At 36.1% G+C, this 282,526-nt stretch overlaps 11 protein-coding genes and 2 non-coding genes across 14 annotated transcripts; 6 read left to right on the forward strand and 7 right to left on the reverse strand.

Annotated features, from left to right (window-relative positions):
* Positions 1-6,896: 6,896 nt before the first annotated feature.
* LOC146148625 (voltage-dependent calcium channel subunit alpha-2/delta-3-like) lies at positions 6,897-108,230 on the reverse strand. The gene is made up of 27 exons (XM_083388080.1): positions 108,109-108,230; positions 107,383-107,464; positions 103,638-103,760; positions 103,397-103,514; positions 102,792-102,914; positions 102,275-102,473; positions 100,528-100,678; positions 82,593-82,667; positions 82,022-82,111; positions 67,313-67,432; positions 58,424-58,552; positions 57,760-57,852; positions 54,391-54,521; positions 50,083-50,205; positions 49,648-49,765; positions 45,126-45,296; positions 38,365-38,572; positions 36,639-36,738; positions 36,462-36,569; positions 34,654-34,817; positions 33,889-33,974; positions 19,977-20,051; positions 15,861-15,958; positions 14,380-14,481; positions 11,485-11,640; positions 11,212-11,269; positions 6,897-7,037 (listed from the first exon to the last, which is right to left on the reverse strand). Exons 1-27 carry the CDS (start codon positions 108,189-108,191, stop codon positions 6,897-6,899), a joined length of 3,225 nt encoding a protein of 1,074 aa, XP_083244206.1. The 5' UTR covers positions 108,192-108,230.
* On the reverse strand, positions 17,738-19,581 carry LOC146148626 (uncharacterized). Its single transcript, XM_083386763.1, has 2 exons — positions 19,020-19,581; positions 17,738-18,855 (listed from the first exon to the last, which is right to left on the reverse strand). Exons 1-2 carry the CDS (start codon positions 19,579-19,581, stop codon positions 17,738-17,740), a joined length of 1,680 nt encoding a protein of 559 aa, XP_083242889.1.
* On the forward strand, positions 84,851-88,321 carry LOC146148627 (uncharacterized). The gene is made up of 3 exons (XM_083386767.1): positions 84,851-85,418; positions 87,668-87,810; positions 88,301-88,321. The coding sequence occupies exons 1-3, from the start codon at positions 84,851-84,853 to the stop codon at positions 88,319-88,321; spliced, it is 732 nt and encodes a 243-aa protein (XP_083242893.1).
* Positions 91,893-100,447, forward strand: LOC146148628 (uncharacterized). The gene is made up of 3 exons (XM_083386769.1): positions 91,893-92,030; positions 99,692-100,151; positions 100,431-100,447. Exons 1-3 carry the CDS (start codon positions 91,893-91,895, stop codon positions 100,445-100,447), a joined length of 615 nt encoding a protein of 204 aa, XP_083242895.1.
* Positions 108,231-136,959: 28,729 nt separating the features above from the next.
* LOC146148629 (uncharacterized) lies at positions 136,960-138,531 on the reverse strand. Its single transcript, XM_083388081.1, has 2 exons — positions 137,983-138,531; positions 136,960-137,211 (listed from the first exon to the last, which is right to left on the reverse strand). Exons 1-2 carry the CDS (start codon positions 138,529-138,531, stop codon positions 136,960-136,962), a joined length of 801 nt encoding a protein of 266 aa, XP_083244207.1.
* A 5,907-nt stretch (positions 138,532-144,438) lies between these two features.
* On the forward strand, positions 144,439-168,299 carry LOC146148630 (putative malate dehydrogenase 1B). Its single transcript, XM_083386580.1, has 12 exons — positions 144,439-144,490; positions 151,383-151,459; positions 153,303-153,473; positions 153,530-153,672; positions 153,737-153,858; positions 155,516-155,739; positions 156,250-156,354; positions 156,422-156,630; positions 156,695-156,870; positions 160,314-160,447; positions 164,867-164,911; positions 167,447-168,299. Exons 1-12 carry the CDS (start codon positions 144,469-144,471, stop codon positions 167,579-167,581), a joined length of 1,563 nt encoding a protein of 520 aa, XP_083242706.1. The 5' UTR covers positions 144,439-144,468; the 3' UTR covers positions 167,582-168,299.
* A 3,019-nt stretch (positions 168,300-171,318) lies between these two features.
* On the forward strand, positions 171,319-206,635 carry LOC146148631 (ankyrin repeat domain-containing protein 42-like). 2 transcript variants are annotated; one of them, XM_083388659.1, is made up of 11 exons: positions 171,319-171,429; positions 173,298-173,470; positions 176,544-176,651; positions 179,444-179,563; positions 180,227-180,350; positions 188,727-188,939; positions 192,683-192,865; positions 194,567-194,794; positions 195,616-195,742; positions 200,070-200,217; positions 206,193-206,635. In XM_083388659.1, exons 1-11 carry the CDS (start codon positions 171,423-171,425, stop codon positions 206,289-206,291), a joined length of 1,530 nt encoding a protein of 509 aa, XP_083244785.1. In that variant the 5' UTR covers positions 171,319-171,422; the 3' UTR covers positions 206,292-206,635. The 2 variants fall into 2 exon arrangements, with proteins under 2 accessions (XP_083244785.1, XP_083244786.1); XM_083388660.1 differs by lacking the exon at positions 206,193-206,635 and adding an exon at positions 204,479-204,836.
* Positions 173,749-173,823, reverse strand: Trnaq-uug (transfer RNA glutamine (anticodon UUG)). Its single transcript has one exon. It is a non-coding gene; the product is annotated as a tRNA-Gln (tRNA).
* A 10,436-nt stretch (positions 206,636-217,071) lies between the features above and the next one.
* Positions 217,072-217,605, reverse strand: LOC146148633 (uncharacterized). Its single transcript, XM_083388082.1, has one exon. The coding sequence runs from the start codon at positions 217,603-217,605 to the stop codon at positions 217,072-217,074; it is 534 nt and encodes a 177-aa protein (XP_083244208.1).
* Positions 217,606-227,866: 10,261 nt separating this feature from the next.
* On the reverse strand, positions 227,867-228,616 carry LOC146148634 (uncharacterized). The gene has a single exon (XM_083388083.1). It carries the CDS (start codon positions 228,614-228,616, stop codon positions 227,867-227,869), a length of 750 nt encoding a protein of 249 aa, XP_083244209.1.
* Positions 228,617-237,198: 8,582 nt separating this feature from the next.
* On the forward strand, positions 237,199-239,982 carry LOC146148635 (uncharacterized). Its single transcript, XM_083387663.1, has 3 exons — positions 237,199-237,337; positions 238,135-238,284; positions 238,853-239,982. The coding sequence occupies exons 1-3, from the start codon at positions 237,274-237,276 to the stop codon at positions 238,993-238,995; spliced, it is 357 nt and encodes a 118-aa protein (XP_083243789.1). The 5' UTR covers positions 237,199-237,273; the 3' UTR covers positions 238,996-239,982.
* An 8,018-nt stretch (positions 239,983-248,000) lies between these two features.
* On the forward strand, positions 248,001-273,071 carry LOC146148636 (transmembrane protein 26-like). The gene is made up of 8 exons (XM_083388310.1): positions 248,001-248,101; positions 248,404-248,569; positions 251,685-251,808; positions 251,887-252,033; positions 252,118-252,255; positions 264,578-264,772; positions 268,206-268,401; positions 272,426-273,071. Exons 1-8 carry the CDS (start codon positions 248,083-248,085, stop codon positions 272,839-272,841), a joined length of 1,401 nt encoding a protein of 466 aa, XP_083244436.1. The 5' UTR covers positions 248,001-248,082; the 3' UTR covers positions 272,842-273,071.
* Trnaa-ggc (transfer RNA alanine (anticodon GGC)) lies at positions 259,825-259,899 on the reverse strand. Its single transcript has one exon. It is a non-coding gene; the product is annotated as a tRNA-Ala (tRNA).
* Positions 273,072-282,526: the final 9,455 nt, after the last annotated feature.

Below are 282,526 nucleotides of genomic sequence, written 5' to 3' on the forward strand. Positions count from 1 at the left end.
CGCTCAAATAAAGATTTGACGCTTAACCGAAAATCGAGTTTTTTCGCTAAAATGCGATTTAGGCCAAAACGGTAACTTTGTCATTTCTTAACGAATTTTGATGCCGTTTCGCCAATAGACTAACGTGCAACATCTGAGCACTTCTACCGTAGGAAATCGTCGATTTTGCTCAAATAAAGATTTGACGCTTTACCGAAAATCGAGTTTTTTCGCTAAAATGCGATTAAGGCCAAAACGGTAACTTTGTCATTTCTTAACGAATTTTGATGCCGTTTCGGCTATAGACTCACGTGCAACATCTGAGCTCTTCTACCGTAGGAAATCGTCGATTTCGCTCAAATAAAGATTTGACGCTTAACCGAAAATCGAGTTTTTCGCTAAAATGCGATTTTGGCCAAAACGGTAACTTTGTCATTTCTTAACGAATTTTGATGCCGTTTCGGCTATAGACTCACGTGCAACATCTGTGCACTTCTACGGTAGGAAATCGTCGATTTCGTTCAAATAAAGTTTTGACGTTCAACAGAAAATCGAGTATTTTCGCTAAAATGCGATTTGGGCCACAACGGTAACTTTGTCATTTCTTAACGAATTTTGATGCCGTTTCGGCTATAGACTAACGTGCAACATCTCAGCACTTCTACCGTAGGAAATCGTCGATTTTGCTTAAATAAAGATTTGACGCTTAACCGAAAATCGAGTTTTTTCGCTAAAATGCGATTTTGGCCAAAACGGTAACTTTGTCATTTCTTAACGAATTTTGATGCCGTTTCGGTTGAAGACTCACGTGCAACATCTGAGCACTTCTACGCCAGGAAATCGTCGATTTCGCTCAAATAAAGATTTGACGCTTAACCGAAAATCAAGTTTTTTCGCTAAAATGCGATTTTTGCCAAAACGGTAACCTTGTCATTTCTTAACGAATTTTGATGCCGTTTTGGCTATAGACTCACGTGCAACATCTCAGCACTTCTACCGTAGGAAATCGTCGATTATGCTCAAATAAAGATTTGACGCTTAACCGAAAATCGAGTTTTTTCGCTAAAATGCGATTTTCGCCAAAACGGTAACTTTGTCATTTCTTAACGAATTTTGATGCCGTTTCGGCTATAGACTCACGTGCAACATCTGAGCACTTCTACCGTAGGAAATCGTCGATTTCGCTCAAATAAAGATTTGACGCTTAACCGAAAATCGAGTTTTTTCGCTAAAATGCGATTTAGGCCAAAACGGTAACTTTGTCATTTCTTAACGAATTTTGATGCCGTTTCGGCTATAGACTCACGTGCAACATCGGAGCTCTTCTACAGTAGGAAATCGTCGATTTCGCTCAAATAAAGATTTTACGCTTAACCGAAAATCGAGTTTTTCGCTAAAATGCGATTTAGGCCAAAACGGTAACTTTGTCATTTCTTAACGAATTTTGATGCCGATCCGGCTATAGACTCACGTGCAACATCTGAGCACTTCTACCGTAGGAAATCGTCGATTTCGCTCAAATAAAGATTTGACGCTTAACCGAAAATCGAGTTTTTTCGCTAAAATACGATTTTGGCCAAAACGGTAACTTTGTCATTTCTTAACGAATTTTGATGCCGTTTCGGTTGAAGACTCACGTGCAACATCTGAACACTTCTACCGTTAGGAAATCGTCGATTTCGCTCAAATAAAGATTTGACGCTTAACCGAAAATCGAGTTTTTTCGCTAAAATACGATTTTGGCCAAAACGGTAACTTTGTTATTTCTTAACGAATTTTGATGCCGTTTTGGCTATAGACTCACGTGCAACATCTGAGCACTTCTACCGTAGGAAACCGTCGATTTCGCTCAAATAAAGATTTGACGCTTAACCGAAAATCGAGTTTTTTCGCTAAAATTCGATTTAGGCCAAAACGGTAACTTTGTCATTTCTTAACGAATTTTTATGCCGTTTCGGCTATAGACTCACGTGCAACATCTGAGCACTTCTACCGTAGGAAACCGTCGATTTCGCTCAAATAAAGATTTGACGCTTAACCGAAAATCGAGTTTTTTCGCTAAAATACGATTTTGGCCAAAACGGTAACTTTGTCATTTCTTAACGAATTTTGATGCCGTTTCGGTTGAAGACTCACGTGCAACATCTGAACACTTCTACCGTTAGGAAATCGTCGATTTCGCTCAAATAAAGATTTGACGCTTAACCGAAAATCGAGTTTTTTCGCTAAAATACGATTTTGGCCAAAACGGTAACTTTGTCATTTCTTAACGAATTTTGATGCCGTTTTGGCTATAGACTCACGTGCAACATCTGAGCACTTCTACCATCGGAAATCGTCGATTTTGCTCAAATAAAGATTTGACGCTTAACCGAAAATCGAGTTTTTTCGCTAAAATGCGATTTTCGCCAAAACGGTAACTTTGTCATTTCTTAACGAATTTTTATGCCGTTTCGGCTATAGACTCACGTGCAACATCTGAGCACTTCTACCGTAGGAAACCGTCGATTTCGCTCAAATAAAGATTTGACGCTTAACCGAAAATCGAGTTTTTTCGCTAAAATTCGATTTAGGCCAAAACGGTAACTTTGTCATTTCTTAACGAATTTTGATGCTGTTTCGGCTATAGACTCACGTGCAACATCGCAGCTCTTCTACCGTAGGAAATCGTCGATTTCGCTCAAATAAAGATTTGACGCTTAACCGAAAATCGAGTTTTTCGCTAAAATGCGATTTAGGCCAAAACGGTAACTTTGTCATTTCTTAACGAATTTTGATGCCGTTTCGGCTATAGACTCACGTGCAACATCTGAGCACTTATACCGTAGGAAATCGTCGATTTCGCTCAAATAAAGATTTGACGCTTAACCGAAAATCGAGTTTTTTCGCAAAAATGCGATTTGGGCCAAAACGGTAACTTTGTCATTTCTTAACGAATTTTGATGCCGTTTCGGTTGAAGACTCGCGTGCAACATCTGAGCACTTCTACCGTAGGAAATCGTCGATTTCGCTCAAATAAAGATTTGACGCTTAACCGAAAATCGAGTTTTTTCGCTAAAATGCGATTTTGGCCAAAACGGTAACTTTGTCATTTCTTAACGAATTTTGATGCCGTTTTGGCTATAGACTAACGTGCAACATCTGAGCACTTCTACCGTAGGAAATCGTCGATTTTGCTCAAATAAAGATTTGACGCTTAACCGAAAATCGAGTTTTTTCGCTAAAATGCGATTTAGGCCAAAACGGTAACTTTGTCATTTCTTAACGAATTTTGATGCCGTTTCGGCTATAGACTCACGTGCAACATCTGAGCACTTCTACCGTAGGAAATCGTCGATTTCGCTCAAATAAAGATTTGACGCTTAACCGAAAATCGATTTTTTTCGCTAAAATGCGATTTTGGCCAAAACGGTAACTGTGTCATTTCTTAACGAATTTTAATGCCGTTTCGGCTAAAGACTCACGTGCAACATCTGAGCACTTCTACTGTAGGAAATCGTCGATTTCGCTCAAATAAAGATTTGACGCTTAACCGAAAATCGATTTTTTTCGCTAAAATGCGATTTTGGCCAAAACGGTAACTGTGTCATTTCTTAACGAATTTTGATGCCGTTTCGGCTATAGACTCACGTGCAACATCTGAGCACTTCAACCGTAGGAAATCGTCGATTTCGCTCAAATAAAGATTTGACGCTTAACCGAAAATCGAGTTTTTTCGCTAAAATGCGATTTTCGCCAAAACGGTAACTTTGTCATTTCTTAACGAATTTTGATGCCGTTTCGGCTATAGACTCACGTGCAACATCTGAGCACTTCTACCGTAGGAAATTGTCGATTTCGCTCAAATAAAGATTTGACGCTTAACCGAAAATCGAGTTTTTTCGCTAAAATGCGATTTTGGCCAAAACGGTAACTTTGTCATTTCTTAACGAATATTGATGCAGTTTCGGCTATAGACTCACGTGCAACATCTGAGCACTTCTTCCGTAGGAAATCGTCAATTTCGCTCAAATAAATATTTGACGCTTAACCGAAAATCGAGTTTTTTCGCTAAAATGCGATTTTGGCCAACGGCTCATTTTTCGGCTTTTGATAGAAACAACGTTAAGGTGGCATTTTCCCCTCTCAACTGAAATAGCTGGAAACAACCATGTGATATGGGTATCATTGCAGCATTAAAGAAAGAGTACAGGTACCTGTGTCTTAAGCATGTTCGTAGCTTTTAAGAGCTAGACGATACTATAAAGGAACGCAAGCAAGAACAAACAAAAAGTTAGCCAGAGGGGCCGCGGGTGTTGACTATGGCAAACCTGCTCATCTGCTGGATGCAGCAAACTAAGTTAACCGTACATGGGATTCGATATCGGAATTCGCTCAAAAAAGCTGAATTATTATTACCTTTGGAGTGTGGCGTTGTTGAAGATGTCGACTTGATGACTGACCTTTTTTGCACAGTTTACATATTTTGAATATTGCAATTGACCAAAAAGAACTAGAAAAGTTTGACCACGTCGATGACGAAAATAGCGAACAGTATACACAGGTAATCATGGAAGATGTTAATGAGGTGCTTGTTGCAATGTGAACGGTAAAATATGACGCTTTCGAAGAATCAAGAAATTAAACTGGCGAAAATGATGACTGCACAATGCACATCAATGGAGACCGAGGTAATTTTTGATGGCTTTGAACACCTTTACAAAAAGACGCTCGAAATTGAGGACCAGCTGTTGTGCAAAGATGTGATAGCAGGAGATAGTTACGACAATTTAAGAACGACATTTGAAAGCTTTCAAAAAACTCTATGTCGTGTGGCACTGGCAGCAAAGCACAAAAATGTGCAAAATATGCAACAGTTGACGATGCATGATATGTTTAAACATCATTAAACATTATATAATACATTAATCTGTTTTCAAAGCGTTTTACGTGCTTTTAGTTTCGTGTGACATTATGTTAGCAGAGTGCATACTGGCGAAGAAATAAAAAAAAATCATGAAACATGTGAAAAGAGGATTTTTTGCGTACTTAACTGGGATGCGGACTTAAACGGGTGCGGACTTAAGCGGAAGATTACTGTACAGTGTGCCTTCGTACCAAAACATATTTAATTGAAGATCCAGGCACAAACGTTTCGGTGAGATTTGTGCTATTTGTTGTTTGGGATTGTAAAATGTATATATAATGTGCCTATTCGCTGATTTTAGAAAACCGCTCACTCGCCTGCATACTTGCACGTCCGTTCAATTGAAGCATTTAAATCGTGTCACCATTAATAAACTTTGGTTGGATAGCTTTGTGAAGTTTTTGGGGGAGAGAAAGTAGACGCTACATTGGTGTTAATTCTGCCTTTGTGCTATCCTATGGTTTACATTGAAAATTCACCCATATAGTTCTTGTTGTATAGGCCCCTTTGTATTATATTTGCTACTTTACGATCGATTTTGGTTTAGTTCGGTCAGAACAATGTGGTCAGTTAAAAAGCAATCTAAGTTGTGCCTATGGGCTAGCCACCAGGACATGAATTTAACAACTTAAAAAATGTTACAGCCCAAATTTTTTTTTGCCAAAATAGATAAAAGTTATTCCGGCCGAAATATTTATCCTACGCCTTTGCTATGTGACAACATGTTAGCGACTTGAAGAAAGTGGTTTTGATTAATGAGTCTCAACTAAATGTTCTTTTACCCCGATCAATAACCAACTTTTACAATGGGTATCGCTGTAGTCTGATTACAAATCAACACAGTTTTTGTTGGCTGGTATGGACAAACCAGCTAGAAGCCGGCAAGCAACACAACTTTTCTGTATTTAACTGGCGACCAACTGGTATATCGAAACGCCAACACGTAAATATATTTACACTTCGCATGACGGAAACAGGTTATGTGTCATAGCACGAAAAACCTTTTTAGGGCAGCGGGAATGTGTGTCATCATCATAGCGATAAAAGACAGGTTTTATGTGAAAACAAACGAGGTAAAAATATGCAATACGATAATTTCCAAATTATCCACTAATTGTTACTTATGACGCTACAGACTATACCATAGGCACTGTTTCTTTAAGTGGTGAATGGTTCACCCCAGGGTTAATAAAATTTTTGCAGGGCTGAACCAACCAAAAGGGGTGAATAAGGGTGAACGAAAGTTCAGGAGCATCCTATAGTCACTAGTAAACAACTTTCTGAAGTAAATCGACTACTCAACTGTTGTTTTTTTCATGTTGCCTAACTGATGTATAATCGACAAACACCAAATTGTTTTGTTATGATTCCTTGTTATATATCTGATGGGGGCCAAAGGCACATCACAATTATTATTAAAGGGCGGCACACCGAAAAAAGGGTTAATAACCACTAATCAAAAATAGTTTTTGTACTATCTGTGAAAATGTCAAATTACGGCGAAGATCTATCTTTATCTATTAAGTCATTACCGGTGGAAGTTATAATTAACTCAATATAGGTTTATTTTACTGCACGCTAATTAAGTAGAACATTTCCATTGTTAATTGAGTCTTGTTTATTCACAATAGATATAACACCTCACATACGATGAAGTAAAATGTGGTTAGCGCCTAGTTAAAACATGGGCAACAAATATGATTAGGACATGGTTTTCTTTCCTGGATACGCCTCTAGTAGTAGTGATGACTGATAACATGGGGCTGTATTATTGTAGTTTTAATAGTATACCCGTAGATGCACACCGAACAATAAAATCAAAAAGATTATCGGTATAATTCGTTGTACTTTTCTTTGAAGTTAACGATGGTAGGATGTGTACGTCGGGAATTACTCACAGTGGCAAACTGTAAGTAAAGAAGCAAAAAAACAAATTGGTGTTGTGTAATCAGTGAGCTTTGCTTAAAAAACAAAAAGCAAAAAGAGTTTTATATAACAAAGTAACGCCAAATTATAGAAAATGGGTTGTCAGACTTAAAACACAGGTAGAACAAAGAGACTGCACAGTTGCTTGATATACTCTCATCCAAACCGGTAGCAGTGTAGATGCAGAGTTGGAATTAATCGCACACGGAAGGCTCAGCTGTGTTTCCTGTTCAAACAAAAGAGTATAGGCTAAAACTAAAAACTGAATAGAGAGCTTGTTTCAGGTTGTGTTACAGGCACACTGAATGCCAAATACTAATTAAAAAATTGGCACACTGAATGCCAACTACTAATTAAAAATTTGAAATCTCCCAAGTTCTAAATAACGATGAACTCCATACGATATTGTATGTACAGCATGCATCAGGCACCGATTTTTGATCACATCTCACTGAGCATGAGTTCGAACATTACCACAAGTTAGATTTGTAGCGACACGGCATCACATTGTTAAACCACAGAGATTTTGTATTATCGCCGTTCAATGTTTCGTCATGGAAAATTACTGTTATAAAACCATTGCAGGAAAAGTGTGCAGCGAAAGCTTTTTGACACCAATTTTATGCGTCAGACCTGTATCTGATGTCATGCGCATCCGTTTTATAAAAATAACATGTTTTCAAAGCGCCGTCGTGCAAGCAAAATTTATGTTTTCGCAGTTACGTGAGATACATATTGTTGTTATTTGTGCGAGCCAAAAATGATGTTGCAATCGTATTTTGACGTAGAAACTGTAGTTTTCGCGTCAGAAATAAGTGTAGAAGAAGGTTTGAGTTAACGCCCTTTGTCACGTGATTTTTTGTTAAATATTGTAAGAATTGACGACGTAAATCCTTCCTCTTTTCACAGAAATTTTCTAACTGATTTTCGTCTATAAATAGTGTGCACAATCAATAAAGAATGCCAAATACGCAGACAACAAATTCGGGTGATTGTTTTCTGAGCTAAGGCTTTATACGAAGCAGAAAATGAACAATTCTATATAAATGCAGTATCTACCTTGTAGTTGTGAGGTTGATACACCGAGGCACAAAGACAATTAATGAGGCTCATAATCAGCCCACTTCTACAAAATGATGCCCTCCGAGTGAAGGAACGAAGCTCAAAGAAAAGATGTGACTTACAAACGACCGCCTAAAAACTGCCATGTTTGGAACCTGCAAGAAGCCAGCTTTTGGAAGAATTGATCTCGTCGAAAGATACGTTAAAAGTCGCTCCATAGCGTCAGCAAAGCATTTGCTTGAATACGAAACACTAAATACAAACAATCGTTGTCTCATGAACCAATCTGCGCAAGTACGGGCAGAAACTTTCTAAATCCCAGGATTGCAAAGTACCGTAAGGACACTATCTAAAAAATAGCTTGTTCATCTGTAATCTTACGCCGAAGGCGTGCCTGGCTTACAAGGCTTAGTTGCCAACTGGACTTCTTTTGGAAAAGGCCGAAAATTGCGAATCCGACCAACTCCATTAGCGGTGTTTCAGTAAACCAGTGCTTTTCGACGCCAGTACTAGGTCCGACCCCTCGAAACGTGAAGCAGAATTCTACGTTTCAAGATAAAATGTTCTTATCTTTTCAAAAGAATACATGGCACAGCATCAACCGATGTAAACTGTGCCCAATGTATTTCACGTTACAAATTGCTTGCTTGTCACGGGCCCCATCGCTAGCATGATGTTCTTGCTACGTTGACCCTAATAACCTATTATGGTGGTTAATTCTACCATTTCCATGATAAGAAAATTCCTCTTATAAAAAAATTCCTCTTATCCGCCTAGGCCTATATGCTGCCACAATTACAAAATGGTTGGAGAACTTACCTCCAATAACGCTTTTCCCTACTTACAAAATGGTTGGAGAACTTACCTCTTACAAACGCTTTCCCTACTTCAGTAACCAACAAATCGTAGAGTTGCCGCGCTAAATCCAGTTATGATAAACCCCGACGAGCTAGTCGGAAATCAAATTATGAAACCAATTTCAATAAAATACACATTGCTCGAGCACTAATTACAAATGATTCACTTGTGAAAATTATTATAACCTAAATCGTTGCATGTATCGCCCATTAATCGTATATAACGCAGATTGAATTAATGTGTAATCGCTATAAAATAATGTGTTATTGTGTGTTATTGAACGTGGGTGTGCAGAGCGTTTTTAGACGCCCTGAATTTTTGGCAGGGCGTTAAAACGCTCTGGAATTTGACCCTACACAGTACACATACAATTGATGTGCAAATTTTACTAATGATAAATCCATAATAACATAGCGCCATATACGCCGGCAGTAGATTTAGGTTCGCTAACTAAAAGTATACTGATTGAAGGTTGAAGCGCTGGAATCACAAAATACAAACTCGTATCATTTCAGTGTATCTCGTTGAGCACGTAGTTGTTTAAAGATTAGGCAACTTTAGGGCCCTTGTAATAAAAACGTGGAATTTAAGACTAATACCGGTTTAGGTAAAAAAAACTTGCGCTTGCCGAGTCTTCAAGCATTTCACGGGGGAAAAGGCGAACATTGATCCCGAGTGGCGCATTCGAGTTGTCTTAGCAAGTTTTATGTCGTCACAATCGGGTATTGTGAATAATATTTTGACGTTCGTATATCAGAAAAGATCATTGTTTAGCGACAGACGTTTCTTTATTATAAACAGAGTAGATTGTCACTATTTCATCGTCGTTTCATTGCAGGACCTAGCGCACATTAGCTTGTAGCGACACATGGCTTTACATTATTATTTAGCACAGATAATTTCTTATATCGCTGTCTCACTGTAAAATGTTTCATCATGGAAAAATACTGTAAAAAAACACAAATTGGCGATCTAGCAAGATTTTGCAAAGTTAGCTTTCTAAACAAAAAAATGTCTTGTCTGTTACTCAAGGCATCAATTTGAGTGCTCGTTTGTTCGAAACAGAGACAATGAACAATTCTATTTAAAGAAGTCTCTACCTTGTAGGAGTAAGGTCGATACATCGAGACAGGGCATTAATGAGTACTCATAATCAACCAACCTCTACAAGCTTTACTAAACAACGATTTGTTAGGACGAAATTACAAGAGACGCAACGCTTTGTTTCGGTGCTGCAAATTGTTAAAAGGAAATTTAGTTTGCCAATAAAAGTTACGATTTGTTGGTGTTTAGTAAGCATTTTGTATCGGGTAAAAAAGCGCCCTGGAATTTCGTAAGTTCGGCGCCTATGGTCTATACAAGGGTTTGGCAACCCCTGGCACGCGTGCCAAAAGTGGCACGCGAGATGATATTTCAGGGCACGCCAAATGATTCGGCAGTGTTCGTGTCACAAATTAGTGTCTAGCAACTGTTTTATTAACATTATTTTTTGTGGGCGTTAAACTTGTTGTTTACGACTAACCAGGGCTGTGGAGTCGGTTAAAAGTAACCCGACTCGGGACTCGGGTAGTTTTACGTTGTCTTACTCGAGTCCCGAGTCCGACTCCATCAAAACAAACAGACTCCTCGAGTCCCGAGTCCGACTCCGCAGCCCTGCGAATAACCGTTCGTATTACTTCACAATGCCCTAAATGTGGCGTGATGTTTACTGCGCTGAAGCAGGACATTCTACATGGGTAAGCACGTGTGTTTTTGTGTGGGTAAGCACGTGTGTTTTTGTGTGAGTAAGCACATGTGTTTTTGTGTGACTGAGTTAGAAACCAATCTAAAAGCGAAACTGGTCGAGTAAGACTACCCGATTCCGATGTGTGCTCATGCGCAGTACCAAATCTCGAAACTGATAGGGTGCAAACTGCAAATTGTTAAGGTGGAATAGAATATGGTGACATATTTTTCCATGGGCCCTTTGAGTGGTTTGCTGAATATCCATCTTAATTTAGTTACGTAAATGGGTGAAATACAGGCTGAAGGGTCTAAGCCGGACGCGAACTCGATTAAATTGTGCATTTGGCTGGACTCAGACTCGGGTTATTTTTAACCGACTTTTAACCGACTATCAAACTAAATCTTTTTTGTGTCTTCAGTAAACTGATATTAAAACAGGAGCCTAAACTTAAAATAAAGCAGAGGAGAAAAGCATTGTTTGTCCCCTAAACTGATCAATTACTATAAAAGGGCAAATCTTTATGGAATCCAAAACCATTAGCAGCAGGTTTCAGCTTGTCGATCACTGTTCCGCTGACATGTATATTAACAATCAAATTCCAAGTTCAAAAATCCGAGTAAGGCAAGGATCAGACATTTTTTAAAGGAATACGTATCAATTATAATATGGACCATGTGTATAAATTTTGTCTTAGGCAGACCAACAGATTTTAAGAGCATAAAACTTTAATTTGTAAAAATATATGTGATCTTACCCTGATATGCTGTTGAACACATCTGACAGTTCTCACTATTTTAGTATTTTCCTGAATCCTGTTACATTTTTCATCTTGTAAATGTAAATATGTTTTAGAATTAAGAAATTGATATCTTATAAATTTAGTTGTCACACAGATAAAATTTATCAACAAACTAAAAATTCCAATTTTTAGAATACACTACAAACATCTTCTGGAAATAGCTTAAAGCAAAAAGTAAAGCTGACATATTCTTTTTGAAAAGCAATAAGAATGATAATTTTGTTTAACATATTTTCATCAAGGATATAATTATTTATGATGCCCTTGTCAGGAGTAACTGGCACACTTTCGTTGTGGCATTTACAATTTAAATTCATATAGGGATCACTTTGAACAACAACAAGTATAAGATTGCTGCTCATCACGTTGAATACTCCAAACTCTCTGTTAATGATAAAACAAAAAATCAACAAAATTATTTAAAATAGATAAATGAGTAGCCTACTGAAACCACATTTTTCCAATTTGTAAAAATGAAATAAATAGTGTGTGTTATTCAAATCAATAATAATAAGATCTAAGCCACTGGTTCTAACCTTTTTGTTTTCGCGCACCCTTTTTTAGTTTTTCAAAAAAAACCTATCACTCCAACATTTTTTGTGTATTACACATAAACCATATTACAATCATATACATTTTGTAAAAATGTTCACATTTATTGACAGATTGTTTTAAAATTAAGCAAGAATGTCCGGATGGGTAAGTTTCTAAAGAAACTTGTATTGTCTCACTTTTAACTGAATTAGTAGAGTGAGAAAAAAATTTTGTTACAGAAAAATTCAATTTTGTATAAATGGCGTTATATAGACTTTTAAAGTGTCGTAAAACGGGTCCTTAACTGTATATAACCCTTCCTTTTTTGTAGACAAAACTATTAAACTGAAACTTTTAATTGAATTGAACTACAATGGTGACGTCATAAACACAACTGGTTCACTGATAAAGGAAATTAACACAATTGTTAAACTAGTGGTGGTTCTTGCTTTTTTGGTTATTTTGACAGTAGACATATTGGTATCGGGCGATGTAGCAAAACCAAAAGTGACCTGCGATGTAACGAAACGTTTTTATGTGGCCGCTGGCCAATGTAATGATATTTTTTTGTTTTATTACTACAATTTTAAACTCAGTATACTTTTTGGTGCCTTACATGATCACACATAATTTAATGATTGCAAAATTCAACAATGTGCATAGTTTAGTCAAGCGAATCATATTAGTTACAGTGACTAAAAGCGTATTGAGTTGTGATTTATTATTAACCAATCCAGGGTACGTAAACTTTTAACATGGAGTGGGCTGACATAGAGTGTACTAATAAAGCGGATTAATGTGCATCAGATGATGGTACCCAAACTATATTTTTTGCCAACTACTTTTATTTAAATACATTGATTAAAGTTCTTTATGTTTTTGTCGGTTTTAAGAAAACAGTATATTCATCCCAAAAGCGCTTTGTATATACTAGGCATGTTGTACTGTGCGACTCATCAACTCTACACAGTACAATTTCTGTTAAATACTTTACATGCTGTTAATTTGAGCAATGTGGAAATATCTTTCATGTGCTTAATGTGTCAAGCATATCGTTAAAAATTATAACTTTTGCAAAAACGCCATTTTTGTTAGACAGGATTTCAGCTCAAAGTTTCAAATGATGGGAGAGTAGACTTCGCAAGATGAGACAGAAAAATCCATTAATTTAAATTAATCTACATATACCAGGATTAAAATACGTTTAATTTAACTGCTACAAATAACTTTACAACTAGTCAGTTTTTGCAGAATTTTAAAACAATTTTACATAATCTTAGAACGAAATATGTGGATAATGAAAAAGGAAGTTTTAAATTAGAAGGTAAAAAAGTGTGAGGTTACGTTAATAAATAATATATAAAGAATGACTTATTTGGGACTTAAATTGTGTGCCAATTCTCTACCTTGGCAACATTGTATTCAGTATTCTTGCCTGTGTCAAATAGCTCTTAACAAACATGACTAAGGCCAAATGTTGACAACTAGTTAGATTAAAACAATTTCACAAATCTTAGAAGAAATTAGATGTGGTAAATGAAAATGTAACTTTTAAATTAGCAGGTAAAGTGCGAGGTTACGTTGAGATATGTAAAGACTGACTTTCTTTACACTTAAATTGTGTGCTAACTTTATACCATTGGTTCTATTGTATCCAGTATTCTTGATTGTGACAAATAGCTCTAAACACACAAGATGCAGGGCAAATGTTGTCTGATTGTCTCTAACTTCTTTTGTACAGTGTTTTGAAATTTGAAAACTATTCTTTTGATTCATACTGGTGTGCTTTTCGTTTAGTAATTTTTTTACCGCATTCGCGTGTGGTATTTCATACATTTTCACACATGTGCTTTTAAACAACATGTAATAAAACTTATTTTATGAAAAAGTTGTGAAAACGCATGGAAAGCTAATGTCATGTATCAAAATTAATTTCAAACTAAGTTATAATGTTTTGCTGGATAAAAACTTGTGAAACCTTTAAGAAGAACTGTTAGGTCCTTGTAAAAAATGTAGCAATTCATACCATTTTTGACTCCATCAATTGCCTCCTGAATTATTTTGTTTTTTGTTTCTTTTAATATTACTCGAAATCTTTTATTATAATCCAAGGTTTTCCAATCAACTTTGATACTTTTACTATATAAACATTTCAGGCAAACTTTTTTCTATTTAATATGTTATTGTCATTTAAAGAGTACATTAATTGCATGTTTAACGGTATCTAGTTGGTTGGACTTGCCTTTGGTGTTACTGGGGATATAAACTGCTCACAAAGAAGACTTAAAAGCTTCATCCGCTGAGTGAGTATATGGTACAGATTTGCCAGAAATTTGTTTTTTGGTGTTATTTATGACCCACGCTCCACTATTTGTGAGGTGGTCTGTAAAATGGTCAGTGTTGAATAACATGTTTGTTACAGGAGATTACATTTGTTTAGTTACACTTACCAGTAAACTAATAGATTTACTGTTTACAAACTGCTGTATACTCAAATTAATTAGGAAGAATTTAGCCTGGTTGGTGAACCCCCAGTGTTATTTAATACAAAACTTGTAAAAAATCAAACAAATATCTGATGTTACCAACCTTTCACATGCTACATGCATGGCGTTTTTACAGAAAATACGCCCTGAATGAGGAAACTTGGTACGGTTTGCAACATATATGTCATACTTCCTGTGACAGGACCTAAATAACATGTCACATATTTGTTAAGCTGATTTTAAAATGACAAAAAATGGTATAAAAATATCATACCGATATTTAAACTCTTGGTTTGAATTGTTTCTTGTTGCATCGACATGGCTTGCAGTAAAAAGCGAAAATACGGTCAGAAAGTTTTGAATCCTTAAGCTAACGATATTTCTGAAAGCAAGAGTTTATATATATATTTAAATAAAATTACACAAAGGCATAGAAAGCATAATTGCCAAGAAAACAAGTAAAAAAATATATGAATGGCAGCAGAAGATTTAATTGATTTATTACTGAAAAGGTGCGATAAACTTTAAAACCAATTTTCGGAGATATATCATTTTTAACAGCAGCTAAAGTCTAGTCTGATAATTTGTGGCATTTTGAAAATTTTCTGACTTTTTGGTTTAAATTAGCAAATCTTTAAGGTAAAAGGATACCTTGTCAGGGGTCACCAAACTTGTTTTACATAGGGCATAATTTTAAAGACTTGCAGTTGAGCACAGGAAAATTGAGATCTAAAATTGCAGGCCGGATGTAAAATTTTGTATTCACTCCACGAAAATTAATTTAAAAAAAAGATAACATAAAATAAATGTTTATCAAAGTTTTTCATTTTTGAAACTGTCGCTTAGTTTAATTTCAAAGTTAGGTCAATTTTGCATCCGTCAATCATTTCCAGTAATACAGAAACCTTATAGTAGGATCATTTTAAATTATGCCGCGGTGGGCCGGATCTAGCCCATAGTTTGATGAGCCCATGTCTAATGTTTGTTAATTTTCAATCAAAATATATTATATTTACCTTAAAAACTGTGTTGCCCACCATACTCCATATACAAGCAACGATTTAATTTGCTGTAAAACAATTAAAATTTACAGTAACACTATTATTCAGTCACAGATCAAGCATTATATATATATATATGCTTTCTTTTTTTTCCCTAAATTCTGTGAAAATAAGGATAGAGCTGGGTTGAGGTGCAACATATAGCTGTACTTCTGTTCAACTCTATCTAAGCATGTTTAAAATAAACAATTTGAAAAATCTTGGTAAATTCAACTTATGAAGTATTTTTGAAAATAATACATTTTCAGCCATGACGCATTATGCTTACGTTATCAAAACTTTAAATGCTATAATAATTGTAAAAACAAGGAAAGTAAAAAAGGCATATCCTTTTAAAAACCTAAAACGGCTATAAAACCTTAGGTTGGAAGGGTGAAATATTTTCAGAGTTAATATGACTGTATATAAGCAGCATAATACGTAATTGTAAAATAAAGATTTGTTCAATAAGTGTTCTAGACAAACCGGTAAATGAATTCTCGTTGAAGAACTTTTTTCGCCGTATTGACGAGATGGTGCACACATAGCATCATAATCCACCAATTCAATTTTTTTGTAAGATCCATATGAAACTAATTCCAGCATAACATGGCTGTTTAAACGTCCAAAAAAGCGACCCAACTAATAATAAAAGCATAACAAGAAGCTATAATAACACCACATTACAAACAATTGCAATAATCATATTTTTCGACTACAAAGTAAAATATCAAATCCTTAAACATTAACTAAGACCTATGTTATCCCGATCCCATGCCACACAGATAGTACATAAAGAGCTTGGGCTTAGGGCAAACATACAGTGCGCTTATCATGTTAATTTTTTAAGGTAGAGTAAGAGATGTGTTACTTACAATGCAATTCACACATTACAAAAACATTGTTTGTTATTTCAATAGGGTCGTTATTCAAACTACAACGACAGGAAACATTAAAGAAAAAAGCAGCAAAAAAAATTATTTTAAGGCCAAGTTGGCAATCTGTCACAAACAAAGCTGAAAACGTTATGGATTTATGTAGTTAAAAATTTAAATATAAATTGGGTCTCTAAAAATATAATTTTAGCTCATAGATCTGCCAATAATAATATTAAGGCGACAACCAGTTTATTCAGCGATCAAAACGAAAAGGGCAAACGAGCGGTGACAGCGCGCATAAAAAACGAGAGAAGAGAAAATAAGAAAAAGGTTCACTTCGTGTACACGTATGTGGGAAATTACAGGGCCGCTACATGTCCCCTCCCAGAAGTGAACCTATCAAAAACGATCAGGGGGGTGAATCACACGACCAGCGCGCGTTTGTACGAATGTTTGCTCCAATTCGTTGGGCAAAGCTGGTGTCGAGATGTTGCGCGACGGAGGTCTTCCTCGGCTGGGTGCTTGAGGTACCTCGATCGGTTGTGTCTCGTCGATGTATGCTGGCTTCAAGCGATCAATGGAAATCGTTTGGTTTCGCCCACCTATATCCACTGTGAACGTCTTGTCACTGCGCCGAATTACTCGAAATGGCCCGTTGTACGGCGGCGTAAGGGGCGGGCGATGCTTGTCAACTCGTACGAAAACGTAATTACTCGTGCCAAGTGATCTAGGAACGTCCGTCTTTGCTCTACCGTGACGCGACATCGGGGTTGGCGCCAGGTGTCGAAAGGAATCTCGCAAAGCTGGTAAACGCTGCTGTGGGCTGTCAGGCCTGGATGAGAAAAAATCACCTGGAACAGACAAGGTGGAACCATGAACTAGTTCCGCTGAAGATGTTAGTAAATCTTCCTTAGGACTAGACTAGTGCGAATTCCTAGCATTACCCACGGTAACTCGTCCATCCAGTTAGGACCTTGTAAACGAGCCATCAGCGACGTTTTGAGATGCCGGTGAAAACGCTCCACGAGGCCATTCGCTTGTGGATGGAAACTTGTTGTCCGATGCACCTTAATGCCCAGTAAATCATTAAACGATGTCCACATGGCTGAGGTGAATTGAGCGCCTCTGTCGGACGAAATATCCTGCGGAACTCCAAAACGCGAAATCCAATTAGAAACAAAAGCGCGCGCACACGTGATTGTCGTTGCTTCAGGCATTGGTATTGCCTCTGGCCAACGTGTAAAACGGTCAACCATTGTAAGAAGATACATATTACCTTGTGAGGGCGGAAGTGGTCCGACGATGTCAATGTTGACGTGGGTGAAACGACCGCTACACGTCGGATAGTTTAACAAGGGTGCGCGAACATGTCTCTGGATCTTCGAACGTTGACAATGAACACATTCTTTAGCCCATGAACCAACTTGCTTCAGAAGCCCGTGCCATACGAACTTCGTAGACATTAGCTTCCTCGTTGTTCGTATGGATGGGTGGGAAAGACCATGTATCATGTCAAACACTTTACGCTGCCACGATTTTGGTACTATCGGGCGTGGCGAGCCTTGAGACGGCCGTGCGCCATCTTCGTTATTTTCGTTATTTTGTGCCCCAGAAAATCAATTTCGGAAACGCCGAATTGACATTTGCCCACGTTGATGACCAAACCATGGCTGGTAAGCTGTATGAAAAGTTTCCTTAAATGCATTAGGTGCTCTTCAACCGAGTTGCTGGCCACCAGGATATCGTCCAAGTAGACGAACACGAAATCCAAAGGTTGACAGACAGTGTCCATCAGTCGCTGGAAAGCTTGGGCGGCGTTTTTAAGACCAAAGGGCATCCGGATAAACTCGAACAATCCAAAAGGCGTTACGACGGCCGTCTTTGGAATGTCGACAGGTGCCACAGGTACTTGATGATACCCATGCACAAGGTCGATTTTGGAGAAAACGTTGCTTCCCGCTAAACGAGCAGAAAAGTCCTGGATGTGGGGTATTGCGTATCTGTCGGGCTGTGTCGCAGCGTTCAATCGTCGATAATCCCCACAAGGTCTCCAATCTCTGGACGTTTTTGGGACCATGTGCAATGGAGATGCCCATGGGCTAGATGATCTTCGGATAATACCAAGTTTCAACATTTGGTTGAACTCCTTCTTAGCAATCATCAGTTTCTCAGGGGGCAGTCTCCGAACCTTGGAGTGCACCGGTGGGCCGCTTGTGGGAATGTAATGCTCTACACCGTGTGTAGGAAATGATTCTGAAAAATGGGGAGTGGTAATCCTCGGAAATTTGCCGAGTAGACGCGTATACTTTGACGCACTGCTCGCGAGGGCATTTAACTGTGGTGCTGATTGCCCAATCTTGCCAATAGAATTACTAGAGAACGTATGGGCGTTGATTAGGCGTCGGCGTTTGATGTCAACCAAAAGCGCGTATGCCCGCAGGAAATCAGCGCCCAACAGAGGTTTCGAGACATCGGCAAGAATGAGCACCCATTGAAACTTGCCCAAAGGTAAATCCAAGGCAATCTGGCGCGTTCCACATGTACGTATTTTGCTTCCGTTTGCAGCAATCAGGGTTTTGCCAGGAGGGTTCAATCGGCGTTCGCGTCCAGTGGAAGGAAAAACGCTGACCTCGGCGCCAGTATCGACCAGAAAACTGTAACCTGAAGTACGGTCAAACACGTGGAAAAGGCTACCTGTTGTACCGACCGTCGCAGCAGCTAGCGCCGATCGGCTTCCTCGTTTCCCGCTTCCCAAGAACAGGGAGGTCGACAACACTTAGCTTTATTTCCAAATCGTTCGTGATAAAAACACAAGCCACTATCACTTGACTTTTTGAACTTGTTTTGCGGCAGCTTTGATTTAACGCTGGCAGAAAAAGCATTCTGGGCATCATGGCGTCCAGCGTGCAATAAAACATCGGCTGTCCGAGCCATAGCACGGTAATCGGTAAAAGTCTGTGCAGCAAGCCCTGTGCGTACATACGTTGGCATGAGTTGTAGAAAAATTTCTTCGAATAAGAAACCTGCTTCTTCCTCGCCCAACAAAATCAGCATTTCATCCATTAGTGCTGATGGCATTTTGTCGCCTAAAGGGGGCATCTGAAGGAGACGCTGCGCTCTCTGCGACTTTGTTTGAGTGAACATTTGGAGTAAACGCTCCTTCAGACTTGTGTATTTGTTGTCGTCCGGCGGATTGTCAAAAATGTCTATTAATCGGTCAGCAGTATCTTGGTCCAAAGCGGAGACCACGTGGTAGTACTTTGTGATGTCCGTTGTAACCTTTCGTAAGGCGAAATGCGCCTCGGTTTGCTGGAACCATACTTTCGGCTGAGCAGTCCAGAATGTCGGCAACTTGAGAGCGACTGCGTGTTGCGATTCTATGCTCATGCTTCCGTTAGCAAACGAACTTGCGGGGTCACCAATAAGGCGACAACCAGTTTATTCAGCGATCAAAACGAAAAGGGCAAACGAGCGGTGACAGGGCGCATAAAAACCAAGAGAAGAGAAAATAAGAAAAAGGTTCACTTCGTGTACACGTATGTGGGAAATTACAGGGCCGCTACAATATAGTGATAACATGGTGAGTGGTGACACATTGTTTAAAGAGGACAACTCAAGGATGTACACAGAACAACAGAAACAATAAAACTATTGCTATAATTGCTGTTTACTTTTTTCTAGAAAGTTGAATATTTTAGACTTATTTATTCTCAAGGTTGGCCACCCTGTATTAAAGTAACAAAAAATCTGTAAACTAAAATATAGTATTCACTTTTACTCACGTTTTGATGGTTTCTTGAAAGCAAAACAAATCCATTTTCGTCCAAAATGAAGCAATCAAATCCAGAGTTATCCTTCTAAAAAGTATAATGCATTTTTAATTCTAAACTCAATTACACGAATGTTCGTTGATTTAATAAACAAAACTTTCAAAAATAAAACACATTATCTAAATTGCAAAAATGATTTTTAATAGGAGATATTTGTTCATAAATACACAATTGCGGACTGTTATATTTCACTTTGATTCAGTTACATTTTATCAGTGTCGTAATCAGGGAAAGGTGAGGACCGTGTGCGCTCGCGCCGCCAAAGTACCAAACATATCATTGAGTAATGTGCTGCTACATGTAGCTGATTTACTGAACAGCCTTGTAGTGTGCTTTCAAGATTCCGCCAAGGGAAAATTGCCTTAGTTGACATAGAATTGATGTTTCACCATGTAAGGAGCGGTCTTATGATCAACTACTCATGGTTTATTTGGTGGCTAGAGAGTTATTTGGCTTAGATCTCACTGACTGTAGAATGTTGGTTCATCTGTTTGGCGCAGTGTTGTGGTCGTGTTGCGCTAGTTTCTGACTTCAACAAACCGCAGACGATAAAAGCACCGATTTTGCTGCCGGAACTGTTGCAACAGTCTATGAAAACTTGTATGTGGCCGACTGCTCCAAGTATTTTGCAAGTCCTAATGAGGCAAGTAGAAAGAATACTTGCAGTAAGCTCGAATTTCTGGACTGATGTCTTTCAGTTTAACATTAAATCAAAGCAGAAACCTACCATGAGAAATAAAATCTTGTCCGTGCTAATTTTTTAGTATGCGCTTATCAATGCTGCGCTCTTTCTGGCATTGTGACAAAGCCTGAATTTCCTTAAGAGAACTTTTATTTTTACACATACTTCATCCATGAAAGTTTGGCGGTCTTGTGTTCAGGTACAGTCACAAATAGTGTAAACTTTGACTTTTGGTTTCGTGTGAAACACAGCAACCAGGCTATGGTCTTTTTCAACCTTGTCGAAGACGAATAACGGTGTAGCTGCGTATCTAAACAGTTGGAATCCTGATATGAAGTGGACTTTCACGTATGTTAGTGGCTTCTTGAGAAACTCTTGTATATTATGAGACAACAGTGGACTTGATGGCCACTGTGTTTGGTCCTGGTACAGAAATGGCGGACCTTTAAACCAGCGACTACTCCTCAGATGTTGGTCAAAGGTGTTTTGTGCTTAGGATGTCGCCTCAATTAAGCTATGAAACCATAAGATCTAAAGAGTCCTGTGAAAGTGCCACACAGACACCACATAGTGGACTCGTTTATTGAGGATCACCACAAAACAATTCGCTATACTCTGGCATGGGCCTAACATGGAACTTGCTGTGTCCAAGATTTTTTAAGTCATTCGAAAAAGAGTTGGTATATGAAGGGTGCTGGGAACATTAATGTATGAAAATGGTTTGCCCAGCGGAGAACCTAAAATGACTGATTTACCATTTCCGTAAAGGGCATCTACTGTTTTGGTCCACACATGATTAAACAAGGGTGTGGCAAATCAAGCCTGTTGTTTAATGATATGTGTAGTGCACATTTATGGGGCTACGTTAGGAAAAAAATAATTTGCTAATAAGGAAAAAACCGATTTACTTAAATAGGACAGCATTTAAATTAGACAAGGAAAAACTTTATATTACGATTTAACTTAAAACAGACAAAATTACTTTCCGATGTAGGCTAAATCGGACAATATCTACATCAGACAGCAATGTTGTCTGATTGAGGTCAAATCAAAACCCAATATTGTTCAGCTAAATTAAATCAAATATTTTACAAAGGTTAAGTGCTCATTTTCCATAAGCACAACATAAACATTAGACAGTATCTTTGCAATATGGAAAAAATCGCATGTGTCTGTACCGCTGTGCCTACGGCTGGCTTTTAGTAATAAACTTATTGGTGGATAACAGTTAACAAGTGGAGTGCAATGATCGTTGACCAATTTATAGATCAGGGCAACATTCGCTCAGTTGTTTACACTTAGCTTCCATGAGTTAGAAGCTAAACAAAATCAAAATAAGATAATAAAGCTGGATTTATTATGTCTTGTAATTGTTGAGATTTAACACTGTGTTAAAATGTTTAAAGGTGAGGATTTTTTGTTCTTGACGGTAATTTCCCATATTGTAGGCCCTATATATTTGTAGTTTTTCTGTCCGATATTCAAAATATTATCTAAATCTGAACATAGTAATTATAGGCGTCTCCTAGTCCAGGGGTCCGCAAAATTGGGGTCGCGGGACCATTCAGTATGGGTCGCGAAAGCCTTATTAATAGAGGCCTATATTTTGTGCTTGTTAATAGAGGCCTATTTTCCATTAGTACACTGAATCTTATACAAGAGAGCTGTCTTACTTTGACCGCGACTAAATTGTCACGCGAAATATATACACTAAGCCCCGTAAAAAGTCGTGAGTGTTCGTTCGATTCAGGTGATGGGAAAGAGCGCTTGCAATCCAACACTATTTTGGCCATTACCACACCAAACTGATCTGCTTATCGCAATCTGGGTTTACTTACTGGTATATATTTTAAAAAATCTCTTTCATTTTTTTATCCCGTTTCTGTAACCAAAGCGTCGTATCACGTTGTTCTCTTAAAATTGAAATATGCAAATTTAAATCCAATAAATAATTTTTTGCTTAACGCGATATGTAATGAGGATTATTGTCTCAATACATATTAAAATTTTCCTAACATAAACTGCTTAACCAGGTTATGTTAACGAACTTTAACGATATAAACAAGCTATTATAAGACGCTTTACGCGAATATTTATGTTTGCTGAAATATATTTTTGGTGTGGTCAAGCGTCGTACTTTTTCTCCTATGAAAAGTTTTGACACAGTAGCGTTTATAGCCTACAAAGCAATAGAGCCAGTGGTGTGATTCAGCCGGTTCGCACCGGTTCTATAGACCGTCTCACGAAATTTGATGAGATCAGCGAACCGGTTGGCATTACTGGTTACTGTCCAATAGATTTTTGCCTTTTATCTAATACACCGATTTCGCACGTAACAGTCATACATTGTGTTAATTTTTATACTTGTAATAGTTTTCCTTTTTAGATTGTTTGTCTGAAAATTGATTTTTTTGCGTCATAAGTGAAAGTCATAAGACGACTGCTGATTTTTAGTGTGACTATAAGCAGTGATGGGATTCAGCCGGTTCGCAACATTTTTAACATGTTGTACAACCTAATCTTAATGGTGAAAACCAGATAGTTCAATAATTTAGTTTTATTTTACTTGATTTTTTTTATATATTGGTTGTTTCTATCATTCCCTTGTATGACTCAGTGTTGATGTATGCTTGCTTCTCAGTTTATTTGCCAAAAATTATGACTTTTTGTAACAGAACCGGCTAAAAAATATGCCTTTTGTGATAGAACCGGCTGACAAAAAATTTGAATCCCACCACTGAATAGAGCCTAACTATTAGTTTCGTTTAAACTTAATTTGTTAAGCATTCGGTTAAGCATATGCTTTATGCTTTTTAGCTGTTTGCATTTAATTAATTGCGGCCGTCAGCAAAGCTTCCTGTCGATGGCCGATTTGTCTCAGCTTACAAACCGCGCGAATCACTCGTTTTTTTACTCGTTTCGCTTCTCTTGTTCCTCCCGCTTCCTTTCTCTTTATTGTAAATCATTAAGCATTTCTCGTTCCAGATTTCCTTCGACTAGCTTATTACCGTTAAACTCAGCGCCAATCTCCCACTCTTACCATTTTCTGAGTCTTAAGTTAGACGTGTTACGTTATAACTGTCATATCGGAGATTTTGTTAGAGCGAAGTTCTGTCAATCAAAGTGAGTACTGTACATTATAATGCTATTATATTGCATGAAATAAATCTGATTTTACCCCCTTGTTATACGAGTCTAATTTAATTCTAAATGAGCTTAACACCTCATTTTTGGTGACCCCGACGTGATATGAACACGCAAATAAACCCTTCTGAATTATATTTTATGCATACTGTCAGGTTGCATAGAAAGTATGAATTAATTTGGTTTGCTAGCGCAGTTTCTCGTTTGTAAGTATTTTTAAGCTACGCCGATCAGGTATGATTTGTTGAAACGTTTGTTACCAAGATTATGCCAGTGTTATTGTTTGTTAATTTGATGTTTGATTAGATGTAATGCAGAGAAAAATCGTTTGACGCTTTAAATTGTTACCTACGCAAGACTGTTTTAGTTATTGTTGCGAAATTATAGCCTTTTTGGTAAAGTTTTTAAAGTGAAAGTATTACGATCCAGGTTGAACACTTCTCGTGATATCTAGTCTCAAAACCAATAAAGCGATAGATGCTTTCTCAACCAGTACTTACAGAAGTCGTTACTTCTAAAGTGTCAAAGCCACTGCGGCTATTGTCTCTGGTCACGTGTTAGGGTGATTGATGTTTCATATCTCACCCAAAATAACTCGACCACTTCCCTGCATCACTTAACTGTTATGTTTCCTTAAAGAAGGAAAACAGAGCAGAAGGCCAAACCTTGTTGCCAATTCCCCACATAACGCGGGATTTATCTCATTTGTGACTGCAAGCGAGCATGCTCTGGGTATTATAAACCCATGCTTGTTAAGGCCTTTGATGCCTCATTTACCTTTCAGACAGGGTGCGATAACAGTCATGTTGTCCACATGAAGTTACTAGCATGCAGAGAGTAACTTTCTAGAATAACCTTTTGCGCCAAGGTTATTATGTCTGCTATTTTGGGAACCCTTTTAATGTGGATTAGGCGATGTAATGTGTTTTCGCGTTTCTGAGATTAGCACCTTACCCCGTTTTAATTAGTATTCTAGAGCAAAAGACTCTAAGCAACTAACTTCAGTTTTGTGATTTTAAATTCGAACTGCGTTTTAAAACGATCATTTTCTGCATTATAGTCTATTCAAAATTGTTTTGCATTGTTTGTTTATTGTGCCTTTTAAGTACCATTTCAGACGTTACATAGTGTCGTTACAATCCGCTACCCCTGGAATTGTTCGTTGGCCACCAAGACAGGGAATAACCCTCTTCGCGCTATTGGACACCACGATCCCAACACGTGCTGTTTCCATATTATATATTTTTTCTTTTTTGCACTTGCTATTAAAATAATCCTATGTATAACAAAAGCTTTCAAGTTTTTTATTCAATTAAACACTATGTTTTCGTGATTTCACCTTGTTTTATGAGATTACCAAATACAAACAACAGCATATTTTTAACACAATAGAGAATTTTGCAGATGCAATACTATTTTCATGCAAAATATACATATGCCCGAATATCATGTGATAAAAATTGCTCTTCTGTTATAAAAAAATTCATATTTTTGTATTAGTTGATTAGTAATAAACAGAGCGATTGTGATTGCAGGTATGTGGAGATACTTTACTTAGGAACTGCAGTCAAATTGCTCGTTTTTAAACATTGTAGTACAGAGAAAGAAGCTGTGCACTTATTAAACAGGTATGTAAATGTAATGTATGGTGTAAAATGCTGTTATTTTATATAGTCCTTCAGCTTTTTTGATCCAGAAATGTAATGCACTTTGAGACCTTATATTTTGTGCTACCTAAAAGAAAAAAAGAGTTTTAGTGTCGATTTTTTAGTATTGCATAATAAAATTGGTCGAGAATGAAGTAGGGCGAAGTTTGTGGAAAGAGTTGGTAGAAGAGTCGAGGAAAAGTTGGAGAAAGAGTTAGAGGAGTAGAGTTAAAGAATGGTAATAGGAAAACAGTCAAAAGAATTAGAACCTACCATTTCAGAAAAAAATTAAAAAAATGCCGTACTTGGCTTCATCAAAAAGTATCACTATCGATATAAATGAAAGACATGAACTTTTATTTATTTTTTCTGAAAGCTGCAGTAGGAATGTCACAAGGACTAGAGGTAAACTTTCTTTTAAGCATAATTGCTTCATATAAAATATCGAACCTTATTGCAAAAACGACAAATCCGCATACTATTGGTGAAGACCTAATGTTACTAGACGCAAAATAAATAATTAAATGGGCCGAAAATTTATTTTCGGGACATATCTTGTTATGTGGGCCGAAAATTTATTTTCGTGAAATATCTTGTTTTTGCCGCTATTCTTTTTTGGTTTTTATGGTTTCCTTGGTATGTTTCAGACCGATTTTTGTCCAGAGCATTATAGAAAAAGTGAACATCGTAGAACTTTCAAATTTTCAGACATGGCGTAGAGTGGTATGAAGGTGCTATGTAGAGGTTTATGAGGCTGCACCCCTAGGCACCTCCAATTGGGGGACAAAAAAAAAGTGTTACGTCATCGTTTTAGTTCATATCAGCTATCTACTCCTATCTAGCGGCAGAAAAACTTCAATACAGAATGCTTTCATATCACTTTGCTTTATTCAGCTCGTGTCGCGACGAGGCGGCTGCTGGAATCCCTGCTGTGCCTTATTGTCCTGCGCGTGCAACGTTTTTGTTCGAAGTGGCTTGCCTAGTAAAACTAGGCGCATGCGACTGGCCTGTCATAAAGAGGCCTCTCCAAGTAAAAAAACCTATTGCTCTTACAACACAAAATATTTCACCACCGCAAATAAATGCGAATCCTTGGGGCAGTGTACTCTTTTAGCACCTGTTGTAATTGTTGCAACATTCAAACATATCAACACCAGGCCTAAACAAATATAATTATACAATTATACAAGGGCCGCAACAACAAAAAGCTTAAATATAACGCATTCTTAGCGACGACGTTACAAAGCTACGTCATAACATGGCGTCATAAATAAATAAATATTGCGTTTATTGGATTTAAACTGGCAAAACTTTCATTATAAAAGGTGGCTTATTAGGCACATAAACGTGTTTTCATATTGCTCAAAACTACAGATTTAAACTCTGTTTCAACAGTGATTGCTCAAACCAAGGCATGGTAAAAATTTACACAGTAAAAGTTGGAAAAAGTATAGCAAACCATAGACGTTAAATCATTTAGAGAGAATGATAATATTTGATTTTCAAACACGCTGGTCAAAATCTAATAAAATGGCCATACGCATTATCTACGTAAATTCTATTTATCAAATAGGCCTATATGTTTCGATCATTCCCCAAATTCTACGCCATATTTTAACCCCTTTCGCATCAAAGGCATATTTTAAGTGGGGAAGTTTTCGGCCCATATCTGTTTTTGCTTGCAGAAAAAAGTTAATGAAAATGAAAAACAAAATATATAATATAAAGTACACAATACAAAATATTAAAAATAAATTAAAATAAAGTAAAAATTGAAAATAAACACTAAGCCCTGAAAATATACCCCCTGACAAAATATACAACAACCGCACCCCAGTCTAGTTTTTTTTTGGTTTCATATGGTTTACTATGGTTTGCTATGGTTTGCTATGGCATGTTTCAGACCGATTTTTGTCCGAAGCTTTATAGAAAAAGCATACATCGTAGAACCTTCAAATTTTCAGACATGGCGTAGAGTGGTATGTAGGTGCTTTGTAGAAGTTTATGAGGCTGCACCCCCAGGGACCTTTGCTTGGGGGGCAAAAACCTGAAATATTGCGTTTTAGCTCTCTGTAGCTAACGACTGTCATCTAGCAGCAGAAAAACTTTCATACAGAATTCGTTCATATTCGCTTGCTTTGTCCAGCTTGTGAAGTGACAAAGCGCCTGACCGCCTTCTGCGCTTTGTTGTCCCGCGCGTGAGACTTTCATTGTGCGAAGTGTCTCGTCCAACACTGGGCGCTTATGACTTGCATTTTAAAAAGAGGCTTCTCTTTAGTAAAATTACTTAATCCTCTTAAGAAACAACATATTTTACCGCCGCAAATTTAAATGCGAGATCTGGTGGCAACTCCAATCCAACATATCAACACCAGGCCTACACAACTTAAAATTGTGTGTTGATATGTTGGATTGGAGTAACATACGAAACAGGTGCAAATAGCAAATATTCTCCAAATACGATTTTTTCAAATATTCTCCTAATTGTATTTCATTGTACTGTCGCGGTAATACACCAAGAGGTAAGGCCGCCGTACAATTAACGCAGGAAAGCATTGCGAGTAGGGATGTTCACAGCAGAATATCGGTTTTCGGGCGACCAATTACTTCGCGGTAAGCTTCGCCTAATAATCAAATGTCAATAGGGTGTATTTACCGCAGCAAATTTAAATGCGAAATCTTGAGACAGTGTACGCCTCTCTGTTAGCACCTGTTGTGAAAGTTGCTCCAACCAACATACCAACATCAGACCTAAACAACTAGCAGAACTTTCGATTTAATAGTTTGCGTATTAGGCACATAATCGTGTTTTCCATATTGTTTAAAACTACAGATTTAAAGCCTGTTTTAACAGTGAATGCTCGGACCAAGCCATGGTAAAAATTACCGAGTAAAAGTTTGCAAAAGTATAGCAAACCATAGGCGTAAAAATTATGTTTTCGATATTTGAACCCCTTTCGCATCAAAGCCAGAAGTTAAGTGGGGTAGTTTTCGGCCCATATCTGTTTTTGCTTGCAGAAACAAGTTAAGGAAAAAAATATATAATATAAAATATACAATATAAAATATCAAAACATAAAAAAAAAAATTTTTTAAATTTAAAATTAAAAAAAAAAAAACAAGCCCTGAAAATATACCCCTGACAAAATATACAACAACCGCACCCCCGTCTAGTTAAATCTGTATTGCAACAGAGTGCTTTCTCAGTTTTGTGTGCTGTGCCCCCTAAGCAATGTTACAGTTCAGCGGCGCATCGACAAGATGAGCTCTGATGTGTTGAACAACTTTCTGATATCCTTTCTGTTTGCAAACATTCACTGCAAACAGACGAATCAACCTTAAGTGCTAACAAATCACTTCTGTTGGGATATGTGCGTTTTGTTCATAATATACAGGTTTAAGAAGAAATGCTTTTTGCAATCAGTCTCCCTGCTGATACTGCATATATATATTCGAGTCTTCAAAGTTGGTATTTTTAAATGGAGAGTTTCCACTTTTCGACACACTGCCTCGCCCCTTCGTTAAATTCGGCGAGATCAGTGGTGAAGCATAGCTCATAAATCAAAGGGCATTTTAAGCGGTAAGCGACTGTGTCCTCTGCTGTGCCGCACACACAATGTGCTTTCCGCTGACTGTAGGAAACCCCACTTTTCCAGCGTACATTTTGTGCGTGCTACGCCAGTTCGCAGTCGGTTCAAACAACGCAATATCTTCCATCCTGCGTTAGAGCCGGGCGGTAGCCCCTCTGCGGGCTTCATAGGCAACTCCGGATGAGGCGGCGATTGCTCCAACTTTTTTTTTCAAGGTTGTAGTCTCCACAAAGTCACTTCTTGTTCTAGGGCAGTGGTTCTCAAATTATGGGTCGCGACCCAAAAAAAAATGGGTCTCGATATTATGATTCAATCCTGCGCAAACTATTTTTTTTTTCTTTAATTTTTCAAGTGTTTTTCAATCATGACTGAATTATTGCATCATAAACATTTCATATAGCTTCGACTCGGTAACCCCTGCAAGTGTTTTTCAATCATGACTGAATTATTGCATCATAAACATTTCATGTGGCTTCGACTCGGTAACCTGTATTATTGCATCATAAGTGGTTTTATGAACATTTGGATGGCAGCCAGCTACAGTATAGCGATAGTCAGCAACTACAGTAGCTACTAAAACTGACGCCGCAAGGAAAATTTAATACTTTTTTACTTTATTTAGAAGATTATTCTGCGAGCTTGTATCACACATACATACCTAAGAGTTCTGTTTAACTAGCGTATTTATAGTGCTGCCTTAGTCACTGATAAACTTGGAATTACAAGTGGGAATATTGTGTAATATTATTCCCTACTTAAGGACTTGAGCAGAAACTCTCCGTTTCAGTTCGAGCTATGGGTTCGTTTTTTTTTATGTGAGCTATGGGTTTGTTCTTTTTAACTAGGTCATTACTTGCAGCTAGTAGTTGTTAAAAGTTAGCGTTTAGGTAAGTATTTGACATGGAAAAAAATTAGATTTGGGATTCACTTCATCATTGATCATGGCGCTCCAAAGCCACAATGTGTGCTGTGTTATGCAGTATTGTCGAACGAATCTCTAAAGATAAACAAACTGAAGAGACGTGCACAGAAAAAACAAAACAATTTTTTGATGTTTAAAGGCTTGGGTCCTGAGATGTTAATAAAACTCAGATTTGGGTCGCGTTTAAAAAAGTTTGAGAAAGTTTGAGAGTTTGCAAAAAACGCTTTCTTGACTTGAGTCGCCACGATACAGGTTGATGTTCATAAAGCACATGACGTGGATCGCACATCTGTTTAGAACGTTCCGCCTTGCTGGTTACATCCCTGCGGATTTCCGGAGGTGCAATGCCTGCCAGCAGGTGGAGGGAACTGGTGTTAGTTGGCCTCAAGCATCCTGTAATTATACGACCGTTGTCGTTCAAGACAGGATTTATAGACTTGACATGTGCCGATCTTCCCCAGACTGGACAGGCATACTCAGCGGTTGGGTCGGAGAGACCCAATGCAGATGTTCGCAGCAGGGTGAAGCGGCCCACTGCGAGGATGTTAACTTCCGCAAGATTTTATTGCGGGTCGATACTTTGCCTTTGGTCTTCCTAACATGTTCCTTTATGTCAGGGTACGATCTAATTTTTTCACCAAGGTAGGTAGGGTACTGACAGCTTGCTCCAGATATTGCCCACTCCAAGCTATGTTAAGTTTTCTGGTGGCGTACTTGTTCTTTAGGTAAAACGCACAAACTTAGGTTTTTGCAGGGTTCGCTCTCAGATGGTTTGCAGTGCAGCAGCATGCCAGCTGCTTGAGGGCGGTCGTGATGGCTTCTCGATGTTTTCGAAGCACTTATCTTGGTATGTAATGCACAAGTCGTCGGCAAATAAAAATCGCTTTGTGTGCGAGTCCATCGGTTGGTCGTTGAATTCAATTCATATTAGTGTAAATATTAGACAGAAGAGGTGAAAGTACACTGCCCTGAGAAAGACCATTCCGTTAAAGTCAAACACGGATTCTCTTTCGGTTGAATTCAACGAAGAAGCGTCGGTTGCTGAGCAGGACGCTCATGAACTTGGTTAGTGCGGGGTCATCCGTCATGGCCAAGATGGCGATTGAGTATAAAACGTTCCAACAGCTTAAAGGTATGGCTCAGAAGGGAGATGGGACGGTAACTTTTTTCCAGCAAAGCCTGGTTTTAAAAGTACAATGACCCTTGAATTTCTCCACACTTTAGGTATTCGCATTGTAGCAAGGCAGTTATTAAAGAGCTGGAGCAACCAATCCAAGATGTTTGGGCCAATATGCTTCAGCTCCTGAGTGAATGCATTGTCAAGACCAATCGCTTTCCCATTCTTTAAGCTGTTAATGCTATGCCTGTTGGCAAGCTCGTCATCGGAAAAAGGCTTCGTAAAGCACAAATTCTGTTGGTCTTTCTGGCGAATCTTGGACTTCAGCTGCTTTGGAGCATGTGGTGCTTAACCATTTAGCAACAGTTGCTGTGCTATTTAATTAGCTGTGATGTTGCAGTGCTGTTTTGTCGGCTTGGTTTTATCATTACTCAGCTTTTTAATAAGGCACCAGGCTTTCCGACCATTTCTGACCATATCACGGTCCTCCACAAGTGCTTGCCAGGTATTTTGCCGTTGTTGCGATATGACAGTGATCAATTCCTCCCCAACTGCTATAGTTTCGACAGCAAAGGGGTTGCTTTTGTACAGAAGGATGTACTTGGAGTACAGATCATTATCGTGCGATGTAATGCCTGGTATGTAGTTAGTGCAGCAGCCTCTAGGAATGTTTCCGCGGGATGCCTGACATAATATTTCTGTGAAACGTGTGTAGTTATGGGGGAGGGGAGCAATGCTTTGTATTTGCTGTTCGATCTCATTGATGAATCCCTCCAAATTGACCTTCTTGGAATTAAAACGACGAAGGGAATTGTAGTTGAACGGATGGCGGCCTTTACTTCAATTCCGATCGGGCGATGTTGCGTCTTAGGAATGGGATCAAGGACCATCTTCGTGCAGAACGAGGGGAGTTTGTGGCTAACAAAGGCTAGATCAGGGTTATAGCCCTCCTTCCACCGCCCGCTATTAAATGATTTTGGCAGCTTTGCATCGTGAACAAGACTCAGCTGGCTTGTTTCAGCCCATGACTCCACTGCATCACCATCAGGGTTTGATTCGTTATAGCTCCAGGTTACACTGTGGCTATTGAAATCTCTGATAACTACTTGCGGCTTGGAGGCAGGTAAAGTTGGCATCAGGAAAGAACTTCCCGGCGGTTTGTAGACTGATGTAATCGCCACTCCACTAAGCTCGATCGTCAGAGCCTCGGTGTTATTGTCATCGGGGAGAGATGTGGATTCGATGACAGTTCCAGCTTTGACAAATATAACGCTTCAGTACTTCTCATGTGGGCGTTCAACTGCCAGTGTCATACCACATATTTTTGGTCGGTTGTTACTGGAACCGCGGTGTGTTTCTTGTAAACACAGGATGTCACAATTGGTGTTCTTGCAGATATTGGCGAGGAGATGTTCCTTCCAACTTGACAACCCTTTAACGTTCGCAGATATTACTGTTAGCGCCGGTCTTAACAAGCGATTTTCACTCGTTGCTAAACTCAAGCCCAGTGCAGCTGAAAAAACAATACGCTTTGGAGCGACTTTCACGCTTTACTAAACTCAAGCCCAGTGCAGCTATATATAAACGTTGCGTTTTTGAGCGATTTTTAATTTCACGCCCAGCTCAGATCAGTGCAGCTGTAGTGTAAATGGGCCTTCACGGTGATTGAATACCTGTATTTTTCTTAGCGTAAAAATATAAGTGCTCTTCTGTCATGGACGTCTATGACGTCATAATTGGATGCCAAGGCCTGTAAGGCTGACAACATACGATTGGTAAATAGCATAACTAATATTTATTTGGTTTGAAACCTGATAGGTGTTATTTACATACAAGAGATATCTTTCAGAGATTACCAGCCCCAAGTCCCGGAATTGTTTCTCATTCTAGTGCAGGGGTATCCAAACCACGGCTCTTCAACCAGTTGCGGCTCTTACGTTAAATTTTTTTTTTAGTTTTTAGGTTGTGTCAATTCCTGTATGCTAAAAATATTAACTACTTAAATGCAAATTAAAATAAATCGTTTTAGGTTTCCAGAAATATTTAGCATACACGCCGCGAATCCACCCTGATCAGAATCTTATCTCAATTTGAAGGGCCAAGTGAACAGATTTTAAAAACTTTAACAGTGTAATGTCAGTGATTTGATATTAGGAGTTATTCACTGGCTCAGCTGTTTTCCCGCTTTTGAATGAAGTAATGACAAGTTACTGTTTCAAGTAATTCAATCTTAGACAATTCAATTGCCGAAAAAGCCTCTCGGAAACAAAGATGTCAATCACAAATGTTCCCGTGGACCGCATCGCAGTCCAACAACAGATCCACGGACTCTTTATTTGCCGCAGTCTTATTTCGATGGGATAGAGATGAGAGCAAAAATATATTTTATTTTGGCCCGCGATGAAATCGCCCGGTCACTAATTGGTAATCGCAGAATAGCTTTTCCGCAAAATATTGTGATTTATTGAGAAAACAATGGGGTTCGCGTAAACTTCTATGACGTGCGAAGGTCGAAGTGAATAATGTTCCGATGCGTTATATATGGTTTCGATCAGCGAATGGTTGCGAGCAGATTAACTTACTTAAGATAACTGTCTCACAAAACAGACTCAAAAGAATTAACACGGGTTAGGTTCAAATTTTAAAACAAGGCTAGATAAATCTAAAAATTACAGGTGTAAAAACTACATTTCAACTTCCTACATCTTGATTTGGCTTTACAAAAATTAGGATATAGTTCAGCATAAATATAACAAACATAACCTGGCTGCAATCGACGTTGCTAATCATTGTTGATTCCTCCCAAAACAATCTCTCAAACGTACTGTAGTTTAGGAAAAGGCCAGAAACTGTAATTGAAGCAAACCGATTTTCTTAATATAATGATCGTAAAAGTTATATATAACTCAAACTTATATTTTAAGCTGATAACTTTTCATCAAATATTTAACTTTGGAAATCACCATACGCTCAAATTTAGCATAAATTACTTAATGGACAAACTAGTGGTACAAAAAGTTTTTACAAGGTGGTCTGTGGAGATTCGTACGATATATAGGTGTAATTTACTTTATTTGCATTCGTTATATTTTTATTCTATTCTTTTATATATATATATATATTTTTTTTTTCACGCTTTGCTAAACTTTTATATATATATATATATATATATATATATAAAAGAATAGAATCAAAAAGTTTTTTTTTTTTGTGAAAATCACTTTACCCAATGACAGAGTGAACAAAAACTGAAATGGTGGATAATTCCTTCTGGCGTGACGTACATTTTTGATAGAATTGTTTAATACAAAGTTTTGCAACACGGTACGTTTTCGTAACGTAGGGATACTTTTCGCAACGTAATAAATCAGTAGCATATAAATGTTTCGTCTTGAAAATTTTGCGAAAATGAAGGGGATATTTTGGTGAAATTTAAGGCGTCTTTCGAAGATGAATCAAAAATAAACCTTCAGTAGCTAGTGAGTTTTTCAATATTAATCAAGGAAATATCAGGTATAAAAATCTTACCGCCCAATATTGCGTTGTGTTGAACTATTGGAGTCGTAGCTACAATTATATTTCGACCGAAACGATTGTTTGGTAAATCGTCAAATGGCAAGGTATAAACCCATGAACCAACTTGGAAAGAAACAGTTCGGCGATACAAGTCAGGAAACTGCGTTCTGGAAAACCTGCAGAAAAGTTCGTTTTTGCTATTTGTTTGGTAACTAATTCAGTTCAAGTCAGCATTGAAATAATGTATCCATTTTGTTTGTAAATAACATTTTCCCATTGGTTGTCAACGTTTCAACGGCGGACCCTTTTGCTTCCTTGAAATAACTTGGAACCACATATTTACAAAAAACCCATCAGAACAGGTGCTGTACCTCATCCTACGAAACATATTAAATATCCCTAAATGAGATATTTGCAAGCAATATCTCTGGAGTCTGGAAGGTTGAAGCTTTCTGTATCAATAGATTTAAGGCCACTAGATACTCCAAGAGAATTTCGTACGCCACATTTTACATTTAAAAGGTGGACAGTCCCCTCGGGTTATCCGACCCTTTGTTAAAACGAATTTGAATTGGATTATTAGCGTAGATTTACTACAAACTGAATTTAATAAATACATGTAAAAGTGTGTGTTGAAAAGCTGTTTAACTTCGTTCAGGTCATCCACTTGGTCAAATATGAATCTGGGTTTCGATTGTCATTTTGGTGCGTTGCTCAGCATGATAAATTAGTTAGGTTTAAAAAGAATGCATATTGAGATATCCGATCGTCGATTAGTTGCTCTGCATGTTGTTTATGCGTTTATTTGAGCTAGATAACTGTTTTGTGGTGACAGTGCGAGTGTTCAACCACGTATAATATGTTTAAAGTATTCAGCGACACTCCTCCTTCCCCGTTTATTCTAGAACTTAATTGATGACAGGGGCGAAACCATAAGGGACGATATACCCCCTAACTATATAATTTGTCTTTTTTACCAATGTAAAGAATACAACGTAGACATGCCGCCCTAACTTCTCAAAACAAAAATCAAAGGCCTGAAAACATCTTTAACGAGAGGAAGGAGGTAGGGGCGAATGGGCGCCGCCGTTCTTGCATATGCGAAAAACTATTTTTTTTTAATTCCAACATTTTGCGCGCTTCGCACCAGTGTTTGATATTTTAAATATGAACACAACCTCGAGAGCACAAAGTCATATTTTGTATTTCATTATACACTACAGCTTCTTCAAAATACAATTAGTGCTAAGTTTATGTAGTATTCTAGTTAACGCCCTTTTGTAGGACTGTAAAACGTTATTGCAATATATGCCGTTGTATTGTATGTAAAACCGTTTAAACTTGGCAAAATCGCTTTGCAGTCATCTCCCTAAATGTGTTTAGACACGATTTTAATTGCACATTTGCACAGGAGTTCGACCTGGAAAATGAAGTTATTCAAGGTTAAATATAATTTTCTCATTCATGATTTTAAATTTTTTTAAATAACTTTCAAGTGTTGCTTAGTATGTGCCTAAGATTGCCCTTCGTACAGCAAACAGACGGAAATGTGTTGTGATTAATTTTCCTCGTGTTTTCGCACTGAAACTATTAGGCCTATAACCGTATTAAAAAATACCTGCAACGCAAATCGTCGTTGTTATAATACCTTCAAAAATGAACAGTACATGCACTTAAATTTTTTTAATATTCCAACTGAATAACTTTAGTTTGAATATGAATTTCAAAGAAGTTCTATGAATAAGTCTGACAAGCTAAACGTTGCTAACTCAAACTAGAAGAATGAGCAACATATAGCCTAGAAAGGCAAACAAACTAACCTAAACAGATTGTTTCGACTTGTTTTGTATGCTTCAGTTACGTCTTCGTGCCAATAACGTCGAATTACGCCGCTTTTAGAAACCATAAAGGTTAATTCAATTCCAGCTCTAAATGAAAACAAAATATTGACTAACTAAATTAACTAAACAGAAACTAAAATAAATTAAGGTAAGAACCTTGATGAGTTTTGGAACTGTCTGAATTCGGACCAAATCGGATGTAATGCTGCTGTGAGAAAAACATCAAACAAGACTCCATCTATAATTTCATCATTGCCTAATAAACAAGTTTTATAATATTAGTTATATGTGTAGGGTACACCGGAAGCAAAGCAGACTAACGGAAATTTTTTGATCAATGATCAAGACATGCTAGAAAAACAATTAGTCTCTGGTTCCGGCCATACCGGGACCGTCGCTCTACCAACTGAGCTACACAGGCTTAGAGGGAAGAGAGTTGAAACACAACCATGGCACCGATGCTTGCTACATTATGTTATACCAATCTCCACTGTTCACAGCTGTTTGTCGTGCCTGACATTATACCAAGTGCGACAACCATGTCGAGAATTCAATACAATTTCTCTTTATAGTGCCACCTGATTCCTCTATACATGAGAGGTGCCCAACGTGGGCGGTACCGCTCCCTTGTAGGCGCTGGCGAGTTACAAGGGGGCGTTTTGGTCTTTGTCTCATTTGGGGGGCGCTGAACGCACATAATGGGGCGTTAGGTAAAAGCACTTTCTGCAAAATATCATTAACTGTTTACATAAAAATAGTAACAAACAGCACTGTAATATGTAACATTGAGGCTTGAATAGCAATTTACTGCTGTGAACGTAGTAGTTTTCTACCATTATTAGCCTAACTCCTGACATAATAGGTGGCTGTTTTATGTAAGACTGTTGGTTGTTGTGGCGTTTCACCATTTTAAATCAGACATAATGTTTGTTTATTTAAAGTCTTGGTGCAGAAAGTTGACTTTTTCCTTGTAATAACATAACCTTGAGAAATAATGTTTGTATATTATAGGAGGTAATCTGACGCTGGTCTAGAATCCTACCACAGCGAACATTAGTTGGGTTAGGGTGCGGTTTGGCGTTTGGGGAGGTTAAGCAATATTGTTAAACAATAATACATAACCCACCATCAACCAAACACTAACGTACCCCAAATGTTATGCGTTGCTTTAATAATTGTTTCAACACTTGAAGGATTCTAGACCAGTGCTCCGCAGCCGGTGTGCCGCGAGACCATGCCAGGTGTGCCTTGAAGTACCCGGGGATGTACTTTTTAGTGATCAGTCAAATTAATGCGAAAAATGTATATGTCATCAAGGAAGGTAGTTTGATCTTATGCAATAATGCAGTAACTTTATGAACTCTCCATGATATTTTAAGCTTTTCCAAAACGTATGTTTTAGTATCTATCGCCGGAAATCAAATATCAAAATGTTTTTTTTACTGACTAAACTACCAGTAACCACCAGGAGTACAAACATCTAACCAATGTTTTCAAACCTTACATGAAAGTAAAAAGGAATAAAACATCATTGTAAATATATTATTGACATTATGTGATCGTAAATTTGCTCTTGGCAGCTGGGTCCAAAAATAAATTAAACGAAAACGTAAAAAGCACCAAGGCCTTCTGCATCAGCTATTGCAAAGGGGCACAATTTTCAGGACATAAAAAACATTTCCCGTCGTTGCACACCACATAAAATAATTTCAAAAAAACAAATCATAAAACAAAGTCAACGTTAAAAGTATATTATGCTCAAAGTGGCGTGTCTCCCCTAATAATCGGACGCAAGGCACGTGAATTAGTTTTTTGTTTGTAAGTCAATGTACAGTAGGTATAACAAAGCTATGTTTTGGTTACAGACGTATTATTGGCTTACACTTGATTGTTCCATTGTCCCGTCCTAAGAGATACAGCTTTATCATGTCCAACTGATTAGTATTAAGCAGCATATCCATCTCGTCTTGGTTTCGGGATGTGCAATATCGCCATTGGTTTGGAACACTTACTTTACTCAATGTTAGGGAACAGATTGCAGCATTGCGACTGAGTCTTGTCGCGTCATTCGCCATTAATTGCTTTTGAATCTGCAACAAAAATTATAGCTAACTTCACGAACATATTCAAACTGTTGCTATCAGGCAAAATATTAATCAAAATATCTCCTCTAGAAAATCGTCAAATCTTTTCACAATTTTTTGAATGGTTATTCACTCGGGTTTTTGTGATATACCAGTGTTTCTCAACCGAAGTGATGTTTATAATCTTGAAGGGTGCAGAGATATATTTCAAATTCTTTTGGATTGCAGTTATTGCTCGGTATAACTTGTGGTACAATTTTTGGTGTACGATTATAGAATACAACAATTCAAGTAGCTTTTTCTACCTTGTACACAGATCGCTGTATGCAGCTATAAGAAGAAAAAATTACAAGGGTTCCGCAAATAATTTATGTTTTCTGTAGGGTGCCACAAGACTAAAAGGTCGGAAACCACCGTGTAATACACTAAACTTTTATGGTCACGAATATTTTTTAAACTGAAAAGGGTGTCGCGAGAACAAAAATGGTTGTGAACCACTGCCCCAGGGTTTACTGGCCTGTAGCCAGCCATGAAAAAAATAGGGATGACGTCACCAAAGACCAGACGCCGTAAAACAATATTCCAAAAAATACTTGTTGTTCTTAAGCGAAATCGTGCACAAATTGTCCTAAACCAAATCCAATAGCGCGAAGCACGAAAAAAACGTTTGGTATAGATTTTGACTTTTAAGGGTACATGGCGCATTGGGCAATATATAGGCATACCATACGTCCTGATTTTGGCGAAACAGCCCGATTTTGGGGGCTTTGATCTGCCGTCCCGCTGAGAAACCAAAATATCCCGCTTTTTAGATAACAATTATGTAGGTGCTTTGTAGAAGTTTATGAGGCTGCACCCCCAGGGGCCTTTGCTTGGGGGGCAAAAACCTGAAATATTGCGTTTTAGTTCTTTGTAGCTAACGACTGCCATCTAGCAGCAGAAAAACTTTTATACAGAATTCGTTCATATTCGCTTGCTTTGTCCAGCTTGTAAAGTGACGAAGCGACTCACCGCCTGCTGCGCTTTATTGTCCCGCGCGTGAGACTTTCATTGTGCCAAGTGGCACGTCCCAAACTGGGCTCGTGCGACTTGCATTTTAAAAAGAGGCTTCTCTTTAGTAAAGTGTGTGTTTAGTGTGGGGCCCGAGTTTAGTTTGTTGAACTCCTGACTTCAGTTTTAAGTTGACTTGACAGTTGCGTGCGTATAACTCGAATAATTTGGTCTTAAGAAACAACTTATTTTACCGCCGCAAATTTAAATGCGAAATCTGGTGGCAACTCCAACATATCAACACCAGGCCTACACAACTTAAAATTGTGTGTTGATATGTTGGATTGGAGTGACATACTATACAGGTGCAAATAGCAAATATTCACCAAATACGATTTTTTCAAATATTCTTCAAATCGTATTTCATCGTATTGTCGCGGTAATACAAAAAGAGGTAAGGCCGTGAATAAACTTTCACATACTGTATACAATTAACGCAGGGAAGCATTTCGAGTAGGGATGTTCAAGGCAGAATATCGGCGACTCATTTATAATGCTTGCTTTCAATGCGGCGTTAGCATTTTTTTCGGGGACCAATAACTTTGCGATAAGCTTCGCCTAATAATCAAGTGTCAATAGGGTGTATTTACCGCCGCAAATTTAAATGCGAAATCTTGAGGCAGTCTACGCCTCTCTGTTAGCACCTGTTGTGCATCTTGCTCCAACCAGCATACCAACATCAGGCCTAAACATCTAGCAAAACTTTCGATTGAATAGTTTGCGTATTGAGCACATAATAGTGTTTTTCATATTGTTTGAAACTACAGATTTAAAGCCTGTTTTAACAGTGATTGCTCGGACCAAGCCATGGTAAAAAATTACCGATTAAAAGTTTGCAAAAGTATAGCAAACCATAGGCGTTAAACCATTTTTAGTCTTTAAGAGAATGATAATATTTGATTTTCAAACACGTAAGCTGGTCAAAATGTAATAAAATGGCCTTACGCATTATCTACGTAAATTCTATTTATCAAATATATGTTTCGATCATTCCCCAAAATCTACGCCATATTTGAACCCCTTTCGCATCAAAGAAGTTAAGTGGGGAAGTTTTCGGCCCATATCTGTTTTTGCTTGCAGAAACAAGTTAAGGAAAATGAAAAACAAAATATATAATATAAAGTACACAATACAAAATATTAAAAAAAAATTAAAAAAAAAAAAAATTAAATTAAACCCTGAAAATATACCCCCTGGCAAAATATACAACAACCGCACCCCCGTCTAGTTTTTTTTTTGTTTCATATGGTTTGCTATGGTTTGCTATGGCATGTTTTAGACCGATTTTTGTCCAGAGCATTATAGAAAAAGGGTGCATCGTCGAACTTTCAAATTTTCAGACATGACGTAGAGTGGTATGAAGGTGCTATGTAGAGGTTTATGAGGCTGCACCCCTAGGCGCCTCTAATTGGGGGACAAAAAACAAAAGTGTGACGTTGTCGTTTTAGTTCATAACAGCTATCTACTCCCATCTAGCGGCGGAAAAACTTCAATGCAGAATGCTTTCATATCACTTGCTTTATTCAGCTCGCGTCGCGACGAGGCGGCTGCTGGCATCAAGGCGGCTGCTGGCATGCGCCTTATTGTCCTGCGCGTGCAACGTTTTTGTTCGAAGTAGCTTGCCTAGTAAAACTAGGCGCATGCGACTTGCCTTTTATAAAGAGGCCTCTTTAAGTAAAAAAACTTATTGCTCTTACAACACAACATATTTTACCACCGCAAATTTAAATGCAAATCCTTGAGGCAGTGGACACATCTCTGTTAGGACCTGTTGTAATTGTTGCACCATTCAAACATATCAACACCAGGCCTAAACAAATATAATTATACAAGGGCCGCAACAACAAAAAGCTTAAGTTTAACGCATTTTTAGCGATGACGTTACAAAGCTACGTCATAACAACGGCGTCATAAATAAATAAATATTAAGAACACTGCGTTTATTGGATTTAAATTGGCAAAACTATCAATATAAAAGGTGGCTAATTAGGCACATAAACGTGTTTTGCATATTGCTCTAAACTCCAGATTTAAACTCTGTTTCAACAGTGATTGCTCGGACCAAGGCATGGTAAAATTTACTGAGTAAAAGTTGGCAAAAGTATAGCAAACCATAGACGTTAAATCATTTAAAGAGAATGATAATATTTGCTTTTTAAACATGCTAGCTGGCCAAAATGTAATAACATGACCGTACGCATTATCTACGTAAATTATATTTATCAAATATATATTTAGATCATTCCCCGAATACTAAGCCTTAAAGCCACAAGATAAGTGGAGAAATTTTCGGCCCATATCTGTTTTTGCTTGCAGAAACAGGTTAAGAAAGCAAAATATAAAATATGTAATATAAAATATACAATACAAAATATCAAATATCAAAAAATAAAAAAATAAAAAAAAATTGAAAAAAAAATTGAAAAAAAAATAAAAAGTTAAATCAATAAAAACTTAAATTAATTAGAACTATTAAAAAAAAAATATGTTTCTAAATTAAAAAACACCTAAGCCCTGAAAATGTACCCCATGACAGAATATACCAAACCGCACCCCCGTCTGGTTATGGTGTGTTTTCGTATTCTAGCAGGAAGAGTCTAAATTGTATTCCGGTCGATTACAGCGAATTAAGAAGTCAAATATTTCGCGCAAGAAAGTTCTCCTTTATTTATTTTTTTCAGTGTATATTCAATCAAGTTAAAAATACAAAACTATCTGGATGAATAATGTGCCGAAAAAAAAAAGAATACAGGCGAAACTCAATAGCACATACTTTTCACATGGATAGGGCTTGCTGCCTATGTTTTATCCTACACTATTTTGCAGTGCTTCGTCATCTCCTATGTTTTTGTTTATCTATTGGTATACGTACCTTTCGTCGTAGTAATCTACTTTATCGTTAATTTGTTCTCAATTTCAGACGTTTGGTTAAGGACAATTGTAATCTGTGGTGAAACAAAACTCTTCCTCTAGTTTTTCTCGGAAACAGTGGACCAGCATGGTCCTTTTTTCTACTTAAACGTGCAAAGGATATACAAAAATAGGAATATACTGCAACACCGTCATGGCAAAGTAATGTAAATTGCATAGCACCAAACAGAGAGATGGCCTGGGACTGCGAAGTGCATGTGTCTCAAATAAGCGGCCCGTGATAACATTTTGTTCGGCCCGCGACCCACTTTGAAGCTGAAAATATTTCTTTATTTATATAAGTTTAAGTTCCTTTGGCCAATAACAATTATCCAGCAATGAAAGTAAAGGTTTCTTAAGTGCATTCTTATGTTTATTGACTTGTTAATTTATGTAATCATGTAGTGTAAGGTGGCCCAACCCACAGACCACATGTGGTCAGCGCCATCATTATTTGTGGCGCACGAAATATTGTTTAATTTTGGGATGGCCAAACGTTTTCTCTTTTGCTTCAAAGGTGCAATATAACCGTCCGATCCCCATACAAAAAATATTAGAATTATACAAATAAAGAAGGACGGATTTAGGGGTGAGGCATAAGGCCATGACCCCTTCAAATATTTCTATTTTGTTAACTTATCCATTTAAACTTTTCGCACTTCGTGCAAACCTTTTCAGCCAAAAAGCGCCACACATATGATGGTATGTTGTTTTGCTAACTTCGTGTAAATCTTGTTTGACATTTTGGTAGCTCATGTTTCAGTGTTCGCTTCAATTTATCAAATGCATTGCATCGTGTAGTTCCTTATGAGTTCAATGTTTTATCTAGATCAGGGGTCGGCAACCTTTTTTACACTGCGGACCGGTTAAAAACTGAAATTTTGTCGCGGACCGGCCTTAAAAACAATAAATATCCAGTAAAGGAAATTTACAACAATTTTTTTCAATGACCTAATTAAAATGCATGCGGTTTTCGAAAAATTTCCATTGTTTATAAGCATTGTTTGCATGATTTGATTCTATTGCACTTTGGGGTGGGCACGCTTGAACATCAAAAACAAATTATATATGATCCGTTTTCGATATATTGTGTGTACGAGGAGTTAAATTTTACAATAAAAATGCATTTTTGGATGTTGTAAACGTGCTATGTAGGCTAACTCATATGGTCACCTCACAAGTGCTTGATACTTGGGATTTTTTTTATAATACCAAATCAACCATAAAGTATATTTCAACGAAAGTTAATGTGTTTTGAATATAAAAATACATTTAATAGATTTTTAGTTTTTTTTGTTTTTTTTACGGCCTTTTATGTACGGTTTGAGTTTTGTTTTGAGTTTTGTTTAAAATTTTTTTCTGGCAACCCTGCTACGGACCGGTAACGAACTCCTAGCGAACCGGCACCGGTCCGCTGACCGGCGGTTGCCGACCACTGATCTAGATTATATAAACGTATTTTTTATTTCTACGCGGGAATTCCTTTACGCCCTCCACACAAATTTTTGCTGAATGTGTTTAAACTCGATTTAAGTTACTTATTTTATGATGTTATATTTCTCGTCATATTTTAAAGTTGTTAAGCCAACTCAAACGTGCGCGTTGTAAGAAGAGATACAAGAATCTGTTGAGCTTAAGGGGCGTTAGTATAAAAAAGGTTGGAAAACACTGTCATAGCGCGTGGTAAATACAGTCGTTGTCAGACCAAAATGCTTTAGCGATGGGCTTACAACGCAAGTAGGAATCCAAGGCACGCGTTGGTGTTTTGCTAGCTACCATAAGGAGCAGTGAATGTTTTGTTTTAACGTAGTTAATTAAGCATATGTAACAATAACGAGAGGAACAGTGTTGCTATGATTCCATTTCCCGTGGGTAATTATCGAAAAAATTATTTACCACCTGATTTGCGCGAATTTGAAGACGCCCAATATATCGGCGTACAAAATAAATAAATAATCACGTCAATGTATGAACTCGCTTATGCTACAACGTACAAGGTTGATGGGTTTCAGTCGCTGTTTTTTTTTATGAAAATTTTAAACGCTGAAATTGTTCTTAAAGTATAGCCTAATGCAGGTAGTAAGTATTGGGAGCCACACTTTGTTTACACCAACTGCAATAAAAACTATTTTAAAATATTTTTTTTAACTTTTTTAGGATAAGGAGTGGCTTAGCAATTATGTTTAGTCCGAATGAAATACAAATACTTCCTTTCGCAGATTTATTGCAGCTGCACTTCCGTACTTAAGAGCGCGCGTGTTGTATCAATCAAAAAAGTGTGATTATATTTATTTCGTAACAAAAGAATAATTTAGAAGACTGAAAATTATGCTTGATTCAGTAACAACGTATATTATTGCAAAAATGGAACAACCAAATCTGACTTAATAAAGGAAAATGCTGCAATAAAAGACTATACGTGTAGATTTCTCAGTAAATACCATCAAGTTTAGACTGTTTGTACGTAAATAGTTTACAATTAAATCTAACAATGCGGCGCCCGTGTTAGTCCCGGTCCTGGCTTTAACTTAAACTAAAGCCCTTAACTTAAATGGATAACTATGCAATCTAGAATGTAGATTTTTTTCATTCTTTTTACCAATGTACAATGCTCTTCGTCGTAAGTAGCATCATATCTTCGAGTACGAAGTTCTGAAGAGTATTTGATGTTGGCGTGACCGTATGAGTTCGGCAAAACCATACCCAAAAAGAACGGAGTCGTTGCAATAGGCGAGAAATAGTATGATCCGTTCGAAATAAAAATCCGCTTCTGTAGAACGATATACAAGCAGCTTTTAAAATATATTTAGACGAATATATATTAGAATAACAAATATCAAACATTATTTTAAAGCACAGCGGTTTACACACGCCGGTGGGATTTATTTTATTGGCCCAGGAAATATTGCCATAATGAAGAAAAACATATAGTTAACATCTTGTAAAATAAAGGAGATACCCCCTAATAATAAAGCATGACGCAAAATGTGATATCCGATCGTCCATCCCTACAGTTATACGGCCCGCGACCATGAGGCCTTACATGTATATGTATACGGTGAACCGACGTTTTATAAGAAAAGTGTGGTGACCCTTGTTTTAAAGCAGATATAGATTATTTTGTCTAATATTATGCTAGAGTTATTGTTCACATAAACGTATTTTAGGAAAAATCTTTATTCGACCATTTTAACTGTTTCCACGAATAATATTGTACGTCGAGCAGGGAGCACCAAGCAATTGTCCCCTAAACGTTTTATCAATTAAATTATTATGGAACAAAACAATTAAACAGCGTGATCGGTAATTTCCTAGTAAAGTTCATTTTGCGGTAAAAAAACGTTTGTTAATTCTGACCAGATAAATGTCACGGGTTTACGTTACTTAAGTGGTAAGACACGCTTAGTCAAGTGTCGTGTGCTATAATGGATTATTTAGTCGTACCACTTAACACAACTTTACACTCTGGTAGCATGTTAAATAGTCACGATCGTTTTTTAGTTATGGACTGTAACATGCGACCTCAAACTTTTATACAACGTCAGTCGAGATTATATCCTTTAAAGTGCTGCTCCTATTGTGGGAAATCATTTAGGTAAACTCTACCAGACACATTTAGCGAAAAACATTCGAGGGACAATCATCGCCATATCTGTGTTACATTGGAGGCTACATGTTCTGCAATCACCGCGAAATGCAAAAATTGCGTAATAAATTTCTATATAAACGTTGAGGTTTGTGTAACAGTAAGTGTGTGTGCTCGCTTCTGGTGCGCTTTAGCGGGCTGCTTCCCTTGGGACTTGGTGGAGTAATCGTCGCAGAACAATAGGGGCGGCGGCGTCAAACTATACACTTGCCTCCAACGGACGCGCGAGCGACTTCCCACAAAACTCTTGACGTAAAAGGGTAAAACGTTTATAAACTTTTATACTGCAATTACCTGCATGACCGTAAAAATTAAGTCAAGGACATTGCCTTGGTAAAAATTTCATGTAACAAACTTAAGACTTTTATGTTTAATGTCTTCTTGCAGTATGTTAAACAACGCAAAAGATAGCGTTTTCCTTAACATTTCGTTCATTAGACAGCGTACAATAAACCTAACCAAGAAAAATTGCTGTTATTTAGTCCAAGCCAAATGCCTTTTTACAGTCTGTATAACTACGCAAAATTTAGGCAGAGTTTGCAAAATATCGCCTTTATTGCAGCAGTTTGGACACTAAGCTATAAATATGTCTGTGTAAAACGCAATTCAAAATGATAATAACAGCACATAAGTATCTAGACGACAACACTGAAATTAACTTCATTTTATGGAAAAACTTTCTCTTTTTTATTTATCTTTTATTTTGATAATGTTCATAATATGTATCCTCAACTCTGGACACGAACAGCAATAATCGGCCATTCCTATCATATTAATGACATTGGTGTAGTTCAGGGATTAAATGTTTACCAAAAAAATAAATGTTTACCTAATCTGTGTTGTAAATCACTTCAGTTTAAACCAGGAATTCCCAAACATAGGATCAATTCGCGAGTAGGCATACTTTAACTTGGCTTTAACAAACACGAAAAAAAGCAACTAAAATATTTGTGATTATTCCTTGAAAACGTAAAAAACATAATAAACTAAAATGGCAAAAAAGTAGAAAACTAAAATGCACATACAGCAGTTTGTAAAAGAACGCCTTCCGGAAAAATAATTGCTGCTGGAACGGAGTAAAAATGTTTGTGGTACGCCCCCATTTCACCGGGCCATTCCGCTTTCTCCTTAACGTATTTAATCTAAAATTCTAGTTCCATAGTTGTAAACTACCTCGTAATTTACCCTCGTGTTTCCCACGATAATTTATTTTAGACTTTTTAGACGCCCCGTTTTGACGTAAATTTATGACATCCTTCAATTTTCACAAAAATAATTTATCGTTACGGTAAGAAAATTAGTTTATTTTCACCCCCATCGCAGACCGTCAGCGTTTGGGTCAATATGATCGCAAAAATGTGCACACTTTATGTGATTTATGTCCATGTTAAAAAAATCCTAAGAAATATTATTTCAGAATATGCGCATGCCTATTACTATCAAGTGGTATAGAAATTTGCCAAAGCGAATTTATGTTGTAGTTTTGCCTTGTTGTGTCCGCTTTATTATATACAATATATACATTGTCTTTACGCTCACCGCGGCAGACCTCCTTGGTTTAACCACAGTCATCTTCGGTATATTCCTGCTATCTCTGCCACTTTTTGTCATGGAATAAACTGAACACCTTGACACTACACACAACGAACGGCAATTACTCGTACTACATTGGTATCTTTTTTTCTATAATTATATCTTGGTGGAAACGTTCTCTTTTGCTCTTCACTTGCAGTTTTTACTCGAGTTACAACCAAGTTTTCGCAATGCGCAAAGTAAGCACTTATCATTTTTTATTCAGACGATGTGGTAAACCCAAAAAGTTGCCCACTTCAAAAAAAAAAAAGTTGCCCACTAAATTCCTTACCTTTCATTAGCTGTCTTATTTCAGCCCGTCGAATATTTTTGCTTTTACCCTTTCATTACTCAAAACAGTAATTTTGGGCAATCATACAGAAAACATGCGCAATCCGTAGGCTACCCACGCTTTTCGCATACTGCATTATTAGCCGCAGCCTAATGTGAAAAGGTGGTTGGTTAAATTTTTTCCTCCAGGAGTTCATTTTTTTCTCATTGACCCTTGCTATTGTTTCCAACGCTTTGATTTATCTTTACAGTACTGTCCCATAGAAATAAGAAGCATGGGTATATTCCCCCTTGAATGGGTGCATGGTAGCTATATATATAGGTAAGTCTAAAATTAGGTGCATGGAGATCGTTCAGTTTAAGCTAAACGCGAGCTATTAGAGAAAAAACATTAGGAGTTTTTTGAATCAGCAACAAGTAAATACCTCAGCACATCAGTTATGTCTATTAATTCTTGCAAAATAGATGTGTTCTAAATTGAACCTCTAAGCTATATACTACGGTAATTGTTACATCCCAAAATTAAGCAAAATGGATCATCTTTATGTAACAGCATATAGAAAAATAAATTGCAGACCAGTGATATTTATAAGGATTTACCATAACAAAACAACGGTTTTGGAGCAATGTAAAGTTTTTGCCTTTTCTGTGTGTCAACAGCCAAGTACTGCGTGGAGTCGAACACTATTAAATACAATTACTTCCAAACGCTATAGTTAATGCTCTGCAATAATATAGCCAATATAGCATGCCCAATTGGACATTGTAAGGCAACACCTCCCCTTTACAGCAAGATAAACGCGCTGAAAGTTTTGTGTGGTGCAGTCAACCAGCAATGTTCATCTTTACATATGCCAAATCGTTTTTATTTGCCCCAATGTTTCTTTGAAGTCATTGTTTCGCGACACAGTCGCGACCCAAAATTTGGTCGCCGTTTGATTTAGTTCAGTCGCCGACTACAATAGGTTTCTATAGTTAGATTTATTAGGATTAGTTCTGGGCAAGATTTTTACGAGAATTCGTTCGCAAAAGATTTGCTGTTATTCCATCGATTAGTACTTGAGTCGCCGAAAAAAAATTAAGTTAATTCTAAGGCAAACGTTTTGAGAAATCCAACTAACTTGTAAATTATGTAAGAGTTACCAGACATACAAAAAAGAGTTGTTTGGACACTTCTGTTTTTGTTACCTCCTAAATATACTAAAATATAATAAAAAAACACACACACCAATGGAACCATTTAAAAACTACGATGAGTGGATAAGCCAAAAATGGTTAATAAAAATCACTTAGTCAAGGATGTTGAAAGCCGAAAATGTTATTCAACTCAACTTTTTCGCGTTTCCAGCAATTAACCCGACTTCAGTTGTATGAACAGAGTTTTCGTTGGAAAACCGCACGCTTCAAAAGATAACCTGAATTATGCCGTCACATGACAAAACTTGTGACGCCATATGTGGAAAAATATGCACCGCCCCTGCACCGCACTAAGGCAAAAGTCACAAGCTGAAGCGCACTCGTTCCAACTGGAAAATCATCTATGCAGCGTTTGATGTAGGCCAGGCTACATAATTCACTTAATAAGTGCCATAACCGTTAAATTCATTCTTACCCAATCAGACAGGGGTGTGATGATTTTCCCTTTAAAGCTGCTTTCTTCCTTTAAACGTGCCATTCTAGTGCGTAGTTCTTTAAAATTTAACGCGGTGTCTAGTGATCCAATGTCTAAACTACAAAACAGAGCAGTTTTTATTTCAAGTTAGTTTAGGCAAAATTTAAACAAAAATAGATGAAACAACAAAATGTTTCGCATGTTATTTAAACGTTCTATTGACTGAAAAAGTAACATAACCTAAATGTAAGCAAAAGAAAAAAATAAACAAACCAAATAGTTTTACGCAAATATATTGCAATAAAGGTCCAAAACTGTAGGCGGCTTTAATTAATTTAAGTTTTCTATAGATATAGTGTGTTAAACATCTCTAAGTTGCTTTGCAAAAACTTGCATGCTAATAAAAGTATCAAGTTTCGTTCTACATATTCTCACCTCATGAAGTTTGGATTAATTTTTGCCCAGTCGTAAATATCTTGGTAATTAGTTTTCATCCTCGGGTGAAACATAGTATAACCATTATCGGTAACGATAAAAATGTATCCGTTAACACCAACGCTGTAAAATTAAAAAAACGAAAATTTCGATTAGCACAAATATACCACAAAATTTGCTGATTAAACTTTAATGTCTGTTCAACTTATGTATATTTTCAGTGATATGAAGTTTATATTCACTGGTAGGATTCAACCGATCCTCAGCGGCTTGCGCGAACCGTTCAATAAAAGTGAAAAACTTTCAAAACAGGTTGCTGGCCAATATCCAGATCAGATCTCATTATCCTATTTTTAGTTGCGTTTTGAAGAATACAGAGACAGACTTCCCTTTTTTGTGTGGAACTTTTTTTTTTTGGGGGGGGGGAATTAGTCAAAATCCTATTTTTTATTCTTTTTAGTTTATAATACACGAAAAGGAGTTAATATTACCCCAAGAAGTATGTGGAGACCTAACCAAATAAATATATATTTATTTCGTATGCTACACTTTCCGAACCATATAGCTCCTATCTAATCGATAAAACGTGCAGGTCAAACAATGTTACGCCCCGTCTAGTCACCCGATGGGCCGGTGGAGAATTAGCCGACAGGGAAAAGAAGTTGTCGATCTCAGGAATCAGAAGGCTCACTCTCAGAATAAGTGTCCCAAACTGTTTTATCAAAAACGGTATTATTTTTGTCAGAGGAAGAACAGCCGCCTTAAGGCTATCCATAATGACATTATTGGCCTGGCGCGAATAAAGCAAGGTGAAACATTTATCATACTTTTGTCGTGAACGAATGTAGTTGTAAAGGGCCTTTTTTGTTCCGACTTGCACGAAAACATGAGTACATGTTCCAAGCTTCAGATTAACCTATGCACAAATAGGAATAGGAATGAACCGTTCAAGGAAGCGTACTTGAGGCACGAACCCAACCAATTTCTGAGCAAACAGTGAAGCGGACTCTGGTGAGCTAGCACCATCAAAAATTTCACAGGGAAGACACAAGGTGACACCAAAATCAAGATCAGCTGAGGAAAAGCAAAGGTCAGATTTAACTGCTGAACGGATCTCTAATAAAACTACAAATAAATTACTGTAGCAATGTCCGGATTATCGTGAACCCCCATTTGGGGCAGGATGTTGTGCTGTGGTGGTAAAATTATGTTTGGCTCCTAAAATGTTATAAAGATCAGCCCAGACCTGTCAAAAATTATTTCTCCAAAATAAAGTGGTACTATCACAAGAAATCAAAACAGTGAAGACATCACCTACTAAGACGCCGTCACCCAATTCAGAGACTCCGTGACAAATTTTTGAAAACTACTAGATCCATTAGCTAAACAATTTAAAAAGTTAACCTTGTTGTGGGTCAGTTAGCTCTGGAGTAAAGTTCACATTATCAGTGAGAGAAAGAGCATTGATCTTGGCTCGTGATAAAGCGTCTAATACATGACAATGACGACCATTTATAAATCTAAACTATTTGCAAACTGCGCTTTAAAGGTGAAATAACGCGTCTGGTGTGGAGAGAGTATTATATTCACCATAAAAAGTGCTAAACAAAGTTGTATGACCTGTAACAAGATTAATTTCCCGCCCTTCTAAAATGAGAAAAAATGATACACAGCAGAACAAAGGCTCTTAGAATTTTTCTGGCGTTATTTCATTATATGTAACCTTACAAATATAATTGAACTTAGCTTAGGGTAGACAATATCATGCAAGCTTATTTCTTAGACGGAAAAATCAGGCATTTTAAAGAATATTTTAGCTACAGAACTAAAATCTTCTATCTTGACAAAAACAAACCTATATTTTGTGGAACTACTCCGCGACAATGACAAAAGTTTATAAGTTTCAAATGTTACAGACAAATGCAATAAATCTCATCATAATCATTATGAGGTAAACAATAGTCAATACGTGAATTTGAATAAAGGATTTCTAAAATATTATTGTACTGTTGTTAATATGAAATTTAGTAGAATGTCTCTTCACTGATTGCTTTTTTGCTTACTTCAGGTTTGCCAAGTTTCAATTCAATTCGCAGGTTTTGACGAACTATAATTTTATTTCATTTTGTATTACTGGTCAAGTGGTGACATACAAAAAATAAACGTACAAAACTTTTCACTCGTCAAAACTTTTTCACTCGTTTTAACAATATTTAAAAGACATAAAGCTGGTCGGAATATGACCAAAACCCGATAACATAAGACGCAAAACCCGACAAAATAAAACCTAAAGCCATCGAAACAAAACCTAAAGCCTTAAAACAGTTAGGAATAAGCATTTTTACTTGAAAAAGCCTGTTTAAATTGAGAAAAGCTACCCTGTTAATGAACACTCTGGTTAGTAGCTGCAATAGAAATTATATAGGAGCTCTTTCGTAGTCTGATATGGCGGTGACAGAGGTAAAGCTTGGGGCAAGTTCTATAATCCTTTCAAAACCAGACCTTAATGTCCATTCGAAACCATTATATAAGACAAAACATCGCTGGTATGGCATGGGTAGTGGCATTAGCAAACAAAGTGAAGATTTCACAAAACTATATCGGAACAATAAAAAACGTTCCATCAAAATGAACAACAAGACTGGACAGTTTGACTGCCCTTGTCAAACTTTTCGTGCAAATCATAACAGCAACCGCCCTGCCATGAATACAAACTCGCACAACGTTGTGCCTCTGAAATCGGGAACCAATTAAAAGCTTTAGAGATCACTTAATACTTTTAAGGTCTTATCAGCGAAACTTAACCACAAATATACTTTAATGCGACGTCAAATTGTTAGCTGAGTTTTACAAAAAACACATCCTTAATAAAATTAGAGGAATGTGCCCCAAAAACATTGACTTAACCGCTTGACTAAAGGACTCGTTTGCTTTGCTCGTAAGTGGCAATAGCAACTGTTGAAAGGCGATGCATCAATTACTTCACACCCAATTTACAAATCTCGTTTCTTCTGTTGCCGGTGAGTACGAGTGAAACAAAAGTTACACTAGTACAGTGGTTCTCAAACTTTGGTCCACGGTCCTTTTCGGGTCCGCGAGACAATTTTTTTGGACCCCGAAGTACCTAACAAAAAATCAACACGACGCTCCTAAAGGAGAAAATTTTTTGTGCGATAAACTTTTCAGGCAACTTACTTTTTAAAACCAAGCTTAACCAACGCAATAAAAATAACTATGCCGGACAGAAGAAAGAAATCCAGACTCATGCTTGCATGCTTCGAGATGATTTGTGCATTGTGACGTCATAGTCTTGAATTATGCTCATGAGAGTGGGCAGTACGGTCACGGTTTTTTAAACTGTTCGTGGTTGCTTCACTCAAATAAAGTGATTATTTAGAGGGTTCACTGTTTCCGTTGAAATGTATATATTAAAAGCAGAGGCAGCGTGTGACGCAGTTTGGAACTTAACCACTTCCATAATAGTCGGCTTACAATACTAAATACAGTATTAACAACGTGTTATTCTGTGTGTTTTTTTGAATATTTTTAATGGGCCGTGAGCAATTTAAAAAATTGACAGGGGACCGTTGCGTAATTTTTTAAAAAAAGTTTGAGAACCACTGCACTATAGAATGTCTATCCAGGCCTGTAATGAATATGCTCACCTAGTTAAAAGTCTAACTTTGCTGTTCTTAAAGCAAAAAAGGTATAATATCGTAAGCCTCTGATATATAGTATACAATTTATTCAATTACGTAACGCTATAAAATATGTGCATAATATCATAAATGAGGTTTACATATGCGAACATTCTAATGGTTAACAAGAATATCTCCATAACCACCTCTACTGACGAATCATCCAATTACTTTACTCCTTCATATACTCTCACTTGGCCACGCCACGCCTTAACAAATTTCGTGGGGCATTTTGGCAACTGACTACGAAAACTTGTAATAAATGATCCGGTTTTCCAAAAAAAGTCAGATTTTGGATGTTGGTGCACCAATCAAGTGGTTTTTTTTCAGTCTTGATTTACTACTGTTAATATGCAGTTTAAATATCTACGTTAGACAGCCCAGGTGAAATATTATACATTTAATTCATGTAGTTTTTAAGTCGTTGTTAAACCCGATATATATAATAACACAATTTTTATTTTACTGCAATTATGGTATTTTAAAACAGGTGTATATTTACTTTAACAGAGAATTGCAGTATAAATTTATATTTCGAAGAGCTGACAAAATACAGATAGCCTACTTACGAAATATGAAATTCTAAAAGCAATAATTACACGAAACTTACGTATTGACAGGCATTGCATCCAGCATGTCATTTATTGGCACATCAATAGCCATAACGCCAATCAAAGATGGTGAAAGTTGGTTGGAGTTTTTGTATACTGGACTTGCTATCGTGCTGATAAGACCAAGGCTCTGAACGCAGAAACAAAGGATCTTAAACAAAGGGTCGAACGATCGATAAACTTTAACCAAAGTTTAATTGTTTTTATTTTTAAATCAGGTAACAATTTGCCATAATTCGAAAAGCATTCTAAAAGTCAATTAGCCTAAAATATTGTGGTAATGCAGCGATAGAACGTACGACGCCCTAAAGACATATGGGCTGAGACATCCTAGAAACATTAAGCGCGAAAAAATTGAGAATTTACTAGTTAAAACAGGGATACCGTTTGGGTGCATGGCCTTCGTCGCGTTAACTAATATTTTGGCAGGTGATATTTCACCCATTTTATAAAGGTATTAGTCATTTTTATGAGATCAAAAAAATAACATACTCGGCATCTTGTAGGTGCATATTTGCATTTCTTACAATTATTCAAAACTAAGCTTTATAACTAAACTTTATGACATGACCCAATGCAGTCCTTGTCGTCACCATAAAACGTTGACCATGGCCACTGGCCAGGGTTGGCAAAAAGCCAGTGCAACTGAACTGGACAAATGGCCCAACTTAGCACTCAACCAACATAATGTAACAGACAATATGAAATAAGCTGGATCGCTAGTACGGGGCCATGGACATTTGCCAATTCCTGTAAGTTCTTTGCCTTTCTGTTGTTATTCAATAAACACAGATACGTTTAATACAGGGGTCGGGAACCTTTTTAGCTGAGGGAGCCATAACAGCAAAATACTCTTCGTTGTATTTCCATAAGAGCCATATAATGCTTTTTCAACATCTATAGTTATAGGTTGGAAAAAATAGCAATTTAAACAGGGGTTTATTTTGTTCGCATTTAAAAGACGGCACATACTAAGCACGAAAAAATCAATTAGCTAAGTTTGCACAACTTTCATTACGCATCCAAAAGCAGGTCCTTTTGGATATAAGGAGATTCCATCAAACGGGATAACAGTCCCGAAAATAGAAATAGGATTCGCGCGAAGCGCCGAAAAATTTACTACTTGTGTAATAAAAAAGAAAAACAAAGTTAGGAAAGCGGCCGTGGATGCGTACAGTTTTATTTGAGATCATGCTGAGAAATGATGGCTTAGATCAGGGACGTGCAACCTGCGGCCCGCGGGCCAAATGCGCAGTGTTGTAAACAAGTCATTTTAAAATGACTTAAGTCCCAGTCAAGTTATTTGTAAAATAACTTAAGTCCAAGTTAAGTCTTTTTGAATAAATAACAAGTCAAGTCCCAGTGCAAGTCATCAGTTTCGCAAGTCAAGTCCCAGTCAAGTCATAATTAGAGCAAGTCAACTTCAAGTCATCCCCCATAAAAATAAAACGTATACTATTAGAATTTTTAAACTCGCATGAATATGAACAATAACTGAACTAAAAAATAAGGAAAACGGAACATATAGCAAGTAATTTGATTTTTGTGCAAAAATTTGGACAAATAGCTCAATTTTATAAATAAAATACTTAAAGAAATGCTTTATTTCAACCCAAGTCATTTGTTCAAACTAAAGTCAAGTCAAGTCATTTGTCCGAAAAGACGTCAAGTCAAGTCATTTAAAAACAGTGACTTAAGTGCACTTGAGTCAAGTCATTGACTTAAGTCATTACAACACTGCAAATGCGTCCCGCGGAACCAAAATATGTGGCCCGCGGTGTGCTTTGGTTTTTGGCCCGCACCACTAAGCATTCAGGTAACTGTTAAAATATTGAAACTTCGTGACTGTTGCTTAGTCTAGGTCGCCTTATATAGCATGTAAATTTACTTTTGTGAAAAACAACTTTGTGTGAAAGTGAATTGCACTGAGCGCTGCAATTTTTTTGTTCTTGAAATGCTTTCGAATAACTACTTATGGCCATGTAAAGAAAGCTTATTAAAAATGTCCGTTTGATCTTTTTCGCTCATTTGAAATATAATTGTTTTATATTCAATTTCAATGTTCATGTGAGTTGTAAAAAAAAAGAAACAAACAGCGCAGCTAAAAAGTATTTTTTTACCGCGAACATCTCGATCTAAATAAGTTTGCACAGCTGAGAAAATTAGTCGCTTTTAAGGGGGCATTGTTCGGTTCAACGTACGTGTGTGAGCAATTTTCTTTGTGGTAGTCACTAACACAGTGGTAGGCCAACTGTGGACCACGATTTATTTTTGAATAGCTTGGTGTTATCATGTACCGTAGTTGGTGGCCGCATGATAGCCGTACATTCATTGGACTTTATTTTAACAATTGGTGTGGCATATATTGTTTTAAATTGGCTCAGCTTGGAAAGACCCACGTGCCAAATGTGGTCTTGTGAGCCTGTAAAACTATATTTTTTGCCAACTTTAACTCTATGTATACGCAAATTTTTCGCGCTTCGCACGTATATGTAGACTATTTCACCTTAAAACCAAATATCCTCCTGAATCCGCCACTGTTTTCGTAGTAGTTTTACGTAGTGGGCCTTCAAGTAGCTCTGAAAAGACTACTTTGGGCCGCAACAAAACGTTTGTCGACCACTGCACTAAAAGGTAGACGACGAGATATGCAAGTGGCCCGTGGTCTAATCCGAATACACATATTTGGCCCGGCAGTATGAAAGGTTGCACGCCCCTGGCTTAGATTTATCTGCAAGCAAGATTCTTTTATCAAAAGAGCCATATGGCGTCACAAAAAGAGCCATATATGGCTCGTGAGCCGTAGGTTCCCGACCCAGGTTTAATACATGTGACTAAGCTGTTGGAACACACAAATTTAAAAATGGAATCGGACTTACTCGTAGTTTTCCTGAGAGATTTTTAGCAGTTCCTGGCACCTATTTCGTTATTATCAACAACAGAAATTTGTTTCATCCGGTTTACCATTTAGGCCGTTTTTTATAATAACCTGCTTAAGATAGCCATATTTGTGCCGTGGCACCAGGTATTTCTTGCGGTCAAGTTGGCTGAAATCGGTAAATGTGGATTTAGGGAAAGTGTCATAAGCGTTGAGGCATAATGGCTAATTTATCTATGTAGTTACGTCATCAGAAGATTTTAGTTGAAAAGTATTGAAAAAGCACAGGCGTAGGCCTCGGATCTAGGATTTTGTTTATGAGTGTAATGATAATTTTATAGACAACGTTACAAACTTCCTAACACATATTACCAAAGCCATGTATAACATGCGAATATTTGCACCTACGTATGGGTAAAATAGATAACGAAAAAGTTTAGGGGGGCCTTTCCCATACCCCGCGTATGATATTGACGAAAAGTACTATCACCTGTTCTCCACTTGCATCATAGTAAGCTTTTGTCCAAATTGTATGATGATCACCAGTTAGTGCCAACGGTCTGTTGATCACGTTTACATGATGCTTTTAAACAATATAAAACAGAAAAATTAAATGTTATTATTGTATAATACCAACGTTGGCAACAAGTAAATTTAAAACTACTTTTAAAAGTCCCAGTCACGTCATTTGCAGCGATTTATGTCCTAATCCAATCGTTTACCAAATAGATTAAGTCCACTTAAGTCATTTTGAATAAATAACAAGTGAAGTCCCAATTCCAAGTTATTGGCAAACAAAGTAAAAAATTTTCAACAAATTCAATTAACAGCACTAACATAAAAACAATCTTCAACTTGAGTTAACATTTAATACATTTAATTTTTGGATTAAATAACATATTCTTACCAAAATGTATTCAAATAAAGCACTTAAATTTACGCCAAGTCTTTGTTAATTCAAGTCAATGATTAAATCATTACAACGTTGTATTTTACAGATGAATCAAGGTTTGAAAATAAATACTGTATTGTTCTACAGTATTTATTAAATTTTTGGTTTCACATTATGTCAAAATGTGTTAAACTGTTCAATTCTGTTAGTATTTACTATTATTGCATTATCTGATTTCTTACAGCAATCACTGAATTCTTACCAAAACTTGTTCTGTGACGCTATTCGGACTTTCTACTTGAGTAAAAAATCCTTTGTTGTTGCATGCCATTTCCTTCACAGGTTGAAGGTAGTTTTTTTCCTGACCAACTAGGTATGCAAATATGCGAATCTTTAAAATATACAACAAAATCGGTTTGGATTTTTTACTCAACCTATGGAGGGATATTCTTTCAAACACAGATAGGTAACAAAAAATATGAATTTCTTGTTACAAAATTATTTTTATTATTTAAAAAAAAGAAAAGCTTTACATAAAGTATATGACAAGATAAGTATGTCTTAAACTGGGCCGACCTAAATGGTAAACCGCGGTCTGCATCCAGATATTCAAAGTATTTACTTTAACAAATGTTTAATTAAAACATGAACAACTACTTTCGCGACAATTAGGTGCCATTTTCTGGAAACTAAAATAGTCAGATTTTCTTACGACCACCTCAACGACACATTCGCACAACGATAAAATAGTTAACCTTAACCTCTGAAACTAGTTGAGTAGCCCGGTCCCACTTTCCCCAAACTATTTTTCTGTTTTAACTAAGTAGATGCAAAAATATGTCAAGTTTCGCGCGAATCTTATTATATGGGCCGAAAATTCATTTTCGGGACATATCTTGGTTTTGGTCAAATTTTATGGGCCGTAAATTTATTTTCGGGACAAATTTTGTTTTTCCCCGTATTGATATGAACCGAAAATTTATTTTTCGGGACATATCTTGTTTTTGCTCTTATTCTTTTTTGGTCCGGAGCTTTATAGAAAAAGTATAACCGTAGAACTTTCAAATTTTCAGACACGACGTATAGTGGTATGTAGGTTCGTATAAAAGGTTTATGAATTTGCACCCCTAGTGCCTTTGATTGGGGGACAAAAAATCTTTGCTATGGTTTGCTATGGCATGTTTTGGGCCGATTTTCGTCCGGAGCTTTATAGAAAAAGTATACATCGTACAACTTTCAAATTTTCAGACAAATAGTAGTATGTAGGTGCGTATTGGAGGTTTATTAGTCTTCAACCCTAGGGGCCATAGCTTGGGGGACAAAAAACCCTAAACTAGAGGGGGTTTTGGTTGTTGTATGTTTTATCAAGGGGTTATATTTTCAAAGTTTAGTTTTTGTTTATTTGATTTTTTTATTTTTTTTTGGGGGGAGGTGTTAGTGGACCGTTATGAATAGTGTTGTTCATCAGGGTTGCTTTCAAATATTATTAGGTTTGTGGTTTAGTATAAACGTTTTCTATAGTTTTCTCTAACATGTTTCTGCAAGCAAAAACAGATATGGGCCGAAAATTCCAGCCTCAACTTGTGTCTTACACTGTAAACAAAATTGGGTACTTGAAAGGTAAAATTTAGGTATTATATTGAGAAACCCAAATAGATTGGGGTTTCCTACCCAAATTATTTGGGTAGTTTCCAAAACAAATTTGGGTTCCGGGCAAACCCAAACTTGAATTCCCAAAATGTTTGGGAAAAACCTGTTTTAAATATCAAATAATTTGGGTTTTACATGAATTTAGACACAACCGAGAAAGCTTGGGTTATAGGCCTACGAAAAGCCAAAACTATACACTTTTTAAGAAAACTACTATTTTGACGACATCTTTTGAAAACTTAAGTAAAAAACTTCACTGCTAAACCTCGGTACACCGAGCAAAGTGTCGTGGCATTTCCCAGTTAACGCAAGAAGTGTTATTTAAATATAATACTCTTCTTAAAGAATTTCAAGGACATAACCAAGAAAGCTTTGGGTTTATAGGAAACCCCCAAACTGCATTGCACACAAACAAACATCCATACTGCACAGCCGCATCCATGCTGTAATGTAATTGATTTATTTTCCGGGAGATTCTAATATAAACAAACATACAAACTTTATAGGCGCGACCATTCGCGGTAAAACATAGAATTATATGGATATCAGTTTGAATTCGAATCTAAGGATCGTTATTCAATCAGAATCAATATTTGTGAAAAGTATGCTGGGTACAGAGTGCTATATTAAGGTTTGAACCGGGAACCCATATCACTTAAATAAATAATAATGTTACAACGATATATTTAATTTCTATGTTGATGACGTAACAATGTAACGGTTCTACCTGTAGTTTCGCAAAATGTTGCTTGCGAAAAGCACATGGCGTGGGTTTGTGGGTTTATAACTGAAAGTTGTAAACTGTAAATTGGCTACTCCTTTAGGCCTACCAACTATCTGTGTTGGTCAATCGTATTAGGTTTAGAAATCAGTAGGTTTTTCTTATTACGGTTATCGTTTGTTTATAATTACTGTTGGCAGAAAAGTGAAACTGCATGGGTATAATTGGGTATATCCAAGTTAATCCTTGATCCGTTGTTGCGCATATTTCTTGTGAATATATTTCCTCGCCGCTAATGCAAAATGCTTTTCGATTAGCAATATTATAGCTTTATTCTAAACCAGGGGCGTGCAACCTTTCATACTGCCGGGCCAAATATGTGTATTCGGATTAGACCACGGGCCACTTGCGTATCTCGTCGTCTACCTGTTAGTGCAGTGGTCGGTAAACTTTTGTTGCGGCCCAAAGTAGTCTTTTCAGAAGGCCCACTACTTAAAACCACTGCGAAAACAGTGGCGGATTCAGGGGGATATTTGGTTTTAAGGTGAAATATTCTACGGCGCTTAATGACCAAAACACTGCCATGCTGGGTCTTTCCAATCTGAGCCAATTTAAAACATTATATGCCACACCAAAAAAAGCTATTCAAAAATAACTCGAGGTTCACAGTTGGCCTACCACTGTGTTAGTGACTACCACAAAAAACTGATCTCACACGTACGTTGAACCGAACAATGCCACCTTAAAAGCGACAAATTTTCTCAGCTGTGGAAACTTAGTTAGATCAAGATGTTCTCGGTGAAAAACTACTTAGATCCGCAGAGACAAATTTGTTTCTTTTTTTTACAACATGGACATTGAAATTGAATATAAAGCAATTACATTTCAAATGAGCAAAAAAGATTAAACAGACATTTTTAATATGCTTTCTTTACACGGCCACAAGTAGCTATTCTAAAGCATTTCAAGAACAAAAAAATTACAGCGCTCAGTTCACTTTCACACAAAGTTGTGCACTTTTCGCAACAGCATCCAAAACGCATTTTGTAGTTTTATTTTGTTAGCAGGTCACATTCTATTCTAATTCTAAAAACTAAAATATTACATAGGCTATATAAGGCAACCTAGACTAAGGAACAGTCAGGAAGTTTCAATATTTTAACAGTTACCTGAATGTTTAGTGGTACGGGCCAAAAACCAAAGCACACCGCGAGCCACATAATTTGGTTCCGCGGGCCGCAGGTTGCACGGCCCTGTTCTAAACAGTACATAGGCCATATTGTTAATTAGTGTTAGCAGGATAAAGAGTTATTATTTTATTTGTTTTGTGATATTAACTGTACTATGTTTAAAATTTTCAGGAAGTTTTTTTTAGGTTACACAGAGTTATGACTTCCTTTAATGCAGATTGCTTCGAATTAAAGCAAAATGTATATCACACCCTTAACATGCAAAGATGTTGAGCCTTCAGCAATCGAAACTACATGCAAAGCAATAAAGGTTTGTTTTAAATATAAATAGTAAACATCATGTTGGCATTACTGCAAGAGGGAAAGGCTTGCCTTTCGCTTAAAGTTGCTAAGGCTAAAATTAGTGTGTCACTAAGCCCGTTTATATGCACGTTTAAGCCGGATTCTAATCTGTTTCGTTAATTCATTCTCTGTCGTTTTGGTGCTGAAATGAATTAAGTTCTTTCGTTTCTTAATCGGTCAAAAGGAGTGGTTTTCAATCCGTTCGCCGCTTTATCTGTTCGTTTCGCGGACGGACGAAATCGTTTAACGTCACGCCACTTTTGGCGCATTATGACGTACCACGAGCGGCTAGTCGTAAACAAAACAACAAGTTTAGCGCATAAGGAAAGAATATTACATACACTCGTTAGATACTAACTTGTGACAGAGAGGCTGGTCTAGAATCCACAAAGTCGAACATTATTTGGGTTAGGATGCGGGTTTGGGTAGGTTTAAATTTGGGTAGGTTTAAAAGTAAGCATTGACCTTTACCAAAAAACGAACATATACCAAAATAAACAGTGCTTTAAAACGGATCATTTCAAATACCATTGATGATGCTATAGTTGATTAAAATGCTTTGTGACCAAACATCACAATGATCATGGAGGAAGGAGGAAAGCAAATATGATTTTTTTAAGTTTCAAATTGTGTCATTTGTGACTCAAAAATGCACTGGTCAGCGAGATGTCCACATAGAATGCAAAAGCCTTATTGACTTATTTGCTGGAAAGGCCTGATGAAGGCCTTTTCATATCAAATCACCAACCCCTAAACTCCTAAAGCATGACTTGAAAAAATGGTACACCTACTATAATCCCTAATCACTTACTCTTTGTTTCTTCAAATTATGCTAAAATTGAAATACTTTTCGAGATAAAACAAATGAAGCACTTTTTGCAAGAAGGCCTAATAGTTAGATCTCTAACTTTACGAGTTAATTTAAAAAGTTTGAATTACAACCAAATAAACAATATATTTTTTTATCATAAGGGTTCATATCGTAAAAGCATCATCTTAAAAAAACAATTTTTTAGGCTAAATATGGACTATATTATTGTGAAGCAGAACACACAAAATTGGAGTGGAATAAATATGGATTAAAAAAAAATTGTTGTAGTAGTATTTGGTGTGCTTGCTATGCACACTACTATGTCGCTTCAATTTACTATATCATGCGATAACAAATTCACATATATTTTTGCCACAGTATGTGCGTTTCACAAACAGAAGAAAAAGCAAATATTGCACTTAAAAACAGTAGGCCTAATACACAATTTAAAATAGTAGAAAACTTAACTATATTGTTGTTGTTTTTTTTAACTTGAGTTGTAGGGTTTCTTGCTTGACGTTACACTTACTGGGCAAGGTGTATTCTGTGCCAGTTGTGATTTTAGGGTTGACACTTGAACAAATGGTTGCAATGTAATAATTTAAAAAACTTTGGTTAATGAATATGAAAATAAAGGGGATGGACCAGCGGGATGTAAAAACTTGACGTTGCTGTAATCTGTTTCACTGTTGGAATTTACTATAATTGCCAGTCACCATTTGTTATCATAGTTTACTGTTATATATCCTTCTACATTATTCCAGAAATGTTTTCTGAACAAGGTAAGAAAGACACTCGTTTTTCGCAGGTTTTACCTTTACTAGAGAATATTCCTTTACAATTTACCATGATTGCCCTTTTGAAACTGTGAGCTTGGAACTTTTAAGTGTATTTAATTGCTACAGCCTATTTAAAGCGGTGCTGTTTCTCTGCTCTGGCACAAAGCAAAGTGGCACTTAGGGAATGTGTGCTTTTGCACATTCACAAAGTTGATTTCGTGTTTGAATTTTTTTATCGCATTGTCCCTTTCAATTATATGCGGAAAAAGATTTGCTCTGCATCAACTCCAAAGTTTTCCTTTGAAATATTAAATTAATGAAGTTTTTGTTATATAGTGATGCTTCTCCATCTTGAAGTAGTGTAGTTTTTTAAAGAACTTTTGCTTTTAAGAAATCATACCAAGTGTTTCTTGAATCAATGCACTGCTGTTGTGTCGTGCTTCAAGCAGTCTAAAATTACTACAAATTAAAATGCAATAAGGCATCTAAGCTTTCTGGTCTGTAATAAACAATTAAGGGGTGTATTGTGGACTGGCTGCTGGTCTGGCTTGGACTGTAGGCCTATATTGCAACCCAAATGAATAATTTTCTGCAAAATTACCAATCACAATTGCAGAATCAGAGGTAATTGTATTATTTAACTTTCTAAGTAACTGGCCTGTTGTTTGGCAATAAAGTCATGCCTCTGCAGCTTTTGAATTTGTGAGCAAAATTTAACACAGTCTTCTGTTGACTGGGTAATTGTTTCGAATGTTGCTCAGTCAGTTGATTGCCATGGTTTATATAATAGATTAAGAACAAAGTTTTTGTCCAAATAATCTTCGATATTAGTTTTTAAATGATGCGGTGTGTGATGACACTCCCCACAGTCATTTAAAAAGCACCCTGTTTAACTGGGATTTCGTTTGGAAAAACTTAGAAAATGATGATACAATTTTCAGAAAAAAAGTCAGAATTTATGTTTACTTTATCATAAGTTTTATGTTTTGATGGATGATAACACATTTTGAGTTTTGCCGCCGCCAGGTAACACCACATGATTTGGTAGAAATGTGGTGAATTTCGTAAACCCAACTTTAACTTCTGGATGTTTCACTTTAAAATAATGGTAAGCTTTGTTCTAAGCACATAAAATAAGACGCTTTTGACAACGCTGCTTTCGATAACTTCGATTTTCACAAACACATACCCATTTTTTCTAGCATCATATGGCTCATTAAATAATCCTGCTGAAACTCCTTAACAAGATTGATGACTTCCCCAGGAATGGGATGCTCATTTAGAATCAGTATTCGATAGTATTCTACTTTTGTTGGTTAATTTCGTAGCACTCCGTTATTTTAAATTATTTTCCACTTCCCAGCTGGCTAGAATCCAATTTTAAACATCATAAACTCGATTGGCGTTATTATCTGAAAGCTGCACGACAATGCTATATCATGGTAGCATGTGCATAAACGTGGATGTTTAACACGAGATTTGTACTTATGTTGTTGATAAATTACATAACTTTAACAACCAGGTAAAATATTTGTATTGCATATGTGATCAAGCTGTTCATATAAGTAAGTCATGTTGAAAAAATCATTATACTTTTAGAACAACATATTTACTATGCACAATATACTTTCATATAACATGTGAATAATAGGAAACTTAAATGTATAAAAAATATTTAAAAAAATACATTCATATTTCTTCTTAATTATTAGGCTATCATTATTCCACTCAATTTTTTATGTGTGATGCATTATTAGGGCATAGGAAACATTTTTTAAATGATACTTTTACGTTCTGAACAGACAAATGTTGATGATATAATTTTGTTTACTTCATTGTAAAGCAAACTTTATTGGGTACTCGAAATGAAATATTTGTTACTGAGACAGTGATTTCAGCTAATATTAGTACAGCATGTAGTAAAACTGTATGTGGCAATAAATCATTTAATGATTATATGTATTCTCCTGAAGTAGATTTTAAAAACAAATTAAGCAGTTTTCAAAGAAAGTCTTTCGAATAAGAAGACCAAATTTCAGAATATTTTTCAGCAAGTGAAGACAATTCTAATCCCGATGTGGCAAAACGGTGCACAATAGAGAATGGCACAACATATTCTCATACAACAGGCACTGAATTGTTATCAAAAGGCACCTGACTCTTAAGTAGGATAATCCAGTTTGTCCATAAGCGATAGATGTGTCAAGCTAAGGTACCGGTACTTAGCCGTGCGTGCTGTGAAAGAAAAATGCAAACACAAGAATGGAAATAATGTAGAATATTACATTCCAAATAATTTTGAGGGTATTAAGACCTTGATAAATCTGGAAAAGTTAAGGGACTTAGAAATAGTTATCAAACAAAATTATGAATCCCAAATTATTCCAATCCGATCTCGTTAATGTGGACGAAGACTATTATACTAATTTTCTTTGAAGGAAGCGAAGGTGGATGAACTAAAGAGTTGGGAAATAAATGCAGTATATAATAAAGTACTTTCCACTAATCGAAAGTGTAAAGGCTGGTTCACACTAGACGCGTTAACGTCTAGCGTTAGCGTTTAACGGCTAACGTCGTCATGTTCACACATAACGCGTTGCCACCGTTAACGGCAAATTTCCTCGCTTCTAACCGAAAGCGTCAAAGTTGAAATATTTTAACTTTTCCGCAACCGAAAACGTTTTACGTTAACGCTAGACGCGTCTAGTGTGAACCAGCCTTACGTCTTTTAGATGGGTATGCACATTAATCGACACTGCGGTTGGCACGTGATTTATGAAGAACACAATCGCGAAGAACCTGACAAGGATTATCCAACCAGCTCCTAAGACGGATTAGGACTTCTCTTTTGTTTTTACAGATGTAGCGTTTGCTGATTGAATGGATGGTGGTAGCCGAGGTGCTTATCATGTGTTTTGGTGAGCCAAAATAGATCCTGTAACTAAGTGAGCCGGAACGAAGTCAAATGGACTTTTCTGATATGAGTTCACAATGAAATAAAAGCATGTACAAGGATATAACACACGAAAGCTTGCCAATAGAAGGTGTTACGTATAACCATTATCTGTTTTCGTCTGTGTATTCTACAACAAACGTTTAAGAATATATATCAGATCACTAAGGAAAATTATTTCACAAAAGCAAATCACTTCGGTATTGTGGATGGACATTAAAGAACAACAGGTCGATTGCCTGACGACGAAAGGAGCATCTGCGGTTCGTCTGTTCATAGTTTTACAGTATAAAAAACTATTAAACAATTACAAAACATTGCTGGGTTTGTTGTCTAAACTTAGTGTTTAAGTGATGTATGATTTCCTAGGTCTCATATTCATGTGTTGATATATATCATTTTAATCTTGGTTTTGCCTTTTATTTGTACCTCAAGCAGTAAGGAGCTCTAGCCCTTATATTATAGCTTGTTAGTCTTTTATCTTGGTTGCGTACATACACTAACGTATTTACGTAACTTTTAACTTAAACAAGTAATCGCGGTATAAGTTTATTTAATTATAACAGATATTGACTTGTTTGTTTATCATTCAATTAGGTAGTAGGATAACACTCAGCATTCTCATCATTGTAGCACTAGAGACATAATATATCACACAAGTAATATAAGGAAGGGCGAGATCGCAAAGAATAAAGTAACACCCACCGTAACGTTCTTCTCGGTAGCGGCTTGATCAAAGATCCATTGGTAGTTTTCTGGAGCTCCATCGGTAATGAGCATTATTGCGCAGTTGCACCCACTTCCACCACTACCATTTCTCTGAAACTAGAAACACTTATATTTATGAGTTATTAGTGCAATGCAGTGTAACTGAAAGTCAAGTCATTTTGAATAAATAACAGGTCAAAGTCATAATTAAAGCAAGTCAATTCCAATTCAAATCCTTGGCATAAAAAAAATGCCAAGGAAATTACACCTTAAGCTATTGAAATTGATTAACTCGTCCGATTATGAGCAATAACTCAACTTAAAAATACCAAAAACTGAAAATAAAAACTAACAGCAAGCGAATTGTGTTACGCGCAAAAATTAGGATGAATAACCCAATATTAATACACTTTCATTTCAAGTCATTTGTCTAAAATATTTAGTAAGATGAGTAATTTGACAACAGTGACTTAAGTGTAGGCCTAGTAATTGACGTAATTGACGAAGTCATTAAAACACTGGTGCAATATTTGAATTTTATTTGTCTAAGTAATGGTGATTTATAAACCTTCAAATGCAGTCACTGTATACAAACTTTTGGTTATTGCGTCAGAAACCTAAACTTCGTTTTCGGGGTACGCTGTTGTTTGAAAAAAAAACTCTTTATTTTTATTCTCTTTGGCAATACAAAAAAATGATCTCGATTGGTTATTTTTGTCGATTTTTTTTTTCTAATCTACGTCACAAATGCCAAACTTGTAATTATGTGTCATAAGCATGTCTACTATTCCAATGGTGTTTAGGGTTGGTTTTCCTCTTTATTATAAGGACAATCTAAAGTGCTACCAAGGGTGTGACAGGTCTATCTGTAGCGCACAGAGGAAAGCGCATTTCGCGAACAATTAAGGAAGCGCATTCGCGAACAATTAAGCTCTAGGTTGCAACAGGGGACGTCGAGGTTTTTTGCACAATGTGCGCACTCTTTTGAAAATGTGCGCACTTTTTCTCAGAATGTGCGCACATTTTAAAGTGCCTCCAAAAATGTGCGCCCTTTTTTTCAGAATGTGCGCACATTATTTCAGAATGTGCGCACGTTTTAAAGTGCCTCCAAAAATGTGCGCAATTTTCTCAGAAGGTGCGCACATTATTTCAGAATGTGCGCACTTTTTAAAGTGCTTTCAGAATGTGCGCACATTTTAAAGTGCTTTCAGAATGTGCGCACATTTTAAAGTGCTTTCAAAAATGTGCGCACTTTTTGCTCAGAATGTGCTCATGGCAAAATCAAAATAGACTTATAAGAATTGAGCGAAACTTGGCGCGTCGGAATTGGTTTTGGGCAATATCTAAGGGTTAATATCGCTGAATATTAATTTTAATATTTTTGAATATTAATTTTTTTTCAAAATTTTTCGCAAGTGTGATTGCTGGAAAGGTGTAGGCAATACAAAGACTGTGTAAAAATTTCAACTTTATATCGTTCCAAATTTTGGAGATATTGCCCAAACCAATTCCGGCGCGCCAAGTTCGCCCAGGTTGCGCATCCGCCGTAGTTAAAGTAAATACAATTTTTCTAACGGAAAGTGCACATATTTAAAAGCGGGGAAATAAATGTGCATATTAATATTTTTTTTATTTTTTTAATAAAAGTCTGATTGCTGGCTAAGTTAGATTCGAAATATTGTTTACTTCCGAAGATATTACACGATGAAATTTCGAGCTGCTTGTTTCCATTTGGTAGAAATGTGCACATTTTGAGACTATATTTTAGTGACAATTGGAACTTTAATATTTAGGTCGTGCGTTTTAGAGTCAGTCGTTTGTGTAACTTAACTAAATGAACAACTATTTTGGTTTAATTTTATGTAGTATTTCAAAACAATGTTTATAAAAAGTGAAAAAGACCTTGGGGAGCTAACAGAAAGTTGGCAAAAATGCAATTTATGTTTATCAGAGGTGGAACAAAGTGTCCAGTTTGTGTCATTTGAGACATGATGAAAATATCAACATTTAGGTATTTTCGAATCTATTTTGATAATTGTATATTTAAATGTTATCACCTAACTTTACATTTAAAATGTTGTATTTCAGAATTTGTCACAGGATTAGCCAAGTCAAGACTGTTCGTCTGGTTGATGTAGATTTTTACTTTTACTATTTAGTCCCTTTTAGCTTGTCTAGCCTAAAAAAAAAAAAAAAGACTGACACATTTTGGAGTTTATTTGTAAACTTTTGTAAATTGGGTGCCGTTTCTATGTTGTTAGTATTAAAGAAAATGTGTTTCTGACACACTGTTTTCAGCGTGATATTGGTATTATGGCGCAGTGTTGATGCTGGTATGTAGGGCTCAAGCTAGCTTTGACTCCCCTCTTTTCAAGCTTTTGTTGTATCGGGTTTGTCGACAATAAACGTATAAACAGGATTTTAAAAGGCAATAGTTGTATTTTAACTAGGATAGAATTGTATCTAGTTTGTTTTCACAAAAATACAGAGATCATATCACTTACTAAATTAATAGAAAACAAGATTAAAAAGGTTTTGAGTTATCTGTACAATGTTACTTTAGTTGAAATCATTAATGATCGTCACGTACCTCTCCAAAGGGTGTACATATATATTGAAGCACTTCAAAATGTGCGAACATTCTAAAAAAAGGTGCGCACTTTTTTCAAGGTACTTAAAATGTGCGGACATTTTTAAAGAAAAGTGCGCTCATTCTTTAAAGGTATTTCAAAATGTGCGCACATTCTGAAAAAAAATGCGCCCTTTTTTAAAAGCACTTTGAAATGTGCGCACATTTTGAAAGAAAAGTGCTCACATTCTTAAAAGCAGTTCAAAATGTGCGCACATTGTTAAAAAAGTGCTCACATTTTTGAAGGCATTTTAAAATGGCGTGCACATTTTTTGCGCACATTGTGCACATTGTGCAAAAAATGTTTGCATCCCCGTCTCCTAGGCTGGGAATTTTCTAAATTATCTGTTTTATAGCCTTACGGTAAGATGCATATGCTATCCGAAAACATCCACACCAAATTAAAAAATATTTCTGATGTGTTTATCACAGCGGTTTCTAACCAGGGGATCACGACCCCAAAGAAGGTTGCAAGAGATTGTCTTGGGGTCGCTGTTACACGTTGTAAAACAAAAAATGGCAGTATAAAGAGCAAGAATAATGCAAGCGAGTTTAACAACTGTGGTGGTAATGATATTTACTTCAGTGAACCAGTCTTGTTTATGACGTCGCCATTATTCCTGAAGCATAGCTCCTGTATAATGGCCCTTTCTAACACAAATAGGCATGGTGGCTACTTGATTAACGAAGACCCGTTTTCTAAACTCGTTATAACTTTTATGTAAAACATTTATACACTATTGAATTATTTGTTACAACAAGTTTTTTTTTTTCACTAATAATACAGAGATGCTGCTATAAAATACCTTATTAATCCTTACCAAGATCACTTTGGTTTCAGATTTTAAATAATGTAAATTAAATTTTATTATTTTGTTCAAGTTACTTGACGAGTCTACGGAAAGTCAATTTTCTATTATTGCGTAATAAAAACGCGAGAATTTTTTCTTTTTTGGAATTAAAAGTCGTTATGACAAACAACGTTTTGGTGATAAGAGGTAACTGCTCGATTTGTTCAATTAACATTACTTTGTGCGGCCTTATGTCTTCCCTGATTTTAATGAGATAAATGCAGGCTGGCCATTTATTCGATCCATTTTGGACACAGTGCACAACAATGATTTTTAGGTTAGGCCTATATATGAAATTTGCATTGTAGGCCCTACAATTATTGTAGGAAGCAATTAGTTAACCCAGGGTGGTCCAAACCCAGGCCCGCGGGCCAGATATGGCCCGCGACATCATTGTTCGTGGCCCGCGAAGCACTGTTAAGGGTTTAATCAAAAGAAACAAAAATGACTAACGATCAGCAAGCATACTGCAATTGTTTGCTTGTGATTACATCTTTCCGGCTACACCATTAAATAAACCAGTTTGCTATCGCTCATCAAATTCGTGTCCAGGGGGTGGCAAGGACACCTAATTTTTTATTTGTGTTAGACCGGTTTAAAAGTCGCAGTACGTCCTATATGCAACTTTCTAAAATGGCTGTTTTGCAAACCTTAATAATTTTATATTTGCGTTTTGTTAGTTATATTTGCGCTTTGTTTTACATCTTTTTAATATAAACACAACATAAAAAGCCCTAGATAAATCACTATTTTTGCCACTTAAATAAACAATAAAATATAGGCTATCGCGCTTCTATTTTTGCCACAATAAATAAACAATAAAATATATCGCGCTTCTGAAAATTATTGTTTTCACTATGACTAAAGGCTAAAGCCCTGACCCGTTCATGATGTCATTTCAGTCAAATTGATCTAGTTAAAAACATTATACGCTTAAAACCTAAATCAAAAGTTTCGTCAAATACGCAATTTTTTAGCGCTTCGCGCGCACCATTTTGCCAGTCTTATCATATTTATCATTCGATTTTAATTTGCGCATAAGTTCGACGATAGCAGAAAGTTTCTAGAGCTTATGTGTCTTTCGACGTTACTTTTTGAGCATGCTTTGTGGCGTAGACTTTAAACATTTTATGCCCCGACCAAACGAAAATCATTGATTCGCCGCTGACACGCATGTAGCACTTTAGCACTTTATGTGGCCCGCAAAGCATATGCCAGAAATGTTTTTGTCGATGCTGTCAACCTTGGACCACCCTGAGTTAACCAATTCGATAAATAGACAGTCTGCGGACGACCAGCTTATTTGCTTTTTTACAATGTATGCTGCATGTTTTCCGATCACCACGAAATGTAAAACAGCACATCACGTTGGAATATAATGGTTGTAGTAAGAAAAATCAATTCCAATGAACAACACGTACTGCCTTCGTAGCTCGAAACACCGCGGTATAAAGTCAAGCTTAGTTTCAGCCACGAAGGTACACATATCAGTTCGTAAACACAAACATCAGTTCCAACATAAAGACCGCCAACATGTGTTACGTCGTTCAGGTGTTATATCTATACAATGTCAAATCAAACGTATTCTACATTACGTATGGATAATGAAGGTTCTTCATCACATTCCACACAAGACACGAACGTGGCCAGACATTTACAATTAAATCCTGGTAAAATACTATACTTGAAAAAAGATCGCGACATTGAAATATCGGGGCACAAATCCCGATAGAAAAATATATATAGGCCTACTTAGAATCAGTGGATTCGCTTCTTAATATTTTGAAAAGTAATCAAGATATTCGAAATGTCAAAAATGCTACCAGCACAACGCGTGTTATGAAATTTGTATTTACCAAACGTGTATCACCAAGTAGTGAACGTTTAGTCATTATAAAAAAAAACTGTTATGACTGCTAAAAAGTTATTTTTGCTTTATTTAGCCCTCTAGCGAAGATGTTCGCCATCTGTAACCACATTATTTGGTTACTTTTTAATTGCCACATTCGTTTTTTTAAATCATCGACTATAACACGAGGCGAGCAAATTCACATGGACACATTGTAATGTAACATGCAATGGCAACGAAGATTAAAATAATTTCTGACCACCAAAAGTATGCATTAGTAACTTAACTAACGGTTTTAACTTTTTTGTGTCCGACTTTCATCACTGTGTCAGACTTTTTATTCCCGACAAGAAGAAAAGTGTCTAGTGGTCGTGGGAAAATTTTTGTCATGTTTTAATGCGATATTTTACAGCAGTATTTTTTATTTATGTTTTCATGTATTGTGTTTTGCTCTGCATTGGTGGTGGAAAATGGTTGTAACAAATAATTCAATGGTGTATGAATTTTTTTTACCAAAAATGTATATCAAGTTTTGCATATCAAACAATTAGGAAGAAAACTAACCCCGAATACCAGTGGAATGGTATACATGCTTGATGATACATAACTAAAAACTTTGCATCTGTGACGTAGCTTTGAAAAAACATTTGTTTTGTTTAATTTTTCTCCAATTTTTGCCCCAGGCAACCTCTTGCGGATAGAATTAAAAACTAGTACAAACTAAAAAATTCACTGTAACTTAAAACGCAAATGCGTTGGTGTATTTTTAGAATTTATTTAAATCTGGTTGGAATTCATATCAAATAGAAAATCCAAGACACTGACATAACATGAAACTGAACTTTTTTTGCTATGCTTGAGTTAACCCAAAGGAGACCTTACGAAAAAGGCCACATATCAGGATATAGCCTAGCGCAGTGGTTCCAAACACATGGGTCGCGACCCAAAGTTGGGTCGCTTGATTATTTTTTGGGGTCGCTTGTTTTTCAGGCATATTGTATCTTGAAAAAAAAAACAATAAAAACTAGACGGGGTGTGCGGTTTTAGTATATTTTGCTAGGGGTTTATAGCGCGGTTCTACTATATTATACCAGGGGGGGTATAGCGCAGTTCCACTATACTTTACCAGGGTGTTATTCCTTGGTTATTCTATATTCTTTCAACGGGTCTTATTTGTCAGTGTCCATATACTCCCAATGTTGTGCTTCCAGTTTCGGTGCTTTAGCAGGCAAAAGCGGATGTGGCCCGAAGTTGCGTGTTATAGGTTGGACATGGTGCACTTTTACAAGATTGATTGCCAGTGGTCTTAATATAAATTTGGCTGCGAAGCAAACCTATAACTTGTCTTTATAATTGAAAAATATTTGACAATTTTTTCTTGCACCCCTATACGCCTCTAATTGGGGACAAAAATCAATAGTGTGATGTGTTCGATTAAGTTCTTTACAGCTATCTACTCTAATCTAGCGGCAGAAAACCTTCAATACAGAATTAGTTCATATCGCCTGCCTTATTCTGGCCGCGAAGCGGCTGGCTCCCTGCTGTGCTTTTTTTGTCCAGCGCGTGCAACATCCATTGTGCAAAGTGTCTCGTCTTAGTGAATTAACTTATTGCTCTTACAAAACAACATATTTTACCGCCGCAAGTTTAAATAAAAAATCTGCCAGGCAGTGTACACCACTTTGTTTGCAATTTTTTTTCCATCAAAAAATCACTTTAATTTGTATATTTTTGGTTAATTATTTTCCCCCATGGGTTAATTATTTTGAGTTGAAGGTCAAAATTTTGCTGTGAAGCAACCTATAATTTGTCTTTATAATTGAAAACTATTTAACAATGTTTTCTTTAGTTTTTTAGACACCTCTAAACACAAAAATGGCCGAATTTTAATTTTGCCCCCTAAAATACTCCCCTATTTTCAAGAGGTAAAATGTTTATTTTAACATCAGCTTTAAATGGTTCTCTAACATTTGTGAAATTTTCAGATTTTTATGTCATTTCCTTCTAGTGTAAATATATCATTGAAATTTCCTAAAGTGTTGTGCATTTTGACCCCCCGGATAAACAGTTCAGGGCTAATGTTTAAAATTTTGTTACTTAGCATTGTATATGTCATGTATCCATCATCCATAAATATATCAGATTTTTTTTACATTTTTTCATCTCTGAAAAGTGCCGAAAACCAAAATTACCAAAAAATGACAGTTTTACCCCCCTAAAAACCACCCCTTAGAACCTAGGCAATTTTTTTTTTTATATTAGAAACAACTTTGGGAGGGTATTTAACAGTTGTGAAAATTTCATGTTCCAACTATGTTTTTTTCCTTGTCAAAAGTGAGCCATAAAAAATTGACTGAAAAAAAAAAAAAAAAAAAAAAAAATAATAACTAGACAGGGTGTGCGGTTTTTGTATATTTTGCTAGGGGGTTATAGCGCGGTTCTACTATATTATACCAGGGGGGTATAGCGCAGTTCCACTATACTTTACCAGGGTGTTATTCCTTAGTTATTCTATATTCTTTCAACGGGTCTTATTTGTCAGTGTCAATATACTCCCAATGTTGTGCTTCCAGTTTCGGTGCTTTAGCAGGCAAAAGCGGATGTGGCCCGAAGTTGCGTGTTATAGGTTGGACATGGTGCACTTTTACAAGATTGATTGCCAGTGGTCTTAATATAAATTTGGCTGCGAAGCAAACCTATAACTTGTCTTTATAATTAAAAAATATTTGACAATTTTTTCTTGCACCCCTGTACGCCTCTCATTGGGGACAAAAGTCAATAGTGTGACGTACTCGATTTAGTTCTTTACAGCTATATACTCTAACCTAGCGGCAGAAAACCTTCAATGCAGAATTTGTTCATATCGCTTGCTTTATTCTGGCCGCGAAGCGTCTGGCTGCCTACTGTGCTTTTTTTGTCCAGCGCGTGCAACATTCATTGTGCGAAGTGGCTTGTCTCAGTGAAACTAAGCGCGTGCGACTTGCCTTTTAAAAAAAGGCTTAGTAAATTAACTTATTGCTTTTACAAAACAACATATTTTACCGCCGCAGATTGAAATGAAAAATTGTGGAGGCAGTGTACACCACTTTCCAGTTTTTATTCTATGAATGAAATCACTTTAATTTCTATATTTTTGTTTAGTTATTTTCCCCCATAGGTTAATTATTTTAAATTGGAGTTCAAAATTGGCCTGAAGAGCAATCTATAATTTGTCTTTATAATTGAAAACTATTTAACAATGTTTTCTTTAGTTTTTTAGACACCTCTAAACACAAAAACGGCCGAATTTTAATTTTACCCCCCTAAATTACTCCCCTTTTTTTCAAGAGGTAAAATGTTTATTTTAACATCAGCTTTAAATGGTTCTCTAACATTTGTGAAATTTTCAGATGTTTATGTCATTTCCTTCTAGTGTAAATATATCATTGAAATTTCCTAAAGTGTTGTGCATTTTGACCCCCCGGATGAAAAGTTCAGGGGTAAGGTTTAAAATTTTGTTACTTAGCATTGTATATGTCATGTATCCATCATACATAAATATATCAGATTTTGTTACATTTTTTTATCTCTGAAAAGTGCTTAAAACCAAAATTAACAAAAAATGACAGTTTTGCCCCCCTAAAAACCTCCCCTTAGATCTTGTGCACAAAAATTTTATATTAGAAACAACTTTGGGAGGGTATTTACCAGTTGTGAAAATTTCATGTTCCAACTATGTTTTTTTCCTTGTCAAAAGTGAACAACAAAAAAATTGACTGAAAAAAAAAAAAAATAATTCGGACAAAAACAACATGTGTCCAAAAAAAAAATTTTTTTTTTCGGGCCACATAATAACTAGACAGGGTGTGCGGTTTTTGTATATTTTGCTAGGGGGTTATAGCGCGGTTCTACTATATTATACCAGGGGGGGTATATCGCAGTTCCACTATACTTTACCAGGGTGTTATTCCTTGGTTATTCTATATTCTTTCAACGGGTTTAATTTTTCAGTGTCCATATACTCCCAATGTTGTGATTCCAGTTTCGGTGCTTTAGCAGGCAAAAGCGGATATGGCCCGAAGTTGCGTGTTATAGGTTGGATATGGTGCACTTTTACAAGATTGATTGCCAGTGGTCTTAATATAAATTTGGATGCGAAGCAAACCTATAACTTGTCTTTATAATTGAAAGATATTTGACAATTTTTTCTTGCACCCCTATACGCCTCTAATTGGGGACAAAAATCAATAGTGTGATGTGTTCGATTTAGTTCTTTACAGCTATCTACTCTAATCTAGCGACAGAAAACCTGCAATACAGAATTTGTTCATATCGCTTGCCTTATTCTGGCCGCGAAGCGGCTGGCTCCCTGCTGTGCTTTTTTTGTCCAGCGCGTGCAACATCCATTGTGCAAAGTGTCTCGTCTTAGTGAATTAACTTATTGCTCTTACAAAACAACATATTTTTCCGCCGCAAGTCTAAATAAAAAATCTGCCAGGCAGTGTACACCACTTTGTTTGCAATTTTTTTTCCATCAAAAAATCACTTTAATTTCTATATTTTTGGTTAATTATTTTCCCCCATGGGTTAATTATTTTGAGTTGAAGGTCAAAATTTTGCTGTGAAGCAACCTATAATTTGTCTTTATAATTGAAAACTATTTAACAATGTTTTCTTTAAGTTTTTAGACACCTCTAAACACAAAAACGGCCGAATTTTAATTTTGCCCCCCTAAAATACTCCCCTATTTTCAAAAGGTAAAATGTTTATTTTAACTTCAGTTTTAAATGGGTCTCTAACATTTGTGAAATTTTCAGATTTTTCTGTCATTTCCTTCTAGTGTAAATATATCCTTGAAATTTCCTAAAGTGTTGTGCATTTTGACCCCCCGGATAAACAGTTCAGGTCTAATGTCTAAAATTTTGTTACTTAGCATTGTATATGTAATGTATCCATCATCCATAAATATATCAGATTTTTTTTACATTTTTTCATCTCTGAAAAGTGCCGAAAACCAAAATTAACAAAAAATGACAGTTTTACCCCCCTAAAAACCACCCCTTACAACCTAGGCAATTTTTTTTATATTAGAAACAACTTTGGGAGGGTATTTAACAGTTGTGAAAATTTCATGTTCCAACTATGTTTTTTTCCTTGTCAAAAGTGAGCCATAAAAATTGACTGAAAAAAAAAAAAAAAAAAAAAAAAAAAAAAATTATAATTAAAAAATATTTGACAATTTTTTCTTGCACCCCTGTACGCCTCTCATTGGGGACAAAAGTCAATAGTGTGACGTACTCGATTTAGTTCTTTACAGCTATATACTCTAACCTAGCGGCAGAAAACCTTCAATGCAGAATTTGTTCATATCGCTTGCTTTATTCTGGCCGCGAAGCGTCTGGCTGCCTACTGTGCTTTTTTTGTCCAGCGCGTGCAACATTCATTGTGCGAAGTGGCTTGTCTCAGTGAAACTAAGCGCGTGCGACTTGCCTTTTAAAAAAAGGCTTAGTAAATTAACTTATTGCTTTTACAAAACAACATATTTTACCGCCGCAGATTGAAATGAAAAATTGTGGAGGCAGTGTACACCACTTTCCAGTTTTTATTCTATGAATGAAATCACTTTAATTTCTATATTTTTGTTTAGTTATTTTCCCCCATAGGTTAATTATTTTAAATTGGAGTTCAAAATTGGCCTGAAGAGCAATCTATAATTTGTCTTTATAATTGAAAACTATTTAACAATGTTTTCTTTAGTTTTTTAGACACCTCTAAACACAAAAACGGCCGAATTTTAATTTTACCCCCCTAAATTACTCCCCTTTTTATCAAGAGGTAAAATGTTTATTTTAACATCAGCTTTAAATGGTTCTCTAACATTTGTGAAATTTTCAGATGTTTATGTCATTTCCTTCTAGTGTAAATATATCATTGAAATTTCCTAAAGTGTTGTGCATTTTGACCCCCCGGATGAAAAGTTCAGGGGTAAGGTTTAAAATTTTGTTACTTAGCATTGTATATGTCATGTATCCATCATACATAAATATATCAGATTTTGTTACATTTTTTTATCTCTGAAAAGTGCTTAAAACCAAAATTAACAAAAAATGACAGTTTTGCCCCCCTAAAAACCTCCCCTTAGATCTTGTGCACAAAAATTTTATATTAGAAACAACTTTGGGAGGGTATTTACCAGTTGTGAAAATTTCATGTTCCAACTATGTTTTTTTCCTTGTCAAAAGTGAACAACAAAAAAATTGACTGAAAAAAAAAAAAAATAATTCGGACAAAAACAACATGTGTCCAAAAAAAAATTTTTTTTTTCGGGCCACATAATAACTAGACAGGGTGTGCGGTTTTTGTATATTTTTCCAGGGGGTATAGCGCGGTTCTACTCTATTATATCAGGGGCTATGGTGCGGTTCTACTATATTATACCAGGGGGGTACAGCGCAGTTCTACTATATTTTACCAGGGTGTCATTCCTTAGTTATTCTACATTCATTTCAACGGGTCTTATTTGTCAGTGTCCATATACTCCCAATGTTGTGCTTCCAGTTTCGGTGCTTTAGCAGGCAAAAGCGGATGTGGCCCGAAGTTGCGTGGTATAGGTTGGACATGGTGCACTTTTATAAGAATTATTGCCAGTGGTCTTAATATAAATTTGGCTGCGAAGCAAACCTATAACTTGTCTTTATAATTAAAAAATATTTGACAATTTTTTCTTGCACCCCTGTACGCCTCTCATTGGGGACAAAAGTCAATAGTGTGATGTGTTCGATTTAGTTCTTTACAGCTATCTACTCTAATCTAGCGACAGAAAACCTGCAATACAGAATTTGTTCATATCGCTTGCCTTATTCTGGCCGCGAAGCGGCTGGCTCCCTGCTGTGCTTTTTTTGTCCAGCGCGTGCAACATTCATTGTGCGAAGTGGCTTGTCTCAGTGAAACTAAGCACGTGCGACTTGCCTTTTAAAAAGAGGCTTCTCTTAGTAAATTAACTTATTGCTTTTACAAAACAACATATTTTACCGCCGCAGATTGAAATGAAAAATTGTGGAGGCAGTGTACACCACTCTGTTTCCAGTTTTTATTCTATGAATGAAATCACTTTAATTTCTATATTTTTGTTTAGTTATTTTCCCTCATAGGTTAATTATTTTAAATTGAAGTTCAAAATTGGCCTGAGGAGCAATCTATAATTTGTCTTTATAACTGAAAACTATTTAACAATGTTTTCTTTAATTTTTTAGACACCTCTAAACACAAAAACGGCCGAATTTTAATTTTACCCCCCTAAATTACTCCCCTTTTTTTCAAGAGGTAAAATGTTTATTTTAACATCAGCTTTAAATGGTTCTCTAACATTTGTCAAATTTTCAGATGTTTATGTCATTTCCTTCTAGTGTAAATATATCATTGAAATTTCCTAAAGTGTTGTGCATTTTGACCCCCCGGATGAAAAGTTCAGGGGTAAGGTTTAAAATTTTGTTACTTAGCATTGTATATGTCATGTATCCATCATCCATAAATATATCAGATTTTTTTTACATTTTTTTTATCTCTGAAAAGTGCTTAAAACCAAAATTAGTAAAAAATGACAGTTTTGCCCCCCTAAAAACCTCCCCTTAGATCTTGTGCACAAAAATTAAAAAATTCAAGAAAATTTCATGTTCCAACTATGTTTTTTTCCTTGTCAAAAGTGAACAACAAAAAAATTGACTGAAAAAAAAAAAAAAAAAAAAAAAATAATAATTCGGATAAAAACAACATGTGTCCAAAAAAAAATTTTTTTTTTTCGGGCCACATAATTCGGACAAAAACAACATGTGTCCAAAAAAAATTTTTTTTTTTCGGGCCACATAATTAAAAAGTGAAGAGATCAAAAAAACGGAAATTATTAGCACAAAAATATAATAACTAAACAGCGAAACCGGTTGAAAGTTGAAGCTGAACGGGTCTATGCTCAAGCAAACTAACGCCTCGATTTCAAAAACTCACTGACAGCAAGCGAGTACAACTATCTAATTAGTGGTTTGATAAACAAAATGTTTTCGGAAAAAGTAACTGATTTTGGTGCAGTTTATTTGCAACTCAATCTTGTATGATATTACGACAATTTGCTTGGGTCGCAGGATTATACCAAACTAATTTTTTTTTCAAAATGGGTCGCCTGAAAAACTTATTGGGAACCACTGGCCTAGAATACTTAATTAAAATAAATTTGCCGTGTTATCTTCGACAAAATTGTTCTACGCATGTTAATAAGTATCATCAGTTTCTGTACAAAAAGCAAACATGCCAAAAAGCCAATAATAGAAATTAAAAAATAAACATAAGATTGCGTGTAAAAAAAAACTGTACAAATGCCGCCAGTCAATCTTTTGGATAGTTTCGAAGATAAGTGACTCAATAAAATCAAAGCCGAAATAACTATCCAAAAAATGATAATACCAGACGTGAGGTAATTTTTTGCTCTGGGCTTGTTTTTGTCCCATTTTATTTCTTTCCATCAGTGATTTCTCTGCGACACCGTTTGATAATGCTTATCAGTTGCGTGCTCTTTCTCTTTCTTTCTGTTTTTTTCACGTTGTCGCTTTGTTGCCATTCGCTAAGTCGTTGTTTTGGCATCTGACATCTGCAGGTGTTTTATGATTTTACACACAATCTTATGTTTTTAAATTTTATATTTTACTTTTTTGACTTCTATTATTGGCATTTTTACATGTTTGCTTTTTATACGGAAACTAATGATGCCTTAAAGGCAAAATATATATTTCTGTTAAAATTTAGTAAACGATTTTATGTTTTACCTGTTTTTATAAACAGTTTAAGATTATCTGATACAAAAACAAGAATCTTTCTTTTACATTTTATTGTCTGCGGGAGATTCCTTACTACCTATAGTGTTTCAGATTTTGTTAATAAGAATTTTAATCTTAAACCATTAGCCCTTAGCTCTGTTGAAGTGACTTGGAATAGCCCCGCCATTTTAAAAAATTACAAACTGGCGACTTTTCCAAGTCCAGATAAGCGAGAAGTTTTTCGGTCGATATACAGGAGACCCAAATAACCCAAAACAGTTGTGAAATACTGTTTCTATTTTTCTAAGTAAACGTGTAAAATGAGGACACTATTGAAAATTATATTTTTATGACACTATGTATCGCTATTGGTTTTATGCTTTATTTTTTATCACTTAGAAAGCTAAAAAAAAGTTGACTAAATTTAAAATTTGGCTTTATAAAAATGCCTTTGTTTGATTTGTTTACAATTTTGTCTAAACATTGATGGACCTTCTGACATTTGTAAAATTAAGAAATTTATACTTCTATGTTAAGTATTTCAATGTAGCAATACGAATTTATTTACATTTTTACACCAGCCTGGCGACTTACGTTAATAATATAGTTAAGTGCGGTGTGAAACGCTCTGTCAAAGTTAGCGATATCACGAGTTGCGATGTGTTCCAGACGTTGTATAACTGCCTGCAATGATATGAAAGCTTTATGTGTGGGTTAACAAGTTTAGTATAAGGAAGCATATATAAATAATGTATATCCAGACCTGCAAATTTAATTAGTTATACTGTGTCGGTTTTAATACATATTAACTTATTGATAAACTGACAGAAAATACTCAACTTAGAAAAGCTTTTACATAACAAAACTTAAAATGAACTACTGATCCAGACTTAAAAAAATGTAATTGCCGGTTTTTCTCGGGTTTCTACATTTAGGTTTTTAAATGTAGCAAGCCTTGGCGTATGGTGTTTATCGTCCAGCTACCCTTGCGTGCATCATTTATCGACAGATTCGGTTAGTTTGAGATCGCTTTCGGTGTACTATGATACGAATACCAGAATATTTGTTCAAAAAACAGCTTCAGAGGGGCTAGATAACAGTTGTTAATAAACACATACGGTCATACGTGTTGTATCTTGCATAGATTAAATAACGTTATACAAACCTCTTTATTGATCTGGTCGGCTTTGACAAGGGTCCCATTAAAGCATGGTTCGACAACGTCCGTTGTTTTGTTAAACTAAACAAAAATACGATAATATCAATAAACCAACATCGACTAAAATTCACTTCATGTCCGGAAGATTTGAAAATATGGCAAGCGTAATATTGAAAGATCTGCATTATACAAACATGTTTTTCATATTAATAGACACATAGCACAGACAGTGCAAGAGGCACCTAAATGTAAGACTAGCTATTTTAATCAAACGGTAGTTTGGCAATATAATAACGTAATTCTATGGGAAATCAAAAATTGTTCATGGTGTCACAAATTTAATGAAGAGAGATGCAGTGCGGATTTCTCGGTATAAATTCATACCCACTATATAGGCGCCTTTGGGGTTTTTAAAAAAATTCCATCATACGTGAAAAAAATACTAAAGTTTAAGAAATGTTTAAAATTGTTTGCATATTTTTCGTATAGTTGGCAAAAAGAACAGTTTGGGAGCGCTTTCCACCGTAGTGCAGGAATAGCAAAACTTCTTGCGTGGGTCACAAACGAGGCCATTATCCTATGCATAGGTGGGTCATATATTACATTATATACTAACATTAATTCGAAACTTTGCTCCTGTGTCATTTTCTCTAGTAGGTAATCCAAGTCGTTTAGACGATTTTTAAATTAGGATTCGCACAAATTTTAAGGACTAAAAAGGTAACAAAGCTGACAATTATTCTTTAAGGGATCAAATACATTTAGTGGAAAGCTTTTTAGTTGCGTGAGGCTGGAATGCGAGCTTTTGTGCGCAATGTGTATCCTACCTATAGTTTTGTCTGTAGAACAAGTGAATATTTTGCAGATTGGGAGGACCGCTTAAAGTTAAAAAATGACATTTAAAAAATGTGTGCACATTGTTCTTTGTATATTTGAACATGTGTACATATGGACAAAAAGTGCGCACATTTTAAAGAGAGCATCTTGACATGAGCACGTTTGATGAAAGCGTGCGCAATTTTTAAAGTGTACATTCTTGCATGTGAACATCAGAAAAAAGTTCGCGCTCGTTCTCAAAAAATGTATGTACATTTTTCTGTGCATATTTTAACATGTGCACATCTGAGAAAAGTGCTCATATTTAGACTGTACGATTTGCCAAAAACGCCACGTCCCTTGTTGGTCTGCGAGTCGTTTTCATTTTCAAAACTTTTTTCGCGTCGACGTTTTTCAGAGATAATTAATCAAAAGATTTCAATTGTCTGCTTTTCTTCTCACATTTGTTGAAGCCAATTTGATGGAGGCCTACAAAGCCTTAAACAGTTAATTGCACGACTTACAGTTTCAAAAGCCCTAGTTTGAACAATAGCGCTTTATAACAATGATTTAATAAAACATTAATTCTTTTCCAAAATGTTTGATTAAATCATCGCTGGCCTAGTGCAACCACCACACAGTGTTTATAGTAAAACATAAAAAAACGATTAGCTTGTCCAAAATATGCACCACTGGATTACCTCAATTCCAGTGCGAAACCGACACCAGTGCAAGGTTGCTCCAACAATATATGTAGATTGTGGGCCTATGCTTGTTCTCTATATTATCGGATCGCTTACCAATTTATCTTAACAGTTTTTTTTTGGTTTCATTTTCTCGAAATTATAATTTGTTGAAAAAAAGCTTAATACCTATGGGTAACCGAGGAAAGTCCCTGGACACCAAGGGGCCTAATACTTTACAGAATGGCCGCAAATCACAAAATTGGAAGATAACGTAATGGAACACTCAAAAAATTTTACTCTAGGTTTTCTAGAATAACGCGCTTTGGAATCTGTAAATTTATTCTCAAAGGAAATATTACTAAACTTTGTCGGTATCACTGTTTTGTGTGTTTGTTAAAGTTGCATATTTTTAATTGACACAGTGAAATTGAATTGGCTGGGTGATGTATTGCAACCATGAGTACATTGCTGTATATCCACAATATTTTAGTCACGTGGATGAAAAACGCTAATCAGTTATAGCTGAATTCGACTTTGATCGGACGCGGGTCTCTACTTTACATTATAGGCCTAAAATATAGTTTATAAAACCTTTATTGTTGTTTTTTTAAACCAGTTAAGTCAAATACTAAACTGTTGTTTATTTCCTATAATACTTAGCATAAATCTATATATTAATTAGAAAATCAAGGACAGAAAATGTTTGTCAAACGTTGCTACCTACAAAGTTCTTCTGTGTCAACATACAGCTTTGTGCTGATTATGTTATGGATATTCTCTATTACCTGTGGGGCAAAAATTAAAAAATACAATTTAAAATCGCAGGAATGTTTACAACGCGCCACCTACGTCCGTGAACAAAAAAAATTTAAATGCAAAGACTTGGGTGCTTGTTACAAACACTACTGTATGCAAATCGCCAGGCGCTGCAATAACTGTAAAGAAAGCAGAAACGTGGAAGTACCTTGTGCTGTTAACAGAACTCAACACGGGAATTTAACAAAGAACCCGAGCAAGTTAAGATCAACAAAGGCAAAACGAGAAAAGTCCGATTTTTTTAAAATTCCTGTCCTTATCATAAATTCGGGAAACGTGGAGTGCTTTGCGTTTTTAGCAAAGCTTTCTGTCAACCAAAAAACATCATACGTGTTGTTCACAGCAGCCCATTGCTTAATAAACTTTGCGGTGAGGTGTACGAGCTCTTACACAACAAGTGAAAACACTACTGATCAACAAAGGAAGCATCATTTGTGTTTTGGTAGAAAAATATACCAAGTGAATAGTGTCAAAAAAGGATTCAGATCATACGGAGCTAGCATAAGCCATCGTGGTAAGATTTTAACTCCGTGTCAGTGGAATTATTACACTGGTCAACAGCAAATTTTAAACAGAGATGTGATAGATTGTTTTTTAATGTGTTTTCGGCGCTGCTTCCGAAAAAGTTTTTTTAGCACATAAGGTTTTTGAAATATTCGCATTTTAATTTTTTAAACGTATTGCTGTATATTATCAATATAGGCAAATTGCGCACTGTAACATAATCCAACTACAATGACGCACACACCATTTTATAAAAACAACATCCGATCCGAGTATACATGTTGTTTAAACCAGTTCTCGTAGCACTACAGCAGTAAAAACAAAAATGAATAAATATTTAATAATGCGAGATTATAATCAGTAATGTTGTTACATATCTTTTTTAAATTTGTGCGACCAATAACAAGCAATTAATCACCTCCGATATCATTAAGTTGGACAAACGTACTTAAGCTGTTAGATTTAGCAAGGAGACCTATACCACATAATGCCCCAATGCGTGTTTTACTTCGTCCACATTAAAGTCTTGAATTCGCCCTGATAAAGTTAAACATAGAATGTGGTTAACTAGCACAAAACGAAAGTTCAAAGCCAATTCCGTTTTCCAGGCAGATTTAAACAGCCTTACTGTAGATGCGTGTTTTTTTAAAAGAACAGTCAGAACTGCTTGTATTAGGATTAAAATATAACAACTTGATTGAGTTTGATGTGGTATAATAAGACATCACAGAAATAAAAATTAGACAACCTACAGTATGACCCATTTTGCTACAACAGCCGTGCTACCAAATGCATTGCTAAGAGACTTTAAGCCAATACGAGAACAGTAAGTGGCTGATATCACAAACGTTACAGCCTACGCATCTTAGAAAATTTTCGTGCTCGAGGAATAGAAAAGTGGAGTTCTGTGTTTAGCATTTCTCTACATTTTCACTACTAAGCTAAGCAAAACGAAAGGTATACTGGAACAAAATATTGGTAAAATTCCAGAGGATGAACATTGTAAAAAGGTGGAATTACGCGCTTGGCTGGCATTTAGCGAGTGTGTGCTAATTTTTTAGAAAATGCGAATTGCATTCTTTTTCGTTTGGTGTTAATGATCTGCTTAGCTTAGCATATAGATGGGGTATGTATGTCACTCAAAGTTTCTGCACACTGTGTTGGACTTTTTTCCAGAAAACCTTGGTTCAGTTAGTGACGAACAAAAACGACATTTTAACCAATGAAACCCTGCACCAAGGATTTTAGAAGGGGGGAAGAGTTCAAAATTCCTTTATAAAAGTTCTACGGTGATAACTTGAGTTATGTGTATAAAAAAGTCATATGTCAGACGTTTTTTACGAGCCGTGTATCACAGCTTTGCGTTGTTTTAAATGCGTTGTTTCGGAAAATGTAAATACGCCGATGAAATTGATCCGGCCCGACGCCTCTTTGATAAATTGGAAACGAGTCTATTTCACATACTTTTTGACTAATTTAACTACGTAAGAGCGAAAATTTTTCGCGATCGCGCCAATGACCGTTCTACGTCCGGTTTGTTTACGTTTTGATGCTGTCTTTTGAACTAGATTAGCTCTTTATTACCGTTGCGCCGTGGAAGGTTGCCAAGTGCATGTTTGAAAACTTAAATTTAAAATAAATGCCCGTATGCAACAAAAAAAATCGCGCTCGCTTCGCTCGCCAGGTATACTTTGACCCAAAAGGTTAACAAACACTGAGCTATAGATGAAGTGTTATCGCGTTTCATCAAAGTAGTTTTATTACACTTTTCATTCGTTGCACGGATGACGACGTGTGAACTAAAATTTTAAACCAAACAAACGCTTTTTTCGCACTTTGCGTCAACATTTTACTGCCTTCTTAAATGTAATTAAACACGTTTTTAAGTGCAAAAACGATCCGAGGCCTGCCTGATTCACATTTCTAACATGTTAATATCACAATTATTAGTTAACATTTTGTGCGGCCCGCAGAGACCTTTCTGAGTTTGTTTTTGGCCCGCGACTAGAAAAAGGTTGCCGACCCCTGTGCTAGAGCAAAACTAAAGGTATATTCGACATCAGCGCGAAAAATACGTCTAAGAAATACTCACATTCTCGTTCAGAAAAAAAATTGAAAATTTGTTGACCAGTGTTATTTTTACCTGAGATTATCATGTTTAAGTCTCTATCTATTATAACTAAACATTTGCTGAAAATAAAAACCTAAATAAATGACAATAACTACCTAAATAAATAACAAGTTGCAATATTATTTCAGGTAATCAGGTTAATATTGGTGTAAACAGCAAAACAGTGCTGGTTCCTCGTCAGTATGTAGAGTGTGGTGACTGTCGTTTCGATTTTGCTGTCATTCCTCTGAAGGTAAAGTATTTTAGAAAACTAAACCTACATAAAGAAGACGTCTTTAAATTAGGTTTTGGATCAAAAAAACGGATTCTTCGCCAAAAAGTTAAAATGCCAATGATCAATCTACAAAAAGAGAAAACCAAGAGATCCCAAAAAACACATGCCGTCAAGATAAGCGGAGTAAAAAAGTTTAAGATTTGTTTAGATTTCAAATATTTCGGAAACAAAGCAACCCGTATTTTACCCGGAAGTCCAGTCGCCGTAGCAACAAGATACGGTCTTTCAGCAATAGGCATAGTAACACATTATATCAAAACCCTAACTAAGAGAATGAGCAATACAACTTTACCCAATGACGAAGTTTATCGCCACCAAGAGATGTCTGCTGTACGTGTTACGAAGTTACAAATTAACTTTGTAGGTAAGTGGTTGAAGGGTTTAGAAGATCGCACGCCATTTTCTACACAACTTCATTCTCGCTACGATTGTTATCCGTCATTCCCAAAACCTTATACCAACCAAACCCTTTGTATTTGTGGCAAAGGATGGAACAATGAAAGGTTAGTCTATTATGTTGTCAAATCGATATAAGCCAAGCATATTTTGTATCAACCATCAACTAAATACAGAAACCTATGCAACAATAACCTAAATGAAGTGCAAAACAACGAGTGCAAGTGGAAGTCACAAAGTAAAACAGTAAAATGTCAAAATGTACGCCAGATACCTAAACGGAAAAATCGTCCCTATTCGCGCGTAATTCCTGGTGAGTACAAGTTAGGGGTTCTTTAAGTCTTAATCTAATGCATGGGTGTCCAACAAGCGGCACGCGTTTCAAATGTGACACGCGACCTAATAAAAATAGCATGCAAGCCAAACAAAAAATACTAAATTTCTTATACATCCAATTGCCATTGTCAATTCACAACTACTTTTGATATTATAACATTATACTGCGGTGGAGGTTAACATTAATTTATTTATATAGCTTGGTGTGAAGAAACAAGAAGCAAAAGTCAGCTCACCGTCAGACACACTTAGATGCAGTAATGCGTATTACTACTGCATTTCTTAAGGACAGTCTTCCGAGTTTGGCTAAAAACAAACGTTTGCAAAAAAAAAAATTGTTAAATATTATGAATGGTTTGCTTGTTTTTCATTGAGTCCGTACTGCTTGCAGTCCCAAACGTGTTTATTATTTGTAAAAAAACGCTTTTAACATTAGACAAAATTAGTTAAAATTAGACAAAATTAGAAAAAAATTAAATTTGGCACGGGAAGAAGTTATAAGATAAAAATTGGCACGTCGGTCTGTTTGAGTTGGACACCCCTGTTTCTAATGCATCAATATATACAAATAAGGAAGTTTGTTACGCAGTCAGTCATTATGTTTGCTTCTCCTGTGCTTTATTGGGCTTTTTCTTTTGAAAGTAAATCGCCTGCCGAAAAAGGAGCGGCATCGCACTGATGTGCGCTTGCTTCTCCACAGGCAACACAAAGACATATTTGTCGAATTTAACAGTAAGCAATTTTCACGTTCAATCGGGTTAGGGATATTCTTACGCTGGACACCGTTTCGCACCAGGATTACGTGTTTGCTTGAATATTACGTTACTTTTACCACACGGGCCTTATAGACTTAAAATACTTTGATGAGGCACCAGGAAACTTGGACGGTCGCACAACAGACATATATCCGAGAATAATTTAAGCCAAACCTTAATGGTTTCTTACAGTGTTTTTAATCACGAAAAGTTTATTGCGGCGTTTATTGCACCAGTTCGAACAGTTATAATTGTTTACTTTTAACTGGGTTTTTGACACAGTTTGGTACCTGAATTACGTATTTGCTTAAATATTTCGCAAGTCAAAACATTGCTGCTTCTATTTAAGGTATACGGTTGTTTCTGATTCCCGGTCAATATATGTCACGGGTTTTTCTAACGTAAAATATGGATTACCTTAACAGAAAAATATTCTAGCAAAGCTAGCAATTCAGGTCAGACACTATTAAAATATCCTAAAAGATATGTCTATATTTTGCCAGCAAAGGCATCGTCAGTATATCTGAATTAACAAACGTAGGCTAACGGTAAGTATTACTCAGATACGTTGAAAGATAAATAAAATATTTTGTTTTGGCCTGGTGTTGATATTTCCGGTTTTAGCAACAAGCACAACAGGTGCTAACAGAGAGGGTACACTACCTCCAGATTTCGCATTTCAATTTGCGGTGATACAATATGTTGTGTTGTACGACCAATAAGTTTTTTTTACTAAGAGAAGCCTCTTTCTAAAAGGCAAGTCGCGGAGGGTATATTTTTTGGGTTTAGCGTATATTTTTACAAATTTAATTTTTTTTTCGGGGGGGTAGGGTATTGTGGAGCGTTATAAATAGCGTTACTTATCACGGTTTTATTTCCTTAACTTGTTTCTGCAAGCAAAAACAGATATGGGCCGAAAATCCCCCGCCTTAACTTATGTCTTAGATACGAAAGGGGTAGTTGCCAGGGTTTAATTTTCTTATACGTTAGTTTGGTAAATACTATGCAAAATTAATTTTAGAATCATTTTGCCATCAAAATATTTTATTCATTTATTTTTTTTATTTTTGCCGCTTCAAAAAAAAAATAAATTCCATTTCCAGAGACAGTGACAAACTGGCACTTGACGCCTGAAAGCTTTACCTTCAAGAAAATTTTCAGGCTTTTCAAAAATTATGATTCAATCTGGCGACCGAGTTCACGAACGTTATATAAATGAAGCTTCTAGCAATGCCTCCCTGCTTTACGATGGTTAAAACCTTATTTTATAATGGCCTTGCCTCTTCATGTAATACCGCGATAATAAATTAAAATACGACAAAGGAAATACATGCCCACCCCTGCGCTAGACGATCGTTCGCCCAATAACACCCTATTGACACTTGATTATTAGGCGAAGCTTATCGCGAAGTAATTGGTCGCCCGAAAAAATGCTGACTCCGCGTTTAAAGCAAGCATTATAAATGAGTCGCCAATATTCTGCTTTGAACATCCCTACTCGCAATGCTTCCCTGCGTTAATTGTACGGTGGGTGAAAGTTTATTCACGGCCTTACCTCTTTGTGTATTACCGCGACAATAAAATGAAATACGATTTAGAGAATATTTGAAAAAATCGTATTTGGAGAATATTTGCTATTTGCACCTGTATAGTATGTTACTCCAATCCAACATATCAACACACAACTTTAAGTTGTGTAGGCGCACCAGATTTCGCATTTATATTTGCGTCAGTAAAATATGTTGTTTCTTAAGAGCATTAAGTAATTTTGCTAAAGAGAAGCCTCTTTTTAAAATGCAAGTCGCACACGCCCAGTTTTGGACAGTGACAATGAAAGTCTCAAGCGCGGGACAATAAAGCGCAGCAGGCGTCCTGTCGCTTAGTCACTTCACAAGCTGGACAAACCAAGCGAATATGAACGAATTCTATATGGAAGTTTTTCTGCTGCTAGATGGCAGTCGTTAGCTACGGAGAGCTAAAACGCAATATTTCAGGTTTTTGCCCCCCAAGCAAAGGCCCCTGGGGGTGCAGCCTCATAAACTTCTACAAAGCACCTACATACCACTCTACGCTATGTGTGAAAATTTGAAGGTTCTACGATGTATATTATGTATATTTTTTCTATAAAGCTTCAGACAAAAATCGGTCTGAAACATGCCATAGGAAACCATAGCAAACCAAAAAAGAACAAGATATACCACGAAAATAAATTTTCGGCCCATATAATAACGGCAAAAACAAAATATGTCCCGAAAATAAATTTCACAGCTGGTTTACCCTAAAATGTAGCCAACTACCTTATAGCCTAAGTACTGTGTGGCTCGTGATTAACACATTATGTTTAAGTTCGAAATTGGGCTCTTGGGCTCTGGTAATAACATATTCGCCCTGTGCATCTTGCGAATCACGGTTGTTCCATCATTCGAACTTTGGTAAGTGACACAACAACTTTTTATAAAAAACATCTAACAAAATTTGAAGGCAAAATTAAAAACGTTAAAATAGTTTTAATTTGAGAACTATCGATTAGCCATAATATAATTTAAATTGCAACCTTTTCGTAAAACATTTTGTTTAAAATAAACTATAATAATGGATGACATATATTTAGGCAACACGGAAAATCTAAGTTTAGTGGACGACGTAACTTTAAAGATAGCTGATGTACAAGAAATTCTGCGACGTGTCCCGAAACTGAAAATTCTTTTACTGGAATGCAACCAACTCAAGGTATCATAAAATATTCCTCACAGAAGAGATAGGCAACTGCATAGGACCATAAATTGATAAAATTAAATTTAAGTATACCGATTTTCTGGTGTGTTAGTTAACCCCCTACAATTTACTGTACATAATCCAAGAAACAACGTATAAAAAATCAAACAATTTGAAGGTTTTATGTTGATTCATGGCAAGAAACGTGGCAGGAACGGAAAAATGTCATGTGTGAGAGGTCTTAATTTTTGCAACTTAAAAAGGGGCTTTTTGCTCGGGATGTTGTATTCTTGTCAATAAACTGCAGTTGTGCTAAAAATATACTCCCAAAAATGCATAGTTGGTTTTATAATTCCGAATTATTTTCAAACACTTGTAATTCCGAAATTATTTTTCAAAACACTGTTGTGTTAAAAGCATTCTACTAGACTAATTTTCCTTTTAGCATGATATTCTTCTGTAGACTTTTAATTCCACGCGTGAAAAAATACAAAGCATGATTGATGAAAACCGAATATAGGCCAAGTAATTTCATATATTAGTATTACGTCACAATCGAAAATGCGGTGTTCATTTGTTGACTTGAATTTTAGCTACAACAGCATCAATGAAAAAATGGCCAAGTCGAAACGCTCAAAACTGCTGTGGCAAAATATATAAGATTTTTTTAGTTTTTTGATTTGAGTATGACAGGGGTCGACAACCTTTTGTATGTAGTGTGCCAGTTTAAGAATAATGTCATTTTTCTGTGTTTGGTTTTACACAAGAGAACAGTACTGCGGAGTCGGTTAAAAACAACGTCCAAGGTCCGGACAAATGTGCGATTTCGCCGAGTCCTTAATCTGGGTCCGACTCTACGGCCTGTATTTCACCCATCTAGGTTACTAAAGTAAGATCGATATTCAGCAATCCACTCGTAGGGCTCATGGAAAATATGTCACCATATGCTATTCCACCTTAACAATTTATGGTTTGCTGCCGGATCAGTTTAAAAATTTGCATGCGCACAGGTCGGACTCGGGTAGTTTTATCTAGAATTACTCGAATCCCGAGTCCGAATCCGCAGCCCTGCTGTGATCTGACAGCTAATTTACGAGTGATCTGATATATAATTTACGTATCTTGGGAGACGCGATTAAACCTAATTTCACAAATTCAATTCTGTAAATATACCCCAACCCTGCTGAAAAAAAAACGAACTGTCACGAACACAATACCGTTTCTGCTATTTCTGAATATACTTCGCCACTTTTCAGCCGATTCATGAGTGTTAACTATCAGTTTTGCTTTTAACTTGGTTTCTCAGTCGCACACAAATATACGTGCTTACTTTCAATGTAGAATATCCTGCTTTAACCACTGATCTCTATATGAAAGTTTTTCTCGTAACTTCTAATATACATAAAATGACCTGCCTTAACGCAGTAAACATCACGCCACTTTTAGGGCATTGAGACGCTATACCAGCGCTTCTCAACCGGTGCGCCATGGAAGGCTGCCAGGTGCGCCGCGAGCAAAATAAAAAATAATTTAATGTATATAAAACATTTTTTACATTCCTATTAAGCTTAGCCCATTGATTCCACAGTACTTTCAAGTGAAAAACACAATTTGACCTACAAAGCAACAATATATGACCTACAAAGTAAGACCTACAACGCAACAATCAGCAGCGACCTAATAACGCCAATTTCGTAGTAATAAAAACGACAGACTGAAATCTAAAATAGTCTAGATAAGGCCTATACATGGCGTAATAAGTCCAAAATTAATCGATATACGACTAAACTAGACTGTATAGGGAAAGGGTATGGGATGATTGGGGAAACCTGTCTGGCAATGGCCGTTTGCTGTCGACATTTGGGCTCCGCTGTTTTGGCCCTGGATTTTTGTCCCTGTTTGGGCTAATGGGCGGGTAGTTTTTAGTGTTAGCAATTGAGTTAGGTTTGAAATTATTTGGGGAGTTTTTTGGGATTTTTGGGGAGTGATCGTTATAGGTGGGATTTGGGGTTAGGTTAAAGGTTGTATAGACCTTAGTTTGCCATTTAGGTCTGATTCCGACTTCGTCATTATTGCGACTATTAGGTATTAGTCATATTTTCGCGTTATTCCTAACTGTCTTTTGTCCGAGATTGATATTGTTTTTATTTTGGTCTCAAGGCTGAAGTCCCTTTAAAGATATACAACTATAAAGCGTATATAACAAAAAATTGCAAGCGATTTAAGAGAAATACTCAAAAATTTTGCGCTCGCTTCGCTCGCAAACTACGCCGCCACTCTTTTAAAGTCTCTTGCTGCGCCCCCAAGTCAAAAAGGTTGACAAACACTGCGCTATACGAATGGTTAGTCGACAAGTTAAACGCCCACAGATAACAATGTTAAACACAGCAGTAAGACACTAATTTGTGGCACGAACACTGCAGATCGAACTGGAAATGTGTGCAACCATTCAGTTAGCGCCAGTGTTAGTGATGTAACAATAATGTTAAAGATGTGGTAGTGATGTAATAGTTGCACTTTCTTAAGGTGATATAACGTGCGCGTTAAATCATTTGGTGAGCCCTAAAAAAATCATCTCGCGTGCCACTTGCCGACCCCTGGAGTAGGGCAAATTTAATGCGCAAATCATCTGTTGTGGCTGCGCAGTTGCGCACCTTAGAGTGAACACTGCCTTTGTCTACTTCGATGACCTAACTAGTGGTCGGCAAACTTTTTTCGTACTCTTTTCAGAGCCATTAACACTACGTAAAACCACTACGAAAACAGTGGCGGATTCAGAATATTTAATTTTAAGGTGAAGTATCACACTGCGCCTTAATGCCCAAAACAGCGCTATAACATAATGTAAAACACACCATAAAACGAAGAATATACTTTTCAATTGCATTTAATTAAAGTTGGCAAAATATATAGTTCGACAGGCTCTCCGAACCACATTTGACACGTGGCCTTTCCAAGCTGAGCCATTTTAAAAATCCTATGACACACATAGAATTTTTAAAATAAGTAAAGTGCAATGATTGTACGGCTATCACGCGCCCCACAACTACATGACAAGACTAAACTATTTAAAAGTAACACGCGCCCCACATTTGGGTCGCGGCCATGGGCGCCCGCACGGGGGGCAAGGGGGGGCACTTGCATCCCTGGAATTTCAAAATGCGATTATTAGTATTATTTATAAGTGTAATATTTATTACTTATGAAGGTTAAAAATATGATACATTATATTATCCATTGCCCCCAGTGGCGTATCCATGGGGGCGGGAGTTTTTAACCCCTTTTTGTAAGTCATATTATCGTTTTTTGTTCGTTTTTGTCATGGTTTAACAAACTGTTCGAAGCGGCGTGCTTTTTAAGCAATTGGGTCACGCGTCTTAAATCTAATGCGAAACCAAAATCGAGCGCAAAACGCCTATTTTCGTCTTTTGTTTGGTCGACTGTAAACACTGGATAGTTTTTCTCTTTCCTTATTTGTTTAGGTTGACTGATTAGCAAATTTGTATTTCGACAATTGACTAAGTCAAACCTTCCTCGCTAAAAAACGTCGAGTTATACGCAGTATCAGTATGTTCCTCGCTGTTCGGTCTCTGCGCTAATATCCGACGTTGGTGTAACATCGACATTTGTTTAACTGAAGCAGATTCTTAAAAGGAGGTATAATGGTGACTGTCGTGTGCGTTTCAAAGTCTCCATTTTAAGTAATGATGGTTAACGCAAAATTATGCTCTTTAAGCATAACTTATTTCCCCTCAACCGCAGCTTGTAATTTAGCTGGCTTGGCACGCAGCTCGGCACAGATGTTGCGCTAATCGTGGCATAATAACACCCGGAAAAAATGATCTTTGTTTAGTATTGCAGGTGGTGAAAGACGTGCTTGTAATTTAGCGCTAGTTCCGTTCACGGAACTTTAAAACTGCGCTGCTGATAGTCGAATTATGTGTAATTCTACCACAATTAATCACATATGAAGTTAACGAATGTCATTATTCATTAAGGTCAGACGAAAAATAGGGAAATTCCCTAAGTGAAAAATTCAGGACCCCCTTTTTGATTTTCTGGTTACGCCCCTGATTGCCCCCCCTGGAAAATTTTCTGCGGGCGCCCCTGGTCGCGGCCCAAAGTTTGCCGATCAGTAACCTAAATAAACGCTAAATCCTACTTGCTAAAGTTGTAGGATCTAGCCAGTTTGACAAATCTTTTATTAGAAAAACATCCTGTTTCCTCAAGTTGATAACTTAATAAAAACTTTATTCGCACTTAAGTGTTTTCTGTGTTTTATAAATGTCCTAACAATTTGTAAGTCATTTTGATAAATGCCAATATATTATTAATATTTTATGCGTATGCGTTAATTCTCTTTTTATTTACCTTTATTTCAACTTAATCCACATAAACGCTAATTAATGCGACATTTTTTATTTGCAACAAAATGTGGCGCTTGGAGCAACTTGTCCTGGCGCTTTAACGCCATGTATGATGTACCGGCCACCATTTTACATTCTCCAGGTTGCAACTAGAAAAGATAAAGATAAGAACACAGTTTGTGTGCACATTTAATTTGTAAATTGCACGCCTAAATACCGAAAAATGTTAATTTATTGTGGGATTGCAAACTAAGGTGTTCATACCACTATTGTAATGGCTTAATTCAATGACCTGCCTTTAGTTCACTTAAGTCACTCTTTCACTAAGACTTGCTTCGACTTAAGTCTTTCGGGCAAAATTATTCGTCTAGACTTGAGTTTGTTAAAGAATTGAGTTGATATAATTAATTTTACATAATTGGCTGTTTCGTTCAACAAATGTTACAGGTCTCTTTTGGTTAGAAGCCCATATATACCTGTCTGAACTTAACGTCATATGTAATATAGCATTTTTTTGTTGATGGTAACTTAATGCAGGGGTGGCCAACACGTCAATCGCGCTGACATTTCACCTTGTCAATCGCGTCGAATATGTGTAACGTGATTACAGCCGTTTAAAATGTTTAATAAGTGTTCTTGCGACTTTTTTACTAACCCAGCCGATCGTGAGTCTCTAAACAATATTTCAGTCGATCGCAATAAAACATAAGTTGGCTACACCTGCGGCTTAATGCGTTTTTAGCATATTGGTTTAAAACAGTAATTCTCAACCTTTTTTGACAAATGGACCATATTTTTGTGTAAAAAGTATACAATGGGCCACGCTGCGCTGAAATCTTATGAACGCTACTAGTCGAAACTATATTGCTCATAGGTCAAGAGCGTATTCAATCTTAGCCCTTAACAAACCCACTAATTAAGAAAACCTTACTTAATGGACGCCCAATTTTAACTAATTGTTAAATTTGAACAACTACAATACCAGTAAGCACCAAGGGAGGATCTAGATTTTTTTGTTTGGCGCCATAATAAAAAATATGGGATGACATCACGAGTTATGTCGAAATGAAACGCGCCTCCTTTTACACAATTTGTCGAAACTCGTACCTCCCTATGCGAATTATATGTTTTAAAGCCACAACGATCAGCATTGTATAGGCCAGGGATGGCGAACCGGACTCCAGCCATAAGACCGAGATAAGAACAACCTCAACGTCAGAACAAAACACAATTCCTAATGGTATTACTAACGTCTAAATCGGAATAAGTTATAAATCCGTCAGAATAAGACCTAAAAGGTCAGAATCAGGCCTAAATAACAATTTAACTAACCCCTAACCCCACCCCTAAGTACATCACTAACTCCCCTAATAATTTCAACACTAACCCATTTTCAAACCCCACCCATTACCCACCAATAACCCCAAACAGGACCGAAAATCCGTTGCCAAAACAGCGGCGCCCTGACGGCGCCGGCCAGACTATGGCGTCCAAACCTTGGAACCAAAACGGCCGATGCCAGACCAATAGCCCCCGATCGTCCCATACCCTCTACCCACAGATTCTGGCGTTATTATGGCCATTTAGGTCTTCTTACGTAGAATTTAGGCCTTATTCTGATGAATTTATGACTTATTCCGATGAATTTAGGTCTTATTCCGACGGATTTAGGACTTATTTCAATGAATTTAGGCCTTATTCCGATGAACTTAGTCTTTATTCCGATGAATTTAGGACTAATTCTGATGAATTTAGGCTTTATTCCGATGAATTTAGGCTTTATTCCGATGAATTTAGACCTTATTCCGACAGATTTAGGTCCTATTCAGACGTTTTTGTACTTATGCTGTACGGGATATTACTCAGTAATTGGCTGTATTATGTCGTTGGTCTTAATACTATGGTTTTATAGATTTTTCTGTTCTAGGTATTTTGGCTTTTTAGATCTTATTGTGTGTTCCCTGGCGAACCACTGACAAAAGATTTTAAATGACCCACTTATCTCCATAGAAAAAAGGAAATGTTATCAATCATTTCAGGAAAGGAGAAATGTAAGAAAAACAATTCTTCGTTGGATAGCACTATACTGTTTAAATCAGGGCAGCCCAATCTTTCGGTTGTCTAAAATTGTGTTAGGGGTGACGAGTAGGCCTAAATCAATGATTCTCAACCTTTTATGGCTTACGGCACCCCTCAAAAATAATAAATAGATTTTTGGCTACCCGACTGGAATTTTGATGAGGATTTTACTGAAATGTCACTATAAATGGAACTTGAACAACACAATCAACTTAAAACATGTAGGAAAATGTTATTTGATATAATGCTATACAGTCTACACAAATAAACAGTTAACGCTGCAGCATTTTTATGGGATTACAGATGTGGAACGAGTAAGCCATCTGTAATCCTATAAAAAATGCTGCATCATTCGTTAACTGTCTAGGTTCTTAATATTCGTGGGGATCCGAGTTTGAAAATCTTCCAAAAACCTTGAAATATCAACCTCTAGACAATAAAACTTAAAACGACGCAGCAGCAAAGTTTCGCATAAAATTAGCATGTAATTAAATCTATGACCCGCATTTTGTAAGAATTAAGGTCGTGTTTGTGACCCGCGTGATGAAAAGGTTCGCCATCCCTGATATAGGCAGTGTTTACAGATAAATTACCAGTGTATTACGTCACAATTAGTAATTGAGTTGTGGATTGCTGATGTGGAAAATTCATAAATAAAGAAACTCTCTGTGAACCTCTAGAAATTTTAGGTGGACTCCCCAGTGGTTGCGAATCAATGGTTTAAGCATTTTTTGTTGCATTTAGTACACTCCTTAATAGGAGAACATCGTGTTTTCAAACATTTTAAGTTTTGTAGACCATAACGAATATGGATGACGTTAATATAACGTTTTAGATGCGATATTTTTGCAGTATAGTTCCTTGTAGGTGACCTTTACCGTGATGAATCAACAAAAAAACTTCTGTTGGAATTAGTTTGGGGTTAAGTTTCGACCTTTTCACCTTGATTTGCTGGCCTTACAGTTAATTGATTATCAAATGTATTGTGTTTTTTGGAGCATAATAACGGTTGGTTATAGTTAGATGTCGTAGTTGTAGTAAAACCATAGCCCACAGCCTAGGCCCTACATAACATTTTGAACGTTTCGCAAAACTATTTAATCTCAACATCATTTGTGATGTACGCTGAAAAAGTTAAAATAAGTTAAGAGTTATTCGAAACGTTCAAAATGTTACCTACTTTTATATTGACCTTGGTATTCTTACTACATTGTCTTTTATATTTTATAGAAAATTCCATGGAAATCTTTTAAATATGGAAGAAAGCTTGTGATGGTTTCTCTGCGTAAGAATAGCATTAACTGGATCGACTCTGGCACGTTTCGCAAGAATCGAAACCTCATGTCGCTTAGCATCTCAAGCAACGCTTTGTCAAAGCTAGACAGCAGATTACTGTACAATCAGAGGCAACTTTATGAAATAGATCTCAGTTACAACATGTTGCTTACTTTAAAGTCCAAATCATTTTTACGACTAAAGCGGATGGAGAAAATTAGATTGGGTTATAATCGATTAAGTACAATCCCCCCTTCTATTTTTAGTCATAATAAAAGGTTACACGAGATATGGCTTCAGTATAATATGATAACATCGCTCAATTCGCAAGTATTTAAGTCGTGTACTCTGCTGCGATACGTAAATTTGGAAGGAAATCACCTTCGTACGTTGTCCGCAAATATTTTCGCGGATAGTAAATACCTGACGAGTATAAATTTAAAACTAAATAAGATCATGCCAATACGACACTATTTTCTTGACGAAAAATATAACATTTGCCAAGTTGATTTATATGACAAACATCACCTATCTATGAAATCAAAAATTAAATATTGCTCAAATAGGCGTAACTGTACGAACTCTATCCCATTGTTTGGGGCGATATAGAGTTAGCTATAAAATGGCCTTCTGATTTGCAAACTAATCTGATGGAAAACGAACTGTTTATATTTAATTTTGTTACACGATTCAGCAACGCAAGTAGGATAACCGATTAGTTATTTTAATCTATTTAAACTCCAACGTAGATATCGTCCTTGAAAAACAATGTATCAGTTAGGATTGCTTACTGTTAGTACGTTGAAAAAATCGTTATCCCCCAACGTGCTCAGTAATGTTTTCACCAAATGTATGGCAATCGATTTTCGCAAACCAGTCATACTTCCGCTAGCATCTACCAGTATCAGCATATCTTTTGGGTATGTTGCCGCCTGCGTGTACCTAACGAAAAAACAAAAACAATTTATTGGCCAAAATGATAACTATTATTTTGAGCCAGGGAGTCGAACCGGAACCGAACCGGAACTTTATGAACCGGTTTTGAGTCAATTTTTTCCGAACCGTAACCGAACCTGAACCGGTTTTTATAAGATTTTAAGGAGCCGAACCGGAACTGAACCGAATAATTTGAAAGTACCTGAACCTTAACCGAACCCGAACCTGTAAACAAAAGCGGTTCGCTCCAGCATGACGTCACAACTTCTATTTTACAGAGTCAAGTTACGCCATGTTCGAAATTTTATGAAAAAAATATGAATATTAAATAAAAAATCGTTCATTTTTTTATTTTTTAGATATTTCAATATTGAGTTGCTGTTTTTTTAATAAGTCACGGAACTTAGATTAAATGACTTACAATTCAAAGATTATTCTCTACATTTATCGACCCACATTTTGAGATTTAACGCAAAGTATATTGTATCTGAACCGTAACTTTGTGAACCGGTTTTAAAATAACGATTTTCGAACCGGAACTGAACTGGAACTTTTAAATTACTCCGAACCGAAACCGGAACTGAACCGGATTCCGAAAAAATCCTTGAACCCGAACCGAACCTGAACCGGAAAAGTCAAACGGTTCGACTCCCTGTTTTGAGCACAAAATATACTTTTCTTCATATTAAACTTTGATTATTATATTAACAATTTTGAAGGACCGCTTGTAATAAGCTACGTATTTTACACGTTTATAGGCAGGGTTACCATCTGTTCAGACCAAAAAAAAGCACGCTACACCAAAAAAATAAGCACGCTACTGACGACCAGGGTAAAACCTTTTTATTAAGAGACCAAGGGGCGCCAAACCCACATTAATTTAGGGCGTTTATCAAATATTATCGTATCACTAATTATACTATGTAAATCACGCTAGAGCTAGAGCTTTTTAGTTCACAAAATTCGCTAGCCTACAAAAATTATTGAACTATTAAGAGCCACACATAACAAATTGCCAACGACTTAAGGCAACTTGTACTGTGCACTGACCACTATAGGCCTACATAAAAATCAGCATGTGACTAGTGGGCTGTAACCCGCCCATGCGGGTTATCTAAACCTGTAGCTCTGCACAATATCGCTTTATGAACGCGTAAAATTGCTTACTACTGCAGCTTACTACTTTCACAATCCATTGTTAATATGTAATAGTAATGCATTGTTTTACAATCTGGGTCAAATAACTTGGTAAATATAAATAAACGAAGCTTCCCACTCATCTGTCAAAGTGAAATACTTGGTAAAGAACAAACTAAAATAAGACAAACTTGGCACACAACTCTAAAATAAGCACGTTTCTTAAAAATGATCACATTCGTGTTTTCTAAGACACTGCTCCCAAAAATAAGCACAAATCTTAGAAATAAGCACGGTATGGCAACCCTGTTTATAGGGTTTTATTTTTTAATAAACAAAATCTTATAAGAAAACTATTTAAACCCGAAAGGCTACCTTAGCTATGAGTGAAAACAAATATGGCTTGATTACAATAAGTAAAATTGGCGGAATCTATGGTGATTGACGATAGTAAATATTACTCACCAAAGTCGTGTCCTGCAGTCGTATAAGTTTAGGTGCCCTTGCTGATTAACAATTTTCCACTGAAAGCCAGGGTATATTCTCATGTATCCTCCAATGGAACCAAAGTATTGCCATTTCAGCGATGGGTCTCGTCTTAAGTTTTTCTTAAATTGGTCGTTTAGGGCCTTTGACCAGTCAACCGATTTGAGTAACTCCGGATCTACGCAAGACGAAAAAACTTTGCATTTAAAATTATATTTGTTAGGTGTATCAAGGAACTTTTACAATTTTAACATTTAAAACAGATTACTAGCGTTATTAAGGAAACTGTTTTTGCAAAAAGGTTAATAAAAGCTTTAGAAACTAATTTAAAGTTCTATTGTAAATGGACGCGGAACAAACTCGTGTAATTTAGTGCATGTTCAATACCAATGCAAAAATGTAAATTTTTTATTGTTATGTTTAACTGTATTAGTACAAATGGTGTTTTTTACGACAAATAAATATAAGGTAAATTAATCGATGACATGTGACGTACTTTTGCTGTATACATTAAACGGAACTTGAACAGTAGATGTGTTCATGTTGACTTTACACCGAAATCTTGAACTTTTTTGGAACTTCATTGATTTACGAAGGTTGGTATACTCGTCTGGTTCATCTTAAAGTGACAAGGAACAAAATAAGTGCACAATTAAAATAACATAAAATAATAATTGGTGGTTTTAAAACAATATGTCACAACTTCAACAGAGTAATCACTTTAAAAAAATAACTACGAATTACAAAGACAGCCCCCAAAATGTGTGTTTGTCGTTCGGGCATGATTAGCAGGTCGAACCTTAAAAATATTAAAATCAGTTTTAATATGTAAATGTTTAAATTTAAGCAGGTATATGGTAATCCTGGTAATCCTGGTAATATGTTCAAGGTCATCCATTTAAGATGTAAAACAATGTTCTAAGCAAGATATAATGTAAAGTCCTTAATTATTCAAAGTATTCGACATTTTCTTGGAGGTAGGCCTACTGTTAAACTGCAGCTTGAAACAGAAACACGAGAAAAATCAAAATTTTAGTTCGCTGTAAAAAAAATATTTACTGGCAGCCATAAAAATACGCTAAATACGTTAGTGTAGCCTACCTTTTAATCCCTTTTTAGGCGATGGAGCATTGATATAAAGAACGTTATTATAATCAGGGGTTGGTGTGACGGTCCAATTGTAAGCCAAGGCAGCCTTTTCTCCCACTTCTACTGATTTCTGTTAACCGCGTTATAACATTTTTAAAGGTAATTTAGTCGTACTATTATGTTCGTAATATTTATATTATTTAATATTATTCTTCACCAATATGTTTTCTATTAAACTGCATATATTGAATACCGCGAGGGCGTCTTGTTTCTTTTTTAACATTTTTCGTAAATCAGAAGAAAAACGTGCGACTAGTTTGATTCCGCTTCTTCGGTGAACAGTAAAATCCCTGGCAGCATATCTTCTTTCATACATCTAAGGCATAAAATGATAATAATTGAAATCTTTGTCATCTTTTTTCAGAGTATTTCTTATTACAATACGCGCGCACGGAGCTGTCATTGGGAGGCCACGAGAGCATAACTCTTTAGCAGGGTCGTGTTATTGCAAAAGCCGTGTAACTATTTTTAATTTTTTTAGTTAAATTCAAACCTATTGTAACGCATTTTCGTTACTACTTGCTATTTGTGAGAAGTTTTGCAACAGTCGACGTCAAGCTTGCAATTCTTTATCTGCTCGTCTAATTGCCAATCATTGTTAAGTCACATACATACAATCAACATTTGTGTTTTTCTAGTTTACTCATTTTTCTTTGGAACGTTTAACCAGTATTTTATTAGTTTGTAAACTGCAAGTTGGAATGATAGCAAAACTAATACAAGCAAGTTGAACCTTTTTTTTACAAAATGATTGTTGTTGTTCCATTGATTAAATTTTCTGGTAAAATTAATTGCGTTAAGTAGTCAAAGCAAGCTTAGCAGAGCGAGGAATAGTTGAATTGCACATACTTTCAGAGAAGCTTACTATTGAAAATACGTTTTTACACAAAGCTTAAACAACGTATTGTGTTATCAAATGTCGAAAATTCGCAAATGGTTCGAGAGTTACGTCTCTTTTGGCTTCACAAAAGTTAGACGAGACGACCATTGCGCGAAGTGTCTGCACTGCTTGGTAGTGATGCCAAATGCGTCATTACTACCCTCAAACTTAAAAATCATTGTGATAAAAAGCATTCCCGAAGAAAGAATGATGATGCCAATGTTATTTCTGCCAAAGGAATTCGGTTCGACCAGGAAACGACGTTACCTTACTTTGAATTTTATTAACGTGGTGAAATAAAATAAGTGAAAACATGTTGAGTACAATTCTAGCTATTTTTTAATAATCAAGGGGGCTACAAGAATTAAAACCGAAGGGGGCCACGAGGCATGAAAGGTTGAGAAGCACTGCTCTAGTCTATGGCGTTACCTCGGCATTGTAAGGTACTTACTGTTTTCGTGGTATTTTTACTAAGTTAGTAACGGCATTAAACTTTAAATCCTAACGTTATTTCAGCAACAAATATCCCCCCCAGCTTGACATAGCAATATATCGCTCACCTGTCTTTGTTAGATTTAGCAGTTTGCTATAGACAAGGTTACCATAAGGTGCGAAAACTGAAACGTGCTTTTATGGAGCGTGATCCAAAATAAGGACGCTTCAACCAAGGAGTGAAAATCTTCATTTAACATTCATTTAGTTATGTTATCTTCATTCTTCGTTTGCCGAGTTATGATAACAATGTATATGTATAATTGTATATAGCCATACGACCAAAAAAATAAAGCAATATTAACGTCGGAATAAAACAAAAATAAAACTATATGGCCTATAGTAGTCGTAATTACATCTCAATCGGAATAAGACATTAACCGTCGTAATAATAAGGCTCAAATGGCCAAAACAATGCTTATACAACATTTTGTGTAATCACAAATCCCACCCATAACTTCATTAGTAACAATCCTATTAATTTAACCGTAAACCAATTGCCTAGCCCCACCTGTTATCTTTCCCTAACCCAAGACAGGGGCAACCAATCCAGACTTAAAAAGCGGCGCTTTTATGATGCCGTTCAAACTAGGGCTATCAAACATCTATTACAAAACGGCTGATGCCCGACAGGTGTCGCTTTAAAGTGTAAACATCCAAATGATCAGGACGTTTTCAGGGCAAATTAATTCAAAAAAATCTATATACGAAAACATAAACGACATAATCTTTGGGAGGTACAAGGAGTTTGGGGTTAGTTATACTTTTAATACGGATTTTTTTGAACTTTTAATTTTGATTTTTTTTTTTTTGATACATTTAATACGGATTTTTTTGAAGGCAAACAGGGGATAAATATTATGTCCAGTATTTTGAGGCGAAGGGGTAAATACTCCAAAATTAAATAAGCATAAAATGTCTCATTTATTTGTCAGGGGTTTTGGACTTAAGGGACTAAATATATAGAAACTATTTCTAGAGGGTTGTTTTTTTAGATGATATTCGAGTGGGAGAGGGGCGTATCCTGGAAAATTAAAATTTCAGGTAATGTTCCCTATTTTCCGTCTGACGTTAGTAAATAATGATTTCATAAAATAGTGATTATAATAACGTCATAATAAAAATAAACAGACACAGCCAATCAACGTCCAGCAAAAGCAAACCTTATAGACGCAAAGCGAGCACGTGCGTTGAAACCGCTTCGTGTGTAAACGTTAGCTTACGGCGAAAAGAAAAAACTAAATCCAAGACGGTAAAACTATCAGCAGCGCAGTTTCCGAAGTTCCATGTACGGGACTACGCTAAATTACAAGCAACCCTTGCGCCACCTGCAATACTAAACAAAGGTCATTTTTCGTGGATGTTATTATGCCACGATTAGCGTAACATCTGCGCCCAGCATTGTGCCAAGTTCGCTAAAATACAAGCTGCAGTTAAGAGAAAATCAATTTGTGTCAATTACACACTAAACACGTGGTCTTAGCACATGCTTATAAAGCATAATTTTTCGGTTACTATCAATACCTAAAAAGGCGATTTTGAACAGTCACAGTTAGACCATATTTTAAGAGAATCTGTTTCAGTTAAAATATGCCGTTGTTACACCAACATCGGATATTAGCGCAGACAGCAAAAAGGGAGAAATTTTAGCTGCGCCTAGCGAGAAAAAAAGAAGGTTCGGCTTAGCATTGTCATTTCGAATATACCCTTTCTAATCAGACAACCTGGACGATTAACGAAAGGCGAAAAAGAAAAAAATGTCCTGCGTATACGGTCGACCAAACATTAGACGAAAAACGGTGTTTTGCGTTTGATTTTGGTATTGCATTAGTCAAAGACGCGTGACTTAATTACATTAAAAACGTTGCTGCTCCGCGTGAGTTAACCCTGACCAAAACAAACATTAAACGTAAATAACACTTACGAAAAAAAGGGGGGGTTCCGAACTGCATTTTATAAATTATTCTTGGCTGCATTTTTAAAAAAAAAGTTAAGCAAAAAACTACAAAAATAACCTCTGATCCGCTATCGTAAAGGAGTACAATTTGCAAGACTTTGAACCACTTAAGTAAAACAGAAAATTAGAAGATACGAAAATGTAATCAGTCGTGATTTTTGCGGCTTGTGCGCATTTAATCACCAAACAATTTATTATTTCGACTGAATTCAGTATCTAAAAATTGTCCTACTGTATTTTCATATACATTTTGGAGGTGATGCCGCTGATATTGTTGTGTTACAGGCGAATCAACGTTGAAGGGAACAGGTCTAGCACGCTCGTAAGAGGTAGTTAGCCCCTTGTTAAGCGGGTTAAGCAAGTTGCTTCCTAGTGTCGTGTTTACAGTACGTTTTTTGTTCAAATTAAAAACCATTTGATATATGACATACAGATGTCTGTTCGAGTCAAAAAATATTTGACCAATGCAAAAAATAATCGTTCTAGTTATTAAGTATGTTACATATACAATTTTTTTATGACATTCGCGGCATATGGTTGTAGTGTGTATCAGTATATTTATAGTGTTTTTTAAGTACGAGTTTCAAAAATAACATTTATGTTACTAACACTTATCAAAGCTTCATATCCTGTGAACATCTGCATTTTTGAGTTTAATCGTAGGCCAAATGACTTCGCGAGATCTTCGTTACTGTAAATCAAATACAAGAATAGAAAGTTTAAAAGTGTTCAAATCAATCCCTTTTGGGAAAACAGACGATTTATTTAAATAATTTAGCGAATGTTAACCAAACCCAGCGCTAAATAATTAAACATTACATTCATAATATTTTTTCATAAATACGTTATTATGAGATTTGTATTCCTATATTTAGTAATTTTTTATTTTTGTTTATTATGTTAAAAAACAGTGGATATAGTAAGTCAGTAATTTTTTATAAAGTGATTTTTCGGTCTACCACTGTACAACACCGCACATTATTTGGGTTAAGGTGCGGGTTAAGCATTGTTATTTTAATAACCCAAATATTGTGCGTTGACTTAATAGTTTGTTTGAATGCTTTTCTTAGTTTTCCTTTAGCAAATAGTTCACAGCTACACTTAACTATAATAAAATAAGCAAACAAAAACTATGTTCTACAGATTCTTCATTATTAAAACAGTGGCAAGCATAATAAAAAAAGTATTCTCGATCGTATATTAATTATTATAGATTTATTGCATGGAAAACAAGCAGTTGCACACGTTCTAAAATGTTTGGAAACACCGTTACTGTAACCAACGCACGAGTTACAGCAATAAATAAAACAAGATAGGTTTAGTTGTATTACTCACGACTTAAAACTGAGATAACTTGATGAAGGCTGCGGGTAAAATAAGGGTATTGTCATAAATACCAAAGCTTGGCAGGCGATCATCTTGAAAGCCCTATCAGGTAAAATTTTAACCAAAGAAGCTTGATTAATTACAAAAACATGCTATCATAAAAAATATGCAAGTTTAAAATATTCCGATGCAGTAGTCCAGGGGCGTATCCCGATAATCTAAAAGGAGAACAAGATTTACTGGAGATTCCCCTATTTTCCGTCTAACGTTAATGAATAATAACGTCATAAAAGAGTGACGGGTATAACGTCATAAAATTATGATTGTAATGACTTCATAAAAATTCTCAGACACAGTAAATTAACGTACAACAAAAGCGACCCTATAAGACGCCAAGCGAACAGCACGTGCCCAAGACGGTGAAATATGTGTAATTGAGTTTGGTAGAATCGTGTTTTGACCATTAGCAGCGCAGTTTCATTCAATGTACGGGACTACGCTAAATTACAAGCACGTCTCCCGCCACCTGATATACATAAAAAAGATATTTTTTCCGAGTGTTATTATGCCACGATAAGCGCAGCATTTGCGCCGAGCAGTATTCCAAGTCAGCTAAAATACAAACTATGTTTGAGAGAAAAAAAGTTGCGTGAATTACACATTAAACACGTGGTCTTAGGATATGCTTATAGAACTGGGGTCCGAAAATAGTGGATCGCGTTGGGTCGCGAAGCCTCAATATATTTTAATAGCGGCCCATATTTGGTAAGTTTTTTAATTATTTCCATTAGAACCCTAAATTATATACAACAGAGCCGTCTTACTTTGAGCGCTACTAGAATTGTCACGCAAAATATATACACTAAGACTAGTAAAATGTCGCGAGACCTTCGTTCGATCCAGGAGATGGGAAAGAGCGCTTGCAATCCAACCCTATTTTGGAAATTACCACACTAAACTGATCTGCTGAGCCGAAATCTGAAAAGAAAGCTTTTGTTTGGTCAGGCCAAATTAAGGTTATTTTCGCATTATTGCGCTTATCGCAGTGGTGATTAATTTACGTCGCCTGAACAACGCCAGTAGTCTTTCCCAAGTCAGAATTAATCTGCGAAATACTCTATTTAAAATGACCAACGCCGGGTATTTTCGTCTAAAAAACTAACTTGAGCATGGGATAAAGGTGGCCTTGTTATAATAAGACAACATATTGTTGTCCGACAGTGCAATCTGAGTTCCAATTTTACAGCTATTTCTCATTTGAGTGTATTATGGGTTTAACAAAACGTATAGCTTCCATTGGGCACGTGTGAATTGATGTTTTGTATTTTTGTCACATTATGTTAACATCTTAGGTTAGCATACTTCAAGACAATACAGTTGGCCATTCCGTAAATCATCGAGGAAGTATTTTACTTCAGGTGCGAATTATACATTTGTTTAGAGTTTAAGTAGGCTGTGCTCATAACTTGCGACAAAGTTCACTTTACAAATTAGTCTGAAAAATATAAAAATAAAGTTGATATCATCAAATTACCCTAAAACGTTGCATCTCAACGTTACGTCACAAAACAGTAGTTATACCAAACCTTACGTATCGAATGATACATTCGATACGAAGCAGCCGTAAGCAAAGCGCCAAAAAATTGGTTATACTGGACTTACATTAGCAAATCTTTGAAGTCATTGTTTTTTTGGCTGCAGCCCAAATTATTATTTGTGGAGTAGTTGGCGACAGAGGTAGTGACTACCTAGTACCGTAGTAATAAACAAACTTCAAAGATTCAACGATTAAAGTAAAAAAATGGTATTTTGCTCACGACGCAAACGTAGAACAAAAGCCATACAAATGTAAACAGAAAAAGAAATACACCACACAACCTAATATTCTTATTTAATGGACGTTTTGTTACTGTTTGGAATAGAAAACAAAGTGAAGTTCCCATTGCAGGGTGTATCGCAAGACCATAGCTAACTTTTTTAAACGACGCACGTCTAGATACGAAACGGAATCAACGTATGGTACCTTCGTAAAATAAAAGGACTCACTGGGGTGCCGCGACACACAGCTTGAGAACCTCTGTGTTTAGCAATCTAACATTGCGCCGCAAAGAATACAAAATAAAGATTAGCAGTAATGCGCAACACTTGCCTAACAATTGAACAGGCGTTTAGGTTAAAACATTAAAAAAATGTTCTTGTTTCACAGGACCATGTCCATTTTCACCAGGCGACCCGGGAACTCCTTGATTGTATTGAAATTAATATTTAGTTACGTATTGTGTACTGCATCAAATAACCCAAGGTAATAAGAAGGTTATTTGTTTTAGACTAGTGTTATGACGTAACTTTGTAACGTTATCTCTAAAAATATTTATGCGTTCCTTTTTGGGAGGCCAGTGCGTTTGATTTACAACACAATGGCATTGAAGCATGTTGTGAGATGTTTGCACCTTGCTTTACAGATTAGCCGCTTAATTACCACATAACATTTTATTGTGAACTAAAAACGATTATGCGAAGGGTACATAAATTTTCAATTAATTGTTAACCAAAAAACAACGACGTCTCACCAATGAGACCATAAAGCAGGCACAAATAGGCACTATAAATGTTTCCACACGGCGATAGACACTGATGCAAACTTGCCCTTTGTATATATACAGTTTCGGAGAAAACTTACGTTTAAGCAAATGCGCTTTAAAATACTTTTGCGGCTCTATTTACCAGATAATAATGTCAGATTTGCAGTTTATATTATATATTTTTTTGAGCCTATTATTTTCTTTTAATTTCACTCGCATGATTATATTAACGTCAGTAAGAGGTAGGCTTGCCATTTTTCAGAAACGTAAATCCGGGACGCATATTGAAATCTGTAAATAAACTTAATGTAGACCTAATACAAAATAATTTAATACAACTAATAAACTTAACGGGATTGTGGTTGTTTTATATTTTGTTAGGGGGTATTTTTAGGGCCCTATTTTTCAGGGTGGTTTGTCTAGTAATTTAAATTGTTACCGAAAGTAATGTTTTGTATTGTGAATAAAATGGGGCGGTTCCTGGCTTGAGTGCTAAATAGTGTGTAAAATCGTAAACATTTTAATTTTTTCTAAATAAAACATTTTAATTTCTCTAATCGTTAATTGTTATACATCATATATGTTGGTCGTCCCTTGACTATTTTGTTTGCTTATTGTGCTGGAAATGGATAACTAAATGCTTCCCCACAAATGGAATCACATTCTTTAGCCTGTGTGGAAGCAGCATTATATCGGATGGCGTGTTATAAAGTATCGCATGTATCTGCGTGACTGTGAAAAATCTAATTATTGAATTCGCAAACTGAAATTTTACATTTTGTTGAAACAAAATTGCAAATAACGTGTAAATAAGCATTTAAAATGAAACGGCTAAATACCCAACGGCTAAGCACGTCAAACATGTTTTACGTAACGAAAACCATGACATATATCAATTGGGAACCACTCACTAAAGGAAAACCTTGTTGTAGCAGCCATTTTTCGCATTGCATGATATTCAGTAAATGTTTTGCGAACTCTACCTAAAATTTATGCGGTAACATACTTCAAGAAGTGCTTAAACCTAAAAGTAGGCTAATTAATTTTAATTAAGGCAATATACCTAATTTGATTTTACTTCCACGCAGGTAATTGCTATAAAGTTTTTTATACAAAGCAACAAAGTATGTAACCAAAAAGCAATTTTTAAAGAAACAAATTCAATTCTTCGTCTTGTTAGATTAAATTACTTTCTTTTCACAGTTTTTTTTAAACAATGCAACAAAATATGTAGCAAAAAAGCAATTTTGGAACCACTCACAAACATAAAACTTTTAAGCAGATACGTAATCCCTGTAGCCTACCATATTACGCCCAGCATAAGTAAATCTCATTTGAAACTGAGAATTGGTTACTATTGAAACCGCCGCATTAAATGCAAAATTTTGCCAACTCTACCTAAATTTTGCAAAAAAAAAAAAAAAATTTGTGCGGTAACAGACATCAAGAAGTTTTTAGAAATATAACTCTTAATATGGAATCATTAAAACTTGTTTCTATTAAGGCAATCAGTACGTTATGATTTTAATTTGATTTGTAATGCTGAAAAGCGCGACATTTATCCATCCAGAATTACTGACAAACGTTAAACTTTAAGTTGTAACAGCAATTGTTTAGACTTGCGTAATATTCAAGCAAATAGTACCGGCACCAAACGGTGTCATACGTGAAAAACATCCTTGAAAATAAAAATTGCTTAACGGTGACCGGTTTGCAATTTTAAATTTTTTTACTTACCACACACAAAAAAAGAAACTAGCCCCAGCAACCTCACATTTTTGTAAATTTTTTTGTAAATTTAAAATAGAAAAATCCGGGACAAACTGGTTAACCGGGCGGGACACCGGGACAAGGCCTTAAAACCGGGACTGTCCCGGCTAAACCGGGACGTATGGCAAGCCTAGTAAGAGGTAACATACGAAAAATCGTTTCTCTTGTTGTGGTCTGTGTACTCTGTACTGCCATTGTGTATGTTTCGTTTAGTACCAACTGTTTCATGATACAAACTGTACAGAAATATTTAAAATTTGTAGACTGTTGTAGTAAACTAATTGATTAGGCCAGATTTCTACCCGTTTGTGACTTTATCTTAATCGGGAGTTTCAACACTTTGTCATGAGCAATTATACTTTCTCATTACATTTATTAAAGCAGTGGTTCTCAAAGTATGGGTAGCGACCCAAACATTGGTCGCGCAGGGTCAAAAATTGGTCGCTCTATGGTGATTCAATCCTGCGCAAACGAAGTTTTTTCATTTCATTTTTAAGTATTTTCAATTCAATCATAACTGAGTTATTGCATGATAAGCTTTTCACGTGGCTTCAAATCTGTAATCTGGATTATTGCATCATAAGTGGTTTTATGAACGTTTTGATGGCAGCCAGCTACAGTATAGCCATACCCAACTACAGTAGCTGCTAAGCTTTTAGTCACCACAACAAGCCACGGTTATATTATAAAGGAAAAAATTCAGTTTCACCAAACACACTAAAATAAATCAATCATTTGTCTGTAATCAAATATTGTTTCATATAACTGTGTAGACTACTATATCAGGTTGTCGTGTCTTTTTTTATTTCATGCATATCAGAAAAAGTACATTTTTTGATGTTTGAGGCTTGGGTCGTGAGATGCTCATAAAACTCAGATTTGGGTTGCGCTCAAAAAAGTTTGAGAACCACTGATTTAAAGCAACATGATGAAAAAAAACACTTGGCTTCCTTCGATATTTACACATACACTTTTCTTCGTTACCATACATTAAAACCTGGTATGAGACGCAACCCCTAAATGACTGCATAAAAAACTAACGTTTCATAAATAATTTAAACGAATAGTTTACAGCCAAAAATACATTTCCCTTTACAGTCACAAATATGTTACAGTTACAAATACAATACAACGTTGACAATATGCGCAACATCAAACGAAAATCGATATAGAAGTTAAACGATCTCGAACAAAAACCTTCTAAACTATGCCCACAAAAGCACTTGTTAGTAATCAGGTATGATTTTCCACACGGACATAAACCATTCTGAAACCAACGTCAATTCTAAATGGTCCTAAAATTTTTAAATGATTGTTGCGGACACCTTAAAATTGTTTTAATGATTCGAGGACCTACACAATAAACAGATTAAATAGAAAACGCCACTATTTAATGACTAAAGCGACCATTTTTTGAACTAAAAAAATAATAATCTATTGACAAATTAAAACCTAAATTCTTTTTTGACAAAATTTTGACCTAATAGGAATAGATTGATTTAAACAACGCATTGCTGTATGAAGTAGCGCATTAGTGGCTTTGCTTTGTTAGAATATTATTTTTATTGTTTCATTGACAACTGGTGGAACGCAAATCAGTTTTTTTGGAGGGCGTTATGCAAAACTTTTTGAAAGTTGAATTTTGGACATATCAAAAAGACATTCCAAACAAACGTTGGTAATTTAGAAAATTGTTGTAGCAAACAGTTTGGTTGAAATCCAGCGTAAAAAGAATTGCCAAAAAAATAACAAATAGGCTACCTGTCATAATATAGAAATAGGATATGGGATAATTGCAAATTACCACCGAAAAAAGACAAAGCAAATACTGTTGAATACACATTTGCCCATCAAAAATACATAACTATCTGAAGCAAATACGAAGTTCTGAACATAATGCGATAAACCTGGCCTGTGCGGGTAATCCTGTCGGCTTCGTATAGGCTTTATATTGTCTAATGAAGATGTATTAAAGTTAAAATGTTGTAACTAAGTTTAATAAAATATTAAACTGAACGACGATTTCAAAAATCTCACTACAGTGTTTTAATTTTTTTAACTATTTTTGTACATTTTGTAAACCATTGTGACATATTTTTTACAAATTAAGTAGCAAAAATACCTTGTGAAGCTTATTGGAATAGGTTTACTTGCTTCGCTTTATTGAAATTCCCTGCAATCGGTTTGGTTTAAGACTTTCACGGACGCCCTAAAAAATATTTACGGAGCCCAATTAGTCCTCAGGCCCTATAGTTTAGGAATCCCTGATCTAGCTTAATTCGATGTGTTAAATACTGAAAAGCGTCTAATGACTATAATAAGTATAAAGTGTTGCTAACGCTACGATAGATAATCTAACTTAAAGCATGCCTATTAACATATTACTAACATAAACCTTGCAAATATGACTATAACTTAGCGAGTTTGGATAAAAACGCGTTTTTGCCCTTGCTCACGCTCGTAGCTTTGAGAAATAGGAATACGCGTAATCCATAAATAGATTTCCACGGTCGTCGTTGTTCTTTCGCCACGAGCTGCACAGAAGGCCAGTCGATATGAATCGATATAACGCAAGATCTCGCTTTGTTAATTTTCTTCTACTCGACCGATTACATCCACGCGCATGGCATTCTGATGTTTAGTATAAATGTTATCATTGAGGAATCCAGAGAATAATTTGCTAAACATTATTGTTCGACTTATTATATATTTTATCATATGAAAAAAAACTAAACATATTAAAACTGAAATTAAGATACCGGTACCGCTAAAATTTACTGGCCTTGTTTCCTGTTTATAGAATCGAATGCTATAACGCGCATAGCCTACCTCTATTTCACCTTACAATTACTAGCGTCACAACTCACAATGCATGGAGTAAGGCGCGCATCAATTATTTAAAGACCGTCCGTGAGCAACGACAATGATTATAACTATTACAGCTGGCACAAAACGAGTACCAACAGAAGTTAACTACTACAAGACGAGTGTTGCTGCTGTCGTTTTCAGAGCAAATATAAAAATGACTAGTGATTCTGCCCAATAGACCTAATATATAAATATGAGTTAAACTGATCTTCTCAAATGTTAAAAAAAAATAAATCAGATAACATTGAAATATATTTGACAACTTGTTTTATTAACCTTTTTCCCCATGGACCCCTTAACCGCTATTTGAAACTCAACTTCCTCACTATAAAACAACACCTGCAAATATATCTTTAAATATGTTGTACGAAAAAGAGTATATCTATTTAAAAATGGTTTTGAACCACTTTATTAGTGTCAAATTATAGTAATAAAATTCCAATAGTAATATTTTAATGAAAACAATATAATTACGTGAAAGTAAACAACTTAGCGCATTGTGACGTAATAATAAGAACCTATATCTTGTTTTACCACGCTTGCGAAAAGTACCTGTCCTGCTGTACTGTTATTTTGCAGTAGCATCTGTTTATAACTTGCTGCCAGAATCCGAAAATAACCACAGAGGTAGAAATTATCAAAAGAACTTTATTTAAAACACAAAATAATGCAGTTACGATAAACGACATTTTAGTTCTGCTAAAGACTGTAAAAACAAAAAAAATACATTTATAAAATACAAATTTTAAAACCAAACCAAATACTAAACCAGTGCATTTAAATCCGTGGGATGGTACGCACTTGTGTAAATGAAAAAAGATGAAATGCAGTTCACAAACGTAATGCGGATGAAAATGGTTCATATTATGATTATACAGTAATGAAATAAGCTGGTGTGTCCATTTATGCGTTACAGGTACAGTAATATAGTCTCTAACTTTCAGTGGTTCATTATTTAACGCTAACGGTTTTAATACACAAACCCTTGATTGTTATAGAGTTAGCTCCACCAGGCAACATATCAATAGATAGAAATCGTTCTTCTGGTGTAAACGAAGTATAAACCGACGTTTCGGCAGCAGATACCAGCTGACCTCATCAGGGTTAATAATTAAAACGAGAGTGCGTTAGCCATCTAATATACTGAGAAGTAAAAAATTGAAAAAACGTAGATTAAAATTAATAATTCTAGACTTCGCTGAAGTATGCGATAAGCTGTGACGCGTCGGAGTCATCCGGTGCAGAACTGCGCCGTCGGACAACGAGCGTTTATCAGCTATTGCGTTTAGCTACAACGACGAGTAGATTGCCGGATACCATGAATCCTTTTTATTCATGGTTTTAGAAGATTTGCGCTCTGGTCGAAAGTATTCCGTTTTTACAATATAAACGAAATACCGACTGTTTTCTAAACTCTAACAATATACCGGTTTACATTTTGTCAACCTAATTTAGTTAATGCCATGTTATGTGTTTCTTCTTATTTATACCGTCTTTGCAATATGGCCATTGTACCGTAGTAAATTAAATTTTGCGTTTTAAACCAAAAAGTCGCATTTTTTTCGCGCTACGCGCGACGTCTTGTGGCCTTCTTTAAATTCGACTTAAATTTCACATTTGCGCACAACTGCTAACATAATAATAAGTTCGTTAGCTTATTTGTTTTATAGCGACGGAGCATGACGTGATATTGTTATATTTAAGATCATATTTGACCCGGCCCGCCACAACACTTTAAGTTTCTCATGCGGCCCGCGGTTAAAAATAATTGCTCACACCTGCCCTAGAGCAAGTACGCCGCTAACGAGTCGCCAAAGAAAGAAATAGGAAAAAAGAGGCCAGTTCTTTAAAGGAGAAACAGCATATCATTTATGTATAAGTATAACTCGTTTATAGGAAACTTTTAAGTAGGCTACCATAGTTTGATGTTTATCGTAATAAGTCGCAGGAGGGCTATTTTATCAATATTTCCTGAAATATTAATTTCTCAAATGTTTTCTGTGTGCCGTCAATCTGGAAAATTTAATTTTTGTTTGACCAACTTACTAGTTTTCATATATTAAGCACGTCGCGACATAAATTCATTAGTTTACACACGTCATATAAGGTTTAAGTCCGATAGATCCTTCGGTATTTAGCTGTCCGAAAGAAATTACCATTGATTTTTTATTATTTCCAGATTTGCCGCACTAAGTCCATTTTCCACATAATCATCCCTACATAGAATTACCCATTGTTTGTGTATTAAATGCTAAGAACCGATAATTTGTTAGAATTGATCCAAGTGTTTACACCAGGGGTCGGCAACCTTTTTTTAGTCGCGGGCCAAAACCATACTAAAAAAGGACTCTGCGGCCCGCACAACATGATAACTAAGAATTCTGTTATTAAAATGTTAAAACAACTGTGAATCAGGTAGGCCTCGGATATTTTTTACACGTGTTTAATTACATTTACAGAGGAAGTAAAGTGTTGACGCAAAGCGAATGAAAAGTATAATAAAACTAGACGGGGGTGCGGTTGTTGTATATTATGTCGGGGGGTATATTTTCAGGGCTTGGTGTTTTTTTTTTTTAATTTTTAATTTAAAAATTTTTTTTTTTTAATTTTAATTTTTAATATTTTTATTACTTAATTTTTAATTTTACCATGTTATATTTGGTATTGTATATTTGAAATTTTATTTTTTTCCTTAACTTGTTTCTGCAAGCAAAAACAGATATGGGCCGAAAATTTCCCCACTTAACTTATAGCTTTGGTGCGAAAGGGGTTCATATATTGCGTAATATTTTGGGAATGATCGAAACATATATAAGATAAATAGAATTTACCTAGATAATGCGTTCGGCCATGTTATTACCTTCTGGCCAGCTAACATGTTCAAAACGAAAAGTCCCGAAAATAAATTTTTGGCCCATATAATTACTTTGAGGGAACGCGATAACATTTAAAGTTAATCTAGCTCAGTGTTTGTCAACTGTTTCAAATCAAGGGTCACCTGGCGAGCGAAGCGAGCGCGATTTTTATTGGTATACCGGTATTTGTTTTTAATTTTTTGCAAGTTTTTATTACATTGCCGAAAATAGAAAATAAATGTTAAAAAAAAATATATCGAACATTTTTTAATACTTTTTCCCATTTTGCGCTACGCACTTGGTAGCCTTCCACGGCGGAGCGGTAAAGAATCGCTCATCTAGTTGAAAAGGCAGCATCAAGACCTGGATCGGTGCTGGTGTCGACTGCACCATGCACCGAAAAATAGCAGCTTTATATGCCAACTAATTAGCCCCAAAGGCAAGCTGATTGCATTTCTTACGTGGAAGGCGTGCAACCTAATTACAGTAAGTTATTGTGCAATGTGCATATATATGACACCATTATTCGCGCGCAAGAACGAAAATGCAGCTACAGGGAAAAAACTTGCACCTATTATCTTCGCCCCCGTGTGAGCTTTAAATAATTACAGGGGTGCGTTGTGAGTTTTCTCGTAATTGGGGGGGGGGGGACGCCACATAGGGGCGTTCATAACATTTAAAAAAAAAAAAAGCGAAAAGCGAAAAGTGACCAACGACATAACACAGCCAAATATGCAGTAATATCCAGTGCAGCATAAGATCAAAATCGCCGGAATAAGACCTAAATCTGACAGATTAAGGCAAAAATTCATCGGAATAACTTATTTCGATGTGTTTAGGTCGTATTCCGATGAATATAGGACTAATTCCGAATAATCTATAAAACCATAGTATTAGGACCAACGACATAACACAGCCAAATATGCAGTAATATCCAGTGCAGCATAATATCAAAATCGTCGGAATAAGACCTAAATCTGACAGAATAAGGCCACAATTCATCCGAATAACTTATTTCCGGTGAATGTAGGACTAACTCCGATGAATTTAGGACTTTTGGAAATGGCCGTATCTTGATTTTTGGTTATATTTTTAGACCTTATACTGTCAATCAAAAAATCGATTAAAAAATATTAGGCTAAGTTTAACAAACTTTCGTTTCAAAGACTGTCACAGTGCAGAGGGCGACTTTTGTCTGTAACGACGCCAAAAAACACTTGAAAATGGTGTTGGCGGGACATAGACCCGTCCTTGGAAATAGTGAATATAGTATGTTACAACCAATCATGTAGAAAGTCGTCCCAGCTTGTATTTTAAGAAAAATGAACCACGGGCCATATTGAATTGCTTGGCGGGCCAGATTCGACCCGCGGTCGTATTTTGCCCAGCTCTGCCTTATGGGGTTCGTTTTGCCACGCCTTTACTTACAATTTTACTTAAATATTACGCTTATAAATAATAAAAATAATCGCATTTTGAAGTTCCAGGGGGGGTGGGGGAGTACCTCTTTTGCAAAATTAACGAGACAACGATTGATTAAAACGACCTTTTGTATTTGATTTGATTTAATTTAATAAAAAGTGTGGTATTTTGTTACACTTACATAAAAACAAATGTACGGATATTAACATAGTTTATTTTTATAAAATTAATGATACAAAGTTTTTTTTTCTTTTTTTTTTCACCGAGTTTTATTAGATTAAAGTTGCGAAAATATAACGACAAAACAAAGCGAGTGCGAAAGGAAAAAAAAGAGGTGAGATAAAACACATGTCAGAAAGCGACAAACTAAGTGGGGGTCATTAAAATACAGTTGCGGATTCGGGGTAACTTAATTGTAGTGAGCTTTAAAATAGCCCGGTCCACTTGCAGAGAAAGTCATTAATTTTATAATTCTTATTGGCGATAAGATGTTCTGATTTCCGAACCGATTTGACCATACTGAGGAACATATATATATTCGGCACTGATTCGGCGTACTTGCAACGGTAAATAACAAAACGCGCACACAACAACAAACACTTCAAAACAGTTTCAGATTGATCTCCCACAATACCAAACAACATATGAACAGGATTAGGGCGTAAATCAATCAAAATTTTCGCCGAGATCCAGGCAGTTACTTCTTCCCAGAAAGTTACAACTTTGGTACAAAAATAAAATCACGAATACAACAGTTTCTAACGCATCTCAGCAGAAAACACATTTATCTGAGTCTTTAATTCAAAATGTGCACAGGGCGTCATTGGCACGATAGCTCTAAGGTTTAATTTTATCTCAAAAGTTTGTTTTCCACAGTACAGTCGTAGTTAATTAGGTAAAGTTCGCCGCACCGGATGGTTTGGTAAAACTTGTAAGATCTTTTCCCACTTGGTTTGCTGTTTGACTGGGGGGTCGAGCCAGCATTTTTATTATGTGAATAATTTGTTTAACTGTACCAAGTTTTAAGAGAAATTTGGTACAAGTCTGCAACTTGTTGTCAATCATTGATATGTTATTAGGTTCATTCAAGTCCCATTCTCCAGGGATAGCCGAATTTAGTTTTAGGTGTTCTAAATAATCCTTATTGTTGGTGGAAAACTGTAATATTGGACGAGGTTATCGTAGGACATGATAAGATGCGCGTAATCCAATATGCCAGCATTAATCATAGTCTTTATAAAAAAGGTTTGTTTACGGTATCGAACCTGGTCGTTAATCCACAACGATCTGCCGTTCCTTAGATTGTAAAGATTGTAGCGCATAATTTTGTTCGTTTTATCCTATCCCATTTAGAGCCGCAAATAAACAGTTTTGTTTTAAGTTTGCGCAGGATTTTTAAGTTTTTGGAAAGGTTGATCGGGATGACGCTGATCTTATAAATTAGTGATGGGATAACCAAGCTTTCAAGAATACATATTCGTCCTAGAAGGGTGAGCCCTTGTGACGACCATACATTGAGTATTGTACCTATATTGCTTAAGAAGTTACCGAAATTTAGTTTTAAAAGATCATCTCGTGACATGATTGGAACTTTTATGCGGAATTACCTAAATGATTTTGCAGGCCAAGCCAACCCTTTATCTGAAAAGGGACTCTTCATCCTAATCTGTCGACGGGGCCGACGTAAAACACAAGTGATTTATTCATGTTAATTTTACAACCTGACATTAGGCCGAATTCGTCGAGAAAATTAAATACTCTGTCGAAATCGACCTGATCACCCTTAAGAAAAACAAGGTGTCATCTGCAAGTAGAGATACTTAAACTCGTTATTAAAAAGCTCAATACCAACAAAATCATCAGCGCGTAGTGCTGAGGCCAGCAGGCACTCTATGCACAGTACAAAAAGGGTAGGGGAGAGTGGGTCGCCTTGCCTCACATCACGTTCGATTACGAATGCCCGGGATAGAAAGTTATTGTTTGTGAGTTTACATGATGGGTTGTTGTAGCACAGGGGTGGGCAAGCATTTTGAACCACGGGCCAAATTGTTTTTTATTTTTGACAAGCGGGCCATGTGACTAAATGAAAAGACAATAGTGTTAAGCTACAGTTTATTAGAAACATTAGTTACACTATTTAACATATTTCTGAAATTAAATGACATGATAAACAAAACACGGCAGTCTGAACAAAGTCCTAAGCAATATTTTTTCCCAAAGTATCGAAATTTGGGGTTAATTTGGTTGTGGCGATTGTCAGAACAGATTTTAGGTGTGAATCAGACAACTGAGATCTATACTTAGATTTGTTGAAATTCATCAGGCTGAAAGTCTGTTCGCAAATGTATGTTGAGCCAAACAAAACCAACATTCTCTACGCCATTTTTCAAATTTTGGGGAACCTGGCATCACTTAACGAAGCGTAGAAGTCATTCAGTTTCAGGGCTTCGAATTTGTCTTTTAAAAGGGAGTCACTCTGAAAATCGATCAGTTACAGTTGTAACTCTGGTGGTGCAGTCGTAGCAACTTGAGACAGGGGAGATGAGACGATTTGAAATGGTATTTTGAGTTTTTCAAAATCAAGAAATCTACGGCAGAATTCTTGGTGCAGATTATCCAGTAATTTTGCTGTATTGCTTCTTTCATCGTCGCTAGAGTAGGGAAATGCACAAAAGAATTGTTGAAAATCTGTTCTGAGAATAAAGTTAATTGAGATTTGAAAGCCTCAAAATTTGTGTACATTTGGTGGGCGAAGAGATATTTTCCTTGCAGTCTTGTGTTCAACTCATTCATATGTGTTAATATGTCCACAGCAAAAGCAAAATCACAAAGCCAATTTATGTCTTCTAGCTCAGGAAAGTCATCAGTTTTTCCGATTAAATTAAAAAATGAGCTAATGGCATCCTTTAGTTCCCAGACACGTTTACATGCTTTCCCTAGACTTAACCAGCGAACATGAGAATGGTAAAGCAAGTCTTGATGGTCAGAATCTATTTCCTCAAGAAACTTTATAAATTGTCGATGGTGAAGTCCTCTCCCTTTTATGTAATAGATCAGTTGCACCACTGCCTTCACTACATGATTAAGCTGCAATACAGACTTACATAGTGCCTCTTGGTGGATGATGCAGTGTAAAAAAGTTATATCCATCCCAGGGCTTTGCTCTTCCATCTTATCTTTAAGTCTTTTCAGCAGTCCAATATTTTTCCCGTCAGATTTGGTGATCCATCTGTGATGACATTTGCAAGTTTGCTCCAAGGTAGCTTCAGCCTGTCAATCACATCAGACACTTTAATAAAAAGGTCCTCTCCTCGTGTTTTCCATTTTAGCGATTCCATGGCTAAGAGTTCTTCTATTATCTCAAAATTGGTATTAATCCCTCTGACAAAAACCAAAAGCTGGGCGGTGTCCTTAACGTCATTACTTTCGTCCAATGCCAAGGAATAAAATATAAATGAATCTGCTTTTCCTTTTAACTCTCTGGCTAAGTGCTCATCAATTTGTTCTACACGGCGAGTTACTGTTCTTCGTGATAAACTAATTTGTTCGTATTTGCCTTTTGCATCTGGACACAAGAGATCTGCTGTCTCTACCATGCACTGCTTAATAAACTCTCCATCAGAGAACGGCTAGCTTGCCTTGGTGATTGACTGATGAATGGCTCTTTGCTGGAAAAGAGTATTTTGTTGAATCCGAAAATTTGTTGTTAATCTTTGCGCAGTAGTTTCTCGTTGTTGAGTTGACTGGCCACTAAGTATGCGTGGTTGGTGTCAAAATGGCGGCGGATGTTGTATTCTTTTAAAACAGCAACTTTATTTTGGCATATAAGACATACCGCGGTTGATCCGACTTCTGTAAAAAAATATTTTGCTGTCCATTCCTTTTTGAATGTTCTGCGCTCACTATCCACTTTTCGCTTCTTTAATGCACTCATTGAACATCATACAGTGATAATTTAGCTCGTTATCAACAAGTTTAAAAACAAATCTTATTTAGCTTTCACACTGAAACTGTTACGACACGTTAGCATAACTTCATTAATGTGATACTCACAAAGCTTCAAATCTTTACTAAACGAGCTGTTCTTTAAATCTTCAAGTAGGCTAGCTCAGCAGATTAATTTGTTATTAAACAAAGTTTCAACAATTGAACTGTGACGTAACAATGAACCAAATTAACAATAAACCAAATGAACAATAAATGTTTTTTCTGTGGGGTTAATGGATACGGTAATCAAAAAATAGTAAGGAATTGGTTTAAGCCAATTGTCAGACGGGCCAGATTATGCAACCCAGCGGGCCGGATTTGGCCCGCGGGCCGTAGTTGGCCCGCGGGCCGTAGTTTGCCCATGTCTGTTGTAGCAGCACCGCAGCCAGTGTAAAATGTTGTTTCCAAAACCAAAGCTTTAAATAGCTTCATATATAAAGTCCCACTCTACAATGTCAAACACCTTATATATGTCTAGGGAAAGCACGGCTCCCGGGATCTCGCAAGAGTCAGTTAGATCCACAATATCAAATAAAAGTCTGAGATTATCTCCGATAAACCTACCCGTGATAAAGCCGTTTTGATCGTGACTTACAAGTTGTTGTAAGTTTGCCTTAATGAGATTGTTAATTACCTGTGATACGATTTTATAGTCGGTATTAAGCAGGGTGATTGGTCTGTAGTTGTTTGTAAACAAATGGTCTTTTTTAAGTTTAGGAATCAAAGTTACTACGCCCTGGGATTGCGTTGGACTGAAACGACCCGTTTTTTCGGTATGCGACCAGGAGTCGAGGGATGTAACCATAATCTCGGGCCAAAATGATTGATTAAACCCTGCCGGAAACCCATCCAGCCCCGGGGATTTAATTGACACCCCATGTACAACTGCTTTTAGAGCGTCCCACCTAACATGCGGGTTGACATGACCTTTTGGGTTGGTTATGTTGTAATCCTCAATTGTATTACGAATTACAGTGAGGTACTTTTTATCCCCTAATAAGTTATTAAGTTCAATAAACCAGTTCTGTGCAGACTTTAATTTAATAGAAATTGTCAAAATTTTGTGGTCTGACATGATTCCCTGGACAATGTCAGTGGTGAAGACATCACACATAAATGATTGGGAAACCAGAAAGAAATCTATATGTGTTGCTACCTTTGAATTAATTTGAATCGTGGAATATTTTGGGGATGTTCGATGCAAGACACGAAACGCGTCTTGCAAGGCTAGCGTGTTCATATGTGCTCTTATAGTAGAGCGCGAGTTGCGGTGTGCGTGCTGTGGACCTGTACTCTTACCTAATTTTCATTTAGTATAACGTTAAAGTCGCCACCTATCATAATTTCAGGGCTGCATGACTTCATTAGTTTGGAAAATACGCTATCAAAGAATGTTGGACTGTCAGAGTTTGGCACATAAATATTAGTTAGTGAGATCTTTCTATCCCCACCAGCGACTAACTCCGTTACTGAATAAGTTAAGCGCTTGGAAAACAAAATAGCCATACATACCTCTACTACATTTAGTTCCGTGTGCCCATGACTTCTCCGCCCCATTCCATTCGCCATAACTTTTCGTCCGCGGGGGAACAATCTGTCTCCTGCAGCAACGTAATATGACACTTTTATCTCTAATAAAATTAAAGGTCGATTTACGTTTGGTACCATCGCGAATACCGGCAACATTAAAAGAAACAATGTTAATAGGCATAAGTAAATTAAACAAATAAAACACACTTGCATCTAAGAGAGTTTACACCCGCTCTACTCCTAAGTCAATATCCCATTCGTATTCAAAACCACGTGTATATCTATTTGGACACCTAAGTTCAATTTGCTGTGCAGTTTTAGTAGTGGGCTTTGGAACCGGATTAAGGATTTTGTATACACAAGCAATAGAGTACCTTTCACACTGGATGCATTCCAAAACGTTTCCGTCCACTTCCTGGCAACATGGCATCCACCGCATGCTGGAGTGGCATTTTGGACAGCAGAATCCCCTTTGCTTGGCCTGGACCAGGTACATAGCAACTTCGCAACAGGCCTTTAATATATTAAAATCACTCTTGAACTTGTAACAGTGAAAGGAATTCGGAGCCATTGCGATTTCCGTTTTACATTTGGAGAAAGTCAAAGATATGGTGTCTTCGCAGAGACTCTGAGATTTGCTATCTGGCAAAGCTGGAGGGCTCGTTCGGAAACTTTTTGAAGTTTGTTGTTGGAAACGTTGTCTTGTTAGATACATCTTCGTTTCTTGATCTTGTTGGGAGTCGTCTTTTCCTTCGCAAGCCTTCAGGTGTAAGTTCTTATCAGTGCTCATTGGAGCGCCTTGTCCGTTGTCCAAGTGCTTATCAGCGCAAGTCTGATCTGCAGGTTGCTTTTGCGTCAAAGCAGACGAACCAGACGAGAGAGGCGTTCTAATTTGCTGTGAGCTGGCAACTAACGGCGCTTTTCGCTGTCCGTCTGTAGCCTAGTTTAGAAGTTTTGGAAAGTCGTTCAGCCTTTTCGGACATTTTACTTGTTTGTGTCCAGCTTTCCCACAGTATACTGCTGCCCATGGTAGGGTTGCATAAAATTCTAACCCATCCACGTAAATGTAGCTCGGAATGGGATTTTCTTGTACATCTGCTTACAAAATGGGGGGTAAGAACTCTCGCCCACCTGGATACGCCACTGGGGGCAATGGATAATAATGTACCGGTATAATATTTTTAACCTTCATAAATAATACATATTACACTTACAAATAATACTAATAATCGCGATGTTCGAGAAAACCAACATTTCCCGGTTAATCGCTAAAAATGTCCACATAAGCATTTGCAGCCGCTAACGCCTCCCCTTCTGTTTCGCCGTCAACTCTTCGCCAAACTGGATAGACTATAGTGACGTGACGTCATCATGGTTTTGTTATCTTCACTCACAGCCGTACAACCCTGGTGGACCAGTGATATATCTTGGTTGCCGGTGCTAGGCATATTAAAGACATACTTTTTAACAATGTTCGCATGGAAAACACGATTTTTTTCGTTTCACATTCAGAACATAATCACACTGTCCTCGTTTCTCAACAACTGTGAATGGCCATTCCACTGGATAAGCAACTTGTTCAGCAGCAGCAGAGCTTTATCGCCTACTTCCATCCGTCGTGGCTTATCCTTTTTGTTACAATACCTCTTGCATCTCTCTCTTAAGCTCTTCTTTGGCCAGTGATAGAGTCGTCTCAATCTTTTTTTATAGATCAATAACATACTGCTAGCTTGACCTCCCTTTCGTATCCGTGTCTGGGTAAGTCCACATTTCCTTTAGTACGGTCATTGAACCGCGAACCGTCCTCCCGTAAAGTAGTTAAATTGGTGAAAATCCCGTTGATTCTTGAGGAACTTCGCGATATGCAAGCAACAAAGCAAGCAACAATAAATCTGTTCTATTGTTTTGGCTGGTCACAACACAGCCTTTTGAGCATTTTCTTTAAAGTCCCGTTAAATTTTTCTACAACTCGTTACACATAGGCTGATAGGGACCTGTCGTCATATGCTTAATCATTAGAAGACGGTTCACTTCTTGCATACACTCCGAAACAAATTGAGGCCCTAAGTCGCTCAACACTTCGTCAGGAATTCTCAATCGACTATACATGTCGACCAGTGCCTCTGCCACGGTTTCAGCCGTTTATATTTCTCAGCGCTTTCGCCTCCGTGTATCGCTTCGCGTAATCCACCAATATAAGTATGTATCTGTGCCCTATTCACTGGGAGGATGTATAGGGCCAATGAGATCCACAGCAACTTGCCGGATGTGAAGAGACCCTCATCACACTGCCTTTTTCCGCCTACTGTGACAAGTGTAGCACTATCGACAAAATCACTTTAAGTTCCTCCAGATACTATCGAGTGTTATTTTAATACCCACCCACAGGGTTTTTTTAAGGTTTGGTTTGGGTGACCGCTAAGTAGTTTTAAGAGACCGCAAGTGTTTCATTTAAATACCAAAAAGCTGCAAGTCCAAAATTTGGGAAACCGCTGGAGAAATTTGGGGGACCGTTTCGGAAACACCTTATTAAAAACACTGCGCCACCCATATGCCCGGTCATAATGGAATCATGAGCAACCTTAATAACGCTTTCTTTCAGATTATACTTAGCACAAGTTGTTTCATCCATTCTCCTCTGCTGTGTTTCGGATATTGAAATATTCGTATAGCAGTCCGTCTTCTTCTACAAATTTGGTTGCTTGTTCCCTCTCAACCACTACGTCCGCTGCCTCCTTTAGTTTAACAATTGACGTGTCTTCTCTCTGTGCCCTTTCGAACTTGACCTTGTCCGTCACAGGCCATTCATCACATTTTGGCACCACTAGCGGTTTTCTTTATCTTTCTTAGGTCTCTATTAAAAACGCGTTTGGACAGCATTCGCTTCTTCCCACAATTGATCGGGGTCTTTCGCTCCTCTAGCGCCCTGAATGTTTCCGATGCACAAATGATGCAAAGGATCGGATAGACATAGAGCTTCTACCTCGCCTGTACAAATACAGTTTTCATTAGTCGTGCTTGGTACATCTTATCACCTTCTTTTGTCCACTCTGCCTTGTATAGCGTTGGTTAGCACACATAAGCCTAACTTTCCTGCACTTATATTCTGTGTGCCAAAAACGAACAAGCAACAATAGATTTCTACTGCAAGGGGCAGCCTAAGCCGAAAAATCGGTTGTGCGTCAGAGGTTTACTGGAATATTACGTAATAATGCTTATCAGTGCAGTTTGTACACTCAAGCTGGCTTGAATTTCGCGCAATGTAATTACGACGATGGAAATTACTTTTCAATCTGGATTGAACCTTAATCTAATCTGCCCGCGAAAGGTGCATATAAACGGGCTTAGTATTATACCTTTGACAATTTTCACACTGACACACGTCCTGGGCCAACTCACGGTTGTGTGCCGCCTGGAACTGCTTAGCAACACTGCAGTGACGTGCGGTGAGGTTCCTAGATGGCGAGGCACAATTTTTTTCGAGTTATGTTTTTCTTTAACAACCACAAAAACGGTATCGTACTAATAAAAAATAAAAACTTTGAACTTTTTTTGTTTAGCTTTGCCATTGTATGAACTGCGCATCGAACACAAATAAATATGCTAGCAAACCGTTTCAAACAGCAACTGACTGACTTTTAGCGCAAATATCAAAAAACATTCAGAGAGCAAAAACAAAATGACTACAAATTAGTAAAACTACATTAATATACCAAACGTAATAATGTCTACATTGTTTATGACGTAACAGTGCATGACAATTAAAGATGTAGCATGCCTGTGATCGTTGTGGTAGGCTACTGCTCATAAAAGCTACAAAACAAATTATTATTAAGAGTACAATATTTATAAATTTTTGGGTGGCCAAGCCCCGCCTGGCTACGCTTATGACAGCCACACATCCAGTCCTTTTTTACCAATCTCTTTGAAAGTTGCGTTTTATTTTTTTTGTCCAGTCGTCTGTTGCAAAACTTTTAAATTTGCAATAGATCTGCCTTTATTGATGACTTCAACTTTAGAGTTTTAAACTACAGTCAATGTACACATACTATGCGGGCATTCAAGCTGGACAAAGAAAGGTTTTATACTTTATAGCGTGGACGTCACAATTGAGGCATGGCTCAAATCACCCGATCCGTTAGAAATTAGTGCATTTCTAAGCAAAAAGGTCTACGACAATTAGGGCATCCAATGGCAGAAAAGTTCAGACTTTTAGACCTTGAGGTCCTGGCAATGCACTAATTTGGACCTTTAGGTAAACTCCCGGCGTAGATAAATTGAAAATATTCGTTGAACATTCACAAAAGATTACAAGAAGTGTGAGATGGCATTAATAAAACTTGACCCACCCGAACCATAACCCAAATAATGTGCGTTAATGTAATAATTATTTGAATGCTGGTGAAGAAGCCCAAACTCGGTGGGCATAAGATAGTTTCTCGTCTATAATCAAATTGAGGTATTGGAACCTAAAGGGTTTATGTAATTATTAATTCAATGCACATTATTTTGGTTAGGGTGCTGGTTAGCGTTTGGGTTTAGGTTTAGGTAGGTCAAGTATTATTAAACTTAATCTTTTGAAGCACATTGTTAAGTCAAATTAGTGCATTGTCCGAGACCTCAAAGTCTAAAAGTCGGACTTTTTGATCCTTTGGATGCACTAATTGTCGTAGACCTTTTTGCTTAGAAATGCACCAATTTCTAACGGATCGGGTGCTCAAATCGTAGCTGAATCTTTCATCATTTTTTCCGAGAGAATTTGCAAAAGAAAAGGGCACGCGGAAGCAGTGCATGGCACTTTTGTGATCTGAAGAGAGGCACGGCTTGGCGCTGCCTCTCTTCGCGTATTTCAACGATTTTGACCGCGTGAACACTTGATATGAATAACGCAACAGAAATAGAAGAAAAAATAAAGCACGCTTTAGGTATAGAAACGTAAAATTTGCGATAGAGATATAACTGATACAACTTTTGCTTGATATATCTTTTGCTTTGCCAGATGTTGACAGGTGAGGCAGTGTCTCACCTGCCTCCCCTGACTGCACGTCCCTGCAACACTGGGTATAGCTATAGAGAATCCAGGAACTTCGGTGGCTGCTCCTTTCGGTAAGTCGACAACTCTTTAGGACACGACTTTAGAAATTGCTCTTTGAAGAATAGCTCACTCACATCGACCCAGTCGAAAGTTGTTCCCGATAGCTTTACCCACTTCTGCAGACGCACCGTATTACGGCTTCCTAAGGTAATTATTGGAAACAACTAATACCCTAGCCAAACCGGAGTGAGTCCTTAAAATCCGGGTATTAATTTACCTTGATCCTAAGGGTTTATACTACGGACCACACAATTAGCCCAATCAACCAAGTGTATTAGATGAGAAAGTTGTATAACACCACACCAACGCTTATAATACTTGAACAAAAGTTACTTACAGACGATAACATAACACAAACGTCCTGACCGCTAAACCGCAAAGGCCCGCTTCCCAAAACCTACAGACCGTAAGACATCTAAACGCTGATTAATATACACATTCTAAACTAGTCATGAATGCCGACAAGGGCGTCGCCAGGAACCCAGTTACGTGGAAAATTACGCGGTCACTCGAACTTTTGTCTCTAATAAAATTAAAGGTCGATTTACGTTTGGTACCATCGCGAATACCGGCAACATTAAAAGAAACAATGTTAATAGGCATAAGTAAATTAAACAAATAAAACACACTTGCATCTAAGAGAGTTTACACCCGCTCTACTCCTAAGTCAATATCCCATTCGTATTCAAAACCACGTGTACATCTATTTGGACACCTAAGTTCAATTTGCTGTGCAGTTTTAGTAGTGGGCTTTGGAACCGGATTAAGGATTTTGTATACACAAGCAATAGAGTACCTTTCACACTGGATGCATTCCAAAACGTTTCCGTCCACTTCCTGGCAACATGGCATCCACCGCATGCTGGAGTGGCATTTTGGACAGCAGAATCCCCTTTGCTTGGCCTGGACCAGGTACATAGCAACTTCGCAACAGGCCTTTAATATATTAAAATCACTCTTGAACTTGTAACAGTGAAAGGAATTCGGAGCCATTGCGATTTCCGTTTTACATTTGGAGAAAGTCAAAGATATGGTGTCTTCGCAGAGACTCTGAGATTTGCTATCTGGCAAAGCTGGAGGGCTCGTTCGGAAACTTTTTGAAGTTTGTTGTTGGAAACGTTGTCTTGTTAGATACATCTTCGTTTCTTGATCTTGTTGGGAGTCGTCTTTTCCTTCGCAAGCCTTCAGGTGTAAGTTCTTATCAGTGCTCATTGGAGCGCCTTGTCCGTTGTCCAAGTGCTTATCAGCGCAAGTCTGATCTGCAGGTTGCTTTTGCGTCAAAGCAGACGAACCAGACGAGAGAGGCGTTCTAATTTGCTGTGAGCTGGCAACTAACGGCGCTTTTCGCTGTCCGTCTGTAGCCTAGTTTAGAAGTTTTGGAAAGTCGTTCAGCCTTTTCGGACATTTTACTTGTTTGTGTCCAGCTTTCCCACAGTATACTGCTGCCCATGGTAGGGTTGCATAAAATTCTAACCCATCCACGTAAATGTAGCTCGGAATGGGATTTTCTTGTACATCTGCTTACAATATGGGGGGTAAGAACTCTCGCCCACCTGGATACGCCACTGGGGGCAATGGATAATAATGTACCGGTATAATATTTTTAACCTTCATAAATAATACATATTACACTTACAAATAATACTAATAATCGCGATGTTCGAGAAAACCAACATTTCCCGGTTAATCGCTAAAAATGTCCACATAAGCATTTGCAGCCGCTAACGCCTCCCCTTCTGTTTCGCCGTCAACTCTTCGCCAAACTGGATAGACTATAGTGACGTGACGTCATCATGGTTTTGTTATCTTCACTCACAGCCGTACAACCCTGGTGGACCAGTGATATATCTTGGTTGCCGGTGCTAGGCATTTTAGAGACATACTTTTTAACAATGTTCGCATGGAAAACACGATTTTTTTCGTTTCACATTCAGAACATAATCACACTGTCCTCGTTTCTCAACAACTGTGAATGGCCATTCCACTGGATAAGCAACTTGTTCAGCAGCAGCAGAGCTTTATCGCCTACTTCCATCCGTCGTGGCTTATCCTTTTTGTTACAATACCTCTTGCATCTCTCTCTTAAGCTCTTCTTTGGCCAGTGATAGAGTCGTCTCAATCTTTTTTTATAGATCAATAACATACTGCTAGCTTGACCTCCCTTTCGTATCCGTGTCTGGGTAAGTCCACATTTCCTTTAGTACGGTCATTGAACCGCGAACCGTCCTCCCGTAAAGTAGTTAAATTGGTGAAAATCCCGTTGATTCTTGAGGAACTTCGCGATATGCAAGCAACAAAGCAAGCAACAATAAATCTGTTCTATTGTTTTGGCTGGTCACAACACAGCCTTTTGAGCATTTTCTTTAAAGTCCCGTTAAAGTTTTCTACAACTCGTTACACATAGGCTGATAGGGACCTGTCGTCATATGCTTAATCATTAGAAGACGGTTCACTTCTTGCATACACTCCGAAACAAATTGAGGCCCTAAGTCGCTCAACACTTCGTCAGGAATTCTCAATCGACTATACATGTCGACCAGTGCCTCTGCCACGGTTTCAGCCGTTTATATTTCTCAGCGCTTTCGCCTCCGTGTATCGCTTCGCGTAATCCACCAATATAAGTATGTATCTGTGCCCTATTCACTGGGAGGATGTATAGGGCCAATGAGATCCACAGCAACTTGCCGGATGTGAAGAGACCCTCATCACACTGCCTTTTTCCGCCTACTGTGACAAGTGTAGCACTATCGACAAAATCACTTTAAGTTCCTCCAGATACTATCGAGTGTTATTTTAATACCCACCCACAGGGTTTTTTTAAGGTTTGGTTTGGGTGACCGCTAAGTAGTTTTAAGAGACCGCAAGTGTTTCATTTAAATACCAAAAAGCTGCAAGTCCAAAATTTGGGAAACCGCTGGAGAAATTTGGGGGACCGTTTCGGAAACACCTTATTAAAAACACTGCGCCACCCATATGCCCGGTCATAATGGAATCATGAGCAACCTTAATAACGCTTTCTTTCAGATTATACTTAGCACAAGTTGTTTCATCCATTCTCCTCTGCTGTGTTTCGGATATTGAAATATTCGTATAGCAGTCCGTCTTCTTCTACAAATTTGGTTGCTTGTTCCCTCTCAACCACTACGTCCGCTGCCTCCTTTAGTTTAACAATTGACGTGTCTTCTCTCTGTGCCCTTTCGAACTTGACCTTGTCCGTCACAGGCCATTCATCACATTTTGGCACCACTAGCGGTTTTCTTTATCTTTCTTAGGTCTCTATTAAAAACGCGTTTGGACAGCATTCGCTTCTTCCCACAATTGATCGGGGTCTTTCGCTCCTCTAGCGCCCTGAATGTTTCCGATGCACAGATGATGCAAAGGATCGGATAGACATAGAGCTTCTACCTCGCCTGTACAAATACAGTTTTCATTAGTCGTGCTTGGTACATCTTATCACCTTCTTTTGTCCACTCTGCCTTGTATAGCGTTGGTTAGCACACATAAGCCTAACTTTCCTGCACTTATATTCTGTGTGCCAAAAACGAACAAGCAACAATAGATTTCTACTGCAAGGGGCAGCCTAAGCCGAAAAATCGGTTGTGCGTCAGAGGTTTACTGGAATATTACGTAATAATGCTTATCAGTGCAGTTTGTACACTCAAGCTGGCTTGAATTTCGCGCAATGTAATTACGACGATGGAAATTACTTTTCAATCTGGATTGAACCTTAATCTAATCTGCCCGCGAAAGGTGCATATAAACGGGCTTAGTATTATACCTTTGACAATTTTCACACTGACACACGTCCTGGGCCAACTCACGGTTGTGTGCCGCCTGGAACTGCTTAGCAACACTGCAGTGACGTGCGGTGAGTTTCCTAGATGGCGAGGCACAATTTTTTTCGAGTTATGTTTTTCTTTAACAACCACAAAAACGGTATCGTACTAATAAAAAAAAAAAACTTTGAACTTTTTTTGTTTAGCTTTGCCATTGTATGAACTGCGCATCGAACACAAATAAATATGCTAGCAAACCGTTTCAAACAGCAACTGACTGACTTTTAGCGCAAATATCAAAAAACATTCAGAGAGCAAAAACAAAATGACTACAAATTAGTAAAACTACATTAATATACCAAACGTAATAATGTCTACATTGTTTATGACGTAACAGTGCATGACAATTGAAGATGTAGCATGCCTGTGATCGTTGTGGTAGGCTACTGCTCATAAAAGCTACAAAACAAATTATTATTAAGAGTACAATATTTATAAATTTTTGGGTGGCCAAGCCCCGCCTGGCTACGCTTATGACAGCCACACATCCAGTCCTTTTTTACCAATCTCTTTGAAAGTTGCGTTTTATTTTTTTTGTCCAGTCGTCTGTTGCAAAACTTTTAAATTTGCAATAGATCTGCCTTTATTGATGACTTCAACTTTAGAGTTTTAAACTACAGTCAATGTACACATACTATGCGGGCATTCAAGCTGGACAAAGAAAGGTTTTATACTTTATAGCGTGGACGTCACAATTGAGGCATGGCTCAAATCACCCGATCCGTTAGAAATTAGTGCATTTCTAAGCAAAAAGGTCTACGACAATTAGGGCATCCAATGGCAGAAAAGTTCAGACTTTTAGACCTTGAGGTCCTGGCAATGCACTAATTTGGACCTTTAGGTAAACTCCCGGCGTAGATAAATTGAAAATATTCGTTGAACATTCACAAAAGATTACAAGAAGTGTGAGATGGCATTAATAAAACTTGACCCACCCGAACCATAACCCAAATAATGTGCGTTAATGTAATAATTATTTGAATGCTGGTGAAGAAGCCCAAACTCGGTGGGCATAAGATAGTTTCTCGTCTATAATCAAATTGAGGTATTGGAACCTAAAGGGTTTATGTAATTATTAATTCAATGCACATTATTTTGGTTAGGGTGCTGGTTAGCGTTTGGGTTTAGGTTTAGGTAGGTCAAGTATTATTAAACTTAATCTTTTGAAGCACATTGTTAAGTCAAATTAGTGCATTGTCCGAGACCTCAAAGTCTAAAAGTCGGACTTTTTGATCCTTTGGATGCACTAATTGTCGTAGACCTTTTTGCTTAGAAATGCACCAATTTCTAACGGATCGGGTGCTCAAATCGTAGCTGAATCTTTCATCATTTTTTCCGAGAGAATTTGCAAAAGAAAAGGGCACGCGGAAGCAGTGCATGGCACTTTTGTGATCTGAAGAGAGGCACGGCTTGGCGCTGCCTCTCTTCGCGTATTTCAACGATTTTGACCGCGTGAACACTTGATATGAATAACGCAACAGAAATAGAAGAAAAAATAAAGCACGCTTTAGGTATAGAAACGTAAAATTTGCGATAGAGATATAACTGATACAACTTTTGCTTGATATATCTTTTGCTTTGCCAGATGTTGACAGGTGAGGCAGTGTCTCACCTGCCTCCCCTGACTGCACGTCCCTGCAACACTGGGTATAGCTATAGAGAATCCAGGAACTTCGGTGGCTGCTCCTTTCGGTAAGTCGACAACTCTTTAGGACACGACTTTAGAAATTGCTCTTTGAAGAATAGCTCACTCACATCGACCCAGTCGAAAGTTGTTCCCGATAGCTTTACCCACTTCTGCAGACGCACCGTATTACGGCTTCCTAAGGTAATTATTGGAAACAACTAATACCCTAGCCAAACCGGAGTGAGTCCTTAAAATCCGGGTATTAATTTACCTTGATCCTAAGGGTTTATACTACGGACCACACAATTAGCCCAATCAACCAAGTGTATTAGATGAGAAAGTTGTATAACACCACACCAACGCTTATAATACTTGAACAAAAGTTACTTACAGACGATAACATAACACAAACGTCCTGACCGCTAAACCGCAAAGGCCCGCTTCCCAAAACCTACAGACCGTAAGACATCTAAACGCTGATTAATATACACATTCTAAACTAGTCATGAATGCCGACAAGGGCGTCGCCAGGAACCCAGTTACGTGGAAAATTACGCGGTCACTCGAAAACAAGACAAAATGGCGACATCACAAGGTTGGTCAGAAAAACAGATTATCTCTCGGTCCTAGAACGACTGGCACCAGTCGACAGATTAAATCGGCACGAAGCGGTAATTATCCGCGAGGAGCGCGGAACAGCGATTATCCACGAGCGAGATTGGCAGGCAGTTTATAGAGGTCAGAAGATAATAGTCAAAGGTCAAATTAAAAGTGCCAAGAACGTGCGCAAAACTAATTGCAGCTACCTTAGACGTGCCGTGCGCAAATTACAGGTAATTTGAAAACTGCCAGCCGAAATAAAAAATAAAACGTTATGCAATGAAATACATTTCAAAATGCTAAGCTTGAAATCCCTAAATCCTAATATATTAAAATAAACAGCAAAATAATCTAGCAAAGCTAGCAATTCAGGTCAGACACATTAACCAGATCTTAAAAGATATATATATATTTCGCCAACTAAGGCATCGTCAGTATATCTGAATAAAAACAAACGCAACAGTATAAGAAAGAGTCAGAAACATTAAAGATTAAATAAAACAAAGTAAAATAACTAAAATATAAAAGCTATTAAATAGTAGTGACACCCAATGTGTGCAACCCCTGTACAGAAACAATAAGAACGGGTCGAGAGAAACGCGGCAACGCAAACAACGGCACAAAAACTGCAAGGCAAAAAGAAAAAATGGAGTAGAGGCGTAAGGAAACGATAAGAACTAGACAAATACTACTTAATTTGGGGCAGTACCATTTTTTGAATATTGATTCTAGCTTTAATTTTGTTTAGCCATCTATCCTCACAAATATCTAACAAGTGGAACGGTGGCTGGGCAACAAACTGAACAATACAACAGCTAGAAATTAACGGTCTCCAATCAAGTATATCGGGGTGGGATATGGCGTAGTGATGTTGCAGTGCGGGGTTGTCACTTAGACCAGTGCTCCGCAACCTTTTTTCACTTGCGGCACACCAACAGGGCTAAAACAATTCGGCGGCACACCTATGGAATATATGTCGATAGACAACAGACAATATCAGCAAAAATGTTAGATAGCCTAGGCCAAAGAAGCGATTCTTATATTAAAACGTGCCGAAGGCGCCGAAAATTTGACGTATTGCATTCCTTTATCTTCTGATTTTGCGTTTTTGAAAACTTCCTAAATTTTCTGAAGCAGGTCGAAGTTCTGAAAATTGACCCACCTTGCAATCGCTGATAAGAGAACAGAGGAAATATGAAACCTGAAATTGGCGCTTTGTACTTTTTAGCAGGGCTTCGGAGTCGAAGTCGGACTCGGGACTCGAGGAGTCGGTTTGTTTTTGCTGGAGTCGGCCTTGTAAAACTACCCGAGTCCAAAATGCGCATGCGCAGTACCGAATTTAAAAACTGAAGTGGCCGCCAAATGAAAATTGTAAAGGTGGAATATTATATGGCGGATTTTTTTTTCAACCATGTATTGTGAGTGAATGAATTATACGACCCCATAAGTGGATTGCTGAATATCCACGTTATTTTAGTTACGTAAATTGGTGAAATACTGGCTGAAGAGTCAGGGCCGGACTAGGGACTCGACAAAATCGCACATTTGACCGGACGGAGTCGGACTCGGGAGTCGGACTCGGGTTATTTTTAACCGACTCCGGAGCCCTGCTTTTTAGTTTAATTAATTTTTCGAAACAGCTGCCAAGACTATTTATCCAATCACAAACTGCCAATTTACAATGATATTTATAGGCGCCGGACTTACACACCGGTTGCGGCGGCACACCGGTTGCGGAGCACTGACTTAGACCATCGTGTCGAAATGCGTTCCATAACGAACGGTGGGTAGACCAACGGGTGGAAAACTTATTTTTGGTTTGCCCCACGTATTGTTCTTTACACAACATGCATGTCGCAACGTATATACCGTAATTGCGGCAGGTAAGTGCTTCCTTAAGCGGTATGTCATGGCTGCGTGTGGCTATGTGTGACGTTGAGCTCACCATTGCGATGTGTTTGCCGAAGTGGCCACACAAAGCGCAATGTCCGCACGGGTGGGATCCCGCAGGTAGGGTCGCTTCTTTTTCAACGCCGTGCGCGATTCTTTTATAACCTGTGAGGAGGTTACCACATGTAGCCGGCCTCTTGTAGGTGATGGAGATGTTCGGTTTGAGGACCAGCTCTTTTTTAGAAGGTCTTAATAGTTGAGGAAAATTGGTAGCCCAAACATCCCTCTCAACAGGCTCGTTCGATTGACTTGTTTGCGGTGGGAAGCGTTCTGTCCACGTGCTTGCCAGGGTGATAATGTCTTCTGTCATACCTTTATGAATTTGGAAACCCAGAGCGCAGTGCCTTCAATTTTAGGTTGTAGAGGCTGTCAAGGTAATCCTGATGTTCCTCGTTGAGGCGTCGCATTGTGACGGATTCTCCATGAACGATATATTTAAAGATTGACAATGGGTGATGTGAGGACCCCTGTAGGAAGCAACGACCTATTGCAGTGTCTTTGGTGTGATTATATATATTCTCTCGACCCGTTCTTATTGTTTCTGTACAGGGGTTGTACACATTGGATGTCACTACTATTTAATAGCTTTTATATTTTAGTTATTTTACTTTGTTTTATTTAATCTTTAATGTTTCTGACTCTTTCTTATACTGTTGCGTTTGTTTTTATTCAGATATACTGACGATGCCTTAGTTGGCGAAATATATATATATCTTTAAAGATCTGGTTAATGTGTCTGACCTGAACTGCTAGCTTTGCTAGATTATTTTGCTGTTACTGATCAGGAATTAAGGTCGACATTTATCTTGCAAGGGTCAAGGTGATTTCCATTTTTAACATATTCAGTACAACATATTAAAGTAAAGGCGCAAATTAATAATTAAAGTTAGAATTCGCAGTCGGCATATGACAAACAGAAACGCTAAACACCGCAAACTGGGAAGGACTCTCACCCTTTTCGGGTTTTGAACTGCGAAACTTACTACGGTTACTTCTTCGTTCAAATCGTAACAGTTCAGTAAACTTGCTTGAGCTGATCGAAGTCCACAGCGTCAGCGTCTGGAATTCTTGAGTATACAACCAATGCTCGACCTTGCCAGAGGGTGCTTAGCGTAGTCGCCCACTTTAACTCATCCCACTTGCAGGTTACAGCAAAGCGATCGAAGCGTAGCAGATAGCTATCCAACTCATCCTGTTATTCCCTGTCTCGCGCCTCGGGTTTCCTTTGCTTTTCTTTCATGAACTTCGCGAAATCGGCTCCAGTCAAAAACAGTTGCTTGCCAACTTCAGCAATATTTTCCATCTCGTTTTCTTGCTTCACCACCATATAAAACTAGGCCAACAGCCAACACAGTTCAATGGAATAGATCACGGACGAGCCTTCAATTGTAACAAACTTTTAGGTCAGATATCCTAAAGTTGCTTTTCTGTGATGATAAACCTAAAACTGGCCCAGCAAAAACTGCCGATGTTTTCCTTAGCTTAGTTTAAGTACAATAACACGACAGGCCTTGCCACAAATTCACGTCGAAACAACAGGTTACAACAGATCAGCTGGTAGCACCATAATATATCACAATAGGAATATCACGTCACAATGGTCAATGACAGATGACAGAGTAACGCAATGTTTGGGATTGTAAAGTAGTTTTACAGGTATTACGCAATTTATGACAATTACTATGCGGTTATTGATAACTTCAGATAAACTTATGTATTATATGTATAATACTAGATAGTGGTCAGAATGTACATGATATTTATATGACTGTTTCTTGTGTTTGATTCCTATATTTAAGGCTATTAAAAATAGACATAGCGCCCTCTATCGGCATTTATGGGAAGGTACATGTGTTACATTTGACCCGGTCTTAATGTATTTTGCACCAAAACCTCAACTTGAGACTTACCCTTCCTGTTATAGTAGGATATAAAGTTTCTTTTTACCCAGTTTCATTAATGTACTCTAAATGATATTTAAACGTGACATGGTGACCCCATAAAGCAGGGGTGGGCAATTATTTTTAGCCGCGGGCCGCATGAGAAATCTAAAATATTGTGGCGGGCCGGGTCAAATATAGGATCTAAAATACATACAATATGACGTCATACTCTGACGGTGTAAAACAAATAATCAATCAATTTGTTATAACGTTTAGAGTTGTGCGAAAATGTGCAATTTAAGTCGGATTTAAAGAAGGTCACGAAACGTCGCGCGAAGCGCGAAAAATTTGCGACTATGTTTGTTTGAAAATGCTAACTTTAATTTAGATTTAGCTGGTACGTGAAGCATTGAGCACCGACTAAAAATGTATATTGCTTGATATATTAGCGTTTATTAAGTTGTGGGGCGCGTTGACCCAAAAAACTTAAGATTAAAATACGTGAAAATTTCGTACGAAAAACTTACCTATATGTTTTTTCTTCCTTTTTAAAACTTTAAGTTACCGATGTGTTACAAAGTTTAACAAACTTAGCCTAATATATTAAATATTAGGCTAAGTTTGTTAAACTTTCGTTGGAGAGAGTGCCACTGAGCAGAAGACGCTATTTGTCTGTGAAGTTGCCAAAAAATCGCGTGGAACATACCAGCAACACAGAAAAGATTCGCGCAAAGCGCGAAAAGAATTTCCGTTTTAGCATTTAGAACAGGCTAAAAATCAAATTTGGCGGGATCTTGACAAGATCTGTCAACTTGCCCTGGTTTCGCTTAGCTTATGTACCGGCCCGCGGGCCGTGTGTTGCCCAGGTCTGCCTTAAAGGGTGGTCTTAAATGGGTTTTGCACCATTTCCCGCACTTAAGATCGGCCATTTCTTGACCACTGATATGTGGCGCGACATTTAAGATAGGTTTGATCGATGTTCTCGACATGATATTTAAACCGAAATTTTGGGGTATTTTCAACAGCCCCCCTTTTTAAACGCACCAAATTCATAAATTAAGACCGGTCTTTTAGGGGTCCATGTGGGCCCTTATATGTCTTAAATAGTCAAACCGTTTGTACTTGATATGCTATTTAAATCTCCGCAAGCTCCCGGGCTATATGTGTTGGCTACTAAAGTGCAAGTAAAGTTGAAGCTACTTTTTCTAGATAATTTGTATAAAGGCTTGTTTATTAATCCGAGACAGTTGGATTTTTAAGTTGAAAGATTTTACAGAAAATAGGGTTTCATTCGATGCATAGTGTTTGGGCAAAACGGACCCCTCACAACTCACAAAAGGTAGTCTGTTACTAGCGTAACTGAACTTAAAACTGTACCGGTATTGTTTGTTTTTTTGATTTGCCTTTTAAGTAAGACATTTTGGAACTGGAATAAATTTCATTAATATATCAGTTTTACACGAAGGCCAAACATTTAGAAATTTTCTTAAGATCTGTTGTAAAAATGTCTATTGATATTTGTTTTACTAGGCTATACTTATGAGTTGGTATACATAATGAAATATAAGGCAGTTTGCGTAGACCTACTGCTTATTTATAACTATGTAACTTATACATAGTTACAATGCTACTTATAGCCTACGCACACTGTTATTTTGGTTTTCTTGTATGTTTTGGCTTACTTTTGTAAAATATTTTCAACCTATACGGCGCCATGTATACCATTACTTGAACTATGACGTCTTTGTGACGCAACTTGTGACTATACCTCTGAAAAATTTTCTGCGCCCTTGAAAAAAATCCTTGATCCGGTATTTCCACACTACTAGGCAATAAGTAATATTTTGTTAGTGAGGTCCGTTTTGCCCCGTGTAAAAATCGACAAAAAATATTCAGAAGGTATGCTTCTTTCAGTTATTTTTTTAGTATAGTAGGCTACGGTACTTACTTTCAGTAAGACCTTTCAGTTGATACCCTACTCATCAACAAATATTTTGTGAAACTCGAAATTTGTCGCTTAAGGGGTCCGTTTGCCCCGCCTTTCCCTACATTGAATATTAGAAATGTCATCATCATTGTGTTCATGCCTAAGTCAGGGCGGTCCAAGGATGACAGCATCGCGGCCGCAATATTTCTTGCATGTTCCTTGCGGGACATAAGTAGGCTATAATGTACATGCGTGCCAGGAGAGGATTAAATCATAAAGAAAAGCGTCGAAATATATATAAGATCCAGAAACTTGCTGCTATCGTTAAGTTGTGCGTAAGTCGAGTGAGAATGAGACCGGGGAAATGGTGCGCGAGAAGCTTGAAAGAGTTGCGTACCGGTATTTGGCAAAACTTTAATTTAAAAGAAAACTGTATTTTACCAACGTATCTCTTCGCGGGCTAAAACAAACCGTGAGTTTATCTTATTAAAATTTCAAGAGATCAAGGATTAGCCTACTATATACACAATCGCCAAATTACAAAAAAGATATTATCGTTTCGCGCAAAAAGCTTTAGATCAATTTAGCTGAATTTGCATCTTTGAAACGTAGACCTAGGTCAGGGCAAGGTTAGGTCAAAGGGTCAGGGCGTAACAATACTTTTCTGAAGAGCGATATAGGCCCTATTTTATCGTCTATTTACTTTAAAGTGGCAACAATATATATAGAGTCGCACTTTTTATGTTATATTAATATTAAAAAGACGGAAAACAAAACGCAAATATAACTTATAAATTCGCAAATAAGCCATTTTAGAAAGTTTCGCCCATATAGGACGCACTATAAACGTAAATTATTTCGTCTATTTGTTTTTTGTTGGCCAATCGTTTACCTAAGACGTGTGCTTAAACCATAATATATCACGACTATATAATTTTCACAGCTGAATGGCGGCACTCGCAATCACGTAAAAAGTTCACGAAACACATAAAAGGAACGCTAATCTTGTTTTAAAATTTAGAAAAATGTTACTCATGATACAATAGCCATATTTAAAACAGGTTCCTCTGGCAATATATATTGTTTTCTACCAACGTTTTCGGCTTACTATGAAACTTTGGTAGAAAATAATATATATTGCCGGAACCTGTTTTAAATATTCTATGCCTGGTAGCAGCAGAATATTTATACAATAGCCATATTACAAAGTTGATTTGAAAATGACATTAGGCCTAACTATAAATATTTTGGTGAAAAATTGCATTATTTTCTCAGGCCACGGGCCACGAACAATGATGAGCCTGGTTTGCCTTAACTGACAAAGTAAGGCCAATTGCATTTTTTCTAGATGTATTATTTTTAATCAAGATAATCTTTATATTTTATACCTTTTAGTATATTATAGATAGCTAACGCATTCTCGTTTTAAATACTAACCCTGATGAGGTCACCTGGTTTATGCTGCCGAAACGTCAGTTTATAACTTCGTTTAAACCCGAAAAGCGATTTTTATTTAATACAGTACCTATACGTAGTAGCCTATATAGCAGGGAGTCGAACCGGAACCGAACCGGAACTTTATGAACCGGTTTTGGGTCAATTTTTTCCGAACCGTAACCGAACCCGAACTGTTTTTTGTAAGATTTTAAGGAGCCGAACCGGAACTGAACCGAATAATTTGAAAGTACCTACCGAACCCGAACCTGTAAATAAAAGCGGTTCGCTCCTGCATGACGTCACAACTTCTATTTTACCGAGTCAAGTTACGCCATATTCGAAATTATATGAAAAAATATGAATATTAATTGAAAAAATCGTTGAATTTTTATTTTTTAGATATTTCAACAATGAGTTGCTGTTTTTTTAATACATCACGAAACTTAGATTAAATGACTTACAATTCAAACATTCTTCTCTACATTTATTGACCTACATTTTGAGATTTAACGCAAATTATATTGTGTCTGAACCGGAACTTTATGAACCGGTTTTGAAATAGCGATGGTCGAACCGGAGCTGAACCGGAACTTTTAAATTCCTCCGAACCGAAACCGGAACTGAACCGGATTCCGAAAAAATTCTTGAACCCGAACCTAACCTGAACCGGAAAAGTCAAACGGTTCGACTCCCTGCTATATAGCTTGTTTACATTCACGACAGAAATGTCATTTAGGCGTAATGGTATGAAAATTATGGTTTTACTACATTAAATTATCTTTACCTTCGTTGCGCAACACGAGGTGTAATACAGTACATCTATAGCAATTAATTAAGTCTGAGAAACTGTAGATTAAAATAAATAAAACCTACCCCATTAGAAATATTTTAGACACCACCCTGTGAGAAGCTGAGCTTTTTCACGCAACACCGAATATAACGTATCCATAGTTACATAGTTACAGCTTTTAGAAATAAAATATTACATGTTTCATATAAAATGTCAAAATTCGTAATTGCTGGTAAGTAATTAATTTTATTAGTTTATTTGGCTCTGGTCTTAAATCGGGGTATGGGTTTGGGTAGGATAAGCTATATTATTGAATAATAATACTTGACCCACCCTGACCCAAACACTAACTAACCCACAATTCCATATCCAACCGTGGAAAGTACGGCAAGTGCACCCGCGAGTTTTTTCAACCTTTCCAAAGGTGCACCCCGTAAAAAACAGTGCAATGTATGCAATACAGAGTGCTAAAGTGCACCAGAGGTGTACTTTTTTGACGTTTGTTGCACCCGGTCACCCGAATTTTTTCGGCAGTGCAGCAGCGGGATCTTGTCGAGATCTGCCATACTTTCCAGACTGGCCCACACCGTAACCCAAATATTGTGCATGCTTTAATAACACTGGTCAACAAATTTTCACTATTTTTCCAAACAAGAATGTGAGTATTTCATCTTAGATTTATTTTCCGCGCTGATTTTGAGTATACACTTAGCACATCACATTTTAAAAGTATAATCAAATAATAAGTTTTCAAAAACGCATTGAAAACAACGCACTGTGATACATGGCCCTTAAATATGTCTGACATATAACTTCTTTATACACATAACTCAGGTTATCACAATACAACTATGATGGAATTTTTAACTATTTCCCCTTTCTAAAATCCTTGGGGACGGGGTTTCATTGCTCAAAATGTCGTTTTTGTTCATCACTTAAAAAACCAAGGTTTTCTGAAAAGAAATTCAACTTTTTGTAGAGAAAGAAATTTCTGGAAAGAAATTCAACTTTTTGTAGAGAAATGCTAAACATAGAACTTCATTTTTCTATTCCTTGAGCAAGAAAACTTTGTAAGATGCGTAACTTTTGTGATATTGCCACTTACGGTTATAGGTTTATAGTCTCATAATAATGCAGTTGGCATAGCACAGCTGTTGTACCAAAAAGGACCATCTACTGTAGGTTGTCTAAATTTTATTTCTGTTATGTCTTAATACTACATCCATCTCAAGCAAGTGGTTTTATTTTTAACCTAATACAAGCAGTTCTAACTTTTTGTTTGAAAAAACACGCATCTACAGTAAGGCTGTTTAAATCTGTTTGGAAAACAGAATTGGTTTTGAACTTTAGTTTGTTCTTATTAACTCCATTTAATCCTCAACTTTATCAGAGAGAACTAAAAACTTTCATGAGAAGGAAGTGAAACATGCATTGGGGCGATATGTGGTATAGTTCTCCTTGCTAAATCTAACAGCTTAAGTACGTTTGTCCAACTTAATGATATCTGAAGTGATTAATTGCTTGTCATTGGTCGCACAAATTTAAAAAAGATATGTAACAACATTACTGATTAAAATCTCGCATTACCAAATATTTATTCATTTTGATTTTTTCTGCTGTAGTGCTACGAGAACTTGTTTAAACAACATGTATACTCAGCTCGGATGCTGCTTTTACATCTGGAAATTAACTACTTAATTACAAAAATCGTTGATAAAATATCTTTTCTATATTGTTTTTTTTAGGGATATCAGAAAAAAACAAATAACACGGTGTTAGAGTCACATTATAGTTGGATTATGTCACAGTTCACGATTTGCCTATATTAATAATACAGCAATATATTGAAAAAATAAAATGCGAATATTTCAAAAACCTGATGTTCTAGAATAAAAAGGGCATTTTAAGAACCAGCGCCAAAAACACATTAAGAATCTATCATGCGCCAGTCAGACTCTAGCGTCCAAATGTAGTCACCAAAACGGCCGATGCCAGACCGATAGCCCCCGATCGTCCTATACCCTCTACCGACAGGTTCGGGCGTTATTTTGACCATTAAGGCCTTCTTCCAATGAATTTAGGCCTTATTCCCATGAATTTAGGACTTAAGCCGATAGATTTAGGACTTATTCCGATAGATGTAGGCCTTATTCCAATGAATTTAGGCCTTATTTCAAGGGATTTAGGCCTTATTCCGAAGAAATTGGGCGGGAACCAGTCCATGCCCCCAATTGTTTTAACGTTTTTACTAATAAAAAACAAAAAAATTCGCGCTAACCCACTTCACATGAACATCTATATATATGTCATGTATCCTTTTAATTTTAGTTTTTCCATTCCTAACTAAACAAACATCCCTTTTCTCACTTTGCACGATTAGACTGTTCTTCTTATACATTTTATGAATCAGTTACCTTAAATCAACAGGTTTTTAAGGAATAATTGTTTTATGATTTAACTTTGTGGTGTCATGTCTAAAAAAGTCGGTAAAGTGATATGCCAATAATCTCAATTTAAACTTATGGCTTATATTTGACTAAACTTACTAAAAACTTATTACATATCAGTGATCAAAGTACTGGGTCGCGAGATGTTCACAAAACTTAAATTTGGGTCGCACTGAAAAAGTTTCAGGAACCACTGTTATATAGCTTACATAAGTCAGCTGTTGGTGGTTAATTTTTTGTTAGCATACGCAAAAAACAAAATAAACTGAAAAATGGGTGTTCAACGAACAAGTTTACAACATGCAACGAGAAGTCAAATGTCAATTTTAGGGACATAGCTGACCAGGCTGTTCACATTATGCCTGGAGCTTGACTCAATCGAATTTCCAGATGCTACATCAGTGAATAAAACTTCTGGGCATTTGCCATTTTGTAAAAGGTGCACACTTGACATTTATTTTAGCCAATTGTGTACTACAACAATTTAGTAAATTGCTCACCCAGTTTTTTAAATCACGTTAAGAATACCTCAGTCTTATGGTGTGCATAAAACCATTGCAAACTTGAAAGTGTGGTGTTGCACTGCTGTATAACCAACTATCTTTGAAAAATGCCATAAAAAGCAGAGTGGCAGTGCCTCAAAAGTAACTCCTTGATCAAGTTGGCCAAAATGGTTTGCATATCAGGTCTAATATAAGAAAACATCGGGTCAGAACTGCTATCCGATATTTGGTGTTGTTTGCTTATTAGCACTGTTGATCAGTAGGAGTCTTTCGGTTTTAAGTATCTTTGTTCCACAGCAAAGAAAAATAGCATTTTGAAATGCTGGCATATCTAAGTCAGTCATCACTCTGATCACAGTTTATATCAGTTTTAATAGGAAATTAAAATACTTTATAGTGTATGTAAGTAAGTAACGTATGACAAACAAATTCATGCACGATATCGCCGGAGCAATGATGTATGGGTATTTATTTTAAAAGAAATGTCACGGTTTTATACGAATAAATGTCATATTTTAATAATATAACAAATTTAAATAAAGAAAACTAGAGCCAATTTAAACTAAGTGTATTTTCAGGATCAAGGGTCTAGAATATCCTAAAACGACTGTCATATCCAGTACAGTATAAAAATATTTTTTTGTTGACCAGACTTTTGTTGCATGCTCATATTAGAATAAAACTTATGTTTTTCTTTGAATTACAGTTATATGGGGCACAGTTTATACTGTTGTCATCCTTGTTCAATTTAAAAGGCCGGAACTCCTATATATCAGCAGTATACTTAAGAAATTCAGGCATTCTATGATGAGCGGTTTCCAACATATTATGACAATTTGAAGAGTTTGAACACTACATGAAAATAGGTCATTTTTGTTGAGGGCTCTTATTTTAGTGGAGGCTTTATTTTGCAGAAAAGTCTTTTCTATTTTTTTTTTTATTCAGAGTACTTATTTAAAAAGTAATGTTTGAAACGCTGTATTGTGATTTCTTTTGTTTGTAAATTGCATTTAAGGTTTATTGACTTCCTAAAACTCTTTCTAAGCTCTGTGCAATTGTCTTTTGGGGGCAAAATAATTTTGAGACAGCATAATATTTGGAATTTTTAAAGTGGTTCTTGGTAGATTGCAATTTGTTATTGGTTATTAAGTTTTCAATTTGTGTTAATTGTAAAATAACTTCAAAATACAAAAATTCAACAAAAAAATCAATAAAAAGTAATAACTGATAACACAATATAGTCTGAATGTATGTGCTATGCCTTACAGCATTAGGTTTTTATCTGGACTATGTAGCAATTCTGGTTTTGTGTTTTATATTTGTTGTTTATATGTAGGCTAAGCCTTTTTTGGGTTTGCAGTATAGGTTCATCCATGATTTACAACCTTTGTCCTTTAAAAAATGCAAATATTACAAGGGGTATATATATCCCCATGGTGTGTGTGTGATGTGGTGGGCAAGTAATGTATCAGCTTGGCAGGCCATTTGCCAGTTTTTAATGTGAAAAAAACACAAAACAATTGTTTTGTTAGACTTTGCCAAAATCTACAGTTTCATAGTACAAGATGAAGTCCAGGTGTTCCAGTGGAACTATTTTCAGTGCTCTTAAAATACCCCTGTAATATATTTCAGGAATCCTCAGAGATATTAAAGTCACAAAAAAAAATTGTTTTGACCGGATGTTAGTAACCATGATGTTTCTTGTACAACAGTCTTAAGAAGGTAACCTCATAAAACCAGGTACCTCCTGTAAAAAATGTTAGCGTTTTTTTAGATGGATTTGTCCAGCAGTGGTTAAATTTTAAAAACTTTATGATTCTATCCAGCCACTATGTAGACTTTGCCATCAATACTAAATGTATTTTCTTTGCTACGAGTTCTAGGAAATCCCCTTGCGGCAAAGTGTAATGCCCACACTGCGATCAAATAATAGATGTTGCAAAGTTTTTTATTTAATGTAAAACTAGGATCAATTGATGTAATCCACTTTAAGTATCTCCACTGCAGAACAATTGTAGCTACAATGAAGGAGTAAGTGAAGATTTAAACACAGAAATACTATTCCTGAAACAACTTCCTTTCATCAATACATGTCTGTATGTCCTTAGACAAATCAGATGCAAATACACTCAAGCTTTCAACTGCAATTTTTATGGCTTGTCTAACTTTAATAAAGTGAATTCAATGGATTTTATCATGATATTATGACACTCTATGGTGTATTGTGTTCTGTTGAATGACTTAATGTGTTAAAATGTAACCCTAAAAGCAACAGATGGAAGCAACATTACTCATAGTTCAGAAAATCTCTTGCTAAGTTTTATACCTTGTCTCATTGAATAAACTTTTAAATGGTTATTTTTCTAAAATCTTTTGAAGTATGTTCAATACAAATATTTTAGCCCATGTGTTATTTTATGTCTGTATATTGGCTGTATGCAAAGTTTCAAAAGTGCGGCATATTAATACATTTGAACTGTTACCACTTTTAACTGTTTTTGAGTTGTTTCACAACTTAAAATTTGCACAAATTGTAACTTCATAACCAATCACCAATTGCAATATACAAAAAAACACTTTAGAAATTCCAAATAGTTTGCTGTCTCAAGGCGCTTTTACCACCATAAAAATAACAACAAGCTGCGAAGAGCTTTTAAAAGTCTTGTAAGTTGGAAACCACAAATGCTATTTGCATATAGAAGAAATCACCAAATAGTGTTTTAAGCATTAGTTTTTTTTAAATTAACATTCAGATAAGCCTTTGCTTCACACTAAAGCTTTCACTCAGATGAAAGTGCTCAAGTGGAACCGGAAAATATCCCAATTATGCCTTGTGGTTAAACATATTACATTTTTATATCTTAAAAAATGTTTATCACAGAACGCTCAAATTTTGCAATCCTTTTTTTATTGAGTCCTTCAATTGTTTCAAACGTGAAGACACTTTTAAGAACCTTAATAGACAAATTTTAAAAGTATAAATTAAGGATGGAATAACCATTAGGGGAAAACACTGAGAGGTAATTTAGTGTTTATATATTATATTTTCTTGATTGCAGATGAAATGTAAAATATTCAAAGCAAAATAAACTTCAATAACAATTTTTTCATCGAAGTTAAAATGTTGAATATTTTTTTATTTTTGCAATCAATATCTTACATAATAATGTAAACAAAACTTAAACACTAAGTTCTGTCATCATTTAACAAAGCGAAAAGTATCACATGGTTTACAGCTTTGCATATTTTGGGTTAACAAAAAACAGTTTTTGTGTTATTTCAATTTTTTTTACTTTTTAAAGCTTGTCCATTGCATGCACAATCTATTATAGTTAAATATCTCCAAAAAAGCACTTTTAAACTCTCACCATTTTATAGGGTTATTTAATCTACTTCTCATTTCTATTGACATGTTTTGCCAACAGACTTCACAATAGCAACAAATAATAAATTTTTGTATTCTTACTTGTTGAATTTTAGGAAACAATTGACAGTGTTGTAATGACTCAAGTCAATGACTTGACTTAACTGCACTTAAGTCACTGTTTTCAAATGACTTGACTTGACTTAAGTCTTTTGGGCAAAACGACTTGACTTGACTTAAGTCTTTTGGGCAAATGACTTGACTTGACTTAAGTCATTTGGACAAATGACTTGGGTTAAAATAAATTGTTTTAATTAAGCAATTAATTATAAAATTGCGTTATTTAGCCCAATCTTTGCACATAAAAGAATTTGCTTGTTACATGCTGCTTTCATGTTATTTGTGACTTGAGTTGCTCATAATAATCAGAGGAGTTTGCCAGTTTTCATAATTTAAAGTTTTATTTTTTTGACAAGCGCTGGACTTGAAGTTGACTTGCTCTAATTATGACTTGACTGGGACTTGACTTGGGCAACCGATGACTTGGACTGGGACTTGACTTGTTATTTATTCAAAAAGACTTGACTTATACTTAAGTTATTTTAACAATGACTTGACTGGGACTTAAGTCATTTCAAAATGACTTGTTTACAACACTGACAATTGAAACCTTTCTGATATTTTACAACAGCTGTGTGAATTTTAATTATGTAATATAAAAAGAATAAATTTCTGAAAAAGCAATGCAAAATACAATAATATATTTTATGGCAAAAATGTTTTAAGCCACTTTTGTTATGATGTTTACAGGATCATCAGACTGTCCTTATTTTGCAAAATTGGAGTTGTTAGCAGACAAACTATCTACAAGTTTACCAAAGTTTCAGGTAACCATGCGAAATGTTGGTTGAATAACAAATACAAATTCTACCAGTATCAACCACTTTAAAGGCAAACTTAGTACAAAACTTAGAAAACCGAAAATAAGTTTTATGTTGTTTTGATGTTAGATAATAAATAAATAACCTTTGTTGCTGTCGTGGTTGCCAAAACACATAGACTGGAGAGCTGAATGTTGTTTGGAGCCCCGGGTTGCCAACCAGTTTGCTTGTCCATAAAGATAATAATCTGCATATGTCTATAGAGATGTGGTCTGCTAACGTATGGTTTAGGCAAGAGGCTCTTAAACTGTGCATAACATTGACCAAGTGCATCAGTTTAACAGCAACAAAGGCAACGCGCGATGATTTTGGTTTAGATCTAAACTCAATTGAAGAAATCAATTTGTTATGCAGACAAAGTTAAATAAAATTTTCCACATTAAAGAGGGAGGGGGAAACTTCCGTAGAAAAAATCACAAGACTTACCATTTGAAAACTATACTTTAGTTATATACTGATTTTTGTCCATAGATTTATAGAAAAGTAGACATCATAGGATTTAAGATTGCCAGACATGACCTTGAGTGGTATGTAGGTGTGATTCATAGGTTTAGGAGTGTGCCCCCCTAAGGGTCTTTAATGGGGGACAAAAACTTAAGATAGTGTAACGTCATTGTTTTAGTTCTTTATAGCTATCTAGCGGTAGAAATATTTCCCATAGAAGATTTGTTCTTATTTGCATGTTTGTTCTGCTCCCGAAGCAACAAAGCGCCTGACATCATTTTGTGTGATTTATTCTCATTGAGCGCATAAGCTGCGTGTGTGACTCGCCTTTTTAGAAAGTGGCTTTTTTTTAGTAAAATAACTTATTGCCCTTACAAAACAACATATTTAACCCGGAAAATTTAAATTTGGTTTAATGTGTCTGTTAGCACATTGTTGTTACTAAGAAACATTTAATAAATCTTTGTAAACCCAAGGTTTTGTGAAACTCTTACTAAATTGTTAGCATAACAGTCGTTATAGTCACAATTCGGTCATATGCACGTACATAAGCATATAATAAAGTTTCGCCTATCGTAGAACGCAGGGAAGTATTGCAAGAAGCTTCATTTATCCAGATTGGACCATAATAAAATAAAGCTTGTAAGTTTCCTTAAAAGTAAAGCTTTTAGGTGTCAAGTGCCAGATTGTCAAATATTTGTTCGGAATTATTTTTTTCTTTTGGGACGGCGAATATTTTGTCTACAAAATTATTTTAATAAATTATTTCTGCATAGTCTTTACCAAACTAACGTATATGAAAATAAACTCTTTGGCAAACTACCCCTTTGTCATCTAAGCCATAGGTTAAGACAGGACATTTTTTGCCCAAATATGTTTTTGCTTGTAGAAACATATGAAGTAGGGGTGTCCAACTCAAACATGCCGACGCGCCAAAGTTTGGTAACTAATTCTTTCTAATATAAAAGCCCTTTTTTACAAAAAATAAAAAATTTGTTTATTTACTCAAGCAAACCATTCATAATAAGTGACCAAATCATCTTGTTTCAAACGTTTTTTCAGCCAAACTAGGAAAATTGGCCTTGAGCTATGAAGTACCAATTCCCTTACTGCATCTAAGTGTCCGTCGGTGAGCTTAAACACTCCTGAGTTAAGGACGCTATTGAACATTGCAACACATATTTATGACAAGCCACAACCTAAGTGAAATTGGTACTATTTAAAAGTAATAACGCTATTTGCAATGGCCCACTGACACTTCCAAACTACCCATTGAAAATATAACCCCTGGCACATATACAACAAACGTAAGCATGTCCAGTTTCCCTTATATTTATTTGTTAAGGTTCATAAAATTATACAACCCAAAGAAAGGTGGGCTTCTTGGCTGTCAGAAATATGTCTGAAGAACAACTGGAAGCACCATTCAAGTCCTATTGTTTGGCAAGAGTTGGTAGATCGTGGTGGAAAAGGAAAGCTGATGGGAGGCTATAACGAGTTCATGGAATACACTCAGGTTAAACATATTGTAAATGTTTTTACTATTCAAGCAAAAATGTACTTATTTTCTAGTGCTATTTTGGAATGACATCTGATATGATGACAGATCTCATGTATAGCATTCGCGATGAAAATGAAGTTACATGCAGGAAGAAGATAGAGGAGGAGAAATATTTAAAAAGTCTTAGTAGACCAATGCAAGTTTGCATTGTTAAGTATGTATGGTGGGAATTTGTTATTCACAACCAAGATAATTGTAAAATATAGCTTATTTTTTAGTGCTTTAAATCCTGTTGCTTACCACCTAATACCTGAACTCTGTAGTGGAAAATTATTTGGTAAAGAAATTGAAATTTCTCTCCGACTTGTTCATGTCAACAGTGACATTTCTGCTCTGTCAGGTATGTAAACAGTAATTTGAAAGGGGTACATACAGTACAACAAAAATTAAAACGTAAGGTGTTTGGCTAGCCACTGTTCTGCAATTTAAATATTGAAATTTTATATTTTATTTAGGAGTAAGTGGAAAGATGTTTATAGGTGGTGTTTATACCATTTACATAATTAGGCAAACCTAAACAGATCATAGTTTAAAAAAATGAAGAGATTGGTCATAAAATTTAATGTCCATATATCATACTAAAAATACACTGTTTTTTTCCGACAAAATACTTATGGAATGAGTTGTTTGTTTCTTGTTTATAAATTTTAAAAATAAGCAAAACTACATACTTCAATGAATGCTGGTTTTAAAAATTTCATCTTTTTTATTTGGTTACAGCTGAAAATTCTGGTGAAGGTTTCTTTGTTGGCTGTTTAAATGAAATAAATTTGAATATTTTAGAGTCTTTTATAAAAACAAAATATTTTGTTACTTTTTACTCATTGCCCAGATTATTAGTTGCCAAAATAATAATCTTAAGGTGATATCTGTAGTGCTAAAGGGATATGTTATAAAACTTTGGTAATCAAATCCAATACAAAGCAACCCGTATTGTGTTTCTGTAGAGTATATCTTTCCAGCTTCACAATTATTGAACAAAATGTTACTCTCAAAATGTGTAAAAACTAGGGCGATTTTACTTGTCCAAAAAAGTCAAAATTTTGTCAAAATTTTACTCATTTAGTCAAAATTGTATCTTCCGTAAAGCTGATGACTGCATTCACATTCTTCGAAACGCCTCAGAAGTGTGTTGTCCTTGATTGTCAGTCCTCCTAGGTGCCCGTCAAAAACATCCATTTCCCTTTTGTAATGCCGAGTCGTAAATTGAACATATGATTGTGCAGTGGAGCGGCAGGTTTCTCCCCTCTTTCATGGTAGCTACTGTAGTAGTGAACCTCCATCTATGACGTAGTGTTGAGTTTTTGGTGGAGGGTCTCCTATGGATTCACCAATTTCATGAACTGCCTTGGTTGCATCGTCTGTGATTTTCAAGATCAGAACTGTCTCTCTGAACCCTAACCTGTGTTGCTTCCTTCTGTTGTTTGCTGTTTCTGTAGGGGGTGAATTTGAATTCCTGAGCCATGGATAGCATGGTACCCTTGTTGAAACCTTTGATATAACTCTGGTTGTCGGTTCTGAAGTTGGTTCATTTCTTGGATGTAATAGTGAGCAGATTTAAGGTAATTGAAAAGCCCTGCAGCCACAAACATTGGTAGACAGTCAGAAAGTACACAAAGGTGCATCTGCCAATTGCCTGTCCTGCCTGCTTCCATCAGTGCTCGCGCTACCCGAACCATAGACCCATAGCACAACCACAGTTGACTGGTCTTAGATCTTCCACGCAACTTAGTTTTCTTATTGCCCAACTCCTTCCTCAAACTGACAAGAGCATCAGATGCCGCAGCACTATCCAATTTGACCAGCCATTTACTAACGTTTTCATAGATGTAGTTTTTAAACAAGTATTTGTACTCCTAGTACATTTTAATGTCAATTGTTGTGATTTTAAAATAATGTAATTCACTGGCCACATGTGCTATCAACTGACATTGTTTATATAGCTGTTGTAAGCTATGTATTGCGTTTTATGTGAATGTAAAATTCTACCATTTTAGGCATTCAGATGGAAGTTCAAGATCTTGCCTATCCATTGGTTCGCCAAGTTACAATTAGCAACAATGTTAAAGAGTCATTCAATGAAGTTACATTTGTTGTTTTCCTTGATGATACTCTGGGACCAAACAAAAATGAAAACGAAGACCAAACTTTAATAACAAATTTTAACCAGTACAAATACTATGCTGAATGTTTAAACAAATATGCTTCCCCAGATGCTAAGGTGATACAAATTTGCATAGTTTTTTTTTTCAGTTAGAATCCATGACTTTATTTTACTTTATATATAAATTGAAAGTGAAATCCAACAGTAAAAATTGGAAAGATTAACTTTGCATTTAATTTGTATCGGTTATAATAGGCAGTTTCAAACCATATTGTACTTACTTTTTTGGTAGAATGAACAAAGTTACTTGAATGACAGCCAACTAGCAAAAACTAATTAAGCAGCAATAGTGGTATTTTTATTATTTGATTATTATAATTGGCATATACCCCATTAGTCTACACTTTAGCTCTACAGTTTGCTTTGTACTGGTTGACTTCCCCTAAAATATTTGTTTATCTATGTTTAGCAACCCACAATTTATAAATCACAAAACTACTGAATTCCTTTGTTGGCTGTTTAACCATTTTTATGACTCTTGCAAATTGTTAGCAATAATATTTTATGTATTCACACAATATTTGTTTCCGAATGTTTATTAAATGTTATACTCATATCATTATTAAGGTTGTTCTGTCTGGCAGTGGTCCGATCAATTTTAATGCTTATTGTTTGATAAAGCATGCAACGAGTCTTAAAGCACAAAATATTGTTGTCTCATCCCGTTTGCAGGTAATGTTTTTCTTTTATGTGTCTTGTTAAATGCTTATTCCGTTTTTATTGAAGTTATTATTTCCAGGAAAGACGGGCTCAAACATTGCTCGCTGAAAAGCTGAACGTTATATCTGCTGATATTGAACATTTAGTGATATTAGGGAACTGTGCTAATAATTCCTCTTTGGATTCCATACATCCGGAGCTATCACTTTGTACTGTAAAAAGATATGATGGTGCGATCACTGGTCCAGCATGGTTTTCACGATCACTTATTGAAATAGTTTATGACAAGTTAGTCAATTTATTCTTGATTGGTTATTTACTCATGATATCATTCTCCTGTTACGTTTTACAGCAAGTGGTTGTCTGATGATTTTATTTCATCTCACAATAATCGCAAAAATGCAGTTGAGTTGAAGTTAAATCATGCAACATCTATGAGTGAGGCAGCTGCTCTTTCAACCCTGATTATTGACTGGATACAAGGAACTTCTAACAATGAAGTATTCTCTTTAGGAGTAAAATGTCAAGGTACACAACTCCTGGAAGTTTTTCTCTGAATTAATGAAGAATTTTGTTGTCAAAAAATTATGATCAATATTTTTCACAGAAGCTTTATGCTAGACAATACCTAAATCCCCTAGCCCAGTGCTCCACATCCTTTTTTCACAGGCGGCACACCCACAAAATATATGTCAATCGACAATAGACACATGAGCAAATATCCAAGTCAGCCTATAGAAAAACGAACATTTTAGGGTTGAAATGAGTGTGTCAAACGTTATCTGATCAGAGGGTATTGGGACACTTAAATAGCATTTGGAATATGAAACCTAACAAACTTTTTTTCTTTTTTTTTGGAACAGAAGCCAAGATTAATTTTTACGTTGCCATCCGAAGCGATAACATTTAGGACAAAATTGCCAGTCGTTTTTACATTAACGTTTTATGGGTTGCGAGCATATGGATAGTCTCCTTTTCCTTTCATATATTTATTGAAAACAATATTGTATGTTTTATGTGCACAAATCGCCTGGAAAGTATTAATTTTAAAACAATTTAGAAAAATGACTTTGGGTAAATAAACGTAATGTAGGTTAGAACATTAAAAGGCCCAACATAAGATCAAAATAAGTTCCTAAATTATTGAAGTTTACCACGAAATAAACAGAAAAACTGCTGTGGACTCCGCGGCACATCAGTTGTGGAGCACTGCCTGTTAAGTGACAAACTAGTGAATTGAATATCAATTGTTCATAATATTTAAAATGGTTCTTTTATTTAAGTTCAGTTGGATTTTAACCACTTTAGTAAAGTAATCCATGTTGCCTAACACTTTTTTCGATGCAGTTTGGCAATATTGGTAGTAAATATACTGTATATTTTGTCATGACTTGCAACCTACTGCCTACAATTTGCCATTGTAACATGTAAGGCTACCTGGGATGGGTAAAGCCAAAGACTTTGGGTGCTTATAGAGCAGACAAATGTTAAATGATCTATCTTGTCATATTATGTATCAGACTCCTCAAACAGTGTTTTTGTTTACAAAGGAAATGAAAGTTGTTCATCAACTTAATACCTTTAAGCAAAGGTTCCTCAAGTAAAACTTTGTATGGCACTTGTCTTAGCATAGGTCACTACTAGCTGCAATGATATCTGAATGGTTAAACCAGTATGGCCGAAAGCTGGCGACTTGGTGACCAGGTCTGCTGAAAAATCAGCCAGAAAAACGAAAAAATAATAAAAAAGAAAATTATTTAAAATAAATAAAAAATATTGTTGTTTCGAGCAATTTAAATTTAACCAAACATTTTTTACCATTTTTTAAAACTAATTTTGAGCTGCATGTTAGCCCACAAGGTCGCCTAAAACAGGTTATCTTTGTGTTAGAATAAGAAAAGCAGGCATTTGCACCCCCAGGTTGTACATTCGCATTTCTGTGATGTATTTGTAAGAGTCGCAACTTTTGGTTATATAATTTACTTTGTAATAGCTTTGTTTATCGCCTATACAAGGCAAGGGGGATACATTCCTTAGGCGCACACAGCATTTAACTATAAGGGCAAAACCAAAAAATATATAATTTAAGCCATTAGTGCTTGTAACCACATGACTGACTAGTTTCTCTCACCTGAGTAAAACATTCATATGTGTACTATTTGAGTATACATAATTATGCTTAAAATTAGCACTTACTGTTGGTAATCTATTGCAAACATTAACATATTTGCAGTTCAATCTGCATGGGTTGTTTATTATAACTGTTTAATTAAAGATTAAACTAAGTACAGAACTTCATAAACCCAAAATCAGTTTGTTTGGATGTTATATGATAAATACATTTCGCTATTAAAAGCATCATCAGTATCTGAAAACATAACACAATAGCGCACTATGTAAGCCGCAACTGTTGCAACTAAAAGAGAAAGCAGTCAGTAAAATGACGTCACAACTAATAACATAGATAAAAACGTGCCATAAGTAAAAATAAAAAGTAGGGCAAAATAATGGATAAAAATTAAACAAATAAAGCAGCCTACCATGCCCAACTTTTTGCATCTATGCCACCTATAAGTAATTAATTCTTACAAAGTGACCTTTGTAGAGCAACGCGATGTCAACCACCTAGATCAGTGATTCTCAAACTTTTTCTAAAAAATTATGCAATGGTCCCCTAGCGATTTTTTTAATTGCTCGCGGTCCCCTTAAAAATACACACAAATAAAATAACACGTTTGGATGGGAAGGGTGCACTTACAGTCTTAGGTAGGCTTGTTGACGCCGTATTTAGTATTGTAACGCTAACAAAATCACTTTATTTGAGTGAAGCAATTACGATAGGCTCTAAAACTACGACCGTACAACCCACAATGGCTGCACAGCCAGCTGTAAAAACGTAATTCTCATTAGCACAACGCAACACTATGACGTCACAATGGACAGTTCAGCTCAAAGCATTCAATCACGTGAATGAACAACTAATCGTAGCTTTTGATGACGAGCGCAAACACGTTGAAATTAAAATGTTCTCCTTCTGGAGCGTTGATTTTTGTTAGGTGCTTCGCGGTCCCAGAAAATTGTCTCGCGGACCCCAGTTTGAGAACCACTGACCTAGACCTATGTAAAGGAAAGTGGCTTAACCTTATAAATGCTTAACTTAATATCTGAAAATATGATTTTACATCGCATTAAACAGTGTTTTACTTGCTGTCTTATTTGTTTAACTTTTCTTTTATTTTTCCCTCCTTTTTATTTCCACCTCATGGCCCGTTTTTATCTATGTTATCAATTGTTACATCATTTTACTGACTTCATCTTCTTTTAGTTGCAGCAGTTGCGGCTTGCTTAGCACACCACTTGCCTAGAACAGTGGGTCTTATTAGCGTACATCTTGATTTATATTGTGTTGTGATTTTAGATACTGATTCTTTTATTAGTAAAATATATTTATCATAAAACACCCAAACAAACTGATTATCGGTTTACAAAGTTCGTTAAATCTTTATCGTTAATGTGCAACCAGAATCGTTTGTTTTCACCATTTAGTTTCAGACAGATTATGTTATTCGAAAGAAAATTCTAATTATAATTGTTCAATTTTTTAATTCTGTAAATTGCGATCAAGGAATGTTCAAAAAATATGTCAATTTCATTACGAAGAGTTGGCTAATCTAATGACATACCATTATTTCAATAGCTACACTGTCTTACAGTGCATTAGGTTTCTTATTTTGCATGGCTATTGATTCTATTGATCATTGTGTGTGTAATGTCACAGAAAAGTACAAATACCCTTTAAAAACTGTATTGTCCCACATAAATATACTAACTATTTAAATAAACAAATAGTTTTTTTGTAAAATTCATTTGTTTAATATGTTTTTGGTTATTTAGTTTTCTTGAAGGTAACCAACCAACTAATAATTTTAAAGCACTAATATGTTTTTATAACCTATTACGTCATTTTATAGACTGGAATGGCATTTCTGACTGTGTATTTTCTCTACCAGTCAAGTTTGTTGGTGGTTCATACACTGTTGTTGATTGCTCTTTGGAAATGGAAAGTCAAGCTAAACTTTTTGCAATAGCGAATATTATGAAAAGGGTATGTTTTGCTTATTTCTTTATGAAAGGAGGAAAACGTATTAATATGTGGCCTATGAAACATAATTTAATCTAGTGGTGCTTACCCTTCAGTATTTTCCGAAAAATTGGCAGTAGATGCTGAAAAATGGACTTTATACATCCATTAAAAAGGTCAAGCAGGGAAACTTGTTTCTCTATTGAGGAATACTATGCATGATACCATGGTTGCCCAAAATAAATAAAAATTTACCAATTTTACATAAGATTTGGCATGATACAATTTTGCATTGTAGTTTTCTTGTTTTGTTCGGTTGACGTTAACCATGTTTTACCATTTTTTTTATTGTTTGTACATTGGATGTCTTCAGAAAGGTGTACTGAAATCAGTTGGCCTAATCAGGATTAACATGCAAGCAAGGCTAGGCTAGAAAAACAACTAGCAACATAAAAAGGTTCTTTTTTACATGTCACAAAATTGAGAACATTTCATCAACCTTATTCATAGCATAGGTAAAATGTTGAATTCTAAAGGCACATGTATTTATATCCCATCTATTTCATCCAATTCATTAGCTTATATCTAAACACACGTTTCCTTGTAAGTTGTTCATTGCTGTTTATGCAAGGCATGGTAAGACAGTAACATCAAATTATTTTTGATAAAGGTGTTGAAGCCTATGGGTGGATGCAGGAATTTATTTTAGGGGCAATTTTTTTAAGGGCTTTTTTAAGATTTTGCAAACCTGATTGAATTACGCCTTTAGGAATGTATCAATACTTTGGACAAATACTTTCTCTGCCCAAAAACAATACAGATTTATGCAGTTTTATTCGCTTTTGTTTTGTTTCACCATAGCCAAAGCATGGAAACCGAACATAAACTGGTGGTGAAACTGTATTTTCAAATTGTCATGTCGAAATAGTTTATTTATTTGAATTGACAGGTTTAAAATATCCGGTGTCATAACGATTAATGTGTCATCGGTTTATCAAGAGTTGTTAACAATTGTGGCTTGAGCATTTATATCAGGGGTGGGCAAATGTATTCAATGTAAGAGCCAGAGAGCCCCAAAATTATGCAAATTAAAACGATAAATAATGCAAAGTCAGGAATAATAACAGAATTGTAACATAACAAAACGGTAATAACAAAATAACACCCACAATATTTATCAATGTCAGTCTTTTGTTAACTAACTCTTCGGATTCTATGTCTAGTACTATGTCATAAACGAAATCCTTACCTAAATAAAGAAATGAAAAGGAGAGAAACAATCATAAAAGGTACTCTTGGTAGCCACATTTTTTTGGAATTTTTACGATTCAACTAGAAGAGCTACAAAAAGCATGCCGAGGAGCCGCAGTTTGCCCACCCCTGATCTATATGTAAGCACTCCCAAGTCCTGCGCTAAACTGCAAATATCACATAATATATTGCAATTTATTGTTGTTAAAGCCAAACATCAGTCAATGGACTAATCAATCAAGTTAAATAAACTTTTTATTGCACTCAGTATGTGGTGAAACTGTATTTTCAAATTGTCATGTCGAAATAGTTTATTTATTTGAATTGACAGGTTTAAAATATCCGGTGTCATAACGATTAATGTGTTATCGGTTTATCAAGAGTTGTTAACAATTGTGGCTTGAGCATTTATATCAGGGGTGGGCAAATGTATTCAATGTAAGAGCGAGAGAGCCCCAAAATTATGCAAATTAAAACGATAAATAATGCAAAGTCAGGAATGATAACAGAATTGTTATATAACAAAACGGTAATAACAAAATAACACCCACAATATTTATCAATGTCAGTCTTTTGTTAACTAACTCTTCGGATTCTATGTCTAGTGCTATGTCATAAACGAAATCCTTACCTAAATAAAGAAATGAAAAGGAGAGAAACAATCATAAAAGATACTCTTGGTAGCCACATTTTTTTTGAATTTTTACGATTCAACTAGAAGAGCTACAAAAAGCATGCCGAGGAGCCGCAGTTTGCCCACCCCTGATCTATATGTAAGCACTCCCAAGTCCTGCGCTAAACTGCAAATATCACATAATATATTGCAATTTATTGTTGTTAAAGCCAAACATCAGTCAATGGACTAATCAATTAAGTTAAATAAACTTTTTATTGCACTCAGTATATTATTTCGTATGAGATCAATTTTGAGTTTCTATGAGCTTTTTTTGTTTTGTAGCCCATAAAGAATATGGATTACATCGTTATGACACTTTATGGATGATGTCATCACCTTTGACAACTTTCTTTAGGGGTTCTTGGCAGGGAGTCGAACCGTTTGACTTTTCTGGTTCAGGTTCGGTTCGGGTTCAAAGATTTTTTCGGAATCCGGTTCAGTTCCGGTTTCGGTTCGGAGTAATTTAAAAGTTCCAGTTCAGTTCCGGTTCGAAAATCGTTATTTTAAAACCGGTTCATAAAGTTCCGGTTCAGATATAATATACTTTGCGCTAAATCTCAAAATGTGGGTCGATAAATGTAGAGAATAATCTTTGAATTGTAAGTCATTTAATCTAAGTTCCGTGACTTATTAAAAAAACAGCAACTCAATATTGAAATATCTAAAAAATAAAAAATAAACGATTTTTTTATTTAATATATATATTTTTTTTTATAAAATTTCGAACATGGCGTAACTTGACTCTGTAAAATAGAAGTTGTGACGTCATGCTGGAGCGAACCGCTTTTGTTTACAGGTTCGGGTTCGGTTAAGGTTCAGGTACTTTCAAATTATTCGGTTCAGTTCCGGTTCGGCTCCTTAAAATCTTATAAAAAAACGGTTCAGGTTCAGTTACGGTTCGGAAAAAATTGACCCAAAACCGGTTCATAAAGTTCCGGTTCGACTCCCTGGTTCTTGGCACCTTAATTGTTATGTTTTTGCAAAAAAATCTGTTGCAAGTAGTATTGAGCTTTACGTTAGATAGATTTACTACCCTAGTACAAATTACACTTTAAGACAGTATTCCCAACCAGTGCACCATAAAAGATTGCCAGGTTCGCTGCAGGCCAACGAAAAAATATTCAACAGCTAAGAAATCTAAAGTTAAAAGCAAGCTTATTGGCAGCATAATTGTCAGTTAACATTAACACAAACATAGTGTGTTATGTTATATTCTATACAGAGAATTCAGAAGTCTGTCCTGACAAAACAGAAATTAGTCCTGATAAGGAGACAACGTTTGTAAAGTAGAATTTGAAACACAATAGTGTTAAATAAAACATTTAAAAATAATTAGTGTGTTGTATTCTACTCATAATATGGTCTTAAATAGTTTTGTGCAACACCCTGTTCCCTCTATTGCTGTTGTTATTATAGGTTGACCATCCCAAAGTAGACTTGTAAGTAATAACCCCACTCGAGCATACTTTACTTTTATAATGAAATAAGCAAGCAGTATTTACTTGGACACATGTTGTTTTTGTCTAAATTATGTGGCCGGAAAAAAATTTTTTTTTTTTGACACATGTTGTCTTTGTCTGAATTATGATGTGGCCCGAAAAAAAAAAAAAATGTTAGAGAACCATTTAAAGCTGATTTTTTCATTTTTACATTTTACCTCTTGAAAAAGGGGTATTTTAGGGGGGTAAAATTAAAATTCGGCCTTTTTTGAGTTTGGAGGTATCTTAAAATCTAAAGAAAACATTGTTAAATAGTTTTCAATTATAAAGACAAATTATAGGTTGCTTCACAGCAAAATTTTGACCTTCAACTCAAAATAATTAACCCATGGGGGAAAATAATTAACCAAAAATATAGAAATTAAAGTGATTCGCGGCCAGAATAAGGCAAGCGATATGAACGAATTCTCTGTTGAAGGTTTTCTGCCGCTAGATTGGAGTAGATAATCGATTATACGTCACACTATTGACTTTTGTCCCCAATTAGAGGCGTATAGGGGTCAAGAAAAAATTGTCAAATATTTTTTAATTATAAAGACAAGTTATAGGTTTTCTTCGCAGCAAAATTTATATTAAGACCACTGGCAATCAATCTTGTAAAAGTGCACCATGTCCAACCTATAACACGCAACTTCGGGCCACATTCGCTTTTGCCTGCTAAAGCACCGAAACTGGAAGCACAACATTGGGAGTATATGGACACTGACAAATAAGACCCGTTGAAAGAATATAGAATAACTAAGGAATAACACCCTGGTAAAATATAGTGTAACTGCGTTTCAACCCCCTGGTATAATATAGTACAACCGCGCTATACCCCCTAAAAAATATATGCACACCCTGTCTAGTTATTCTGTTGTTTTTTTTGTCTAAAAAATGCCCACATTTAATTCTATAACGTTCTGTGCATAACCCATACAATGTGACAGACTACTAAATGTTAGTTTATTCGAACAATTAATCATTATGCTACCTTAATATTATTTTTAAAACTTTTATACTCTTATTTGTTTCCAGGATTTGAGAATTGCTTTTCCGGAAATGGATGACACTGTACAGAAGGTTTGTAAATAGTAATATTTTGCAGAAAATTAGATGATTTAATCATGAAATTGAAAAAAACTTTAACGGTATCACTAATTACATAAAATTGTTCCGACCTTTTTTTGCCACTGTCAACGTATAGTTTTTTGTTATAGTCTTTGTGATTGCAGCAAAATCATTAAATAACCGTAATATTTGTTGTACTCTAATTTAAAACAAATTGGCACGAGTTCTGTTAGTAATTGCACTGGATGTACATATTTCTACAGCAACCGTTTTATTTTTATTATTACTAGACGAAATACCCGCGCTGCCCAGCTTAAATAGAATGTTTACCAATTATTCTAACTGGTAAAAAATTAATTACATCTACAATAACCACGATAATGTGCGAAGTCTATCTGGATTTTGTTTGGTTAAACAAAATGAAACAATCCACCATACTGTGGGCTCTTTATCACTATTGCATATTACGTTGTAACATGTTAAACTGCTAGCCTCCTTCCCATGATTATGGAAGATAATGTGGTAATCAGCATATACTCCAAAAGTAATGTTACGGATGGCGTAAGATCTTCGTAAGAGGCATAAATAATGCAAACATATTTTTTTAAACGGCATAACATTTTACTGATGCGTAAACGTTTGCACTGCGTGTCACAAAAAAAATTGAAAAAAAAATTGAAAATTCGTTAAATTGAAATTTCAAATCATGTGATGCGTTTCAAATCATGCCATATCGTGTGTCTAATATCGGTTAACCTCATGACACCCTACAGCCTGTGTGAAGGCGGCATTAAAGGAATGGCTTGTAAAATTATGTCACTTGTCTGCGTCGCTTTAAAGATCTAATTCTTGGTATCCGTAAATTTTCATTAATTTTTGCATTTTGGGTGAAAATTAACGTATAACCTAAAAAACAGTTTTGTGTCTGAAATAGGTCACTAAAGGAAAGGCACGAACGCACTGTGACCATTTAATCACTAATCACGTGTTATCAGCATTGTATAACCTTACTCGCATATTTTACGTAACGAAAACCCGTGACATAGCCTATGACCTATGTCGATCGAAAATCACTAACAAACGTAAAATAGTCGTAGCAGCAATTGTTCTAATTGCGCGAATTCAAGCAAATACGTAATCCCGGTAGGTACCATACTGCATCCAACGAAAGAAAATCCCGTTTGAAAAGTAAATTTGCTTAATGTTCGAACCGCTGCAATAAACGCGATATTTTGCAAACTCAGTCCAAATGTTGCGTCTAAAATGACGACTAAATAATCGACTATATCACACGTCACTTGGGTAAGCATGCAATACATCTTTGAAGTAACGAAACTCCGTAACATTTTTTTTTTGCCACATGAAATTTTATTTTTGTCGAAGTTAAAATTTGTATTATACGACCCAACGACACGCATCATCAAGCGTTTTTATAATTCGTCAAAATTATCTTTTTGCACCCGATCCGTCAGAAATCAGTGCAGTTCTAAGCAAAAAGGTCTACGACAATCAGTGCATTCAAAGGATAAAAAGTCCGACTTTTAGACTTTGAGTTCTTGGACAATGCACTAATTTGCATTAACAAATGTGCATAAGAAGATTAAGTTTAACAATACTTGACCCAATCAAACCCAAACGCTAACCAGCGCCCTTACCCAAATAATGTGCGATAATTTAATAATTATAACGCTTCAGGCCCCAATACCTCAATTTGTGACGTAATAATCTTAAATACAATGGACGAGAAACCATCCGAGTTTGGGCTTTTTTCCCCAGCATTTAAAGAATTATTAAAATAACGCACATTATTTGGGTTAGAATTCGGGTTAGCGTTAGGGTTTAGGTGGGTCAAGTGTTATTAATCCTATCTCACATTTTTTGTTATCTTTTCTGAACTTTTAATGAATATTTTTAATTTATCTTCGCCGGGAGTTTACCTAAAGGTCCAAATCAGTGCATTGCCAGGACCTCAAGGTCTAAAAGTCTAGACTTTTCTGCCATTGGATGCCCTGATTGTCGTAGACCTTTTTGCTTAGAAATGCACTGATTTCTAACGGATCGGGTGCTTTTTGGCAAGTCTGTGGGTAGGTGTGCTCATTGTCCTATTCACCGTAGATCTCATAATACTATTCACCTGACGTTTCAATTATTTCCATATTTGGCTCGGTCGCCGGTCGCCGGTCGCTTTCAATGGTACATTACAGCAACATCCTAATATATTATTATCAGTCTGCCACGCTGGGATTATCGGATAAAATTAATTCATGAACAACAACATTTGCATTGTTTTCCACGAAAGACATGTCACTGTGGTGACTCGCTATATTCAAAACAACGTTTCCCGGTATATTCCCGGCATCCCAGTGTTTAGCGGCGAGCGTCTCGCATTTAAAACAATTAGAAAGAGATATTTATTCCAGAAAATTGCATTTGACTTTCAAAAGTTGGCTATTTTACCTGAAACAGTGCCGTACCACCAGGTTAAAAAAAATGGTCTAAACTCTAAAACTGCCTTATATAATGTTTTGCATACCAATTTATTTTTAGAAGTTTGGGAGAGATTCTGAATTGGTCAGTACAATGATTTCACCACAAGATGCTCCTAACAAGACTTCCAGTGATAAGTTAGAAATCATCAAGGAGGAAGATGCCGAAGACCAGCTCAATACTGTGCAACCTTAAGAAATTTCTAGCTCATGGACATAGCAACAACGTTACTTGTATTGTACAAAGTTGGTAAATAAAATAAAGATTTAGTTAATTAAGCCTTCAGTGTTCATAGTTTTTTATAACAGTAATATTCGTTCATTTATTCAATAAAAAACATGCTACACTTTTCAGCCTAAATATATCTCTTTTCCGCTGTTAAATACGTCTATTTAGAGTTTTTTATAATATGCTGTATGACACTGTGGGGCATACCTAATTGGGGTCGTATGATATGGAGTTTGTCTACAGAAATGATAACATGTAAAACATATAAAGTAAAATGAGATTCGCGTGAAAAAAAGAAATTTGTACGAAAAAAAATTTTTGCAGTGAATTACATTTCCAAAAATATGACATTATTTCGTTAAAGTATGGCGTTCCGGAGCTGGATTACCGCCGGTGGGCTTAAGTCTGAGCAAATGCCTTGTTTTGGGAGTTGCGGAAATATTTTCCGTTTTTAAATATCAACAAAACATCCGATAATATAACAGCCTAATTCGAATTACAATTTTAGTCAACTTTTTCGACCAGCATATTTCTAAATTCAAATTTTGGCAAGATAAACGCGCTGTGTGCTTTTTTGCGAAGGTTTTTAAGATTAATGGTGTGTTTATTTTTCCTGCTTTCTATTTCCAGAGATATGGCCGTTTTTGTAAGGTTAGTTTTGTGCTCAATAATAAAAAAAAAATTGATGTCATGTAAGTTTCTTTGCATTTTTTCTGTGATATGACTCCCAATAAGGTTCAAATAAGTTGTAAACAGACAAGGCGTGTGCGTTAAAGTTAGTAATATTTATTTATTCAGATGTACCAGTTTTTTATTGTCAAACATTTGAGCGTAGTTTGCAAGTTATTCAAGCGGAACAATAGTTTTAATTAGCTTTTTTTAGAAAACGTGTATTTCAATTACAGTACTGCAAATCATCTTTTTTGAAACATGCATTTATTCTGCATAGGTATGAAAAATTAGAAACTTGTTTTTTTCGCTAAAGCGCGTTTACGATTGTTTGAATCTTGCAATATATATTGCATTTAAAGAATTAGTATTCGACCATATTTAGAATTGCTAGTTACTTCAAGCAGATTGCATTGAGAAGGAAACACGCAATAAAACTAAAGCAATACTAGCTACAGGAATATTATCCATAACTCCATGGTAATACGGCCATTGAAATAATATAACCAAATGAGCAACTAGACGAGGGTGCGGTTGTTGTATATTTTGTCGGGGATATATTTTTTAGGTCTTAGTGTTTATTTTTTATGGAAGTGTTAGTGGGCCGTTACAAATTGCGTCATTTACAGGGTTACCTTTCAATATTGTTAATTAAGTTTGGTTCGTGGTTTAGTATGGCGATCTCGTTGTTTCTTCAACGCGCCGTGTTTTGGTGTTGTAGACAGGAATTTTGTGAATCAGGTGGGGAATCCCCTGTTCGGTGTTCGACAATTCTGACGTCACCGGAAATCATTGTCTGCACTGCGCGCTCGCACGTCGTCCAACGCTTTGTTGTGATGTTTACTGAAAATCAAATTGTATTTCGGCAGCTATGTGTTCAAAATTTCTGGCGGGAGTATATATATATATTTTATTTAGCTTGCACAATTCGTTCAATGTAAGTTGTAAAAACAAACGACGCATCACAAGAAAATACGTTATGAAATTGCTGCTTATTCACCAATGCTTTCAACAAAAGGCAGGAAATGGGGTATCCCTAAAGTGTTATTTGAAAGCTAATGTTTCGCGTGTGGATAAATCATTATGCTTAATACGAGGTATTTAAACTCGTGTTACGAAACGCGGCTGCGTTTGGTGAGAGAAAAACAAACTAAACCCAAAACGTACCAAATGTTTAAAAGAATTCGGAAATTTAACACGAAATTATTTCGTGAACAACAAAATTAAGTCGTGATTCACAAGTTTAACGCGTTGATTTCAAACTTTTGAGCTCCGAGCACAAAAATTGAGCTCTTTTAAAATATATCAAAAGATCGTGCGATCGACGTTAAAGCTTAGACTTTTAGATATAGGCTATACATGATTTGCAAAAACTGATCTAAATTCGACACATTTAATTGGTTTAAGAAAAAGTCGCATAAACAATTTGTAGACATTTCGGTCGGTACTTTTAGTAATTTATTTTTAAATATTTTCAAAAGTATAATAGCTTTTCACCTGATAAACTAGGCAGAATCAGTTATTGTGAAATCCATGTGCAATTGCCTTTTCCATGATTCCGAGCGGTGATGTCGTTCATCGGCAAAGCTTGTTTATATTTAGTGTTCCGTATCACAAGCAAATGCTTTGATGACGCTATGGAGCGTCTCTTGACGTATCTTTCAATTCTTCCGAAAGCTGGCTTCTTGCAGATGTCAAACATAACAGTTTTTAGGCGGTCGTTTGTAGGTGATCCGTACAGATTAAGGCACATCTTTTCTTTGAGCCTCGTTCCTTCACTCGGAGGGCATCAATTTGAAGCAAAGTTGGTTAATTATGAGAATCATTAAAGTCTTTTACCCGATGAATCAACCTCACTATTACTTCAAGGTAGAAACTTATTCAAATAGAATTGTTCATATTCTGCTTCGTATTAAGCCTTAGCTCAGAAAACAACCACTCGACCTTGCAGCAGCAACCATTCTGTTTATTAACTGGACAAGACTGGTATATATTCAAATAACGCGTCTGCTTATATAAGTTAGAATTTTGCATAAACAACAAAAGGGGCGATACGGAAAAAGCGGAAATGATTCAGAACCCGTAGCCTTTCTGGCTGGCGGGAACTGTTACAACAATGCTTTCACACAGGTGAAATACTTTTATCTATAACGGAAATATGTGTCACGATATAACATTATTCATGTGTGAAACAGCCAAATGCTTTGTTCTCAGAGTGACAGCGAGTGTTTGGTAAAGGCGTGAAAAAGTAGCAATATTTTTGATTATACATTTTGAAAAGAACACAAAACAAATAAACGTCTGAAATAGCCTACTCAATAAAAACATCTTTGATGACCCGAGTCGCTACACATCCCTATTTATAATGTTTACAGTTCTTGAGACTGGGTAACAAAAACTATTCAATCTTGTTTATCGAAAAGCTAATGACTGAAAAAACAATAAAACATGACGGTGTTTAGGCCTACGTAAAAGTGAATGACAATTAAGCGAACGAGAGAAATATGCTGGAAGTCCGTAGCAATAAAGATGTGTTGTGGTAAACTGCGTTATATAAAGCCTCTACAACGCATGTAATGTGTTAACGTATAAACTTCTAGCTTTGCATTAATTCCATATTGCATCAATCGCAAAAGCTGCAATTCCGCCTTTGTTACCGTACTCAAAATGTTTGGGGGCTACAGCTAATCAAATAACATTATTCAGCAATACCTAATGTTGTGTTACTTTTTGTAAATGCAATTTAACTGTTAAATAGTATGCAATTTTGCCCTATTTTTCGGATTAAAACTATCGGAAACGATCTATGTAAAATACTTGCGGATATATTTAGAAATCGTGGACTTTCTCTCTGGCGCAGATTTTAACATAAAATTCGCAGACATTTTAGTGAAAATTCTCTCCCAAAGAGAGGTTTTAATCTTTTTGCTATATCCATTCAACGACATATAATTTCGTTGATCCATTATAGCATTTTTGCTAAATTTCGACACTAGAAGTGCAACACAACACGCTACCGAATTTCTATGGCGACAGTTGTAAACAAATCCAAGTATAGCCTCTATAGCGGGATATTTTGCGTAGTGGTACTTTTAACTTTCATTTTACTCTTTTTATACAACATCGGGAAAAAATTGGGATGACGAGTAAGTGTAATTGTTATAAAAAATGTAGATTCATCCATTATAAAGCGCGTATCTTTGTAGCCTACAAATTGTAGGGCATCTTGTTTAGGATATGGCAGTGGACGAAAACCTATTTGTGGCTCCTTGATGATGTAGCCTAATTTTGCTCGCAGATAAGCTATTATTTCTTATCATGACTTGAATAAAACTCCACGCGACCATGACCCCTTTCAAACTGTATATTTTTAATGAAATATATATAATAGCAAAATTTTCCGCGGTTCGCGCGAACCCTGTTTGTCTTTTCTGTTAGCCGATTTGATGAAGTCCTTTTGTAAATAAAAGGCCCTGTTAATACCATAAAACTTCGTAATCAAAGTTTAGCAAACTTAGCCAAAATAGTTTTTTGTGCTTACTCTGGAATTAGATGTTTAAAAATATAATATGGCTCATTATGAAACTACAACCCAGGTTGCAAAGTAAAGTTTCCCGCTCGGCCGAGGTCGTATCCATGCATTTCACGTAAACTCAACCTAAAATGCAGTCAGCCATGAAAAATCGCTTAAAGTTGCAGAACTTTGTCGCGCTAACAGTTTTCGGTGTAGTCCTCCATTTTCAGCCATTGTCAATTTTTTTTTTACAAATAACGGTTTTTCCACCTTGCAATTTCAAGCTGCAAAATCCAAAAGTTTCCAATGTGGAATACAACCCATAAAATTTGGAATTTATTGACCCCCTTGGCTGAAAAGGTTCCCGACCCCTGGGATACGTATTGCTGATTGATCACTACATTTTTATTGTCGCTGGATTCTAAATTAAGTTTTGTAAACCAAATTACTCTTGTCTTCACAATCAAATCATTATTGTTTGTGTAGACCGTTGTCCGCCTTTCAACATGCCCTACACCCACTATGGAAAGACTTAATCGCAAAAGCTGCATCCCAAATGAATATGCACCTGATTCTGCAATATGCTATAGTAGCTGGTCACCCCTATTTTTGGCTGTGCACCCATCTCTTAAGATCTGCCATACTTTCCAGATGATCCCAAAACAATACATTTTCTAAACACTCTAATATAGTGAAGTGTTATGTGTTAAAAACGATTGGATCTTTCACCATAACTAATAAAATGTAACTGATAAAAGTACATATGCTGTTAATACTGAACTCTGAACCTTACCCTATTCCTGTAATTTTAATAGACAAAAACAAGTGTTTTCTTGTTTTGTCATCAATGGAAACCAATATAAGAGCTGTTGGTGTAATAAGTGATGTAAAAGAGGTTTTGATTTCAAATTTATGTAATGAGCCACCCAAGTTTCTTCTAGGGGTGCTCAAAGCAATGTATTCTATTGTGTAATACCGATGATTAATTGCTATTTTGTCACTAAGATATGTCATGATTAATCCCTCAAAAAATGAAATAAAATTACATTATTTATTAAAAATTTATTAGGATTCAATATTCAGGATTCATTATTCTAAACTTGAAAACTATTATTCTATAAATACCTTGCGATTCTACTTTGAACATTCCTAATTGAGTTTAAAGTAACATTTCGTTTATGCAAATATAATTATCTTACATTATCTGTATTAGATAAAATATGCATAGTCAAAGGTTGTATGACACCAGTGTTTACCTTTTTTACTTCACATCCCACTTTTAACAATCTATTTTACCTGCAGGAAAAATTTATACTTTAATTTTTTTGTTCATACAGATAGAGTATCTTGTTGACTTTCATGTTAGGTTGTCATCTTGTTATTATTTGGTAGGGTATATATTCCTAGTTTAAATAGTTATCCAGTGTATAGAATGTTTATGTTGGATTTCTGGGTACTTTGTCAGTTAGAAGTGCGTTGACATATAGATATTTGTTGCAGCTTTTGTTACAAAGAACAATAAAGTCAACTACAGAACTGTGCATGAAGCTATTAGACATGGAAATGTGACTCAGCTTGAAGAAATGATAAAAAATGGAGCATCTATAAATAATGTTGATTCGGATTCAACCTTCACACCCATGCATACTGCTTGTTATGTTGGAGCTTTAGAGGTATTTTGTTCATTGGTTTTATATATATGTATTTATACCTAAATATACACACTTAGGTTGTATTGTATTATTTCTTTATATATGTAACCAGGAGAATCAGCAGATGAAAAACATGCACCAAGGTAGCTAGGTGATTTGCACTTTTGACACAATACTCTATTACTCTAATGAGGCATTATTATCAGACTTAAAAGGCATTTATAGTACACCGAAAGCCATTGCAGACTCACCAAATCTGTCGATCAATGATGCAAGCAGAGCAGGCTAGAAAAAGAACTTGCCTGCAGTGAGGTTCGAACTCACGACCTCCGGTCAAGCCGGGTCCATCGCTCTACCAACTGAGCTATGCAGGCTCAGAGAGGAGTGAGTCGAGAAACAACCATACGCCAATGCTTGCTCAATCTGTTCGTACAAGCAAGTTCATATTGAAGGGGATCCACAGAACCATATCATTTATTCAATGAAACATATGTATACACACATATGTGTGTTAACAGCATTGGCGTATGGTTGTTTCTCGACTGGCTCCTCTCTGAGCTTGCATAGAGCAGCTTCAAAAGGAGTTGAGCAGCTTCAAAGGGCTAGATTTCAGTTGTTAACACACATATGTGTGTACATATGTTTCATTGAATAAAAAGGCATTTATTATTATTATCAGACTTTGACATTCTAAACACATATTTTATTCTTCTAAACACAGATTTTATTCAAATAAAGGTATATTTCATTATTATCTTGTTTCATTTTAACAATATTTTCACAGCCCAATTAACCTATAGATGCACTAATGTATGACAAGCCACAATGATATGATGCATGAAAACACAACTCAAACCATCTCACACAAACGAGTTTTAGAATTATGGATAATAATAACAAGGTTTTGTATCCGTTATTTAATAATGTTATTACTTGCCGATTGTGATACACTTAACACGATTAATATTAGATCTAATATCAATGGAAGCAGCTATTTGTAATTAAAAATATCATGTTCAGAGATTTGCAATTTCTTTAAAAACATTTATGTTGCAAAAGTAGCATTCAATAAAAAAGTGCATTGACCTCAAACAAAATATGCTATTGCTTTTTAAAAGTCACCCTGCTGCCTCAATATAGCGAGGTTCCATGTTGTTCTACTGTCAAGAAAAGGTAAATTTGACTGCTTAACACTTCATGTTTTTCTGAAGAGTTCTTATATGTAATCCGACAAATTATTTGGTGTTATAATAGCCCTGAAATTTATTTTCGGGACATATCTTGTTTTTGCAGAAATTATATGTGCAGAAAAATTATTTTTGGGACGTGTGTGTGCGTGGGGGAATGGGGGGGGGGTGCTAAAAATAAAATTATTGTTTTATTGTGGAAAATTAGGGCAAGAAATAATTCGGCTTAGTAAAATTCCCATAAAATGAAAATTTTGTTAGTAAAGTTACCCAAAAAAAAAATAATTTTGCATACTTTAAAAAAATTAATACTAAAAACGTATCCCTTGGCAAATCACGCCCTTGCACTAGTAAAATAATAAGAAAGGCTGGAAATCAATCGAACAAAAGTAAAACACACAATATGCAGCCTAACAGGTTTCAGTATAACTAACTTAAAATTATTTCTTGACTGCAAAGCGAATCCAACCATACTGTATGTCGCTTCTCCCTTAGAGCTACGCTTGCGACTTTTCATTTCGGAGTGGCTTCTTTTAGTAAACCAACCAATTTTTACAAAATAACATATTTTACAGTCGAAAATTGAAATGCGTTTTCTTGTGGCTGTGTTGACCCCTTTAACATATTAACTAAATGTTGGTAAGCGTAAGGCCCTGTGAAACATTGTGGCTTTACATTTTTAGAGGAAATCTATGAAGAATGGAATAATATAATGATAGAATTAATAGAAACTATATATTTATGTAATACAATACAGATAATACATATTATCTGCAAAAAGTCAAAGTCTACAAATTTTTTTTCTTCATTTAGCAAATATTTATTTGTTTGAAGATTTCAAAATTACTCTGTCGTAATTAAGTTTAATGTCACGTTAATAAAAGAGGCAAGGCCATTGAATTAAGTGTCACCCATCATAGAAAACAAAAATTATACTAAGCATTGTGAACCTTTATTTAAATAACATTCAAAGAATGTTTTGCCAAATGGTACCTTTAGCTAAAAGAGAGATTAAAAATTTCCTCAAGGTAAAACTTTTATGAGTCCATGTGACAGAAAAAATCAAAATAAATATAAATTTTATATTTTGTTATAAAAACATAATGCAAAATTTTGTAATAAATTTATTTTGCCTAGTCTTTACTAAACTAACGTTATTGACATGTTTTTCTTGGGAAGGTACCTATGGTAAAACTTTTATGCATCAAGTGTTGGTTTGTTACTGTCTCTGAAAATTGAGTTTTGTTCAGAGGCGGTAAAAATAAAAATATTACATTTGGTTTTCAAAATTATTGTAATAAATTTATTTTGCTTAGTTTTTACGAAACTAACATCAATGAAATATTTTTCTTAACAAGGTGCCCCAATGACAAAGAACTCATAGGTGGGGGTGTGATATTTTCAGCCATATCTGTTTTTGCTTGCAGAAACAAGTATAATAATAGTCCAATGACACTGCCAACCCACCCATGAAACCTAAGCCCAGAAAATTTGGCATTTTTATGAATTCACTTTGGTAAAATCGACTTATTTGTAAACTCCAATTTTTTCATATAAAGCAATTTTCTTGTTATATGTTTCATTTTTTGTTATAATTTAAATAATGCTCATTTTATTATCAATTGCTTAACTTAGCCATGACTTGTTATCCCAAGTATTGATGTGTGTATGACTGGACTAGGGAAACTTATGACTTGAACTGGGACTTCACTGGGGCTCAAGTCATTTTATATCCTTGCAACAACCTGTCCTCTTACTATAAAAGTATCTGAAAATCCACCAAACATCAAATCAAGTGTGTATGTTATTCAACAATTTCCTTTGAAATAAAGCTCACATGCTGATAAGTTTGACAAACAATGCTATATAAAATAGTTAAACAGATCTTACTTTTAACTATTGTTTAGTGTTTACACTGGCTTTTGTGGCATGGTGCTGATACAACTGATGTAACTCTCAGAGGTTGGACTCCTTCACATATCGCTTCTATTAGAGGACAGGACGCATGCATTCAGGTGCAGAAATAAATAAACTATGTATTTGTTTATCTTGGCATAACACTGCCTATTCTGGACTGATAGTGTATTATTAGGATTAAACCAAAAAAATATGTTTGGTCTAACTCCCATATAAACATGGAATAACTTTTATTATTATCATTTTTGCCTTTAGTTAAATTTAGGTAAATTACATTTTCCCTTTTATTAGTTTACTATAGGGTACCAGTTTAACAGAAAATTAAACTAAACAATAAATGTTATTTCAGCAAAGTTATATGGAAATATATATTTGAGAGTGGTAATCGGTGTCAAAGTTAATAAAACAAGAACACCAGTTGAGTTTCACTTTACCTGTCACACAAATATCCAACCTGTTGTTAGGATTTTCACAGCAACCTAATGAAAAATTTCTTTCAATTTCAGTTTGTTGTCTGCTTAACTTGCTTTATTCTATAGGATTATCTGAACAACAATTGTAAATTATACATACCATTGCATTATAATGTACATTTTATTGCAAATCCGTATGTAGCTTCCACATATCACAAATAAATTATTTCACTTTCACATAGGCTTGTATAGAACAGCACAACTGGTGTTCGGATTTTGTGATCATGCAGCATGAAATACAGGCCGGTGAAATCATTATATCAGAGTTTTAAGCCATATATGAGTGATGCAGTAGTCAAAGCAGTAAATTCACTGAATTTTTGCCTGAAACAGTAATTTCTATTGAACAATTTTTTAGTGATGTGATACAGGTCCACTAGCCAAACTTATTAGTAGACGAACAGTTGGTATGCCAAAGTTCAGTGGTCGGCACACTGTGGGCCATTTTAACAATTTTGGTGGTTTGCTTACTAGTACTTTGCTTTAAAAGTTGGTGTATTTTTTATTTTGGTATATTGTCGCATTACAGGGCCATCAGGCCAAAGCCCGAAACTATACTTTTAGACAGGTTTAACTATGTAAAACAACTTTTTTGGGCCAAGCACAAACTTTTGTCTGTTTGAAAGATCTATCCCGGCCATGTATGACATAAGATACAAAGTCTAACTTCTGTTAAATCACAATATATACAATTATTTACAGCAGTATTGGATCCGGTTTTATGTGTAATATGCCAGACAGATCCTTTTAATTAAGTTTTGCTAATTTAAAACAAATAAACACAATCTTTTATGCGTTCAGATTTGCGAATAAGCTGCTCGAGGGCAACAGGTGTTTTTAAAATCAACTGTTTCACACTGTCAGGTTATGACATAACTTTTGGCCTCCTCCCGAAACAAAAGGAAAGTACTGGATCCACCCCTTGGTTTAGCATAGTGGGCCTTCAATACCTCTCTGAGTATAACAAAAAAAATGTTTGGCCACTCTCATAGTAACATCAAAAAATCCATTTGTGCCGTGGCCTCTAAACCAGCAAGTTTTTGCTCACTATGCATATGCACAAAATTCATCAAAATTTTATTTGTTATGTTTAAAAATGGCAGGTGAATAAAATCTGTTAAAGTTGCTCACTGAGTTTAGTTTTAAATTTTTTGACAGTATTTAGAATGCAGTATGTAGACAGAAACCAATTCAACACAAACTGCTCTGTTGTTTTAGGTGTAATATCTTTAGTTTAAAAATTTGCTCTTAATTTTACATTAGCTTTTGTAAGTTATGGTAATTGTTTTCTAAAATGCTATTTTATAATATCATGGATGTTCAAAGTAGAATATTGAATTCTTGGATTCCAATCCAATTTTGTTGTTTATTTCGGGTAATTGGTTGCACCTTTATTGTACATAGGCGAGTTGCAAATTTAGAGGCCTGTTACTGCGGCGACACATTTATACTGCTTGCTTTTAATGTAATCTTATAGCGCAGTGTCAGCGTTTTTTTCAGACGACCAAATACTTCGCGTCTCAGCTACTTTTAAAAATTAAGTGTCAAGCGTTTTCAGGCGAGCGACTAACATGTAATGTCAGGTGCAGATTTCGCAATTTCCTTGAGTGCGTTAATGTGCAAAAGTAACATTTCCTCGTAAAACGCGCTGGCCTTGACAAAATGGGCTACAGGGTTCCTTAAGGTCAAGTTAACGCCAATATTCAGCTTGGTTATGCACAGCGTAATTGTCAAGTATTTGCTATTCTTTGCAGTACATTATTTGACTGAATAACAGGTCACGTTAGTCAAAAAAAGTAGAACTGACACACAACAATGTTTTAAAAAACAGGACCGAATTGCTGAAGAGCTGAAAAAAGGTTGTTCATTGTGTAGTGTTTCATTCTACTCACTATATTGGAACAATATTAAGTTTGGCAACAGCCTGGACATGTATTACAGTTTACACAACTGCTTCAAATGACAGTTCTTTTTATATATACACATGTTAGCAAATTGTTTTGTAACTTAATTGCTGTGATTGCAGGCCCTGTAGAGGTTATATTAAGATTAATCTATCCTCCAAACAAACTCTAGGTCAAATAATTTAATAACAATAGATTAGGATTCAATATTCTGGAATCATTGTTCTAGATTCCCCTTGGTATCTACTTTGAACATACTCTTATATTACTAATTTTAAAATCTCTTGTTTAAAATTTTCTAAAACTCATCTTAGTTTTCAAAGTTTTATTGGATTAAATCGATGGTTGTCTTTTTGGTATATTATAGCACAACCAATGACGTATGTAATTAATTGTAAGCAGTTTTTCTGTCTATGGTTGCCTTCATGAACTAATTATACAAAATCATGACCTTTATTTAAAAAATAATAATAATAAATTATGATTTTGTAAGACAAATAATGATTTTTACAGGCATTGGCAAACAATGGTTCAAATTTGTCTTTAAAAGATGACAGAGGTAGCACTCCCTTGCATCTAGCTGCAGCTCATGGCCATTCCTTTACTTTGCAATCAATACTAAGAAGTGGAGTGGTATAAAATATTGTGTATATGCATATAAATTTATGATACAACAATTGGTTTGAATATATGGTAAACTGTAGTGACAATCAGGTACCTTGAGAAATAGAACCTGAAAATTCCACGAACAAGTTGCCTATAAGTATCTTTTGTATGGTTTGTTAAACAAAAGGACAGTGTATAAACTGTTGTTACGAGGAATAAAAGTAAAAAAACAGCTCCCCTGGCAATTATATTTCTTCTCCAACGTTTTGGTAACTTAAATATATACCTGAAACATTGGAGAATAAATATAATTGCCGCTTTTCAATAAAGGGATAATAAAGCTGCTTTTTAATAAAGGGATAGCGTTTCTGGAATTTGATTCAAAACTACTTTATGTCATTTTAGATAAGATGGGTATTAACCATGTAAAAATGTTTGTAAAAGTTATAGATTTATTTCCGGTCAAATACCTGTCTTGGTGTTCTTTTTAGAGTGCTAATTCTACATACCATGAGACAATTCCTTTAAAAATCACAGGTAAAATAACTCTAGGTAACACTCCGGCACGCCTAGCAGGGTCTCGCAACAAAACAGTGGCAGAGCACTGCTTTAGCCTTAAGTTTATTTGTTTGGAAAATATCATTAGTTTACATTTTATTTATAAATTTACAAATAGTTTGTTTAATCTAGGATGTTACTGCTGCTGATTTTAATGGATGGTTACCAACACACTGTGCTGCATTTCATGGTCGACTAGGGTGTCTTCAAATGCTCTGCAAGTGGGGTGCAAGCCCAGATGATGTTGATAATTGTGGTTAGTAGTAGGATTGTTAAGTAACGAATAGTTACTTTTGGAATAAGTATTTAAATCCAATTAAAACTGGTATATTTCAGGAAATAGACTTTAAATGGGAGGTTGCTATGTGTTTTGCATACCACCTCTTATGTCTGTCTCTGTTGTAAAATGCTTGCTTGCCTTAGATGTGTAACTGAACAAAAATTAAAAAAAAGGGAAATTACTTGGGTATTACACTCTAAACCTAATCCTTACACGGCAGTATAAATTAAATGTTATTGGGATAGTGACTTAATGTCAGGACTAGCTATGTTGCTTTTTTTAAGCTTCTTAAATGTGTTTCGTTTAAAGATTTCAAACTTCATAAATCAATCTGCATTTGATCAAGGTTATAAACAGTCCACCTTAATATAGTTGCATTTAATACATAGTGTGCATTATGCCATGGATGGCGAACCACTGACATCACATATTTTTAATGACCCAATTGTCTCTCTAGAATTACCGAAATGTTATCAATCATTTTCAGGAAAAGATAAATCTAAAAAACAATTGTTGGTTAGGGCTCACTATAGCACAGGTTGGGAACCTATGGCTCGCAAGCCATTTGACTCTTTTGTTGAAACATTCTTTCTTGCAGAAAAATCGAAGCTATCATTTTTCAGCATGATGACAAATAAAACTGCATGCGGCCACGATCTCTTTCCTAACTTTACTGTATTTTTTTCCATTTTTATCACACATAATAATTTTCGGCATTTCGCGTGAATCCGTTTGTAGGAATTTTTAATATCCAAAAGTCCCTATTATTTCAACGGAACCCTAAATCAAAGTTTCGCAAACTAAGCTAATCTGCATAGCATATGTTCTGTTCCTTAAATGAGAACAAAATAAACGGCCCTGCCCAATTTACTATTTTTTGCATATAACTAGATGTTCAAAAAGTATTATATGGCTCTCATGGAAATACAACCACGAATATTTGACTTATATGGTTTCCATAGCAAAAAAGGTAACCGTCCCCTACACTATAGGCTACTGTTTAAATCTGGGCTGTCCAATCTGTAAGTCGTGCAAGAGTAGGCCAACATTAACTGCACTTTAACAAATACGTGCAGTAAAGCAGACAACTAAAAGCATTTTGTTTATCGCTGTAAAACGTAAAGAGTGGCGATCCTTTAAGAAAATTAAGAGCTCGCAGACTAAAGATTTTGAAAAACCTGGTTTAAACCCTGCTGAAAATCCTTCTGCTAAACTCCTCTAAATCTATAAAAAATACTGAAGCAATTTGCTGTTTAGGTTCTTACTATTCGTGGGAATCCGAATTTGGAAATCGTTCAAAACCTTAAAGTACTAACCCAAGCAATGAAACGACGCAGCAGCAAAGTTTCGCGTAAAATTAGCATATAGTTAAATATATGACCCACTTGTGCATTTTGTAAGGATTAAGTTCGTGTTTGTGACCCGCGCGATAAACAGGTATCAGAAGAATTTTTAATTTTTATTTTATTCCAACTACAATATTGTAGTATTTATAGATAAAGGTAATTTAGAAGTATTATTCATTAGTAGGGTCAGTGTTAAAACATGTAAGGGCCGGTAAACCTCACTATGTTTTGAAAGATAGACTGATTACTAAAAAGATTGCAAACCACTAGTCTAGTCGTAAAACTTTCATCATAAATAACCAAATACATTTATGCCAAATTACGGAATGTGATAATTTAATAATCGTTGATATAAATTTATTAGGATTGAATATTGGCATCAAAATTATTATAATATTTATGTAAGAGTTTTTATAAATCAAAAAAGAAGTGCTGAGTATAATATTATAGTGCAAGCAATTGTCAGTATTACCATACAAAACCTTAATTCAACAAGATGTTTTTTGCTCATTGGCACAGATGCTCGCATAATATATCGATTACTTATTCAAATTAGATTTGATCCCAATTCTGCAGTTTATCCTGCCACTTATATTAAGTAATTGGAACCGAATAATTTTGTTGTATTACCATGGATTGTTGCGCCTAATTGTACATACATAAATGCCAGGCTTAGATAATGGCTGGTCGCTGTGGTGACACAATTACAGTGCTTGGTTTAAATGTAGCCATGTAGTGCGGGGACAGTATTTTTCAGATGAAATCATAATTATTCAGTGTCAATCAAATAATTTAATCATTAGATAACATATGTATGAGTTATTGTAATGAAAAAAAATCATCCAACAAATCTTTACTATTTTAAACAGCTGGTATTTGAAGCAGTTGTGTAAACTGTAATGCATAACTACTTAAAATAACAAAATAAAAACATGAAACTTGATACAAACACCAGATTGTTGCCAAAACTTAATAATTTGCCACTTTGTCCATATTGAGTACAATGTACCTCAATATATTCTTCATCAATTTAGTTCATTGTATAAAACATTGTTGTGTATTAGTTCAACCTTATAGTGTGAGCATTATGTGCATAGGCATCCATACTAATAAGTAGACATAGGTTTTTGTCGACCTTTTTAAACTTATGGCACCTTGCGGAACAAATAAATAGAGGTCGCCATCCTTACTGACACCATAAAACAACTAACCATACAAAACCTGCTGTTCTGGAAAAGCTCCCATTTGCCAAAATCATGCATATTTCATTACCATTCAGTATCGCACCATATCAAGTAATCACACTTTTTAGCAATTAGTATTATAAATAGTGGATCAAAAATTCAATATCAGAGGAAAATCCATCTAAAATCAAGAGCTGTCCTGAATATGTTATGTGTTTAAAATTTCCTGAATATGTTATGTGAAATTTTTTCCTGAATATGTTATGTGTTTAAAAGTAAAATCTCTGTAATTACTCAAATTTGAAGGCATTTTGCTCCTAAATAATTGATGGTTTTATACTTCTTAAATGTACGCTCATGGGTTTCATCCCATGTGTATCAGTTTTTAATAGCTCAACATTAAAGGGTGATTATTTGCGAAAATTTTAACTCAAGAACTTTTATACTTCCGAAGATATTTATATATAAACTGGGGCTGTTTCGTTTGGTCAGCACCGGGTTGGGAACCAGTGATGTAAAAACTACAATTAAATTGACATTAAAAGGGTCAAGAACCAAAATAACACAAGAAATTATTATTTTAGAAACTGTGTGCCGCGGAACAATTTGTATTTTTGGAAAATAACTTTTTAGTATTCTAATTAGGCGCAGACAAGCATGCAAAACTTTGATGCACATCAGTTGTTCTTGCGCTTTTAAAACTTGCGGACCGGTAAAAATACAAAAATCCTTCAACAGACTGATACCCAAAATTTTGACATTATTACTGGGATGGTTTTTTAATTATTTTTTTTGTTTAGTGTTCTTTCGTATGTTCGGTTTTGCAAAGGGGTAATTCACTAATGATTTGTACAGGTCAGGGGCGTCCAACCGGCGGCCCTTTACACTTGTTACATTTCTACTTAATATATTATGCTAGTTGACAGATTCAATATATGCTAGTGGACTTTTTTTCTTGCTATGCATTTGTTTGACTGCACATACATCAAAAATCGTATAAGATCAGTTGTGTAGACCAGTAGTCCGCAAACTGTGAGCCTTTTCGTTATTTTTAGTGGGTCGCAAGCCATTTTTTCTAGCAATATTTGACTTTCTTTTATTTAAAATTTTGCCAATTAAAAACAAATAAAGCATTTTTTTTGCATGATGTGCGATTAAACTAGGTTTAAACTGCACTCTTGCACATAAGGTCGCTCGCAAACAACAGCTAGTTTTAGGATTAATAGCCTTACGGTGTAACTTTGTGACTTCTTTCTAAAAAATTGCATCCCCCAATCCAAACAAAGTTCATAGATCCGCCACTGTTGTCGTTGTGGTTTAACATGGTTAGCCTTCGATAGCTCTCACTAGATCATTTTTGGGATAAAAAAAGTTTGCCACCACTAGTATAGAAGGTTCTAAAATGACTCAAAATGATTGTTTTTCTAATTTATTTATTCAATGTGGGTGTTTGAACAATCTGGTATTATGCCACTGTTTGTAATGGGACGTTTACATCTAAAATTTTGTTGTCTCAATTTATATCTTCGCAAAGAAATTGCCTAATGAAGTCAATATTTGAGTGCAAAAAGCAGTTTCAGTAATATAATACAAAACCATGAAAAAAGTCAAAAATTGCCAAAATTTTTCAATGTTTTCTTATATTAGATTGTATCAGCATTGATCGCAAAAAGCAAGCAACTTTGCTTTGGCAATAAGTATAAAACTCAAATAAAAAATAATAATAATAATTAAAAAAATGACTGAAGTTAAGCAATTGTGCCTGGCTCTAAGAGATTGACAACTTTGAAATGTTCAAAATTAATTTTAAATACCTTTTATAGGTTGAACAACAGACAAAGTGTCCGTTTATGTGTTAATTAGTTTTATCTGCAATGGGTGTCAAATTTTATGCAAAACATTTTTTAAACTCAACATTTTGCCCTTACACAAAAAGGTTGGACGCCTATGATATTATGGGTTATACGCTTATGATATAGGTTATAGCAGTGGTTCTTAACCTATGGTTAGCGAACTCATATGGGTTCACTGGAAGATTTTGAGGGGAATGTTTCATGGTAGATGAGTTTTTACATATATATTTTTTTTTTCAAAATCATGAACATAACATTAGCGCTTGACATGTTTTTGAAAAATATACCTTTTTTTTAATGTAATAAATTTCTTGTAACATACTGTAAATTTGTTTTAAACTGACTGAGTGTTTAAAGTTGTTTTATTTATTGTGGTATACATACTGTAGATCATTTAAAAATAACTTATTCCTCTAAACCAGCGGTTCCCTAACTTTTCTAAAAATTTTGCCTGGTGGACCCGTATTATTTTGATATTTCGCGGCCCTATAAAATTTCAAGGGTCAGTTGACCCATATTTCTTGTAGTACAATAGTGCAGTCACGCTTCTTTCTAATGTAACAACCTTCTAACTCAGGGTGGTCCACAGTTGACTGCATCGCGGGCCACAATATTTCTTGCATATTCTTTGCAAGCCACATAAAGTAGGCTAAATGCGTACCAGAAGCAGATCAACGTTTTTCGTTTGGTCGAGGCATGAAATGTTTAAAGATAATGTCACAAAGTAGCATCGAAAGACAGATACGCTCCAGAAACTTGCTTCTGTCGTCGAACTTGTGCGCAAATAAAATCGAATGTTATGAGACTGGTAAAACTGGTGTGCGCGAAGCACGAAAAATTTGCGTATTTGACAAAAATTTTAATTAGAAGACTGCATTTTATAAGCGTAGAATGTTCGCGTAAAAGAGATGTTGCATACTCCCCAATCGCTAAATTACAAAGACGTTATCATTTTGCGTAAAAAGGTTTAATTAACCAGATCAATTTGGCTGAAATTGCAACTGGGTTTGGACCACCCTGTTCTAACTAATGCGAACGTTCGCTGATAGCAGGTAGTACAGCATAATAGATGCTTTATGATGTCACAATAGACATCATAAAACACACTATATGATTGAATAATAAAGCATAACTAAAGACAATAAAGATGGCAGATAATGTTTCAAACATAGACTAATGTTTAAAAACTTAAAAGACTAATTCTCCTTGCGGACCCTCTGAAACTGCTGTACGGACCCCAGTGTGGGAACCGCTGCTCTAAACCATCTTGCGAATCATACTATTCGTATTTTCAACTTGATTTCCAAAGTTAGGGCGCAGCGAGGTTTTAAAAAAAGAAAATGCTGGAGGCAAAGTTATAAAGCAATAAGGCATTATATTATTTTGCAATTATTGTCGGGTTATGGATAACCTTTTGCTGCATTTTTTGCTGCATAGAAAATGTGATTCGTTTGGTTTTAAATTGTCAGATTTATTGAGATTAGAGCAAGATTTATCCAATATAGTTAAAACAGTGGAAGCAATGTGAAGACAAGGCAAAATTGGGTTGCCAAGACTTGGATTTGTATATATATTATTGAATGGGGTTACAAGTTACATGCGACAAACAAAACAGAAGCGCATACAAACATTTAAAACTCTCTTTTTTCAAACATTTATTTTAGTTGTTGAATTGTAAGAAAATTTTTAATGTCTGATACGCAGTAATTTTGATCATGTTTGAAAATTCCAAGAAACAATATTGGCCTAAAGTTAACCTTAGCTAAACCCTAAGCGGAGTGGTTTTCAACCTTTTTCATACTGTGACTCATTTTAACAACCCAATGTAACTAACGACCCCCTTAAAAATTTTTGATTCAGGCATATGTATTACATTTGTGTATGTGCAATAGCACAAAAAAATAGAATTAAAAATAACATAAATTATGATACAACTGTGTTGAAAAAACACTCATTTATTAAATTTGTGCACAAGGCAGCATCGGTGAGATAGCTAGTGTAGCATGGCGCTGTTGTTGCCAGCGCACACCTTAGATCTGGCTCTACTTGTGAAACTTAGTGCAATATGAATAATTGCAACTTGAATTAAAGGTTAGACTTCTCACTTTGTTGTTTGACAAATTGCGAGGGCGGGTGTGTACATGTTCTTCAGTAAACGTAAAAGTGTGTAGGCCTACTGGTCCAAAAAAGGTTGAAAAGCACTACCGTTTGAACATTAAACATCCGATGTCGACAACATTCACCAATATTTTACGGTAATTAATTGGCTTTCGTAAAAGTGATTATTTGTCAAAACCACTGCTGTAGGGCATTTTTTCCATCCAAGGCCAGCTTGTTTTTTGATGGAATGTGACTTTTGGGACAAACTCTTTACTTTTTGGGACAAACTCTTTACCTGAAATGTTAGGCCATCTTGACGGACACTTGAAAATATGGAAAAGGGTATTGCAAAGTAATAAATTGCCCCTTGATGCTGCACTATAAATGTGTCGATGCCAGGCCTTTATCAAACTTGCCACTCACAGGTGTGCAGTGAGGCGCAAGCATCCACAGTTATACAAATTAATTATATCGGTTTAAATAACCGATATAAAAGGCAGAATCCAATTTTGATTGAAATCTAAGGATTCAATATTGTACTTTGGACATCATTAATTTTACATTAAAGTGTTCATCCTACATGTTCTTTTGCCGCAAAAGTGAAACACAAACTATGTAGCCTAAACCAACAAACCAAAGTAAAATATATCATATTTAAAATTTCACCTGATATGACCTTGGTTCATAAAGGCCCACTAACTCTGGCAATCCCAGGCAAAACTACTCTTGACAAATTGCCAGTGCAAACACAACACTTGAAAATATACCACAAGCCACAAATTGATTCTCATGGCATATCATGTTTTTGTCAAAATTATTTGATGGCTAGGTTCTATTTGTTGTAATTTATAATGCAATTTTTTATATAAATTTTATTTTTTTTTAGGTTTTCAGAAAAAGTATTATTCTTAGAACCTTGAAAATTTAAAGAGGGTTTTTTGATTGGGAATTCAGACTTTGACCAAGGATGGTATAAGAGTTTTAGGCTTTTGCCTTCCTGTGGACCTTTGTTGAAAAGGCGGAAAAATGCTCTTTAAGTTAATCCCATAGTAAAATTGGGTGTATTCAATTTTTTAAGATGTCAATATCAATTCCTTGTTTGTTTTTCAAGGTTTAACAGACACATCCCAACAACAAGCGCATTTTAGGACAAATTCATACAATAAATTAGTTTGTGAGAAAACTTTTGATTATATATACATATATATATTAAACTTGGACAGGAAGTGTTTTTTAGGTAATACATTTTTTTCTATTTTTCAAGAGGGAATTGAGTGATAAATTGAAAAAATGTCGAAAACGTTGGATAAAATAATTGAGAAATTGCCCTAGATCTTCTTTTTAGTATTTAAATGCCTAAATTTTGTCCACAGTTTTATAGAAAGAGTAAAAATTGCACAAGCATTTTTCAGATATGACATAAAGTGGTATGTAGTATGTATTTTGGGGAGTTAGGGGTGTCTGCCTTCCCAAGGACCCTTGATTAGGAATAAATGTTATTATTTCTTTAAGTTAATCATTTGGTAAACTAATTTTTACAAAATTAGTGAAAATATTGTTTCACATTTGGGGTTCTTGGGTGGTCGATTGGGGTGTATTTTTTAGGTAGAAGATGAAAGGGTGGGTTAAATTTAATATATAGAGAAATTTCCAATAAAGATATATTTTAATGTTTTTTGCAGGAAAGGTTGGTAAAAAATGATAAATATTTTTGTTAAATATTGAATAATCTTTTTGTGGTCAAATGAGTGTTTTGGATGTCTGAGTAGGTATCAATACTCACTGGCATATTAGCTCCTGTAAATATACCCAAAAAATTATCTTGAATTATAATTTTTGAATTATTACATTTAATTTTTTTGTCTGCAGGTAATTCCCCAGTCCATCTTGCTGCACAGGAAGGACATTTATCATGCCTTAAATTCATTATATATAATGCATCTAACAGTCATCAAACTTTGCTAATGCGAAATGATCAGGGTGAAACTCCAAAGGACTTGGCCAGCAGATTTTACAAGAGCAATATTGTAGATTTTATAGAAAATTTTGAGCAAGACAAGGAACACAATGAAAGTAAAGAAAGTAAGAACTTTATTTGTAGAATTTATGTTAGTTGTTTATGAACATAAATTTATTAACCTTAAAACACGGTGTATTTAATTATCCGGTGCTACAATGCCGCACAAACCTTGTCAAACATAGACATATAATCCAAGATCAAATGGGGAAAATAGGGATTAAATCTCAATATTGTGTGGCCGCTATGTACAACGTGGACATTGTTTATTGTTAAAGGACCTATTTTGACCCACAGGTATTTTATGCTGATTTGTCAAGTTATGTTACTAAAGGTACTTATTATCTTAGAGTTGATTGCTTCTTATTCTTTTAAGGCAAAGCTACGCTAAACAATAGATCAATTCACACTACGTCTATGTTGGACCATAATGACTGACGGTTGTAGTTTCACATAAAATGAATATCTAAACAAGTGGTTTAATCCATATTTAGAAAATTTTGCCTTTTGTAATACATTAATTCCATTATACCTAGATCACTTTACCTTTAATCCTACTAAAATTTAAATTCCATGCTTTACATTTAAAGTTCAAACGGTCAAAAAGTCTGTATTACATAACAGCAGCACATAATATGTCACAGTAATTAAAGAAACACTTCATTAAAGATAACATAAGCCTTCTGTTATATCACAACAAATCATTGTAATAGGACTTGGTACAAACCACTATTCTTTTATTTGCAAGTGCAGTTTTGTACCAAACAACCAGGGGATAACAAGCCTAGACTGCCAATATTTGTTTTGCCTGTTTCTTCTATGAAAATTCAAAATGTTGCCCTTTACGCCAACTTTTATCTGTTTTTATTGTGATATTGCCGGTTTGATATAACTTTTTAATTGAGCCTAAAGACACCACATACCACATTGCGTTATTTTTTGCTTACAAGTGTTGAAGACCACTAATCTAAAGCTAAATATAAGTAGGTAGAATTTTGTGAATGCTTCAAAAAAATATTTTATTCATTTTCACCATGGTGAGAAAGCACTGATGCACTGTAGAGACATAAAGGAAAAAAATCACTAAACTTAACTTGGTTAGTGAGTCAAAGCATACAGAGATGAAAATGTAGGTTTCTTATAGCATATAACCATTTGACTCGTACTTCAAAATATAAGATATTTCAATGGTTTTCTTTATTGACACCAAACAAGATCAAAATGTAGGTTTCTTATAGCATATAACCATTTGACTGGTACTTCAAAATATAAGATATTTCAATGGTTTTCTTTATTGACACCAAACTTCACTTGATGCCAGAACTGAGTTTTTAAAGTTTATGACATATCCCGAATTAACATTTAAATACCTAAATAAGTTTTTGTCCTGTTATAGCATAGAATACGCTAGTAGTACTTACATTTAAAAATCAAACTAATAGTTGTAGCCTTTCAGGTAAAGATAAATTTAATCTTATTAGTGTTTCTAACTAACAACAATGTACTATGTTCATTTGTGTTGCCAATAAATGGCGGTTTCAATCTTAAGGTTACAATTTGTTGTTTGTTTGTTTTGCTGACTTTTTTCAGAAGTAAATAAGCCGCCTCTTGTACCCCTATATATAGCATTCCATCTTAAAATGCACTTTTTGCAATATTTAGTTTACCTGCGAATTAGAATTGGAAAACAATTTAACCTATATTAATGTGCTTGCAATAAAATTTAAAATTGATACATTACTAATGTGTACCACAAACCTTTGCATTCAACTCCATTGGATAAATTGCCAAGTTGCATACAATTTAAATGCCAGTGTACAAACAACAACTCGCTGCTTTGGGCATTGAAGATTTGCAACACATACAGTTTTATGTTCCTTGAATTCAGCAACATCTCCAACATGATAACAATAAACATCTACTTTAAGAAGTTAATTGAAACTGCCATTCACAGGTTTCATAACAAAAAAACATGTACAACCAAAAACAACACCTTAGAACAGGGGTGTCCAACACGCGGCATGCATGCCAAACGTGGCGCGCGACCTAATAAAAAATGGCATGCAAGCCCCCCAAAAATACTTTTTCATATTCAGTCAATTGTCAAAAAATTCAAAAAATTCTAAATTTGTTATTCAGCCAATTGCCTTTATTTATTCACAATATTGTCAACTAACAATTACTTCTGATATTACAACATTATACAGTAGTGGACGCTATAGCAGGCACATAATCATATAGCTTGGTAATGCACATTTCCGCTACACAGCTTAAAGCCAATATATATTCAGACTTTGGCTGAAAACAAACATTCGCGAAGAAGCAGTTTTGGTCATATGAATGGTTTTGAGTTTTTTTGCTGTGAGCCTGACAGTTGGTAATGTAATGGCCCCACAATTTGATGGATCCCAATATATAAAGCAATTTGCCTGTATTTTATCTGTTCTTAATGCAGCTGCCCCCTCTAAATCTAAATTAAAGATTGCATTTTAAATCAAATTTTAAATGTTTTTTAACTTGATGCCGTGTTGTCTTTTTTTACCCTGAATTGAACATTTTATGCACAACTCCTCAAATTATTTTAGACAAACTTGATTTTAGAAGGTCACAGTATGATTGTGATATTTTTGTGTTTGAGATCCTGTTTTATTCACACCGCACAACATTCTATATTATTTCATTCAGCCTGCTGTAAAAATAATTGCCTACTCTTGTTGTATGCTGTTCTGCCATCTGAGATAAACTGCTATGTTTATCCATATCATCTTAACAAACTGAATGCAATATTCAACTGTGCATGATCAATCATGAACCTCATTACATTTAACACAGAATATGCAGGCATTCACATTTGAACCCTGATCATTAAACAGAAATCCAAATCCTAAAATTTTAGCATCCAGTGAAGTTTGATATCTATTGCTCATTAAGAAAACTTTAAAATATGTTGTCATAATCTGGCCCAATATTCCTTTTTAACACCTGGGTCACCTGGCTGGGCCTTATTTGCTATGACAGGTTTCGACAGCCTTAACACATGGACAGAAAGGATTACCACATTGTTTCTTCTACATTAACACACACTCACATACCTTTGCTCAGCTAGATATTATCAAACTGGTGTCACCGTACAGTGTGGTCAGAACAACAAACACAACATAAGTCATTCTCATTTCTGTGTGTTGCTTCATACAAATATCACACACCCAATACAGGCTGAAAAATGGGTGGTGAAATATGTAAAGAATAGTTCTGTATAAAGGTAATTAAGCTCTATGGGTACTGGAAGCTAATACATGCTTGAGATTACACAAGTCTGCTGATTATAAATAAAATAAATTGGTCAGGCAAATGATCTAAAGTTTGCTTGTCCAAGTAAATCCTTTCAAATTCCCCTCTGCTCTCTTTGGTTTTTAAGTGCATTTAGATGTTTACTGCTAATTAGTCGAAATGATCAAGACATATACGATACAATTAGTAAAATGTTTTAAATATTTGTTCAAAAAATATTTGCCTTATGTTTGATATCATTTGCCTTCGCGATGTGTTTTGTTGTTACCATTTCAATTGTATTATATAATTCCATGTTTTACTTTTCTGCACACATATATGTGTTCAACAACTGTGATCTAGCCCATCTGATGCTGCTTTTTCACCAACGATTATGACTTACATATTAATATTGAATCATTCAATTAAATATCATTCAAAATTTGGCTCGTCTTCAATGGCTTTCGGTGTACAATCTGTAATGGTGTAAGAAATTGATTGTTCTTAACTGGATTTGATATGCGTTTTACTTTTACAGACTTGTCTTTCCCAGCACATGTGGCAGCATACAATGGTGATCTGTATTCGCTAAAAAAACTTATCGAGCAGGGTATAATTAACATCAATGAACGTGATGAAACAATGTCAACTCCTTCACATAAAGCAGCAGGACAGGGCCACATTGAAGTTCTACAGTGGCTAATAGAAATGGGAGCAAATAGTAAGATATAACACAAAATTCTTTCAAAATAACTGAATTTATGAAAAACAAAAACAATATTTTACTGTTTTATTATTTCTGTTTTTGTGTTAGTAGCAATATTATGTTGATTTAAAAATATGAAAATGTATACCTGTTATGACTGTTGCAGGATACTGGCTAGTGGCTAATACATTAAATACTCCTTGGAAGCGAACAGTAAAAAGGCAAACTTAAAAAAATGTACAAAAGACTGTGTTTACAAAATCCTTTATATGGTTTTGCCATGTTTTTTTTACAAAGCTTATATTATTCTAATGTATATCACTGTTCAGCTAATAGAACACACATATTTACACATGGGTGTTCGAAAAGATTATATGCAACCCCAAATTTAGGAAAACATCTAACTGGTTAAATTTCGCATCCTAAGGCTCTTTTAGTAATGATGAGATCCAGAAGTTGTTTGGCGGTTTTAAAATTAAAAAAAAATACATGACAATGTTATAAAACATGTAACCTTAAGAAATGGCTGTTCTTGGTCAAAATTGTGTGCTAATAAAATGATTTTTTTATTATATTCAAGGAGGCAGGGCATTCAATTTTGCATTAATTAGGTTCAAATTGAAGTCTTTTTATTTAGAGGAGACATGAATATTGATCATTTATTGATTGTTTTGCCGAACTTTACTTGAACAGCTTTATGGTGTCACAAGTTTGCACTAAGCACAAAAAAGATATAATGCATTGATCTTGTTAATATTTAAAGTTTGATAGGTGTTAATTTGGGAGAGGTAGGGCAGGCCTGTTACCGGGCGTTTAGACTAAAAAGTTTCTCCCAATTCAAGTAAACATATACTTCTGGTATAGTATAATTAATGTAGTGAAGAAAGGATTTGTAAATAACTCCAATAGTAATATATGTTTAAGACAACATACTACCACTACTGATGCGGTAGGCAGATAAATCACTGTTTAGAGAAAAAATATAAATGCTCTAATCAAATAATACAGCCAACCTGTCCACAATATTTGGCTTGTTTAGACAAAGATAAGGTTCCAATCAGTATTTACATGACTTTTAGTTATTTCTAGGCTTTCTTAAAACCAAAATAGCATTTGTAGGTTATAAGTGGCTAAAGTTGGACATTTAATTAGGTGACATATGGTGTGGAAAGTAGGTATGAGGTAATAATGTCACCTGCTATCGTTTAAACTACAATTTCGATATAACTTGTCCCCAAAAGATTTTTTATATTATGCATGTTTGCTACAATTGTAAGGGAGGTACAACATAAATGAAATTCCTATTCCAACTGGTTTTGTACGAATTTACATTTCTTTTGTGTAAAATTATTTGTTGCCAGCTTTACAATATATATTTAAATTAAACACACATTGAAAAACTGTTGCCTTTGAACTAAACACCAGATAAGTAAATCTATAACTTCAGCCCAGCTGTTATGGCTTAAGACCTAAAATGTAAAACAAGGTGTTTTAGCAACTTACTGAGGTAATACTTCATGTAAAAAGTTAAAAAATTAAGAAAACATGCAAAACTTAAAATTGATGATTTAAACTGAAATCGGTCACTTCACTCATGGTCTTTAACTTTATACTTTGTTTTTATTCTAACCCTAACTGATTTTCTGTCAACAGACATGTTACACTAAAAGCCTTGTTTTCACATACAATATACACTATTTTAATATCTTGTTACAGTGGAAATTCTAAACATGTCAAACGAAACACCATGCGACGTTGCAAAAAGATTTGCTCAACTAGCTTGTGTCAAACTTTTGGGAGGAGTGAATGAGAATGACTCAGATGGGTCTGGATTGATATCCTTTAGTGATAATGAAGATGAAGCACCACTTACTGGACTGGCAGGAGAATCAAGTGACTGTCATGGTCTCCAAGTCAATCTTAAATCAAGAAAAGCATCAAGAAGTAAGTAAGCAACTTAAAGTTTTTTACCTTATGGCATGATATCTTTTGTAAATATTGTAGTTGATATTTTGAAAATGTTAGTTGAAGTCACAGAATCACAATAGTAACTTTAAGGAAGTTTTATCAGTTTCACACTATGTTAATCACAGAAAAATAGGCTAACTTAAAAAATATGTAGAAATCAGGGCTTTCGCGTCAGAATCGGAACATAAGTAAGACTGTGTGGAACCACCAGAGTCTTGATTGCGCAATATCAGATTTTGAAACTGATAGGGCTACAATCTGTAAATTGTAAAGATGGATTAGCAGATGGTGGAAGATTTCCTCCACATATTGGGGGGATGAGTTACATAACACCCCTATGAGTGGATCGCAGTATATCCACTCTGTTTTGGCTATGTAAATGGGTGAAATACAGACTGCTTAGTGGGCACCAGACTCTTTTAACAAACTCTGCAGACCTGGTTAATAGTTCTTTTTTTTTAAATGCCTATTGTTATTAGACTGAAGCGGTTTAGATTTTTTATATATTGTGAAAGTATTATTTTATTCTACACTTAAAGTTGCGCTTGTTTAAGGCCTGTTCCACTTAAAACATTTCTGATTTCACATACATGGCACAACATAGCTTTCAGTTATATGCAAAAGATATATGTTCCTGTGTACTGGTGTAACTCTCAGGATTAAAAAGTTAAAAAAGATTATGTTTGGTACTTGATATAATGTTTTACGTTGTGTGCTGCTATTTAATGCAAAAAAATTGAGACAGAGTTGCGCTAAAGGTCATTAACGTTTTTTTTATATTAAATATGTTTGATTAGGTCGAGCCCTAGATAAAGTGGAAAATTTGGATCGATTGCTAACCATTGCAAAAAGCAATTTCCGGCAACTTGGAGGAGTACTTCCTGAGGACACAAAACTTATGAAAGAAGAAATGGGATTAAATAGGTATTTTTATTCAAAGATTCACACATATAAGTGTTCAAAAACTGTAATCTAGCTCTTCTGAAGTCGCTTTTTGGCCTTAGAACTGAATTTGTCAATCAATAATGCAAGCAAGGCAGGCTACAAAAACAACAAGCCTGCATTGAGGTTTGAACTCACGACCTTTGGCCACACCGGGACCGACCCTTAACCAACCTAGCTGCACGGGTTCAGCAGGGAGTGAGTCAATAAACAACCATGATCCCAATGATTGCTACATTCTGTTAGTTCAAGCAATTTCACATTGAATGGGATCTACAGTGCCATATCATTCAATTAAAGATACAAACACACATGTGTTCAACAACTGTGATCTAGCTCTTCTGAAGCTGCTCTTTGACCAACGATTACGGCTTACGTATCTTAGTATAACAAAAGCCATTTGCACATAAATTGCCATTCCACATTTTATTTTTTTGCCAAATCTTGTTTCAAATGGCGAGTAATGGCAATGATACTCCTGCTGCATCTAGAGTTGAATCAAGCCAGCCTTTATTTGGCTTTATTAATACTAGCAGCTGAGGTTTGGCTAATCTCAGTAGTTTCCAACTGGGATGCAGTGAGATTTGCTCTATTTGTAAGCTTCCTGGCCAAATTGTTCGTACGCCATTCAGGTGTAATAGTCAGAATAAAGTATTATGACAAAGTAATACCTTATCCAGCCAATGTAACAATAGAGTTAAAACTTATTCTTTGTATGATAACTGAAAACAATTTGGGCAAGTTTGTTAAGAAAATCACTGCATGTTTATAAACATTTCTGTGTTATAATATTGATGGAGAGGCTTGTTACGAAAAAGAGAAGGTTAAATAATGTTGAGCGGTTTTAGGCTGTGACACAAATGAAGCTGGTACCATTAGTACAATTGTATGCAAAGAAACTAATACAAAAGAAATAACATTTCAAGTATGGTACCAAGTAAATTGAACAAACACTTTACAAAAAAACATGGACACCTATCCGACAAATCTCAAACTTATTTCAGGCGAATTTTAAATAGTGGAAATAACAAAGCTGAACATTGACCTAAGTTTTTAAAGTCTCTACAAAAGTGCAAAAGGGCAGCTATCTTGTTACAGAAAAAAAGAGCTAAAAAATTGAAGCCAAATGACAATAAGTAAAAGTTGAAGTATATTCTTTAGACTTTCCTATCTCAACAGAAGTCAGTCTGTTATATATTTTGACACAAAATAAGGTATCATTAGTTAAATAACCAAAACAATGCAAATACATAAACTGGTTACTAGCAACTAAAAGCAACATTAGTGGCAGAAGTAAATGTAGCTAAAAATATTGGTTTATATATATATAAAAAAGAGGTGGAAACAAAGTAGTTAATACAAACTGTAGAAGTTTGTGGTAAAACTAAAACTAACAATAAATGAACAACAATGTAAAATAAAAAACGCACAAAGAAACAATCAGGAAGCAACGGTTTAACTTTTGTATAAGGAAAGGGAATGACGTTGTAAAGCAACTTTGTCCGAGTTGCTGTCAGACTTAAAAGAGTTTCAAACCAAGCGATGTCCAGCATGCAGAAAACTTTTTTTTCGTTGGTCAACATATTGTTTTATTTACAAAGGCAACACATGTCAATATAAATACCATGGTTACTACACGAAAGAGACTCATTACGTTTGAATGAACCATGCATGTTCTTAATCTATGTTTACCAAATTGGCCTCAAGGGCAGAATTGCAGCACGGATACCATCCTTGTTTTTGGTGGTGTAATTTTTGGTCCATGAGCAAGTCTAGAAATATTTCTGTCCATTTTGCAGCCATATAAATTATATCTTAAGTCATTGGTTTGGAAAACCCTACCTTAAAGATTTGCTCTTTATATCGAGCAGGCTCCTTGTGCAGTCCATCTGATCCTTATTTAGTTTTCTCATTCGGATGGCTTTCCCATGAACAATAGAATTAAATACTGAATGCGGATGATTGGACAAACTGTGCAGGCAACAACTACCAATCACTGTTTCTTTAACAGGGTTGGTTGTCTTAAAATGGAACAGTGAAATCCTACTTTTCCATCATTGAGTTATATATATGATGTGTAAAAGTGGGATATTATTAACTAAACCCTTAAACGGCATTTGTTCAAATTTGGCAAGTTTTTTCCAATATTCTTTGATATATTCACAGTAATTTAATAAGGGTTTTCCCGTCCTTAAATCCTTTACAATTTACTATTTTGTGTGTGACTGTTTGATGTCTCTGAAGGAGAGAGTACCATCCTTCCTGCAATGTTTTTAGTGGCAAAGCGAAAAAAGAAATAGAAAATATGCCTTTTTGAAACCATAGTTTTAGGAAGAATTTGTGTAATGTCTGACCATTTAAAATTGGATTTAAAAATATATCTGCCCTAAATAACAAGCAAACAAGTCATTTTGAAACAACTGAAGTGAAGGTTCAGACTTTCAAATAAAAAAATCTAGTCCAGTGGTTCTCAAAGTTTTTTTCGTATTCCTCCCTTAAAGACTTAAATAATGTTAATTCCTCCCCAAAAAATCTCAAGGAATACTGCCAAAATTTCACAATATATTGATATGATGTGCAGGGTGCGTTTTTCTGATTCATCTCAGAGATAACAGTGAACATTACAAAAGTAGGTACAAAGCGTTATTCATTGTTAATGTGAACCATAAAACAATGAAAATTGAGCAGAGAAGCATGTCAGTTTTTCCCGCAGATCACCGCGTTTACAAATGTAAAGTGTTCCTTTTTTTAATTAAAATATCTGTAATGGCACTAAAACCACATTCAACTTAATATGTAGTCGGAAATGGAAAAAGTGTTTGCTCTGCAACAGTTAATTTGGCATACTTAGCACAAACTTGTGGATCCAACCACATGTCATTTAAATGAATGATTTGGAAAAAGTCGCCGTCGAGCATTTGCTTTGCCATTTTGCAGAATTTAAAATATATACTGGATCTGGACAATCTTATGTTTTACCCGTTCTTTACTTTTACGTATTCCTTTACCATGCTTTTACAACCATGCTAAAACAAACAAACAGTATAAAACAGACACCTGGTGTTAGCGAACTTTACTTACTGTGACGAAACAATAGATATTGTAAACCAAACAGAGTCTATTATGACGTAGGTTTAACACAGTTAAATCAGCATATTGTCTTCACATAAGGCTACTTTAAGTCGTATAGTAAGTAGACGTTCCCATTTAAACTTTTAGCAGTTAGTTATGTGTTATAATTATCAAATAATAAAAAGTGAGATATTTTCATCCACTTTTCCTCCCCAATTCCTCCCTGGAACAAATTTCCTCCCCAAAATTTAAAATTAAAATTCCCTCAAAGGGAGCCACTGGTCTAACTCAAGTTCCAGTCAAGTCATTGATACAAAAAAAAATTAAATATGAAATTATCAAAATGGTTTAACCCAACTAATAAATAACAAAAACCCAACATTGTTTTAATTGCACAAAATTGAGATAGATAACAACAATTTTCTTAAAAATTACCTAATTGAGAAACCCAAAGCCCAAGATATTTGACACAATGACTGAAGTCCAAATCCACGTCATTGGTCCAAAATACTTAATTTAAATCGTTATTTTAGAACAATCTAGTTGTTGTTTTACAACACGCCATTACAACACGAGCAACCAAACCATTCACATTATACTTGTGTATATTCTGATATATAACCGTTGTAAAGTCATACTGACCAGTGAAAAATGTGTAGTACATTGAACGCCTTCCAAAAGGATTTGCAAAATCAGGATTATCGCACATAAAAGCAAGGCTAAAATAATCTAGACTGCAGTGTTCCAACTTACACAGCCTCAGCTAAATCGAGACTGTTGTACTTATGCTTCCTAATTTTTTACGCTCGGCTACACCTGTAAATGTCTTAAAACGTGTCACAAAGTATGGCACATCTGGCGAGCATAGTAAATGCAAAATGTTTTGGTATACCAGTATTTACGGTGAGTTTTGATATAGAACTTAAATTTAATGTTACATAATGTTTAATGTGCTAACCTAAAACCATGTAAAAAAATAAAAGTATTTCATTAAAAAACAATTTTCCTATTTACCCGCTACGCACCTGGTAACCCCATTCATGTAGTGCACCAGTTGAGGAGCGCTCTTCCCTGCAGGCTCATGGAGAGCTGTTGCCTCTTTTGGTGCATACTTCTCCTGTTAAGGAAATTGTTGTCTCTTGCACGTAAAAGCTTTGGTTATGACAACAGTATTTATATTAGAAGACTAATTGAAAGCATTATAATGCAACTTTAAAATTTTAACAATTCTTTGTAGACAAATCAAGGAGCTTGAGGTTCAGTTGGATTATGAAAGATTGCGACGGGAAACACTTGAGGCCGAATTAGATGAGTTCAGAACAGAAGCAGCACACTTGAACCTTCATGTGGACGAACTATCATCTGCTCTTAAACTTGCTCAAGGCGTATGTATATAGTTCCATATTGACTTCAATTAACCTCGTGTAGACGTGGCGATTTTAAGCAGGTGCTGCAGAGTCAGTTTGATACCCAGAAAAAAAAACTGAATTTAGACTAAAATATATTTTGTCCATTTTAAAGTAAATCTATTCAGTCCAAAGGCACCATGTATACTATGTCATTTTAAGCTATACAAAGTCATAAATTTTATAAAGTGCATTTTTTTAGTACTCCTTTACATTGAATTTTGCCAACTTATAGCAAATAAACTCTTTTTTTCCCGCTTCGGCAATTTGCACCGAAGTTCATTGCATAAAAGGGTTTGTAAGTTTAACTTTTATGACGTCGTGTTGTGACATATTTTTGTGATGTCACTCTTTAAAATTGATCCACCCCTGATTGCTAATTGTCAACTTGAAATACACAAGATATAAAATCAATACTAACAAAAGCCTGTCATCAGTTAACTAAATTAGCAGGAAAATTATCTAACAGCATAATAGGCAGTTGGCATAAGCCATGAAGTATAGAGTCATCAGGCACGGATCCAGGATTTTTGTTTGAAGTAAGCCATGAATTTTTGTCAGACACGACGTCATAAAGAAGTAACCTTAAGAACACCACATTGTTCATTTATTTTGTTAAAGTTTTAGGTTGGATAGGTTTTGCTTTTAATAGAAAAGCTACATCGCAAAGCAAAAAACAAAGTAGGGTTATACATACTTGAAATATAAAACAGAGTTGTTTTTTGTAGTTAAAATAGGCAAAAAAGTATAGTTTTGGACATGACCATGTGTTACCATTGTACAACTGATGTTTCACTTTGTGCACTAGTAATATAACCAAGCATTAGTAAAAAAATATTATATATATATATATATATATATAGGTAAGTATTTGTCAACTCTATTTTATCCCTATACTCACCAATATAATTTTTCTTTCAAAAACTTTCGACCAAAAGTCTACACACCTCTTTACAATATAAATATAAATGTTGCTAAGGAGTCAGGCCTGGGACTTGAGGAAAACCAAATTTCAAAACTGATAAGGCGCAAACAGTAATTGTAACGGTGAATCCAACCATGCAATGGGTGGATAAATATAACATCACGATAAGTGGAAATCACACATTGGCCGGATACCGAAACTACTTTTTTGCCTGGAGACTTGGGGGACTTTTTTTAATGGTTGTAATTTATTAACTTGGGGTTTAATCAGGAAGGTTTCTTATTTTTAAGCGCTAACTTACATATGTTATTAACAAAATCAACTTTGTTTTAGTTGTTGTGGGTTGTTTTAGTTGTTGTCCTACACAACGATTCATTTGTTCTAGCGAAAAATGTGATTAAATTTCCATGTTGATGACAAAACAATGCCACTGTTTTCCCTTAAAAAAAAAAAAAAAAAAAAAAATTTGCTAGCAAAATTGCAAAAAGCACATGGCATGAGTTCTTAACTGTTAATTTGCTGCTATTCAAGTACAAGCTATCATGTTGATTAATGGTATCAAGTTTAGAATTAAGTAGGTAATTATTATTGTTTGTTTTTTTGTTTTTTTGTAGTAATTGGCAATACATAGGGCGATTATTTTTTGACTTATCGTTTACAAAATTATCAAAAACTGTAGTGACATATTTGGAGTTGTCGTTGAGTTTTCATCAAAAAAATTTTAAACTACATTCAACAACATTTTAACTGTATAACATCTTCATAAGTGGAAGATACGGTATACGCGATATCGGATAAGTTAATCTAGCAGGCTTGGCTTATCACATTAGGTTCAGCTTAAACTTTTTATTGCTGCAGATAACTGTGTACCTATGATTTAGAAAAATGTAATGAACAGTATTTATTGTGTATTTTAGTGGTAATTTGCACTTTTATTTCCTATTTCAGTAAATATGCTAGGTCTTTTTACATAGTATTTTAACCAAACTGTTTGCTCAACAATTTTTTTAAATACCCAACATCTGGAGTGAAAGGTACTTTTTGTGCTACAGAAGTGTTTGCGACAATTTGCCTAGACCTGGATGGATTATTTTTTGATAAGTCAGGGTCAGATCGAAGTGGCATATGCCTGTAAACAGGCAACCAGACTTCCTATTAGCGGGTGTCACAGCTCTATCCCACCATAGAATGTATTTAGGAAGATTATATATTGAAATGACCTAATGTCGCTTTGTCTAATGCAGTGGTTCTTACACTGAGGGGCGTGTGAGATTTATAAGGGTGGCGTGAGAAATTGACAAACCCCGTTATGAATTATGACTAAACATTAAGGCTAAGTTATATTTCCCTGCTACTAATACTCAAATTAAACATTTGGTATTCAAAAAACAGTTACATTCTTCGCATTAATGCAACTTACCTGGAAATAAATTGCTGTTCTGCTTTATGTTTTTTGAGTTGGAAACAAGGTGGGGCGCAAGTTTTGTTAAAACTGTGGAAGGGGGGCGTGTGTCAAAAGTTTAAGAACCACTGGTCTAGTGGCTGTAGCTTTTTTGACGGATACAGTGGAAATGTTATTACAATTCCATTACACTGGACAACAGCAAATTTTAAACGAAGATGGGATAGATTGATACCTAAAGTGTTTTCGGTGCTGATTCTGAATAATGCACGATTTTTCTAGTACATCAGGTTTTGCGATATTCACATTTTAATGACGTGTTGCTGTATTATTAATATAGGCCCATTGTGCACTGTGACATAACGCAACTTTGATATGATTCAGGCACTTTTCTATCTGGTTTTACTGGCCTATCTCTAAAACACAGTATAGGAAAGATCTTTTATCAACGTTTTTTTGTTATTAAACTGTTAATTTCCAGATTTAAAAACAGCTGAGTATAAGTGTGGTTTAAACAAGTACTCGTCTACAACAGAAAATATCATATGGAATAAATGTTCGGAAATACCAGATTGTAATCAGTAATATTGTTACTTATCGTTTTTAAATTTGTATCACATATTAATAAGTTGAACAATTGTACTTAAGCTATTATATTTAGCATGGAGACCTGTACCATATAGTGCCCCAATGCGTGTTTCACTTCCTCCTCATGGAAGTCTTGATTTCTCCCTGATAAAGTTGAAGATGTTGGTGAATTGAGTAATTAAGAACAAAACGAAAGTTTAAACCATTTCTGCTTCCCGACAGATGTAAACAGCCTTACTAGAGATGTCTCTTTCAAAAGAAAAGTCAGAACTGCTTTTGTATTAGGATTACTTGCTTGAGATTGATGTAGTAATAAGATATGATGGAATTGGACCTACAGTAGACAGACATCTGTGCTACAACAGCCATGCTACCAAATGGATTACTTGAGAAGAGACTATAGGACTGTAAGAAAACCTTAAGTGGCTAATATCACAAACCTTACGCCTCTTCGAACATTTTTGTGCTCGAGGAATAGGAAAGTGAAGTTTAATGTTTAGCATGTCTCCACAAAAAGATTTCACTACTAAGCTAAGCAAAATGAAAGGAATTTTAATGGGCAAAAATATTAGTAAAATTCCAAAGGGTGCATATTGTAAAAAGGTGGAATTACATGCTTGTCTGGCATTTAGCGACTGTGTGCTAAAAATTGCATTGTTTTCCGGTTTATGTTGATGATCTACTTAGGTTTACATGTTAATGGGTTATGTATGTCCCTCAAACTGTATTTTCTGCACTCTTACTTGAACTTCTTTCCAGAGAACATTTGTTCAGTTAGTGACAAACAAACAACATTTTAAGGTATGAAATCCTGTAATCAAGGATTTTAGAAGGGGGGAATAATTTAAAATACCTTACAAAAGTTTTATGGTGATGACCTGAGTTATGTGTACAAAAAAGTTTATATGTCAGGCGTTTTAAGGGCCATGTATCATGGCTGTGTTTTGTTTTCAATGCATTTTGTTAAAAAAATTAAATTTTATGATATCTTAAAAATGTGATGTGCTAGAGAAAAACTAAAGGTATATTCAAAATCAGCGCGAAAAATACATCGGAGATAAAATACTCATATTCTCACTTAGAAAAAAAGTGAAAATTTGTTGACCAGTGTTATTTTTTGCATATTTAATTCCTTCAAGACTTCAGTGTGGCCCGCCATTATCCATAAGAAGCTTGTTATCTTGGGAGCATTTATTGAATGTTACAAAAAAACATTAAAACATGAATAAAATTTTGCGACGCCAACCATCCATATTTGTGTGCTAAAGCTATAAAGCTTGTAATGCCATAGCTAGAGCATTCTTAATTGATGTTGTCTGACTCAGGGAATACCCAAATTGGTGACCAAGCTTCTCCACTGGCACCGACAATACCAACTTGAAGGACAAGCTACCCTCATTCTCTAGATGCCGCCTTTCACACTTCACTTTCTCTATGTTGACCAACAACTTTGGGTTGTTTGGTAGCTGCCGTCACAGCTGACGTTTATTTTTTCTAAACAAATATAACAATTACCTCGTAATATCTTTTGTATAACTCGTAAAGGTTGTAAAATTTTGGGCTAGAGTGGTGGCTTTTTTTTTTGCAATAAAATACAATAAAAAGAAAATATACGCTTTGTCTATTATTTCCCTCTGACTACTACTGGTCAGCAACATCACCCAAAACTTGATTTTGGCTATAAGTAAACAAAATGTACCCTTAGCATACACAGTGCACACACAGTTAAAAAAATATTGCTTTTGTTGTTGTATTTATTTTTTAACTGTAACTTTCTAAGAAATCAGAAAGGACTGTAACCAAAAAGGCAAAGGAAGTTTGTTATAAATGTTCTGACAATGCCCACTGTATAGAACAGTGCCTTGTCCGATGGACAAATCTCCAGTCTCATGCTTGTAAAAGACAGATAAGGTCTCTGCAAACTTCTACCATAAAGAAATAACAAATGTCACAATTGATATATTTTTGGTATAATTTAAGAGCAAAACTGAGAATTCTTTTAAAACGAAATCTATTTCGTCAAAACCACAATCCTTTTCCGATTTAGCGGGATCTTAATACCCCAAAACAGTAAAAAAACTTTCTTGGCACCAAAATATGTTGACCAGAGTGATTTATTTGCAATAATTAGGGTATGTGTATTTTTCAAAAATACCTTGTAAAGTATGTTAAATACTAATATATCAGCCAATTTGTTATTTTATGTCTGATCAGAAAACTTTATTTTCAATTTACATATAAAAGAAATCCCTACATGGTATTTTAAACCCAAGTAAATCTGTAAACATGTTTTTTTTTAAATTAAGCATGGAATGACCTATTTATGACGTAACCCTACCTGATTTCAATAAAAATATAAAAGCCATAATATTTGATAAAAGCGACATTTCGCAATTTACAGACGTTTCAGCAATAACTCATGCCATCATCAGTGTAAAAATCAAGTGAAGATAAAAGCGATAAAATGTAAAAAGAAAGGAAAAAAAGGACAAAAAATAGCAGCGAAAAAAAGGCGATGTATGGGTCAGTTCATACTGCTAGGTGTTAAAAAGGTATAAAGGTGCCGAGGTTGTATCTATGTTGAGTTCTGGTTTATGGTGTTGGATCATCAGCGATTCCAGCAAAAAAAGGCGATATTTGTCAAGCCGTGAACCCAATATTTCCGGTTTATTGAAATTAACCTTTTCCTTTTTTTCCTTTCTTTTTACGTTTTATCGCTTTCATCTTCACTTGATTTTTACACTGATGATGGCATGAGTTATTGCTGAAAAGTCTGTAAATTGCGAAATGTCGCTTTTATCAAATATTATGGCTTTTATATTTTTATTGAAATTACTAAAGAAACCCGTGTATTGTGTTCCAAACTACCTGATTGTTTATATACATGGTGTATGAAGTAATAAAAAATATATTTATTTCTGATTTATATAAGGCAACAAATCTTTATTTACTGTGTAGTGTTTATTTGTCTTTAAATAAATCTGGCTACTTTTTGACATATAGATTAGGCAAAATGTTAAGAAATAACATTTTTTGCAGGCCCTCAATGAAATGAACGTGGAGAAGAAAAAGAAAAGCAAAAATACTAAAAAGAAAGATCTTACTGGAGGAACTTTTATCAGAAGAACCGTAAAATAAGCATTCATATTTATTGCTGCGTTTCATTTATATTTTAATTTTTTTACATTAGGTTCAGCTTGAACTTTGTTATTGCTTCAGATAACTGTGTACGTCTGATTTCGACAAATGTATTGAACAGTATTTCTGTGTATTTTTTATTGGTAATTTGCTCTTTTATTCCCTATTTCAGTAAATATGCTAGGTCGTTTTACAATGTATTTTAACCAAACTGTTTGCTTAACAATTTTTTTAAATACCCAACATCTGGTTTTTATTAGATGGACATTAGGGTTGTTCAAAAAAACACTGTTTTGTCAAATTTCAGTGGGGACCCCCTGGAATTGTTAGGTTGCGTCTAAAAACCCACAAACCAAATCTGAGCACGTTTGTTTCAGTATTGACCGTGCTACGTCAATTTGAAAATTCAGATTTGGGCTAAAAATTTTGAAAAAATAAATTATCCTCCCCCTGAAAAAAATTTTGTTTTTCGTATTTTACATTGCTTTGTAATTGAATAGCTATACATAAATCTGTTTTGCAGTAAAAAAGAGAGTAGTCATGGTAAAAATTTCAACAACATTTAAAAAATGGCTTTTTAGCACATTTTTTTTTAACTTAAAATAAGTAATTGATGTAAGTGTGTGAAAACTAAATGCACTATTTTATTAATTTGACGTCATGTGTGCTGCATCTACTTTATTTTTAAATTTTAAGCCATTTTTTATACCAAACAGCCTATCAAATGTTGTTGAAATATGACATTTGTACCCAATTTCAAAGATTTTAGCCCAAATCTGAATTTTCAAATTGACATAGCACGGTCAATACTGAACCAAACGTGCTCATATTTGGTTTGTGGGGTTTTTAGACGCAACCTAACATTTCAAGGGGTCCCACTGAAATTTGACAAAGAAGTGTTTTTTTGAACAACCCTAATGGATATATATTAGGGGTCACAGACTCGCCGCTGGAAAAACTGTTGATTATGATATTTGTTTTGCTTGTTTAAATTTGTTTTCTTCTATGTTTCTCTGGCATATCGGTAGCTATAGGTGATCAAGCTGTTTTTTTTCATTTCTTCTCGAATTATATTTAGTCAATGGTGCTTTGGGATATAACCTCACCATGGTGATACTTGGACCGCACACAGTAGAGGAGATGTTTTCGCCATCTTTATTTTTACTGTTTTCTTGTAGGGGAGTGAAAGGTACTTTTTGTGCTACATAAGTCTTTGTGTCTGTCACAATTTCCCTAGACTTGGATAATTATTTTTTGATAAATTAAGGTCAGATCGAAGGAAGAAACAATTTTTTTTATGTAGGCCTTATCGTTGCATTACCTTGTTTTATGTTGTTTTCGATTAAAGCTACCGTTAATGGAATAATACACCGAAAAGCCATCGCAGACTCGCCGAATCTGTCGATCTATGATGCAAGTTGATGGCTTTTCGGTGTACTATTGATACGGAAGCCGTAATCGTTGGTCATAAAGCAACTTCCGAGGGGCTAGATCACAGATGTTATTAAACACATATGTTTGTGTGTGTCTTTCATTAATGGAATAATGTTTATATTTCATATTTTGCGACCAAACACCGAAATAAGATTTCAGTATTGTTACATCACACAATGCAGTGTGTTATACAGGAAAAACAGGTTGGTAGTTTGGTGATTGAGGCAGATTTAACCAGAAGAGCTTTAACCCCAAACAAGGAATTCTTACAAGCCGATAAGTTTGACTTACATCAGGTTTGGTAACTTTTTTTTAGATATGTGCCAAAGCCAAACTTAAACATTGGCGGGCCATTTTTTTCGAGTTCAGCACTTTGATTTATATATCCAAAGGTGCCAGCGGACACTTTCACACTCTGTAAGTTTATCACATTATTTTAGCACACCTAAACAATACAACTAGCGGCAGAGCTTTGATATTTTTCAGAAGTAAAATTTGCACACTAATTGCGAGTGTAACTTGGTAAAATTCATGGGCGTTTTGATGCCCTGCAAGAATTTCAGGGTGTCTAAAAATGCCTATGCATGTACTGTATTCCAACTTTAAATTTGTACTAAAAATAGTGTAAAGAAGTAAAACATGAATCATTTGCTCAACTGTGGACAAACTTGAAACAAGTATTTTTGAACGCTCTGTAGTGCTGCTGATTTTACAACTGTAGTATGAAATGCTTTATTAAACCACCCCGATTTTTGGTTCTAACTTTTGTGCCATCATGCTTTTTTGGAAGTCGTTTCATTCTCAGTCATTTTTAACTGGAAATATATCTTCTTTGTTGTAATTTGTATGGCTTGTGCATTAAAATGGAATTTTCATGATATTTTTTGTGTACTAGTCATCAATTTTGAATAACATCATATTAAATCAACACTTTTAAATACATCATACTCGACGTATTTAGTCTAAGACAATAGGTGTTTAAGTGTTAGATAAATATTACTGTCGGTTGGCTTCTTGAATGTGAACCAGTGCCATTTTACTAAGCTGATAAAGTGGACAATGTCCTGCAAGCTCGTTCCTTTGTCTAAAAAATCAGGCAGTTTAAGGAATATTTCAGCTACAAAACTCAATTTTTCAGTTCCATATATAGGTAGGCCTACTTGTTATTTCTTGAAACACAAACCAAGTAGAAATCGCATCGCAGGTTTAATATCAACATAGAGGTCACTAATTTAAGAAAATTAAAAACACATGAAATAAAAATTCAATGTTTTAATTCGGGAATTAAATAAGGAGTAAATACCAGCATTTACTGACAGCCAGTCTATATTCTGTGACAGGTGCAACCCTTGATTGGTATTCAGTGCACTTGCATAAAAAAATGCTATATTGAAGTAGGATTTCCGACTTGAGGTGTGCAAAAAAAATTGCGCACCTTAAAATTTGGTTCTGCACACCCAAGATCTTCTCATGAATTGCAATGTCTGTCAGGATCGTTTGATGAGCAGAAAAGTCAATTAGAACTTACCTGTCTTTGACAATAAATTCTAAAAGTGTTGTTTGTGTGACTACAGCGGTAATCAAAGAGTGAACTGGCCAAAATTTCGCAAACGGTGCAACACTTAGCACCATTGTAAACATTTGCGATTTAAATTTTATTATTTTTAAAGCCATGATTCTAAACTTTTTTCTATCGTGCCCCTTTTGCAATTAAAAAAAAGCAATTTGTTTTTAGGTCAATTATAACTCAGCGGAGAGCAAAGTTAATTAGTAAATGTCCAAGACAAATTAAATTAGCCTATTCTGTTGATCCATGTCACTAAAAAATGTTCTTTACTTGATTTTTAAAAATCTGTACTTGATTTAAAATACGACAGGGCTTTTATATTTATGAATAATGTTTTATTAAACCACCCAATAGTTGTTTGGGACTGAGAATAGTTTATTAGGTGCAATCAGCAAACAGGGTCAATTTTCTACCTGGCTGAAATACACCTTTTAGGCTAAACTAAAGGAAAATAAATCATAGTATTAAAATCATTAAGTGGGAATTACAGTCTTTTAGTTGCTTGCAAGTTACATTTAACATTAAGCTTACTAAAATATAGTTTTTGAATTTTCAATTTTTCTAATGGCAAGGTATCTTTGGTAATAAATTAGAAAGTGTTCAGGAGTTTAGGAATGTGGCAAAGTCACACATCTAAACATCAAACCGCAAGATCCCCAATATTTTACACATTTGTGAAAATTGCAAGCAATACAAAGAAAATGGCTCATACTAAATTTAAAGTATTGGTCGTTCAAACAGTTAAGTGAAGTGGGTTAAGTTAGCAAAGCCCCGCTTTATTACTTTTAGCACACAGCAAAAAAGTTGAGAAACACCGTCCTTTGGGGTGAGCTCATTAATCGAAGTAATTTTCAACAGAAACTTGACAAAAAAGATTAACTTTGGTTGGTATGTTGTGAACATGTTATGTAAAGTCATTTTGCCATACCACACAAGTTTTAACCTTAAAGTTTATTTATTATAATTATTTAATAGCCTTTTATGTGTTTAAATTTATTTAATTAATGTTTGGCTTTTTCTCGCTTTTTTTCATCCACGGTTTGGCTCTTTTTAAAAATTTTAATCTGGCCACCCTGTGTAGGCTACCAGGTCAGGTTGTCTAAGCTTGCAGTTAAACTATTAAATTTTGTATAATTTGTGAGAAAAATAGCTTAGGTTGTATGGAAAAAGTCGTGTTTTATCCCTATTTTCAATAATATATAGGGGAAGGCGGGGCAAAATGGACCCCTTTGAGGGATAAATGCTATATTACGAGTTTCACAAAATATTGATGGATACGGTATTGTAGCGTTTGCGCTCCATATTGTTACCGGCTTGAAACCCCGGCCAACCAAATGAAGCAGGCTGGCCGGTTGTGACGTCGTCACACCTGTGAATTCATCAAATTGACAGTTTATTGCCTGATCGTGTTTTCGTCGTTTGTCCGAGTTTCCTCTTTTTCGATGCGTCGCCGAACCGCATTGTCACGATATTTAATTACCGCCAGCTGGAATGCTGTATATAAGGGATTTCATTTTATACCAAAAATAACAGTCTTGCATACTGTTCATTGTGGAGTCCAGATCGCGTACGTTATACGGAGGTAATTATTGTATGTATGAATCGTAAGTACCTGTAAGTACTGTTTGTCGTTTGTTTAATTGCAATAAATATCCTTCATTGTGCTTAAAACCCACAATTTGGAGACGCACCCGACGTGATATTGAACACGCATATACCTTCTGATTAACTAATATTCTAAAATAATTAATATTAACCTATTGTGTTGATTTAAATCTATTTTGTAACCTACGCTTTTGTACCTATTTTTATTCTCATTTACCGTGTGCTATTCTTAAAATCGTTATGTCGAAGAATAACTTTTCCGTTTTGTTTTCCAAGGTTTCAAGCAAATTTAAAGCTTGCAACGTCAAAACTTCAACGCGTATAGCTGCCATGCTATGTAATATAAGAGAAGGTAATGTTTTTCCGAAACCTAAGGGAATTAAATCGAACTTTTCCATTTCTAAGCTACGTCATACGAAAATAGGCTCTTTTTCTAAACCTATTTCTCCTTTCTCTAAAAAGAAATTTACGGAAAATGATGTTCTAATGCCATCGGTTACAGTTGTTCCACCGATTGCACTGCCATTCTCGTCTACTGATTCAGTTTTGCAACCTGCAGCAGCTCCTTCAGCTGAGAAGCAGATGGACAACGACTTACCGCATTCAACTTTCGAAGCCGCTCCATCGTCGTTTTACAACACGGCAAAACCTTTAAATGTTCCGGTAAAATCTTTTCAGCTTATAGCAGTTACGTCCAACAGCAAACTTTCATCTGCAGAAGCGAAGCCTCGTCAACGAAGCGAGTTTACTACATCTACGACGTTCAAAACATCTATGACGACATGCTATTTAAAGCCAGACTCTATTCGAAAGGTACTTCTAACCTATCTTTTTCAACTTTCTCTTTACCTAATCTTATCAGACAGGAATTCTTGTCGATCGATTGATGATTTTAAGTATCTCGATGACTGGTATCGTCCGCCTGACCTAACAGCTTGCAAGCAAATCTTGCGGATCTGTTGCGAAGGAAACAGCACTTTCCTACGACGTTTACACCTGATGATAACATAGTAAGCTTTCATAACTTAACTTTACCTTATCTACCACGGCCTCTTACTATTCTAACCTTCGACTTTCCTAAACTATGGTTTCCCCTTATTTCTCAGCCTCTTGCTAGTTTTTTATGATAGACGTTTTGTTAACGTTTTTGGGTAATTTTTTGGGCCTATGGCTTAAAGTTACCGCTAACGCAGGGATGGGCCTTACACCAATCAAATTGAATTTCACTAATACGCTCACGTAGGATGGCAGCTATAGTTTATTCGTAATGTTTTTCGCGCTATGCATTGTCAGTTATTGATACATGCCTTGTTTACCTTTTAACGCACCACGCCTGTTTTCCTCTCTAAGCCGCCGCCATTGTAAGTATGTTGTTGCGAAATTATAAGCTCGTTTTAATGTTGTCATATCGGTCGATCAATGCAGATTTAAAACCGCTTTTGAGCTAACTAAATTTACGGCATAGCTGTTCAGTCATTTCCAAATTACGTCTCTTTTTGTTAAGTTAAAGGTGAAACTTTGCGTAAGAGAATATTCTTCTCTCGTAAACTATTCTCTAAGCCTATAAACAGATATATTTATCTCTCACACTTACAGAAGTTGTGCCTTCTAAAGTGCCATTTCCGTTTGCAGCTAACCTGCAGTCTGGTCCTATATGGTTTACGGTGTTTGATCAAAGATATCACACCTAAAATAACCTGACCGTTTTGTTTGTATTCCGGGCATAGTTCCCGATGTTTTCAAGGCCACGTGATGCCGTGAAGCCTTCTTACCTTACTGACGGCTGAGGTACCGTCACATGTCCATTTGGGTTACAAGCTTGCAATAGTGTAACTTTTTAGTTTAACCTTTACGCCAAGGTTAAAATGTCTGTCATTTAGGAATTACTTTTTAAATGGACATGGCGTTTATTTTGTTTTCGAGTTTCAGAGATTAGCACCGTTTAACTTTCTTTATTTCGGTATTCTAGAACGATAGATTCTAGGCATTTGACTGACGGTTTTTGTCTTTCTACATTAAAATTACGATTTTTACGGCTCTATTTCTGCATTGTAGGCTGTACATTTCTTGTATTCGCATGTTGTTAAACGCCGGTGTAAGTATTTTTACACAGATCGTTCAGTTACAACGAACCAGCTTGAGAACGGAGGGATTCTTGAACACATAAGGAAGCTGTTCAGCCTTTTCTCGATTGAGCTATTCACCTTCAGCTCCTCGTTTGCCAACGCGTTTGGACGAAGTGATCTTTTCATCGCCAGGCACAGCCATCTATGTCTTGGACGTCGCCACCGACCTGACTTTTGCTACAAAGAACCGATCGACAAGGAGGACATGATCATCCCATGAACAATGTTTGACTTCCTGGAGGAAGAAGTCCAACATGGAGTCTCTCCGGACCTATTGCTTCAAAGACAAGGGGAGTGATGTAGCGTTTGCGCTCCATATTGTTACCGGCTTGAAACCCCGGCCAACCAAATGAAGCAGGCTGGCCGGTTGTGACGTCGTCACACCTGTGAATTCATCAAATTGACAGTTTATTGCCTGATCGTGTTTTCGTCGTTTGTCCGAGTTTCCTCTTTTTCGATGCGTCGCCGAACCGCATTGTCACGATATTTAATTACCGCCAGCTGGAATGCTGTATATAAGGGATTTCATTTTATACCAAAAATAACAGTCTTGCATACTGTTCATTGTGGAGTCCAGATCGCGTACGTTATACGGAGGTAATTATTGTATGTATGAATCGTAAGTACCTGTAAGTACTGTTTGTCGTTTGTTTAATTGCAATAAATATCCTTCATTGTGCTTAAAACCCACAGTATCAACTGAAAGGTTTTACTGAAAGTTACTCCTATGCTAAAAAAAAGAACTGAAAGAAGCATACCTTCTGAATAAATTAACTTTTGTTGTCGATTTTTTTTAAACGGGGCAAAACGGACCCCTGGCGTGGCAAAACGGACCCCACTTATAAAATATAATTTATGTGCCTTGTTGTGTAGAAATGCCGGATCAAGGATTTGTGTTCAAGTGACCAGTAGAAATTTTTAGAGATATTGTCACAAGTTACGTCACAACGTGACGTCATAATTTAAGTAATGGTATACATGGCGCCTTTATAGCTTGAAAATATTTTACTAAGGTAAGCCAAAACATACAAAAAACAAACAAAATAGCACTATTCTAAGTACTGGTAGCATTGTCACTCTTTATAAGTTACATAGTTATAAATAGGCCGTACATTACGTAAACTGACTTATATTTATCTTAATGTATACCAACTCATAGTATTAAAACAAATAGCAATCGAGCTTTTTTAAACAGATATTGGTAAAATTTCTGATACATATAAAATAATGATTAATTATTTAATTTTATTCAATTTACAAAATGTGTTACTGAAAAGCTAATCAAAAATACAAACAGTGCACTTTTAGGCTAGTAATAACAGATTAACTTGTGAGGGGTCCGTTGTGCCCCGCTTGGGTGTCCGTTTTGCCCCAACACTATCAGTCGCATGAAAACCTGGTTTCTTTAAAATCGTTCAACTTAAAACGCCAACTGTTTCGGATTAACAAACACACCCTTACCAACAAATTATTTAGCAAAAAAAGTAACTCCGTCTTTACTTGAACTTTACTAATAAACGCATCATTTTACTGCGCTATCCTTATATCAATATCCCCCAAACACATTTTCTCCCCTACCTGGTTTGTGCGAAATCGAATCAGTTTGATTTTGGTCAACAAACGTTTTTTCGACGATAGTCACTGTTCAGAAAACAAATATTGACGCTGGCAATTTTCGTTAACGAGAAAGGTGAGGAGGGGCCGTTATGCCCCGGGGGTCCTTTTTGCCCCGCTTTCCCCTACTTCCAGTAGTATAACTTGATTTGTTGCCGAGATCGATAATAAAATTTGTGTTTAGGATATAGGCCTATTTGTCCCAACAGACCTATTCACCGGTAGAGATATGTCCCATTAACCCTAAAGTTTTGTTTATTTAAGGCAGTGGTTCTCAACCGGGTGCCGCGACACCCTGGGGTGCCATTTCTAATGCCCAATGGTAACGAGAGATAATTTAGAAATTTTAAGACTGATTTTTGCTCAACTCTTACAACTTTTTGTGTAAGATTAGAGTGGAATAAATTTAATTATAAATTCCTTCGTTGTGTAGACCTGATGTTTGTTGCTCTAGCTATGGTTATTGTGACATTTTAGTGATTTACCTAGGGAAAAATATATCTGGGCTATTATTTCAAAGTGGTGCCGCAAGCCATAAAAGGTTGAGAACCACTGGTTTGTGAAAAAAAAATCAAAGCAGGTAATATTTATACTAAGCTTAACAATATTATATTTATATTAAGCTTAAAGTCCAATGGCTAGATATTATAGTGATTCTGAATTGCTGGCTGCTGTGGACCGTGACAGCAACTTCATCGTGAGACGAAATGGAGTTGTTGAGTGATTTAGATGTTGAATATAGGCTACGGCAGACGAAACTGAAGAAAGTGAGAAGGAAGTTCATCCATAGTCGGGTTCATCAAAGTAGGCCCCTTGCATATGAACAAGACATGGAGATTGAAAAGGATTCCATTTATGATCAACAAGTAGCACAATCCACTATTAATTATATCAACGTCCCTACATGGTCTAATGTGATAAAAGACTTTCTGTCACAAATTATCTCTTCTGAAGCTAGAGAGTTATCCATTCACCTCGACATGACTAATAATTGCAATTGACATATTTTTAAAGCTGTTTCCGAAGAGTTTGTTTATCCGTGATAGCACATTACACCGATTTCTCATGGACACCATACGCATTTCTGCAGTGGGAACCTGCATGAAATCATGAAAAAAAACTACCTGCATATGTTATTAAACTGAAAAGGGATTAATCCGACTTTAAAAGCAACTTAAATGGAACTGTAGCAGCACGATGGCTAGACACAAAGGAAGCAATATTGGTGAGTAACCGTCATACGGAGTCTGTAGTAAATGTAAACAAAAAAAAGAGATGGTTAAGTGTCCTGAAGCAGTTCACTGTTATAGAAAGGTCATGGAAGGTGTTGATCGTGCTGACCAAATGGCAGGTAATTATTATCTTGATAAAAGTCGCTGATACAAAAAGTGATAGTAAAGTAATAATGTAGTAAGACGTCGTCAAAGTTCTGGACGGCGATAGAAACGTGTAGGCTACGCATGATGGATAAATAATGTTGAAACTTATCTTCGCAAAGGATGCAACCAAATTGGGAAAGAAAATTGCACCAAAACGATGTGTTTCGAATGCAATCTTCCATACTGCAAAGGTTGTTTCAAATGCTGCGACAAAGTAATTGTCGGTAGATTTACGTCTCAATGTGAAATTTTAACTTTGGAAAACTTTTTTGTCTAAAATTTTCTTTTTGTTTCTGTGCTGAATTTCTGTCTAATGGGTCTGTAGAAATCAATTTGTAATACTCGGCACTTCTATTAATTGCTTGCGAAATTAATAGCTATTGTGAGCATACAATTTTCGCACAGTAGAAAGCAATATCAGTATAGGTGAAAAAGGAAATGGTTAGACAAAAAAAAAAAGTGGCCCTAAAGGATAGAAGCTAATTGCATTCTTTACGTGAGAGGCGCGCACTACCGCGCCTAATTAAGTGGATGTGCTTAGGCGATGCGTCGCGCCATTATGCGCGCGCAAAACCGAAAAATGGAGCAGTAGCGAAAGGCAAAAAACTAACAAACTCCCCCCAAAAATAGGATACGATAAGTAACGTATTTTTATACAAAAAACAAAGTTTTGCCACTCGCGGCTAGCGTAATGTTCATTGCTACGGAAGTAGCGAAGAGATTTGCTACTCTCGGAGTGGCATGGATGGACATCGGGGAATCATGGATGTACATCGGGATCACCGTTGCCGATCATCGTCACTGGTCATCGTCTGCGGCTGCTGGAAGGATGACGCAAAGTTTGGCGATTGGTCGTGTCAACGTTGATCCAGATGTGGTAACATCAACGCTGCGGACAACTCCGTGTTTGTCGGGGTGCAATTTAACGATACGGCCCAAAGGCCAACGACCACGAGGAGTGGAGTGGTCCCTTATTAGAACGATGTCGTTCTGTCGTAAGTTTTTGTTTCTGTCGAGCCACTTTCCTCTCGCAATTATAGTGCGCGGATACTCGATCACCCAGCGCCTCCAAAATGCATCGGCGGCGTACTGTACAAGTCGGTAGCGATGTCGGGCGTAGCAGTCGCTTGCATCGTCGAGTTAATCTTCAGCAAGTGATTTGGAGTTAGAGGTAGGTCTTCTCCGGATTCCAATGGAACTTTTGTCAATGGGCGGGAGTTCACGACATATTCAACTTCTATGAACAGTGTGTGTATTGCGTCGTCGTCAAGTTGCTTGTCGGACACCACTGCCAATGGAACTCGGCGTACCGATCGAATCATACGCTCCCAAACGCCTCCAAAATGACTAGCACTCGGAGGATTGAAGTGCCAATAAATCTCACGTTGCCTTAAGAAGGTCTGTACGTGTACTAGATTCCATTCTCGTATTGCCTCACGTAGTTCTCTTTCTCCTCCCACCAGGTTAGTTCCGTTATCGGAATATATGTTGGTGACTGGACCTCTGGAAATGAAGCGCTTCATCGCTTTTATAAGGGAGTCCTTAGTGAGGTCTGGGGCGACTTCCAAATGTATCGCACGAGTGGTCATGCACGTAAAGATACATCCATATCGTTTCAAAGTAGCCTACTTCTTCGCTGTTTAACTTTGAACGGTCCGAATAAGTCTACTCCGGTATGGGAGAAAGATGGCTCGGATTTGAAGTCTAGCAGTGGGCAAGTTGGCCATTAGCTGCTCCCCTGGTTTGGCACCTCTTCACATGCAAAACAAACACTCGCGTATGACGCGACAGAGTTATACTCTGGCGTTCAAGATCCAATAGTGTTGACACAAAGCATTCAGCGTGTGATTGACGCCAGAGTGGCCGACTATGTTTCGATGTGTGTGGTCGATAATTAGGTATGTGAGACGCGAAAGCTGTGGGAGAAGTGCTGGGTGTCTGTAATCGAAGTGAATTTGTGCCTTTTGCAGCCTTCCTCCTACACGTAATACCCCGTTCATCAATTTTGGGTTAAGTTTGTAGAGATGCGTGGGCTTTCCCGTTCGTCTAGGTACCGCGGACTTCATCCACTGCGGGAAGTTTTCGTGCAGTACATATTTGACTAGAACTTCTTCTGCTCTCTGTAACTCTTCAACAGGAAGGGGTGAGCAATCAAGGATGGCTTCGGGTTCGTTTCGTTTTCGGGACAATAAAAATGATTTTACTCGTAAGAACCACGCTGCGGCAACCCTTCAGACGGTAGAGCGAAGAAAAGTGTAAAATTATGCGATCGGTAGCCGGAAGGTCGGACGTACACAGGAACACTTGCTTTGGTGTTTTATCGAGGTTGAAGCTTTCATATTGCGGGGAGGCGGTCGGCGGTTGGTCAAAACGGTTCGGCCAATTGTCGGGAGAAAGCTGTAGGAAAGGCGGACCGTTCAACCACATTCCAGACTTTACCAGAGATTGGGCGCACATTCCTCGTGAAGCTTGATCGGCCGGATTTAATTCGGTTGGAACATGCATCCAGTCGTAGGATTTCAAATTTCGGAAAATTCTTGGTTTCTGCTCTTAACGATTGAAGGACAATGGAGGAATCTGTCCAAAAGATACATGGACAATCGTGGATTTCCAATTCTTCACAGCGTCTACTGCAGCCTCTAATTCTAATCTTGGAATAGTGTGTTTTCCAGCGCCTGACAGCAAGGACTTTCCCATAACAAGTGAACATTTGACGTCACCTTTATTTTTAAATTTTAAGCCATTTTTTTATACCAAACAGCCTATCAAATGTTGTTGAAATATGACATTTGTACCCAATTTATTTTTTTCAAAGATTTTAGCCCAAATCTGAATTTTCAAATTGACATAGCACGGTCAATACTGAACCAAACGTGCTCATATTTGGTTTGTGGGGTTTTTAGACGCAACCTAACATTTCAAGGGGTCCCACTGAAATTTGACAAAGAAGTGTTTTTTTGAACAACCCTAATGGATATATATTAGGGGTCACAGACTCGCCGCTGGAAAAACTGCTGATTATGATATTTGTTTTGCTTGTTTAAATTTGTTTTCTTCTATGTTTCTCTGGCATATCGGTAGCTATAGGTGATCAAGCTGTTTTTTTTTTTATTTCTTCTCGAATTATATTTAGTCAATGGTGCTTTGGGATATAACCTCACCATGGTGATACTTGGACCGCACACAGTAGAGGAGATGTTTCGCCATCTTTATTCCTACTGTTTTCTTGTAGGGGAGTGAAAGGTACTTTTTGTGCTACATAAGTCTTTGTGTCTGTCACAATTTCCCTAGACTTGGATAATTATTTTTGATAAATTAAGGTCAGAACGAAGGAAGAAACAATTTTTTTTATGTAGGCCTCATCGTTGCATTACCTTGTTTTATGTTGTTTTCGATTAAAGCTACCGGTAATGGAATAATATTATATTTCATATTTTGCGACCAAACACCGAAATAAGATTTCAGTATTGTTACATCACACAATGCAGTGTGTTATACAGGAAAAACAGGTTGGTAGTTTGGTGGTTGAGGCAGATTTAACCAGAAGAGCTTTAACCCCAAACAAGGAATTCTTACAAGCCGATAAGTTTGACTTACATCAGGGTTTGGTAACTTTTTTTAGATATGTGCCAAAGCCAAACTTAAACATTGGCGGGCCATTTTTTTCGACTTCAGCACTTTGATTTATATATCCAAAGGTGCCAGCGGACACTTTCACACTCTGTAAGTTTATCACATTATTTTAGCACACCTAAACAATACAACTAGCGGCAGAGCTTTGATATTTTTCAGAAGTAAAATTTGCACTCTAATTGCGAGTGTAACTTGGTAAAATTCATGGGCGTTTTGATGCCCTGCAAGAATTTCAGGGTGTCTAAAAACGCCTATGCATGTACTGTATTCCAACTTTAAATTTGTACTAAAAATAGTGTAAAGAAGTAAAACATGAATCATTTGCTCAACTGTGGACAAACTTGAAACAAGTATTTTTGAACGCTCTGTAGTGCTGCTGATTTTACAACTGTAGTATGAAATGCTTTATTAAACCACCCCGATTTTTGGTTCCAACTTTTGTGCCATCATGCTTTTTTGGAAGTCGTTTCATTCTCAGTCATTTTTAACTGGAAATATATCTTCTTTGTTGTAATTTAATCAGCATTGTATGGCTTGTGCATTAAAATGGAATTTTCATGATATTTTTTGTGTACTAGTCATCAATTTTGAATAACATCATATTAAATCAACACTTTTAAATACAACATACTCGACGTATTTAGTCGAAGACAATAGGTGTTTAAGTGTTAGATAAATATTACTGTCGGTTGGCTTCTTGCATGTGAACCAGTGTCATTTTACTAAGCTGATAAAGTAGACAATGTCCTGCAAGCTCGTTCCTTTGTCTAAAAAATCAGGCAGTTTAAGGAATATTTCAGCTACAAAACTCAATTTTTCAGTTCCATATATAGGTAGGCCTACTTGTTATTTCTTGAAACACAAACCAAGTAGAAATCGCATCGCAGGTTTAATATCAACATAGAGGTCACTAATTTAAGAAAATTAAAAACACATGAAATAAAAATTCAATGTTTTAATTCGGGAATTAAATAAGGAGTAAATACCAGCATTTACTGACAGCCAGTCTATATTCTGTGACAGGTGCAACCCTTAATTGGTATTCAGTGCACTTGCATAAAAAAATGCTATATTGAGGTAGGATTTCCGACTTGAGGTGTGCAAAAAAAATTGCGCACCTTAAAATTTGGTTCTGCACACCCAAGATCTTCTCATGAATTGCAATGTCTGTCAGGATCGTTTGATGAGCAGAAAAGTCAATTAGAACTTACCTGTCTTTGACAATAAATTCTAAAAGTGTTGTTTGTGTGACTACAGCGGTAATCAAAGAGTGAACTGGCCAAAATTTCGCAAACGGTGCAACACTTAGCACCATTGTAAACATTTGCGATTTAAATTTTATTATTTTTAAAGCCATGATTCTAAACTTTTTTCTATCGTGCCCCTTTTGCAATTAAAAAAAAGCAATTTGTTTTTAGGTCAATTATAACTCAGCGGAGAGCAAAGTTAATTAGTAAATGTCCAAGACAAATTAAATTAGCCTATTCTGTTGATCCATGTCACTAAAAAATGTTCTTTACTTGATTTTTAAAAATCTGTACTTGATTTAAAATACGACAGGGCTTTTATATTTATGAATAATGTTTTATTGAACCACCCAATAGTTGTTTAAAACTGAGAATAGTTTCCTTTTAGGCTAAACTAAAGGAAAATAAATCATAGTATTAAAATCATTAAGTGGGAATTACAGTCTTTTAGTTGCTTGCAAGTTACATTTAACATTAAGCTTACTGGAATATAGTTTTTGAATTTTCAATTTTTCTAATAGCAAGGTATCTTTGGTAATAAATTAGAAAGTGTTCAGGAGTTTAGGAATGTGGCAAAGTCACACATTCCATTTAGGTAGCATCTAATCCTGCAAAGGTATTAAGTGATGTGAACTGCACTTTTCTAAATAGCACTGCAGAAAAAAGTATTTAGTGCCTTTTAAATTAATTCCACTAGTGTAAAACTCCTTAAAACCCAATCTTATATTGCCCCAACTTTTTATTGACCGATTCGGTTATTCCATAGATCAGAATAGTGTTCTTTAAATTGTATTTTGCTTCACTTACAAAAACATTGCATAAGACTGTTTTTTTAAATCAGTTTGTTGTTGTTCGCTGGTGGCAGCACCAGTGGTCATTTTTGTACCAAACATTTGCCCAAAAATATAATTAATCAATGGATTTACATCTGAGCCTGTAAATCGTTATTTAATTCAACAATTTTATTTTTAGAAAAACTTTGGGAATTTAAAAATTACATAAGTCACAACAGAAAGGCTATTCTCAACCCACAGATCTGCAATGTAGCTTGAAAATGAATCCTAAAGTAAAATAATCTTAATAAAGATGTTGCGATACAAAAATGTCTGATGATGATACAATTGACACTAACTGATGATGATACGAGTACATATCAAAACTTCTTCATCAAGACAACTTTGAGATTCATTATCACATCTAGCATACTAATGTTACTATAAAAGGATTACATAATTATATTGACATCACTGGCTTCATATATACAGTAAGTAGTTTTATATACAACACATAACTAATGTTTTTATTTGCAGTGCCTCTTCTTAGCTATTGTTCAACACTTTCATTCTCTAACCATGCACATTTTAACGATTTTATATACTACCGGTACTTTCATTTAACAACAAGTTTTAGGCGTTTTGTAAAATTAAACTTGACTAGAAAAAAAAATTAAACGCAGTTTGAGGAGCAGTATCTTCATAAACATGACCTTTAATATCTAATATAAAACATTTATTTATCCAAACGGCAACAGGGGACATAGCGTTTTTTGCACAAAGTGCCTTCAAAAATAAGTTGAGAAGATTTAGAGTCAGAAGAGTTGGCATCAAAATAGTTAGAGTTAAGAGTGGAACAGTTTAATAGGCACCTTTGTCATCCTTTGTTAATGTACATAACCAGGGACGTGCAGTCAGGTGAGGCACTCGCAAATTCTCTCGGAAAACATGATCAACGATTTAGCTATGATTTGAGGTATGCCTCAGTTGTGACATCCACGCTATGAAACCTTTTTTTGTCGAGCTTGAATACTCGCATAGTGCGTGTACATTGACTTCTTGTAGTGTAAAGCTCTAAAGTTGAAGTCATAAATATAGGCAGACCTGTTGCAAATTTAAAAGTTTTGCATCAGACAAATGGACAAAAAAATAACACGCAACTGCACAACTTTTAAAGAGCTTGGTAAAAAAGGAGTGGATGTGTGGCTGTCATGAGCGCAGCCAGGGGGGCCATGGCCAACCAAAAATTAATAAATATTGTACTCTTAATAATAATTTGTTTTGCAGCTTTTATGAGCAGTAGCCTACCACAACAGTCGATCACAGGCATGTCACACCTTCAATTGTCGTGCACTGTTCCGTCATAAACAATGTAGTCATTGCTATATTAATGTAGTTTTACTACTTTTTAATCATTTTGTTTTTGCTCTCTGAATGGTATTTGAGTATTGCGCTAAAACTCAGTCAGTTGCTACTGGAAACGGTTTGCCAGCTAATTTTGTAGGTTTTCGATACGCAGTTCATACAATGGCAAAAGCTAAACAAAAAAAGTTCAAACTTTTTTATTGTGATTAGGCCTAGTACGATACCGTTTTTTCGGTTGTTTAAGAAAAACATGACTTTGTGCCTCACCATCTAGGAACCTCACCGTACGTCACTGTACATAACTGATGATGATACAAGAGCGTATTTTTTTTTTTTATTTCTCTGGCTTTGACATGCATTTACAAGCTACATTGTAGTTCCGTGCATAGTGTACCAAACCAACAAAATACTGTTTAAGTGAGTTTCATTTTCTCAATGCCTTTATAAGCCTTAAATATCCTCTGATGCGATCCGCCATCGTGAAGAGTAACCGAGAAAACTATGGGTTTTGAATAGCTTGTTTTTGAACTTTTATAGCTTAATAGTTGAACACAAAGAAATAAAATACGTCTATATTTTTAGCTTTTGGCGTATATAACCATTAACAATCTATTCACACTAGGCTGGCTCGGATACTAACCCATGTGTCTATCGTCGTGTCAGGTATATTTTTGTAGGTGTGCCACCAAAAAAATATAAACCCTGGTCACCTGGTGGTGTGCCGCAAGCACTGGCCTACTTCACAATAAATCCATATGAGCAACAGCAAAGGATTGTGCGTTAATGACGAAAGAAACGTTTTTCGGTAAACTGAAGTAAGATGCGGGTCTTTGGCCTTGTTGACAACCCTTGTACAAAACTCGCACACATATTGGTGTTATTGATTTCCAAAAAGTTTGTAACCTTCGCTAAAATACGTCAGGTAGACGATTTGGAAAATACGCATTTAAGCAAGAGATTCAGGGCTCTTTTTCTTTTGTTTTGATACGTAAAAAGTAACGCAAAAAAATAAAAACACAAACCTACAAAACCGCACTCCGCAACGCATATTATTTGAGTTAAGGTGCGGGTTTGAGTTTGGGTTGGTCAAGCATTTTTATTAATAAACGTAATAATACTTGACCCACCCAAACTCGAACCCGCACATTAACCCAAATAATATGATATGCGGTATTTGTATATTTTTATTCTTTGCGTTACTTTCTAAATATCAAACCGCAAGATCCCCAATATTTTACACATTTGTGAAAATTGTCCTTTGGGGTGAGCTCATTAATCGAAGTAATTTTCAACAGAAAACTTGACAAAAAATATTAACTTTGGTTGGTATGTTGTGAACATGTTATGTAAAGTCATTTTGCCATACCACACAAGTTTTAACCTTAAAGTTTATTTATTATAATTATTTAATAGCCTTTTATGTGTTTAAATTTATTTAATTAATGTTTGGCTTTTTCTCGCTTTTTTTCATCCACGGTTTGGCTCTATTTTAAAATTTTAATCTGGCCACCCTGTGTAGGCTACCAGGTCAGGTTGTCTAAGCTTGCAGTTAAACTATTAAATTTTGTATAATTTGTGAGAAAAATAGCTTAGGTTGTATGGAAAAAGTCGTGTTTTATCCCTATTTTCAATAATATATAGGGGAAGGCGGGGCAAAATGGACCCCTTTAAGGGATAACTGCTATATTACGAGTTTCACAAAATATTTTTTGATGGATACGGTATCAACTGAAAGGTCTTACTGAAAGTTACTCCTATGCTAAACAAAAGAACTGAAAGAAGCATACCTTCTGAATAAATTAACTTTTGTTGTCGATTTTTTTTAAACGGGGCAAAACGGACCCCTGGCGCGGCAAAACGGACCCCACTTATAAAATATAATTTATGTGCCTTGTTGTGTAGAAATGCCGGATCAAGGATTTGTGTTCAAGTGACCAGTAGAAATTTTTAGAGATATTGTCACAAGTTACGTCACAACGTGACGTCATAATTTAAGTAATGGTATACATGGCGCCTTTATAGCTTGAAAATATTTTACTAAGGTAAGCCAGAACATACAAAAAACAAACAAAATAGCACTATATGGTAGCATTGTCACTCTTTATAAGTTACATAGTTATAAATAGGCCGTACATTACGTAAACTGACTTATATTTATCTTAATGTATACCAACTCATAGTATTAAAACAAATAGCAATCGAGCTTTTTTAAACAGATATTGGTAAAATTTCTGATACATATAAAATAATGATTAATTATTTAATTTTATTCAATTTACAAAATGTCTTACTGAAAAGCTAATCAAAAATACAAACAGTGCACTTTTAGGCTAGTAATAACAGATTAACTTGTGAGGGGTCCGTTTTGCCCCGCTTGGGTGTCCGTTTTGCCCCAACACTATCAGTCGCATGAAAACCTGGTTTCTTTAAAATCGTTCAACTTAAAACGCCAACTGTTTCGGATTAACAAACACACCCTTACCAACAAATTATTTAGCAAAAAAAGTAACTCCGTCTTTACTTGAACTTTACTAATAAACGCATCATTTTACTGCGCTATCCTTATATCAATATCCCCCAAACACATTTTCTCCCCTACCTGGTTTGTGCGAAATCGAATCAGTTTGATTTTGGTCAACAAACGTTTTTTCGACGATAGTCACTGTTCAGAAAACAAATATTGACGCTGGCAATTTTCGTTAACGAGAAAGGTGAGGAGGGGCCGTTATGCCCCGGGGGTCCTTTTTGCCCCGCTTTCCCCTACTTCCAGTAGTATAACTTGATTTGTTGCCGAGATCGATAATAAAATTTGTGTTTAGGATATAGGCCTATTTGTCCCAACAGACCTATTCACCGGTAGAGATATGTCCCATTAACCCTAAAGTTTTGTTTATTTAAGGCAGTGGTTCTCAACCGGGTGCCGCGACACCCTGGGGTGCCATTTCTAATGCCCAATGGTAACGAGAGATAATTTAGAAATTTTAAGACTGATTTTTGCTCAACTCTTACAACTTTTTGTGTAAGATTAGAGTGGAATAAATTCAATTATAAATTCCTACGTTGTGTAGACCTGATGTTTGTTCTAGCTCTGGTTATTGTGACAGCTCTAGCTCTGGTTATTGTGACATTTTAGTGATTTACCTAGGGAAAAATATATCTAGGCTATTATTTCAAAGTGGTGCCGCAAGCCATAAAAGGTTGAGAACCACTGGTTTATGGAAAAAAAATCAAAGCAGGTAATATTTATACTAAGCTTAACAATATTATATTTATATTAAGCTTAAAGTCCAATGGCTAGATATTATAGTGATTCTGAATTGCTGGCTGCTGTGGACCGTGACAGCAACTTCATCGTGAGACGAAATGGAGTTGTTGAGTGATTTAGTTGTTGAATATAGGCTACGGCAGACGAAACTGAAGAAAGTGAAAAGGAAGTTCATCCATAGTCGGGTTCATCAAAGTAGGCCCCTTGCATATGAACAAGACATGGAGATTGAGAAGGATTCCATTTATGATCAACAAGTAGCACAATCCACTATTAATTATATCAACGTCCCTACATGGTCTAATGTGATAAAAGACTTTCTGTCACAAATTATCTCTTCTGAAGCTAGAGAGTTATCCATTCACCTCGACATTACTAATAATTGCAATTGACATATTTTTAAAGCTGTTTCCGAAGAGTTTGTTTATCCGTGATAGCACATTACACCGATTTCTCATGGACACCATACGCATTTCTGCAGTGGGAACCTGCATGAAATCACGAAAAAAAACTACCTGCATATGTTAATAAACTGAAAAGGGATTAATCCGACTTTAAAAGCAACTTAAATGGAACTGTAGCAGCACGATGGTTAGACACAAAGGAAGCAATATTGGTGAGTAACCGTCATACGGAGTCTGTAGTAAATGTAAACAAAAAAAAAGAGATGGTTAAGTGTCCTGAAGCAGTTCACTGTTATAGAAAGGTCATGGAAGGTGTTGATCGTGCTGACCAAATGGCATGTAATTATTATCTTGATAAAAGTCGCTGATACAAAAAGTGATAGTAAAGTAATAATGTAGTAAGACGTCGTCAAAGTTCTGGACGGCGATAGAAACGTGTAGCCTACGCATGATGGATAAATAATGTTGAAACTTATCTTCGCAAAGGATGCAACCAAATTGGGAAAGAAAATCGCACCAAAATGATGTGTTTCGAATGCAATCTTCCATACTGCAAAGGTTGTTTCAAATGCTGCGACAAAGTAATTGTCGGTAGATTTACGTCTCAATGTGAAATTTTAACTTTGGAAAACTTTTCTGTCTAAAATTTTCTTTTTGTTTCTGTGCTGAATTTCTGTCTAATGGGTCTGTAGAAATCAATTTGTAATACTCGGCACTTCTATTAATTGCTTGCGAAATTAATAGCTATTGTGAGCATACAATTTTCGCACAGTAGAAAGCAATATCAGTATAGGTGAAAAAGGAAATGGTTAGACAAAAAAAAAAGTGACCCTAAAGGATAGAAGCTAATTGCATTCTTTACGTGAGAGGCGCGCACTACCGCGCCTAATTAATTGAGTGTACTTAGGCGATGCGTCGCGCCATTATGCGCGCGCAAAACCGAGAAATGGAGCAGTAGCGAAAGGCAAAAAACTAACAAACTCCCCCAAAAATAGGATACGATAAGTAACGTATTTTTATACAAAAAACAAAGTTTTGCCACTCGCGGCTAGCGTAATGTTCATTGCTACGGAAGTAGCGAAGAGATTTGCTACTCTCGGAGTGGCATGGATGGACATCGGGGAATCATGGATGTACATCGGGATCACCGTTGCCGATCATCGTCACTGGTCATCGTCTGCGGCTGCTGGAAGGATGACGCAAAGTTTGGCGATTGGTCGTGTCAACGGTGATCCAGATGTGGTAACATCAACGCTGCGGACAACTCCGTGTTTGTCCGGGTGCAATTTAACGATACGGCCTAACGGCCAACGACCCCGAGGAGTGGAGTGGTCCCTTATTAGAACGATGTCGTTCTGTCGTAAGTTTTTGTTTATGTCGAGCCACTTTCCTCTCGCAATTATAGTGCGCGGATACTCGATCACCCAGCGCCTCCAAAATGCATCGGCGGCGTACTGTACAAGTCGGTAGCGATGTCGGGCGTAGCAGTCGCTTGCATCGGCGACGAGCGGCGGAAGGCCGATCGCCGAGTTAATCTTCAGCAAGTGATTTGGAGTTAGAGGTAGGTCTTCTCCGGATTCCAACGGAACTTTTGTCAATGGGCGGGAGTTCACGACATATTCAACTTCTATGAACAGTGTGTGTATTGCGTCGTCGTCAAGTTGCTTGTCGGACACCACTGCCAATGGAACTCGGCGTACCGATCGAATCATACGCTCCCAAACGCCTCCAAAATGACTAGCACTCGGAGGATTGAAGTGCCAATAAATCTCACGTTGCCTTAAGAAGGTCTGTACGTGTACTAGATTCCATTCTCGTATTGCCTCACGTAGTTCTCTTTCTCCTCCCACCAGGTTAGTTCCGTTATCGGAATATATGTTGGTGACTGGACCTCTGGAAATGAAGCGCCTCATCGCGTTTATAAGGGAGTCCTTAGTGAGGTCTGGGGCGACTTCCAAATGTATCGCACGAGTGGTCATGCACGTAAAGATACATCCATATCGTTTCAAAGTAGCCTACTTCTTCGCTGTTTAACTTTGAACGGTCCGAATTAGTCTACTCAGGTATGGGAGAAAGATGGCTCGGATTTGAAGTCTAGCAGTGGGCAAGTCGGCCATTAGCTGCTCCCCTGGTTTGGCACCTCTTCACATGCAAAACAAACACTCGCGTATGACGCGACTGACTTATACTCTGGCGTTCAAGATCCAATAGTGTTGACACAAAGCATTCAGCGTGTGATTGACGCCAGAGTGGCCGACTATGTTTCGATGTGTGTGGTCGATAATTAGGTATGTGAGAAGCGAAAGCTGTTGGAGAAGTGCTGGGTGTCTGTAATCGAAGTTAATTTGTGCCTTTTGCAGCCTTCCTCCCCGTTCATCAATTTTGGGTTAAGTTTGTAGAGATGCGTGGGCTTTCCCGTTTGTCTAGGTACCGCGGACTTCATCCACTGCGGGAAGTTTTCGTGCAGTACATATTTGACTAGAACTTCTTCTGCTCTCTGTAACTCTTCAACAGGAAGGGGTGAGCAATCAAGGATGGCTTCGGGTTCGTTTCGTTTTCGGGACAATGGAAATGATTTTACTCGTAAGAACCACGCTGCGGCAACCCTTCAGACGGTAGAGCGAAGAAAAGTGTAAAATTATGCGATCGGTAGCCGGAACGTCGGACGTACACAGGAACACTTGCTTTGGTGTTTTATCGAGGTTGAAGCTTTCATATTGCGGGGAGGCGGTCGGCGGTTGGTCAAAACGGTTCGGCCAATTGTCGGGAGAAAGCTGTAGGAAAGGCGGACCGTTGAACCACATTCCAGACTTTACCAGAGCTTGGGCGCACATTCCTCGTGAAGCTTGATCGGCCGGATTTAATTCGGTTGGAACATGTATCCAGTCGTAGGATTTCAAATTTCGGAAAATTCTTGGTTTCTGCTCTTAACGATTGAAGGACAATGGAGGAATCTGTCCAAAAGATACATGGACAATCGTGGATTTCCAATTCTTCACAGCGTCTACTGCAGCCTCTAATTCTAATCTTGGAATAGTGTGTTTTCCAGCGCCTGACAGCAAGGACTTTCCCATAACAAGTGAACATTTGACGTAACCTTTATTTTTAAATTTTAAGCCATTTTTTATACCAAACAGCCTATCAAATGTTGTTGAAATATGACATTTGTACCCAATTTATTTTTTTCAAAGATTTTAGCCCAAATCTGAATTTTCAAATTGACATAGCACGGTCAATACTGAACCAAACGTGCTCAGATTTGGTTTGTGGGGTTTTTAGACGCAACCTAACATTTCAAGGGGTCCCACTGAAATTTGACAAAAAAGTGTTTTTTTGAACAACCCTAATGGATATATATTAGGGGTCACAGACTCGCCGCTGGAAAAACTGCTGATTATGATATTTGTTTTGCTTGTTTAAATTTGTTTTCTTCTATTTTTCTCTGGCATATCGGTAGCTATAGGGCAGTGGTTCCCAAACTGTGGTACGCGAGAGTGTTTCAAGTGGTACGCGACTAACTTCAGCATACGTATAAATTTCGAAAATGTTCAACTTTTAAAACTTTCAGATTGGGTAATTTGCAATGGTGCGTTTTAGTTACCTTTAACTGGAGGTTTCGCACGTTTATGACGTAACACTTATCTTGTTAATAAAACGCTAATTGTTGGCTGGCTTAATATATATGTAGTAATAAACTAATAGTGAGCGGTGTAGTAGTGTCGTATGTATTGACCAGCTGGTGAAGAAAAAACAACTATCGCATTGAACCTGTTCAATTTATGGCTTCTTTGTCTTCCTGGTATGGCGTTTGGTAAAGTTTAATTCTACTTACATGCTCATTTCCTTTTGTATAATATGCTAAAATAGTTAAAGTTTGAGAAAATCTAGTAAGGTGTAACTTAGGTGGTACATCAACACTGTACAAAAGCTCAAAATGGTACGCGAGAAAAAAAGTTTGGGAATCACTGCTATAGGGGATCAAGCTGTTTTTTTTTATTTCTTCTCGAATTATATTTAGTCAATGGTGCTTTGGGATATAACCTCACCATGGTGATACTTGGACCGCACACAGTAGAGGAGATGTTTCGCCATCTTTATTCCTACTGTTTTCTTGTAGGGGAGTGAAAGGTACTTTTTGTGCTACATAAGTCTTTGTGTCTGTCACAATTTCCCTAGACTTGGATAATTATTTTTTGATAAATTAAGGTCAGAACGAAGGAAGAAACAATTTTTTTTATGTAGGCCTCATCGTTGCATTACCTTGTTTTATGTTGTTTTCGATTAAAGCTACCGTAATTGAATAATGTTTATATTTCATATTTTGCGACCAAACACCGAAATAAGATTTCAGTATTGTTACATCACACAATGCAGTATGTTATACAGGAAAAACAGGTTGGTAGTTTGGTGGTGGAGGCAGATTTAACCAGAAGAGCTTTAACCCCAAACAAGGAATTCTTGCAAGCCGATAAGTTTGACTTACATCAGGGTTTGGTAACTTTTTTTTAGATATGTGCCAAAGCCAAACATTGGCGGGCCATTTTTTTTGAGTTCAGCACTTTGATTTATATATCCAAAGGTGCCAGCGGACACTTTCACACTCTGTAAGTTTAACACATTATTTTAGCACACCTAAACAATACAACTAGCGGCAGAGCTTTGATATTTTTCAGAAGTAAAATTTGCACACTAATTGCGAGTGTAACTTGGTAAAATTCATGGGCGTTTTGATGCCCTGCGAGAATTTCAGGGTGTCTAAAAACGCCTATGCATGTACTGTATTCCAACTTTAAATTTGTACTAAAAATAGTGTAAAGAAGTAAAACATGAATCATTTGCTCAACTGTGGACAAACTTGAAACAAGTATTTTTGAACGCTCTGTAGTGCTGCTGATTTTACAACTGTAGTATGAAATGCTTTATTAAACCACCCCGATTTTTGGTTCCAACTTTTGTGCCATCATGCTTTTTTGGAAGTCGTTTCATTCTCAGTCATTTTTAACTGGAAATATATCTTCTTTGTTGTAATTTAATCAGCATTGTATGGCTTGTGCATTAAAATGGAATTTTCATGATATTTTTTGTGTACTAGTCATCAATTTTGAATAACATCATATTAAATCAACACTTTTAAATACAACATACTCGACGTATTTAGTCTAAGACAATAGGTGTTTAAGTGTTAGATAAATATTACTGTCGGTTGGCTTCTTGCATGTGAACCAGTGCCATTTTACTAAGCTGATAAAGTGGACAATGTCCTGCAAGCTCGTTCCTTTGTCTAAAAAATCAGGCAGTTTAAGGAATATTTCAGCTACAAAACTCAATTTTTCAGTTCCATATATAGGTAGGCCTACTTGTTATTTCTTGAAACACAAACCAAGTAGAAATCGCATCGCAGGCTTAATATCAACATAGAGGTCACTAATTTAAGAAAATTAAAAACACATGAAATAAAAATTCAATGTTTTAATTCGGGAATTAAATAAGGAGTAAATACCAGCATTTACTGCCAGCCAGTCTATATTCTGTGAAAGGTGCAACCCTTGATTGGTATTCAGTGCACTTGCATAAAAAAATGCTATATCGAGGTAGGATTTCCGACTTGATGTGTGCAAAAAAAATTGCGCACCTTAAAATTTGGTTCTGCACACCCAAGATCTTCTTATGAATTGCAATGTCTGTCAGGATCGTTTGATGAGCAGAAAAGTCAATTAGAACTAACCTGTCTTTGACAATAAATTCTAAAAGTGTTGTTTGTGTGACTACAGCGGTAATCAAAGAGTGAACTGGCCAAAATTTCGCAAACGGTGCAACACTTAGCACCATTGTAAACATTTGCGATTTAAATTTTATTATTTTTAAAGCCATGATTCTAAACTTTTTTCTATCGTGCCCCTTTTGCAATTAAAAAAAGCAATTTGTTTTTAGGTCAATTATAACTCAGCGGAGAGCAAAGTTAATTAGTAAATGTCCAAGACAAATTAAATTAGCCTATTCTGTTGATCCATGTCACTAAAAAATGTTCTTTACTTGATTTTTAAAAATCTGTACTTGATTTAAAATACGACAGGGCTTTTATATTTATGAATAATGTTTTATTAAACCACCCAATAGTTGTTTGGGACTAAGAATAGTTTATTAGGTGCAATCAGCAAACAGGGTCAATTTTCTACCTGGCTGAAATACACCTTTTAGGCTAAACTAAAGGAAAATAAATCATAGTGGGAAATTACAGTCTTTTAGTTGCTTGCAAGTTACATTTAACATTAAGCTTACTAAAATATAGTTTTTGAATTTTCAATTTTTCTAATGGCAAGGTATCTTTGGTAATAAATTAGAAAGTGTTCAGGAGTTTAGGAATGTGGCAAAGTCACACGTTCCATTTAGGTAGCATCTAATCCTGCAAAGGTGTTAAGTGATGTGAACTGCACTTTTCTAAATAGCACTGTAGAAAAAAGTATTTAGTGCCTTTTAAATTAATTCCACTAGTGTAAAACTCCTTAAAACCTAATCTTATATTGCCCCAACTTTTTATTGACCGATTCGGTTATTCCATAGATCAGAATAGTGTTCTTTAAATTGTATTTTGCTTCACTTACAAAAACATTGCATAAGACTGTTTTTTAAAATCCGTTTGTTGTTGTTCGCTGGTGGCAGTACCAGTGGTCCTTTTTGTACCAAACATTTGCCCAAAAATATAATTAATCAATGGATTTACATCTGAGCCTGTAAATCGTTATTTAATTCAACAATTTTATTTTTAGAAAAACTTTGGGAATTTAAAAATTACATAAGTCACAACAGAAAGGCTATTCTCAACCCACAGATCTGCAATGTAGCTTGAAAATGAATCTTAAAGTAAAATAATCTTAATAAAGATGTTGCGATACAAAAATGTCTGATGATGATACAATTGACACTAACTGATGATGATACGAGTACATATCAAAACTTCTTCATCAAGACAACTTTGAGATTCATTATCACATCTAGCATACTAATGTTACTATAAAAGGATTACATAATTATATTGACATCACTGGCTTCATATATACAGTAAGTAGTTTTATATACAACACATAACTAATGTTTTTATTTGCAGTGCCTCTTCTTAGCTATTGTTCAACACTTTCATTCTCTAACCATGCACATTTTAACGATTTTATATACTACCGGTACTTTCATTTAACAACAAGTTTTAGGCGTTTTGTAAAATTAAACTTGACTAGAAAAAAAAATTAAACGCGGTTTGAGGAGCAGTATCTTCATAAACATGACCTTTAATATCTAATATAAAACATTTATTTATCCAAACGGCAACAGGGGACATAGCGTTTTTTGCACAAAGTGCCTTCAAAAATAAGTTGAGAAGATTTAGAGTCAGAAGAGTTGGCATCAAAATAGTTAGAGTTAAGAGTGGAACAGTTTAATAGGCACCTTTGTCATCCTTTGTTAATGTACATAACCAGGGACGTGCAGTCAGGTGAGGCACTCGCAAATTCTCTCGGAAAACATGATCAACGATTTAGCTATGATTTGAGGTATGCCTCAGTTGTGACATCCACGCTATGAAACCTTTTTTTGTCGAGCTTGAATACTCGCATAGTGCGTGTACATTGACTTCTTGTAGTGTAAAGCTCTAAAGTTGAAGTCATAAATATAGGCAGACCTGTTGCAAATTTAAAAGTTTTGCATCAGACAAATGGACAAAAAAATAACACGCAACTGCACAACTTTTAAAGAGCTTGGTAAAAAGGGAGTGGATGTGTGGCTGTCATGAGCGTAGCCAAGGGGGCCATGGCCAACCAAAAATTAATAAATATTGTACTCTTAATAATAATTTTGGAGCATAATGGTTGGAGGTTGTAGTAAGACGTAATAAGAATATCAAAGCCCATACAGAAGTAGGTATCATTTTGGACGTTTCGAATAACTCTTTATTCATTTTCAACATCAAAAATAAATAAAGAATAATAATGAATAAAGAGTTATTCGAAACGTCCAAAATGATACCTACTTCTGTATGGGCTTTGATATTCTTATTACGTAATAATAATTTGTTTTGCAGCTTTTATGAGCAGTACTCTACCACAACAGTCGATCACAGGCATGTCACACCTTCAATTGTCGTGCACTGTTACGTCATAAACAATGTAGTCATTGCTATATTAATGTAGTTTTACTACTTTTTAATCATTTTGTTTTTGCTCTCTGAATGGTATTTGAGTATTGCGCTAAAACTCAGTCAGTTGCTGCTGGAAACGGTTTGCCAGCTAATTTTTTAGGTTTTCGATACGCAGTTCATACAATGGCAAAAGCTAAACAAAAAAAGTTCAAACTTTTTTATTTTGATTAGGCCTAGTACGATACCGTTTTTTCGGTTGTTTAAGAAAAACATGACTTTGTGCCTCACCATCTAGGAACCTCACCGTACGTCACTGTACATAACTGATGATGATACAAGAGCATATTTTTTATTTCTCTGGCTTTGACATGCATTTACAAGCTACATTGTAGTTCCGTGTAGTTCCGTGGAAAATACGCATTTAAGCAAGAGATTCAGGGCTCTTTTTCTTTTGTTTTGATACGTAAAAAGTAACGCAAAAAAATAAGAATATAAACCTACAAAACCGCACTCCTCAACGCATATTATTTGAGTTAAGGTGCGGGTTTGAGTTTGGGTTGGTCAAGCATTTTTATTAATAAACGTAATAATACTTGACCCACCCAAACTCGAACCCGCACATTAACCCAAATAATATGATATGCGGTATTTGTATATTTTTATTCTTTGCGTTACTTTCTAAATATCAAACCGCAAGATCCCCAATATTTTACACATTTGTGAAAATTGCAAGCAATACAAAGAAAATGGCTCATACTAAATTTAAAGTATTGGTCGTTCAAACAGTTAAGTGAAGTGGGTTAAGTTAGCAAAGCCCCGCTTTATTACTTTTAGCACACAGCAAAAAAGTTGAGAAACACCGTCCTTTGGGGTGAGCTCATTAATCGAAGTAATTTTCAACAGAAAACTTGACAAAAAATATTAACTTTGGTTGGTATGTTGTGAACATGTTATGTAAAGTCATTTTGCCATACCACACAAGTTTTAACCTTAAAGTTTATTTATTATAACTATTTAATAGCCTTTTATGTGTTTAAATTTATTTAATTAATGTTTGGCTTTTTCTCGCTTTTTTTCATCCACGGTTTGGCTCTATTTTAAAATTTTAATCTGGCCACCCTGTGTAGGCTACCAGGTCAGGTTGTCTAAGCTTGCAGTTAAACTATTAAATTTTGTATAATTTGTGAGAAAAATAGCTTAGGTTGTATGGAAAAAGTCGTGTTTTATCCCTATTTTCAATAATATGTAGGGGAAGGCGGGGCAAAATGGACCCCTTTAAGGGATAACTGCTATATTACGAGTTTCACAAAATATTTTTTGATGGATACGGTATCAACTGAAAGGTCTTACTGAAAGTTACTCCTATGCTAAACAAAAGAACTGAAAGAAGCATACCTTCTGAATAAATTAACTTTTGTTGTCGATTTTTTTTAAACGGGGCAAAACGGACCCCACTTATAAAATATAATTTATGTGCCTTGTTGTGTAGAAATGCCGGATCAAGGATTTGTGTTCAAGTGACCAGTAGAAATTTTCAGAGATATTGTCACAAGTTACGTCACAACGTGACGTCATAATTTAAGTAATGGTATACATGGCGCCTTTATAGCTTGAAAATATTTTACTAAGGTAAGCCAAAACATACAAAAAACAAACAAAATAGCACTATACTAAGTACTGGTAGCATTGTCACTCTTTATAAGTTACATAGTTATAAATAGGCCGTACATTACGTAAACTGACTTATATTTATCTTAATGTATACCAACTCATAGTATTAAAACAAATAGCAATCGAGCTTTTTAAACAGATATTGGTAAAATTTCTGATACATATAAAATAATGATTAATTATTTAATTTTATTCAATTTACAAAATGTCTTACTGAAAAGCTAATCAAAAATACAAACAGTGCACTTTTAGGCTAGTAATAACAGATTAACTTGTGAGGGGTCCGTTGGCGTATTGATCGCAAGAAACGTTAGGATAAAACGAAAGTATCTTTAGGATTAATCTTAAGAGTTCACGAAACCTAGGTTACATGTTTTGCACAAAATTCCAGTAAATTTAAATTTTTTAAACAGTTTCTAGTCTAACTATAAAATAAAATGTGGAAATGACGACGCCTTTATTTTTTTCAATGTTTGTCCTCTGACTTGTGTCACAAAGATATCGTGCGTTTTTTTTCAATTTTTGCGTTTCTTTTCAATTTCTGAAAATATGGCAAACGAAAAATAAATAGAATGACCGTTCGCAGAGTGGCATTAAGATGCATCACTCATAATAATTAGTCTGTTCTTTAAAACATGTAAACTACGTTTTTTCCAGGCACCAGTACCCCTTTGTTGTTCTGAACATTGAAATGTAAGCCCCGACAAGAGACAAGTGTTTCTGCAAGGGGAGAAACCCCTTCTAGCGACGGTCAAGTCCTCCCTGCTGGCCATGTTTACCAGGGGAGGGGTACATGCGGTCGGAACCCTGGCCACCGCCTCCCCCAAAGTTGATGGTAAAGTATCAGGATAGATTTATTTTAACTTTTTTAAATTAGAGCATCACAGTTTTTCAAATGTTATTAGAATTACATAATAAGAATATCAAAGCCCATACGGGAGTAGGTATCATCTTGAACGTTCCGAATAACTCTTTATTCATTTTCAACATAGAGAGCAGGCACTGATGGTACTGACGGCCTTCCCTCTATGTTGAAAATGAATAAGGAGTTATTCGAAACGTTCAAAATGATACCTACTTCTGTATGGGCTTTGATATTCTTATTACGTCTTACTACAACCTCCAACCATTATGCTCCAAAGTTTATTAGAAATAAAATTACTGAATTCTTTCAAACCAAAATTTTAACTAGAACTACAGTTAATTATTCACCATAAAGTTAGTCTAATTCGCAACTTATTCTCATAAGAATGTGAAAGGCAAATATTCCTGTGTTAAATTTATACCTTTTAGCATAGCCTAAAACGCTTTTCAGGCTATAAAAATCACCTGCAAGTTGTTTCAACCAAACAGTGTAAATTAATTAGAATCTTTGTTTCAACTGTGAGAAAAATGCCGACAATGTAGCATTATTAATAAAATCCGAATTAGATCTGAAGTAAATAAGAGCGCACGCTAGTCACATGTTAGATTAGAATTAGAATAATTGTTCACTGATTAATTGAATTAGAAAACTAGCATTATCTAGTTGTCCAAGTCCGGCCTTGGAATCGTTATTTTTATTGATCTGCTAGCCGGTATATTGTGATTCAACTTCCATTATTTTTGCTTAAAGTATTTTTTCTACTCTAGGTGCCAAAAAGAAGAACGACTTAAATATTACACAATCGCCATGTGTACCAGTAGCCCCGTCACCCAAACACCAGCAAGAATCCACACTCAACTGTTCATCCAACGAGCTTAGTCCTTCAGTCAGCCTTCTATCAAAGTTCCGCAGGAAAGGTAAAATCCTTTTGTATTAATGGCGTTTATAAAAAAAACAGCAGCATAAAACTGACTTGAGGTAATCACACCTAAAGTACTGAAAATCCCTCTTTTAACTAGCTCAAGGGTTATTTTTTTGAAACTATAAAGTTTTAATTTTCTTTTAAAATCAAAGAGGTGAATCCCCCCATTGTTTTGATTTGTTTACAGACCCTAAACTTTTACGCCGATTTGTATTTGTGTTCCTGATTTCTTTTAAGGTATTATGCTTAATTCCTGTCCCTAAAATTGAATTTTATCCCACCAATAAAACTGAACCATTTTGTAAAAAAATAACCAACAGCAGATACAAATTACCGTTAAAAAGTGATGTAATTTCAGGTACTCCTCTTCAAATCACACCTCTTTGAAACTTTAATTCTGTTTAATTTGTTAACAGAGCGTGTACACCTATTTCTTCTTGTGTTCGTGGCTTTCTTTCCTTTTCTAAAATCGAATTTTCTTTAACATTTAAAACTAAACCTTCAAGTTAAAAATTTACCCTACAGCATATACAATATAAAGCTAAAAAGTGATGTAATTTAAGGTACCCCTCTTCAAATCACACCTACCTTAAGCCGAAACGAACCTCATCGTCATCAAGAAAACTTAACAGCGCCACCAAGTTGCCAAAAATGGAGTCTTTTCTTTCGCCTGGCGCCACCGAGCGTTTGGATTCGCACTCTATGAACGAAAATTCGTCGTCGAGTCTTAATTCTTCACCCGTAATTGCCGTGGAGTCAAACTGCACTGACGACTGTGTGATTTCAAGCCCTATACACAGAACGTTTAAAAAGCAAGAAGACTTAGTCAAGTCGGAATCACCCGGCGTATTCTGTTCAAAGCTTGAAAATGCTCTACCTTTGGATTTAAAAAACACAGAGGTTTTAAATTGCGAAGATGATGCTGTTATATTTTTGGACAAACCTGAACCGAACAACGATCATTTGCGAAATACGCCTTCCACATGCGTCAGTTTTTCAATGGATTCTTTGAGGTTACGACATTCGAAAATGAGAGGTTTGCAAATTAAAATTTTGATTTTTTTTTCCAACCAAATTCTTTCCAGAATCGGTTTATTGGAAAAAGGGATATAAATACTTGAAAACGTGTACTTTTTCACAATCTTATATTCAATAAAAATACACGTTGCACGAGCACTAATTACAAATGTTTCACTTGTGAAAATTGTTATAACTAAAATCATTGTATGTATCGCCAATGAATCGAAAATGAAAAAATAATACCGCTATGAAAATGTCGCTTTAAAAATCGTGTACAACCGAGATTGAGTTAATGTGTAATCGCTATAGAATATATGTGTAATTGTATTGAATCGCAAGATATGTGTAACGTGAGTAATTATATATTGCAGTAATAAATTTGTCTCGAAATTTAAATATAACCTAAAGCGCCTATATATATAAAAACAAAAAAAAATATAGACATATAAAAATAAAATATGAGTAAAGAAAAATATTTGAAATCAAAGTGTAAGTGTTTGAATGGCCTAAAGTTGCAGCAGAGTACTCTGAATTAATTTGGACAACATAGCTGCCGAAATACCATTTGATTTTCAGAAAACATCACAACAAAGCGTTGGACGACGTGCTAGTGGGCAGTGCAGCCAATGATTTCCGGTGACGTCAGAATTGTCGAACACCGAACAGGGGATTCCCCACCGATTCACAAAATTCCTGCCTACAAAACCAAAATACAGCTCTGCCGGCGCGTTGAAGAAACAACGAGATCGCCATCCAGCGAAAGCTAACATCAATTCAGCGTCTCCCAAGACAAAAGAACTTGGATCAACAGGGCACACAAGAGAAAATGAATCAAGAAACAGGAATCAAAAACAGAGCACATATTGCGCAAGATCGGATAATTCTCGCATTTCGCGTCCAACGTTTTTCACAAACATTTCACAACAACAAAAACAACAACACAAACAATAAAACAAATAGCCAGGTTTTTATATGCACCCTGGCTCAAAAACAAAAGGCCGAGTATTCTGTAACAACAGTGGTCATTTAAGATGTTAAGTATTTCAGACGTTTATTTGAGTTGTGTTCGTTTCAAAGTGTATAATCAAAAATGTTGCTACTTTTTCACGCCTTTCCAAAACATTCGCTGTCAATCTGAGAACAAAGCATTTGGCTGTTTCACACATGAATATTGTTATATCGTGACACATATTTCCGTTATAGATAAAAATATTTCACCTGTGTGAAAGCGTTGCTGTAACAGTTCCCGCCAGCCAGAAAGGCTACGGGTTCTAAATCATTTCCGCTTTTCCGTTCCGTATCGCCCTTTTTATTGTGCATGCAAAATTCTCACTTATATAAGCAGCGCGTTATATCAATATAATCAGTTTGTGTCCAGCCAATAACCAGTCTTGTCTAGTTAATACAGTAAGCGGTTGTGTTGCTTGCCGGCTTCTGGCTGGCCAGCTCAACACCAGCCAACAAAAACTGTGTGGATTTGTAATCAGATTGCAGCAAATACCTTGAAGTAATAGTGAGGTTGATTGGTCGAGGCAAATTAGTTTAATGAGACTTGTAATTAAACCCGCCTGCTTCACACACACTGCCAAACAAGCCATCAACAGCAGTATTGTAACAAGGCATTTGCAAAACAACTTTTTAAATATACAACAAGTCAAATCCCACTTCAAGTCCCCAAATTTCTCCAGAGGTTTCCCAAAATTTGGACTTGCAACTACAGTAGAAAAGTAATGGTTGTTTCTCGCTATGTCTTGTCGATAATACGAATATAGCCTACGATTAATAGTTCACGTCCGGAAAAAAGAATAAGTGGAGGTACAGCTAACAGCTGAATCAAAGAGTTATTCACAAAAGAAGCGCACCTTCGATACTCGTCAATGTTTATTTCTGATTTATGGCGCATAATGATCAGTTTTTACGTGTGGAAACATAACAAGCAGAAGCCAACAAGCACACTTTGTTTGATTGTGCAGCAAACTTGTTTGGCGGCTATCATTTAAGCTGTGCCTTGTCGAATAATTCATTTTATGTTGCGTTGATTGTATGTAGTTTAAATGCCTAGGTTTGTAACGCATCTTTAGAGATTAATGTTTGTCCTAAAGTAACCTTTGAAATCAGAAATTACGTAATAATTGCTTTTCTTGCGAAACCTAGATTCGAGTTAATTCCATTCCTTCTGGACTCTTCTCTGACTTAAACTGAATATTATGAAGCTTATGATGTCATAAACGTATTTACTCAACCTGACGTTTAGTTTTAACAATTGTTTGTGACGTAACTTAACCGAAGCTTCTCGTAGGTGGGAGAGTATTTTGGCATTATATAAGGCGGCATATGACAGAAATTAAGAAATACGTTGAAGTGCTGACAGTTGCTATCAAGTTTTAATACGTTATTTGCAAGTGCTATTGTTGTTTACATCGCCCTTTTTGCCAGTTCTCTGAAGATTTTGATCAGCGATCTCAGAAGTAGAACTATTCAGTCGTTAATTGATCAGCGATCTCTTTCCTGGTAAAAGAAAAGGAAGACGTGACAGTCGCTATCTTGAGCATTTTTGAGATAGAAAGATTGTTTTTGCGATAAAATTTAGAATAGGCTATTTCTTAAATACTCTTTCTATTTTTTAACTTAAAAATTTTAAGTTTTTGTAAGTTATTTCAGGTGAAAATGTCGCAGCGTAAACGCTTATCCTCTAAAGTAAACCTAACAATCGAAGTATAAAGCAGTTCTTTTCTGGTAAACCGAAAACACGTACTGCTGCTCTAACCCCCTAAACCACATCTGCCAAAAGCACCACAAGTTCTGATTGTGTTTTACTGAATGACCGCAATTCTGCTGAAATGTTCAAGAGCAGTCGACTCTGTTGCATCGTCGACAACTGTTCCAGCTGCACCATCCAACAAGATATTTCAATCGTGGATTAAACTGAAAGGTTTTGATGTTGCTCTACGAATGAACGTTTTCGCCCTCCATGCTGACGGAGGCATAATATGTTTGCTTTGCTCTAAGCATCCAGTAGCTATCACTGGCCGAGGCAAGTTTGCTGATGTTTACACCAGCGTACCCGCCAGACCTCAGCGCCCCTCTCGTCTGGATATGCATCTGAGCTCGGAGCAACACCAGCAAGCAGTTAAACTGGAACAGAACCAACGTGTCTCGCTATTTCACACAAAGTATCAAGATCGTGTATTAAATAAAACCAAAACAGTGGCTGAGAGAGTACACCTAATTTACTGGGTACTGAAAGAGGAAGTAGCAAATCGAAAAGTTGCTTCCTTGCAAACACAGGTTGACCGCATTGGTCACAATGACCGGCTTCGTGGCCTGCGATATATCAGTTCAACAGCAGTGACGGAGTTTATTTTGCTCATCTCCGACCATCTGACTGATCGCATCGTTGCTGATGTCAAGCCAAGCCTATGCTGGGCTACCATGGTCGACGAGACAACCGATATTGCTACTTTGCAGCATATATTACATTTGTTCAGTACGGTACGTCAATAAAAAGGGACGCCAGGCAACTGCATTTTTGGATATCCGTCGGATAGACGCTCGCGGGGCAACTGCTGCCAACCTATTCCGACTCTGGAAAGAGGTCGCTGCTGACTGCAGTCTTGATGTGGGTAAACATGTCGCTATTGCATGCGATGGAGCTGCTGCAATGATAGGCCGCCGAAATTCCATCTCTCAGAAAATGACTGCACAAAATCCGATTACCTACACAGTGCACTGCCATGCGCTTCGCTTAGCCTTGGCATGTATGGACACGGTAAAGGAGCTACAACACATCCAGGATTGCGAACGTGGCTTAGTCCAGACGTGGAAGTACTTTTTAATTTCGCCGCTCAAGACCGCAAAACTACAAGAAATGCAAACTGTTGATGTTGATTCGTCTGCGCGAAAATTAGTTAAAGCCTGCCGTACTCGCTGGCTATCTCATGGTCAGGCTGTAATCGCAATGAAAGCAGAACTGCCTGCTGTACACGCTATACGCTCCAATATTTTGCTACCGAGAAGAAAGATTGCACAGCAGTTGGTATTCTTCATTTAATTTGCTCCAAACGCTTTCTTTTCTCCCTTTACTTGCTGAATGCTGCTTTGGTCCATCTCAACAAGTTATCATTGTTGTTTCAAAAAGGTAGTTTTCACTTTTCTAACATGCAGTCAGCACTTTCAATATGCAAAAAAGAGATTAGGAACATTGCCAATTCAGATCAGGTTTTAAACAGCCTAAAACTTGACTGGGAGAAGATTTCAAAACTTTTACCAAGATCTCAAAATACACTTCTTGAAGACGATTTTAAACTGCTGCGATTCACCACAGAAACATACTGTGAAGCACTGCTCTGTAATCTCGAAGAACGTTTCCCTGAGCCTGAGGTACTCTCTGCTTTTTGAATCTTTGATGCTAATGAGATTCCTCTTGATACCCCTCAGCGCCAGCTTTATGGGAATGATGATCTCTCGCTGCTTATCAGAAGATTTGACATTGTTCCTGCTGAACAAACCTTGAAAGTACTAAATGACTATCAAACGTTGAAAGATAGAATGACAATGCCAGAATTTGAGTTCTGCCAAGATCCCGGTGATGTCTGCAGCGAAATTGCTCGAGACAACGTATTCCAGCAAATGTTTCCAGAGCTGCATCTACTTTGCTGCATTGCATTGTCAATTCCTCTAGCAACCGCCTGGCCAGAGCGATGATTTTCGACTCTATGTCGTGTTAAAACCAAGCAACGAAATAGGCTACCAAGCAACGAAAATAGGCTATCACCCTGAATGCTCTAATCAACATTTCGATGAACGGTCCGGAGCAGCTCACTGACGAGGAGGCACAAAAGATAGCTGATAAGTGGCAAAAAAACAAAGGACCGACGAACAGTCGAACAGTGACAGTGCGAGCATTGAAGGCGTTGGAATGTGCAAACAACGAAGAAATGAAAGCTGGCGGATGGGAACAGGATTGCGAATCTGTTTTGTTGCATGAGATAGAACCTGAAAAATTTGTTCTGTGATTGTGCACTGCCAGTAGCCTAATAAATAATTCGTTTAAGCAAATATGGCTATTTTTTGGTATTTAAATGAAGCACTTGCGGTCTCTTAAAACTACTTAGCGGTCACCCAAACCAAACCTTAAAAAAACCCTGTGTACTACTCCAGAAGGGCGTAATCATAGAATACACATTATGTACGTGAAGGTTTCATATTTATCATTTGTTACCATTATGTTTTAAAAAATGATGTTGTAGCCAGCAGAGCCCTGTCTAATGTGATGTCATGGTACAAAAAATCTTTAATCCATTTTATGGGACTCTTTTAACTCATAAATTTCAAACTGCGGCTCCGGTTGGTAAAAAAATTTCCTCACCCCTATGTGGTGTAATGTGATCTTATTTTGGTACAGACTGGGTCTACCTATATTCGCTTTTATGAAATAAGTGATTTAGAAAGGTAACTATAAACTGCTTTTAAATTCATAACCAACATTTTGTAAACCGATGAATCCTAAGATTGGGGAAATGACCCAAAGAGCAGCCATGTACCACAAGGTTATAACAAAGTTATAGTGATTATTGGGCTTTGTATAAAATAGTATCTGCTTAAAGCATAACTACTAATGAATGAGATGCTTTTAAAGTATAATCATCAGTTTTCATTCATGAGTGAAATTCTGAATTAGGGCCATTCCGTAAATTGGATAACAAAAAGTGTGACTTTTTTAGTTTTGAGATCAATTTAGCATGGGAATATGTTTTACAGCCTGTTTATTATACATGGGCAAGAGTTGATGCAAGAATAAACCATTTACAAATTTACACACCACGATGCTCGTACGTTTTCCCTTGTAGTAAAACTTATTGAAAGTTACCTTTTAACAATGTAAGAGCCAAGGCAGTTCGACGCATCTTGCTTTATACATCCGGTCCTCTAATTTCACTATATTGCCGGTGCCAGTTTTGGTTATGAATTATAAATGAAGACATCTTCACTCTTTTTGACACTCAAAATCAGTTTAATTTTGCATGCGTCTGGTTGTGTCTATGTTCTGGATCACGGTGACAGATCAGATAATATAATCTTGTCCGCCTTGGCTACGATCAGATTTTGAGCTTCGCCAGTCAGGTGTAGAGATGAGGTTTACTTAAATAATTCATATAAAGAATAAACTTCCCCTGGAAGAGAAAAAGGTTTTACAAGAACTCTCTTTTAGGAAGGCAATATTTAAATATATTTTTAACATACTTTATTTTGCACACTTTGGATAAGACAGAAGTAGCTGAGATATGGTAAAACAGGACTATGTGCAAGGAAAAGTGTTTAACAAAATTATTCTTGTGACATTATGGCAAGATGTAGTAGGCTAGTATTCAATATCTAACGGCCCTTGCTAATTAGTCAATCGGTAAATATCCTTATATTGGTATACGTTTGATAGTGTGAAGTCTGGCGTGCTTTGCACTTCGCAGGTATATTTGTAACACGAATAGTATATATTTATTTTCCCAAAAACAAATAGTTCCACGGTACATAGTTTAAGAAACATTGGCGTGACGCTTCATTTGTTCGTCTTAAAAGTAAACTGATTGTCTATTCCAGTCTATTCCTAAAAGTGGCATTTTTGAACAAAATGTGTTTGTAGTCGCGCGCCATTTCAGGAGCCAATAAATACAACAAATCTGTTAATAAGGAATACAAATCTAAAATCATTAAGCTTTCTGCATAAATATTATTCTGAACGGCGTCATATATGCGACCAATTATAATTTTCACAGGAAAGTAAACAGGTTATGGGTCGCCAATCATAAGACAAACGACGATTGTAATTTTTGCTATATTTTAGTGAGCGGGCTGCTAAATTAAAAAAAATATGTAAATCTTAAGACAATATGTTTGAAGAATATAATCTTTCCTTATGTTTTGTTCATTTCATTTGAACATTGAACATCGGCTGTTTTTGCCCCCTATTTTGCCTGTCCAAACAGGCTATAGCAAAAATTACGATAGGTGTACAAGCGGCGCCAAACAATTTAATATTATATAGCAATGTTTCACTCGAAGGTTACGCAACAAATGGAATGTTGAGCTTTTATTTAGATTGCTTAAGGTTTGAACAACATTTGCCTGTAATTGTTTGTATGTTTGGCTAATTACGAATGCGCAAGTCGCGAGCGCGGACGGCAAACTGTTAAATATTTTATTGTTATTGAATATTTAATGTCGGCAACGTTTTTAACCTGATTGCCTGCTTTTAAATGAAATGAACACGTGGGGAAAGTCGCCTGGCTATGTGAACTTGTTTAAGTCTACTTAAAGCTAAATTGAAAATATGTATAGTCCATTACTGGACAACAAGGAATCTAACCAATAGAAAACTGTCTTTCAAACTACATCTGGATCCTACTTGGATCAGTAATGTACCCTCAGGCAACTTCGTTTTAAACTAACAGTTAAAGAGAACAGTGCATTAAATCAAACAAGTATTCGTCTTGTGCAACAAACAGATTCAGTATATGACTAAGTGAACAACAAATATAGTTAAGTTAATTAATTATAGATACTACGAATACTAGATTAAACAGAACTTTTATAATTTTGGATTATTACTCCATCTCTAGGGCATGTTTTTAAAAATATTTATTTTATAGTAAACACTAGAAAAAGCATCCTGCTCGTATAGAAAACAATAATTACAAATTTTTAAAAAATGTAACCTACAACATGAAATTATTGCTAGTTCAAAGTTTCAAATTATAGCATTAATTTGGCCACGAAGCGATGAACCCAAACCTATGATTTAGCCTTTTTTCAGACGTAACGCGGTTATTGCGGTTGTTTCATATTTTGTCAGAGGGGAATATTTTTATAGCTTAGTTTTGCGTGAATGGTTTGGCAGTTATCAGTTGGCCGCTATATATAGCGTTATATACCAGGGTTTAATTTTAAATATTGTGTATTTTTGCTTTTTAGGTGGGTTTGACTTTATTTAGCGTGTTTCACTTTTTCGTTGAAATGTTTTTGTAAGAAAAAAACTAAAATAAGCTAAAAATTTTACCTAAAATATTACAGATGTGAAAAATTTTGGAGAGGCATTTGTTTTCTGGAATGGTCGTATGCAACAAAATCATTTATTACTGTTTCACCGCCACCGCAAAAAATTGAATATAGAAATGAATATCTCATAATTAAATAAATCTTTTGTATTTACCCCCTTTTTTTGTATTTATAGGCATTCCAACGAGTGGAAAACTTATTTTCGTCGGCGAAACTACTAGGCTAGGGCTACCATAGTTTCAACACTTTTTTTGCCTGCAAGTAAAACGAAGGTAGAATTGTTACGTTTGACAAAACCGTGCCACATCCATAAGTATTGCATTCAACTTCGAAATTAACACGTCCTTTTCTTAAACAAGGATACTTCTGGCGTAGCTCATCAGTAAACAGAGTTTTCCTGTTCAGCATTATAGTGTATAGCTTATTTTGCTTTATTGTCTAAATTTAAAGATGAATAAAGAAAAATGAAAGCATCTGCTGAGAACCACCTGTATGCTATTGACCAGTGGTTCTTAAACATTTTTTCAGCCGCGACCCCCTTGGTGATTTTCGGTTAAGATATGTTAATTTTTTGGTCGACTTAATCTTTTTCAGAAAAAAATAAATAAGTTCGTAAAAGGTGTTTCGAGGACGGTGAAATTTCTGTGCTTTCTGCTAAACAAAGGAACTTCACCAACACAAAAATATACAATCAACATCAATTCAAGACTGAAAAAATACAATGAAAGATATTATTTTAGGTAAACGTCAACTTTAGCGAGACAATTGTTATTCGTGATTTTTGTCATATAAGAATAAATTTATTATAACTTGATTATAAACCTATTTTATTGAATTTAAAGTGCAACATATCATTTAATAGTGTCGATTGACGCGAATAAATTGCATTGTAATGCTTATAGCTTAGCACTGCCGTAGTCAATCGCTGAATTGCTTTTTATAAATGGATAATAAAAATTATCTTTCTGTTTTCATCGTTTACTTTGTAAATATAAAGATTTCATACGTCGAGCAGCTTGGTAAATGTAAACTGCATTTACAGCCCTTGTCGTTCGTGCACTCTTTGCTGCACATGGTTTAATTGGAATATGGCGTGCACAAACCGAATGGAACGAAGTGGCTTTATGGCTACTACTTATACCTGTTGGCGTTCTCGTTCTTGAAGCGTTGTTCACTGTGGGAATTCGTGGTGGGGAAGAATACAAATGGTAAATATAATTAGCCTACAAAAAAACATAATTTAATTTACCTTTATTTAGGATTTTATACCAAAGCCACAAAAAAATAATACAAATTTTCGAGCTATTTATAAATTATAAACTGTTATGATTAATTATATTTTGCAATAATTTTTATGTTATAAGAGTAATTAAAATGCAAATTTGTCAATAGTTGTTTCGTTGCAAAAAACAATCTAGCTAATAAAATCGGTAGAGTCGCCAAAAAATGCTATTATATCGTGGACTGAGCGACGGATGCACTCGGACATAATTAACTTTTTTACAATGACAGATGATTACGATATAGTATTGTCAGAACAATTGTTTACAAGACGTCACAATTTAACCTTGTTTTTTATGCCTCTTACAGTTCTAGACTTGTAGATAAACAAAACAAGTTAAACCATTATTTTAACTTTCATTTAGAACAGCGCGGACCAACTATAATCAGAAAAATATATATTCTGGCCGTTTAGGCCTTATTACGATTTAGTCTGTATTCCAACTATATTAAGTGTTTGTCATATTTTGGCCTTATTTGGAACTATGCTTTAAACCGATGGTGATGGGGTTGTATCTTATTGAGTCTGATGTCAAAAATAGTCATACCCCCCTTTACACAATTTATTTCGCGCCCCATCTTCAAATAAAATGTTTCATAGCCACAACGTCCACGAGTAACAGCCTGCATTATACAGGCAGTGTATTCTTATTACTACAAACAGCGGAAAGAGGCGCTTAAACTAGAGTAATTATATTTTTAATTTAAATCATTAGTTTAGCGAAACGTTATTTAACAAAGTAATGTTAATTAACATATATATAGGCTTGCCATTTTTTAGAAACGTAAATCCGGGACGCATATTGAAAACTGCAAATAAACTTAATCCAACCTAATACAAAATAATTTAATGCAACTAATAAGCTTAACGGGGTTGCGGTTGTTTTGTATTTTGTCGGGGGCTATTTTTTCAGGGCCCTATTTTTAAGGGTGGTTTGTCTAAGTTGTTTAAATATAACCGAAAGTAGTATTCTGTATTGTGAACAAATGAGTCGGGTAAATACTTTCTAAATTAAAGTAGGATGCGGTCCTCGTGAAAGAAAAAGGCGCTGTGTCCATAACAAATTTATATTCCCCGGACCAAATCATTCTCAAGCATAGGTCAAACAAAATGTAAGATTCCATGTAGTTATATTACCGGTACATATTATGTTGTACTTTGCGTCATTTGCTTGAGCCGCGTGTTATTGCCGATGATTTAAAATAGTAATTTACCATGTTACTAATTAGTAATGTTAAGGATAGCGTAATATCCTGGCTTCAGTGCTAAATAGTGTGTAAAGTGGTAAACATTTTAATTTTTTCTAAATAAAACATTTTAATTTCTCTAATCGTAATTGTTATACAGCATATATGTTGGTCGTCCCTTGACTTTTTTTGCTCATTGAGCCTGAAATGGGTTTACTAAATGCTTCCCCACAAATAGAGTCACATTTTTTAGCCTGTGTGGAAGCAGCATTTAATCGGATGGCGTGTTATAAATTAACCCAGTATCTTCGTGGCTGTGAAGCATATAATTGTTCGTCTTCGCAAACTAACATTTTACATTCAGTTGAAACAAAATTGCAATTAATGTGTGCTTATTTGAAATGAAACGACTAAACACCTATAACGGCTAAGCACGTCAAACATCTTTTACGTAATGAAAAACAGTGACATATATGAATAGGGAACCACTCACTAATGTAAAACCTCAAGTTGTATGGCAGCCATAATACAATTTTGCGAACTCTACTTAAATTTTGCGCGGTAACACACATCAAAAAGTTTTTAAACATATTAAGTTAAAAACATTAAAACTTATTTATATTAAAGCAATCAGCATGTGATGACTTTTGTAATGCTGAAAACCCGCGATTTAGCGATCCAGAATTACTAACAAACGTTAAACTTTAAGTTGTAACAGCAATTGTTTAGACTTGTGTAATATTCAAGCAAATAATACCGGCACCAAACTGCGTCATACGCGAAAAAATCCTTGAAAATAAAAATTGCTTAACGGTGACCGGGTTGCGACGGCGCTCGCTGTTTATCTTCCTCAAAAAGATATCTTCCAGCACCCGCTGGATAATATCAATTCAATTTTTTTACTCACCACACACAAAAAAGAATAGAGCCCCAGCAACCTCAACCCCAGAAAAATATTTCGTAACATCCGCTGGAAAAAGAACTAATTTATGCTAAAAATATTGCTTGACAGCCTTACCAACCAAAAGTAAAAATTTGAACTCCAGCGTTTTTACATTTTTTAATTTTTTTTTGTAAATTTCAAATTGAAAAATGCGGAACAAATTGATTAACCGGGCGGGACACCGGGACATGGCCTTAAAACCGGGACTGTCCCGGCTGAACCGGGACGTATGGCAAGCCTACATATATAGCACATTAAAGTTGTTTGTCATGTCACAATTGCCAATTAAGATCAGTTGCAGACAAATAATTATGCAAACTAAAACTATATTTGAAATCCAATATGGGGAGTTGCCGCCGCCAGGCCTTGGGGTTGCATGAAATTTTTGTCATAAAAAAACTGCTGTTCTAAAATGAAGTTGTGACGAATGCCCAAAATCCCTTGTTCCGCCCCTAAAAATGTGTCAATACTACACAGTGTGTATAGTAGGTCACATTCAGGTTACTTTAACTGAATCTACAAAACGGGAAAACCAAAGTCATATCACTGAGGACAATTAAGATACAGTATTGAATAAAATAATAAGTTTCAGTCACGTCAAACAGTAGGTTGAAATATGTTAAAAGATGAATAAAAAGATATACGAAACGTTTAAAATGCTATACCTACATCTATATGGACTTTAAAAATCTAGTTTAAAAATATACTTGTTTCCAAAACTATAAACGATTTGAAACATATTTTTCTCAGTGGGACCTTTGCGCCCCCTTGCGAAGCCGACGCGCACCCCTTTTTTAGCAACCAATGTTGTATGCGTTTCAAATACCTTACTGATATTAACATTTTTGCTATGTTCTTCTGTTTTGCATTTTCTAGTTATCTGTTAATGTAGACTATTCTATTTGTTTTAGGATGAGTCCTTGTGTGTTGCTATATTTATGTAGTGTGGTGCCATCCATATGGTTTCTTGAATTAAAAAATTTTGACATTCGTCAAGGATCACACTACTGCAACGATCTGTACTGGGGAAACTTGGTAAGAAGTTTAAACGTTTTATTGTATTTTAATGACTTTGCACGGCATTTGTCTCTACAATAATTCTTTTTATTTTAGACGAAACCCGGTTGCAGGGCGACATTTGAAAGCATGCCATATGCGGACGTTAACATACTTATATCAAATCGCACCATGCTTAAGGAAGCTTGTCAAGTTGAACGAAATTACCTTAATGATTTGGAAAAACTAAGAATAAATAAATCGGTACAAATTTGGATTTTTTCATGTTGATAAACACTGTTTTTTATGTTTAAAAACTAAGCAGTTTGTATTTACATGTATGTTCAGCTTGCTTCAACAGCGAAGCCTGCAAACCAACAACTTGTTACTGATATATTTGGTGAAACTACTAAGCAAGCTCTTGATGAAAATTTGGGCAACGTTGTTGATACTATAGAAGGAGCAAAAAAAGCACTCGACGACTTGGTAAAGTTGTTTTTTGGTATAATTTTTATCCGACAAGTTTTAGTGCCGTGCTTTGGTAGACAAATACAAATATGGAAATGTTTTCTAAGAAAAATACGCCATTTTTGATATGAATTTACTTAGTAAATCGGTTGTTAAAATATAGGATAAAAAGAATGACAAAAACTTAACACAGGACTAGCAAATTATGAAAAATAACGGAAACGACTTGGCATAAATTTTATAGCGATTAAGAGATGTAGTTCCTACTGGAGAGAGCCGACAGCTAATGTCTAAGTCTCTTTCACGTTCCTTCTAAGACTGACCCCAAAGAGCAGGCCGCAAAAATATCTGTCCTTACCTTTCTCTAAATATTTCACTCAGTCGATATTCCTCGTTGAGTAGATATTTACAAATGAGAACACGCGATAAAAGAACACGGTGATTCAAGCCGCTAGTATAAAGCTGTATCAAGTCGAATCCATCGCGAAAAGCCCCAAAACATTCGGTTCGTTGCTGGTCACACCTCAGTGGACACCGGTTACGTGTGTATTGACGTCAAATTGGACAATTCAGTGTAATAATGCTTGATTAAGTCTCCAAAATTACTCAATATATTTTGACGTATTAAAGATACACGACCAATCGTTCATCTGTAGCGGTTCTCAACCTTTTCTGCGCGCGTAACACCTATATGGCTTATAACTGCGAAACTATTTTGCCTAAATTCACTTACGTAAAATAGGGCCAAAAATAAAATTATAAAACATTATGAAAATAAAATAAAAAAACATTACGTGCATCACTGGTTAAGTCCCACTAATCTAAAACAAAAAAGAAAAAAAGACGAGCTAAACCTAACGTGATAAACCAGGGATCATCAAATGACTCCCTATGCTGCATGTGTGGTTTGTTTATTTTTATGGCCAATGACAAATATTGTTTTTGATGCATATAAAATACAGAAAAAATGTGGTCAGAATTTTAGACGAAATGTTGATGAAATTTTAAACTGAACGACAATTCAATATAGCTCACTACTGTTGTGCCAAATAGTGATGTATATTTCATGCATTTAGCGATCAGGTTAATATCCGACTCACGTCAATGCTTACAGTATCCATCTCTTTATTGGAAAATTGGTTACCCTGGAATAAACTAAAAACATTAGTCGGCAAAAATGGCAACAAACACGCGGAAACGCAACCATTACAACACCACTGGTAAAGTGCATTTTCTAAGCATGACGTCACAACTTGTATTTTACAGAGTCAAGTTATGCCATGTTAAAAATTTTATAAAAAAAAACGATGATTTTTTAATATTTTTTTTCAATAATAAGTTGCTAGTTTTTTAATACGTCACGTAACTTAGATTAAATAAGGTACAATTGAAACATTAATCGCTACATTTATCGACCCACATTTTTAGATTTAACGCAACTTATTTTGTATCCAAACCGGAACTTTAAAAATCAATTTTAAAATAACGATGGTCAAACCGGAACTTTTAATTGCTGGAAACCGAAACCGGAACTGAACCGGATTCCTAAAAAAGTCCTTTACTCGAACCGAACCTGAACCGGAAAATTCAAACGGTTCAACTCTGCTTTCAATAGAGTTATAAATCAATTGTAACGAACACAAAGGCGCGTGCGTTTAATGCTACACAATAATGTATTGTTTATTAAAAGTACTATAACAGAAAGATGTTGATCATACACTATCTCAGGGTAGTCCAAACCCAGGTGACCCGCGATATCATTGTTCGTGGCCCGCGAAGCACTTTTGAATTATTAAATGCGCACGGTTGAGGTTTAAATCAAAGAACTCTAACCAACGAACTCGAACTCTGCCCAAAAAACTGACCAACGAACAGTATGCATACTGCAATTGTTTAGGTGTGATTACATTTTTCAGTTATATCATTAAATTAAACAGTTTCCTATCGCTCATCAATTTTGGATCCAAGGTGTGGCATAAGCGCCCAAGTTTTTGTATGTGTGGGACCGGTTTGAGAGAAGCCGCAGTGCGTTCGATATGGAACTTTCTAAAATGGCTGTTTTGCGAACTTTATATTTTTTTTGCGAAGTTATATTCGTGTTTTGTTTTCCGTCTTTTTAATATGAACATAACATTAACAGTACAACCCTAAATAAATTACTATTTCTTTGTACTTTGAAGTAAACAAACGATAAAACATATCGCGCTGCTGGAAAATATTGTTTTAGAGGTTTTCACTGTAAAATTAGGCTAACGCCCTAACTGTTTTCAAGATGCAATTTCAGCTAAATTTATCTGGTTAAAACCGTTTTGCGCGATAACGTCTTTGTAATTTGGCGATTGTGTAGTATGCAACATCTCTCTTAAAAATTTTAGTAAGGTTCGCACGGTTTCCGCAAACATTCTACGCTTATAAAATGCTGTAATCTAAAATAAATACCTTGGACCACCCTGCACTCTTAACATAGTTTGCGAAACCATTCAACCGGAATATAAATGTAATTAGGTTTTATCGGTAAATTTAAATTTCGATTATGCTGCAATTTTGTGTTAGTTTGAAGCAAACTTTAACACTGTTTTAACCATATAGCCTAATATTGAGAAAGTTTTTCGTTTAAGCTTTCGGCGGATGTTAAACTTTATAACAGTTATCTAATGGAAAGCAATGGTGGCCACACCGCGGCTCTGATATTGAGGTTGTATTAGATTTTTTAGGAAGTCCGGTGTCCATCCCTGCGTGGTTGAGGTTTGCCTACTTGGCCGCTGGTCTAGAATCCTACCTCATTTTTCACAGCACCGAAACGAGTTTTCAAATTTAAAATTTTAATAAATCAATAAATACAGAGGTTTAGAAAAATATAATTATAATACTTGACCCACCCAAGGCTAACTCGCACCCCAACATATAATGTTAGCAATATAAACCCACAGACGAAAATGTGGTATATCCCGGAAGCTAGCAGAGATTTAAATAGCATGTCGAGTACAACATGCTTTACTGTTTAGAGCGCCCCACATGCACCCCCAAAAGGGCGTTCTTAAGTTATACATTTGGTGCAAAATATATTGAGAACGGGTCAAATGTAGCACTGGTACCTTCTCACGAATGTCGACAGAGGGCGCTATGTTCATTTTGGTAATAATTTAAATTTCACCATAAACTGGAATGTGGTTGTTGTTTGCCCTTCTTTTGATAAAATTTTTTTACGAATAGTTACACATAAATAACTTTATTCTCATGGCAAATAAAGAGGAATTATCAACAAACCTTGCGTCTCAGTGAAGTTTGCCATGATCATTAGGGGACGATAGTTTTTGTCGCATTCATAAAAATTATATGGGTCGAAAATTTATTTTCGTGACATATCTTGTTTTTGCCGTTATTATATGGGCCGAAAATTTATTTTTGAGACATATCTTGTTTTTGCTCTTATTATATGGGCCGAAAATTTATTTTCGGGACATATCTTGTTTTTGCCGTTATTATATGGGCCAAACATTTATTTTCGGGACATATCTTGTTATATGGGCCGAAAATTTATTTTCGGGACATATCTTGTTTTTGCCGTTATTATATGGGCCGAAAATTTATTTTCGGGACATATCTTGTTTTTGCCGTTATTCTTTTTTGGTTTCCTATGGTTTCCTATGGTTTCCTATGGTTTCCTATGGTTTCCTATGGTTTCCTATGGTTTCCTATGGTTTCCTATGGTTTCCTATGGTTTCCTATGGTTTCCTATGGTTTCCTATGGTTTCCTATGGTTTCCTATGGATTCCTATGGTTTCCTATGGTTTCCTATGGTTTCCTATGGTATGTTTCAGACCGATTTTTGTCCGAAGCTTTATAGAAAAAGTAGACATCGTAGAACCTTCAAATTTTCAGACATGGCGTAGAGTGGTATGTAGGTGCTTTCTAAAAGTTTATGAGGCTGCACCCCCAGGGGCCTTTGCTTGGGGGGTAAAAACCTGAAATATTGCGTTTTAGCACTTTGTAGCTAACGACTGCCATCTAGCAGCAGAAAAACTTTCATACAGAATTCGTTCATATTCGCTTGCTTTGTCCAGCTTGTGAAGTGACGAAGCGACTTACCGCCTGCTGGGCTTTATTGTCCCGCGCGTGAGACTTTCATTGTGCGAAGTGGCACGTCCTAAACTGGGCTCGTACGACTTGCATTTTAAAACGAGGCTTCTCTTTAGAAAAATTACTTAATGCTGTTAAGAAACAACTTATTTTACCGCCGCAAATTTAAATGCGAAATCTGGTGGCAACTCTAATCCAATATATCAACACCAGGCCTACACAACTTAAAATTGTGTGTTGATATGTTGGATTGGAGTAACATACTATACAGGTGCAAATAGCAAATATTCTCCAAATACGATTTTTCCAATATTCTCTAAATCGTATTTCATCGTATTGTCGCGGTAATACACAAAGAGGTAAGGCCGTGAACAAAGTTTCACCCACCGTACAATTAACGGAGGGAAGCATTGCGAGTAGAGATGTTCAAAGCAGAATATCGGCGAATCATTTATAATGCTTGCTTTCAATGCGGCGTTAGTTTTTTTTTCGGGCGACCAATTACTTCGCAATAATCTTCGCCTAATAATTAAGTGTCAATAGGGTGTATTTACCGCCCAAGTTTAAATGCGAAATCTTAAGGCAGTCTACGCCTCTCTGTTAGCACCTGTCGTGCATCTTGCTCCAACCAGCATACTACCAACATCAGGCCTAAACATCTAGCAAAACTTTCGATTTAATAGTTTGCATATTGAGAACATAATAGTGTTTTTCATATTGTTTAAAACTACAGATTTAAAGCCTGTTTTAACAGTGATTGCTCGGCCCAAGCCATTGTAAAAAATTACCGAGTAAAAGTTTGCAAAAGTATAGCAAACCATAGGCGTTAAACCATTTTTAGTCTTTAAGAGAATAGTAATATTTGGTTTTCAAAGACGTAAGCTGGTCAAAATTTAATAAAATGACCATATGCATTATCTACGTAAATTCTATTTATCAAATATATGTTTCGATCATTCCCCAAATTCTACGCCATATTTGAACCCCTTTCGTATCAAAGGCATAAGTTAAGTGGGGAAGTTTTCGGCCCATATCTGTTTTTGCTTGCAGAAACAAGTTAAGGAAAATAAAAAACAAAATATATAATATAAAGTACACAATATAAAATATTAAAAAAATAAAATAAAATAAAATAAAAAAAAAATAAAAAAAATAAAAATAAAGTAAAAATTGAAAATAAACACTAAGCCCGGAAAATATACCCCCTGACAAAATATACAACAACCGCACCCCCGTCTAGTTCTTTTTTGGTTTACTGTGGTTTTCTATGGTTTCCTATGGTTTCCTATGGTTTCCTATGGTATGTTTCAGACCGATTTTTGTCCGAAGCTTTATAGAAAAAGTAGACATCGTAGAACCTTCAAATTATCAGACATGGCGTAGAGTGGTATGTAGGTGCTTTGTAAAAGTTTATGAGGCTGCACCCCCAGGGGCCTTTGCTTGGGGGGTAAAAACCTGAAATATTGCGTTTTAGCACTTTGTAGCTAACGACTGCCATCTAGCAGCAGAAAAACTTTCATACAGAATTCGTTCATATTCGCTTGCTTTGTCCAGCTTGTGAAGTGACGAAGCGACTCACCGCCTGCTGCGCTTTATTGTCCCGCGCGTGAGACTTTCATTGTGCGAAGTGGCACGTCCTAAACTGGGCTCGTACGACTTGCATTTTAAAACGAGGCTTCTCTTTAGAAAAATTACTTAATGCTGTTAAGAAACAACTTATTTTACCGCCGCAAATTTAAATGCGAAATCTGGTGGCAACTCTAATCCAACATATCAACACCAGGCCTACACAACTTAAAATTGTGTGTTGATATGTTGGATTGGAGTAACATACTATACAGGTGCAAATAGCAAATATTCTCCAAACACGATTTTTCCAATATTCTCTAAATCGTATTTCATCGTATTGTCGCGGTAATACACAAAGAGGTAAGGCCGTAAATAAAGTTTCACCCACCGTACAATTAACGGAGGGAAGCATTGTGAGTAGAGATGTTCAAAGCAGAATATCGGCGACTCATTTATAATGCTTGCTTTCAATGCGGCGTTAGTTTTTTTTCGGGCGACCAATTACTTCGCGATAATCTTCGCCTAATAATTAAGTGTCAATAGGGTGTATTTACCGCCCAAGTTTAAATGCCAAATCTGAAGGCAGTCTACGCCTCTCTGTTAGCGTCTGTCGTGCATCTTGCTCCAACCAGCATACTACCAATATCAGGCCTAAACATCTAGCAAACCTTTCGATTTAATAGTTTGCGTATTGAGAACATAATAGTGTTTTTCATATAGTTTAAAACTACAGATTTAAAGCCTGTTTTAACAGTGATTGCTCGACCCAAGCCATGGTAAAAAATTACCGAGTAAAAGTTTGCAAAAGTATAGCAAACCATAGGCGTTAAACCATTTTTAGTCTTTAAGAGAATAATAATATTTGCTTTTCAAACACGTAAGCTGGTCAAAATTTAATAAAATGACCATACGCATTATCTACGTAAATTCTATTTATCAAATATATGTTTCGATCATTCCCCAAATTCTACGCCATATTTGAACCCCTTTCGCATCAAAGGCATATTTTAAGTGGGAAGTTTTCGGCCCATATCTGTTTTTGCTTGCAGAAACAAGTTAAGGAAAATAAAAAACAAAATATATAATATAAAGTACACAATACAAAATATTTAAAAAAATAAAAATAAAAAAAATAACATAAAAAAAATAAAATAAAGTAAAAATTGAAAATAAACACTAAGCCCTGAAAATATACCCCCTGACAAAATATACAACAACCGCACCCCCGTCTAGTTTTTGTCCGAAAATGTTTCAGACCGATTTTTGTCCGGAGCTTTATAGAAGAAGCATACATCGTAGAACTTTCAAATTTTCAGACATGACGTAGAGTGACATTTAGGTGCGATGTAGACTTTTGTGGGTCTTCACCCCTAGGGGCCTCTGACTGGGGGGCAAAAAAACTAAAATATCGTGACGTCATCGTTTTAGCTCTTTGTAGCTATTTACTACTACCTAGCGGCAGAAAAATTCAATACAGAATTCGTTCATATCGCTTCCTTGGTTCAGCTCGCAAGTGGCTGCTGGCATCCTGCTGCGCTTCATTGTTCCGCGCGTGCAACGTTCATTGTTCGAAGTGGCTGCGTTAGTAAAACTGGGCGCGTACGACTTGCATTTAAGAAAGAGGCTTTACTTAGTAAAATAACTTACTACTCTTACAAAACAACATATTTTACTGCCGCAAATATAAATGCGAAATCTGTGGCAGTGTACACCTCTCTATTTGCACCTGTTGCGCATGTTACTCTAATCCAGGGGTCGGAACCCCTGGCACGCGTGCCAAAAGTGGCACGCGAGATGATTTTTTAGGGCACGCCAAAAGATTCGGGAATGTTCGTGTCACAGATTAGTGTTGTAACGGTTGTAGTACACCGAAAGCCATCGCAGACTCACCGAATCTGTTGATCTATGATGCAAGCAGAGCAGACTAGAAAAACAACTAGCCTGCAGTGAGGTTCGAACTCACGACCTCCGGTCAAGCCGGGACCGTCGCTCTACCAACTGAGCTATGCAGGCTCAGAAGGGAATGAGTCGACTGTTGTATTTAACATTATTTTTTGTGGGCGATAAACTTCTTGTTTACGACTTACCGTTCACATTAGGTTACAATGCCCTAAAATTGGCGTGATGTTTACTGCCTTAAAGCAGGGCATTCTACATGAAAAGTAAGCACGTGTGATTTTTTCGCGACTGAGAAACCAAGCTAAAAGCGAAACTGATAGTTAACACTTCTGGGTATCGGTGTTCGTCACCGTTCGTTTTTATCCGGCCCATACCTAGAGGTGTTACCTATCAGTTTCGCTTTCAGCTCAGATTCTCATTCGGGTATCTTTACAGAATTTAACATATGAAATTAGGTTTAGTAGCTACTTCCAAGATGCGTAGATTAGATGTCAGATCATGTGTGAAATCGATTTCAGTTCACAGCAGGGCTGCGGAGTCTGACTCGGTCTCGAGTAAGACTTGATAAAACTACCAGGGTTCGACGTACGCGCATGCGCAGTACGAATTTTCGAAATTGATAAACCTGATAAAATAAGACCTGAACTGTAAACTGATAAATAAGACCTTAACTGTAAATCGTTAAGGTGGAATAGCAAATGGTGGCATATTTTCCATGATGCCTATTAGTGGATTGCTGAAGAGTGAATATACATCTTATTTCAGTTACGTAAATGGGTAAAATACAGGCTGTAGTGTCGAAACCTAACTCGGGACTCGATGAAACGCACATTTGTCCGGAGCGGACTCGGGTTGTTTTCAACCGACTCCGGAAGTTGCCAGTGCAAAACCAGTCCGGCACGCGAGTTGTTGATTATAAACTGGCACATTGTATACAAAAGGTTGCCGACCCCTGATCTAATCAAACATATCAACACCAGGCCTAAACAAATTAAAATTGTAGGCTACATGGGCCGCAGCAAGCAAAACACAAAGTTGAATACATTATTAGGGACGTTGCAAAGCTTCGTTATAACATGGCGTCATACTAAAATAAATATTAACAACACTGCGTTTATTGGATTTCAATTGGCAAAACTTTTAATTTAAAAGGTGGTTTGTTAGGCACATAAAAGTGTTTTGCATATTGCTCGAAACTACAGATTTCAAGTCTGTTATAACTATGATTGCTCGGACCAAGCCATGGTAAAAATTTACCCAGTAAAGGTTGGTAAAAGTATAGGAAACCAAAGGCGTTAAACCTTTTTAAGAGAATGATAATGTTTTCTTTTTGAACATGTTACCTGGCCAGAATGTAATAACATGGCCGTACGCATTATCTAGGTCAATTCTATTTATCTAATATATGTTTCGATCATTCCCCAAATATTACGCAATTTATGAACCCCTTTCGCACCAAAGTTATAAGTTAAGTGGGGATGTTTTCGGCCCATATATGTTTTTGCTTGCAGAAACAAGTTAAGAAAAAAAATAAAATATCAAATATACAATACAAAATATAACATAGTAAAAATTAAAAATTAAGTAATAAAAATATTAAAAACAAAAATAATTGGGGGACAAAAAAAACCTAAATTTTGTGACATCATCGTTTTAGCTCTTTGTAGTTATCGACTCCCATCTAGCGGTTAAAAAACGTCAGAACAGAATTCGTTGCTATTTGCTTGCTTTGTTGAGTTTGCGAAGCGACAAACACTGTAGCGCGGCCTGTTATGGAAGTGGCTAGTGTCATACCGATCTAGTGGTAGAAGTATTCACCAAAAGTGTAAAACATCTAAAGAATTACTTTATTTTGAGTGAAGCAATCACGAACAGTTTTAAGACCGTGACCGTTAAGCCTACAGTGACAGCGCAGCAAGCTGTGAAAACATAATTTTCATTAGCACAGCGCAACATTGTGACGTCACAATACACAATCCAATTCACCAAAAACATGAAAGGTCAACGAAACAGTACCAAGGGTTTGGTCAACAATACTTCAAACTGCAAATATATAAGGAATTCAGTTTAACTAAGTCACTTACGTGGTAACCAAGCATTAGTAAAAATGCAACGTATCTTACAGGGTTATCGACAGTTTCAGGCATTAACAGTTCACTGCATTTACAGCCAGGGGCGCCCGCAGAAAGTTTTCCAGGGGGTGACAATCAGGGAAAACCAGAAAATCAAAAAGGGGGTCCTGAATTTTCAACTTAGGGAATTACCCTATTTTTCGTCTGACATTAATTAATAATGACGTCATAAAACAGTGACAGTATGACGTCATAGAGCTGTGATTGCAAGACATGATAAAAAAACTCAAAAACAGCCAAATACGTCGAGCAAAAGCGAGCACGTGCGTCGTCGATAATCCTGTCAGGCGCCAGCTGCGAAACCACAGTGTGCAATCGTTAACTTTTAGGCAAAAACAAACCAAGACCTTAAAATATGTGAGCTTAATTGTGGTAGAATCATACATAATTTGACTATCAGCAGCGCAGTTTTCAAGTTCCATGAACGGAACTAGTGCTAAATTACAAGCATGCCTTTCACCACGTGCAATACTAAACGAAGATAGTTTTTCTTGGGTGTTATTATGCCAAGATTAGCGCAACATCTGCGCCGAGCTGTGTGCCAAATCAGCCAAATTACAAGCTGTGGTTGAGGGGAAATAAGTCGTGTCCATAGCACACTTAGCACGTGGTCTTAGAGTATGCTTAAAGAGCATAATTTTGCGTTAACTATCATTACTTAAAAATGGAGACTTTGAAACGCGCACGACAGTTACCATTATACCTCCTTTTAAGAATCTGCTTCAGTTAAACAAATGTCGATGTTACACCAACATCGGATATTAGCGCAGAGACCGAACAGCGAGGAACATAGGCTACTGCGTATAACTTGACGTTTTTCAGCGAGAAAAAAAGAAAGGTTTGACTTGACGTTTTTTAGCGAGAAAAAAAGAAGACTTGACGTTTTTAGCGAGAAAAAAAGAAGGTTTGACTTAGCGTTGTTAATTGTCGAATACACACTTGCTAATCAGTCAACCTAAATCAGCGGTTCTTAACCAGTGGGCCATGGCTCACTCAAGGGCCATAAGAACATTAAGCTGGGCCACAGACCAATTTAATAAGCTAGATTTAGTTTCATTTGTGTCATTATATTTCATTTTACAGGAATAATGGCTTGGGGAGGAATTAAAAAGGAATGTAAATTTATTGTTCGCAAAGTATCTCACTAATGCACGGTTGAATAAATAATCTTTTTTGAAATATGTTCTGCTGTGTTTTGTTCTAAACCTATTTTAAAGTTTTTTCTTTCATAAAAATTCTATTGAGCCACAGAATTTTTTTGCAACGTAAATGGGCCACGAAAGAAAAAATATTGAGAACCACTTACCTAAACAAATAACGAAAGAGAAAAACTATCCAGCGTTTACGGTCGACCAAACTAAAGACGAAAAACAGCGTTTTGCGCTCGATTTTGGTTTCGCATTAGATTAGGACGCGTGACCCAATTACTAAAAAAGCACGCCGCTTCGAACAATCTGTTAAACCATGACAAAAATGAACCAAAACGATAATATAACTTACAAAAAAAAAAGGGGGGGGGGTAAAAACTCCCGGTTTGTGTTTGCAGCTGTTTTGCATGTTCATCAAACCAAGCATACACCAGGCCTAAACAAATTAAAATTGTACAACGGCCGCAGCAAGCAGAATGCTAACGTTGAATGCATTTTTAGCGACGACGTTACAAAGCTACGTCATAACATAACGTCATACAAAAATAAATCTTAAAACACTACGTTTATTGGGTTTAAATTGGCAAAATTTTCCATTTACAAGGTGGCGTATTAGGCACATAAAAGAGTTTCGTACTTTTTTCAGGCGAGACGTTGTATTTATTTCCGAAAAATAACTGTAGCCATGAAAGATGCTGAATTGCTGGTTTAAATAAGGTTTTCTAACAAATTGGCCTACCATCTTCTTGATTGTTATTGCAAACCTCCTACGCCAGAAAAATTGCAACCGACCTCCACATGTAAAACGACCCATTAATAAAGCTGTGTGATTATTCACTTTATAACGTAGGCTTTGAAATCGTCACTTATGACGCTCTTCATAGCCGCCAACAGAAAAACCACCACTCTCGCAACAAATATATCAATATTTGCGCTCGAATCGGGCAGCAACAGCAAATTTCCTATCGAAAATAGAATAATCTGAGAATCCCAAAACAACCAAACCTCCCGAAAATCAGTGTAAAACATCATTAAACTCATTACTCAAACGTAACAATTCTACTTTCGTTCTACTTGCCAGCAAAAAATGTCGTGTTTTTGGGTGCTGAAAATATGGTAGCCCTCAAAAAAAACGTTCCAGTTTATCTGACACACGGAAAGCGGCCCTTAGGATTTTTTGAATGGCCACAATAAGGTCATTCCATGTCAATTTTTTCAGGCATATATATAACTCATGGTTTTGGATTCTCATGGTTATTACCGGTATTTTTTTTACTTGTGGCTAGTCTAGTTTTGCAGTTTGATTTTATTCTAGCATTGATGTTACTCCAATTTACACGGCATCGTTTCTGGAATTGTGACGTCAGGTCTCAATGTACATTGTTACGGTAAAATTCAATGTACATTGTGACGAATAGCCGATTTCGTGCCTATTTATTACTAGCCTATTATTATGGGGGTTAATTTCTACGTTCATTAGAATTAATTAATTTTTATGTTTGTTATACCCAGTTAAGTGGTGTAAACATTTTTGACCGAACTACTTGGGTCCTTGTACTTCATCAACTCCTTCTATTCATCTTAATTATCGGACGAGGACTACTTCCAACTGGAGAAGGAATTTCAAGGGACGAGCTATCACAGCTTCTTTTGGTGTTTATCGGCGTGGGAGCTGACATTTTAGAATTCGTCACAGAAACTATAAAGGTAATTCTTGACTGAACTTATCAATGTGGTGACAATGTATCAACTAACTCTCGGATTTAGTTTGGGGCCCCTCCTTTTTGTAAGTGATATTATCGTTTTTATTTGTTTCTGTCAGGGTTAATTCTCTGTCAGAACTCCAATGTTTTTAAAGTAATTGTGTCCTTTGTCTTAAGCCAATGCGAAACCAAATTCACACGCAAAACGCCGTTGTTCGTCTTTTGTTTGCACAAGGGTAGACAGTAAATGCAGGATATTTTACCTCTTAAGCATTTTGTTATTCATTCAGGTTGGTCGATTAGCAAGTTTGTATTCCACAAAAACACAAAGTCTATAGCTTTCTTCCTTTTTTTCTTGCCAAAAACGCCGAGTTAGGTGCAGTTAATATTCCTCTCTTTTCGCAAACAGTGTTCCCGCAGACTTTTTACCACATGCGTAGGTGCCCAAAATATTTTGCAAGAGCCGAAAATCAGTGCGCAAAGTGTCACAATTATCAAACGTAAAGTGCCCAAATAGGCTCCGCGGAAAAATTTTTTTGTTTTCATTTTTTGTATTCTGTTATATCCACCGCGCGTATATTCTGAAGCGTGACAGATCCCCTAATCACTGCTTAATTGCCACTTGCAATTCAACGGAGCATTTTCTTTTCATGCACGTCATGGGACTTCACCTAACTTGAATTTTGTTGCCAAACGCAAAAAATATCATTATTTTGGATACTTCTGTTTATAGTAACTTCGAAAAAATTGTTTTTGGCTTGGTTGGTCCATCGGATGAATGTTTTCGTTGTAAGGGAAAGACGGCGTAATATGCACGGAAGAGCACGTGAAGCGTTGCAATAATCTTCGTTGTATCTGTATTTGGAGTATTGCGCTCGCTTGAGAAATGATTACGCTTGGTAGTTTGCGTGCCGGACTTGTAGGGCCAAGTGTAGGGCCGTGAAACTGCCCAAATTTCGTGCCAATCGTTGCGTGTATTGCAGTGGTTTTAGTTATAGGCAATTTTTACTTTTACACAGGCTACAGATTTTTCTTCCGTTGATAACTTTGATTAAAATGAGATTCCTGTTTACAATGACATAAATTCAGGCCAGTCATTTAGTCCAGTGGTCGGCAACCGCCGGTCCGCGAGGAGTTCGTTACCGGCCCGTAGCAGGGTTGCCAAATTATAATTTTGATTTCAACCCAAACCGTACGTACTGGTCTTTTTGTGTCGGTGTGTGCACGGATGGGGCTTAAACCTTGATTGTCCGCCTGTCTGGTTTGACAGTTAACCTCATCAAAGCACATGCAATTAACACCCGGCTCTTTGAATAGCTAAGTGAGGACATGAATGCAGAGCACAAATCCCCTTTATTGAGCATAGAAGTAAGGTGTCTCTCACGAGGAAATGAATAAACAGAGTGTTAGAATTTCGTGAACCACTTCAAAGATTTCTATTGGAGAAACATTCAGATCTTGCAACAAATTTATTGATAAATAATGTGTTCTAAAAGTTGCCTACTTGAGTGACATATTTAATCTGCTTACCGAACTAAATATTTCACCTCAGGGGTAAATGACAAGCGTATTTAAGTTGGCAGACAGCGTGGCTGCATTTAACGACAACTTAATTTTTGGGAGAAACGCGTTAACAAAGGGGCATTTGACACGTTTCAAACTTTAGCAGAGACTTTGAAAGAAAACGAACCTAAGCAAGCGTTCTCGGTCACTTGGGTGGTATATAAATATAGAGTCCAAGCGCTTAAGCCGAGGACTGCAAATAGATGGATCCGTATTCCATTTATTTTCGAAACCGATGAATTGACCTTAACTGTGCAACAAGAGGACCAACTGCTGTACATTCCATATTTTTGTTGTCTAAAATGTATTTTAATAGAACTACTTTAGCATTGTTTTGGATGATGGTCTTGCCAGACAACTCTAACCTTTCCATAACAGTCGTAATTACTTTTCTGCCATTTCCGACATCTTACTTATGCGAGCCTGTGGCTTTTCTGTGATGGCAGCAACGAAGGCGCTAACCACGAAACAGACTGGACGTGAGGGGCGTATTGCGGTTTTCATTATGTATAATAATTCCTAGGTGGAAGCATCTCGTTGCGTCAAAACAAGCTCAAATTTCTCATTGGAAAAATGTTGTAATAAATTTATTTTACTAAACATTTGTTTTTTGTAGGCCGGTCCGAGATAAAATCTTAATTTTTAACCGGTCCGCAATGCAAAAAAGGTTGCCGTCCCCTGGTGTAGGGCCTGTCAAAAATAGGATCTGAAGTACATTATTAAATGTTATACCAAGTGTAACTTCTTTGGAAGAATGCTATTGGTAATAATAGTATACAAGTGCAATTTAATGGCATACAAGTGTAATTTAAGAAAAATGTAAAGGCCTAAAGGTTTTATTGAAATGAGCTGCGGGCTGGGTCAACTGGTTTCAGTAAATTCATTAATTCCTATAAGGGAGCATCTCTTTGCGGCAAAACAAGCATAAATTTCGCATTAAAAAGTTGTTATATATTTCCTTTACTGAACATTTGTTGTTGTTTTTAAGGCCGGTCCGCGACAAAATTTATATAGGACACAACACCCAACATTGTTTTTTGATTATGATGTAATTTTGCCTTGCACACTATTTTACCACAACAGTAAGCCTAAAAGTTTTGTCATTAAAAAGTCCTAACCTTTTAGGCTTAAAAAACAGTGTGAAAAGCTCCTTATCGCAGATAATATTTTTTGTTTAAAATTTACGGCACAAGTTTTTCATATATAGCAAAATTTTATAAAAATTTTAGTAGGCGAAGACAGAATAATGTCACGCCGATAACTGCGGCAATGATTTATACCACTTCAGAAGATTATCCAGTTTCCACAATGGTTTTATATTTAGAAGACATTGATTCTTAACCTTTTTTGCGGAGATATTTTTTAAATGTTCTTTTAAACCGTCCGTTGAACAAACCAAGCCAAAAATAATTACAGATTATATTTGGGAGTTTATGAAAACAGCAGTATCCTAAACGATTATATTTTCTGCGTTTGGCAATAACTTTTTACATCTGTCGCGTTGCTTCGGGTGAATCTACGCGCGCGCGGCCAATATTAATAGACTAAAAGTGAAGACCGAACAAAGACTATTCGGACACTTTTACGTTTAATAAGTTAGGCAGTTTGCGCACTGATTTTCGTTTCTTGCGCAAAAATTTGGGCACCTGTACACGCGGTAAAAAAGTACAGGGAACACTGCTACTGTCCAATCTTTTGTACAGTTAAATAGCTGTTCTTGGTACGCCTTAACCTTCATAAAAAAATAATCCGTTTATCGAACTATTAGATTAGGTATTGATTTACGACTTCTAATTATAAATGTAAAACTAAAGTAAACCGTAAACGGCATATTGGCAGCAACTACGCTAACCTATGTTTTGTTTGTAACGCAGGAGATTGCCGTAAGATGTGATCGTGTTGTCATCATTTGCATAATGGCGTTTTGGTCGTGGAGTACACTTCAGTTCACGTTGGTTCTTACGGCAGCGCAAGCCCGTAAATCACGAGCTGTAGGGATTTATGAAGATGAGGGTTCATCCAGCCGTGTGAATTCTCCGGTGATGGTAGTCGAAGAGGGAAAACAGAAAGGTTTCTTTCAGTTTATGCTAAGCCGTACAAAAACACTATTTCCAACAACGCATGTGATTTAAAACCAAACATTGTTCAATTGTCATTTATGTCTGGAGATCTAATTTAGTATATTTTTATAAACACTTGTGTTTTCCAAAAAGAAATCTGCTAAGATTTTTAAATTAGTGTGGCTGCAAAGTATAACGTACGATCCGTGAAAAGCAGGATTATTTGTAAGGGAGAACATAAAATGTTCGGAGATAACGTCATAACTTTTTTTAATTGTCAAGAAACTTGTGTTCTCAGGGGAAGCACTGCTCAAACAACCCAAGTTTCGTGTGGCAAAGCGAAAAAAATCGTTGAAGGCCAAACTTCTAATTTACATTTTTAAAAGGTGCTTGACGCATTAGGTTGGTAAATCTTAAAATGTGTGCCGCAGTACACTAGATGTGTCGTCAAATTTTATCTAAATTAAAACCACTCCATCGGGTACATAAAAGTTTTGCAGTTCCAGTTTGCTCTATCAGCGTGGTCCAACACAGGTCCATAGACCTCTCTATTTATTGGTCCGCGATCCTTTTATATGGGCCAGTAATAAAATAACAAAATAACTAATATTCCATCGCGTTGGACCACACAGATGCCACATTTGCCTCATTTGTTTACAAGTTACCCATGCCTTACGCGAATATTCTTCAATTTTTAGTATATTATGCATTCTAACAGGGGCGGGCAACTTCTCCAGTCGGCGGGCCGGATATGGCAAAATGAAGTACTTGGCGGGCCGTATTCCAAAAAAAAATTACGTTTCGTGTATTCTAGAGTCTAGACGCTGTCAACGGCGATTATTAGGAGCTCACGGCTGTTTAAAATTATCTGTTCGACCTTAAAAAAACGCAACACCTCGTTGAGGCATTCAAGTCACATGATTTCAATTGTGCGCGAAACGCTATGGAATTGCGGTATCACAACAGCCTCTGTAATGTATCAAACACAAACTGTTGCACTTTGTTGGATATTCGAAAAACGTTTTCGAAATTCCGTTTTCTAACTATTGAACCTTAATTTTGTTTGAGGGAGGGATTAATTTTAAAATATATTTCTACACTACAGGACCCCCAGTCACGATTACGCTGCGCGTAACCTCGCTGAATATTGGCCTAAAGGTGGCCTTAAATAACCCTGTAGCGCATTTTGACCAAGGCCCGCACGTTTTACGAAGGAATGTTAGTTTTGCAACTTAACGCAGTTAAGCCCAATACCGCTTAATTGACACCTAATTATTAGATTAATGTTATCGCGAGACGAAGTAATTGGTCGCCCGAAAAACTGCAGACACTGCACTACCCGGCTACATTGAGAGCAGGCCCTTTCAATGTGTTGCCACAGCGACAGGCCTTATCTAAACTTGCCACTCGCGTATGTACAATTAGGCGTAACCATGGCGGTAAACAAATTATATTGGTTTCAGTTACTAGAAATAAACTGCAGAGTTGGATACGAATCCCTTTTGGATTGGAATCCAAGGTTTCAAAAATTTGGGGTGATATTTGTAGTTAGATTTCGCCGGTTGTATGAAGCGTGCAATGACTCTGCCTGTTACAACCAGCGCTGCGGAGTCGGAGTCGGACTCGGGATTCGGGACTCGAGTAAGACCACGTAAAACTACCCGAGTCCTGAATGCGACATCGCATGCGCAGCCCGGGGTTACCCGGCGTTGCCCAGGTTAAATAGGGTATTTACTTGTAACAATAATTTGTAGCCTTTTGCAATAAGCGCGATATATTACGTGCATTCGCACAATGCCTCGATCAGGCGTGGTTAAACTTGTATGAAGTCATCAAGCTGTTCATCGTTGATGACCATCACATATGATGGTGTACCATTTACGTGTAAGTGTAAATTAATGTGTAATTAACATGTAAATAAAAGTAATCTTCCGTATTGAATATAAAAGGGTCGAGTAAATACTTTCTCACAATTAAGGTAGGATGCGGCCCTAGTGAAAGCAGCAACAATAGGCCTAAAATATTGGCAAATGCGCTGTGTCCATAAAAATGTGTATTCCCCGGGCCAAATCATCTTCCAGTCTAGGAACAAAATGTTTGATATAAACGAAACCGCATACATTGGTGTCACAAATTAGTATCTAACCATGTAACCTTTCCTTATGCGTTAAACTTTGTCATGTTGTTTACGAATTGCCTTCATGTTACGTCATAATGCCCCGAAAGTGGCGTGAAGTTTACCGGTTAAAACCGTCTTTCTACATTAAACGTGGCGGTGAAAGTACGCGTGTTTTATGCGCTTCAGAAATCTAATTGCAAGTTAACACTTCTGGGTATTCAGACTGAAAAAACGTCGAAGTATTTCTCAAAATAACGGGCACATTATTTGTGTTCGTGACAATTGGGCACATAAGAAGATTACCACTATTGACTGTACATTTGAATAGCTGCAACAAAATCTCGTAATACGTTCGCACAAAGCGCAAAAAACATACATTACGTTAATCCTGTTCCAAAAGTTGGCTATGGGTGTTACGCTTCATACAATGCTCATTTTGTAGCAAAATGTATAGATTGTCTCGTTAACCCCTGACCATGGCCTCGTTACCCCCTGAATTTGCCCCTGGAAACCACAAACGTAATCATCCGATCTATTTTAATGAAGAACAAATAAAAATGTTTTATAGAAAATTAAAAGTAAAAATTTATTCGCCCCTCGTGCAACCCTATCTGTTCTTTAAGCCCTGCAAACATTTTATTTATTCTGCGGTAAACATTTCACCAGTTCAAAAAACACTATAGTACTCTAGAAAAGCCCTGCACAACTTAAAATAGGCCGTATTACGCAAAAACGTTCACTGGCCGTATGCTGAAGTTGCATGACAAACTTTTAGAGATAACGTTACAAAGTTGGTTCATAACATGACGTCACTGACGAAAAGGGGGGGTCGGACTCAGAGTTAAATCACCGTCCGAAGCGGCAATGTTTTTAATGTACTTGGGTCACGCGTCTTTAGCGAATGCAAAACCAAAATCAAACGCAAAACGCCGTTTTTCGTCTCTTGTTTGGTCCGACCCTAAACGCAGGATGTTTTTTGTCTTTCGCATTTCGTTATTCGTTTAGGTCAGTGCTTCTCAACCTAAGGGTAGTTTTTTGGGTCGCTGTTTGATTTGGTTGGGTCGCCGACCGCAGTAATCAACATGTTTATACTAATTGAGAGTGTTTCTCTGCAAGATTTCTAAATTAGAAAAGCTGAGGAAGCAATACAAATAATGTCTAATAATAGTTATTAAAATTCGAAATTCTTTATGCAAAGTTTTTGTTCGCTTACAAGAAGCTATTTTTAGTTCGCTTACAAGAAAAATTTATTGGGTCGCCAAACCTTAGTCGTCATACTGACACGTAATATTTGGGTCGCCGTGAAAAAAGGTTGAGAAACACTGGTTTAGGTTGACTGATTAGCATGGGTGTATTCGAAAATTGACAAAGCTAAGTCAAGCCTTATTTTCCTTTTTCTCGCTGAAAACGTCGAGTAGGCGCAGCTAATGTTTCTTGCTGTCTGCTAAATCGTGGCTTAAGCTAATCGTGGCATAATAACACCCCGGGAAAAACGATCGTTTAGTATTGCAGGTGGCAAAAGGCGTGCTTGTTTAGCGTAGTCCCGTACATACTTAGGAAACTGCGCTGCTGATAGTCGAAACATGATTCTACCGAAATCAATTACACATATTTTGGTTTAGTTTTTGGCCTGAAGTTAACGATTGTACACTTGGCTGTTTCTACGCACGTGTTAGCTTTGCGCCGACGTCATTACAATCACTATTTTATGATGTCATATTGTCACTATTTTATGATTATTCATTAACGTCAGACGGAAAATAGGGTTAAAAATCCTAATTCGTAGTATAGTGAACTTATCCAAGTTGTCAAGACAAACTAAGTTTAAAAACTCATCCACTACTGGCCGAGTATTTTTATTACGCTGAATCTTGTATGGTTTGTAATAAACATTTAAAAACTTTTTAATGTGTAGGACCGTTTGCCAAATTCTTTACCAACACTGAAGTGTGGGGCATCATGTCAACGCTGATACTACAAGACGGTCCTTTCCTCGCCATGAGGCTTTACATCATGATTGGTAAAAGGGTTATTCATCAGATGATTGTGTTTTTCACTTGCAAAAACTGTTTGGTGGTAATACTCCAGCTTTACCGTCTGATTATTATTGCAACTGCAAATAAGGAAGACGACGAGGAAGATGATGACCGGGTGATTGCAAACCAAAACATTGAAAACGTAAAGGCGTTAGTCACAGCCAAAAACAAATTTAAGCTGGGCTTGAATAAAAAAAACGCTGGAGCTGGAACGGAGGACTTGAGTTCATCGAGTGGCAAAGTCTCCAGTAAAGTGGCACCTGAGAAAAATATGGCAGGTCTTCCGATAGCCTAACATGGTGTGTGACTATCTTGTTGGGGTCGGACGTTGCGTCGATTGCGAACATTTTGTGTAACCTTTTTGGTATTGGACGAATTGTGTTTTCTAACAATATTTTCTATCATTATTTTTATTTAACAAAGACAAGGTTTGTTTAAAATACCTCGTTTTCGGGGATGGGTGAAAGCTCATTTTTCTTATTGTGCGTGATGTTATGCAGATAATAAATATTATTTTTTGTAAAATTTTATTATTGCAGATCTGCATTATTTGTCATGGTAAAATTAATTTGTTTGTGTTTAAGGTAATCTTATAATATCGTTAATCAACATAAAAAAAAAATCTTATGAATTTTGGTTACTACCTTTTTTTACGGAACTTTTGTGTTTTTGAAAAATGAAATACGTACGACGTAGTGTGATTAACTGACATATGTCATTGTCTTTCAATAAAGCGTCGTAGAAAATATAAACTACTCTATTACAGTCTCAATAAATTAAAAATGCGTGATGTTGTTGCATTTCCTGATGAAGGCATCCTGCATAGGTAGCCGAAAGAAAATGAAGAGTACCGTAAATGCTTCTTTTGAGTAAACACTCCCAATCCTAAAAAAAATTGTTTTAGGTTTCGCAGTGTGTGCGTCGTTGCGGACAAACACAAACTGGCAATGTTTTAAATCAGTGGGAACCTTATTGCGGGGATTGCGATGCCAGGATGTTGGTATAGGACGCAAACGTTGCATAGTATTGCGGAAAGAAAGAAATGAGGTCGGGTCTTGACATTCGTGATTTTCTTCTAGAGGCGAAAATAATTCTCCCGGTAGTTTTAATGTGGTTCCATAAACCAACTCTGCTGCCGAACATCCAATATCTTCTTTCGGCGCTGATCTAATTCCAAGCAATACAATTGGCAGTTGCTGGTCAATCCAGTTGTGGTCTGTAAGACGTGCCTTTAACTCCGACTTCAGTTGCCGATGCATTCTTTCAACAATTCCGTTCGATTGTGGTTGGTAGGAAGTCGTACGCTGTCGATGAGAACCTAACAATTGGTTAAAGCTAGCCCAGAGATTAAATTCGAACTGTCGACCTCTATCAAAAGTTATGGTGAAACCCACGACAATAATGCTCTAGCACACGACTTTGCTGTGGCATCTATCATGGGTAAAGCTTCGGGCCATCGAGTAAAACGATCATTGCACGTGAATAAATATGTAAAACCTTGCAAAACGGGAAGAGGGCCTACAATATCCACGTGAATATCTGCAAAACGTCTAGTTGGTAACGGAAACGAACTAAAATAAGAAGAAGTATGCCGATGAATTTTAGCTTTTTGGCAAAAAAGACATGTTCGAGCCCAATTACCCACATCCTTGTTTAAAGAGTGCCACACGAATCGCTCAGACACCAGTTTACGTGTTGCGCGAATTCCTGGGTGCGATAAATTATGTACAGCGTCATACACTAGACGTCCGTAGGCGGAAGGAACTACAGGTCGAGGATTGCTTTGGGATACATCACAAAAGCATGGTCAGCTTAGTTCCAGCAGGCAGCGGCAAATCACGGAATTTGAGGGAAGTCACACAAGTACGATAAGCATCTATTTCTTCATTATTTTGTTGCGCAATTGCTAACTCTACAAAATCGATTACGGATGACGATTTTGCATTAATGCTGGCTCTCGATAATGCATCGGCAGCAGTGTTGCTTTGCCCTTTTATATACTGGATATCGTAGTAAATTCGTAAAAAAAGCTTAAATGGCGTACTTGTCGTGGTGATAGTGCGTTTGAATTTATTTGTAAAACGAAAGTTAATGGTTTATGATCTGTCAAAATAAAGAATTTAAATAAATAGCAAGTAACTCTGAATCAAACGCACTGTACCGTCGTGTCTCCGCTGGTTTGAGCTTTCTTGAAAAGAAACCTATTGGCTTCCATTCGCCATTTTGCTTTTGTTCCAGAGAAGCTCCGACTGCAATGCTGGAGGCATCGGTAGTAATCCTTGTAGGAACATCTGTTTCTGGGTGTACAAGCATCACAGCTTTAGCAAGGGCTTGTTTGGATGCTAAAAACGCTCCTGAACAATCTTCAGACCAGTGAAAATCGTTTTCTGGCCCTTTTAGCGCTAAATGTAATGGATGTAAAATTTTAGCAGCCTCCGGGACAAAGCGGTGATAAAAATTTAAGAGTCCTAAATATTCTCTTAGGTTTTTCTTAGATTTCGGCTGCGGAAATTTCTCTACGGCGTCAACCCTACTTGACAATGGCGAGATACCATGTGGAGAAATGTGATGGCCTTAAAAATCTATGGAAGAACGACCAAACTCACATTTACCGGAATTGACTACAATTCCATACGTTTGAAACCGCTGGAAAAGTTGACGCAAATGTCTGCGGAAGAGCTGAAAACTAAAATATCGTCAAGATAAACAAATGTAAAAGTAAATCCGCTACAAACCTCGTCCATAAATCGTTGGAAAGTTTGGGCAGCGTTACAAAGGCCAAACGGCATTCGCGTATATTCAAATAAACCAAACGGTGTAATTATCGCCGTTTTGGGGATATCCTTTTCCGCAACTGGAATTTAATGGTATGCTCTGACTAAATCAATTTTGCTAAAAATGGTAGCGCCATTTAAATTGGCAGATGAATCCTGGATTAAAGGAATAGGATAGCGGTCGGGTACAGTACCTTGGTTTAGTCTGCGATAATCACCACATGGTCTCCACTGTTCAGACTTCTTTTGCACCATGTGTAGAGAAGAGGCCCATGTGCTTGAAGACCGACGAACAATTCCAAGCTCCAACAAACTTTGAAACTCCGCCTTTGCGCAATTTAGCTTGTCTGGGGAAAGACGTCGAGCCTTTGCGTAGGTTGGGGGGTCATTCGTTGCGATACGATGCTTTGTGCTGTGTTTCAGTGAAGCATCGTTGTATTCCGCGCTCTGCAAGCCAGGAAATTCGTTAAAAATGGCTTCATAAACATTTGCAGCTGTTGTTGATGCCACCAAACCGAGAGCAGCAGAGCTTGAAATGCCAGTTTGTACGCTGTCAAATGTTTTTGAGTTAATAAGTTTGTTCCGCCTCAAGTCAATGAGAACTCCATAATGCCGAAAGAAACCAGCGCCGAGGATTGGCTGTGTGACGTTGGCCAGTATGAAATTCCATGAAAACTTTTGACCTAAACCTAAGTCAAGGTTGATTTTTCTGCTGTGACCATGACCAGAGGCACTAGACGCGATTAGTGGCTGGTCGAAGCGTTTCCCGCAAAGCTACACGGTGAAACGCACTTCTTGGGCGTTGTCCCCGAAGCGACGGTGATACCAACACAACAGTCTTGGAAATGCACTTTTACGCGCAAAAGGTTGTGGCGATTGAAGTTTGAACTTCTTTTAAATGCTGCAACGTCGTATTGAATTTGATCGACCACTGCCCGCGTTGGTTGAGGATTTAATAAATCAATAATATTGTCTGCTTTTTCAGCGAGCTCTTCTAAGTCTAAATCCAGGGTTGAAAGAACAGTTCTTAAATTAGCAGGAAGTCTTTGCAAAAAAACCTCGCGGACAATTTGCTTGGCTTCGACGTCACTGAGTAGATGCTCCATGTCACGTAGCATTTGTGACGGCTTGCGGTCACCGAGATCCTCATGTCGCAAAAACTTTTGAAGTTTTTGGTGTTGCGAAATTCCGATTCTTCTTATAAGTGCTTTTTTAGTCTTTCATATGGTTCATCACGTGAAGGGTACTTTATGATGTCTCGCACAACAGTTGCGATGTCTGGTGAGATAGCAGCAACCACGTGGTTAAACTTTGTAGGCGATTGCGTGATACCTGTTACTCTAAATTGAGCCTCGACTTGTAGAAACCACAGTTCTGGGTCTTGTGGCCAACACGGTGGTATTTTTATAGTAACTGATGTTATAGTATCTTCTTCCATTGCTAAGCGTTGTGTGAAAATTCGTCCAGAAAAGATTCGTTCACGTCGGCGGTCACCATTTGTAGGAGCACATAAAACACAACCTTTCAGTAGCACTTCGTTAATCGAGTGACCTTACATCAACACAACGAGACACAGCGAGGCACAAGAGACGCATGTCGCCAATACAATAATGAAACGACACGCTTCACTAGCCACAAACAAGCTGATTGCGCCAAGCGAAAATCTGATTACCAAAAGCTTCACGGTACGTCAAACCAATCAGCAAGTAAACCGCCGATAATTGCACCAGGCTTGATTACCAGCTCATCAACGCCTCTGTGCTCAAAAGTGAGTGACAAAACTGCAGCGCAAACGCTTGAGAATAAAAACGACTCACTGCCCGGGGTTGATGCAATTCGCGTTGATAACCAAAACAACGCAGAATCTCCGAGCTTACAACTGAAAACATCCTGAAAGCGACTCCGCAACAGTCCACCTTTTCTCCCTAGCAGTAAATAAAGAAGCATGAGCGAAATTACCGTCTCACTGGATTGCCCAAATTGTCACACGGACAGTGTTCTGAACTCCCAATGCCGACATTTTTACTGCTGCAAATGCAAACAAAAATACAGGTTTACTAAATACAACCGGAGTTTCGAATTGACGGCAATATGTTCGAGTGCATGCAATGCAAAAGGTACGCAATAACGTGTCTGTGTAACACTGTAAATGACCTTTCAAACGTTACCATCTCTAAGGAATGTTCAAGTCATCTATGCAAATATAAACTGATACACTTCTATGCAAATATAAACTGACACGCTACATGGCCAACAATCCAAAATATAAGGTGAATCCACACATTCGGTGGGAGGCTCTTAAAGCGGTAATCCGTGGGGAGTCCATTAAACACAGCGCCAAAATAAAACGAGCAGACCACAACCAACTACAATATTTAGGACGGGCGACAGAAGGCATTGAACGGGAATTAACGCTGACAAATCAAGCCAACACGGTTCAAAGCGATATAAGTTGGCCAAATTCAAACTGTTAGATAACTTGATTGAAAATGGTAGACAAGGTGCAATTATTAAAAGCAGGGCAGAGAAGGGTGAAAAAAAACTCAAAGTACTTTCTAAACTTAGAGAAACGCCACGTCAAAAAAACATCAATTAACCGCCTAAAAGTTGATGGGTGATCAAATCCAAAGAGATCCAAAGGATATTCTAAACAAACTGGCCATTTTTTAAAGTGTATACAAACAATGCGATTTTAAATATACTGCGACACAAATTAACCAACACCTATCGACACTAAATCTGCCGCGGCTAGACGCAATACAGAAAGAATCGTCCGATCGCCCAATCACCCTTGAGGAAATTCTAGCGGCAATTACCACTATGCCGAGAAATAAGTCCCCGGGCTTAGTGGATTGCCGATAGAATTTTATCAGACGTTTTGGCATGAGATAAAAACCTTGCTTTACACCAGTGTTTCCCAACCTTTTTTACACTAGTGCCCCCTTGGGCTCAATATTATTTCATATCGCCCCCCTCATCTTGCTTTACAGTAAAGTATCATATTAATCGTTGTCTAACATCATATTGACTTCACATTCGTTTCGATAAGCTGCCAGTCTTATTTTAGGTTGTCTAACATACATTCACTATGCTAGGAATTTATAGATACATTCATTCACCAGGTTATGTTATTACCCAAAATTCAAATTTCTGCACCAATACTTTAAAACAGGGGTTGGCAACCTTTTCTTGTCACGGGCACTCATCAAACTCATAAAGGTCTCTGTGGGCCGCACAAAATGTTAACTAAGAATTGTGTTATTGGAATGTTAGAACAACTGTGAATCAGGCGGACCTCCGATTTGTTTCATCCACCACTACTAATGAAAAGTGTAATAAAGCTACTTTAACACGATAACCTTAGTAATTCAGTGTTTGTTAAGCTCTTTAAGTCCTGGCGCACCTGGCGAGCGAAGCGAGCGCGATTATTTTTGGGGTTATACTAACATTTATTTTAAATTTCGTGCTAGTATTCATTACATTGCTAAAAAAAAAAAAAAAAAAATGTTAAAATATATGTCTAATATTTTTGAATACGTTTTCTGTTTGTCCGCACTGGTAAAAAAGCGCTAATCTATTCCAAAGACAGCGTGAAAACGTAAACAAACAGGACGCAGAAAGATCATTCGCGCGAAGCGCGAAAAATTTTTTCCCGTACTAACTTAAAATAGTCAAAAAGTATTTAAAATGGACTCGTGTCTAGTTTTCAAAGAGGTGGCGGGCCGTAAGTTGGCGGCCCCTGCTTTAAATATACAAACATTTTGCCACGTATTAAACTGTGAAACGCAACAACAACCAACAACTTTACATAAGAAAGTCAATTATTACGTAACAATGGTCCGAAAACTACTACAAGTTCGCAGTACGAAAGTTGCCATTTAAGGTTAAAAGTTACCTACAGTCCTGTTTGTTACTATTTTTATGTGAACTTTTCAATTAATTTTGCCATAAGTACTTTCATGTAACGCCCCCTTATATGCATTCAGCGCCCCCCAAATTAGAAACAGACCCAAAACGCCCCCTTGTAACTCGCCAACGCCCACAAGGGGGCGGTACCGCCCACGTTGGGAACCTCTGCCTTACACGCTTGGATGTATACTGAAGAAACCGGTAAATTTAGTTAAAGTCAAGCGCAAGGTGTGGTAACGTTGATCCCCAAACCACATAAAAAAACCTTCGCTGATAACTAATCACCGCCCTACCTCTTTGCTTAATATAGACTATAAATTTATGTCAAAAGATATAAACAACAGAATTAAAGCCAATATGAGTTCCTCCTCTGTCGAGACCAAAATGACTTTATGAAGGGCAGATATATGGTGGATAATCTCCGCCTGCTCTGTGATATTATCGTTTCCTCCGATTTTTATAAAATTCTGAGTTTCATACTTTCTTTGGACATTTACAAAGCGTTTGACACTGTTGGTTGGGCTTTATTTACGCAGCATTAGAAAATTTTGACTTTGAAAATAACCTAATAAACTGGCTCAAATGTTGTTATGCGGAACCTACCTGTAAAATAACCAACAACAACAACTTTATGTCGCGCGAGTTGAAAATCGAAAGAGGTGTCAAGCGAGGCGATCCATTATCTCCGACGCTTTTTTTGCATTGAATGGCTAGCAACGGCGTTGCGAAATGACGAATTTGTAGGACTAAAACTGAATGACGACGAATTTAAAGTATCTCTACTCGCTGATGATACGTTAGTCTTTTTGAGAGGCGAACAAATTAATTTCGAACGAATATTTGTTGTGTCATAGATACATTTGGGGACATGTCCGGATGTAAAATTAATATGCAAAAATCGCTTGCATTCCATGTAGAATCCAATCGTTCTTTGACAGAAAAAAAAAAACCTCGAGTGGCCAGAACACTCACTAAAGTACATATGTAAAAAATTCCACTAAAAATCCTAAAGGAACTGTTTACGCTTAACTTTGGCGAAGTTATAAACAAAATTTGTGCAGTTTTAAATATTTGGTCCTCTCGGGGACTAACTCTTCTGGGACGAATTTGTATCGTAAAAACTTAATTATTCCCATACTAATTTACAAAATTAGTGAATCATGGGTGCCTAAACTTAAAACAAAATTTTGGAGCATAATGGTTGGAGGTTGTAGTAAGACGTAATAAGAATATCAAAGCCCATACAGAAGTAGGTATCATTTTGGACGTTTCGAATAACTCTTTATTCATTTTCAACATATGAAAAATTTTCAACATATGAGAAAGATGTTGAAAATGAATAAAGAGTTATTCGAAACGTCCAAAATGATACCTACTTCTGTATGGGCTTTGATATTCTTATTACGTAAAACAAAATTATTTCAGTTTTTATGGGGATCTAAAAGGTAGAGAGTTAAGTGAACAAAAATATGCGCAAATATTGAACTCGGGGGAGCAAATATGTTGGACGTGGACGCATATATCATGAATATTAAATGGGTGTCGAAACTTTTTGACGACGAGTATAATGCACCGTGGAAAAGGCTTGAAAAAGGCGTTCTAGCAGACAAAGAATTCGAATCCTGCGAGGAGACTTATCTTTCGCATCGAGCCAATGTTCTAAACGAATACCTTTACGCACTACTAGAAAGGCAATATCAGACTGTAGGGAGAATATGACCATAACACAATTGCAAACATCCATGGTCCGTCCCCTCTGGGTAAACAAAAACTTCCTGGCTCAAGACAGAAACGTTTTATTTAAAGCCACTTATCAATGCCGGAGTTATTGACCACAATGTCTACCAAATAAACGACTTGGGTATATGGATGACTAACTGGCAGTTAAGTACAAATTCCACCCAAACAATGTAGGTTTTAAAACCTTTATTAAAATGATCGCTGCTCTCCCACCTGAGTGGGACCACTCCACGGCAGGCTTGCAACCCGATACTAACTAGTCACCACTTTAAGGCAGATGTTTCGTGTATATACCTCACCAAAAGCTTTATATCTACTGATCGTCCGCATAAAGGACAACGCAAGTGAGAACTGGATTTAAATCTTGTACCGAACACAACTCCTTGGGACATGTTATATAAAAACACTTGTAAAGCCACAATTGAAACTAAACTGCGATCCTTTCAAATTAAACTTTATCTTCGTGCGATTGTGACCAATAATGCGCTATTCTTATTTGATATAAGTGAAACCAACCGGTGTGTTTTTTTGCAATTTAAATGTTGAAACAATTTCGCATGTGTTTTTCTATTGCGAACATGTTGGAAAGTTTTGGGAAGAAGTCACTGCTTGGATTTCACCAAAACTTTTTATATCCCTACAAACAATTCCAACTGTTTTGTTTGGTACTGTAAATGAGAATGATTTGCTAAACTGTTTACTGATTTGTGCTCGCTTTGTGATTTATTGATGTAAATACGCCAAACTTTGCCTTTTCTATGGTGTTCAAGAACACGGTAAAAACAGTGAAAATATCAGAATACCTTATTGCGCTAGGAAATAAGAATCTTGCAGCATTTCGAGTTAAATGGGCCAGTCTGAAAACGTATATCTGTCGCTTCATATATCTCTCCAGTACTGCGTCTGCTTCTTCCGCCATGTAACTTATTACGCGTAATAACAAAGAATTAAAAATAAAAATTAATATTTACCTTTTTGTAGAGATTTTAATGGTTTCTTTTGTGTTGATTCTGTTTTATAATATCCTATATATGCTTTACATTAAAATTTCACGTTTGTACTGTGTAGTTAAGTAACAAGGTTTTTCAATTTGCAAACTTTGCTACTAATTTTTTATAGTTTCTCGGTTTTGGGGCTGTAATTGCTACTTTTTTACGACCGATTTGGGCTATGTTAGTCAGAACAATATTGTAGTTGTAAGTTGTGCACATGGGATCTAATTTGTGCAATTTGGGCACCACTCCTACGTCTGTAGGAACTCTGTTTTTTGACAACTTTAACATCAAAACGCAAAAAAAAAACGCGCTTCTAGATAAAAGATAAAAGTATTCCTAACTTTTGTTAATAAATATTTTATATAATATAGGGCAAATTGGCTAGCAACAAGGGTCTGCAAAGATTATTTTACCTCAACGGCGTCTTAGGACCAGCCTCAAACGGCGCTTAGGACCAGCCCGGTATGCTTTCACCACTGGTTTTTCTAAAATTGTGTAAATCAAATCCTCTGTGAATTAATCTATTTAGTTCGTAAGTCACAAAATCTTAGAGCCGTTTGTT

This window comes from Ascidiella aspersa, chromosome 4 (assembly GCF_963924565.1).
Source record: "Ascidiella aspersa chromosome 4, kaAscAspe10.2, whole genome shotgun sequence".
Lineage (NCBI taxonomy): Eukaryota > Metazoa > Chordata > Ascidiacea > Phlebobranchia > Ascidiidae > Ascidiella > Ascidiella aspersa.

Bases quoted from the DNA above. Each gene is read 5' to 3' on its own strand.
- LOC146148626 (XM_083386763.1), bottom strand. From the start codon at position 19,581: ATGAGCATAGAATCGCAACACGCAGTCGCTCTCAAGTTGCCGACATTC. The intron at 18,856-19,019 runs GTGATAGTGGCT...ACCGTACTTCAG, and splicing joins AAACAAGTTCAAAAAGTCAA to GTTACAGTTTTCTGGTCGAT.
- LOC146148627 (XM_083386767.1), top strand. From the start codon at position 84,851: ATGTTATGGATATTCTCTATTACCTGTGGGGCAAAAATTAAAAAATAC. The intron at 85,419-87,667 runs GTAAGATTTTAA...ATATTATTTCAG, and splicing joins AGCTAGCATAAGCCATCGTG to GTAATCAGGTTAATATTGGT. The intron at 87,811-88,300 runs GTCTTTAAATTA...TTTGTGGCAAAG, and splicing joins TAAACCTACATAAAGAAGAC to GATGGAACAATGAAAGGTTA.
- LOC146148628 (XM_083386769.1), top strand. From the start codon at position 91,893: ATGGATGACATATATTTAGGCAACACGGAAAATCTAAGTTTAGTGGAC. The intron at 92,031-99,691 runs GTATCATAAAAT...TATATTTTATAG, and splicing joins TGGAATGCAACCAACTCAAG to AAAATTCCATGGAAATCTTT.
- LOC146148625 (XM_083388080.1), bottom strand. From the start codon at position 108,191: ATGATCGCCTGCCAAGCTTTGGTATTTATGACAATACCCTTATTTTAC. The intron at 58,553-67,312 runs GTGGGTGTTACT...TATATTTTAAAG, and splicing joins CTACCGAGAAGAACGTTACG to ATTCGCATATTTGCATACCT. The intron at 11,641-14,379 runs GTTGGTAACATC...TATCATTAACAG, and splicing joins ATGCATGTAGCATGTGAAAG to AGAGTTTGGAGTATTCAACG.
- LOC146148629 (XM_083388081.1), bottom strand. From the start codon at position 138,531: ATGACAGAAGACATTATCACCCTGGCAAGCACGTGGACAGAACGCTTC. The intron at 137,212-137,982 runs GTGTGTAAGTCC...GAATTGTTTTAG, and splicing joins CCGGTGTGCCGCCGCAACCG to CCCTGTTGGTGTGCCGCAAG.
- LOC146148630 (XM_083386580.1), top strand. From the start codon at position 144,469: ATGTCAAAATTCGTAATTGCTG. The intron at 153,859-155,515 runs GTATGTAAACAG...CTACCATTTTAG, and splicing joins TGACATTTCTGCTCTGTCAG to GCATTCAGATGGAAGTTCAA. The intron at 155,740-156,249 runs GTGATACAAATT...ATCATTATTAAG, and splicing joins ATGCTTCCCCAGATGCTAAG to GTTGTTCTGTCTGGCAGTGG.
- LOC146148631 (XM_083388659.1), top strand. The intron at 173,471-176,543 runs GTATTTTGTTCA...ACTATTGTTTAG, and splicing joins GTTATGTTGGAGCTTTAGAG to TGTTTACACTGGCTTTTGTG. The intron at 176,652-179,443 runs GTGCAGAAATAA...TGATTTTTACAG, and splicing joins GACAGGACGCATGCATTCAG to GCATTGGCAAACAATGGTTC.
- LOC146148633 (XM_083388082.1), bottom strand. From the start codon at position 217,605: ATGACCACTCGTGCGATACATTTGGAAGTCGCCCCAGACCTCACTAAG.
- LOC146148634 (XM_083388083.1), bottom strand. From the start codon at position 228,616: ATGAGGCGCTTCATTTCCAGAGGTCCAGTCACCAACATATATTCCGAT.
- LOC146148635 (XM_083387663.1), top strand. From the start codon at position 237,274: ATGTTTACCAGGGGAGGGGTACATGCGGTCGGAACCCTGGCCACCGCC. The intron at 237,338-238,134 runs GTAAAGTATCAG...TTTCTACTCTAG, and splicing joins CGCCTCCCCCAAAGTTGATG to GTGCCAAAAAGAAGAACGAC. The intron at 238,285-238,852 runs GTAAAATCCTTT...ATGTAATTTAAG, and splicing joins ATCAAAGTTCCGCAGGAAAG to GTACCCCTCTTCAAATCACA.
- LOC146148636 (XM_083388310.1), top strand. The intron at 252,034-252,117 runs GTACAAATTTGG...ATGTATGTTCAG, and splicing joins AACTAAGAATAAATAAATCG to CTTGCTTCAACAGCGAAGCC. The intron at 252,256-264,577 runs GTAAAGTTGTTT...TGTTATACCCAG, and splicing joins AAAAAGCACTCGACGACTTG to TTAAGTGGTGTAAACATTTT.